At 38.3% G+C, this 233322-nt stretch overlaps 4 protein-coding genes and 3 pseudogenes across 5 annotated transcripts in view; 3 read left to right on the top strand and 4 right to left on the bottom strand.

The window, feature by feature from the left end:
• The window catches only part of PTGR1 (prostaglandin reductase 1), a 28427-nt gene extending 14936 nt beyond the window's left edge, over window positions 1-13491 (bottom strand). The window contains 5 exon segments of the mRNA XM_035016600.1: window positions 794-961; window positions 6367-6423; window positions 8290-8335; window positions 10896-11011; window positions 13075-13491. Coding sequence (XP_034872491.1) covers window positions 794-961; window positions 6367-6423; window positions 8290-8335; window positions 10896-11001 — 377 coding nt within the window. The 5' untranslated portion in view covers window positions 11002-11011; window positions 13075-13491.
• On the top strand, window positions 4031-4591 carry LOC118017822 (annotated as a pseudogene).
• A 16547-nt stretch (window positions 13492-30038) lies between the features above and the next one.
• Window positions 30039-56639, top strand: LOC118017818 (dnaJ homolog subfamily C member 25). The gene is made up of 4 exons (XM_035016064.1): window positions 30039-30462; window positions 50840-50992; window positions 52662-53132; window positions 54977-56639. The coding sequence occupies exons 1-4, from the start codon at window positions 30130-30132 to the stop codon at window positions 55097-55099; spliced, it is 1080 nt and encodes a 359-aa protein (XP_034871955.1). The 5' UTR covers window positions 30039-30129; the 3' UTR covers window positions 55100-56639.
• Window positions 56640-65052: 8413 nt separating this feature from the next.
• GNG10 (G protein subunit gamma 10) lies at window positions 65053-99768 on the top strand. 2 transcript variants are annotated; one of them, XM_035016066.1, is made up of 3 exons: window positions 65053-65201; window positions 69837-69968; window positions 99498-99768. In XM_035016066.1, exons 1-2 carry the CDS (start codon window positions 65121-65123, stop codon window positions 69960-69962), a joined length of 207 nt encoding a protein of 68 aa, XP_034871957.1. In that variant the 5' UTR covers window positions 65053-65120; the 3' UTR covers window positions 69963-69968; window positions 99498-99768. The 2 variants fall into 2 exon arrangements, with proteins under 2 accessions (XP_034871957.1, XP_034871956.1); XM_035016065.1 differs by lacking the exon at window positions 99498-99768 and adding an exon at window positions 70999-71960 and having other exon boundaries at window positions 65061-65201.
• Window positions 78152-163604, bottom strand: SHOC1 (shortage in chiasmata 1). The gene is made up of 27 exons (XM_035016063.1): window positions 163560-163604; window positions 160887-161007; window positions 156840-156930; window positions 149160-149344; window positions 140950-141112; window positions 140420-140534; window positions 138860-139010; window positions 137376-137477; window positions 135980-136088; window positions 122947-123041; window positions 121961-122230; window positions 116706-117119; window positions 114324-114443; window positions 112678-112854; window positions 109817-109921; window positions 106724-106902; window positions 105588-105660; window positions 101225-101294; window positions 99559-99737; window positions 97792-97909; window positions 97043-97154; window positions 94570-94691; window positions 90464-90557; window positions 85845-85976; window positions 83272-83421; window positions 81643-82603; window positions 78152-78252 (listed from the first exon to the last, which is right to left on the bottom strand). Exons 1-27 carry the CDS (start codon window positions 163602-163604, stop codon window positions 78152-78154), a joined length of 4554 nt encoding a protein of 1517 aa, XP_034871954.1.
• LOC118017817 lies at window positions 124163-125500 on the bottom strand (annotated as a pseudogene).
• Window positions 163605-197832: 34228 nt separating the features above from the next.
• Window positions 197833-198446, bottom strand: LOC118018207 (annotated as a pseudogene).
• Window positions 198447-233322: the final 34876 nt, after the last annotated feature.

Raw genomic sequence — 233322 nt, 5'->3', positions numbered from 1 at the left:
GAAGGAAGGAAGGAAGGAAGGAAGGAAGGAAGGAAGGAAGGAAGGAAGGATGAAAGAAATGAAAGATCATACAACTTGGAGAGAGAAAGGAAATTCATGAATTCCAGACTAAAAATGTTTTGGGGGGACTCCAACAAAAGGAATTCAATTGACCTTGCTTCTCCAGACCATAAAAGGAAACTTGAGGTCCCAAGTTCAGCTGAGACAGGATGAACTGACCCAGGAGTCTTCCTGAGGGATAAGGCCAAGGAACTCCTGAGTAGTTCAAGTCTGTGTCAAGCTGAGTGACTGTACAACCATACTTATGATTCATCTCAATTTAAATAATCTCAGATCCCTTTATACCTCAGGAAATTCAGATGTGCATAGGGAAAGGTGGGGAATGAGAGACAGTACAGAAAAGCCAAAGTAGACTGAATTCTTTTCCCCCTTTTAAACTCTGAAATGGAGGTAGAGATGAGTAAGGAGTGAAGCCAAGACACTTCCAGAGATGGAGGGAGCTGGTTCTGTCGTGTTACCATTTGCCCGCTGCTAGGGAGGGGTCATGCCCCATGCTTCTCTGCTCTGTTGCTCTCTGGACTGGAGAGTCTCTGGCCTCATTTTCCCTCTTTCCTTCAGTCCGAGGCTAACTCTAGTCCATCTTCTTCCCTTCTTAGTCCTACCATCTACTCTAACCAGCCCCTGAGCCTAGACTGTCTCAAGTTTCTTCTTGTTGACCACATTCTGAACAAACTATTTTGGAAAACCAGAATGTCAGGTATTTAAACAAATGAAATATACCCATGAAACTCACCCTGTCATGCCCACTGTTCCCAGAGCCAAAGACACCGGTACCGTGTCTGGCCACTCTGCGGGTAGCTTTTCCAGATCTTTCCCATCAGAAATAGAGTGTGTCGTCCAGCCTGAAAAAGCCACTACCACAGTTCCTGCTGGGAAGGCTGAATTTTTACTTTCCACAACTCTGAAAGATAAAGCACATTAAGACATGGGAAACCTCTTTCAAGGGAGTTGGGATGCTGCATGGGTAGTTTCCTAAAAGGGCACTGAAGTTAATATTCCATGATTAAATACCCCACCACATCTCTCCATCCCTCGCTGCTGGTTTCTCCTCCTCCTTGAGAGAAAATATGGGCCCTTAGAGAAGAACTCTCTGAACTGGTTCCACATCTGTCCCTGTCCTCACCCACTTCTCTCCAGTGCAACCTGCCTTCTACTCCACTAAGGTCACAACAACTTCTGATTGCAAAATCCAGTGGACACTCTTCATTCATTATCTGATTTTACCTTTCTACTGTATTCAACACTCTGAGCTACCCAAACTTCCTCATTGGTTTCCATAATACTGACTTCACTGGGATTTTTGTCTCTCCCTCTGAGTTGCTCCTTTTCAGTCTCATTTGCTGATTTTCTTTCTCCCACCTTCTCCCACCGTTACCATTTTATACTGTCTTCCCCCTGATCGTGAAGTTATATAACACATTTATTTTAGAAAATTTGATGTATGAAATAAAAATACTAGTTCTAATCCCACAATACAAAGATAACTGCTAATATTTTGGGGTGTGTTATGGCAATCTTAATGATATATTCAAAAAAGGCATATTATAAGAAGGCAAACTGGTGCAGCCACTATGGACAACAGTATGGAGATTCCTCAAAAAATTAAAAAAAGAACTACCATATGATCCAGTTAATTCCACTAGTGGGTATTTACCCAAAGAATATGAAAACACTAATTCAAAAAGATATATGCACCCCTGTGTTCATCCCTGAATTCAAAAAGATATGTGCATCCCATTGTTTACCTGCACTATTTACAACAGACAAACTATGGAAGCAACCCAAGTGTCCACCTATAGATGGATGGATAAAGAAGATGTGGTATATAGACAATGGAATATTACTCAGCTATCAAAAAGAATGAAATCTTGCCATATACAAGACTGGATCTAGAGGGCATAATATTAAGTGAAATAAGTCAGTCAGAGAAAGACAAATACCATATGATCTTACTCATACGTGGAATTTTTTAAAAGATTTTAACTTAGGGGCGCCTGGGTGGCTTAGTCAGTTAAGTGTCTGCCTTTGGCTCAGGTCATGATCCCAGAGTCCTGGGATCGAGCCCCGCATTGGGCTCCCTGCTTGGCGGGGAGCCTGCTTTTCCCTCTCCCTCTGTCTGCCGCTCCCCTTAAAAAAAAAAAGATTTTAATTTATTTATTAGAGAGAGAGCATGTGTGCGAGGGAGAGCAGGAGCAGGGGCAGAGGGAGAAGGAGAAGCAAGCTCCCTGCTGAGCAGGGAGCCCAATGTGGGGTCTGATCCCAGGACCCTGAGATCATGACCTGAGCCGAAGGCAGACACTTAACTGACTGAGCCACCCAGACGCCCTCATATGTGGAATTTAAGAAACAAAACAAACAAAGAAAAAAAGAGACAAACAAAAAAACGGACCCTTAAATGAAGTGAACAAACTGGTGGTTGCCAGAGGGAAGGTGGGCCCTAGGGGGATGGGTGAAATAGGTGATGGGGATTAAGAGTACACTTACTGGTTTTTGTTTTTTTGTCTTTTTTAGATTTTATTTATTTATTTGACAGAGAGAGAGAGCATAAGCGGGGGGATTGGCAGGCAGAGGGAGAGGGAGAAGCAGGATCCCCACTGAGCAGGGAGCCAGATGTGGGGCTTGATCCTAGGACCCTGGGATCATGACCTGAGCTGAAGGCAAACACTTAACCAACTGAGCCACCCAGGCACCCCAAGAGTACACTTATTGTAATGAGCACTGAATAATGTATAAAATTTTTGAATCACTATATTGTATACCTGAAACTAATAACACTGTATGTTAATTATACTGGAATTAAAAAAACAAATGCATTTTTAAAAATGTATATGTATTTACATAATTGAAATCACTTTGTTTTGTAACCTAGTTTTTCTCTCTCAACATTATACTAGTATATATGACTTATACTTTTTCCCATGTTAGTAAGAATCCTTTAAAACTGAAATGAATTTAGGGGTGCCTGGGTGGTTCAGTTTGTGAAGCATCTGACTCTTGATTTCAGCTCAGGTCATGATCTTAGTGTTGTAAGATCAAGCCCTGCACCGGGCTCTGTGCTGGGTGCAGAGCCTGCTTAATATTCTCTCAAGCAGACTCCACGCTGAGGGCAGAGCCAGATGCGGGGCTCAATCCCATGATCCTCAGATCACAACCTGAGCCAAAACCAAGAGTCAGACGCTCCACCAACTGGGCCACCCAGGTGCCCCCACATAAAAATTTTAAACTATGATTAGACATGGGAGAAAGATAAAGATAAACAAAGATCCAAATATTTGCAACACTAATATTCCTAACATATAAGAAGATCTTACAAATCACTATAAAAGATAAAAAGACCTAAAGGAACAAAGGAAAAGACATAAACATAATTCACAGAAGAAAACTGATGATTAATTTACGAAAAAAATGTCAACATCACTAATAATGAAAGAAATGGAAGTTAAATGGAAATATCAATGTGAATTCATCTCAGATTGCCAAGATGATAAGCAATGGGCATATAGGTATGAGGAAACAAGTTCTTTAATATGCTATTGGTGGGAGTGGATATTCATACAATCTTTTTGAAGAGAAATTTGACATCAAAACTTCAAATTAAAAATGTGCATCTGACCCTCTTCCCTCTCGTGCTCTCTGTCTCTCATTCTCTCTCTCAAATAAATAAATAAAATCTTAAAAAAAAAAAAAAAAGGGGCACCTGGGTGGCTCAGTTGGTTAAGCGACTGCCTTCGGCTCAGGTCATGATCCTGGAGTCCCGGGATCGAGTCCCGCATCGGGCTCCCTGCTCAGCGGGGGGGTCTGCTTCTCCCTCTGACCCTCTTCCCTCTCGTGCTCTCTGTCTCTTTCTCTCTCTCAAATAAATAAATAAAATCTTAAAAAAAAAATGTGCATCTATTGGGTTGGTGATTCCAGAAGAAACAAGAGTACAGCATGAACATAGGGAAGCAAAAGAAAGCAAGAAGTATGCTACATGAAGCGAATGCTTAGTCTTCGAGATCAGAGGCTTAAAGAGGATAGATTAAAACCTAAAAAGAAAGAAAAGGAAGATCCCAGTGCACTCAAGGAAAGAAAAGTCCCCCAACATCCTCCCTGCTTATTCTTCCAATATAACACAGAGCTGGGCCCACCTTACCACATCCTGGTTGATACCAACTTTATCAACTTTTCCATTCAAGCCAAACTTGACTTAGTACAGTCAATGATGGACTGTCTGTATGCCAAGTGTATCTCTCGTAGAACTGACTGTGTAATGGCTCAAACTGAGAAACTGCGGCAAAAGTATTGAGTGGCTCTAAGGATTGCCAAGGAGCCAAGATCTGAACCATTACCATGCACACACAAAGGAGCCTATGCAGATGACTGCTTAGTACAGAGAGTAACTCAGCACAAGTGTTACATTGTGGCCAAGTTGACCAGGACCTTAAAGGACGAATCCAGAAGATCCCTAGAGTTCCCATTATGTACATTTCTAACCATAGGTACAACATTGAGTGGATACCAGATGATAATGGAGCCCCTCGGTTCTAATTCTTTTTTTCTTTTTTTTATTTGACAGAGAGAGACAGCGAGAGAGGGAACACAAGCAGGGGGAGTGGGAGAGGGAGAAGCAGGCTTCCTGCTGAGCAGGATACAGGGCTCGATCCCAGGACCCTGGGACCACAACCTGAGCTGAAGGCAGACATCTAATGACCAAGCCACCCAGGCGCCCCTAATTCTTAAAAGATAAGAGTTCCTCTGCCTTCCTTTACCAACTTTTTCTGTTGCCAGTTCATATTAGCAATATGCTATAAGCATGAATTATTCTTCTTACCCATTTGCTCTGTTACAAGCTGAGTATGGTTAAATACACTCACTTTTTGAAGTTGTTTTGAAATTGATATTTTGTATCATTTTAAATATTGTTGCATCTTTTTATAAATCAGATGATTGCTCATTTAAAAAAAATGTGCATCTCTTGGGCACCTGGGTGGCACAGTTGGTTAAGCATCCGACTCGAGGGGCGCCTGGGTGGCTCAGTCATTAAGCGTCTGCTTTCGGCTCAGGTCTTGATCCCGGCGTCCTGGGATCGAGCCCCACATTGGGCTCCCTGCTCAGCAGGAGGCCTGCTTCTCCCTCTCCCACTCCCCCTGCTTGTGTTTCCTCTCTCGCTGTCTCTCTCTCTGTCAAATAAATAAAAATTTTAAAAATCTTAAAAAAAAAAAAAGCATCTGACTCAGTTTAGGCTCAAGTCGTGACCTCACGGTGCTGAGATCGAACCCCGTGTTGGGCTCTGTGCTCAGCGTAGAGTCTGCTTAAGAATCTATCCCTCTCCCTCTGCCCCTTCCCAACCCTGTGCTCTCTCTCTTTCTAAAATAAATAAATCTTTATAAATAAATAAATAAGTTAATAAAATATGCATTTCCTTTGACCTAGAATTTATACTTTTGGGAATTTGATGTGAAGCAATATTCATCTAAGTAGGCAAATACACAGACATGCACAAAAAGAGGCATACATGTTCCTTGCAGAACTATTTGTGATAGAAAAAACTGGAAACAGTTGCTACCAGGAGTAGATTAGTTACATGGCAGGTAACAATGGGATAAATTGGCAGCCATTAAGGGGTGCCTGGGTGGCTCAGTTGGTTGAGCATCTGACTTCAGCTCAGGTTGTGATTCTGGAGTCCTGGGATCGAGCCCTGTGTCAGGCTCCCTGATTCAGTGGGGAGTCTGCTTCTCCCTCTGTACCTCCCCCCTCCACTTGTGCTCTCTCTGTCTCTCTCAATTAAGTAAATAAAATCTTTGGGAGAAAAAAAAGGACTGATTTAAAAAAATCTGCAGCCACTAAAAGGTAGGTAGTATATTTACATTTTATCAACAAAAGGTATCCATAACATATTAAGTGAGAAAAAGCAATTTGTTGAAGGGCATATAATCCCATTATTTAAGAAAAATTATAAATATTAATTTGTGTACTAAGCAATTTTTGAAAGAATAATACATTAACAACAGTCACCTCTAAGGTTCAGATTAAGATAAGGGAACTTTCAGTTTCCAAGATACAAATTTTTGATTTATTTGAATTTTTGCCATAGTCCTAAACTGGACAATTACAATTTTTTAAGTTTAAGAGTTGCAACGATGTCAATTTCACAGGCTTCCCTCCTTTCCAATTAGTCAAGAAAGGGGCAAGATTTCCCAAGTTGCTTCTAAGATCAGTGAGTGAATCACACGGACTGAAGAAATTGTAGGGGTGATAGACAGAGGTGGACCCAGAAGGAGGTAAAGGAGAGACATATTTTTCAAGCACTGAGACACACAGAAATACCTGGCCACTTGCTGTCCCATCATCATATCACCCTCCTTCAATCTTTTGGCTGCCACTCTGAAAAAAAAAATCCATTCTTAATAAATAAGGACATCTGGGGAGGGGCCCTTGGGTGGCCCAGTTGGTTGTGCATCTGACTCTTGATTTTGACTGGGTCATCAAACCCTGCCTTTGGATTCTCTCTCTCCCTCTCCTTCTGCCCCCATCCCCACCCCTTTCTCTTGCTTGCGTGCATGCACTCTTTCTCTCTTAAAAAGAAAAAAAAGAGCATCTGGGGAAAACCATCTTGAGTTTCAGGCCACATGGAAAATCAATGGGAAAAGTGTGTGCTGATACATAAAGGCAAAATAATTGGGTGAAATGCAAGAGGAGAGATGTTAGAGGTAGTTCTGCTGTGACCCCAGAGAAGCATTCTGATAGCATTTTTCTGTGAAATGAATATGAGAATCTTACCATCATGCTCCATTGTGGATGAGTTTCTACCAGTAACTTTTAAAACATAACCCAGACACCACTGGGTACTTGTTTCTCAAATCACTAGCTGTGATATTGTGATTTAGAGTAAGAACTAATGTATTCTGTCTACATCCGGTTTCTGGCATAGAGCTCCTAAACTCCTGGGATTTCCGAAGTGATGAGAGTGATAAAGGCATCTTTTGTTATATTAATGAGGTGATTTTTGGAAAGCACCTAAGGTTGGGGGCTGGTTGCCAGAACCAGCCACATGATTAGAGGGCTCTAACTTTCATTGCCCCCTCCCCAGACCTCCAGGAAGTGGGGAGGGGCTAGAGGTTGAATCAATTGCCAATAGTCAATGATTTAATCGATCATGCCTATGTAATGAGCCTCCATAAAACCCTAAAAGGGCAGGTTCTGGGTTGGTGAACATGAGGAGAGGTGGGGAGAGTGGTGTCCTTGGGGAGGGCATGGACACTCCTTGCCCCTTCCCACATACTTTGCCCTACGCATCTCTTCCACGTGACTGTTTCCAAATCATACCCTTTTATAATAAGCCAGTAAGCTAGTGAGTAAATTGGTTTCCTGAGTTCTATGTGCTGCTCTAGCAAATTAATTGAACCCAAGGAGGGGGTCTTTGGAGCCTCGGATCTATAGCCTGTTGGTCAGAAGTAGAGGTAACAATGTGGACTTGGGATTGGCATCAGAAGTGTGGGGAGGGGCAGTCTTGTAAGACTGACACCTTCACTTGTGGGATCTACAGTTAGATAGTGTCAGAACTGAATTGTAGGACCACCAGCTGGTATTAGAGAATTGGTTGGTATTGTAGGGGGAAAAGAAAAATTTACAAATTAGAATTATTGTCACAGAATCATACCAGCCACACAAAAAGGGATGCTAGTTAACATTTGGAAACATTTTTTTACCTTAGATTTGAATCTCTATTGATCAGTTCTGAAAACAATTATTTTAAAGAATGATGACTACATTATTTATTAATAGGCAAAAATTACTGAGAAGTTAGTGCCCCATAAAGGCTTTCATTCCCTCCCTTCCCTGGATTGTTTACTGAGTACAAATATTTGATTAAATTAAAAGAATACAGGTAAATGGAAGGCAAGAAAAGCTTATTTTAGTCTTACCATCTTCCTCTACCCAAATTAGTTGTCAGTAGTGAAATGGACAAATTGGATTTGGGCTTCTTTAGTCTTTTAATTTTTGGGGAGCAATGAGAGGCAAATTGTGCATATTAAGGGAGGAAATGGTGGTCAAATAACGGAGCCAAGGTAATCCCTCATCAAACTTCTCAAACCTTTGCTGGCAAAGATGAGCAACCATGAATCTTAATGCTGATATTATACTGGGACAACTGGAGGAAGAGACAATCAGTTGGATATTTTAAAAGATGGACTATTTCAAAACAGGATCCAAAGCACAACATATGAATTTTTAGGAGGAAAATCATACCTCATATAAGGATCCACGGTAAGGAACAGAGCTTCCAGCAGGACCTCTATAAAATAAAGCATTCCATAGGCAATTAGAAACTCAAGGCTTGATGCCTTCCTTGACTTTGGCATTCTAAGTAAGCACTCAAAATTAACATTCTAAATAAGATTATCTTTCTGCTTCACGGTTGCCCTTCTGCGCTTGCTATTAAAGAGACAGACAACAAGAGGGGTCCAGCCCCGATTATCATCATCCTCACCATCACCATCATCATCATGTTATGTACTTAGAACTCACTCCATGCTTTACATGGATTATTTCACATGATATTCCCAACAACTATTGTTTCCATTTTACTTAGGCTTAGGTTAAGGAACTTGCTCAGGGCCACATTTGTAATCACTATGTTACAGTGCTCATATAAGGTTTCACTGACAGCCCCCATTAGTATTAAAGAATATATATTTTGCTGCAGTGATTCTCATGCACACATTCTCTGGAATTTTGAACCGGACTCCTGGCTGTCAATCCCAACTTAGATGGGACTGAACTTGGCCAAGCTCTGACTGCATGCCCCTTTCTCAAATCCTGCCTTCTTACCTGAAAATACCCCATATGGTCTGCTCTACAAAGCTAATCTCCAAACACGTTACAGCGGTGCTGCTGTTTCTCTCCCCTAGATTTCCTTAGGGGTTGCCTTGTCCTTCCACTTCCCCCCATGGGATGGGAGACTCCTCAACAAAGGAGGAGACTTTTTCCCTCCTGTCTGTGCACAGGATAATCTGAAATCTGCACACAGCTGCTAGGCCCTGCTTACCCCCTTGCTTACCCCATCACCAGGCTTGCCAGGACAGAGAGGAAATCCTCCCCAGCATTTGTCAAAGTCAGGAACAATGTACCATTTCAATTATGAAAGAAATCAGAGGGATCCTCCTCCCATATGACATCAAGGCTTCAAACAGAAAACCTTGAAAAAGTCTCTGTGGAAGATTGCAAAATTGTCACAAATACCTCCCATCGCTGTGTGGGGCCTCCTTGCTACTCCTCCCATCAAGAAGTCTATGTCTCCGGGGCGCCTGGGTGGCTCAGTCATTAAGCATCTGCCTTCAGCTCAGGTCATGATCCCAGAGTCCTGGGATCAAGCCCCCCATCGGGCTCCCTGCTTAGCAGGAAGGCTGCTTCTCCCTCTCCCACTCCCCCTGCTTGTGTTCCTGTTCTCGCTGTGTGTCTCTCTGTCAAATAAATAAATAAAACCTTAAAAAAAAAAAAAAAAAAGAAGTCTATGTTCTCACTCCTTGAATCCGGACTTGGCTATGTGACTTGCTTTGCATATTAGCAAACATGATATAAGTAGAGGCTTGAAAAGTACTTGCCAACACCTACTGTTCTAGATCAGTGGGACCACTGCAAAGACAGAGCTCACAGCCTGCTAGAAACTAGCCTGCTAGAAAGGCCACCCAGAGGACTGAGACATGCACCTCTGCAGAGAGCTTGCTAACCACCAGACAAATGAGTGAGGTCCAACCTAGATTAAACGAACGGTCAGCCCAGATGAAACCTACAGTTACCACCAACTTAACCCAGCCCAAATTGCTAACCCACAGAACTGTAAGCCAATAAATGATTGCTGTTAGATGTCATTGTTGTTTGATTGTTGTTTGAGGTAGTTTATTTTGCAGCAAAGGCTAACTGATAGTCTTTTCCAGCTGAAATCTTATGACTTACCTCCATTTTTTTTTCACTCTCATCACTTTTATTCAACATATTTTTTTATTCTTATGTTAATCCCCATACATTACATCATTAGTTTTAGATGTAGTGTTCCATGATTCATTGTTTGTGCATAACACCCAGTGCTCCATGCAGAATGTGCCCTCCTCAATACCCACCACCAGGCTAACCCATCCTCCCACCCCCCTCCCCTCTAGAACCCTCAGTTTGTTTTTCAGAGTCCATCGTCTCTCATGGTTCATCTACCCCTCCGATTTCCCCCGCTTCATTCTTCCCCTCCTGCTACATTCTTCTTCTTCTTCTTTTTTTTTCTTAACATATATTGCATTATTTATTTCAGAGGTACAGATCTGAGATTCAACAGTCTTGCACAATTCACAGCACTTACCAGAGCACATACCCTCCCCAGTGTCTATCAACCAGCCACCCCATCCCTCCCACCCCACCCCCCACTCCAGCAACCCTCAGTTGGTTTCCTGCGATTAAGAATTCCTCATATCAGTGAGATCATATGATACATGTCTTTCTCTGTTTGACTTATTTCGCTCAACATAATACCCTCCAGTTCCATCCACGTCGTTGCAAATGGCAAGCTCTCATTCCTTTTGATGGCTGCATAATATTCCATTGTGTATATATACCACATCTTCTTTATCCATTCATCTGTCAATGGACATCTTGGCTCTTTCCACAGTTTGGCTATTGTGGACATTGCTGCTATAAACATCGGGGTGCACGTACCTTTTTGGATCCCTACTTTTGTATCTTTGGGGTAAATACCCAGTAGTGCAATTGCTGGATCATATGGTAGCTCTATTTTCAACTTTTTGAGGAACCTCCATACTGTTTTCCAGAGTGGCTGCACCAGCTTGCATTCCCACCAACAGACTTACCTCCATTTTTTAAGGATGGGAGTTCAACTGTCTTTAACTCAAAGTTACTATGAGTAGGGCTGCCTTCAAAGTGCTTCTTCAGGGTCCAGCTCTTAGCATGAACCATCCTGAAGTTTCTGGAACACAGTAAACATGTAGTCAACTGCCATGACGTGACTGGATTATTATGACTTCCTAGCCCACGCGAGGAAGCCAGGCAGCAGGGTCCACTCACCATCTACTTCTCTTCATGATCATTTAACGCCAACACATTTATTGGGTATTTACTACCTTTCTATTCCTGTGCTAAGCACTTCATATGCACTATCTCATTTTACCCTCATAAATTTTAAGATAGGCATTATTATCATTGCCAGTGTACAGGGTACAAATGAGGAAACTGAGGCTTCCTCAGAAATCTCTAAGACAAGGAAAAATATTAAAACCGACATCGAAATTCTTCCCAGCCACCGCTGGGGTTTCACAAGGGCACTGGACAGCTCCGTGGTGTGTGAATATTCCGTTCCTCACCTCACATAAAGCGAATCCTGAGAGAGCGTCAAACACAAAGAACCGCATAGAAGTGCACGCACACCTTTCAGACGGATTTAACAACTTTCTAAGGCAAACAGTCTCAGCCTCCTGAACGCCCCGGCGTGGCGCTACTGCTCAGCTCAGTGGCGAGTTGACTTTGGCACTAAATGGGAAATCCAGGGTTTAAACTTGCCTCCACAGGAAACCAAAATAGATGATTCAGACAGCCCTGAGCTTTGGGATCAGGACATTTTCTTGGACAGATCTCCCCTGCATCACGAGGGAGCCGCTCCTTCCCCACGAGTGTACCTCCAGCGGACGGGTCTGCAGTCGCTGGCAATTTCAACGGTCCCACAGCAGTGTAAGCAGAAAAGAGTTAGGGGTCCCCCGAAAAAGAAAACGGACACATAGCTTTCCGGCCACAGGAGAAGTCATTTTAGGCCGTCAGCTATTCTTGTGACCTATGCCCTACTGACTCGACTTGCCCTCGCTCCCTTCCTGCAGAACTTCCTCTAGGAGGTGTTAAAATTACAAAGGAATGCAAGAACCTCCGCAGTTCAGGATTTTAAGGAAACAAAGGGAATGCAAAAACTAATCGCTTTGACGGGGCCGATAATAGCCCAACCAAATCAGAGGCAATAAATCAATGGTAAAACTCCCAGCGCTGTTTCAAAAGCAAAGACTGATCTCACGAACGTTCTTGGGCTGTTTGAGCACTCAAACCCCGGGGGAACTGGTCAGGGAGCTGATGATGCCGACCCTTGCTGGCTCTCAAGACTTCAATCAACTAGGACCTGGACTCTGTTGATTTCGGATGACCTTTGCCCCAGTTCCATACTGAACTTTCTTTTGCGAACCCCCTCATGAATATGCACGTACCCTTAGCTTAAAACTTCCCCAATTTTGTTTTTCGGGGTGACACTACGTTGGGAAATATCCCTGGTGTTCTCCTTTACTCTTGCAAGTAAAACCCTTCCTTTTCTTATGCTTTGGCTTGGTTGTGTCTTTTGACTGGACACCCACCGAGAGGCGACCCCAGTTGGGGGTAACAGCAGTGCCCTGGACACTTTTGCATTGCAAATGGAGCGTTCCCGACGGTCGGATCCGCAGCCCGGTTTTTCTACTTGTCTCTTTTCCCAAAAAGGCAGCCAAGTGCGAATTCCGACCTCGCTGGAAGTCCAGAAGCTCCCCCCCCCACCAAAGGACATGGCCTCGGGCAACCGAAGTTCAGGGAGAGTCCCACCCACCAAAAGATGTCCGGGTGCAGTGCCCCCAGGCACACTTGCCCCTGGCTCCCATCTCCTCTCCCTGCACACACCCATGTCTAACCGAATTCCGACCCCTGTCTTTCATCTCCTACCACACTTGTTCCAGTTTTGCAGTCCTGAAAGTTTCCTGGCCAGCCGCCGCCCCGGCTAAGGCAGCTATGCCGTGCACCCGAAGGCAGACAGGCCATGCCCTTCCTTCCAGCATATCTCCGAACTCTCCAAGAACAAGCAGGGTCCGGTAGGCATCGATCGGGACATCTGGCTTTCACTTTCCTCGTAGTGCAAGACTCAGAAGTTATTAAGCAAGAGGAGACGGGGGAGCAACGCGCAAACGTTCTACAATAGGGAATTCTAGGAACTCAACAGGAAAAAAGAGTGGGACGGAGATGTTTACTTACCCCAACCCGCAGGTTCCACTACCTAGACAGAGATTGTGGTTGGGGCTGTGCGGCAGTTCCCACCGCCTGCATTTAAGGCCGTCCAGGAGAGGGTGGAGTTCCCCCTCCTCCCAGGGGCGGAGCTGCGCGGGCGCGGGCGCGGGCGCGCGTGCGCGTAACTATACCTGCACCAGCTTCCTAACTAGGAACTGGGTGCAAAGATGGTGTTTGGGAGAACCAGCCGCTCAGGCAGGAAGGAGACAAATGCAAGGTCCCTGAGCAGAGCTCAGAGTTTTCTACTTTTTATTTATTTATTTGAGAGAGAGAAAGCGCGCGAGCGTGCACGCGCACGGGGCAAGGGGCTGAAGGAGGGAGGGACAGAATCTCAAGCAGACTCCCCACTGAGTTCTGATCCAGCCTGGGACTAATAAGCCTAATATATTACCAGTAATTTCTAAAAATATCTAAAAATATAGCAGCAATTTACATTCCTACCATCAATGTAGTTGAGTTTTTTGTTACCTAAAGACAACATCAAAACTGGTATTATTATTGTTGTATTCACTTTTTGCCAATCTGATCAGTGCAAATATGAATTTATGCCCCCCAAGGGATGAGATCTGACTTTATTAAGATTTATACGCTTGTACCTACCTGTATCATTTAGAATGGTTTGTTTTTTTTTTTCCAAGTTACATAAGACTCATATTGGCTTAAAAAATAAGACATTTACTGGTTCATGTGACTGGAAAGTCCAGAAGTAGGATGGGCTTCAGGGTTGGTCTGAATCAAGATCTGGCATATTTCATCCTTACATACAAGGCTTGCTTCCCTCATGCTGACACAATGGCAGCCGTAGCTCTATTAACCTAAAGCAAAGAAAAATATCCATGTCACAAAATTCCTAGCAAGACTCCTCTACCTCTCATTGGTTGAAATGTCTCTAAACCAATCAGTGGCCAATTAAAGACTGAAAAGCTTGGGCCTGGGTTACCTAAACCAATCATGTGTCATCAGGGGTAGGATTCCGGTCTTCTCTTTGCTAGGCTTTCAATTTACAAGGCACTGAGTGAAAGATTCAGAACTCCAAGAGACAGACTTCTCAGCTTTCAACATAAAATAGCATTAAGTAATAATCAGATGTAAGCTGTATAGTATTGTCAGTTTTGCAGGAAAGCTGGTTTGTTTGGTGGCTTGAAAAGCTTTCAACAGAAGAGTTGAAAAAAATCTGGGTGTCTCTGAGAACGTATATTGGATTGTTATGGCTGCCATAACAAAATACCATAGGTTGGGTAGCTTAAACAACAGAAATTTTAAGTTTCTCATGGTTATGGAGGCTGGAAGTCCAGATTAAAGTGTTGGCAAGTTTGGCTTCTCCTGAGCCCAAGCTTCTTGGCTTGCTGATGGCCACCTTCTTTCTGTGTCCTCACGTGGTTTTCTCTGTGCACGCACATCCCTGGTATTATGTCTCTTCTTTAAGCCCCACCTAACAGTCTCCATTGAATTAGTCATCTTTTTGAAGGCTGTCTCCAAATACAATCATGTCGATTAGAGCTCACCTATTCATGACCTCATTTAACTTCAATTACGTCTTTAAAGGTCATTTCTCTGGGCATCTGGATGGCTCAGTTGGTTAAGCCAACTGCCTTCAGCTCAGGTCATGATCCCAGGGTCCTGGGATCCAGCCCTACATCGGTCCCTGCTCAGCAGGGAGCCTGCTTCTCCTTCTCCCTCTGCCTCTTCCCTCTGCTTATGCTCTCTCTCTCAAATAAATAAAATATCTTTTTAAAAAAGAATTATATCAGACACTAACCAAGTGCATAGGAGGGTAGGAAGAGGGACTAAGAGGGGAAACCAGGATGAGAGAGTGACATTCCAAGACATACAGTATATTTGTCCAAAATAACATTACTAATAGTTGTTTACAGAGGTCCCATAAGTGTGACCTTTCCTAAATTTGTTCTTACCTACAAGAGGAACCCATCTCACCTATATTGGGAGATAAAATGGAACAGTGAAAAGTGCAGGGCTTTGGAGAATGTTAACTTGGATTCAAATCTCAACCCTCCTACTGACAACTCTGTGATCTTGTCTAATTGATTTCACCTCTTGAACTTCAGATCCCTTAGGCTCTGAGGAAGATAATAGTAATATTTGCTTCCCTGGACTGTTGTGAGGCTTAGAAATTAGGTACTAAGGACTCCTGGTTGGTGCTGCACCGGCCACATTTCACTGTGCTGTGGGAAGAGGCATAATCATTCTCTCTCCAAATGTAGTATCTTACATGTATTAAAGGATTCTTTCTTTCTTTCTTTTTTTTTTAAAGATTTTATTTATTTATTTGACAGAGAGAGAGACAGCGAGAGAGGGAACACAAGCAGAGAAGTGGGAGAGGGAGAAGCAGGCTTCCTGCCGAGCAGGGAGCCCAATGAGCGGGCCTCGATCCCAGGACCCTGGGATCATGACCTGAGCCGAAGGCAGACGCTTAACGACTGAGCCACCCAGGTGCCCCTGTCCCTCTTCATTTTAACCAGGAAAACAATAACTTTCCTAAAAGCCCGACCCATTAGATTTCTGCCTATATCTTATTGACCAGAATTGTGTCTCCATCTGCAGAGGGGTCTAGAAAGCAGAGTTCTTTAACTGGGCACCCTGCTACCGTGAACAAAATTGGGATATGTATGTAGGAAAGATGAAGGGGAAAGTGGATATTGGACAGGCAATCAGCACGGTCTGCCTCTAGATATACCAAGCATGAAATCTTTTTCAAAGTCTTTATATCTGGCTCTCTGCCATTAATTGTACCTGCTTGTTACTTTGGTTACTTTGCAGTATTTCCATTAGATAGTAGAGAAAACCACAAATTCTCTGTGCCCCAAATAGAAAAGGAAATGTTGCAATTGGATGTCATCATGTGGGCCAAATATCTCAGATTAAAAAGAGGGATATAAGGGGCACCTGGGTGGCTCAGTCGTTAAGCGTCTGCCTTCGACTCAGGTCATGATCCCAGGGTCATGGGATCGAGTCCCGCATTGGGCTCCCTGTTCAGCGGGAAGCCTGGTTCTCCTTCTCGCATTCCCCCTGCTTGTGTTCCTGATCTCACTATCTCTCTCTCTCTCTGTCAAATAAATAAATAAAATATTTAAAAAAAAAAAGAGGGACATAGGTTGTCTTGTGTCCATGGAGCTGGACTGTGGCAAAAGCTTTCTGTCACCCTGCTAAGAAAGGTGTCATGGTTTCTTCACTGTTCATATTTGATTTTGGATCTCAGGGCCAGAGGGTTGAGTTCTTCAAACTCATAATTTATGGTGTATTATCACCACTGGTCTGCCAAAAATTCTCCGTCAATAATTTATGTGCTTAAAAAAAAGCCCCATTCCCTACTCTTCTCTTCCTGCTACTATAGACAACTGTTGTGATGTGTTTAATGTATAGTTTATCTTTTTTGTAAATGTTCTTGCACAGTGTGCACTGGGGGATATCTATTTATTTATTTTGAGATTTAAAAAAATATTTTTATTTATTTGAGAGGGAGGGGAGAGAGAGAGAGAGAGCATGAGCGGGGGGAGGGGCAGAGGGAGAAGCAGGCCCCCTGCTGAGCAAGGGGCCTGATGTGGGACCCAATCCCAGGACCCTGGGATCATGACCTGAGCCGAAGGCAGATGCTTAACTGACTGAGCCACCCAGGCTCCCCTGGATTCAGAGACATTTCAAATCTGTTTTAGGTTCTCATTATCATAGAATAAAATCTGACTCAAAGCTTCTTTTGTTTGCTTTAAACCAAAAGAATTTTGGGTGAGGGCAAATTATTTTTACAATGTTGTTGCTATTCAAGTCAAAGTTACTGGTGATATAGAACTCATGAATTATACAGTAACAATTTGGCTTTTTCTTATTATAACATTAAAAATAATACAAGTAGGTGTAGTATTTTTGTGACTAGGCATTTGCGGAATGAAAGGAAGATAAATTTACTGCCACCCTGCCATTCTGGTCAAGTTAGCAGCCTCTCTGACTTGGCAATTTTCTGTGAAAGAAACTCATTTAGGGGAATGAATAAGGAATTCATTGGTTATTATTTGGTTAACCCTAACCAAAAGGTTTTTTTTTAACCACCCCTACCTTCTTAATTTGCTTCTTTTAAATTGCTTCATTTGTATCACAGGATGATACATGTTTATGTACCTGACAGAACTGTGACATAGTGTACTTGAAAACAATTTCCAACCTCAAAGGACTATACAAGTAAGGGTTATAATTATTAATATAGGGACCAAAGTGCTCTGCGAGAGGAACAAGCAATTGAAAACACTAACGTTCAAGGAGAGACAGGTGCAACTCTATTTGATTTTCTCCATTTGCCTTCCAGATCCACTCTCCACCCTGTTTTTCACAAATCATACCCCCTTCCCTCAAACTTCTGCTTGGTTTTGGTAGGTCTGGTGTTGATTCTCCCTGTCAGGTTACTTTGGATTGGCCTTGTTAAAAAGCATACCTCCTGGGGGCGCCTGGGTGGCTCAGATGGTTGAGCGTCTGCCTTCGGCTCAGGTCATGATCCCAGGGTCCTGGGATCGAGTCCCGCATCGGGCTCCCTGCTAGGCGGGGAGTCTGCTTCTCCCTCTGCCTCTGCCTCTCTCTCTCTCTCTGACTTTCATGAATAAATAAAAATAAAAACATTAAAAAAAAAAAAAAGCATACCTCCTTCAGGCAGCCTCTGGGCATACCTCTGTCCCCTGACCCCTTCAGGCTAAAGTAGGAGGGTGTCTTCACCGGCACCATTGGTTTTTCCCTTTCCCCTGCATACTGCCCTTTGGGTGGGTGTGCCCTCTGTCTCCTGATAGGAGACTGCTCAGTCTAATTAACATATATAATTATTGTTTTAAAAAAACAGATATGAAAGTACATGGACTTTGAAAGAGAAAGTAAATTTCAAAGGAATTTTAGACAAATGGTTTAAATTAATAAAAATTGGAAAAAGGACATGCACACTCCCAAAGGTATATGGAAGCAAATGACACCCTCTCCTGGTAAATATGCATATCACATCTCTCAGTCCTGTAGAGAAAGCTTCGCACTCCGAAATGTAAACAAAAAGAAAAACAGGGTCATCACCCTACATACTTTTTTTTTTTACCCTGCATACTTCTAGTCCCCAAAATGAATGAAACTTGAATTTTTCCTGTAAGTCATTTACTTACTAACATAATTCCATCCCTGACATTTTCAATACTGATATTTTATGGATTTGCGACATTTGTGGCTATCGTAATCATGGGAGAAAGTATGTTTTTCCACCAAAAACTTGGAAATATTGGCAATTTTTTTCTTTTCTTTTCTTTTAAATACATGTTGTATTTTAATTTTAATGAGCCAGTCCTTTTAAAGTCTGTACTTTCTCTAAACATCTTCATTGGAAAGAAATTGGTTTCATTTCTTTTGGTTCTAAGTCTTCCTTATACAGCAAGAACTCAAAAATCCTGTGTTTTAAGTAAAAGGAAAAAAACTGTTGGCTTTATTAGGTAGGCATAAATTTAGAAAGGAATAGAAAGTTTTGCTAAATATTTAAGGGAATTAGATGATGCTTGGGGCGCCCAGGTGGCTCAGTTGTTAAGCGGCTGCCTGCCACATTGGGCTCCCTGCTCAGTGGGGAGTCTGCTTCTCCCCTGCCTGCCATTCCCCCTGCTTGTGCCCTCTCTCTTCCTCTCTTTCTCTCTCCCTCTGTGTCAAATAAATAAAATATTTATAAAAAAAGAAAGATGATGCTTATCTTTATTTTATTTTTAAGTAATCTCTACACCCAACCTGGGCCTTGAACTCACAACCCTGAGATCAAGAGTCTCATACTCCAGCCAGCCAGGCATGATGCTTATCCTTGATTCTCAAGCTCTGGTGTCTATCAGAATCACCTGTGGGCTTATTAAAAGTAAACATCATGTTGGGGCACCTGGGTGGATCAGGAGGTTAGGTGGCTGACTCTTGATCTCAGCTCAGGTTCCGATCCGAGGGTAGTGAGTTCAGGTGCTGCCTTGGACTCCATGCTGGGGGTGGAGCCTACTTTAAAAACAAACAAACAAACAAACAAACAAACAAACAAACAAACAAACATCAAACATCATGCCCCTTTCAGGCCTTAGGAGGTCAGAGTCTCTGGTGATCTAAATCATTACAGACTCTCTACCTTCTGTATTATTACAAAATTCCATTTTCTCATTTGTGAAAGGAGGGATAACCTCATAAAATTGTTGTGAGGATTAAGTGACATAATGTATATAAAGCACTAAAGTGCTTAGAAGGGTTCCTAACTCACAGTAAGCACTATATAAATGTAACTACTATTATTTTTGTCAGGAGACAATTCTCCTTGTTTCTTCATGCTTGTGAGCAGGGGCACTGACCACTTGTGTTCTGGACTATTTTCTCCAGGGTATTTGTACGGCAAACAGCCTGGGAAGACATAAGGTCTCCCTCCAGAACAGAGGGCAAGTTTGTTTTCTGTCTAGCATAATGTCTCCCCTTGGTGCGAGTGTCTATTATAAAAGATTTGGGTTCCCTAAGCTCAGAGTTCCCCAGCTGTGATGCAAATCCACTTCATGCACAGCATTCACCTGGGCTCCCCTATGTTACCCACTGTGGGCTGGGGGGTACAGGTGGGGAGCCAATGTGGACATGAACCTTGTGCTGCCTGCTGTGCCATGAATGATAAAGTCCTGTGTTTCTGACCCAGGAGTCTGTTTTCTGCCAGCATCTGTGAAACTGTGGCAGGCTAACTTGCTAGTTTGCAAAGGAAGGTAAAAATCTCCGCCCCTTCACAGTTCTTGACAATTATAAAGTACAAAAGCATGCAGTCATGTATAAAGAAGCACAATTTGGCAACCAAAAGTGATTAAGAAGTAATTTCATTTTTCACTCCAATCTCTAAATGAATATATATTTTTTAAGATTTTATTTATTTATTTGACAGAGAGAGACACAGCGAGAGAGGGAACACAAGCAGGGGGAGTGGGAGAGGGAGAAGCAGGCTTCCCACCGAGCAGGGAGCCCGATGTGGGGCTCGATCCCAGGACCTTGGGATCATGACCTGAGCCGAAGGCAGACGCTTAACAACTGAGCCACCCAGGCGCCCCTAAATGAATATTTAAAGGATTCAATTCATAATTACCTTATTGCACAACCATGGCACCATCTAGCCTCTCCCACATACAATTATGGTCCCCATCTTATCTCCTGGTTTGAAGGATACTATTAATGAGCCATGGAATCTAAATCTATTTGGCCATTATCCAAACCACTGATCAGTGACCAAGTGATAAAGTTGCAGTGTTTTAAGAGATTGGCATTTCTGAACTCCCTCCAATATCTCAATTGACCCCTTCCTCAGCATCCTAGCATGTGATGCACAATTCCCAGCATCTTCCTCCCAAACACCCAATTTCATAGCAACAATAGAGTTTTGTCCCTGTCACTTCCTCAGCCCACTCAGTACTACTGACATCCTGATGGCTGATCCATTCCTAAACGAAATGCAGGCCACCAAGCAGGACATCTAGGAGACTCAATTTTCATAGCCTATAGATCTTTTATTGCTGTGCTCTTCTTTCCCTGCTTTTGACTTGCTGGCCTTTCATTACCATTATCATAGTGGGTATGAATTTTAGTCCAATTCAGTTCACATAAGATTCCAAGGTGCTTCATTATAATACTGCCTGGCAAATGCCTTCAGTTTCTTGCTTCTCTCTTCCTTTATCAGTCACCTTGGCATAATACTAACCCTGAATAAAATCAACGCTTGCCTTTTCCACGCCTTCTCATGAGCAGCTGAACATTAATGGAGAAAACTGTACAACCAGACTGACTGGTTTTACTTGAATGATCACAAACAACATATTGGCACACTCAACCCCACCCTGTAATCCCAGTCATTCCCCAATAAACCTGCTTTCTCACACAGTGTGATAACAGTTTTACACTTTTACTTCTGTTCTCAAACCTCAGCTCTCAAGAGATAATCTTACCTTAGGCTTCACTGAGAAAATAGAAACCATTAGATCAGAGACCTTGTCTTTTCATGGTCAAAGTTACAAACTTCTCTGCATCTGTACTCATCTTCCCTTTTCTTCCTCTGATGATGGGGGAAGCTCTCTCCTCCTACTAAAGGTTAATGAACATGGACTGTATCTCTTCTAACTTTCTTAGGCTACTTGGATTATTTCTTTTCTCCTGCATAATCAACCTCTTCTGTATCAACTAGAATGCTTTCCATAACAAATAAAAAGACACAAACCATTTGTAGACAAAAGCTCTCAAATTTATATCACCTGCCCACACTCAGGAGCCAGACAGATCTGAATGGGTATTATGCTAATTAGTAGATGCGTATGTCCTTAAACTTCCCGTGTAAAACCGTATCATAGAGAATATTTCTGAAATGACTCTTTACCTAATTTCACACATTATTTAGGCAAAAAGTAAATAGATATACGTTTACATATCGGAGATCTTTCTTTGCAAATGTTTTTCCTCCTTTTGAAAACAGAGCCAAATGCCAGTGTTTAAATTACATGGTTGGTGCAAAATCCTTGTAACTGCCATCCCGTTATGGAGCATGCCAGGGGAGTGGGCACTGGAGCTATGTTTAGCTTTCCTCTTTTGTCTATGCAACCAATCAGGTTTATTTTCCCTTCTTAGACCTTTGGTTTTAAAAAGTGCTTCATTCAAGAATTCTGAGGGAAGGCTAAGAAAAATTGAAGCCATTGTAAACTGTGGAATTTAGCCATCAGACATCTATAACAGACTGTGCAGAAATGGGTAGCAACCTCTGGTGGACAATTTGGAACTGGCATAGTCTCTGTCTACCCATTGGAAGCAATCAGAGGTATAGGGCCAGGAGGAGTTCTCTCCAGAATTTCTGCTCAACAAGATTTTATCTGTGGCTCTCTGGTGGTCAACAAATAAAAAACTGACTTCTGTGTACCTGATGACCTAGCTAGCGGGTCCAGGATATAAACCCAGTAGGAGTGGGGTATGAGAGTTGTGCGAGTTGTGTGATTTTTCTTCTTGTCTTAAATAAGAATGCTGGATGAGGGGAGAATTGCAAAATGAATTTCTCCACAGAAGTGACTGAGTGGGCTGAACAGTTAAAAGGCAAATGGATGTGAGAAACAACAAGAACTAATATAGTCAGAAACTTCCCCTCTCCCATCCTTCAAGTGGATGGCTGATAGAAGAGATGGGAAGAAACATATTACCTCTTTTTAAAAAGTAGGCATATATCAAGAAAGCAGACGAGAGGTTATATTCATAGAATTCTGACAAAATTTAAAAATGAGTTTGGCAGGGGTGCCTGGGTGGTTCACTCAGTTAAGCATCCAACTCTTGATTTTGGCCCAGGTCATGATCTCAGGGTTGTGAGATTGAGCCCCAGGTTGGGCTCTGTGCTGGGCATGGAGCCCGCTTAAGATTCTCTCTCTCCCTCTCCCTCCGCCCCCCTCCTAATAAAATGAGTTTGGCAATGAAATTGGTGGTGTTCCAACTCCATAAACCACCTTGTTCACACCACCAGACCTCTGGGTTAGTAGATATGACTTAAAGAAGATCAAAAGCAATGCTGGTTTTGAATTAGCTTTTTTTTTCCTTCCTAGTTTTATAATATTCTTTAATTTTTTAAAAAAGATCTTGTAGTACCTATTCCTTGCCTTATAAGTATGGAGAACACTAAAATAGTATAATATCCCAAGTTGTATATGGAATGGTTGTTTTTCAACCATTTATTGATTTGTGGGTATGTAGGTGTAACTTTTATTTACGTAATTCAAATCAACTTTTGAACCAAGCAAGTCAAAGTAAGTATGAAAAAAGTATGCTTGATTTGAATGGAAAGACCTTTTAAAAGTCTTATAGCCAGAAGTTATAGTGAGATTTTCTCTCATTTCAGGTAAATGGAGATTGTAGATACATTCTTTTTTTTTTTGGAAATTTATCAACATTTCCTTTTTTTCTCTTTTTATTAACATATAATGTATTATTTGTTTCAGGAGCACAGGTCTGTGATTCATCAGTCTTACACAATTCACAGCTCTCACCATAGCACATACCCTCCCTAATGTCCATCACCCAGCCACCCCATTCCTCCCATCCCCCTCCACTCCAGCAACTCTCAGTTTGTTTATTGAGATTAAGAGTCTCTTATGGTTTGTCTCCCTCTCTGGTTTAATCTTGTTTCATTTTTTCCTCTCTTCACCTATGATCCTCTGTCTTGTTTCTCAAATTCCACGTATCAGTGAGATCATATGATACTTGTCTTTCTCTGATTGACTTATTTCGCTTAGCATAATACCCTCTAGTTCCATCCATGTCGTTGTAAATGGCAAGATTTCATTTTTTATGGCTGCATAATATTCCATTCCATTCCATAATATTCCATTCCATATATATATATATTTATAGCAACAATGTCTACAATTGCCAAACTATGGAAAGAGCCCAGATGTCCATTGACAGATGAATGGATAAAGAAGATGTGGTGTGTATATATATATGTATATATGGAATGGAATATTATATATATATATGGAATGGAATATTATATACATATATATGGAATGGAATATTATATACATATATATGGAATGGAATATTATATATATGTAATGGAATATTATATATATATATACACACCAATGGAATATTTTATATATATATATATATATACACACCACATCTTCTTTATCCATTCATCTGTCAATGGACATCTGGGCTCTTTCCATAGTTTGGCTATTGTAGACATTGTTGCTATAAACATTGGGGTGCACGTGCCCCTTCAGATCATTTGTATCTTTGGGGTAAATACCCAGTAGTACAATTGCTGGGTCATAGGGTAGCTCTATTATCAACTTTTTGTGGAACCTCCATACTGTTTTCCAGAGTGGTTGCACCAGCTTGCATTGCCACCAGCAGTGTAGGAGGGTTCCCCTTTGTCCGCATCCCCGCCAACATCTGTCGTTTCCTTGTAGATACATTCTCACTGGCCTGACTTTTGGTTAGACGGATCAGTAGTCACCCAGCACAGCGGTACAAATGTCAGCTCAGAGTATGAATCATGACACCCACTGCTCTAGTTGGACAGTGTAGACCCACTAGGCTAAAATCCACGGTTGGAGTAGTTTCTTATCTTTACTGTCTCACCACTGGATACATAGAAAAAGCCAATCAACTCCAAATTATTTTACCCAGATTATTCACCTGGTAGGTGAGTCAATTTGTTCATCAGTTGGAAAATATTTATTGAATGCTAGTTACATAAAGATACTATAAGAATACAAAGAATTACAAGGCATGGCCTTAGTGGTTTTTTTACAGACTTTTTTTTTTTTTTATAACAGTTTTAGGTTCACAGCAAGACTGCGGGGAAGGTACAGAGATTTCCCATATACCCCTTGCCCCACATATGTACAGCTTCCCCTATTATCAACATGCCCCACCAGGGTGACAGGTACATTTGCTATAATTAATGAACCTACACTGACACATCACAATCACTCCAAATCCGTAGTTTATATTAGTGTTCATTCTTGGTGTTGTACGTTTTATTTGTTTGGACAAATGTATAATGACATGGATCTGTCATTATAGTGTCATATAGAGTATTTTTACTGCCTTAAAAATTCTCTGTGTTCTGCCTTTTCTTCCCTCCCTCTAACCTCTGGCAACCACTAATCTTTTTATTGTCTCCATAGTTTTGCCTTTTCCAGAATGTTACATAGTCGGAGCCATATAGCATGCAGCCTCCCTGCTTGTGCTCTCGTCGCTGTCTCTGCCTCTCTCAAATAAATAAATAAAATCTTAAAAAAAAAAGATTTTATTTATTTATTTATTTGAGAGAGAGCAACAGAGTGAGAGAGCACAAGCAGGGGGAGCAGCAGAGGCAGAGGGAGAAGCAGGCTCCCCGCTGAGCAGGGAGCCCGATGCAGGGCTCAATCCCAGGACCCTGAGATCATGACCTGAGCCGAAGGCAGACACTTAACCTACTGAGCCATCCAGGCACCACAGAGTTTTAATTTTTTAAAAGTAATCTTTATACCCAACGTGGGGCTCGAACTCACAACCCCAAGACTAAGAGTCACATGCTCTACTGACTGAGCCAGCCAGGTGCCCCAGAAATTTTTAATTTTAATGAAGTCTAGCTTATCAATTATTTCTTTCATGGATCCCTCCTCTGGTGTTTATCTTTAAAGTCACCACCATACTCCAGTTGAATAAGCTTTTTAAACTATAATTTCATTTTTAAAATATATGTGAATTAAGGCAGGGCTTGAACTCATGACCCTGAGATCAAGACCTGAGCTGACATCAAGAGTTGAGATGCTTAACCAACTGAGCCACCCAAGTGCCCCATTAAACTGTAATTTCTTTTTTTTTTTTTTAAGATTCCATTTATTTATTTGACAGAGAGAGACACAGGGAGAGAGGGAACACAAGCAGGGGGAGTGGGAGAGGGAGAAGCAGGCTTCCCACCGAGCAGGGAGCCCGATGGGCTCGATCCCAGGACCCTGGGATCATGACCTGAGCCAAAGGCAGACGCCCAACGACTGAGCCACCCAGGCGCCCCTCATTTTTTAAATATATGTGAATTAAGGCATTTCTTCATTCACTTTGTTTGTTTGTTTTTTTTTTTTGAGACAGAGAGAATGAGAGACAGAGAGCATGAGAGGGAGGAGGGTCAGAGGGAGAAGCAGACTCCCTGCCGAGCAGGGAGCCCGATGCGGGACTCGATCCCGGGACTCCAGGATCATGACCTGAGCCGAAGGCAGTCACTTAACCAACTGAGCCACCCAGGCGCCCCTCTTTGTTCACTTTGAAGAGAAAGATTTTAATTTTGGGACTTCCTGCCATGTGTGTGAATTAATTGTGCTTGTACTTGCAAAATTTCAAATGTTACTATTAATAGAGACTTATATTTTAGAATAAGTTTGTATACTTATTCCAAATGTAACAAGTTAACATCAAATGAAATAAAGCTAAGTTTATGGAAGTCTCAAGATCGTGTTGACACTATAAAATCAATTGTGTTCCATATGACCTTCCGATATTGTTTATCAAAACTTAGAAATGCTGGGGCACCTAGGTGGCTCAGTTGTTGAGCTTCTGCCTTCAGCTCAGGTCGTGATCCCAGGGTTCTAGGATCGAGCCCCACATTGGGCTCCCTGCTCATCAGGAAGCCTGCTCTCCCTCTCCCACTTCCCCTGCTTGTGTTCCTTCTCTTGCTGTGTCTGTCAAATAAAAAAAAAAAAATCTTTAAAACTTAGAAATGCTGTAGAGATCAATCTCAATTACCAGAATCCTAAATACAGTTGTCATCAAGGTTATGATTCTGAAAGCAAGGTATTGGCAGGTTGGTTCCTTCTGGGGCCTCTGAGGAGAGAATCTTTCCAGGCCTTTCTCTTAGCTTCTGGCAGTTGCTGGCAATCCTTGGCATTCCCAGGCTTGCGGTAGCACACCTCCAATTTCTGCCTCTGTCTTTGCACAGTCATTTTCCCTGTATGTACGGCTGTTTACTCCTCTTTTTTTTTTTTTTTTAATTTATTATTATTTTTTTATTTTTTAAATTATTTATTTATTTATTTGACAGAGAGACAGTGAGAGAGGGAACACTAGAAGCTGGCTTCCCGCCCAGCAGAGAGTCCGATACGGGCCTCAATCCCAGGACCCTGGGATCATGACCTGAGCCAAAGGCAGACACTTAACTGACTGAGCCACCCAGGCGCCCTGTTTTCTCTTATAAGGGCATGAGTCATTGGATTAGAACCCACTGTATCCAGTGTGACTTCATTTTAAGTAATTACATCTGCAAAGCCTCTATTTCCAAAAAAGGCCACATTCACAGGTACCAGAGGTTAGGACTTGAACATGTCTTTTTGGGGAGACAATTCAACCTAAAATAGGAGCCATCACCAATGTGGTGACAAAGAAACCAGCACTGAACAGGGAACACTGCACATTGATCTGTTTGAGGGGGAAAAGAAAAAAAGTCCCTTTTCTTTCCCAGCCTTGCAGTGTGTCTCAAGCACCCTCTACAGGCAGAGTTTAACATTCAGCCCCCGGGCAAGGGGGGAAATGCAGTCTGCAGAGTACTGTTCCCCAGGGCAAAGAATGGTGAATTTGCAGCTCAGAGGCAGTACATTAATAATGGCCACAGATTAAAGTCCCGTCTGCTTTGAAGTGAGCCTTCCCGTTGCTAGTTTTATCTTGACTACAAAGCTCTAAATCAGCTGTGGGACTATGACCTGACAAGGGAAGTGTCCCAATAGGAGAGAACTTGGGCTAGGTCCTACAGGATATAGGGGTTGAAGGGTACTGCAGCAGGGGAGGAATGGTATTTTAGGCAGAGAGATCAGTATGAGCAAAAGCAGAGCATGTGAGACCCTAGACTGACACAGAATCCTGAAAGCCTGTTAAAGTATTTGAACTCTAATCTAAGGGTAAAGTTGGGTGAGAGCAACATGATCAAATTTGTAGTGTAGAAAATTTCCTTTAACTCAAGGTAGCATGGGAACTTATTCCACCTGGGAAGCTGAGCCCTGAACAAGTATCAGTGAGCTTCTATAAGAAGAGCTTGCATGGAGGAAGTGGCTGGGAAGTCTGTATATCTGAAGAACCTCATGAGAGGCAAGGTTCAATGAGAATCATCAAATGTTTCAAATATGGATATGACACACTCTGATGTGGACGTAGCTGTGATCTCAAACACAATATGTCTCAAATGGGTGCATCTTCTTATACCATAAGCCTACTTTCCTTCTGTGATCCTTATTTTAGAGATGGCACCTGGTTGCTCAATCCAGAAACCTGGGCATTATCATGATTTATTCCTCTCCTTCACTCCTCCGAACTGATGACCCCAAACTTCTCATTTTGCTTCACAAATGTGTCTCAACTTTTCACTATGCTTTCTCCATTCTCAGTGCTACTACCTTGAAACAGGTAGCATCTCTTACTTGGACTCTTAAAACTGTCTCATAATGGTGGTCCTGACATCTCCCAACTCATTCTCTTAGTAGAGAATTGTTATGATGTGCAAATTTGAAGGTATCACTTTACTACTTAAATTTCCACACTGGCTCTCCATTGCTCTTAGGATACAGAGCAACTTCTTCAACATGAAAGAAAATGACCTCTCACAATCTGGCTTCTTCCAGTTTCATACCCTCCACTCATCCCCACTCCCAGGCACATAGACTTTTATTTCTTGAAAAGCTTCATGTTCTTTTCTTGCCTCTGCCTCTTTTCCCTTCTTGGTACTTACTTCACAACTCTCTTATCCCAAAACTCCCTCACACCCCTCAAGTCATCTTCTATTTGTCCTTTGAGTCAGTTTAGATGTCCTGGAATTGACTCTAACGATTGACCCTGACTCTAATAATTTCAGCTTGGTGACTCTCCTATGTGTTTGCATTAATTCTCTTGCTCTGTCTATATCTATATATGTAAACTATATGTCATATATATCTTTCCCTTGTTTCATTTTCTTAAAGGAATTTATTATATCTTAAAGTTTATTTGCTTATTTATTGTCTGTCATCCTGCACTAGAATATATATTCCCTGAGGGGCGCCTGGGTGGCTCAGTCATTGAGTGTCTGCCTTCGGCTCAGGTCATGATCCCAGGGTCCTGGGATCAAGCCCAGCATCGGGTTCCCTGCTCTGCGGGAGGCCTGCTTCTCCCTCTCCCACTCCCCCTGCTTGTGTTCCCTCTCTTGCTGTGTCTCTCTCTGTCAAATAAATAAATAAAAATCTTAAAAAAAAAAAAAAAAAGAATATATATTCCCTGAAATCAACATCTTGTCTATGGGGGCTCTGCATGGACCGGGAAGCCTGTATATCTGAAGAGCCTCATGGGAAGCAAGGTTCAATGAGAATCATCAAATGTTTCAAATACGGACGCTCAACTGATTGAGCGTCTGCCTTCGGCTTGGGTCACGATCCTGGGGTCCTGGGATGGAGCCCTGCATTCTGCTCCCTGCTCAGCGGGGGGTCTGCTTCTCCCTCTCCCTCTGCCTGCCCCTCCGCCTGCTTGTGCTCTCTGTCAAATAAATGGATGAATAAAATCTTAAAAAAAAAAAAAAGAATCTTGTCTACCTTACTCACCACTATGTCCTCAGAGCCTCCAACAGTGCTAGCTTATATTAGAGACTCAATAAATACGTACTGAATGAATGATAGAAGCACATTTTTTTGAGGCAAAATTCTTCATGCTGTTGTAGAGTCCCATGCAATATTTGGGACATAATTATACCAAAAAATTATTTGTTGCTGTCAGAAATTCGAATTTAAGTGAGTGAACTGTTTGTTCTGGCAACCCTGCACCCCACACACATTTAGCAAAATCTGGAGACATTTTTGACTGTCACGACTGGAGTGGTGGTACTACTGGTACCTAGTGTGTGGAGGAATGCTGCTAAACATCTTACAATGCATAGTCCAGCTCTTATTTAGCAAATAATTATAAGGTCCAAAATGTTAACAGTGTGGAGGTTGAGAAACCCCGAACCAGATGGTCATGAACTGTGAGGGTCCCTAACAGGCAGAAGACAGCGCCTAGAACCTCTAAATTCATCTTCCTTTTGGAAAGACAGCATGCGGTTAGTGAAAGGAAGGCGTCCGGGGCTGAGGACTCGGCTTTAAAATTCTGTGCACACATCTTCTTCACATGGATAACCAGACGGCAAGAGAACCAGACGGCAAAAGTAATGGTCGCGCGTGACGGCCACGGCGGGCGGTAACGCGCTCTGCACACACTGGTTACGTGTGCCTCAGACACTGGGACATCCTTTAGATCCGACTAAGAACAAATCCTCCAGCAGCTGGGGCTAGGAAGGCAGTGACACACCGGAAGCGGCCAGGCGGCTGAGGCGTCCTTCTCCCCTAGCAACGATCGTGAAGGAAGTGGTTGTTGCAGTCGCGCCCTGTGCGCCTGCGCGGAGGCGCCGCCTGCTGACGTGGAGCTAGGTCCCGGAGGCCGAGCCCCGCTCACGGCGGAGTGCGGGAGAGTGGCCGGGGTGGTGGAGCAGCGGCCGAGGCCGGGATGGCTGCGCCGCTCGCTCGGCGCTGGGGAGCCGGCGTTGCCGGCCGGTGCTGCTTGGTGCTGCTGCCGCCCCTGCTGCTGGCGCTGCTGCTAGCGCGGTCCGCGGCGGCCCTGGTGGAGGGGCTCTACTGCGGCACGCGCGACTGCTACGAGGTGCTGGGCGTGAGCCGCACGGCGGGCAAGGCGGAGATCGCGCGGGCCTACCGCCAGCTGGCCCGGCGCTACCACCCCGACCGCTACCGGCCTGAGCCTGGCGACGAGGGCTCCGGACGGACGCCGCAGAGCGCCGAAGAGGCCTTCCTGCTAGTGGCGACCGCCTACGAGACTCTTAAGGTAAGGTCTGGGGACGCGGATGGGCAGCGAGGATTCCTGGCCGGCGGAGAGGGTTCTCGGTGACCCCGGCTCCGAGCGCGGCCACCGTCACGACCCCTAGGATGTTCGTGATTTCCTACGTGGCCTTGCTAAAGAACCCGCACGCGGTTCATTGACAAAGATGGGAACCCCCTCGGGTCTTGGAGGACAGCTAGCCCTCTCCTTCTTGTGACAGTTTTTGTTATGCAAAGCTTTGGGCATCTTACAATTTAGAGAAAGCACTTTAAAAACGTGCAGCTCACACTTGGAAAGCAGGGTGATTATTATTACCAAGATCTGTGATAGAACACAGGAAAGGTCTCCAATATTGAATGACTGTGATGGCGCCAATTTGACATGACAAAAACTAGATTTCTGGGGATGGTATTAAATGTGACATTTAGGGGCGTCTGGGTGGCTCAGTGGGTTGAGCGTCGGACTCTTGATTTTGGCTTGGGTCATGCCTGATCTCAGGGTCGTGAGATCCGGCTCTTTCTCAGTGGGGAGTCTACTTGGGATTCTCTCTCTCCCTCTGCCCTCACCCTGCTCTCTCTCTAAATAAATAAATAAAATCTTAAAAAAAATAAAAATAAATTTGACATTTAGCTTGGGTTTAAGGACTTAGAAAAACACTAAGAAGAACAATGAACAAGCCAGTCAGAAGACCGGATATTTGACTCTTGGCTCCTACACCCCAGTATGACCTTGGATAGTGACTTAATATGTCACAGTAGCTGTTTCTTCATATGCAAAATTAAAGCCATGATACCTCCTCACAGGGTTCAGTCCTCAATGAGAATTGAATAAATGTGAGAAATCCCCTATACAGGACCTGCAAATACATGCTTAATGACTTGGGGTTCAAGATTCAGAAGTTCTGTCAGGAAAAATTTTGTGAATATGGATGTAGTCATTTGACAAAGGTTTTATTGAGTCCTTTGGGGATGGGGAGATTTAGCCTGTTCCTGTTCCTGTTTTCTTCTGCTACTGCAAAAAATCAAACCATGTAAGGAATCACAGAGTATAAATCATATTTGACGGAAGTGTTAACTGCTTCAAGGGCCCCATCACGCTAATGTAACAGCAGTTGTAGTTGTAAGGTGTTTCTTTATGGCCTCCCCCCCCCCCTTTGGAGGCGAAGTTTTCCATGTTGCTATGTAATGTTTTTAATGACTACTTTGAGTGGGTATGCCATAATTTAACCATGGATTATTTGTTCAGAATAGCTTTCCAGAACTGAAAATACTGAATCAAGGAGCTAAAGGCTCTTCGTTCATGCTTTCCAGAGCAGTATATATAATATGCAGTCCTATTAATGAATATGACAAGTCCACTGTATTCTCCCTAGCATTGGTGAGACTGTAATTCTTATTGGCAGTTGGCTGAAGAGTGGGTGGGGGCTGGGGAAAGTGCAGACACCAGAGGGTTAGTTGCTTATTATTTAGGATATAGAGTGATTGAGGAAAGACTTCAGAAAAATGGGAAAGAACTTCTCCATCCAGGGCAACCCAGCATCTAAAGTCCCAATCTTTGTTTTTCTGCAGTGAAGAAAGATAGTGCTCCAGACAAGCAGCCAGAAGGCTCTGGTGACACATAAGGAAGCACTGGGAGGATGGAGAACTTCCAGAAGAGAGGGCAGCAGAAACACTGGCAATTGCTGCCTTCTGTTGGGGTTGGAGATGGGTAGGTTTGGCATGAGAGTGGTGAACATGTTAGTAAGACATGAACGAAGAGAGACAGTAGAGAAATTCTTGCTGGGAGGAAGCGCAAGACTCTATTCTTGCCATTTTCTTGAAGAGACAAATTTGGAGGCTGATTTGATGAATCTGTAATGGTTGACTCTAAAAGTTTCTGCCCCTAAAATTTAGTGCTGATTTGTTAGCGAAAAAAGCTTGATAAAATAATTTGTCCACTTTTGGGCTGTTAAAAACTGGTATGTCTGGAGAAAGTAACACTTTTAATCTTGATTCCAACAAGAGGTTTGCGGTACTACCAATGTCTCCCAAGTAGGAAACAAAAATTGGAGTTACACCGATGGATGAGGGAGTAAGAGAATGTGCTGTAGTTTCCTCAGCCTCATTCAGTGTTACTGTCAGAGGAAAGGGATGTCTGGGGATGGTTTGGGCCCTTGAAAACCAGACCTAACTGAGCTCCATGAGAGCTGTTTTAAAATTATAGAAATGGACTTCTAAGTGGAACACCTCCAGAAACTTTCTTTTTCAGACTTCATTGCAGATGCTCTCTCCTGAAATAAGGAAAAGGACTTTGATTTGCTGTATGTGGAAATTATTAAAAACAAACAGGATGGTCAGATTTTATTTCTGTTATAATGGAAAACTGAGTAAGCTGCCAGAGAGTATCATATCTGGGTAATGCAGAGATCTAATGAACTGGAGTCATCCAGTTTGGACAGCCTCAGCCTTCCAAATTATCCCCTTGAGGCAATGAGGTTTTAACCACTACTTTACTCGAATTATATCTGCAGGCTAGAATGAGGGCAAGAGGTCCATGTGGCTAGTCAGATATTATAGTGGGAGAAGTTGATGAGTTCCAATGGCTCTGGAATAAAGAGGAGATACAGAAGCCTATATAGAATTCCACAAATCATCTCATGGAGGTAGCAGATGCCTACCTGGGACCACTTCATTTCTGTTTGCTATTTTTGTTATATGTTATATCTTTCTCCATAAAGAATAATAGTAAACCCTGTGAAAGGTGTACTTATTTACAGAGCCAGCAAAAAAGGAGGGAGGGACTCAGGAAGACTATGTCATCCTTCACAGCCACATGCAATTATTGCTGGCATATGGAAGAAGCAGCTGATTTTACATTTGTTTTGTAAAATACGCAGGTAGATTCCATTTCTGGAACAGTGTATCTAACAGAAATTGTTCCTTTCTTGAAATCTGAAATAATTTAGTTGTAAATTCACTGGAGTAGGAGTTTCTTCTCCTCCCGTAATTTTTTAGAAGATTTATTTATTTATTTTAGAGAGTGAGATCACACTCGCACGCACACGAGTGATGGGGGAGGGGCAAAAAGAGAGAGAGCGAGAATCTCAAGCAGACTGCACACTAAGCGCATAGCCCAACGAAGGGCTCAATTTCGCCACCCTGAGATCACAACCTGAGCCAAAGAGTATGAGGCTCAACCAACTGCACCACCCTGGCACCCCCTCCCCCCATAATTTTTTGATAACCTTTTTATTTCTCTTATTAGTTTGTTCAAGGTCTCTTAATATTTTTAATGTATGTTATATAAGAAGCTATATTATATCTTCATTATAACCTTATAGTGGTACTCATCAAAACTCCTAATAACCAAGGATCTCTGAATGTTGATAATATGTACATTACCAAAATGGGAATTTATATTCGAGAAATATAGTGGATTTATGACTCCGAGGTTGTATTGGTCAAATACATGCCTCTTTGAGAGAGAGGGTTTTTTTTTTTATGGTGGTTGTTAAAAAGTACACTAACATGATTTAAATACAGTTGGTAAGAGAAGAAGATACTATCACACTTGATCATTGTTATTTTAGCAACACAGATTCTACCTGTGCATAGAGAGATTGAGGAAAACCAGAAAAAGAAGGATGGGTAATAATGGAAGGTAAAGGCACTGGTCAGATGCTTTCATCAAGTCGTGCTTAGTTCATAGTTTCAAATAACTTAAAATTGCAGTTCTCAGCAGGACTTCAAACCATTATGATTTCACACACTGCTTTATTTTTGTTTCATAATATAAGCAAAGTCAAGACAATGAAATCGTATTTAGTGTATTTGACTACTGGGGATTCAGGGAATTCATGGACTTTGGAAGTCAAGTAAGTCAATGGACTCTACTTGCTGTGTCAACATTGGATCTTTTTACGTGGATATAGCACTTATCACACTGAACTGTAAATACTGAGTAGCCCTCCCCTCTCCACTAAACCATCTCCTTGCCTTTTTGTTTGTATATCCATGGCACCTAGCCCAGTGTCTGGCACATCAGATAATGAATGTTTGTTAAATGAAAAACTGGTATCTGGAGATAGATTCAGTGGATTTCTGACATTTTGACATTGTTATGTGAAGCCTGCTTTGGCATTTTACCCTAAATGTAGTTTTAAAAAGTGGTACAGATAAAGTAGATTGGATGACTATGAATGAAAAATTCCCACGAGAGAAAAATTGCACTTCTATTTTTAAGGAGAAATTCTGTTTTTTAAAGTGAGAACATTAATCCTTTTTGAATATAGATTGAGTTGGATGAAGTAGATGAAATAAGGATGGCCTAGAAATAAACAGATGATGGACCAGGTGGAAAGAATGCACTTAGAACATGGGAAAATAGACTTTGACAGTATTTTGCAAAAATCACAAAAGAAGAACAGAAAAGGTCTTGGCAGTGCTACTGGCATGAAGGGTATCTGATAAGGTAATAGGTAGTGAGAGCCTTTTACTATTCTAGCCTTGTCTTGGCAGGGAAGTCACACAACACTTCAGTTTCTTTTTATCAGCCTGATTGATGTAGCAGGGCTTTAGCACTTATGAAGAATTTGGCATAAGGGGGGATTCTGAATGCCCTGCCCTTTTATGTTACTGTTCATTGTTCTTTCCTAGTTTATTCTACTCAATCCTTTCTGTAACCTGTACTGAGGTGGGCGTTGGGGGAGGAAACCAATGAAGAAGGCACAGTTCTTGCCTGTAAGCTTTTACCATAACAAGAAGACAGGTACTTATTGTTCGGTTATTATTTATTTAAGTTATATAATAAAGATATGTGTAGATTATATTACAGCACTGAGAGGGTACAATTATTTCTTCTTCAGGGATTGGAGAAGAATGTACTCTTTGGTCTGGATCTATAACAGTCACCAAAGGTTGACAGTGAAGGGACATTTCTGGTAGAGGGAAAACTTGATCAACAAAAACATGGAGTCATGAATGTGCAAGACTTGTCCAGGAACGAGATGTAGTTTCGTGAGGTATTATAGTGTTTTCTCCACCAGTGATCATTTTTGTTATATTTCTCCCAATGACTCTTTGTTTTGGGGAAAAAACAATTAACTGCACTTCTTAGTACTATTGTTTTTCTTTTTCAGCATCTATCCAGATTGATCAGTCATCATAATAATTGGGTATCCATAAAAATAATAAAAAACATGTAAATTTCTATTACAGTTGTGATGCTGATAAACAGCGAAATTAAGTAAGCTTGATGGCAGATAGTTTTCCTTTCACATGTCAACTCTGATTGGTCATGACTCCCTGAAACACTTGCCAAGGTTTTGAGGACTTGTCTGGGTTTAGTCGGAAAGATAAGATGTTTGATAGTGATTTCTCCCATGGGCCTAGAAGAAAGGTGTGGTACTTTACCACAGCTGCTATTTCTGCTGTGAACCCATAAGTGCTCTTTATTTTTTACTGATACCGTAATTTCAGCTGTTATTCCCTACTTAGGGCAAAGGTTGACTGTACACCAAATATGTTCAGTTTTAGTTCTGTGATGACACATGATGTCATCAATAACCAGTCAGAGCTTCTGATTAACATAAAAACTACTGAGTTGATACAATTCTGGCCAGAAACTGAGCGCTTGAGATTTTAATTTAGCCTGTGTGGATTTATCATAGATAAAAGAACATTTTGAGATATTCACAGCACAAAGACCGTTACTGCATTTTTCACAGATATTAGAGGATCTACTGCTTCTAGGTTAGAAGCCTGTCAGGTGCATGGTGGGGAGAATGTTTCAGGAGACTGGAACACAGTTGGGATCGGGTGATGAACAACCCTTTAATCTGTGTTCAGGAATTTGAACTTTATGTATTGAATAGTGACCAGAGGTTTTAAAGTGGAGAAATAACACAATCTGATGTTTCTTTCAGAAAGAAAACTCTGGGAACAATATTGAGAATGGGTTGGGGAAGGCTGGAAGGTTCTTGTCTGAATTCATTTCCACCATTTTCTGGAATCTCAATTCCCTCTTTGGTAACTTGAAAACTTCTTAGTTGATGTATTTCACATTCCTTTTGCTTAATTTTGCTTCTTTTAAAGCTAAGGTCACATTTATCTTCTTTTTTTACTGTTTGCTATCTTCACTTCATCTCCTTTTCTTTCAAGCTGTTGTAGACTGACGTGCATCAGCACACGTAATGGAATTGTTCTTAACGCGAACAATGGTGTTCTAAGTGTCAGATTTGAATACTGCTCTTCATTTCTCCCTCCTGGCACTATCTGTGGCATTTGATATTGTTGATCATGTAGCTCTTTAAGCTGCTCTCCCTTGACTCCTTCAGTGTTATTCTCTCCTGTTTCTCCTATCTTTCTAGTCATGTCTTTTCAGTCTTTATAATCTTCTTCTGCCTACACCTTAAACATTGCTTTTCCTTAGAGTTCTGTCCCTTGGGTACTCTTTTCTTTTTGTTTTCTAAGCTCTTCCTGATGAAACTCAACCACATCTGTGACAATTCTAAAATCTGTGTGGTCTCTAAGTTCGTATTTTCAGTTGTGTCTCATTTGTAGTACAGTTACCCAAAATTAAACATTTCGGAAATCAATCTTGTTATGTTTGTTAAAGCATAACAGAGGAGTGGGGTGCCTGGGTGGCTCAGTTGTTAAGTGTCTACCTTTGGCTCAGCTCATGATCCCAGGATCCTGGGATTGAGCCCCACATCGGGCTCTCTGCTGGGTGGGAAGCCTGCTTCTCCCTCTCCCACTCCCCCTGCTTGTGTTCCCTCTCTCCCTGTGTCTCTCTCTGTCAAATAAATAAATAAAATCTTTAAAAAATAAAAAAAATAAAATTAAAAAAAAAAAAGCATAACAGAGGAGAGAAGCAGCCTCCGCGCTGAGCACAGAGCGTGACGTGGGGCTGATCTCACCACCCTGAGATCGTGACCTGAGCCAAAACCAAGAGTTGGACACTTACCTGACTGTGCCACCCAGGCACCCCTCTCATGAGAATCTTAAGAGATTATATACATGTGCTTTGGGGCACAGAGTAACATGGTCCACACAGTAACTATAATTAGAAACTTCACTATTAATCCTCAACATGATTGGTTCTTAAACTCCCTTGATCATTAAATCTTATTTATTCTACTTTTTAGTCTCTAAAATCTCTTTCTCCCTCATTCTATTCTTTTTTTTTTTTTTAAAGATTTTATTTATTTATTTGACAGAGAGAGACACAGCGAGAGAGGGAACACAAGCATGGGGAGTGGGAGAGGGAGCAGCAGACCTCCCGCGGAGCAGGGAGCCCGATGCAGGGCTCGGGAATCATGACCTGAGCCAAAGGCGCTGCTTAACTACTGAGCCACCCAGGCGCTCCTCCCTCATTCTATTCTTTACAATATTGTCAGAGTTAACTTTCAAAAATAAACACACCTACTCAGTGCTATTGTTCTCATGCTTTAAAACATTTCATTTTTGAATAGCACGGACAATAACACTCTAGCACTTTAGCATGGCATATAAGGTCCCTCTACAGTTCTTATCCAAATCAGTCTTCCTAGCCACATTTACTATACCTTTCTTCCTAAATTACCCTAGTGCTCAAGCTTCAATGAATCCATCCTATTCACTGATGCTTCTGTACCTTAACACTTGCTGTTAACCTTTGTCTGAAACAAGTTTTACTACATCGTACTTGCTTTTCAAGATCCAGTACTCATTTCTTCTCTGCTGTGGATCCCATTACCAGTGATCTCAGGCAGAGTTAGTCAGTCCTTTCTTACCTAGCACATCAAATTGCATTTTTCTTGCTTGCTAGATTCTTCTAGATGGGAGAGTTTTTGAGACCAGGATATTATCTTTTCTTTTTATCCTCCGTTGAGTCCAGCACAAGGCTTAATGCTCTGCATAATTATTTGCTAGAATTGGAAATAACTAAGGTTTCTAAAAGCTCAAGTAACCAAGTAGATGATGATACTCTACTATTAACTGAAACATGGAGGGACAGATTTGGGTTTTGAGCATGTTTACTTTGAGATATTTATGTTACATTTAGGAAATACTTAGGAGATATTTGAAAATAGGACACAGGAAAAGCAGATCTGAGTGTCACTAGTAATTAGGTGATACTGCAAATCAAGGAAGTTGTTGAGGCCACATGTAGACAGAAGAGAAGACATATTCTCATATGCACTAGTGACTAGGGGCAGGGAACAAGAGAAATAAAACTGATAGCAGTTAATTTTATTCCTCTTTAATAGGATGTAATGGCCTGGAAAAAAATTTAGGGAAACAGATGTTATTTTTTTTTAAAGGATCATTTGTATATGTGTATTTCTTTTAAAATGGGGTTTATATATATATATATGTAAATATATACACACACAATAATATATATATACACACACACATATATTATATATATATATATATATATTTTTTTTTTTTTTTTTTTTTTGAGAGAGGGAGAGTGAGGAAGAGTCCCAAGCAGACTCCACGCTGAGTGTGGAGCCCAACAGGGGGACAAGTCCCATGATCCCGAGATCATGACCTGAGCCAAAATCAAGAGCTGGCTGCTCAACTGACTGTGCCACTCAGGCGCCCCAATGGGATTAATACATATTTTTAAGAATGAACAAAATAGAATTAAGATAGTGGAGGAGTAGGGAACCCTAAGTTTGGTGCCTCAAATACAGCTAGATAGTTATCAAATCATTCTGAACACCTGCAAAATCAATTGGAAATCTGAGAAAAGAAATGCTGCAATTCTACAAATAGAAAAGCAATCACTTTTTGCAAGGTAGAAAGTGGGGAAACTTGAATCTGGGGTGATATATCAGAGGATATGATGGAGGGAAGGGAGCTTGCTTAAGAAAGCTACTGCAAAGTATTATAAGCAGTGGAACACAAAATCGGAACTTTTAGAAGTCTGCTACAGTGTGGTAGCCCCTGGCTTAAAGGTGCTCAGGTGGCAAAGCAGGGCAGAATCCCAGGTGGGACACCTTGGTATCAGGATCCCCACGGTCACAAGAAGAATGGGGGTGCCTGAGTGTGGCAGATTTCTCAGGTACAAGAGTGGGGAACCCAGCTGAAAACAGCCAGTTTAGGTGCTGACTTTCTGCTCTGGGTTGCCATAAACCCGGGAACTGCTGCACGGTTGTGCGACTGCTCTTCTGGCAGGTGTCAAGCAAAAGGCAGAAGCATGGTGAGAGGAACAGCACAGGTCTATTCAGCAGGAAACGATAAAATTTGGAGTTTTGAAACTCAGTTGCGTGCCTGGGATAAAAATGCTTGGCCACAGGCCAGGTGAACAGAGTTCAGACAGAAACCGGGGAGACAAAAGTGACTGACTGCTTTTCTGTGAGGGCTCACTGGTGTGAACTTTCAGCTCCAGGACTAGAGAGCAGGGTGCAGCCATTTTCTTCCCACCTGTCAGTGCTGTAAGCCACGGAGCAAAACAGTGCCACATGGTGGAACCCAGAGTGGCTTACACTGAGTGCAGCCCCCTGGCAAGGGAGGCACAGTTCCATTAGGGTGAGGGCACTTGAGAATCAGTGCAACAGGCCCCTCCCCCAGAAGGCGAGTAGGAACAACTGGCTCGCACCAAATTTACTGATCATAGACGGCTACAGAGCTTATGCTCTTGAGGAAAACAGTATATAGCATTTGTGGGGGTTTTTTATTCTTTAGTCTTTCAGTATTATTTTTTCAGTTATTTTCTTATTTCAATTTTTTTAATTTTTATTTTTATATATACGTTATATATATTATTCTTTTCATTGTATTTTATTTTATTTTTGTATATATATATATGTGTATACATATATATATATAAATTTTCTTTCTTATTTTGGGATCTAGTTTCCTTTAACAAGCAGACCAAAACACACTCAGGATCTAGTGTTTTGTGGTTTTTGTTTGTTTGTTTCTTGTTTTTTTGTTTTTATTTCTGATATGTTTTGTGTTCTTTCCTGTTGTTGTTGTTGTTATTGTTGTTTTTCTTTCTTTCTTCTATTCTTTTCTGGACAAAATGATGAGACTGAGAAATTCACCCCAAAACAAAGAACAGGAGATAGTACTCACTGCCAGGGATTTAATCAGTATGAATAAAAGTAAGATATCTGAACTAAAATTTAAAACAATGATTATGAAGATACTAGTGGGCTTGAAAAAAGCATAGAAGACACTAGAGAATCCCTTACTGTAGAAATAAAAGAACTAAAATCTAGTCAGGCTGAAATTAAAAATGCTATTACCAAGATGCAGTCCCAAATGGAGTCTATAAAAACAAGGATGAATGAGGCAGAAGAAAGAGTCAGTGATATAGAAGATAAAATGATGGAAAATAAGCTGAAAAGAAAGAAAACTACTGGATCATACAGGGAGACTTAGAGAACCCAGAGATTCCATAAAGTGAAATAATATCCAGATAGTAGGGGTCTCAGAAGATGAAGAGTGGGAGACAGTGGCAGAAGGTTTATTTGAACAAATTATAGCTGAGAACTTCCCTAACCTGGGGAAGGAAACAGGCATTTAAGTCCAGGAGGCACAGAGGAACCCCCCCCAAGCAATAAAAATAGGTCAGCACCTCAACATATAATAGTGAACGTTGCAAATTTCAAAGATAAAGAGAAAATTCTGAAAGTAGCTTGGGGCAAGAGGTCCTTAATCTGCAAGGGTAGAAACAAGGCTGGCAACAGACCTGTCCACAGAGACCTGGCAGGCCAGAAAGACTGGCATGATATACTCAATGTGCTAAATGGGAAAAATATGCAGCTAAGAATACTTTATCCTGTAAGGCTGACATTCAGATTAGAAGGAGAGGTAAAGAGTTTCCAGGACAAACAAAAACTAAAGGAATTGTGAATAGTAAACCAGCCTTGCAAGAAATATTAAAGGGGATCCTTTGAGTGAAGAGAGAGCCCAAAAGTAACAAAGATTAGAAAGGAACAGAGACAATCTACAGGAAAATGACTTTACAGGTAATACAACGGTACTAAATTCATATCTTTCAATAATGTAAATGGACTAAATGCTCCAATCAAAAGACATAGGGTATCAGAATGGATAAAAAAAAAAAAGGTGCTGTTTACAAGAGACTCAATTTAAACCAAAAGACCTCCAGAGTGAAAGTGAAGGGGTAGAGAACCATTTATCATGCCAGTGGACATCAAAAGAAAGCTGGAGTAGCCATCCTTATGTCAGACAAACTAGATTTTAAACCAAAGACTATAATGAGAGATGAATAAGGGCACTATATCATAATAAAAGGGTCTATCCAACAAGAAATTAACAGTTGTACATATTTATGCCCCTAACTTGGGAGCAGCCAAATATATAAACCAATTAATAACAAAATTAAAGAAACTCATTGATAATACAGTAATAATAGAGGACTTTAATACCCCACTCACAGCAACTGACAGATCAATTAAGCAGAAGATCAACAAGGAAACAAGAGTTTTGAATGACCAGATGTATTTAACAGATATATTCAGAGCATTTCATCCTAAAGCAACAGAATACACATTCTTCTTGAGTGGACATGGAACATCTTCCAGAATAGATCACATACTGGGCCACAAATCAGGTCTCAACCAGTACAAAAAGATTAAGATTGTACCATGCATATTTTCAGACCACCATGCTTTAAAACTTGAAGTCAAGCACAAGAACAAATTTGGAAGGACCACAAATACATGGAGGTTAAAGAGCATCCTACTAAAGAATGAATGGGGGGGCGGTGGCGCCTGCATGGCTCAGTTGGTTAAGTGTCTGCCTTCGGCTCAGGTCATGATCCTGAGGTCCTGGGATCGAGCCCTGCATCAGGCTCCCTGCAGGGAGCCTGCTTCTCCCTCTGCTCCCCGCTCATGCTCTATCTCTGTCTGTCCCTCAAATAAATAAATAAAATCTTAAAGAAAAAAAAAAAAAGGAGTGAATTTGTCAACCAGGAAATTAAAGAAGAATTTTTAAAAATACGTGGAAGCAAATGAAAGTGAAAACACAACAGTTCAGAACCTTTGGGATGCAGCAAAGGTGGTCCTAAGAGGGCAGTATATAGCAACACAGGCCTTTCTCAAGAAACAAGAAAAGTCTCAAATACACAACCTAACCTTACACCTAAGGGAGCTAGAAAAAGAACAGCAAATAGGGTGCCTGGGTGGCTAAGTCAGTTAAGCAACTGACTCTTGATTTCAGCTCAGGTTGTGATCCCAGAGTCCTGGGATCAAGCACAGCATCAGGGCTACCACTCAGCAGGGAGTCTGCTTCTCTCCCTCTTCCTCTGCCCCTTCTCCTACTACCTACTTTCTCTCTAAAATCTTAAACAAACAAACAAACAAACAAAAAACCAAAAAACAAGCAGCAAATAAAGCCTAAATCTAGCAGAAGAGAAATAATAAAGATTAGAGCAGAAATCAATGATATAGAAATCAAAACCTGTAGAACAGACCAATGAAACTAGGAGCTGGTTCTCTGAAAGAATAAGATTGATAAACCAGTAGCCAGACTTAATCAAAAAGAAAAAAGAAAGGAGGAGAGATCACAACCAACACCAAAGAAATACAAACAATTATAAGAACATGTATATGAGCGACTATATGCCAACAAATTCGGTGATCTGGAAGAAATTATTGCTTTCCTAGAAACATATAAACTACCAAAACTGAAACAGAAATAGAAAACCTGAACAGAACCATAACCACCAAGAAAATTGAAGCAATAATAAAAAATCTCCCAACAAACAAGAGTTCAGAGCCAGATGTCTTCCCAGGGGAATTCTACCAAACATTTTTTTTTTTTAAAGATTTTTTTTTATTTATTTGACAGAGAGAGACATAACGAGAGAGGGAACACAAGCAGGGGGAGTAGGAGAGGGAGAAGCAGGCTTCCTCGCAGAGCAGGGAGCCCGATGTGGGGCTCGATCCCAGGACCCTGGGATCACAACCTGAGCCGAAGGCAGACGCTTAACGACTGAGCCACCCAGGCGCCCCTCTACCAAACATTTAAAGAAGAAATAATAACCTATTCTTCTGAAGCTGTTTCAAAAAATAGACATGGAAGGAAAACTTCTAAACTCTTTCTGTGAGGCCAGTATTACCTTGATCCCCAAACTAGACAAAGACCCCACCAAAAAGGAGAACTACAGACCAATATCCCTGAGGAACATGGATGCAAAATTTCTCACCAAGATACTAGCCATTAGGATCCAACAGTACATTAAAAGTATGATTCATCATGACCAAGTGGGATTTATTCCTGGGCTCCAAGGGTGGTTCAACATCTGCAAATCAATCAGTGTGATACACTACATTAATAAAAGAAAGAACAAGAACCATATGATCCTCTCAATAGATGTAGAAAGAGCATTTGACAAAGTATAGCATCCTTTCTTGATTAAAACTTAACAGTGTAGGGTTACAGGGAACATACCTCAATATCATAAAAGCTATCTACAAAAAGCCCACAGCGAATATCATTCTCAATGCGGAAAAACAGAGCTTTTCCCTTAAGGGAAAAGTTCCCTGACGGAACACGGCAGGGATATCCACTATCACTTCTGTTGTCCAACATAGTACTAGAAGTCCTAGCCTCAGCAATCAGGCAACAAAAAGAAATAGAAGGCATCCAAATCAGCAAAGAAGTCAAACTCTCACTTTTCCCAGATGACATGATACTCTATGTGGAAAACCCAAAAGACTCCACCCCAAAATTGCTAGAACTCATACAGGAATTCAGCAATGTGGCAGGATATAAAATCAGTGCACAGAAATCGGGTTGCATTTCTATACACTAACAATGAGACAGAAGAAAGATCAAGGAATCGATCCCATTTACAATTGCACCAAAAACCGTAAGATACCTAGGAATAAACCTAACCAAAAGGGCAAAGGATCTGTACTCAGACAACTAGAGAACACTCATGAAAGAAATTGAGGAAGACACAAAGAAATGGAAAAATGTTCCATGCTCATGGATTGGAAGAACAAATATTGTTAAAATATCTATGCTACCTAGAGCAATCTATACATTCAATGCAATCCCTATCAAAATACCACCAACTTTTTTCACAGAGCTGGAACAAATAATCCTAAATTTGTATGGAACCAAAAAAGACTCCGAATAGACAAAGGAATGTTGAAAAAGAAAACTAAAGCTGGTGGCATCACATTCCAGACTTCAAGCTGTATTACAAAGCTATAATCATCAAGACAGTATGGTACTGACACAAAAACAGACACATAGATCAGTAGAACAGAATAGAGAACCGAGAAATGTACCCTCAACTCTATGGTCAACTAATTTTCAACAAAGCAGGAAAGAATATCCAATGGAAAAAAGTTTCTTCAACAAATGGTGCTGGGAAAATTGGACAGCCACATGCAAAAGAATGAAACTGGACCATTTTCTTACACCATACAGAAAAATAAACTCGAAATGGATGAAAGACCTAAATATGAGACAGTAATCCATCAAAATCCTAGAGGAGAACGCAGGCAGCAACCTCTTTGACCTTGGCCATGGCAACTTCTTACTAGACAAATCTCCAAAGGCAAGAGAAACAAAGCAAAAAATGAACTATTGGGACTTCATCAAGATAAAAAGCTTTTGCACAGCAAAAGAAATAGTCAACCTATGGAATGGGAGAAGACACTTGCAAATGTCTTATCAGGTAAAGGGCCAATATCCAAAATATATAAAGAACTTACCAAACTCAATACCCAAAGAATAAAAAATCCAGTCGAGAAATGAGCAGAAGACATGAACAGACATTTCTCCAAAGGACACATACAAATGACCAATAGACACATGAAAAAATACTCAACATCACTTGGCATCAGGGAAATACAAATCAAAACCACAATGAGGTACCATCTTCCACAACAACTCAGGAAACAACAGATGTTGGCAAGGATGTGGAGAAAGGGGAACCCTTTTATACTGCTGGTGGGAATGCAAACTGGTGCAGCGACTCTGGAAAACAGCATGGAGGTTCTGTGACAAGTTAAAAATAGAGCTACCCTATGACTTAGTGATTACAGTACTAGGTATCTATCCAAAGGATACAAACATAGTGATTCAAAGGGGCACATGCGCCCCAATGTTTATAGCAGCATTATCAACAATAGCCAAATTATGGAAAGAGCCCAAATGTCCATCAGCTGATGACTGGATAAAGAAGATGTGGTCTATATATCCACTGGAATATTACTCAGCCATCAAAAAGAATGAAATCTTGCCATTTGCAACGACGTGGATGGAACTAGAGGGTATTATGCTAAGCAAAATAAGTCAGTCAGAGAAAGACAGATACTGTATGATTTCACTTATATGTGGAATTTAAGAAACAAAACATGAACATAGGGGAAGGGAAGGGAAAATAAGATAAAAACAAAGGGAGGCAAATTATAAGAGACTCTTAACGATAGGAAACAAACTGAGGGTTGCTAGAGGAGAGGTGGGTGGGGGTAAGGGGTAACTGGGTGATGGGCATTAAGGAGGGCACTCGATGTAATGAGCACTGGGTGTTATATGCAACTGATGAATCACTAAATTCTACCCTGAAACTAATAATACAGTATATGCTAACTAAATTGAATTTAAAGAATTTTAAAAAAGAAAAAAAGTGAACAAAATATTATTACATTTTCATATATTATTGATTCCTGGCCTTTAACATCCTAAAATGGTTTCTCCTATCAAGCTGTGTAACTGAAAATCTTTAATGTAAACGTGGCTGCAATATCAAATTATTGCAATTATGTATATTGAGATCAAACAATTCATTATTTCTTTCAAGGGCAAGAATGTAATATATTTTTGCCTCTGGGGAGGGGGGAGAATGATCATTTTCATAAGAGAAGGAAGGATTCAGTGCTTTCTTTGTTTGTGGGTTTCCTCTTGTTCACTTTTGATCTAGATATTGGTGGTTATGTTCCAGTCCTCCTGCATGTGCCCAAGAGGATTGGGAGTGGAGTGGACACCAGCAGAAGCACCATTTTTTCCTGTAGACATTAGAAACAAGGAGCTTATTGCCCTGCTTGTCAAGGCTCAGGACAGAGAGGAGGAAGAAACAAGTATAAAGGTTTTGGTTTTGGAAAGAAGTTGGAATCTCCTGACCCTGGGACCTTAAGATCCACAAAATTGCTGAAAGAAAAAGTACTACCTTATTGAAAGGTAAGACATTAAACTGTTTTAAGGTTTAAGCCGTTTTAGCCACAGTAGCATGTCTTCATAAGCTGTGAAATCAAGCAGTCATTTCTGCTAAGCCAAAGTTGTTGTGAAATAATCACCCATCCAGCATTCCTGGTGAGAGAGAGATCTGTATTGCTCAAGGGCTGTTTATAGTGAGGGAGAGCCTTTACAAAATTGTACTCATTTTTAAATTGACATTTACTGAATGCCAGGCACTGTGGTAGGCCTTGGATATACAGAGATTAATGTGTCAGTCACCCTACCTATCTTCCAGTAGTTCTCATTCAAGGAAAAGAAAAAACTGATATTTGCAATGTGATAAGTGCTATAATAAATAGGTCACGTGTAATAAGAGTGGTCTAAATCTGAAGCAGTAATGTTTGTGTCCTAAAGGATTAATGGAAGCTCATGAGGTTGGAAGAAAGGGATGGGCATTTGAGGTAGAGAGAATTATATGTTTAAAGACATAGGTATGAACGAGTGTGCTGTATTGGAAGAACACACCAAATTGCAGAAATTACTATCTGATGTTCGCTATGGGGCAGAAGGGGGGCACGTGATGAGATGTTGCTAGGTGAGAGTGGACTAGTTATGGAGGTCTTGTTGCATGCTAAGGAAATTTTAACTTACTTATTAGCCATGGGGAAGCACTGAAGATGAAAAAAAACTGTGGGACTACCTGAGTTCCAAGATGGGTAGAAGAAAAAATAAGTATAATGGTTTTAAAATAAGTATGTACCTGTAGCTCTCAATTGGGTCCCAGTCTCTTGTCTTTCCTTTTTTGCTAATAGTCCTCGTATCCTTGTGTTCTTACTAGGTTGATTCTAAACTTTGTAGGTTACTGGAGAGTAGGATTTTGATTTAGACTATTGAGAACTAACTCTCCAATTTGTGCCAACCTTGAACACCTTCCAAAGTGTATTCATGTCTCAACCTAAAATAATTTTCTTCATTCTGGAGAGAAAGCTATAAACCCAAGAGTAAAGATTCTGGCTGATTAAATGCTGTAACAAGGAGGTGGCCAACCTTTCTTGTCTTTAAAAACAGGGTCATAAATTTATGGTGACCTCAAGGAAAAGAAAACCATCTTAAGAGAAGTCAGACTTGATCCTGAAACCTTCTGCAGGAATTAATTTGAGGACTTATTAGAGGGCCCTGGTTGCAGTAGAGAGGTCAGACACAAGGTACAGATTTTGGAGTGGCTGGTTGCTGGAGCATTAGTTGACTATCCTATTAGAGGAGCTCAAGACTCAATGAAGTAAGTCACACATTTAGGGACCAGTGAGAAGATGGTGACCCTGGTGGATGATCTGGGTGAAATGTTTGAATAGGGATATCTGCATTCTATGGAGTGTGACCTTCACTAAGATAAGGAAGGATAGTTATTGGACCCATGACATTCAAATAGTAGATTTCAATGACACTCAAAGATCTGGCTGTATACTTTAACCAGGAGGAGTACAGTCAGCCTGGGCAAAGGGCTCTGTATAGGTAATGATGCTGGAGATCTGTCAGAATCTGATCTCAGTGTGGCAGTTAGTTTCAAAACTACATGTAATCTAGTTGGAGCAAGGAGAAGAATCGTATTTGAAGAAATACATTTCAAAAGGCATCTGCCAAGATTGGGAGGCTGAAATGAAAGTCAAAGATCTCAGGCCAAAAGCAGAACATTTCTATAAAATTAGTCCAAAAAACAAAAACTGGAGGGAGAATCAAAAATTCTTAAAAGATGTCTTGAAGTACTCAAAATGAGATACATCAAGAGTTGTAGGCTGTCGTCTTCAGAGCTATCTGTGACCTATAAAGTTTCTGTATGTCCTATAAAGTTTTACCCTCTTTAGGTTAGAAGCTCCAAAGTATGATAATGGCTTATAGGAAGAATAATAGATTGACAATTGAGGTATGTGGCAGTTGACACAGAAAATCTTTTTTGACAGAAAGGAACATTCAAGGTGTGAATTTGAAAATGATTAACAGCCTGAGCTCAGCCCTCCTTATAAAACAGACAGTTCTCATACTGGCCCTCTAAATAGTGCTGTGGAATAGACTTTAAATATATTTACATTTAATTCTACTAGATACTAGTTTATCTAGTTTCAAATTCTAGCCAGAGGTAAAAAATATTTTGAATGGGGGCGCCTGGGTGGCTCAGTTGGTTAAGCATCTGCCTTCGGCTCAGGTCATGATCTCAGGGTCCTGGGATTAAGCCCTGCATCGGGCTCCCTGCTTGGCGGGGAGCCTGCTTCTTCCTCTCCCTCTGCCTGCCGCTCCCCCTGCTTATGCTCTCTCTCTCTGTCTCTCTAAAATAAATAAATAAAACCTTAAAAAAAATATTTTGAATGTACTGAACCTAAGAGAATTTTCATTCAGATTCAGAATTAAAAAAAAATGTATTAAAAATTTTTTTTAATTTAAGATTTTATTTATTTGAGAGTGAGAGAGTGGGAGAGAGAGCACAAGAGGGGGGAGGGGTGGAGGGAGAAGCAGGTCCCCACTGACCAGGGAGCCTGACGTGGGGCTCAGTCCGAGGACTCTGGGATCATGACCTGAGTCGAAGGCAGACGCTTAACTGACTGAGCCACCCAGACACCCCCAGAATTATTTTTTTAAAAGATTATTTATTCATTCATTCATTTATTTATGAGAGAAAGAGAGAAAGTGCGTGCACACAGGGAAAGGAGCAGAAGGAGAGGGACAAGCAGACTCCATGCTGAGTGCAGAGCCTGATGTGGGGCTCGATTTCAGGACCCTGAGATCATGACCTGAGCCGAAACCAAGAGTCAGATGCTTAACTGACTGCACCACCCAGGCACTCCACAAATTCAGAATTCTTAATAGAAAATATATGATTTTAATGGGTACAGAGATTTTGTCATTAGCAAACTTATTTTAAATCTAAGAAACTGCATGTTGGAGGATCAGGAGGTCCTGAATAGACCTGAGAGCCTCTGTCTTCGGTAGGAAAGCACTAGGTGTAGATTTTGAAATGCCTTAAGTATTTGCAACTTTATGAGTGTTGAATAATTCATCCTAGAAAGACATCCTCTAGTTAAAAAAGTTTTTTTTTTTAAATTTTCATAATGATTTGTATTGTACTCCCTTATAGAAAGTAAAGAATTTGTTGTGGTTTTACTCTTTAACGTTTTTTGGACATAAGACAAAATGGGGGTGCCTGGCTGGCTCAGTTGGTAGAGCATGCAACTCTTGATCTCTGGGTTGTGAGTTCAAGCCGCACATGGGGGTAGAGTTTACTTAAAAAAAAAAAAAAAAAGAAAATAGGTTTACTGTGTGATTAAAAAAAAAGCAAATCATAACCCAGTGTAATAGTTCTTCAACGTATGTAGCTCAGTAAGAGATTGGCATTTATCCCTATTTGAAATTGATTAAAATTAAAGGTTTTAAGAAATGTTTTATTTGTGAACATTCAGAGCAGCATTTCAGAATGCTCTGATTTTTTTCAACATGTTTGTATGATTAAGAAAGACGTGTATGTTAACTTATTTATGAACTGGGCTGGGACAATATGAGACAACATATTTGTAACATGTTTTTGTATAATATCATTTGATATTCAAAACACTAAAATTAGTAGAGCAGATGTTATCTCTGTTTTACAAATGAGGAAGAGTGAGGCTAAGAGAGGCTAAAAATATCACTGGAAGTCACAGAGTTAAACTTTCAACATTACTGCATCAGGGTTTCTTTGAGATGAGCATAATTCAGTTTTATAGGCACAGACTGGCTTTGTCTCCTTTTTATTGTCTAATCATTGCCTTCAACAGACAGCTTTCTACACAAGCCTGGAAAATGATTGTGAATATCTGTAATAGGGATAAACATTTGTTCCCATCAACAGTTACTGAGAGAAGGTAGCAACATGTTCTGAAGTTACAAGAACACAACACCTTATTACCACCACAACACTGGCTAAAACGGCATGGTTAATTGTTATTAAAATGTTTTTCTTTTTTCCAGGAGGACTAACAATACTTAAGAATTTGGGGAGATTACTTTTATTATGCTTATACCTAATATTAAAGTTCTAGAAACAAATTTATGTGTGCTTTTGAAGAGTGGTAGGGAATTTTTTGGTTTTGATCGTTTTACTTCTTTTGTTCAAATTAATCTTATATGGTTATAAAATTCTGTTTGACTTAACAGATTATAGACTACAGCCATTTTCTGAAATATCCTATGAAATTGGGTATCTTGTTATTTTACAGGATGAAGAAACACGAAAAGATTATGACTACATGCTGGATCACCCAGAAGAGTACTATAGCCATTACTACCACTACTACAGCAGGCGCCTAGCCCCTAAAGTGGATGTTAGAGTTGTGATTTTGGTCAGTGTGTGTGCTATTTCAGTGTTTCAGGTGTGTATTGATGGAGGAGTGTGTCTACATGTGCACGTTGCCTAGTGCTGGTCATTAAAACTGAATTAGAAGTACCTTTTTATAAAATTTAACCTGTACTTGAGACTAATTTTTTTAGAGTAGAAAAATATTCATTTATTCATCCAATTGATTAACACTGGAATCTGTGTCAGTTGCAAATCCAAGAAATTGATGATAAATGTCATTATATAATAAGAAAACCCAACAACAGATCTTTTTCTCATTGTTCCCTTTAGAGTATTTCCCTCCTAACCTGATAGTATTACTTTTATAGGACTTTTCAATGATTTCCCATTAAATTTGTGAAAAACCTGAACTTCTTAATATGACCTGACAAGTCTTGGCACCTATCCACCAAATGCCAGCCAGGAGCGCTTGCCATCACTGTAACGACCAAAAATGTCCCACGCATTTCCACTGTCTGCTAAGGGCAGTTTTGCTTTGATTGAAAACTACTGAAATAGATTAAAAGAGTAGTAATCTTTCATGTTTTAAATGTCACACAAATTTAACTTCAGCTTGAAATGAGTTTTTCCTACTATTCTTAAACTAACCACAGGTATCTTGTCTTCTTTTAGAGGGAAAGAACATGTCAGGTGACTAGAATGAATCAATTTGCTAGTCTGAAAAATGCTTCTCTAGTTTAATTCCCAGAAATGAGATTTACTTTATATGACAAAAAGAATTACTATTGAAAACTAAGGTTGTGGATTTTAAATGTATCTACTTTTGCAGAAATATTTTCCTTTCAAAGGGGAAAGCAGGGATAATTTTACCTTTCTGTTTTAGATAACGTAATACCCTGGTAACATTTTTTCCCCCTAGTCCTAATAGAGTGCTGCTATAATATTTCAAGATATTATTGGTGTAACTGCAATATTCATTCAGTAAAACAGCAAATTAAATGTGTGGAAATGTGAATAGGACTTTTTCTGACAATTAACGAAACCCTTTGTGTATATTTATGAAATAAGTTATGTGTTTTCCAGTCAGATAAGAGTTCAAACATATTAGAATCCTTTACTTCAGAATATGATGAGCAATACTGTGATAGATCGAGATGGTTTAGGGAAGAGATGGGAATGAATATAGTTGCCTGAGTCTATATCCTGTGATTTTTCTTTTTTTTAAACAGGCTCGTCACTGGCTAGTTTTGCCATGTAACTGCTCCCCTAGAATGTAGGTCACAGTCTCACAGTCTTAAAAAAAAGAGAGATTTCTTAATAGTGATCTAGGGAAAGCCAAATGGTAGATGTGAAATCACAGGTGTGGTGTGATTCTATTGATTTATCCCCTAATCTTGGGTATCTCCTGTCTGAATTAATGGCTTTTTGGCCTAGCTTAGGGCTTACCTGATTTATCCAGCCTCAGGTCCCTTGTACATGTGGGCATTATTCAGTTTTATCTTTTACTTACAGAGAAAGATGATTGAGGTCCCTATTTTTTTAATTAAGTAAGCTCTGTGCTGAATATGGGGCTTAAATTCATGACCCCAAGATCAAGAGTTGCATGCTCTACTGACTAAGCCAGCCAGGCACCCCTTGAGGTCCCTATTTTTAATCAGAATTGCTTTGGGTGGGGGGGATGGTGTTCACCAAGGTGCATTTTGGTAGTAAAATGACCCATTTTTCTTTGTTAAATATTTCAGTTTTTCAGCTGGTGGAACAGCTATGACAAGGCAATCAGCTACCTAGCCACAGTGCCCAAATACCGTATCCAAGCCATGGAGATTGCCAAGCAGCAGGGGCTACTCAAAAAAGCCAAAGAGAAGGGCAGAAACAAAAAGTCCAAAGAGGAAATTCGTGACGAGGAGGAGAATATCATAAAAAACATTATAAAAAGTAAAATAGATATAAAGGGAGGCTATCAGAAACCCCAGATATGTGATCTTCTCCTGTTTCAAATTCTCTTAGCACCTTTTCACGTGTGCTCATATGTAGTTTGGTATTGTCGATGGATCTATAATTTTAACATCAAAGGCAAAGAATATGGGGAAGAAGAAAGACTATATATCATACGAAAATCCATGAAGATGTCAAAATCTCAGTTTGATAGTCTAGAAGATCATCAGAAAGAAACTTTTCTTAAACGAGAGCTCTGGATAAAGGAGAATTATGAGGTGAGTAATTATTTGCTGGGATTTATGTCCTCTTATTTATGAAGTTAAAATTTGGTGTAGGGGAAGGGATCACAGAAATGCACTCCAGTTTCTGAAATCCAAGATTTAAATAATGAATAAAGATCTTATTTTTATTGAAAGTGTGACTGTATTTGGTAGTGGGACAGTGGGTTTTTAACCTGTAATTTGTCTTAAAAGATGAACTTCAAATACTTTAACTGACTCATGCTGAAAATCTTAAGAATGGTCTAATTTGTTATGTTAAACTGCAGTGGGATAATATGTATGTTTGCAAGGATGTCACAACAACTTTCCGTTAATTGCTCTAATTAAAATTTGTTCTTCCCCAAATTTTCTTTCAGTCATGTAAACTTAGCTACAGGGATTAAAAAACAAAACAGGGAAGGAATAAGACATGGAAATTTTGTTGAAATAACTTCATTTCAAAATACAGCACAGAATCTTCTGTATAACTAACTTATATATGAAAAGTTACTTTTATTTTTTTAAAAATGCCTCTAAACTTTGGGCAGTTTAATAAATGTTATATTCTGTAATTGTCAGCTACACCAGTTACCTTGAGGTGATCACGTGCTTAGCTAAAGTCTTAGAGGAACTATTTATCTCATCATAATGATACTATTTTAGGTTTTGGGTAAAATTAATTGGCTAATGTATTAAAGATAAGAATAAAGCACAGTGATGGGGCACCTGGCTGACTCAGTCAGTAGAGCATGTGACTCTTGATCTTGCGGTCCTGAGTTCAAGCCTCACATCAGGGTAGAGTTTATTTAAAAAACAAACAAAAGAAAAAGAACACAGCACAGTAAAATCTTCCTAAGAAATCTGAATATATTTGTGTTTTTAGTTTCATAGACATTCCTTTTTATATGTGGTATACTAAATATATTTTACTGAAAGTAGAGTTCCAGTCTGAATTATATTTAAGTAACTTACTATGAATTGCCAGAATGTTTTGGCAAGTGGATATAGTTAGCCTGCTTGTAAATAACATAAAAATGGAAGGTAACAAACTATTTTGCTCCTAAAGTACTTGAAAAGTTTTCTCTTAAGTAGGGTAAGCAGTCCAGTTCACAAAACTGTATCTTTCATGGAGTACTATCCTGGGCTGAATTACCATGTTATTATATGAGGTGATCTTAGTCATTACTTCCTAAAATTTGGAAGTAAAGTCATTTCTTTCTAAAATTTGACGCAACTGGTTATGAAAATTTGTCCATTTAGTTTCAACTGACATCCACAAAAAGTTATAGAAATGAAGATTTTCTTTGTCCTTAACCTGCATGGTTTGTTTAACCCTCTTTGGGAACCTTAATAAAATATTTTGAAAAACCAATAATTATCTTGAAATTTGGAGACAGTTGTATATATAAAGGTCATTTTATTCCTTGGTTAGGATCAACAAATACTGAAAGTCATCAGTTAAATTTTCAAAGTACCATATTAAAGAAATAGTGTGATTCTTTAAGATTGGACATTAGTTTTAGAGAGGAAATGTTTAAACCCTTTAAACTCAGCTGATGGATGATGTCAATGAGGAAAAGAATGTATTCTCAGGTTACAGAAATCAGTGACAAAAATTACAAAGTTCTTGTACAAGTTTTTTTTTTTTTTTTTAATTTAACACCGAGTGTTAAGGTGCTTAACTGCTTGGTATTTTTAGATGCATGGTCTACAGAAGACAAACCAGTACATTCATAGGAAACTTTTACCTAAAATGTAATTTGAAAAATGTATATTTGAAAAATGTAAATATGCATAAAGGTAATGACAAATGTTTCCCTTTGGATGGTAAAGTAATTTAGTGTTATTTATACTTACAGGTTTATAAACAAGAACAAGAGGAAGAACTAAAGAAAAAATTGGCAAATGACCCCAGATGGAAGAGATACAGAAGATGGATGAAGAATGAAGGACCTGGACGGTTAACGTTTGTGGATGATTGAGGATTGCTGAATGCTACTATGCCAAACCTTAATTGTGATATTTTCATAACTGAATTATTTTAGAAATGTATCAGCTGCTCCTCAGCAGTACTTAAAACTCCTCAAATATTTGATTAAACAGAATAATGTAGAAATTTAAACTTCCCCTTAAAACTTTATATACGTAAGACATTTATGATTGTTCAACTTTTATAATCTATTCGTGGATTTTGTTAAATGATCTGACCTGAAGATTTACTTGTTGCCATTTAAAATTTTTATATGTTTAGTTAAAAGATTTGACATGAAAATTTATTAGATACCATTTGAAATTTTTATGTGTTAAGTGTTTATTCTTTACAAGTGCTTCCTTATTCTTTGTTATAGTGCTACATTTTTCTGCTTCCATGGCCTCTAATATTTTCACAAAACATAAAAAATTATAACAGTATTTAATTACATTGTGTCTTTAGACATGAACTTCTTCAGCAAAATGATTTCAACTGTCATGTCATCTTCATTATAGTCATTCTGGGATTGAAATATGTTCAAAATATCTCTCTAGGAGAGTCTTCTGCCAGAATATGCTGATACTATTTTTCCCCCTGTCATAATATTCTTAATAAGATCAGAAACTCTCCAGGAGAGTGGATCAACCTTCATGTCCTTGTAGGATGATCTTGATTACAGTCATTATAGGACTATTAACTGTATTCTCAAACATTTTTTCCAGAAGAGACCTTAAAAAGGTCTTTGTACCACAGTATTGCTTTCCCAACCCCCTTCAGTTAAAAAAAAAAAAATGACAGAGCAGAAATAGCATACTGAAAAGTTGTTCATGTATTATGAAGTCCTTGAGCCATGAAAAATCCAGCGTATGTGAGTGTATTTACGTGCATTTAAACCAGAAAGAGGAGGTGCATGGCTGTGTGCTGTTCTTTCAAACAATGAAATATATGTTTTATACATGTGGAAGTGAAAGTAATTCACACATAAATTGACTAAAGCAAGTATGATACTGCGTCAAGGTATCGATACACAATCATGATAGTGAATCAGTACTCCTGTTAAAGGATTTATCTCATTGCTTCATATTAATAAAATGATTGCAATATATCACAAGTTTGTTGGTATGGCATTTTGAATCAAGGATTAACATAATTGCTTTTGTATTATATAGTTTTAAAAGATTAGTGTAGATAATAGAGATACAGAGTCTGTTTCTAACTAAAAGAAACTAGGCCTTTCAGGAGCTCAGCCCAAATATGTGATATATACAGAGGCAGGAGGGAAGAGATTTGACCTTGTGAGTCATTTAGTCTGTGAGTGAGGGCCTCAGTTACCTTAATAGATAGAAAATTGGGGGAGGACTTTAACTAGATTATCAGTAGGACCCCTTTGCTGTTCTAAAATTCTGAAATAGTTACATTTTTCTAAGGCACTTGCCCGTCTGTTAAAATTTCAAACTTACGGTATTCTAAGTATTTTTTGTTACACCTAGTAATAAGGAATAATAAAAGGACTGGGTATGTTAGCATTCATAAAGGTTGACTGATACAAACAATGTGTGTTGGAAATTATTTTGCATATCTGCTAAATTATTGTATTTTTCCCTGGCTTTACTGAAACCTCATTTCTGGAGTAACCCCCAGCAGCCTTCTCACTTGGTAAAAGTTTGGTCGTTCTTTTGGAATCAGGGTCATTGCATGGGTCAAGATAATGGATTCTCCTTATAGAAGGACTATGATTCTTCTCTTTCCTTCCCTCAACAAAATATGCTTCAAAATCCTAGAGTGAAGGAAGAGCCATTAGTTGTGTCATTCAAGTACTATGAATAATCTTTATTCATACTCTGTCCATCCCCCACCAAAAAACCAAAAGCTTCTCAATTTTAGAACCATCTGGAGGAGAGTCCTAGGTGGAGGATCCCACAACCTCACTAGTTAGATATTTTTTCTTGTGCTCCTTTTTAAAGCTATCCTATCACCATTTCCTTTTGTTTGACATGTAGGGGTTTATAGTGCATAGTTGTTTACTGCTATCTGTTATCACTCTATATAATTGAGGTCTGTGCTAAAATTACTCTTAGGATCATATTCATGTCAAATATCTTCGTAAGAGATTCCACTGCTAGCCCTTTCCTCAGTGGTCTTTCTTTCCCTCCCTCCCTTCCTTTTTAAAGCCCTTTCCTCAGTGGTCTTCTTTCTTCCTTTCCTTTCCTTTTCTTTCTTTCCTAAGATTTTATCTATTTATTTGACAGAGAGAGAGGGCACAAGCAGTGGGAGCGGCAGGCAAAGGGAGAGAGAGAAGCAGGCTCCCCGATGTGAGGCTCGATCCCAGAACCCTGGGATCATGACCTGAGCCAAAGGCAGATGCTTAACCAACTGACCCACCCAGGTGCCCTTCAGTGGTCTTCTTTATGAATTCTCCAAGTTCTACAAATCAGGGGTTGCTGTTTCATTGAACATCTATACATACAATCTTAAAAATTATGGTAGATAGGATTTTTAAGTGTTACATGAAAAAAAATAGTTGAGATTAGAGAATAAGTATTTTAGTACTACTGAATTTATGTTTAGAAAATCATAGTTCATTTTCTTTGAGATTCTTTTTTTTTTTTGACTTTGGACAGGGCAATAAACTTTTAACTCCCAAACCCTGGAGATACTTTGCTTGAATGGAAGCCATCGCTAGGAAGCTAACATTCAGCTAGTATTATGAACCATTCTACTGGCCCCAAACCGAAAGTTTTGTGAAAAGTAAAGATAAATGGCTTTTATTAGACGTTATAAATAGATGTAGCTACTTTAAGACCTTAAGTCAGACATGATCTCGAGTTGCAACTGTGCATCTGAGGGAGATAAATACTGGTACTGACACAGACTAGTGTATGGATGAAGTATTTAATCTTATTTGCGAAATGTGATACTCTTCACATTAAAGAATGGGTTAAGGCCAAATCTAGAACCTAATAAACTAAATAAAATTTGCTAAACAAATTATTTTACCTTTCTGGTTTCCTCATCTGTGAAATGAGGGGATCTTTTTAGATAATTAGGATTTAACGTTCTAATATAGCCTGCAAATTCATATAGGTTTAGGGTCTGAAGTAGATTAGATTGCTTGCAATTGAGAAATGTTATGGGTATTAAAAAGCCTACCTAATTAGTTGTAAACTTTAATCAGATTCTCAGTATTTGAAGGATTCAGAGTATCCCTGACAATTATGTATGGAATGGATCACATGGTCTTAGGTCAGTGACAAATGGGGTTTCTTAATAGACCTATCCTCCTGGGTATCATTAGGGATGGAGAAACTTCCTCCCATTCGACAGTTCTCCTTTTATAACCTCAGGAAGAGTGAGCCAGATGCAGTGGAAGGGCTCAATCAGGCTTTGCAGCCGGATAGACCAAGATTTGGTTTCTGACTCTCTAAACGACCAGTAACTTGACTTTGGGCAGGTTAACCTCTGAACCTCATTTTCCCATTTTTAATAGTAGCGTTACTAACTACTTCACAGGATTCTTGTGAGAATTAACCAAGACAGGGGTAAAGCATTGGCATATGTTAAGTGCTCAATAAATGGGTTTTCTTGCTTTTAGAGGAAACAGGGGAGAGTCATTTTCATTTGTTAAAATCCATGTTAACAGAAGTGTGTTTAGTGATGACTAAAAACCCCTTGTTTCTTTATTCTTTTAATAGGTATTTGAATCTCTTACCTTGGGCAGGGTACTGTGCTAGAGTGGGAAAGTGATGCCCCTTAGGGCTGGGATTATATATTTTACAGGCAGCTACCTGCCTCTTGTTGTCTTTGAGGTAAGGGTTGAAGCAGCTGAGATGACAACTCAAGAAAGACTGAACTTTCAGGGACAACAAACAACATCAGCTACTTGCTAGTTTACAGCCTACATTCACTGCAGGGAGACTGTCAATGAGATACGGAGGCAGGCTTGGAACAGCTGTTCAAAAGGACAAGTAGCCCTAAGTTCCACTGCCTCCCAAAGTCTCAAAAAAGCCTGTGAAAATCTCTCTGGAGAAGCTGCACCTACAAACCTGCTAGTGAGCCTTTAGCTCTTGCTTCATTATTCTAAGTTCTAAAAATAATGCAATGGGTATAAGAAGTGAAATAGTTTTTTTTATGGTACATTATACTGTGTCACATGAAATACAGTTGTTAAAGTGTTTTCCTGTTTCTTTTAAATCATTTTAGAAAACTGAAGGTATATATTATTGTCATTCTGACATAACATTGGCAGAAATACATACCTTCCCATTATATATCATATATATCATTTTTTAAAACATGTATTTATTTACTTGAGAAAGAGAGTGAGAGAACAAGTGTGGGTGGGTCAGAGAGAGGGGGAGAGAGAATCTCAAGCAGACTCCCTACTGAGTGCAGAACCCGACTTGGAGCTCAGTCTCATGACTCTGAGGTCATGGCCCGAGCCAAAATCAAGAGTTGGCTGCTTAACCAACTGAGCCACCCGGTCACCCCTCATTATTTTTATGGAGAAGAATTATTTGAAGGTCTTTTTCTGGAAAAATAACCCACGGTTAGTAAAAAGGTGACAAAAACACAGGTCAAAGGAGTGAAGAACTGTATACATTATAACAGAGAGACAAAACATTTGTCTTTACGAGGACACTGACAGGGTGCCTGGGTGGCTCAGATGGTTAAGCATCTGCCTTTGGCTTAGATCATGATCCCGGGATTCTGGGATCAAGTCCGCATCGGGCTCCCTGCAGTTTGGGGAGCCTGCTTCTCCCTCTGCCTCGGTCTCTCATGAATAAATAAAATCTTAAAAAAAAAAAAAAAAGGACACTGACATTTCTAAAGACTACTGAGATTCTTAAAAACAGTGGAAATTAATAAGTTCTTATTTTTTTACTTCAGTTTTTAAATTCTAATTGACTATATGGTAAAACTGGTTTTAGGTGTAGAGTTGATTAATTCATCACTTACATATAACACCCACTGCTCATCACAAGTGTCCTCCTTTAATCCCCATTACCTATTTAGCCCATTTTCCACCCACATTCCTCCATCAACCCTCAGTTTGTTCTTTATAGTTGAGTCTCTTATGGTTTGCCTCCCTCTTTTTTTCTTCCCTTCCCCATGTAATCTGTTTTGTTTCTTAAATTCCACATATGAGTGAAATCATATGGTATTTGTCTTTCTGACTTCTTTCGCTTAGCATAATACCCTCTAGTTCCATCCACGTCATTGCAAATGGCAAGATTTCATTCTTTTTGATGGCTGAGTAATACTCCAGTGGATATATATACCACATCTTCTTTATCCAGTCATCAGCTGATAGACATCTGGGCTCTTTCCATAATTTGGCTATTGTTGATAATGCTGCTATAAACATTGGGGCGCATGTGCCCCTTCGAATCACTATGTTTGTATCCTTTGGATAAATACCTAGTAGTGCAATTGCTGGGTTGTAGAGTAGCTCTATTTTTTTAACTTGTCACAGAACCTCCATGCTGTTTTCCAGAATGGCTGCACCAGCTTGCATTCCCACCAGCAGTGTAAGAGGGTTCCCCTTTCTCCGCATCCTTGCCAACATCTGTTGTTTCCTGAGTTAATTTTAGCCATTCTGATAGGTGTGAGGTGGTAACTCACTGTGGTTTTGATTTGTATTGTAAGTTCTTATTTTAACCAAGAAAAAAATGTGTAACAAATTTTTTAAATAATATATTGGTGATCTGCGCATTTTAGCTGGGGTAAGGAGGAAAGGATTCTCTGTCCCTGGGCCTCACCTATTTTCAGAGCTCTAGGAATAACTACATCTGTGGGAACAGACTCTACTCCTCCAGATGAGCAGTGACTTCTCTTGGAAGCTAAAATGAAAGTTCTTTTCCCTACTCCCACTTTGTGAGATACTACATAAGTCACTTTCCTTAGTGGCTCTTAGTTTCCTCATCTCTAAAATTGGGATGGATTACATTATATGAAGGTCTCTTCACTCTGAAGTTCCATGATGCAAAAATGATGGATGAGAAGACATTTTGGTAAAGTATAAAGCAAAACACAGATGGTCAGTGGCACCAAGCTTGCCTGTCTATGGATCACTGTGGGAGGCTCTGTGCTAGAACCTTGCTGTTTCTTTCCAAGTCAGACCATTCCTCTCCAAAAGAGTAGCACAATCAATCATACAGAGGTGGGCAGAAATAGTGGGTGTGTACAGCATGAAAAAGGGAGATGGGACTCACCTCTAAACATTTTCTGCTACCTGTGGTTAACACACAAGTATTACATTATGTGTCCCCTCACTCACAGCCCCCAAAGCTGCCTTTTCTAATTGGAGATAATCTCACTGCTTCAGCTGTCATTGTGCTGTGCAGATGTCTCCCATATCAACATCTTGCCACTTAACATTTCTAACCACCTAGAGGCACATAGCATTACAGCTGAAGACTTGGTTTCTCCTAAGCCAAACTCATCTTTGTTCTTTACTCCTCCCTTCAAGCCTAGGCCTGTTTCCTAACATGTCACAGGCACCAGTTCTAGCCTGCTCTCTGCTTCAGAACCTTTACCCATTTCCTTTGCATTTTATAACCGCCATGGAATATACCTCATTTAGTCTTTTTAATTTGTTCTCCATCCCACCTTTGTAGTCCTACCTAGGGCCTCATTCCAGCCACTCTCCCCACCAAAAAGACAAAACAAAACCATTATTGAAGTCATTTTATTTCAGTTTATTTCGTATCCTCATCCCAGATTAATATTCCCAAAATATGTTACCATGTGGCTATGCCACTGTTTGCTACAAACTTTTCTATTTCTTTTGAGGTTTTCTGTGACTTCCAGTCTTATCAGCTTTGTATCTTCTATTGCTCACTAGAGCCTTCTCCATTCTTCATTCATTCACTCCATATATATATGGCCTGGTCTCCCCTCACTGGAATGCTTTTCCCTGTGCTCTGTGCCATGTGCAGGATTCAGATTTTCAAAGTCTTGGTCCTGCCATTTATGAGGAGCTTTCCCTAACCCTTCCAGTCTATATCTTTGCTCTGAGTTCTTTGCCACACCTTTTTGACACATGACCATTCTACTCTGCCTTACTCACCAATCTAGTAATGTTCCCAACATGTAGTTTCATCTTTTGACTAGAATATAATTTAAGTTTTGTGGTACGGAAACTTGTCACTAGAGAGGGCTTTAACATTTGCAAATCTGCTCGTCATAAGAAAAACTTTAACACTGCAAAGACTGAACACATAGCTCACAAAATAAAAAGAAATGTTCAGTCTCAACACTTAAGATACTTAAGAGATTTGAGATGCAATATTTCATCTATTAGGTTAGTAAAGATAAAGAACCACAACATAGAATTGTGAGGGTGCAGAGAAATAAGCAGTCTTCTGGTGGGAATAGCAGTTGATTGCTACCACCTTCTGGAGGATCAAGTTGGGAAAAGTGTAAGAAACTGTTTATATTTTTAGTCCATCAATTCCACTTTTAGGAATGCATTCAAACCCTGCTCCCAAACCAAACATGCACAAAGCTGTATATTTAAGGAGGTCATCACAGTGTTAAGTAATAGGGCAGTAGGTAAGTTATGATCCAGTTGTACAATGGAATATCATGCAGTCATTAAAAGTAATAGATGTAGGGTATATCTTTTCTGACTGCTCTTGGCCCCCTTCTGGGATCAGCATCCGGTTTTCCTTTGGGGAACCACTCTTCCCTTACCCCCCTCAGTCCATGTAGTTTGGGTATCTTAGCTTGGGTTCCTCAGAGAAACAGACTCTAAGAGATTTTCATGCAGAAAGTTTACTGGGGAGAGTGTCAAAATCAACCCCTGTGGGAGAGGCTAGGGAGTGAGGATTGGGCAGAGGGAGGAGTTGAACTGTGAAGTAGTTGCCATAAAGGCCTCAGATGATCCCAGCAAGGAGCTGTAGAGGTGGGATCTTTCAGTGTTGTTCTGACTCGAGGCAAGGGGGTTAGGGTTCGGGTCTTATACATCCCACATCAATTTGGATGAGTGCTGACACTGGGAGGGATGGCTATCGGCTAAGGGCAGTTTCCAGAGAGGGACTTAGCTGAGACATCAGTTGCAGCTACTCCCAGCTGCTGGGGGAATGAGTGCCTCAGTCCTAAATGGGGAAGTTGGGTGGTGCATCCCTCATCCTCCTCCTGGCTAGGCACAGCTAATCTGGGCATTCCAACTCTACATAATGCTTGCTTTCAAATAATGATTGGTTCAGGGTGGGCACATGACTGAATAAGGTTGGTAAGATCCAGTATAGGGGTTTTTTTGGAACAATGAGAAAGAAAAGAGGCGCTCTTGCTCCTAAGTTTGCTAGGTTGGGACAATGAAAGCATGGAATGGACCGTCCTTCACAGTACCTCTTAGAGAAAGTCTATTTGTCACTGAAGAAAATGAGGCCAACACCCAAAAAAAAGCAGAGCCAAAAGGTAGAGAGCCCCAAAGCTAGTATTTGGGCAATTAAATCCACTACTTTAAAGTCCCTGGGCTTTGCAGTTATGTAAGCCAATATATTACCTTTTTGCATTACTCAATTTAAACGAGTTCTGACATATACAGCTGACCTTTGAACAATGGGGGAATAGGGGCACTGACCCCATGCAGTCAAAAATCCACATATAAATTTTGACTCCCCCAAAACTTAACTACTAATAGCCTACTGTTGACTGGAAGCCTTACCAATAACAAATAGTTGATTAACACCTATTTTGTATGCTGTATGTAATTTTTACTGTACTCTTCCAATAAAGCTAGAGAAAAGAAAATGTTAAGAAAATCATAAGGAAGGGGCACCTGGGTGGCTCAGCTGGTTGAGCTACTGATTCTTGGTTTTGGCTCTCATCATGATCTCAGGGTGCTGAGATCCAGCCCCGAGTTGGGCTCCATGCTCTGCAGGAAATCTCTTTCTTTCCTTCTCCCTCTGCCCCTCCACTCTCTCTCTCTCTCTCTCTCTCAAATAAATAAGTAAATAAATAAATCTTAAAAAAAAAAAAGAAAATTATAAGGAAGAGAAAATATTTTCAGTACTGTACTGAAAAAAAAAAGTATAAGTGGACTCGCACAGTTCAAACCTGTGTTGCTCAAGGATCTACTACTGTACAATGGTGTACAATGATAAAGGCAATATGCACAATACATTAAGTGAAAAAATTTAACACAAAACATACATTTTACATATAGTAATGATGCCGGTTTTGTAAAACAAACTAATGTACACAATTTAAAAAAAAAGAGGGGTGCCCGGGTGGCTCAGTCAGTTCAGAGTTGCCTTCGGGTCAGGTGAGCCCCCCTCCTGGTGGAGTCTGCTTGAGATTCTCTCCCTCTCCCCTCCCCCTGCTCTCTTTCTCCGATAAAATAAATAAAATCTTAAAAAAAAAAAAAAAAAGAATGCAGCACAACAGAAACAATGTCATAGTTAAATGGTGAGATGGGACGGGGGGTGGGGGAAGCTGAAGTTAGTTTTCTTCTATAGGTTCTGGAAAGATGTCAAGGCCTGGGATTTGAGCCCTGCTTACCCTACTTACCTACCGAGTCAACTGACGGGGTTCCCACGGAACAGTAACAGGTGACTCACAGACCTGTTACCGTTTCAGGGGCTCCTACCAACCGCCCTCCCTCTCCCCCCAGCCCCGTTACAGCAAGGCACCGAAGCCTTCACGAGCTTATTTCAACTCCTTTGCCACCTGGGCTCCAGCCCCACGGAGTCACAGTTCCGACTTCTCAGGAGTGCGTCTCCACCTTCCCGAGCCCCAAAGCCCCCAACCCCTCCGGAAGACCCGCGGCGCTGAGGAGATGCGCCCACCGCGCCGCTCCGCGTCCAGGCGCAGCTGCGGTACTAACCACGTTTAGAGATCAGGGGCGACTCGGGGCCCGACGCCATCGCTTACCTGCGGCTCCTGTCGCGCGGGGGACGGCCACCGGGAGAGGCGGGGCAGCGGGCGGGCGCAGCGGCTTCCCCGCCCCGGGGCGGTGCTCGCGCTCCGGGCCTCGCGGCTCCCGCAGCCCGGCTCCCCCGCCTTCGGAGCCCAGTGCCGCCGCCATGTCTTCCGGGGCCAGCGTGAACGCCCTGCAGCGCCTGGTGGAGCAGCTCAAGCTGGAGGCCGGCGTGGAGAGAATCAAGGTGAGGCGGGCGGCGGCGCCCTTTCCTCAGGGCGCGGTGACGGCGCGCTCCCGCCGTCGCCCGGGAGACGTGAGGGGAGAGGCCGGCTGCCCCTCGCCGCGGCTAGGTCGTGGTGGGCGGCCGTGAGGACGGCGGCCCGGTCCCGGCCAGCTGCCCGGCCTCGGCGGGGATGCGGCCGGTAGGCGGAGGCCGGGCCTGGTGGGCCGGGGGAGCAGGGCGAGTCCTCCGGAGCGTGGCCCGGGCCGAGTGCCCTGGGGGCGTTTCCCAGGCGGCGGTGCGGACCCGAACTCGGGGTGGGGGCGGGGTGGGGGCTGCGGAGCGGGGCGCACGCGCGCAGGCCAGGGATGCGGGCGACGCGGGGCCGGCCTGCTTGGGCTGTTTCGGGAGGATGCGGTCCGGGCCTGCGGAGGCGACGAGGACCGGCCTTAGTGAAGGATTGATGGGACGAGAGCGAGAGCTCGGCGGAAGACGGGGCTCGGGTTTCTGGCGTGGTGACCGGGTGTAGGGCGCTGCCCTTCGCCCCAGCAGAGAGGAGGAGGGAGAGCGGGTTCGCGGAATGAGGAGTTCAGTGTTGGACACGTGGACTTTGCCGAGATATCCAAGTAGGGCTGGAGGCTCAGAGAACAAGGCCGAAAGAAGTCATGAGAATGTATGGGAGTAAAAATTTATTAACGAAAAAACCAGAGTGTGGAACCCAGGACCAGCCACAAGATGGCTGAGAGGAGAGGAGAACCAAGGGAAAGCAAGGAAGGAGGGGTTTTCAAAAATGTGGGGCTTAGTCAGTTGATTGAAAAGCATCTGTTGTGTACTGTGTTGAGCAGCCAGGGTAGCATTATTTATAGAATGTATGTTCGTGTGTATGAATGAACACTGCTGTGATATTCCATGTACCTCCATAGTGCCTTTTCTCTGTAGTTGGCACTATTCTAGGTACTGAGAATATGGTGATAATAGTGGCGAAGATCATCAATAAACACATTAGCCAATAAGTAAAATAATTTCAGACCATAGTGAAGATTATAAAACAAGGTAAAGAGAGTTATGGAATGCAGAAGAGGTTTTAGTAACATATGTAGTAGTAGAAGCAGAATCTAGATTGTAAAAGGGTAGACAGGCCTTTTTAAAAAAGAAATCTGGTTTTAAAGAGGAAACAACTTTTTTTTTAATTTAGGAAATGAAAAGCTTTATTTCGAGGTTGAGGGAAAGGAACAAACTATTTTTAGATTGAGGGGGACCAAATAGAGAAGGAGAATTGGAGGTAGAGGAGACAGGCAGTCTGCCTGTGGGGACATGGCTTGGAGGGGCACCTTCTGAGATAGGAGGAAAGGAGATCAGGACGTGTGTGAAGATAGATGTTTCTAGACATATGGACTTAAGGACTTGTATGATGACAGTTTTCTTTGTGAAATAGGCCAAGTTTTCTTCTAGGGCAAAAGGGAGGGAGCTAATGGAGTCACAAGAGTGAGGGTGGAAGAGAGTGCTGATGGGAATGGGAGAGGAGCCCCTACCAGGCACATCCATAGACACCTTGTGACTCTGAAGACCCAGCTCCTTTGAGATTGGAGACTGATTGCCCTACTTGTGGATTTTTTTTTTTCTCCACTAGCACTTAGCCACCCAGGAATCTGAGTGTCCAGGGTGAATGGTAGTTGATCCAAGTAGTGGGTTAGCAGAGGCGGTATACCAGAAAGATGGAAGTGAGGGCAAAGGGCAAGGAGCTTGAGGGGTTGGCCAGAAGGAGGCTAAACATAGGCCGGATAGAGAAGGAACTGAGCCAGCCTCCTGGTGATGGGCGGGGCAAAAGGGGAAGAGGAGTTCTCCTTGAGGTCAAAGAAGGGATGTAGTGAGAAGGAAGTAGCTTTCTGGATGGGTGGGAGAGATTGTGATCAGAAAGTAGGAAGTTGAAGTGTAAAATTTCAGATGTGGAGCAGTTATACGTGTTGGCTGTAACTGTTGGCATTGAGGAGAAGGCTGTCTGAGGAAAGGAGGTCAGGGAACTGAAACTAGGGTTGTTGAATATGGTCAGGATGATGTTGGCACCTGAGAGGAAAAGGAGAGCTGTGGGCCAGATGCCTGCCTACCTTGTGGAGTAGCTGGGCAAGATATTTTCTACATTTAAAAAATAATTTTGGGTGATGAAACAGACCCAGAGAATTCAAGTGAATTGCTCAAGGTTACACAGATAATAACCTTATTTGTGAGGTGTTCTCATGGTAGTATGGTTTCAGGTGTTTGGTGGGCTTATCTCAGGCAGTAGGAGTCACAACATTCCAGGGTCTAGTTTGCCTCATTGCAGGGCTCAATAATGAATGAGTGCGCTCAGCACACCCACAGATGTCTTCTCTTTAGCAGACTTGCTAACTAGTAAATAAACCAGGACACCAGTTTTCTAGCATATAATGGAGGGCATCCCTTCCCAGTGATTGGAATGCTTGATATCCTTCCAAGGGCCCCTTCTCTGTTTTGGAGAAATCTCTGAGAAGTTGCTGGGTGAGCATGGACTCAAACCAAGGAAAGCCATATAATTTGGGTATCCTACCTCCCATGGCAAATGACAGCTTCTAAGTGTTTGGGCTTGTACTCCACCCTCTCCCCACCCCCAGAGTCTTTTTCCTGTAAAAGTGCTAGAGAAATGCTGACCACTTTTATTCTTCTCTTATTTTCTCTGCATATCCACTCGTCTTAACTTTTTGACCATGTTCTTTAGGCCAGGGTCCAGTTAGTCCCATTTCTCCAGGGATCTTGGAGGATAGTCTCCTTCTACCCATCATGTGTGAGTTCATCTGTTCCCTCTGTTGGAGAGATAGTAAGCATGAGCATAATTGGTTCTAAATTCCGGTGAATTAAAAACTGCTATATATAACCATTAATTCCAGTTATAATTAACATGAAAATGTCAGGACTTCTTTTGAGGGAAAAGGAAGCTTAACCATTAGTTTGACAATATTATTTTGTTTTTATATTTATATAATAAAAACTTACTACATTAATGAAACCAGAATTCCTAAAGCATTCTAGAAACTTAGATGGTAACCATAACATAAGGGGCTGATTTTCCAGTTATTTAGAAGCTTGGAAAATTAACACAAACTAGTAGTAATACTTGAACAGCAACTGGAACCATTTTAGTATGATAGGAGTGAGATTTTATACAAAACACCTTCTCAGTGCACATAAAATGGAACATGAGGAAAGCCTCGATGTACAAATCTGCATCAGATGGAGGCTAAGAAGAAAGGTAGAATAATATTTATCAGTGCTGCCTAATAAACTTCTCCAAAACTTAGTGATTTAAAGCAACATTCATTAATTCGCAGTTCTTAAGTCAACAGTTTGAGCTGGGCCCAACTGTGTACTTTTGCTGATCTTTGCTGGGCTCTTCCCACGCATCTGCAGTCAAATGGAGGGTTGGTTGGTAGCTGGATGATCTTCTCCACAAGATCTCCAGTAGGCTAGCCTGAACTCATTAGATGGTCTTAGAGTCCCAATTACAACAAGAGAGGTAGCAGCAAGGGCTCTTGAGACCTACAGCTTAGAACTTGCCCATTATTTCTGCCACATTTTCCTGGTCAAAGCAGGTCACAAGGCCAACCCAGATTCAAGGAGTCTTAGGTAAAGACTCTACTTCTTGGGGCATCTGGGTGGCTCAGTCGGTTGAGCGTCTGCCTTCGACTCGGGTCCTGATCATGGGGTCCTGGGATTGAGTCCTGCATCGGGCTCCCTGCTCAGCGGGGAGTCTGCTTCTCCCTTTCCCTCAGCCTGCCGCTCCCCCTGCTTGTGCTCTATCTCTTTCTGTCAAATAAATAAAATATTAAAAAAAAAAAGACTCGTGCTCGCTTCGGCAGCACATATACTAAAAAAAAAGACTCTACTTCTTGGTGAGAGGAGCTGCAAAATATTGTGACTGTTTTTGTAGTCTGCAACAACTGTATTGCTGACCATGTGTCAACACTATTCTAAGTGTTTTACATGCATTTAGCTCATTTAATTGTCTCATCAACTCACTGAGTCAGGTACTATTACAAAATACATTTCACAGATGAGAAAACAAAAACTGAGAAATTAAGTTAACTTGCCCAAGATCATACAGGTAATGTTGGAGCTAAATAGGAGTCCAGGCATTCTGGTTCCAGAGGCTGCACTCTTAACCAAAAAGCTATCCTGCCTCAAAAGCTTGGTGGAGAAAACTTGTCACTTGTTTTGGGCAGACTGGATAAGGCTCCAGCCTTGTAAACATTAAAACAGTTTGCTCACATGGCAAACCTGACTATATAGTGCACGCTTTGTAAGTGAAAATTTGTAAAGGAAGTACTAGAATGAGCTCTTTCTTTCTTTTTTTTTTTTTTTTTTTTGAGCTCTTTCTTTACCAATTCAGTCTCAAAACTAGGATTCTAACTGGATAAAGATACATCTTTATTTTTCCTTTATTGAGGAAGCAACTGAATAAAAAAATACCCTTAATCATGGAAATTATAACATTCCCTCTTTCAAGTTCAGTTATTAGAACTTTCAGCAAAAAAGAGACTTTGGAGATCACAAGATGTGGGACCTTTATCAAGTGGTAGGATCATTTTTTGGAGTATCAAATGGCTCTGGCTGTGAGCAGCACGTCAAGCTGTTGTCCCTTTGTTTCAGGTCTCGCAGGCAGCTGCAGAGCTTCAACAGTACTGCATGCAGAATGCCTGCAAGGATGCCTTGCTGGTAGGTGTTCCAGCTGGAAGCAACCCCTTCCGGGAGCCCAGATCCTGTGCTTTATTCTAAAGGCTGGTGAGTAATGAAACACCATGCTATCTTGGGGCCATGGCATTATCACAGGGCTTCCCAAGGGATCGGGCAACTGAGTTTTGAATATCTACTATAGTTGGGGAAATGAAAATAAGAAACAGCAAAATGCACCTGAAGGGTGACTCTAGTCAACATGCCTGTGGAATACATCTCATTAAGGGAGTCTCAATCCTCTTGGGCACTAACTCATGAGATGTTAATATCCTTATGTGCTTGAGCTCTTTAACTGAGTTGGCTGATAGTAATTTCATGACCTTAATCCTACCATCTCTGTCCTAACACCATCCCGGAGTTGTGATTTGCTGCTTGGTGCTTGGTGCTATCAGCAGACTTGCTGCTCTCTGGACTAAGGACTCCCCAGAGGAGACTTGTTCCTACCACCAGCTATGATTTCTTTCCTGGAGGCTTTCAGAATATATCTGTTTTAATAGAGGAGGAAATGTAGCTAGTAGGGAAAAGCGTGGGTAGAGTTAAAAGAGCTTTACAAATTGATTACTGAAATGAAAACACCTCTTTGGTGGCATATTAGAAATTTCATGGGTCCTAAAGTGTTGTGTTTCATTCATTCACATTTTCTTTTTTTTTTTTTTTCCCTTTTTTTGGAAGAGGTCAGGGCATAGGTTACTGCAGTCTTTTGGGGCCAGCATATTTCAAATTATGTGTTCTGAGGGGTTTTCATACAGTAAGTAATCATCTTAGGTCCTTTTTCACATATTTGCAAAAGGAAATTATTCATATTAACGGAAGGAAATAATCATGCTATCAGGTACTATTGTACCTTTTAATGGAAAATGTCCACATTTATGGTATTAAAATAATAGTCTTATGCTGGCATAGCATTTTCCTTTTTACAAAGCACCTTAATGGGTGTTACTCATTCAACAATGTAGCTTAGATGTTTTTTATATCGTTACTTTCTACTTTGAGAACACTAAAGTGACCTGTAATGATGACTAGTTAATTATGTGTATAAATCTTACTAACGTGAAAACCTACCTAATTCTCTTTCCAGTAAGGAAGAAGTTCACTGAGGAATGCTTTTAAGCGCAAAGTGATGAATAACTAACTGCCTCCAAGTCTCAAGAAAACACTTTTCTCCAGACAAATGACTCTTAGATATTTCAGACCTTTCCTTGGCCAAGTCCTATAGCCAAAATTCTATAGAAATTGATGAGTTTCTACTCAGATAAGGAAACTGGGTGAGGGGGAAGACTTTAGATAATAATGGTCAGACTCTTGGTAAAGTGCTTTTATATTAAACAAAAATGTTACCACCAAATACACCTCTTTCATAAGCGAATTACTGGTGTTTCTATACCTGGAATATTATGTTTGTTTTATTTACTGGATGTTTACATTTTGGGAAGGCAAACATTTTTGTTTGTTAAAAAATTGAATATTTGTAATTTGTTGTTCCTAAGATTTTTATACCATAACAAAACTGTTCTTTTCTCCTGAATTTACAGTTTCTAAATGAAGACGAGCAAGTGTAAAACTGGGGGAAGAATAGGCTTTATTAATAAAATGATGTCTTGATTTTTCTAAATGAGAAGATTGCTTTATTTTTAACACTAAACATGGGAGCTGTTTCTTAGCAAACTTGTTTGGAAAGATTCATGTTGTGTTGTGTATTAGATTGCCCCATCTTGTGTATCTTCGAAGCAGATTTGGTCTTTGTCTTAAGTTCCTCTACCTTATAGTTGTGGTTGTACTTAAAAAACAAAAAAATACACCATTATCTCATGTCTTTAAAAAAATGTTTAAATATGTTACTCAGAACATTGCAAATGATTAAAAACAAAATAATGTGAAAATATTACGACCTAAATAAATTCTTAATGTCACAAGTGTTTTACGTTGATGATGTGCCTTTGATTTAATTTGGGACACTTTTAAAAGGATACTTTGTGTTTGTAATAATCTTTGATGAGCTTGGAAATAAAATTTCTGCTTAATTCATCATTTTCTATGATAGCAACATTTTCTGTCTGATTTTGTTTTAAGGCGTCATGGATTTTTGTTTCCTTGTGAAATTGAGTGCTAGAAGTGGGAAGTGAGATTTTTGCTTGTAAGTCCTTGTAGAACTTTGTAAAAAAAAAAAAAATATATATATATATATGTATAATTTGCAGAAACATCTCAATTTCTGGTGACATTTGCACTTCGAAATAGTTATGTATAAATCCATAAATATATAAATGAAAATATCTTTTAGCATAGTGTTACCGAATAGAGAAAATAGAAGCCATCATCTTATGGAAACTCCCTTAATTTCTGGCCACTAAACTTCCAAATCTAAGTGATCTGAATCTCTCCCTTCAATCAAAATTCAGCTGTCCCTTTTCTAACCCTGCTATTTATTCTCTGGATCTGTTTCACCTTCTCTGAAATCACACTATCCATTATCCTTTCTCCTTTATCTTCAGCTACTTTATTGGATCCTTTCTGTCAACATTTAAACATGTTCCAGTCTCCATTTTAACAACAATAAGCATTTTTAAAAATCTCCATTAAAAAATTCATTTTCATTTATAAAAGATAAGTAAGTCCTAGAGATCTACTCTACAGCATAGTGCCCATGGTTAGTATATTGTATTATATACTGAAAATTTTACTAAGAGTTGATCCTAAGAGTTTACTAAGAGTTGATAATAAGAGGGTGGAAGGAAACTTTTGGATATGATGGATAAGTTTATGGTGTAGATTGTGATAATGGTTTCAGAGGTATATACTTACCTCCAAACTCCTTAAGTTGTATACATTATTATGTACAGCCTTTTGTATGTCAAAAAAAAAAAATATTTTCTTGATTCCAATTTCTCCTTTGGCAAAAAGTTGGTAAGATACAACAAGAAACTATAGGTGTCTCACTTAGGAATATAGATATTTGCCCTAAATATAAGCAAATCAAATTCACTAGTATATCAAGAGAAGATACAACCTGACAAAACTATTTTGATAAAACCTGTCAGTGTAATTCATTACATTAATGGTTTAAAGTGTAATTCATTATATGAATGGTTAAAGAATCTATGCCAACAAGTCATTTGACAAAATTCAAGGACTGTTCTGAGTAAGAACTAAATGGCTTAGGGAAATTGGAAGAGATGATAAAGACTATCAAAAGCAACAGCAAATTTCATACTACATAGTGGAATGTGGAAGTATTCAGCATGTTAGGAACAAAACAAGCATACTTTTTATCACTATTATTGTTCAGCTTGCTTTCTTTTTTTCCCTTTTTAAAAAAGATTTATTTACTTGAGAGACAGAGAGTGAGCTGGGGGAGGGGAAGAGGTAGAGAAGCAGACTGCCTGCTGAGTGCGGAGCCTGACAAGGGGCGCCATCCCAGGACCCTGAGAGCATGACCTGAGCTGAAATCAAGTCGGATGCTTAAACAACTCAGCGACCCAGGCGCCCCTATTCAGCATTGCTTTAGAGGTGTTAGCTAATGCAGTAAGATGAAAAAAACAAAAGGGGGTAAACATTTTAGAAGCAGTATCTACTTACGGATTATATAATTGTACACTTTGAAAACTGATGAGAATATAGGAAAAGAAATACTCAAATTTGTAATAGAATTTAAGGGGCTGGCTGGATATAAGTATGTGTAGAAAAATGAAAAGTATTTTCTCCACTGGCAATAGCTAGTTAAAAATGGAAATGGAGGGGCGCCTGGGTGGCTCAGTCAGTTAAGCGTCCGCCTTCAGCTCTGGTCATGATCTCAGGGTCCTGGGATCTAGCCCCACATCGGGCTCCCTGCTTGGTGGGGGGCCTGCTTCTCACTCTCCCTCTGCCTGCCACTCCCCCTGCTTGTGCTCGCCCTCTCTCTATCTCAAATAAATAAATGAATAAAAACATTCTCATTAAAAAAATGGAAATGGAAATTATATACCATTTCTGCTTTAATGACATAAAAAATTCTTAAGAATACATTTAGGTGCCCCCCCTGCAAGAATAATTTTTAAAACTGTGTGTGTGTGTATAAAACATGGGAGGGTGAAACCTGTCTTACTGGATATTAAAACTTACTTTGAATATGGGGCACCTGGGTGGCTCAGTTGGTTAAGCGTCTGACTTGGTTTCAACTCAGGCCGATCTCAGGGTCATGAGATTGGCCCCGTGGGCTCCATGCCCAGCGAAGCACCTGCCTGAGATTCTCTCCCTATCCCTCCCCCTCTGCCCCTCCCCAAGGCTCATACTCGAGCACTCTCTCTCTCAAAATCTTTAAAAAAAACCCTTATTTTGAACATGCTGAATCAAAACTATGATTTTTTATTTTAAGATTTTATTTATTTGAGAAAGCAGGGGGAGGGGCAGAGGGAGAAGCAGGCTCCCTGCTCAGTAGGGAGCCCGACGGGGGACTCACTCCCAGGACTCAGGATCATGACCTGAGTTGAAGGCAGACACTGACGGAGCCACTCAGGTGCCCCTTTGTTTTTTTTTTTTAAGATTTTATTTATTTCTTTGACAGCACAAGAGGGGGAGCAGCAGAGGGAGAGGGAGAAGCAGGCTCCCTGCTAAGAAGGGAGCCTGATGCGGGGCTTGATCCCAGGACTCTAGGATCATGACCGGAGCCGAAGGCAGACGCTTCACACCAACTGAGCCATCCAGGAGCCCCTAAAACTATGATTTTTTAAAAAATTAAAAAGAGGGGCGCCTGGGTGGCTCAGTTGGTGTGAAGCGTCTGCCTTCGGCTCCAGTCATGATCCCAGGGTCCTGGGATCGAGCCCGGCATCGGGCTCCTCCCTGCTGGGCAGGGAAGCCTTCTTCTCCCTCTCCCACCCCCCCACTTGTGTTCCCCCTCTTGCTGTCTCTCTCTCTGTCAAATAAATAAAATCTTAAAAAAAAAACTAAAAAGAAAACAAAAAATTATTGTGATATAGGAATACGCAAATAAATGATTGGATCATAACAGTTCAGAAATAGACTTGACTTTTCTAGTCAGTAGGAAAGTATGGTTTACTAATAAATGGTGCTGGCATTACTGGCCATCCATTTGGAAGGAAATAAAATCGGGCTTGTATTATGTAATAAAAAAGCCACATGGGTTAAAGAAAAGGGAATACAAAAGCATTAGAAGAAAAATTAAGGGAATAGTTGTGTAACTAAGGTACAAAAGTTAAGAGGTCTTCCTAAGCAAGGCACGAAACCCGGAAATCAAAAAAGAAAAGATGTGTATACTTTACTGTATCAAACTTAATTTAAATAAATAATTCAATTTAAATAAGTATTAAGTTAAAACTGTTGTATGATAAAATCATAAACGGAATAAAAAGGCAAAAGACAGAAAAATATGTACTTTTTCAGTCCTCATTTGGGATTGCTCTTTGCATTCTCCACCCTCTCTAATCCATGCTGCTCTATTTATTAAAATCATTGGATCCCTTGTTTGAGGGTCGGCTTATTATGTGGGGGAAAATAACCAACCTATTACTGTTAGAGGCAAGGGGTGAGATGCCCTGGTGTTGATTCCCATTTATACCCTGTATCTCAGTGGCAAGGGAAGGAGTATCTATGTCCATCCACAGTTGGAGGGAGCAGCTGATGTTCTACGGCTGGACCTAGAAACTTGGAGTAAGATCTCTCAAAAGTTCTCAAAAGTGAGCAGCACTATCACAGCAATGGATCTAAGGGCAAGTAACTCTTTAGAACATGAAAAATCTCACAGGGAAATGCTCTCAGAGGGGGAAAAAAAAAATCAAAGTTCCATTGCAAGAGCCAACCTGAGAAGTTGGGGCTGTTCCAAACAATCCCTTGTGATGGGGTGTTTGGAAGAGGATCTTGGAGGCCGGACTGACACTTTTGGTCCCCTAACAAGGGCCCAACCAGACCCTTCGGGGCTTCTATGATCAGCCCAACCTGACATGTGACAATGGCTTCCAGGGAGTGCTCTACTAAAGCAGAGCTCACTTACTTTATCCATTGTTCCCAGACTCCTAAAACAAGACTTGCTTCCCAATACCTCTGACAGAGGCTGTTCCACGCTCAGGCAGAATGTGTCCTTAAACAGCAAGCGCCATTAAGGAATGCCCACAGGAGGACTCATACTTCCACTCCATTTGGTGAGGAAGCAGGGACATGACTGTTAATAGCCTAGCCTCAAGGCTTGCTGTAGTTGATGGCCTATAAAGAAACTCCTCTCCTCTGGAAGCTGATTAAAGGCAGAATAACGGAGATCTGCAAGCTGAGAAGCCTTAGCCTTACCTTAGTTTAGAAGCTATCCTGACAAAATTTTAAGAAAGTAGAACAGGGCGCCTGGGTGGCTCATCGTTGAGCATCTGCCTTCAGCTCAGGTCATGATCCTGGGGTCCTGGGATCAAGCCCCGCATCGGGCTCCCTGCTCAGCGGGAAGCCTGCTTCTCCCTCTCCCACTCCCCCTGCTTGTGTTCCCTCTCTCGCTGTGTCTCTCTGTCAAATAAATAAAATCTTAAAAAAAAAAAGTAGAACAGAAATTCCAATTAGATGTCCAGAAATAGTTTCTCTTTAAAGTCTCCACCCCCACATACCCAAGCAAAACCAAACATCCTATAAATAAAAGTATAATAGCAAGAGGAGAGTAGGAGGAGGAAAGGAAGAGGTGGTGTGAAGCCTGTTTCAAAAAGGACATGATTAACAGTATCAAACGTTGAAGAGAGGTCAAGTAAGGTGATGTCTGCATGTCTCCTGGATCTAAGAAGGTAGAGGTCAATTTTGGTAGTAATAGGGTGATAATTTCAGAAGCCAGGAAAGAGTATGCCTGTGGTCTTCAAACATTTCTGCTGGTGTACCACCTATAATAATGTCAAAAACCCATTACCTCCATTTGAGATGACATATAAAAGTTTTGTTAATAACCGAATAGTTGTAAAGAATATAACTTTATTAGGAATTCTGACATTTTAAAATAAAATTATTACATCTTTAAAAAAATACTCAATGGAATATAAATACCAGAGTAATTAGAAACCTACAATCATCCATTAAAAAATATACAAACTATCCTCCAAAAATGTTGTACCAACAGTATAGGAAAGTGTTCTTTCTCCAATATGCTGACACTGAATATTACTAATTTTCAAAAATTTTGCAGATCTGATAGGTGATCTGTTTTCCTTTGCATTTGCCTGATGAGTAATGAAGCTACATATAATTTCAAATGTTTATTGGCTATTTTTGTTTCTTCAGTGTAATATCTATTCATATATTTTGTCCACTCTTCTATTAGGTTGTCTTCCTATCAATTTGTAGGATTCTTTGTATATTAGGAATGTAAATTTTTTTTATTATGTAGGTTGCAAATATTTTCTTAGTTTTAAATTTTTATTTATGAAGGCAACACTTTATTTTTTTTAAGTATTTATTTATTTATTTAAGTAATCTCTACACCCAGTGTGGGGCTCAAACTAATGGCCCCGGGATCAAGAGTTGCACAGTCCTCCGACTGAGCCAGTCAGGCATCCCTGAAGGCAACACTTTAAATGGGAAGTTCTCTCTCTGGTGCCTGGGTGGCTCAGTCGGCTAAGGCTCAGGTCATGATCTCAGGATCCTGGGATCAAGTCTCACATCCAGCTCTCTGATCAGCGAGGAGTTGGCTTCTCCCTCTCCCTCTCCCTTTGTGCGCTCTCTCTCTCAAATAAATAAATAAAATCTTTAGGAAAAAAAAAAGAGAAGTTCTCTAACTTGAACTTTGCCTAGATTTTAACTTTCTTGGTGATGGAGGGTTTACTCTGGTGATCTTCACTTCTTGACTTAAAGGGTCAGACTGAGATGGAGGCTCATTTTAAAAGGCTTGCTGGAGGAAAGATGGGAAGCAGTAAGCCCTTCAGAAGACAACTAAATAACATATATACATTTATATTTATACATATACACACGCACAATACTATATATACTGCTATTGCTCTAAATGTATATATTGTATCTACTGCTTTTAAAAAAAAAGGCTTGCAATGTTCAGGTGAATCTGGAAGATATTTGGATCTTATGACAATTATGCCAATTAGAATATTTTACATACAAAGATGCAAACAATAGGGCAGAATATGTATTTTGAAAATTTAATATGGAAGCACCAAGAACATCTAACAATGTATTTTCTTTAATGAATGAGCAAATCTAAATTATTTTGTTACTAGATTTTCATCAAAAACAAAGGAATGTGGCACAGAACACTATCGTTTCTCTCAAAAAAACCTCAGACGAGTTTGTCCATCAACTCTACCAGGGACTTTTTCATACACTAGACGCCGTTTTTTGAATTGTGGTAGTTGTGAGCACATGAAATCTGTTAAAAGAAGAAAAAGGAAAACCATTTTATTTCTGAGAGTAATAAAATATAGCTATTTTTTCCAGCTATTCTGGTGCATCCTATCTCTTCATCTATCTACAAAGTGTTAAAATTCACAACCTGAGATAAAATGACTATAAAAATTACATTTTTAGCATAAATGCACCTCTACCTAATGGCTCAATACTAATCAGTGTCATGTACACATATTTGTATGGTCTTGCTTTGCACAAATAATTAAATCTCCCTAGATTAAAGACTCTTTCATTTAAGTTTTCCCTCATTACCTCCTATCTGTAATGTTGTGGAATTTATCCTGAGCTCTGATATATGATAGGTGGTGATCATGTATGGACTCACCTTCTATGACTGTATTATATATGACACATTAGCCTGAAATATCCTAGATTTGGATTCTTATAGAGGTTAATTAATTAAATCAGTGAAAAAGGAGGCTAAAGTATTTAAAAATGTTTTAGTAATTATTCCTGGGAATATAATCTCATAATTATAAGAGTTGGATGCCATTATAAGCAAATTTAAAAAGCAGTATAGTAGGTAATTTTTATCATAGAGATCACAAATACACATCTATAGGACAAATGGAAAATTATCTTGAGATTATGCCAATGGCTTTGGATAAATTGTCTAGGCCTGCATTAATATGAATTCTAAAAGTGTTACATCTTAAACAATGAAGGTAATGATGTGCTTTGGGAAAGCACAGTAAAAAAGTCAAAAGTTTCCATAGTGATAATGATACTAGTATCAAAGATTCATGTGAACTGTTTGAATAAAATTATTTTATGGAGGAAGTTTGAAAGCAGAAAAAAGCAATATTTCTAAATGAACATTATCCAATCTATGATTTAAAAATATATTTATACTTAATTAATTAAAATGTAAACAGACATTTGACTATTCCATCCCTACCCCCAAGAGCTTAAATATTAAAAGTTATTAGAAATAATTTCTGAGATCTTCTCGGAAGATTATCTTATATATTGGGATGCCCTATGTTCAAGAACATATAGTAATTCACATGCTTGATTTGGTTCAAGATGGAAAAAAAATGGAATTTTTAATTCAGTTCATTTATGAAGCTGGAATAAACTTCATGGCAAAATGTGACAGAGCACAAGTAAAGAACACAATAGATTAATTGCATTATGAATATAGATATGAAAATCATAAATAAATATTAGTAACCATATTCAACAGCAAATTAAAAGAATCACTTTTTTTTTAAATTTTTTAATTTTTAATTTAACAGAGATAGACAGCGTAAGTAGGCAGAGTGGCAGACAGAGGGAGAGGGAGAAGCAGGCTCTCCACCAAGCAGGGAGCCCGATGTAGGGCTCGATCCCAGGACCCTGGGATCATGACCTGAGCCGAAGGCAGCCGCTTAACCGACTGAGCCACCCAGGCGCCCCAAAAGAATCACTCTTCAAAAGCCAATTAAGTTTATTATGGAATAATAAGAATGATTTAATATTAGTAAACATGTTAATATAATCCTTGACATCAATGGATCAATGGAGAAAACATGTTTGATTTTCCCCAATAGGCGCCAAAAAAAATGTGTATAAAATTTGGCATCTATTCCTCACAAATGTTCTTACAAAACTAGGGATAGAATACTTCCCATTAAGATCAGGAACAAAATAAATTATGACTATTAAGCAGGACCAAATCCAAGTTTTGTGAGTCCTGGGGTTTATACAGTTGATCCTTGAACAATGAGGGTGTTAGGGATGCCGACTCTCTCCTTACTCAAAAATCCATATATAACTTTTAAAACATAATCTCTGCATCCAACATGGGGCTGAAACTCATGACCTTGAGATCAAGAGTCACATGCTGAGTGAGCCAGCCAGGCACCCCAAAATTCTATATATAACTTTTGATTTCTCTAATACTTAACTACTAAGAGCCTACTGTGGATTGGAAGCCTTACTGATAACATAAACAGTCAATTAACACATATTTTGTATGTTATATGTACTATATACTGTATTCTTACAAAGAAGCTAGAAAAAAGAAATGTTATTAAGAAATCATAAGAGAAAATACATTTATAGTACCATATTGTATTTATCAAAAACTCTGTGTGTAAGTGGACCCATGCAGTTCAAACCTGTGTTGTTCAAGGGTCAACTGTACAAGTTGGGAGGTCCTCTTTTATTTTATTCTTTATTTATTATTATTTAATCCCAGTATACCTAACATACAGTGTTATATTAGTTACAGGTGTACAATATAGTGATTCAACAAATCTATATATTACTCAGTGCTCGTCATGGCAAGTGCACTCTTTAATCCCTGTCCCCTATTTCACCCATCCCCCACCCACCTCCTCTCTGGTGACCATCAGTTTGTTCTCTATAGTTAAGGGTATGTTTCTTGGTTTGTCTTTCTTTTTCTTTGTTCATTTGTTTTGTTTCTTAAATTCCACATATGGGTGAGGTCATATGGTATTTGGGGAGGTTCTCTTTTAACAAAACAAAGAATACAAGATTTTCTGGGAGCCTCTCAAGCCTCACAAAAGGGCCTATGCAAAAAAGGAGCTTTGAAGCTTAAGCTTCTCCCCTTTTTATTATTTTTTTCCCCTATCATGGTAAGGCTACGTTTGTATGGCCATTAGAACTTAATGTTTTGTTCTAGATGTTCAAGCCAAGGTAATAAGAAATGACGTAGAAAATAAAGGTACAAGAGGTATCATTACCAGAAAAGAGAAAATAAAATTGTCCTTTTAAAAACTGATATGATTAAATGTTCAGAAACATCAATTGTAAAGTAGAGCTAATAGTAATATCTATTTAATAATATTGTCAGAATTCAATAATCCACATAAAGGGCCTAAAAGGGTACCTGGCCTATAATAAGCTCTTAATAAATGTTAGCCCATTAAATATTCCTGCCCAACAAAGAAGTTAGTTCTTCTAATTCACTGATTTCTCTGTTTAATCTTTGCTAATTTTAGTCTTCAGCTTTACTTAGACTTGTTCTGAGGTTTTATTTTTAACTTCTTAAGTTGAACGCTTAGTTCATCTAAAGCTACAAGAATTTGACATATTTTGTTTGCATTTATTTTCTTAGATATCTATAATTAGAATTTTGATTTTTTTTTACTCCAAAGTTATTGAAGATTCTTTAAGTACAGTAATTAAAACAAACTTTTTTTTTTTTTTAATTTAGAGATGGTTCTATCTTTTAAAATTACATCTGCAAGGGGTGTCTGGCTGGCTCATGTTGGAAGGGCATGTGACTCTTGATCTTGGGGTCGCGAGTTTGAGCCCCACACTGGGTGTAGAGATTGCTAAAAGAATAAATAAACTTAAAAAAATTATACCTGTGAGTAGTTTTATTAACGTTAGATAGTGTTACCTGGTAATGATTTCTTGTCTCCTGAGTTAGATGAGGATTCAGAGTGCCTTTTCTGTCCTAAACATTTTCCAGCTCTTTGGTGGAAATAAAGACTGCTGAATTCTTTTTTATTTACATTAGGATCAGAAGCACAAAATAAATCCAAACTGGAGACAGATGGTAATTCTTTCCAGAAAGTCTTTTTAGTCCCAGCATTTGAACTTTCACATATGAAGCCTTCTAACTCATCTGATAGACATTTTTGCTGATTAGTGAATAAATTATCTTTCTGAGAGTACCATTTGTCACATGTAGTCTGCTGTACATCATATTCTAAGTTGAATGAGTGATTCTGTTGTTCCCATACATTTTTCTTAAAGTTCCAGGGAAGAGAAGATTGGGAGCCTTCTAGTGAAAAGCTAGGGGCAGACACTTCTTTATTTATAGGTCCTTTTGCATCATGTGTTCCCTTTTTCTGGTAATTTATAAAATTAGGGGCAACTCTCTTCTGAGTGTCAATTGGTGATATGTTTTCACAGTTCATTTGTGTTAGATCCAAATAAAAGACATCTGACTCTGAATCATTTTGGTTTCGAAAGGAGTTACCAGCCACATTCCTTGATTCTGTATTAACCAGGAAAGGATTGTGCACTGTGTTAGGGTTACAACTGGAGTCCTTCCAGTAGCTGGCCTGATTGTAAGAAGTCACAGGTGGTAAAATGCATGGCATTTCTCTTAGTTCCATAAGGGAAGAGTTATAGTTTGAAGTGCTGTTTGTATCTCTGTGCACTGTCTCTCCTATATCTGAATAGTGGTAATATTCATTATGTTCTTGAAAGACAGAGTTTGAAGAGCCAGAAGCTGAACTCTGGGAGGTAAAGGTACTAGTCTGATTCCCATTTTCCTGAGGTAATGGACTTGGAGGTGAATTTGTTATGGAAGAAGAACTAATCTTGAATAAGGAAGTGATGCTACAAAAATGCTAAAAAATTTTAAAAATTAATTAATATAATACAAATACAATATAAACATCAGTCAAGTAATATAAACAAATACAATATAAACATCAGTCAAGTAAATATAAATAACAATGCTTATCTATATGTAAAGAAAGCAAGATATAAATAAGTAGGGTATGATAGTGATCCATGTCATAAGAAACATAACATAATTAGGCTCTATTAAAAGAAAAACTTATTATAAAATCCATTTTCTAATCACTTGTAATAGAATTTTTAGTTACACAAGTTATACATGAATACCATCTGCTTGATAAAAATGTAAAATTTTTACCAATAAGGCTAAAGTTTTCTTTATTACTATAAGGAAGGGCATCAGGATTGTAAGCACATATGAATAGAGTGTGTGATCACATACTTGTGGGCACAATAACATTTCAAAATAATTTGAAGTGTGATAAGCTGACTGTACTGAATTATCTATACAAGATAGCTTTAAAATGTATAATGTGATTGACATCCAATGAGAGTTCTATGTGAAATTTAGTTCAAGTAAATTATTTCTTTGCTACAGAAAGTCCAAAACAATTTAACTTGGATACCTTCATTTTGAAAACCGTTATGGTAAAAATCAGTACTCAAATGGGAAGGAAATAAACTCATATAAGACTATGGAGTTCAAAAAACTAACCTTTAACACCTTTTCTGGAACTTCAGGTAAAAGCTCCTGAAGTTGACACAGAGTTGCTAATAATATCCAGTGCAGTGAAGGTCCTTTGTTTAACATGAGCTGAGCCACCAATGGGTTAATACATGGAAAGTCAAGTAAGTACATTTCTTCCTAGAAAAGAGTTTAAAGGAATAATCAGCCACTGGTCCTTTGAAAATGATCCATTTTATTCTGCTCAATCTAGCGGATTAAAATTTTTGTCATTGTATCTATCACTCAATTTGAGATGCCTAGAAAAAAGTATGGCTAGTAGGGAAAGGAACTTCTTTGGCAGTTAAGATTCATATGCTCTCAGAATTGAGAAAAATCTTAAAGTTCATTCATTTTAATCACTCATCCAAAAATTTTTGTTACAGTTCGCTTCCTTCGAATGACAATTGTTTTACCTAATGGCAGATTTTCTAAAGAGAAACATTTTAGGGGACTTTTATAACTCAAGATTTCTTTAGCTCTCCCTTATACTTCTATTACTATTTGATTAAGATGAACCCTGTTTATGAGAAACCATGTTTATGATACTTTCAGAAAAGCCTTGCTGTGAAGAGTATAAGAAGAACTTCTATCGAACAGAAGTGACCTTGTTGGTCTAAAAATGTGTGTTTTCAGAGAGATCTCATAAAAGTCTAGAAATACAGCAGCCATGTTTTACTATTACTGTATTTCCTTTTCTTTCTGGGTTACGCTGGCTTTTTGCACCCTCTTTGATTTTATCAAATGACAGATATGTGAGTAGATTAGACATGCCTTGGTAAGAGGGAAACTGCACAGACATACATACATCCCATAATGAATTATACCCATGTTCTGTTTAAGCATATAAAAATTCTGTGATTTAATATATATAAATATATGAATGTTTGATGAATGTATATGAATACATTAATATTTTATTTATTTGCTTTATAATTTTATTTTATTTTATTTATTTATTTATTTTTTTAAAAGATTTTATTTATTTATTTGAGAGACAGAATGAGACACAGAGAGAGAACATGAGAGGGGGTAGAATCAGAGGGAGAAGCAGACTCCCTGCTGAGCAGGGAGTCCGATGCGGGACTCGATCCCAAGACTCCAGGATCATGACCTGGGCTGAAGGCAGTCGCTTAACCAACTGAGCCACCCAGGCGCCCCAATTTTATTTTTTAAATAGGTAAAATAGTCACATGGTTCAAAATTCAAAAGGTACTAAAAGGTGTGCAGTAAAAACTCTCATCCTCACCCCATTATCCCAGTTCTCCTCTCTGGAGATAACTAATGTTATCATTTCTTGGTATCCTTCTAGAGATGTTTTATTCATTTACAAACACATATAAATATTAATTTCCTCTTGTTTTACACAAGTGGTAGTACACAAGCTCTATGCTGCAACTTCATTTTTCATGTAATATATCTGAAAGATCATTCCATGTTAGCTTCATTATTCTTTTTTTATGTTTTCATGATTTGAATATGTTAAAAATAAAGGTAACAGAGATACTAGGTTGGTATGAGAACTTGGAAAGATTTATGCTTAAACAAAAGGAATTTCTAAAAATTAACTGTGCAATCTTACAAATATGTTACAACTCTACTTTCAGTTTCAATTATGTAACTGAATTACTGACAAAATGAAATGATGGAATTTTGCTATTCTCACATTTACTACTCTTAAATGTTTAAATTTAGGAACTAGAAAAACATGTTTTGAAAATATTAGGCACTGAAGTCATTATATCACCTAATACACTTGATTTGAAAGTTCATTATAAGATCTTGCCATTTGCAACGACGTGGATGGAACTGGAGGGTATTGTGTTGAGCAAAGTAAGTCAAATAGAGAAAGACATATGACCTCGCTGATATGAGGAATTCTTAATCGCAGGAAACAAACTGAGGGTTGCTGGAGTGGGGTGTGGGGTGGGAGGGATGGGGTGACGGGGTGATAGACACTGGGGAGGGTATGTGCTCTGGTAAGCGCCGTGAATTGTGCAAGACTGTTGACTCTCAGATCTGTACCTCTGAAACAAATAATGCAATATATGTTAAGAAAAAAAAAAAAGAAGAAGAAGGTAGCAGGAGGGGAAGAATGAAGGGGGGGGAAATCGGAGGGGTAGATGAACCATGAGAGACGATGGACTCTGAAAAACAAACTGAGGGTTCTAGAGGGGAGGGGGTGGGAGGATGGGTTAGCCTGGTGGTGGGTATTGAGGAGGGCACATTCTGCATGGAGCACTGGGTGTTATGCACAAACAATGAATCATGGAACACTACATCTAAAACTAATGATGTAATGTATGGGGATTAACATAAGAATAAAAAAATTAAAAACAAAAAGAAAGTTCATTATAAGAGATCTCATTAAAATACTTCTGTGAAGTTGAAAAATACCCATGATTCTGGAAAATGATCTAAATAAATATTGTACATTATAGTTACTGCTATATATGCTCATGCAAACATTATAGGACAAAAAAATGCTACCAAAAAGAGAATTCAAACACATGTATTTATATTTGCTTTGCAAATACCTAATTTACATAATTTAGGAAATGGACCTTAGATGGTGAAACTTCAAGCCAGGATTTATCCAACCATTCATGAGGTTCTCTCTTCGAGGTCATTAAATTGTGATCAGCAATTTGCCGAATTATCAGTGCAGCCTCTTCCACTCCTGGGGCAATTATAAGCTAAAATATATTTTTTATATGTTAGAATACAGGAAATTTTAGGAAGCAAAATATATCATTCAAAAATTGTTTGTAATTAGAAGAAAAAAACCCCAGCAGATTTTAATCTTTGAATATAATTTTAGATATAATTTATTAAATTGTCTATGTGAAATCCAGCATATTTTGTGAGGATAAGCAATTTTCTTTTCTTCTTTAAATATGATATCCTTATAGTTTTCCAATTTTGGGGGCTAAATTTCTTTACTTCCATTTTGTATTTACTAATAAATTTATTTGCAATTTGGATGTCATTAATATTTAATATTTTGGTTTTTCCAAGTTAAATTTAGTAGTTCTCAAAAATAAGAATTTAAGGGGTGCCTGGTGGCTCTGTCGGTTAGGCGTCTGCCTTCAGCTCAGGTCATGATCATGGCATGACCATGACCCCATGGCATTGGTCCCTTGATCCGTGGGGAGCCTGCTTCTCCCTCTCCCTCTGCCTGCCGCTCCCCCCTGCTTGTGCTAGTTCTCTCTGTCAAATAAATAAATAAAATCTTCAAAAAAAAAAATAAGAATTTAAAAATACAGTGCAAGATTTTTCAAAATGACATTAAAAGATAAAGGATATTTACAGACGAATTTGATGCTGTATTTAAAAAGAAAAAAGTTGGGGCGCCTGGATGGCTCAGTCAAGCGTCTGCCTTCGTCTCAGGTCGTGATCCCAGTGTCCTGGGATCGAGCCCCGCATCGCGCTCCCCGCTCCACGGGGAAGCCTGCTTCTCCCTCTCCCACTCCGCCTGCTTGTGTTGTCTCTCTCTGCCAAATAAATAAATGGAATCTTTATTTATTTATTTACTTTTAAAGATTTTATTTATTTGACAGAGGCTTCCTGCTGAGCATGGAGCCCGATGCGGGGCTCGATCCCAGGACTCTGGGATCATGACCTGAGCTGAAGGCAGACGCTTAATGACTGAGCCACCCAGGTGCCCCATAATTGGAATCTTTAAAAAAAAAAAAAAAAAAAAAGTTTTGTTTTTCAGATTTTATTTATTTATTTGACAGAGAGCACAAGCAGGGGGAGCGGCAGGCAGAGGGAGAGGGAGAAGTAGGCTCCCTGCCCCACAGGGCTCTATCCCAGGATGCTGTCCTAAAAAATCATATCTTAGAAATATAAACATCCTGTCCTGTAGTGAAAATTCAAGAAACAAAGACTGCATAAACCTCATAAAATAATTATGACAATTTTTTCTTTCACAAGATAACAAATACACAACCATTAGTACATACCTGGGGAGTACATGTATTCTAAAGGAGGATTTTCTTTAAATTATATTAAATATGTACAAAAATTTTTTTTTGAGAGAGAGTGAGCAGTGGGGGGGAGGGGCAGAGTGAGAGGGAAAGAGAGACTCTTTTTTTTTTTTTTTTTAAAGATTTTATTTATTTATTTGACAGAGAAATACACAGCGAGAGAGGGAACACAAATGGGGAGTGGGAGAGGGAGAAGCAGACTCCCCGCCGAGCAGGGAGCCCGATGCGGGACTCGATCCCGGGACTCCAGGATCATGACCTGAGCCGAAGGCAGTCGCCTAACCAACTGAGCCACCCAGGCGCCCCGGAAAGAGAGACTCTTAAGCAGGCTCCATCCCCAATGGAGTGGGGAGCTTGACTGGGGGGCTTAACTCAGGCTCAATCTCAGGACCCTGAGATCATGACCTGAGCTGAAATCAAGTCGTTGCTTAACTGACTGAGTCACCCAGGCACCCCAAATACGTATAGAGTGCACAGAAATAACACTGTTTGATTCCAAATTAATTTTATTGCAGTTCTGGATTTTTTTTTTTTTTAAGATTTTATTTATTTATTAGAGAGCAAGAGAGAGAGAAACAGCATGAGAGTGGAGAGGATCAGAGGCAGACTCCCTGCTAAGCTGGGAGCCCGATGCGGGACTCGATCCCGGACTCCAGGATCATGACCTGAGCCGAAGGCAGTCGTTTAACCAACTGAGCCACCCAGGTACCCCAGTTCTGGATGTTTTAAGAAGATCTGACCGTTTTATTTATTTATTTATTTATTTATTTATTTATTTATTTATTTATTTATTTTAAAGATTATTTATTTATTTGACAGAGAGAGACACAGCGAGAGAGGGAACACAAGCAGGGGGAGTGGGAGAGGGAGAAGCATGCTTCCTGCGGAGCAGGGAGCCCGATGTGGGGCTCGATCCCAGGACCCTGGGATTATGACCTGAGCTGAAGCAGATGCTTTACGACTGAGCTACCCAGGCACCCCAAAAGATCTGACAGTTTTATTTAAATATAAAACGGCACAATTTTATGGTGATGGTAATGAATATTACCTTAATTTATTAGGGCAAGGATTCTGGAGTCATGGTTAGATTTGGGGAGATTCAGGAACCCCCTAACATTATTTTCAAAGCTTTGCATATATGTTTATCTATGCATTTTTCTACAAAAGGAGTTTATAAAAAATTTATAGAACTGTTTTTGACATTAGAATAAAATATAACACTACTAGCAGTATTTTCTTTTAGTTTAAGAAAATGTACTTAAACTTCCTAATGCTTCCTTTATGGCTAGGCTCTTCAGATGCCTGAAAAATTTTTTTAAAAATCCATACTGATGTGCTCTAACAGGCCAAAAGCCATATTACTAAATAAGTAAGTAAGTAAAGCAACAATATACTCTAAAATAATATGAGTTTAGGGAACCCCCTTTAATGTGGTAATGTCATCAAGTCAGGAGAATAGGAGGCTTGAGTACTGGTGACATCGATAACAGAGCAAATTGGTATTTGTTTCTCAGATTCTATGGAAAAACTGACCTACTTTTAAGATTATTATGTATAACTTGAAAAGCTTTTGGAATAGTTTGATCCAGGTGGGAGCAGACTTTTGTTTGGAATGGATTGTTCCTAGGCATACTTCCTGTGTCATCCCTAAATGCCTTCCTTGGAACATGTCCTCTATGGGCCATATCACTGTCTCTAGAGAGACTCTGCAGCTACTAATTAGGTTACAGTAGTAATGCCGTAAACTAAGTGTGGGGAGGATGAGAAGTTGTGTTTTAGACACGCAGAGTTTGAGGCACCTGTGGGATATTCATGTGGAGATTTCCAGTAGAATGCTAGAATTATAGGTGCAGATCTTAAGAAAAGTCAGGAAAATTTTAAGGATTATACTCAGAAATGAAAGCCAAATTTGTGGGAATTCTGAATTTATTTTTATTTTCTTAAAGATTTATTTATTTATTTATTTGCCAGAGAGAGAGGGAACACAAGCAGGGGGAGTGGGAAAGGCAGAAGCAGGCTTCCCGTGGAGCAGGGAGCCTGATGCGGAGCTCAATCCCAGGGCCCTGGGATCATGACCTGAGCCGAAGGCAGATGCTTAACAACTGAGCCACCCAGGCGCCCTGGGAATTCTGAATTTATTAAGGAAAGAGTATAAAGTGGTAACAGAAGAGGACTGAGCCCTGAATTTGGAGGAGTGTCTAAATTTCATAGTAGGACATTGAAAAAAGAACCAAGAAAGGACACTGGTTAGAGATCACTACAGCAGATAAAAAGAGTGTATGTTTCTTAAGTGAACATTTTTGATCAATGGATATTTACTTTTGTTCATATCCTGCCAAGTAGTAATTAAGAGATAAAATATGACTTTAAATTTATTAAAGGCTTTTAATTTTTCTTAAATTTATTTATTTGAGAGAGAGAGAGAGCACAAGCAGGGGGAGCAATAGAGGGAGAAGAAGAAGCAGGCTCCCCACTGAGCAGGGAGCCTGATACAGGGCTCAATCCCAGGACCCCGGGATCATAACCTGAGCCAAAGGCAGACACTTAACCAACTGAGCCACCCAGGCACCTTTCTTTTATTTTTTATTTTTATTATTTTTTAAAGATTTTATTTATTTATTTGACACACAGAGAGAGGAGCACAAGCAGGGGGAGTGGCAGAGGGAGAGGGAGAAGCAGGCTCCCCACTGAGCAAGGAGCCATACACAGGGCCTGATCCCAGGACCCAGATCATGAGCAGAGCCAAAGGCAGATTCTCAACCAACTGAGCCACCCAGGTGCCCCAAGGCACCCTTCTTTTAGAACAGAAGTTGAAGTAGAAAGGATATTTATTAATTTGAAAACTGTTCTTTAAAAGGCTTTTAAGCATTTTTTAGTTTACTAATTTAATGTTTCTTTGCACTGGGCACTTGAGTTTGAGTATAATTTTGGTTTATGAAAAATACTTATAAACAAACATTTAAGGGCGCCTGGGTGGCTCAGTTGGTTAAGCGACTGCCTTCAGCTCAGGTCATGATCCCAGGGTCCTGGGATCGAGTCCCGCATCGGGCTCCCTGCTCTGCAGGGAGCCTGCTTCTCCCTCTCCCACTCCCCCTGCTTGTGTTCCCTCTCTCGCTGTGTCTCTCTCTGTCAAATAAATAAATAAAATCTTTAAAAAAAAAACACAAAAAAACAAACATTTAAGAAAAGAATACCTTTACATCCAGTTCTTCTGATTTTAGCCCAAATGATATCAAAGCTGCATAAATCAGTGCTAGATGATGAAGTGTTTTTTCTGTAAGATGGTACCTAAAAAAAATTATATTATTATACTGTACTCATTTGATATCTGATTGTACCTATTAGAAGTTCATTTCATTTTCCACATTTCATGTTATGAGAATAATCTGGCTAAGATAAAGCTGTGTGGCAGACTCAGCACTCTTTTAAGAAGATGGTTCCACCTCCATTCTTTAACAATCCAGTTGAATCTAGGGGATGCTGAGAGTGTGTTTGAGGGGAGAAGTTTAATTCATCCCCTTACTGGCTCCAGGGATGGCTATCTAACTGATCCAACTATAATACTCTATCCCCCTGGTCAAAGTAACAAGTTCCGATATGAACACGTGACCAGAGCCAGGATAACTAGACTCCTCCCTGGTCTTTTTCTTGAACTGTTAGAAAAAACACTTTTTAAAATGATCATTATGTGATGTGATAGGGGTGTTAGCTAACCTTACAGTGGTAATCATACTGCAACATATAAATGTATCAAATCAGCATGTTGTAGACCTTAAACACAAAATCTTGTATGTCAATTACATCTCAATTAAAAGAACACTCTTTTTTTCCCCCTATGGTAATTAAGCAGATCAGATGTGAGTCTTGAGCTATGGGTATATACTTCTACTGCCTTTATCCACTTTAAGTACCCTAAGCAGCAAAAAGGAAATTTATTGGCTCATATTACTAAGAAGTCCAGGAGAGGACATTATTGGATCCAGGGACTCAAACCATGTCATTGAGACAAGGGCTCCTTAATTTCTTGGCTCTCCTTTCCCTTGCTAGTTTTTTTCTCAGGCAAGCTCTTTCTGTAAGAGTGGCTAACAAGAGTGGCTTATTGTGCCTACACTGCTTGTATAAACATGTGGTTTCTGCTTAACACCTGCTTTTCTTCTTGGGAGTCTAGAATTTTGATATGTGCTAGGCAGAGGGTGCCTACACAGCCAATCCTTACTGAAAGCCCTGGGCATTGAGTCTCTAGTGAGTTTCCCTCGTATACAACATTTTAACAAGTGTTGTCACAACTCTTCCCTGTGGAAATTAAGCACATTCTGTGTGATTCTACTAGGAGAAGATTCCTGGAAGCTTCCTTCTAGATTCCTCTGGATTTTGTTCCATGCACTTTTTCCCTTTGCTGATTTTGCTTGGTAACCATTTACTATAATAAATCATAATCATGAGTACAAGTATATGCCGAGTCCAGTGACTCCTCTTATCAAATCATCAAACCTGGGGGTAGTCTTGGGACTCCTAACACATTTTCTTAAACAGGAACTAAGGTAATTCAAGCAATTTTATTTTCTATGTTGAATTTTCCTCATTTGGCCAGTTGATTAAGAGACTTCTTAAATGTTTTATACATCTAAAAGTATAAAACTGAGATACCTAGAAGTCTGAAAATAACTACATTTTATAATAATATCTTATTGTGAATAAATAACTCTTCATATCCTGAACATAAAACTATCTCAGATTATTACATAATTGGTTTTTCTTTTTTTAATGAAAATCTGGGTAAAAATAAGTGTGAATCCCCTCTTTTTTGCTGTACTTCAATTACACCTCGGAACATAGGTGAATAGCAATCTAAAAACAACTTAAAATTTTTTTCCAAAACAGTTTTATCTATAGGATACTTCCAAGATCTTGATAAAGCTTAAATGCTTTACAAGCAAGTTCCAAGCTTAAAATGCTATACAGCCTTTACTATATCAAAAATGAAGATTTTATACCTAAATTATTATTTTTATTTTTCAATTTTGGTAGAAAGGGAAAAAAAGGTTAAATGACTTGCTAGAGGTTACTGTTAATAGAAAAAGAAATAAGAACCAAGGTGTTTGGACTCTTAAATTTTAACTTATACTTACCCCACATAATAATAATTGTATACAAAGAGCTTGGTACAGTAGGTAAACAAAAATGTAATCAAACTGGAAAGTCAGTAAAGAAAAAAATCACATATGCAATGTCAAATAAGGAAAGATCTCTATACCTTCTCTAATAACTAAATAATGTATTTTTAAAAATTTTATTTATTTGAGAGAGTGAGAGAAAGCACGAGCAGGAGGAGGGGCAGAGGGAGAGGGAGAAGCAAACTCCATGCTGGGAAGGAAGCCTGACACAGGGCTCGATCCCAGGACCTCAGGGTGGTGACCTGAAGGAAGACACTTAACCAACTGAGCCACCCAAGGCACCCCAGACTAAATAATATTTTAAGAACTTCTACTATGAGTGATTTGGTATGTGTTATGTGAAACTGTAGAGATTAAAAAAAAAAAAAGGAGACTAGTTTGAAATTTAGTAGGAAAGATTCATTCATTCAATCAAGGAATATTTACCAAGCATCTATCATATGAAACAATGTGCAGTGCCATGGGGCAAGTACTCCAAATGATAATACATGGCCAAATGTGGTAAATATCAAAGATGAGGAAAAGATAGAGAGCTAAGGAGTTCAAAGGATGGAGAGGTCACAATTAACTTTTGTGTGCATGAGATGGGGGTATTAAGGAAAGATAGAATAGAAAAAGTGATATTTGGATATAGGTTTTGAAAAATAGGCACAATTTCACCAGATCAAATAGTTGGAGGAAACAGAGAATATTGTAGAAAGAGAGAAATGTATCAGCAGAAGTAGAAGTGGCAAAGTAAGGACCATGTTTGTGAACCAATGAGCAATCCTTCTGACTGAAATGAAAAACAGTGAAAATTAAGCCTGAAAATATAGGTCAGGATTATATTCTAAAGACTTTGAATATTAGGGTGAATAGTATGTATGTATTCAATAGATAATAGGGAAGTCAGTGGGCTTTTTAACAGAGTGAAACAGTAAGAGCCTGGTTTTTGGAATATTAATCGAAGGTATGACAGATTATGGAGAGTAACATGGAGAGCCATGAGGTGGGAAAACGGTAGTTAACAGTCCACATAAGATCTGAACTAAGATGTTGGTAATATAAATGGAGAGAGGGGATAGATAAAAAAGAGACTAGTGGTTACATCCATAAGATATGTTTTCTAATTTCGGTGACTAAAAGAAAGGCAATGGTCATAAATAGTCAAAGGGCAGAAAAGAGGAGATATTGCTTTGGAGGGGATAGAGAATACAATGAATTCACCCTGGAACATGTTAAGTTTGAGAGCCTATAAAATATCAGGGTGGAAATATTTAATAGAAAATTAGAGATACATGTCAGGAATTTCAAAAAGCGACTCCAGCTGCAGATATAATTATAATCATTATAGGCAGAAAGATGCTGATTGAAGCTATGGCAGTGAGTAAGGTTTCTAATGGATTGAATAGAAGAAAGAAAAGAATTCAAATGTATCTGGAGACTGGGACAAGGAAGAAGAGGTAAAGAGAGAGAAAGAGTAGTTAGAGAGAAGATCAAAACTGTGAAGTGTCATGGGACTGAAGAGCTTCAAGTAAGGAAGCACTGACAACAGTCTTCAATACTTTAGAGCAGAGAAAGATAAAAATACTTTTGGAGGTGGAAGTGATCCTGAGAGACAGATTAGTACAGATGTAGGAGAAAAGCCAGACTGCAGAGAATTAAAAAAAGGAGGTGGAAGCTGTGGGTTCGTAAAATTTTAAGATGAAGGAAAGAAGGGACATATAATGATAATTTGAGCCAGTATCTTGGCATGGATTTTTTGTATTTTTTAAGTTAAGCACGTCAATGAAAGAATAGCAAGGTGCTATTTAGTTGGTAAATTTAATAAGCTTTTAGAGAGAAGTGATTTAAGAATGGCATCTTTTAACAGACAGGTCCAGAACTAAAAAGTAATAAAAAGTGAAACACTTAAAGCAGCGACTCTTAGTGAACTAGAGGAGGATGATTTGCACAGAATGCCCAGTGGAAATATATCATCTCCAAAATTCTGATTTGTTTTCCTGTGGGCATGCCTCCACCTCGAAGATCCCCACTCAAAGCAAACTAGATGAACAAGTAGAAAATTTGCATAGCTACTTTTATTCAAAGAAGAGAACCAAATAAGGAATATAAACGTAACTTTGGATGAAGAAATGTTTACTTACTCTGAGTTTAATGTTTTTTTTGTATATAAGATTATCCAACAATAGCTGTACTGGAGTGATAATGCCATCAGTCTCATAATGATATTGTCTGATGCCTTCTCACAATTCAATTCTTCTAGGTCCTACCAGAAAAAAAATAAAAAGATTCACTAGGTTGAATAGTTGTTATGAAATTATTATTACCATATTTTAATAATCTATTTTATTTTTTTTTAAGATTTTATTTATTTATTTGAGAGAGAGAGAATGAGAGAGAGCAAGCACATGAGGGGGGGAGGGTCAGAGGGAGAAGCAGACTCCCTGCCGAGCAGGGAGCCCGATGCGGGACTCGATCCCGGGACTCCAGGATCATGGCCTGAGCCGAAAGCAGTCGCTTAACCAACTGAGCCACCCAGGCGCCCAATAATCTATTTTATATTATATCTATATTAATATATGTAATAACTTGAGAAGAGTCATGGGTATGGGCTTCCATTTTGTGGAAAAATTAAAATCACACTGGAAGTAATAGGGGAAAAGCTACAGTAGATATCAACCAGCAAATGATAGCTTCAGCAAGGAAGGCTCATGAATCTCCCAAAGTCCTAGATATGAAGAAAGCAGCCTATAGAATGCCCCTATTTGGGCAAAGTCCTTTATAGACAGGGATTTGCCTACTCATAAGGGCAATATAAAATATGTTTAAAAACTCATGGGATAATCTGCACTGAATGCTTATTTAAGGAAGATGATAAAGAAGCCATCAATGGACTTCCAGGAATTGCTCTCTAATAGTCTAGAATCTTCTTTTTCCTTTAATGCAATTATTTTTTTTTCAAAGTTACATTCTATTTTATTATGTTCTATTTAATTTTATTTAATTTTATTTTATTTTAGAGAGAGAGCACACACAAGTGGGGTTTGGCTGGGGCAGAGGGAGAGGGAAAGAATCTTAGAGAATCTTAAGCAGGCTACATGGAGCCCAACTTGGGTCTACAGTTAATTTTTGATAGAGTGAATGACTCAGGAAGTGTCTTACTCTAACAATAAGTTATGTAACTATGAATTAAATTTAAAAGTCTCCCAAATGGTATTTCTCCCTAAATAATTGTTTTTTAAAAAAACTTTAGGGGCACCTGGGTGGCTCAGTCAGTTAAGCATCTGCCTTTGGCTCAGGTCATGATCCCAGGGTCCTGGGATAGGGCCCCACATCAGGCTCCCTGCTCAGCTGGGCATCTGCTTCTCCCTCTCCCTCTGCTGCTCTCCCTGCCTGTGCTCTCTCGTTCATGCATGCTCTCTCTCTCAAATAAATAAATAAAATCTTTTTAAAAAGCTTTAAATATGTAAGACATGGTAACTCTTAAGAAACCCTCTAACAGAGCTTTGTGTTTCCATTATATAATTCTTACACTGTTAACATTTGCTCACAATCAGACTTCTACCTTACTATATTTGCCATTAATTTATATTCCATACCATTCAAACTTAGTTTCTGCTCCCCACTTCCACCCTAGTGAATTAATTTCTTTGTAATTTGTACTCCAATCAAGCAAACTTATCAGGGAGATTCAGTCAAGAATTTGTACATCTTAAATTTCAACTACAGGGATTTTTTTTTTTTTTTAAAGATTTTATTTATTTATTTATTTTGAGAGAGAGAATGAGAGACAGAGAGCATGAGAGGGAGGAGGGTCAGAGGGAGAAGCAGACTCCCTGCCGAGCAGGGAGCCCGATGCGGGACTCGATCCCGGGACTCCAGGATCATGACCTGAGCCGAAGGCAGTCGCTTAACCAACTGAGCCACCCAGGCGCCCTACAGGGATTTTTTTTTGAGAGAATTTTTTTTCTTGTTTTTTTAACTGGCTTACTTACAGGCAATCCCCACTTACCTCAGAGGAAATCCCGTATTACTAATCATGGATTAAAATACTACCACCTTTTAAGAAACATAGTGACTAAGATTTGATTTTTAAGGTTTTCAACACTGTAATTATTCTATAAATATATTTTAAAATAGGTCAATATTAACATTAAAGATTCCATACTTGCTTTGTCTTCTTAAAGTATGTTAAAAATTATAAGGCATTAAAGAAGCTTGGTAAAAGTCATTTTCCACAGTGATGATTTTAATACTTGTTATCTATTTGCAAAGTTTTGGAAGAAAACACTAATGGGTTATAGTTAAGCTCTCTATAGTAAAGCTAATAATAAATTACATGGTTATATATATTGTACTATATTTATTTATTTATTTATTTAAAAGATTTTTATTTATTTATTTATTTGACAGAGAGAGACACAGCAAGAGAGGCAACACAAGCAGGGGGAGTGGGAGAGGGAGAAGCAGGCCTCCCGCCGAGCAGGGAGCCCGATGTGGGGCTCGATCCCAGGACCCTGGGATCATGACCTGAGCTGAAGGCAGACGCTTAACGACTGAGCCACCCAGGCGCCCCTGTACTATATTTAATTTATATTCTTTACTATATAATTTTACCTGCAAAATTATGGCAGTGTGTTCATCAACTGTCACCACCACGTAACACTCTGTACATCCAAAGAGTTTCAACGACTCACTGCAGCATCTCTCCACTAGTGTGATATTGTACCTGTAAAATACCATATTTTGGGGTGACATAATGAAATGCTAAGAAAAATTCCTTAAGAAAAGCTGTATTGTCCTCTTGCATATTAAATTATTTGAACTACTGTGCTTTTTCTTTCATACATCAATTTATTCTACTTTATAAATTTGAGGAATGAAATTATGATTTATTCAGTATATATGACAAATTAGTTGAGATGTGCATTGCCTTAGGTATTTCACTTAAAGCTTTGTAGTCCTATTTCCCATGCAATATTTAAAGCCCTTTAATTAAGAATACTCATTCTCAATATTATCAATGACCCAAAGATAGGACTATAAAATTCGCAGGAAAAAAAAGACAGATAGTGTTCATATTTGCTGGTAACAAGAGAAACGAAATTAAGATATAAATTTAGACAATAATGAAATATTTTTTCTTCACATGATTGATATATATTGCCAAAAAAGATAATATTCAGTAATTATGGTGGTGTACTATAGGGAGAGAAGTGTAACTTGACTTAAACTCTCTGGAAAACTATTTCTATGTGATATAATTGCACGCTTCAATCAGAGAGAAATATGCCACGTATATAGCACAATGTTTAGCCATTTAGGATATATATACCTTTGCTAAAGTTATGAAATCAATAACTTACTTGGATTCCAGCAACTGAAGTATTTCTGGAGTATTAAGAAGTCCTTCAGATGCAAAAAACACATATGGAACCTGAATTTCCAAAAGAAATCCACCAAAACTATCCAGCAAGGTGCTTCCTAAATAAGAGAAAGTTTATAAATATTTCTCTTTTTTCTTATCCTTCAGCTCTTTCTCTTTCTTACTAAACATGAGAATAGCAAGTGTATGTTCAAGGAGTAGTACAAAAATAAAACATAGTCATTGTAAAAAATCAGAAATCAGAATAAAGAAAGGTCTGAAGAATAAAATAAAAACCATATGTTATCCTACTACCTAAAAATAAGACAGCATTAACAGAATTTACTAAAACTAATATGATACGTTAATAGGAAAATAATAAATACATCAATAGATAAATGGACAAAGAACATTAATAGGCAATTTACAAAAGAATGGCTATACAAGATCAATTCACATCTGAAAAGATATGGATAATCTAAGACATTATCTGTAATTAACTAACTATAATATAACTATAAAATATTTTATGCCTATAATTCTGTCAAAGATTTAAAAGAATAATAATACCTACTTACAGTAAAGATATTGGGGAAAAGATTTTCTTTACTTTCTGCACAAATATGAATTGAGATAGCATTTCTGGAAGGATATTTGGCAATATATAAATGTATGTATACCTTTGACCCAGCAACTCATTTTACTTCTTAGAACAAGTATACAAAAATAAATAAGACATATAAGCTACTATAAATCTTATATTACAATAGTGGAAAATTGAAGCATTGTAAATGCTCCAAATAAGGAATTGGTTGAATCAATTAAGTTCATCTTTTTTTTTTTTTTAAGATTTTATTTATTTGTCAGAGAGAGAGACAGAGCATAAGCAGGAGGAGTGGCAGGCAGAGGGAGAAGCAGGGAGCCCAATGCAGGACTCGATCCCAGGACCCTGGGATCATGACCTGAGCCGAAGGCAGTTGCTTAACCAACTGAGCCATCCAGGCGCCCCAATTAAGTTCATCTTTGAGAGAATGGAAGGAGCCTCTACATATAAACTGGGATATTTATCTTTTATCTTTTGGGGGGCCCTTATTTAATCAATTTAACATTTAATTTCATATATCAAAGATTCCAAAGTAATCATTATGGTGACTGTATTTTTAGAATTGAATTGGAATATCTCAGAATTCAAAACTTCCCACTCAGACTTGAGGTGGACAGAAAATAACTTAAGGCAAGTATTGAAAGGGATGCACTGGGACTAAAAGTGTACAGGCTTTTTAATTTAATGGATGTGAGAATTCACAACCTGAGTCATGTGAAGTGTTGCTGAGAAATACAAAGAAACTGAATGATATACAAAGTGGTTTTAAACTCTCTTTGAAGTGTTTATGTATAATTTTTTTTGGCACATTAAGTTTTCTGAATCAGTCAACATACTACGACAGAATTTTCCCCTAAAATTCAATAAAAAATACTACTGCATAGAAGTATCAGGTGAAGATTCGATATAATTGTAATAGATTGTGCTATTATAAGTAAAATTTAGAAGGTAAAGGGATGAAGACAAATATAACCAGTAAACCTTACTTTACAAACGAGGAATGAGAGGTAAGGGGTAAAGAACTGGCCCAAGGTCACATGGAGTGCTGAGGTTAGAGTTTGAACTCAAGTCCTCTAATGCCATTGCTCATTCTCTTTCCACAGATCAGAAGCAGAAAACAATTTCCATTCTACTACAACAAAAGGATTTAGTTTATATCCTTACTCTTTAAAACTGTGTCTGGAAGAATCACTTTGAAGACCTTGTGAGGAATATTCAATTTCTCGCAGTGTTTAGTCCAACAAGAGTTTTCTACAAAATTGTATTCCACCACAAATGAGAAGTTACTCCAGGGGAAATCTGATCCAATATATTGATTATGTACAACTACACAGGAACTTGTACTGAAGACAAAATAAAGCCAAGAAAATAGAATTATATTTGTGTCATTATTTACTTGGGAGGCCAAAAGATGACTGTCTTTGGCTATTTTATTCTTCTCTAGTCTGTGCCTACTTATCTTGGAAAGGCACTCATGTATTTTCTGTTGATTTGTTCTCCAATTGTGCTAATTCCTTTTTATCTTTCTTTTTGATGGTCATCCATTTTTTAAAAATTTTTAAAGATTTTTAAAAAAGATTTTATTTATTTATTCTAGAGAGAGAGCCAGCCCAAAAGGGAAAGGGGCAGAGGGAGAAGCAGGCTCCCCACTGAGCAGGGAGCCCTACGATGAGGGATGAGGAGGATGATGACGATGACAATGATGACGATGATGACGATGATGACATGGGGCTTGATCCCAGGACCCTGGGATCATGACCTGAGCCAAAGGCAGACGTTTAACCGACTGAGCCACCCAGGTGCCCCTTTTAAGATTTTATTTTTAAGTCATCTCTACATCCAATGTGGGGCTCAAACTCACAATCCCAAGATCAAGAGTTGTGTGCTCTTCCAACTGAGCCAGCCAGGTGCCCCTATGGTCATGTATTTTTTAAAAAAACAGGATCTAAAAAACTGTGGACTACTTCACATTCTCAAATGCAAGGGACCCTAATTTTATTAACTGAGTCCTATCAATAACAGACAAGTCACTGTGAGAATTCATTTTTTTACACATGTGAGGTTTCATCTTTGAGGATCTACATAAGAGAATATTATCTGACAACTTTGAAATGATTTTTCTTTTTCTCAATGAGCTTCATAGGTGATTTAGCAACAACAAAAAACGGATACTTAAATATCATAAGTTTATCTTTCCTATCTTCAAATTCCATATAATAGCACTTATTGTAATGAAAATTCTCTACTGCTGTTTTCTATTTAGAGCAATCTAGATAGATAATAGACATATGTTAAATGCTTTTATGGGCTTCTATTTGATTTACAACTTCTCTTTTTATTATCTGGATCCCAATATTAGAAATAAAAATTTCTACATAAAATAAGGCAAAATAAAAACATTTTTAGACAAGTCAACACTAAATTTTATTATTAGCATGCTTGCACCAAAAGAATTTCTAAAGAATGTACTTCAGGAAGAAGGAAAGAAAGAAGATATAAGAAACAATGCTGAGCAAAAAAACCCCAAAACTGGTATAAACAAGGGTAAATCTAAATGGGTACTTCCTGTCCTAACAGTAACACTGATAATGATAAGTTGGGGATATTAAAGCAAGACTGAACTAAAATTCTGGACAACAATAATAGATAATACACAAGGCAATGTGAGTTCAAGTATTCTAATGTAAAACACTTTTCAGGAAGAGGAGAGATACATTGATTCATTTCAGGTTTTATTAAACCTTTTAAAAAGTTAAATTCCAGGAGAAATTGTGCTTTTCCTGTGGAACTGGTATGCTTATTCCCCATAGGTGAAGAAATACATTTTTACCCATTTAAAACACCTTCAGATTCCACAAAATCTTTCCTTCTGTTTGAATGTAAGACAGTCAATGTTAAACCTGTTGGGAAAAAAAAAAGAGTAATACAAAAAGTGTTTTTCAGGGTTTTGTTCATATATAGTTTTTAGGTGTTCATATATTTCACTATCATAAAAAATGAACTGGAAGACCTTGAACAAGGAAACTGCTTAAAATACAATTTGCTGGATTATTTTTCTGTCTGTGGGTGTCCGAAAGTTTGAAGCATGGGCAATATTTCTGTTGTGTGTATATGTTTTATATGTATAAGCATGGAAATTCTGAATTTATTATGTAAAATAATAAAATGTATCAAAATCTTAATTTTAAAGTAGCCAAATTAAACACTCATCAATTCTGTGCATTTAATTTTACTTTGCTAAAAATCATGGTTGATTTTACCTTTTTTCTCTAGTCAAAAATTTAAGTACATAACTAAATAGCAAGTGACTACATTTTGATGTTGTTTTTTCCCTTCTACTGGCTGTATAAGAAGTAGAAGACCTACTGGGTGCCATCTGCTCCTCAGAGTCACTTCTGCTTCTTAACTGTAATTTAAGTTTCTTATGTTACCGATTTTTTAACAAAATAGATTTCAAAAAAAATTCTGTAGCCACACATATAGTTTATTTTTGGTAGACATCATTGGTTTAAGAATAACTGATTCTAGTTAAAATAAATTTTACTCTCGATTGGTGTATGTTTGTCAGTTGTAAAGTTGACAAAGGCATGATGTGATAATGACAGAGTAATGCTTAATAATTTAATGTTTACTTGGCTTGATATGACAATAGTTTTGGTAGCAATAAGAAGAGGATGAGTAGTATTTCTCTTTTGTATATAAATTTATAAAGTCATATTATTATTATTATTTTAAAAGATTTTATTTTTAAGCAATCTCTACACCCAACGTGGGGTTCAAACTCACAATGCTCAGATCAAGAGTCGCATGGCCCACCGACTGAACCAGTCAGGTACCCCAAGCTCATACTATTTAAAACCTAATCTCTTTAGCTGATTTGTTTTAGCTGTAATCTCAAAGCAGATTACTTGCTAAATGCATTACTAGGATCTTGCAAGCAGAGAAGATGAAACCACATTTCTACTTTCTAACCCTAGACAGAAAAAAAAGGGCTCACTCCTAGACACAGAGGATAGCTGCTTGTTAAAAGATAGGAAACACATTTTTTTTTCAGCTTAGAGAGTCAAATATTTTTGTGTCAGTTTCAACCTTGTTGAAATAAAATAGCAGAGTAGTGATGATATAATCCCCAAAGCCAAAAGAAATAGAATGTTCAGCATGAAGCCTATATAAGAAGTAATATATACAATAATAATTTGTCCATGTGTCTTAAGCACATCAAAGGAAAAGATGCCCCATTAAGTAGGGCTAAGTATTCTTCTCTGTGGGGCAGGCATATTTCCTCAGCCTCTTCACAAAAGTATTACCTCAGTTACCCAAATCCCTTTGTTTCTTAATGCTACATTGCTCAGCACTTTCCTAATTAAAAAAAAAAAAAGTTTTCAGTTACCCTGATTCCAGACAGGTGTGGCAAGTACAGCCTCACAATTGTTAACTACTACTTTAACATTTTGGTACTAGTAAAATCTTGTGAATTTGGTGGATAAAACCTCATCTTCCCAGGCCCAGAAAACTGGATGAAATAATAAGATCCAGGCTGGCAAATCTGGACTCTAGACACATGATAATGTCTAGAAATAGCACCTTATAAAGTTTGACTGCAAAAAGTCTTCCATTCTCACATTGCTATAATTTAATAGTTAATTTTGCTAAGTGCACTGATAAGCAGACGTTTGTAATATTTGTATATAGTTCAGTTCAATCTTTTTCACTAGTCTCATTCTACTAGGTATACAGAGAGGCATTCATTAGTTCAGTTATTCAATTCATTTACATAAAGTTCCTTCTATATTCCAGGCATTTTTGTGGATGCTGGTAATACAAATTAGGGCATGGTCCTTACCCTCCAGAAAGTGACATGCTAGTGAGGAAAACAGACAATAGAATCTCAGTTGTTATAGCCTAGGATGGTAAGTAGGGCCTTAGAAGTATGCACATAATACACTAAGAGCACAAGGGAAAGCATTTATTTATTTATTTATTTATTCATTCATTCATTCATTCATTTTTTTTAAAGATTTTATTTATTTATTTATTTGAGAGAGAGAAACAGCATGGGAGGGGAGAGGGTCAGAGGGAGAAGCAGGCTCCCCGCTGAGCTGGGAGCCCAATGTGCGACTCGATCCCAGGACTCCGGGACCATGACCTGAGCCAAAGGCAGTTGCTTAACCAACTGAGCCACCCAGGTGCCCTAGGGAAAGCATTTAAATCAAGGCTTCCTGAACAAATGCGAAGCCAGAGGAAACTCTGGTGGAGGTCCGAAGTGGTCCTGTTTTAACTAATTTTTAAAGGATGTGTAGGAGTTAGCTGCTAAAGAAGGGAGAAGAGCACTATGTAGCAGAAACAGGAGGTGTAAAGGCATGGAGATGAGAAATAGCATGATAAACAGTTTGGTAGGGTTACAGCAAAGATATATTTGGAGATGGCCAAAGATGCAATTTATGGAGGGAAGAGAAATAGTAAACAAAGGGTGACATAGGTTGAGGATGGATTTTATTTTTAATACTGGAGTGCTTAAAGATTAAGGGAGAGTCACTGGAGAGGAAGGTTGGGTGAGGAAATAACTGATGGGAACACACTGATGCGGGAAGAGATGGGATCTAAAGCAGAAGTGAGAAATTGTTTTTCGAAGGGAGGAGGTTCACCTCCCTTATAAAGAAAGGAGGAAAAGATAAAAGAATAAAAGAAATGAAGGTAAGTTTGTAGATGGTAAGGTTGTAATATGAAAGGTTGTTAAGAGGTATTGAGAGCTGGGGCGCCTGGGTGGCTCAGATGGTTCTGGGATTGAGTCCCGCATTGGGCTCCCTGCTAGGCGGGGAGCCTGCTTCTCCCTCTGCCTCTGCCTCTCTCTCTCTCTCTCTGACTTTCATGAATAAATAAATAAAACATTAAAAAAAAAAAAGAGGTATTGAGAGCCCATACAAGGTCAGAGAAGTTAAGTTTGTAGTGGTACTAAACTATCTGATTTTCTCTAATAATGCTCAGGAGCTCAGGTATAGGAACAGAGAGGTTAAACGTCTTGATGGATTCAGAGCTGAGATTTAAATGGAAGGTACAGTAGAAGGACAAGACTGATTAAAGTCATGGGCACATCACCAAGCCTGGAAAGAGAAAAATGTGAAACAAAAAAGGAGTTGATTGATTACAGATCTCTAAGTTGTTGAACATCATGGACGAGGTAAGATAGCTGTGGACAGAGAGCAGTGTGTCAGAGTTTAAAGTTCAGAAGTAGCACAGCTCTGCATTATTACAAGGTTAATGGCATAGCCAAGGAGTGAATATCATTTCTCCTGTGGAGGCCAATGAAACTATAAGGTCAGGGTATTGAATGAGCCATTCACATTAAAGACACCTAGGATAATGGCAGGACTAGGAGTGAAAAGAATACCATGAACCAGGTGCACAACTGTCCATGGATGATGGGGAATGTTTGAGTGGCTACTACGTGATGGCAATATGGAGTCGTAGCGAATGGTGTAGCAATATGGCCTAGCCTCAGAGGATAGAGAAATAATAGTATTTTGGAAAGGATAATGAAAAGCAAGAAATGGCCCTTTCAATCCTATGATATATATATCATATATAAGAGGAAGAGAATTATCAGCTTCTATATGAAAGGGATACAGGGGAAGCTGTATCATCTGCGAAAAGCTGGGTTCACTTAAGACAAGGAGATAAAAAAAGGAAAATAGTTTACATATAAGCAAGGGGTTCCATGGCACAGGGTGGAAAGGGTTGGCAGAGGGGGCAATAGTTGGTAGAAGAGTTGAAGAATGACACTAGAACAAGACAGACCTTGGTTCAAATCCTGAGTCCCTCACTTACCACCTGTGAGGTGCGGCATGTTACAACACCTTTATGAACTTTAGTTTCTTTATTTGTAAAACTGATTTATAGAGTTGTTGTAAGTATACAGAATCATTTAGCAACTAGTAGTCAATCAATAAAACGTGTCAATTGATAATAATAATATACACAAAAGTACATATAATGTACATATAAGTACATTATAGGATATTTATATTGCACACTTAAAGTCCAGATTTATTTAAAAACTGGTTAGATTCCACTGAGTTATATACTTTTAAAGAATGAATTTTATTATTATATCTTAATTTAAAAACTTAGATCACTACATTTTTATATGTTCCAAACATCTGTTATCAAATGAAGCATAATTTAAAACTCCCTACCTTCCATTTTGTTAAGGATTTTAATGAGTAAATGTTTTTCACCATCTGAGTCCATTCTTACTATAATCAGCACCTGATCAAAAATAAGAATTTCATATATCTCTGAATAATTATTCTTTTTCATAGTTTTGCTACTGTGACAAAATAACAAGCTTGATTGGTTACATGAAACTATTGGCAAAAAGATTACCAAGTAAATATTTGTGCTATAAAAGATGTCAGTGCTTAAACACAAAGGAATAAATTCTGGTAAGATCAAATATCAATGAGGAAAATATTCTGAAGTGGGGCATTCTTAGCATCCGTGTACTCCCATATGGGTGACTGTATACATAAATTGTCTCTACCTGCATTGTTAGCATAAATTCAACCCAGACAAGTTTGAATTGATTGGGAAAAAAACCAATGATTTGTTGCTATACTTTCCTAGTTATCATTATAGCTTTTTTTGGTGGTGGGGGGGAGAGGACAACAAATAAATTCCAATTCTTAAATTTCTTACTATTTTACTTTATTTTAATGACAAGCAAGTTATCTAAGTAACCACAGAGTTGGAGATAAAGACACAGGAGGGACAAAGAAAAAAAGAAGAAAAAGGCCAAATTTATATCCAGATTTAGCGTAAAGCACTTGAAAAGTTTTCTGGTTTGAAAACATTTAAGAAAGTATTTCCTCTTAAGTCTTTATCAATGTAACCTTCATACGCTTGAGGTAGGGTGGACAAAAATTTCCAATATAATCCAAAGCATAAGCTAATTGCTTTTTTTTTAAAAATAGAATCATATAAGATGAGATTCTGGCTTAATATTAAAAATAAATTATTGTAGTTCTGTTATTTGGTATATGTTCATGAACTTAGATGTACCAGACAACAGTTTTGAAATTTGGAGAGCCAATCCATAGAAAACTGCATATAATAAAAATTAAAGTATTTTTAAATTCAAGATACATGAACAATGATGCAAATCATCCTTTCTCTGTGTCTGATTCTGTTTTGTTAACTTACTTAAGGAGAAAACCATCAAGGGACCAAATAGTCTAGACTATTTCATAATTTCTGAGTTAAATGCAAAAATTTCTTACATACAATTCTTGTTTAAGCTGATTACCGTTATCTGCTTTATTCCAGCACTTACCTTAATCTGTTGCTCACTTTGCATCCAATTTAGTATCTGACATTGCAGTTCTTGTATCTTGTAGTTGGTTTCAGGCTTTTTTTCCCTAATAAACTGTACAATCTCCAGCTGTCTCCAAATGTCATCCAAATAGGAGCCTAAAATGCTTCTGTAGATATCTTTTGCATTTGACAAATATCCTGTTAAAAACAAAAGCAGGGGGAAAAGGCATATCTTTTTGTTCTTTGAGAAACTCCATGAGTCATAACAGAGTTAATCGTCTTCCAATTTTGATCAAAGATATTGACTAATGAAAACCTTTAAACTGAGTGAAGCTGAAAAATATGTACCAAATGTCTTCTTTTAAGCTACATAATGACATACTCTATATATCCTCTGAATATATCCCATCTTTTCCTGCCTTCTGGCTTGGTCTACACTTACATGCAAGTCGTATGGAAATGCCACTTCACTGGAATTTTCTTGGTATTTTATCTATAAAGCTTTTGTACTTGATCTCTTATTTATGTATATGACAATCTCATTAGTCTATAAACTCTTGGGATATAATCCATGATATTTATGCATAAATCACTTATATAGCTGCTAAAACAGCAGAGCCTAAATTCAGACTCACTAAAGCAGTTTCTAAACACAGAATCCTGAGACCAATCCCTGAAAGTTCATATTCAATAAATCTAGACTCTTTCCCAGGGATTTCTGCCTAAAAGCTCTTCCTGATTCTCTAGACCTAATCTTCTGAAAGAGAAGCCTAATCCAGTAGCATCCCTGTTTCAATGGCTCCTTATCATCTACCCAGAATAAGGTCTGAACTCTTTTGTGCAGTTTAAAAGGCTATTCATGATTTGTCTCTTTGTTATGTTTTCAGGCTTAGTTCCTATACCTTTCTACCTTATACTCTTCGATTTAGCTCTATGCAGCACACCCACTGGGTCATTCTTCTGGGCTCTCAATTCTGCCTATAAGACCCTTTTACACTTTATTTATTTGGCAAACTCCTACTTGTTTTTAAACAAATATTCAGCTTTAAGTTAACAGTCTCCATCCTTTGTGCCATAGTACATATTGTTGCTATAATATCCATTACACAATACTGAATTTATTTCTGGGTTAAAGCTCAGAAGTGAAACTCTATACCTTTAATCTTGAAACTCATTAACTTGCTAGCTTGGGAGAGGTAGCAAACTAGAAACTGGGAGAAAAATAGAGAATTCTGGAAGGCAGCAGGGCAGACAGCCAGACCCCCATGGATCTTTCTTTCTCTGACACTATGCAGAGAAAAAGAAAAGAGGACAAACTAACTAACTCTTTGATTTTGAGAGGTTTAGAGGAGTGAGAAATCTCTCCACTAAAAATGTCCAAGGTGGCTAGGTTATTCCTTATGGCTTGGTACGTAGGGCTTAAGAAGTTCGTTTTCCAACGAGGATTTTACTTTCATAGTATTCCTCAAGGTAGCCAAATAGCAATGTCCAAGTTTGATTTGGTGAAAGTACTTCTTTGAGGAGTAAAAATTATTCAGCCCAAGTACATGGTTCTTAATGGTCTCACCTTATCCTAGGGTAGACTGTAAGAGTACTTAAAGGTGAATATATCTCAAGCAATCCTCCATAAATATTATTTCTCTAATTCTAGCTCTCTAATAAGTATTAAGCAGCAGCGAGTCATAATGCACTCTTTTTTTTTTTTTTTTTAAGATTTTATTTATTTATTTGACAGAGAGAGAGAGATAGCAAGGGCAGGAACACAAGCAGGGGGAGTGGGAGAGGGAGAAGCAGGCTTCCCGACAAGCAGGGAGCCCAGCCCGATGCAGGGCTCGATTCCAGGACTCCGGGATCATGACCTGAGCCGAAGGCAGACGCTTAACTGAGCCACACAGGTGCCCCCACAATGTACTCTCTTTACAGCACTGGGAGCTCAGGTAGTCTAGATTCTGACATTCTGCCTTACACTATGCTTTAACAATCAGCTTAGCTTTTGATAGAACTGATGATTTTTTATGGAAGCTGAAAAGACAGGTGACGAAATAGAAGGGCATGTAATACTACACCCTTATACCAATTCCAGGTACTGTAAACTAGGGCGAGAGCCCCCAATCCATACTTGATGGAGATGGAGGTAAAACAACCCAATCAGCATCAACACCCAAGTGGTTTAATTGGAGAGAAAAGGAAAAGCACCATGTTGGGCTTTCTAAAGGTAGCTGTAATTTAGTTATAATACTTGGCCAGATAATACTAATATAATGCTTGGCCAAATATAACTCCCAGTGCCGTAAAGGGAGTACAGTTGTAATTCACTGCTGCTCAGTACTTATCAAAACCTTGGATTAGAGAAATACTTGTCTGGGTCACAGATAAAACAAAACCTCTGGGTCACAGATCAGAGCAAAATTATTTTCACTTTATATTTTAAATAGGTTCTAGAAATTCTAAATTATGAAACAATCCTATAAGCATACCATTACTAAACAAGTCTAAATAATCCTGCAATAAGGAGCCTCAAGCAGTAATGTACTGAGACAGATATTTAAATGATTTTCATAGTTTAGAAAAAATTTCTACAATCTTTAAATTTTCCAATGTATTCAAAATAGTTTGATTTTTATTCCTCCAGTAATTCATATCCTAATTTACAGACAAAACTAAAAAAGAAATTGCAAAATATCTTACTACTAATAATTTGGTTATATTAGTTATGTATATTCACCTAGCAAAGATTCAAAGCCACATTCAATGAAGACCTAAAACGTACATGGCAAAATATCACCTTACATTAAAAAGTCGTGCATGACAATGATTATACAATCAAATCTGTTTAAGGCATTATGACTCTATAATTCAGGCCTAGATTAGAGAATCCTAAACCTATTTTTCTAAGGGATGATATTTGTTACAAATGATTTCTTTTAAAGAATACAGGCAGAATAAAAATATATATTCTATTATAATTATGTCAAAATGTATATAATGTTTAATGCGGAAGTAAAAGAGGCTACATCATTTCTTATAATTTCTTTTTCAGAAAAGTAAAAGTTATTTCAGATGAAATATTTCAATAGGAAGAAAAGGGGAAATAAAAATTTCCCCCACTAACCCAACGCTGTGTCCAAGCTACATGTTAAAAGGACATCTCTAATTGTTACCAGAAGATGTAAGAGAGCAGCATGCTTGAACGTCATTTCTTTTTCATCATTTGTACCTAAGCAAGCAGAAACATATTTAAAAACATAAGATACACATCAGAATTTTTGAATGTGTATCAGAATGCTTAACAATAATAGCTAACATTCATTGTCAGGTGCTTACTATGTGCCAGGCTGTATGTAAGCTGGTTATTTCACTGAATCTATAATGATAACCCTGTCAGACAAGTTTATTATGAGCCTCATTTTTTGGATGAGGAAATAGTCTGAACAAGGTTAAGTAACTGTCCAAGGTCAATATGTGAATAAATGGTGGAGCTGGCATTCAAACCCAGATGGCTAACCTCAGTGTTCATACTCCTGTTGCTTTCCCACTTAGGAAAAAAGATCAGTGATTCCCAGTTATAAAACAAGAAGAAAATTAAACTCATAACTTGCCAACTGGTGAAGATAAAGATGGGTGATCATAACATAAAGCAATACCTTAAAATGAAGGTAGAGACACCTGGGAATAATTGTCCAAAGATATGACTCAAACAAGAGATGTATTCACAGGGACAGGCCAATTGTCTACTTAATGTGTTCCATGTAGTTCTAGAGCTTTTTGAAGATGACAGATTGGATTTTACCATGTGCAAAAGTGAAACCAAGAAGATAGGAATCTAGGCCCATTGTCCCAAATCAACCAGAAAAGCTCTACTTTTCTCTGTTTTATATAGTGGGATCCCATGAAATATTTATTTGTACAAAATGTTCTGCTAAAAAGTTTGAAACTGCTCATCTAATCAATCAGTAAAGATCAAGGCAAATATGAAGTAGTCACTGGGAACCAAGAGGCAACAGGAGAACCATTTCTGGGTAGTATATCCAGCCCCTGTAAGACTTGTGGAAACAAGTCAATCATGACCTGGAAGGGATGAGAGCAGAGCAGAGAAACCAGATTTGGCACCATTTTTCTTCTTTCTTTAGGAGAATATTTCTTGAACATCTCTTATAGATTTATTTATTTGAGAGAGAGAGAGAGTGGGGGGAGGGGTAGAGGGAGAAGGAGAGAGAGAACCCTCAAGCAGACTTCCAGCTGAGTGCAGAGCTAGATGCAGGGCTCAATCCCAGGACCCTGAGATCATGACCTGAGCCGAAATCAAGAGTTGGTTGCTCAACTGACTGAGCCACCCAGGCACCCCTTCTTTCAGTATTTTAAAGATTTTACTCCACTGTCTTTTCACTTGTACAACTTCTGACAAGAAATTACATCATCCTTATCTTTGCTTTCCTTATGCAACATGTTTTCCGTACCCCCTCTGGCTGCTCCTACAATTTTCTCTTTACTACCAGTTTTGAGCAATTTGACTATATGCCTTGATGTAGCTTCATTATGCATCTTATGCTTGGGGTTCACTGAGTTTCTTGGATGTATGGGTTTGTAGTTCTTAACTAAGTTTGGAAACCTTTCAGTCACTATTTCTTCGAATATTTTTTTCTGTTTACCCCCTTTGCCTCTCCTTTGAGAACTCCACTTACTATTACGTCAGGCTATTTGAAGTTGTTTCACAGTGCACTGATGCTCTTTTCTTCTTTTTTTTTTTTTTAATTATTTTATCTGCCTGTGTTTTATTTTGGAATAGTTTCTATTGCTATGGCTTCAAGTTTACTAATCTTTTCTTCTGTAATATTTACTCTGCCATTAATCCAGTGCAGTTTTCATCTCATACACTGTATTCATTTCTAAAAGGCTGATTTGTGTCCTTTTTCTATCTCTAACTTATTGAACATATGGAACATAGTTATAAGAAGTTTCAGTGCCCTTCTCTAATAATGCTAACATCTTTGTCAGTTCTGAGTTTGCTTTGATGGAATATTCTCATTATGGGTTGTGTTTTCCTATCTCTTGTCATGCCTGGTAATCTTTGATTGGATGCCAGACACTGTGAATTTTACCATGTTAGGTGCCCCACAAATTATGAGTTTTTCTAATCTAGCTGATCGGAGCAGGCATTACTCCCTGCCCTGTGTGAGTGCAGAGTACTACTCCCTCTAATCCTTTCAGATGGTTTGCTTCCCCAACCTCAGGTGGTTTCCTCACATATACTCTGATCAGTACTCTGCTCAATACTCTGTGTGAATCTCTCTCTGTCTCTCATATTCTATCCTTTGAACTCTAGCTGCCTTGGTCTCCCTGGACTCTCAGTTCTGTTTCCTCAACACAGATTGTCCACTGGGCTCTGTCCCTACTATCTCTCCCTGTGCTATGGCCTGGCAACTTTTTCAAGGCAGTAAGCTAGGGCAATGGTAGGGCTCACCTTACTTGTTTCCCATCTCTTGGGAATCAGGGTGCTTCACTGCCTGATGTCTAGAGTCTTAAAAACTGGTTTCATGTATTTTGTCTTTGTCTTTTCTTTTTTTTCCTGAAAGGAGTGTAAATTCAATCCCTCTTACTCCATGTTGGCCAGGAGAAAAGTCCAGGGTTGACTTTAATTAATCTATTTTTGACATCCCCCCGACCTTGGGAGGGAACTAGGTGGTTCAGATTTAACAATAGTAGGGTTAATTTGGTTTTTGCACTAGGAATCTGTCAAGTAATATAAGTCAGTTAGGAGCATTATTGAGAAGCAATGCCAGATGTATTTGTTACCTTTTTCTCCTTACTTAGCTGACCCTCCAGTATTAGTTTATGGGTGTCATATTCTGAATTAAAGTTATGTCTTCATCCATGACTAATTTCTATACCTTCTATATTCAATTTTTACTCATTTGATACAACAACCCATAAATTTTTATCCTTTTAAATAATATGACTTTTATTTGTACTTACCTTGCTGAATAGCATCACTTATTACTTTTTCTTGTTCCTTTAAGAGGAACCTTGTTTGGTCAAAAATGACAGTGGCAAATGTCCAATTAGCAGCAGGGAGAGTACAGAGGCATACAAGTTTTTTTAAGATAGGAGTAGCTGCTGCTTCTAGGAGACAGAATGCTTGGCACTGGCTCTCTGTGAAAGTAAAAGCATTAAAGATAGTGTTTGATAAGGATGGCATGTCCTTTTTGACAAACCAATTAAACATGTCACTTCATGGAAAACTGAACTACATCCAAATTATTTTTTTTTCAAGATTTTATTTATTTGACAGAGACACAGTGAGAGAGGGAACATAAGCAGGGGGAGTGGGAGAGGGAGAAGCAGGCTTCCCGTGGAGCAGGGAGCCTGATGCGGGGCTCGATCCCAGGACCCTGGGATCATGACCTGAGCCAAAAGCAGACGCTTAACGACTGAGCCACCCAGGTGCCCCTCCAAATTATTTTCTGAGTTAAAAATCGTAAGATTATATAGAGGTTCATTTTAGGATCTTTATTCTAAATAAACTAGTAACAAAAATAACAAAAAAATAATAAGAAAACAAAACAAAACAAAAACCATCTGTAGAATTTGTGTAGTTTTATGGTTAATTGTATAATTTTATGGTTAATATGTATAATTTTATGGTTATTCTGCTTATTAGAAAATATGTATTCGGTAACTAATATGGCAAGTGTGAAGAGCCATATAAAGAGAATCACATATTTTTTTTTTCCCTCCACAATTAGCTTACAACCTTAAGCTAAATAAATTTACCACAATGACAAACTGTTTCTAGTTTTCACTAGAATAGCAATACTTTAAGATTTGCATTATCATCTAAAGGTCATAAATAAAACTGAACCGAAAAATGAAAAGATATTAAAAACTAGTGTCATATTTCCTTATTGATTTTAATAATGAGCATGATGTTCTTTTAAGTAGGCTATTCTTTAGGAGTCAAAGAATATTCTTCTTCACAGCAGAAGCAAAAATTTTAATCACTATAGGAAACAATAATAGCTTTTTTAACATCACCCTGACAGTGGGCAAGAGAACAGAGGGAGTAAGCCTCAGCAGTTCATTTTTCCTAACTGGGCAGAAGAGTCTGAGCAGCTGCAGTCTGCTGTTCTCTGATGAATGTAGGGAAGCAGCAGTTTATTTATTTTTTTATATTTTTTAAAGGTTTTATTTATTTATTTGAGAGAGAGAGAGCATGAGAGAGAGCGCATGAGAGGGGTAAGGGTCAGAGGGAGAAGCAGACTCCCTGCCAAGCAGGGAGCCCGATGTGGGGCTCAATGTGGGACTCCATCCTGGGACTCCAGGATCATGATCTGAGCCGAAGGCAGTCGCTTAACAAACTGAGCCACCCAGGCGGCCCAGGAAGCAGCAATTTAAATGAAGGAAGAAATAACAGTGAGTGGAGTGGAATAGGGCAATGGAAAGGGGCAGAGGCAGTGAATGGGGTGTTCAGGTGTAGGAATATCTTAAAAGTAGGAATGGAATGAAGAAACATCTGAAACAAATGAAGAAAATTACATGGAAAATCAGGTATGTCCTAGATACTCAGGAAAAGGCTTTCAAATTTACTTAATTTGAATGCATTTTAAAAGCATACAGCATACCTGATGCTTGAATTTCAATGACATTATCCACTCTCCTTTCCTGATTTATTTTCTCTATGGCTTTATTAGTACAAACAGGAGGACTTTCTTCCTGAAGAGTCAAAGAATGTTCTTCTTTATCTTGAAATTCTAATAAAAATTATTAATTTGCATTATTCAGGGAAACTTAATGTTGCTTTACTTAAAATGCTTTCATGTAATATGATCACAGTTGTTAAAGTTCTTCCTTGAAACATGTCAGTGTTAAGTTGAACAACTATTCAGGTCAATGGATGTAACACAGTGCTGAAGGCAATCGTGGACAGAATCTTGACATCGAATCACTGTTTCAATCTCAGTTCTGACACTAGCTTCAGTGTCCTCATATGTAAAATATAGATAAATATACCTATTTTGAATATTGTTATAGGGATTAAACACCAAATACAGTTCCTGACACCTGAAAGGCACAAATGGCTCAATTTCATTTCTCTGTGACTTTCCACATACCCCTCCTTCTGCTACTAATCCTCTCCTATGCCCCAAGCCCTCCCTGGCTTCATCCTTTCTTAATTAGGTCAATTCTTACCACTTACCCTTCAGCTCTCAGGCATTTTCTATAAGCCTACTGTACTATGTTGTAAGCTTCTCAAGGTCAGCAATGGTATCATCTTTATCTCTAATATGTATTTTAGTGCCTGGCATACAACATTCAAATGTCAGTTTTCTTCCTTCTTTCCTAAGTATTGTAGAGGATTACAAATATGTATATAACTAATTAATTTATTTATAGTTACTTATATTAACTAGATAGTAATGTTATCTATTAATAATATGATTACAGGGTAATTTTAGAAACACAATACCATCTTAAAACATTTTAATATATGAGCTTTAAATACATGGTGAAAAATAATGGAGTAAAATATCCTAAACTAGATTATGTTATTATTTTCAAGTATACTTTTAATTAACTATAAATAATTGGAATAGCTAGGGTGCCTGGGTGGCTCAGTTGGTTAAGCGACTGCCTTTGGCTCAGGTCGTGATCCTGGAGTCCCGGGATCGAGTCCCGCATCAGGCTCCCTGCTCAGCAGGGAGTCTGCTTCTCCCTCTGACCTTCCTCCTTCTCATGCTCTCTGTCTCTCATTCTCTCTCTCTCAAATAAATAAATAAAATCTTTAAAAAAAATAAATAATTGGAATAGCTAGGATTAAATAATACAATTACTAGAGTTTTTGAGGGGGCCCAATAAGTTGTAACATTCTTTCTTGCCCCTGAATTAACTATAAAATAAGGCAAGAAGTAAAATATATACCAAAGTATTACCTCTGTTACTAGTAAAAGCTAAGTTGGATAAAGGAGCTTAGTTTGAGAGTCAAATGGCCTTATTAACTAAGCAGCAGAATTTTATGTTAATAATATATGAGACCATAAAACCTAACTATGCTGTAACTCTCATACATAAATTTTTTTTTTTAAGATTTTATTTATTTATTTGACAGAGAGAGACACAGCGAGAGAGGCAACACAAGCAGGGGGAGTGGGAGAGGGAGAAGCAGGCCTTCTGCAGAGCAGGGAACCCAATGCGGGGCTCGATCCCAGGACCCCAGGATCATGACCTGAGCTGAAGGCAGATGCTTAACGACTGAGCCACACAGGCGCCCCTCACACATAAATATTTTTGTACTTAAGGTCAAGTGTGCTCTCATTTTGTAAGTTTTCTCCCTCTCTCTCTCTCTCTTTTCCCCTAAAGGTCAGAGCGGGGGAGCAGTGGGAGATTTATTCATGTAATAAAGTGAAGTTTGTGACAAAAAATATATGTATTTTTGTACTTAATTCTTCTGGGCAATGTATGTCAAACATATTCTAGAATACTTATTATTTCTTTACCAGAAGTGAAATGTATGACACGTACTACCTTTGATATGGTTATAAGCAGTGAATGTAAAACAATTACAACTCACAGAGAAACTCTTTGGTAAATTTAAAAAGAGTAATAAGCAATCAAATTGGCAAAGTGTTCTTAAGTACACATTAAAATGTAATACTGAGAACTGTCAGCTAAAAGAGAAAAAAGAATGGCAGAATGATCAATAAAAGTTAGAAATACTGACTCTGTATGGCCAAGTTGCAAAAGCAAGTTTTACAAATAGTGGTTTTTCTTACAAGTTCAAGTGTACTTTTAAATTTTTTGGAAAATCCATATCTACATCTATATCTAAATAGCCACATCTATCTCCATACTCAATAAGTATCATGAATAAATGACACTTTCTTTGACTTTGAAAAAGAATATATTCTATTTGAAAGAGCTTTAAATTTTCTTACCTTCTGTAATAAATTATACATTTAGACCTTAAAGCTATCATATCTGTGCCAAAATATTACCAAATTACCCACCATCATCTTCTTTACTGTCTGTGACTTCAGTCTTTGAGGTGCAAGTTTTATATTTATTTCGCAGCATAATGAAGTCACTCAAAAGGTCCAAATCATTCTCCCATTTTTTACCATGTTTAAAAGATGCTTTTTCAATTTTTGGAGAGGAAGATGATTCAATAGATGGTACTGTGCAGTCAAGTTCCAAGTAATCTTCATTTTCTTTATTTTGGCTTATTCTATAAACTAGTTCTAGATCATTCTTTGGTTTTTCTTCTTTTGGTCGTTTAACAGAAAAATTGTCATCAGAAAAACACAGGTCTGGTACTTCTTCTGCCGGAGATGAAATCTTTTGTGGAAGTAATAAATGATCATTTGTAGATGTCTCATTAATAAGTACAATAGGTGAGGAACAACTTTCATGTTCTAGCCATGCTAAAAATAGAAAATAAAAATATCCAAATGACTTCCATGCATAAATGAGTGTTCTACTAGGGTATTAGAATAACTTTTATTTGTAAGTTCTTATTGATATAATTTGATCCTTGGAAGTACTTTGTTTATTGCTTTGAAAATCAATTTTGGCCTGAATAATATAAATTTTTAAAAAGGGCAAAAATTCAGACCTCTTTTTCTTAATCCTGGAACTAGGTTACCAAACAAAGAAAGAATTCCAGAAAAGCCCTATTGCCAATAGGCTTGCAATTAAGTCTAAAGGTAAAAACCTTAGGTACCAAGCAATCCACAGACCAGAAGAATATACTTGCAATACATACACTTGAAAAAGGACTGTATTCAATATATCCAAAGAACTCTTATAGCTTAATATTTAAAAAGAAAGCCTATTTAAAATTTGACAAAATATTTGAACAATACTTCACGTAAGATATGTACATGCTACAACATGGATGAATCTTGAAAACATTCTAAATGAAAGAAGCCAATCACAAAAGACCATATATTGTATGACTCCATTTATATGAAACATCCAGAGTCAACAAATCTATAGGGACAGAAAATAGATTAGTGGTTCCGCAGCTGGGGAAAATGGGGAGTGACTGCTAATGGGTACAGGATTTCTTTTGGGAGATGAGAAAAATGTTCTAAAATTGATTGTGGTGATGATTACAACTCTGTGAATATACTAAAACCATTGAATGGCATACTTTAAATGGATAAATTTATGGTATGTGAATTATATTTCAATAAAGCTATAATATATATGTATATTTTAAAGGTGTATTTATTTTAGAGAGAGAGTGCATGTGCAAGTAGGGGGAGGGGCAAAGGGAGAGAATATTCAAGCAGACTCCCTGCTGAGATTGGAGCCAGCTCCTGGGGCTCGATCTCATGACCCATGAGATCATGACCTGAGTTGAAGCCAAGAGTCAGACACTTAACTGACTGAGCCACCCAAGTGCCCCTATAATATATTTTTTAAAGGAAGATATACAAATGGCCAATGACCATGTAAAATGATGTTCACCATCATTAGTCATCAGGAAAATACAAATTAAAACCAAACTGAGATACCACAACACACCCACTGGAATGCTAAAATTAAAGACTGTCAATACCAACTGTTGACAAGGATATAGAGTAACTGGAACTCTTACACATTGCTAGTGTGAATGCACAATGGTGCAACCACTTTGGAAAACAATTTAGTAGTTTCTTTTTTTGTTTTTAAAGATTTTATTTATTTATTTGACAGAGAGAGAGAGACAGCAAGAGAGGGAACACAAGCAGGGGGAGTGGGAGAGGGAGAAGCAGGCTTCCCGTGGAGCAGGGAGCCTGACATGGGGCTCGATCCCAAGACCCTGGGATCATGACCTGAGCTGAAGGCAGACGCTTAACGACTGAGCCACCCAGGCACCCCATCTTTCTTTTTTTTTTTTTAAGATTTTATTTATTTATTTGAGAGAAAGAGAGAGACAGAGATAGCGACAGAGATAATGAGAGAGAGCACAAGCTCTCGGAGCTCCTTCCCAGAGAGGGAGAAGCAGGCTCCCCATTGAGCAGGGAGCCTGATGCAGGGCTTGATCCCAGGACTCTGGGATCATGACCTGAGCTGAAGGCAGACACTTAACTGACTGAGCCACCAAGGCACCCCTTTAGTAGTTTCTTATGAAGTTAAATATATACCTACCATAAGACTCAGTAATTGTATTCATAGATATTCAATCAAGAGAAATGATAACATATGTCCACAAAAAAACTTCTAGAAGTTTTTTTCCTAATAGTAAAAATCTGGGAAATACATCCAGGAGAATTGATAAGCAAACTGGGGTACATCCATATGAAAAATTCCTCAGTAATAAGAAATGAACTAGTCGTACACATAACATCATAAATGAATCTCAAAAGTGTTATGCTGAGTGGAAGAAGTCAGACACAAAATAGTTACTATATGATTCCATAAATGAAATTCTAGAACAAGGGACACTAATACATAGTGACAGAAAGTACACATGGGTCTGACCTGGGATCAGGGGTGAAGGTTAGACGAAGAGAGGAATGTAATGACTACAGAGTATAAAGGGGGAAAGGAAACATTTTGGTGATAGAAATATTCTATATCCTTGGATAAAGAAGAGGTGGTGTATATATAAATACACACACACACACACACAACGGAATATTACACAGCTATCAAAAAATGAAATCTTGCCATTTGCAATGACACGGATGGAACTAGAGGGTATTATGCTAAGCAAAATAAGTCAATCAGAGAAAGACAATTATCATATGATCTCACTGATATGTGGAATTTAAGAAACAAAACAGGTATCATAGGGGAAGAGAGGAAAAAAATAAAACAAGACGAAACCAGAGAGGGAGACAAACCATAAGAGACTCTTAATCATAGGAAACAAACTGAGGGTTGCTGGAGAGGAGGGTGGGTGGAGGGATGGGGTAACTGGGTGATGGACATTAAGGAGGGCATGTGATGTAACGAACACGGGGTGTTATATAAGACTGATGAATCACAGACCTGTACCTCTGAAACTAATAATACATTATATATTAATTAATTGAATTTAAATAAAAACATGTAAAACAAGAAATATTCTGTATCTTAATTGTGGTGGGTTGTTTCATTGGTATGCACATTTGTCAAAATGCATAAAACTGTACAGGTAGAATGGGTGCATTTTATTATATGTAACTTATACCTTATAACGTTTGAGAAAATCTTAAATGTCTATAGGGCCAGAGAAATAAGGTATGTAAATGAATGAACTATATTGCCAGTGCTTAAGGGCACCTGGGTGGCTCAGTTGGTTAAGCAACTGCCTTCGGCTCAGGTCCTGGAATCGAGTCCCACATCGGGCCTCCCTTGCTCTGCGGGGAGCCTGCTTCTCCCTCTCCCTCTGCCTGCCACTCTCCCTGCTTGTGCTCTCTCTCTGTCAAATAAATAAATAAAATCTTAAAAAAAATATTGCCAATGCTTAAATCATAATCTTGAGGAAGATAAATTTTGAATTTTTTCTTCCAAATGCAGTCTGTAATTTTGATTTTGCTTTTATTAGAGATATTGGTTTAAGAAACATTTTACTTTCCTTCTAACTATACTAAATGTAAGACAAAAGTGCAAGAGTAATGCTAAGTGCCAACTAACACCTGGAGTCAATTTATGAGGGCTGGGAACTATGGTGAACTGGAGGTGGGGAGCTATTAACGGCCTGTCTAAAGTGGTGAGCTGCTATTGGTTCCAACCAATTGTTGCCATATAAGAGTATGGGTCTGGTTTTTGGAATTTTTAAAGACAATCTCAAAATACAGATCCTTTATCTGCAACCCTCCAAACTGTAAATGTTGGTAACTAATTAAAACACTATATGGGTCAATAATATATGGGCTGACTAGGATCAGAGGCTACCAATTCGAAACCTCTGAGATATTTTCTAGAGACATCCTGGTATGTTTAGCAAGCAAATATGAACTGTTTATTATTTCCCTTTTCTGATTATTTTCTTCTACTTCTCTCTGTTTAATCACCCGTATCCTGACAACTTGGCAATGAGCTCCTGATAGAGTTCTTGCTTTTATTTATTTTTGTTTTCTTCTCAGTTATTGCTTTTTAAACTTCATAATTAAGCTATCATCGTAACTCTGTTGGATATCAAGGTGAATTATATGTTTTAACTTCAAAATAGTTACATACCATAATAAAGACTTTACATAGTCTTATAGATATAATACATTATTCTGGATATTTGAAGACCCCATAAAATCTTCCTCTCCCTTTTCTTTGTCTAGCAATCTGACTTAATCTCTTTTAAAATTCTTCTGAGTACCCACCTGGGCCTTAGGACAGATAGACTGGTGTACAGATTCTGAAGGTCCTGGATTATTATCACAGCATGGGAATATGCACAAATGTGAAGCCCCATAATGTCATGATTGATCATGAGCACAGAAAGCTACGACTAATAGACTGGGGTTTGGCTGAGTTTTACCCTCCTGGCCAAGAATATAATGTCAGAGTTTCTTCCTGATACTTCAAAGGTCTGTCTTTGAAACATCTCTTGCTGATAACAATTCTTGCCCCACTTCCTATCGCCTTAAAGCAGTCTCCCAACACACACAATAATATCTAAAATGCATTTTTAAATATATTTACTTACTCTATAATAAACTAAAAGTGAACTTTCCCAACTTCTTTAAGATCTAAAGCTGTTGCACAAACTGATTTAAAAACAATCCGTATATACTTCAAAAATGTGTAATTCAGACTAAGTATGTTCCATTTATTATAATGGCATATATAACAACCAAAATAACTCAAAATATAGATACTCAAAAGACATTTTGCTGCCTTAAATTGTATAAGTAAAAAATGTTTACTGAGTAAACGCTTTGGAAACAAAGGAAGATTATCTATTGTTAAAGAGAGGTTATTAGATACTATTGAACACCCAGAGTTCACCTGTCAGATAGAAAAATAACAGTGCTGCTTTGAGTGTAGTCTGATATTAATAAACACTGGGCTAGCAATTAATCATTTATAAAAAGAAAGTCACTTTAATTGAAAATGGCTAGAAATTTTAAAAACTGAGACTATAGAATTTTAGGACAACAAAGGATTTTAAGATGAGCTAGTCAAACTTCCTCATTTTTTTTCAAGGAAGAAAATGGGGCTTAATGGAGCTCAAAGTCATAAATTCTGGCAGAGCCAGGGCTAATACTGAATGCTGGAATTTCGTTTCATTTTCCCAATCACCTGGTAGAAAGCCAGTATCTAACATTTTCTCATTCTGAAAAATTCACACAAGTGATATTTACTATTGCGTACTTATATTCTAACTGAAGCACTTTTGTTGGCAAAAATATCTCCATTTTAGTATCATCAGAAGATAGATCATCATGACACAAATATGTATTCAGATGTTCCAAAGTTTCTGCCTCTTTCAGATTTAGTCCTCCTTTTCCCCACCACTCTGTGCTTACAGGATTAACTACAAGACTTTCTTCTTCAATAGAAAATATCTTTTTCAAATCCATAACTGAATATTGACTGTTGGGCTCTTCACTTCTTGGCACTTAAAAAACAATAACAAACCAAAAACAAATAGAAGCAGTTCATAGGGTAAAAGAAAACACAATAAATAGAACCACACTGAAAATTCCTTATGAAACAGATTTTCACACATTGGTAAAAAAGTGAAACTTGAAGTTATATAGCTAGTATTTTGTCTTCAAGATGGTAATACTTGTAAAAGTCCAGAATATTATAGCAATAGAAGTCACATAAGGGATTTATTTCAATCTATGGAAATATCATAAAGTTAAAATTATTCTACTATTTACTAGGAAATAGAACCATTATTTTGTTTGAACATTTTAGTAATTACTAAATTAATACATTTGATAACATTTTAAAGAATTAAAGTAAGATTTACTAAATTTGAAATTCTATTTTATTATAATGAACCTAAACTAGAAGATATATTTGACCAGATTTTATGATGACTATCCTCTTAGATACTGTGGCACAGAGCTTTCTACCTCATTACTTTTAATCTAAATAATAACAAATCATAATGTATGGAGGAACTGAAGTAGCACAACTACTTTTATCTGCATTATAAGTACCAACCCAAAATTAAGATGAAAAATTCTGAAATCCTAATTTTGGAACTGTGTATTTATGACAGTAACAATAATAAAAAAATAATAAAGCTGACAATGCATTTCTACTAATTATACCTTCTCACCTTTACTTTTTGTTTAGCATTCAAAATCAATTAATCTTTACCTGTAAGCAAAAATGGTTTCAATGAGCTTCTGCAGCTTTCTAACTGCCACACCATCCAGTTTTTGTTAGCTGATTCTTCAGCAGTAAGCAAACTACTGAAAAAGAAGAGTTAAAGCCTAAGATATTAATAATATTGAGACTTTTTGTATAATAAAATTTTATTTTTTCTTCTTTTTTTAAAATTTAAATTCAATTAGCCAACATATAGTAGTATATCATTAGTTTTTTGTTTTTTTTTTTCAGGACTGTAACAAGAGAGTTTATAGTTTTCCCACAATTACAGGTCTACCATTTCAGTTTCACTGGAGATAGAGGCTCTGCTCCTACCTCTCAGATACATTTACAAGACTGAGGGACAGGTCTTCTCACTGGATGGCATGTAAAGGAAGAGGAAGAAAGGAAGAAAAGAAGGCAGAAAGCTTAAGATGAAACTCGGGGTGGCCACATCTTCCATTAGCTCTTAAAGAGTTGCTAGCATGAAACCCATATAGACAATGTTTTTCTTTTGTAAAAAGCAGTAAGTTAAGCCCAGTAACTAACTGAATTCAAAATGGCCAAGTCAAAGAAAACTGAAAAAGACTTTTCCTCCCCCTCCCACCAGCTATAGAGCACATGGGGAGATGAAAGGGGAGAGGACCAAGGTAAGGAGCCTGGGAGGGAAGGTATTATAATCTTAAACTGAACTGAAACTAAAAGTAGAAGTGAGTTGGATTTAGGGTTAGGTCAATAAGACATGATTCCTACTGAACAGAAGTTTTCAGGACCTGTCTGCACTTTGGGTAGATTTTCAGCATCTCAATGAAACTAAGACATATTTCCATGAGATTGACCAGGACAACCCCACTGAAGCACTTGGAGTAAAGTGAGAAAAGTGACAAGCAGTACACTGCTCTTTTAGCTTGGGCCCTCCCTTCCTCCTTCCTTCCCACCTCCCTTGAAGAACCTACATTTCTGTAATCTCTGGAGAAGAGCATGAGATATAAACCCCCCATAGTGTGGGATGGTTGGGGAGCAATGGTGGACATGGGAAGATATCTCCACCCAAATGAAGCAGCCGGGATTGAGGCTGGTTCATCTTTGTCCTTTAGCGATGAGAAACTGAATTTGAAAGGGGGGAAAGATGTTGTCCGTGAAGTATTCCACCTACAGGTAATTTTTCAGGGAATCCCGAGTTATGAAAAGTTCAAGTTAAAAAAAAAAAAGAAAATCAGCGTATTATAATTTTTTTTTTTTTTTAATGACTGAACTACTGCAAATCCACAAGAAACGGTTCAGACACAGTGCTTCTGAAGTATTTCACCCCTCCCCGCCAGGTGCAAGCTGCATCAAGGAAAGTGAGGACTCCCCCACCTCTGCTTAGGCATCAAGAGACAGAAGGGGCCATTACTGCTGAGCACCAGCAGCAGCTGGAATAGGCATCCCAAGGGGGCTGGCAGCAGCAATCACTGGTGAGCCTGCCGGAGGTCCAAGGGGTGAAGGCGTTGGCACTGAAGAAATCCCTGACATCATATTGGTGCTGCGGACAGGTGTACTGCCCCCCGGCATGCTAGACAAGCCCATTAGAGCCTGGTCCTTCACAACAGTATAGAAATAGGGGTGCTCCACGGCCTCTCTTACGGTAAGCCATGACTGGTGGTCGTATCGCAGCAGCTTGTCCAAGAAATCCAAGGCCTCAGGGCTGACCAAGTGCTGGTTTTCACTGTGGACAAAGTGTTCCCATCGCTTACGGGAGTGTCTGCCCAAGATATCGTTGAAACGTGGATCTAATTCAATGTTATATTTGTCAATATAGTCATATAAATCTTCTGTCCCCAGAACCTTGGCTGTCCTCACCAACTGATAATTATCATGGCCATGGAAAAATGGCTCCTTCCGGAAGATCATACTTGCCAGCATACAACCCAAGCTCCACATAGCCAAACTATAATCGTACATCTGATAGTCTACAAGTAGCTCAGGACCTTTGAAGTATCGGGAAGAAACTCTGACATTATATTCTTGACCAGGAGGGTAAAACTCAGCCAAACCCCAGTCTATTAGTCGTAGCTTTCTGTGCTCATGATCAATCATGACATTATGGGGCTTCACATTTGTGCATAATTCCCATGCTGTGATAATAATCCAGGACCTTCAGAATCTCATATATGTAAAATAGAATATCATAGTCTGTTAACGTCTGGTACAATTGCTTGAAGTCTGTGTTGTTTACGTGTTCAAAAACCAAGGCAGGGGTTCGTGACACAGGGTCTTTTACAATGTCTGCCAGTGTGATGATATTGGGACCGCCTCATAAATTCTCCAAAATTTTATTTCACGCTTGATTTTCTTCTTCTTTACTGGCTTGAGAATTTTAACAACTTTGTCATTATTTGTGATGTTGATGGCTTCAAATACTTCACTGTATTTACCCCGGCCTAATTTTCGAAGCAGCTGGTAGTCATCTTGATTACCCCCCTCCACCACGTGTGACTCGTAATTCCAATACGCTCTCTCGGGGTCTGTGCATATTAACATCTGTGTAAACTCTGGCCCTGCTTGGCACGGGTCCCGACATGTCTGACAGGTTGGTGAACGAAGGTGGACTTGATGTTTGGAGATGTGGTGGTCACTGTGTTGGGAAGCAGCTGGGGGTAAGACCTTGTTTCAGACCTGTTTTCTTTAAACTCTGGTGGAAGCGGCAGCGGCGGCTCTCCCCTCTCCTCACACAGACAATATGGCGGTGGCAGAGGAGGAGACACAGCTTGGCTGCCTGCCACAGGGACCAGAGCAAGGCTGCAGCCGCCCATCATTAGTTTTGATGTAGTGTTCAGTGATTCATTAGTTGCGTATAACACCAGTGCTCATCTCACCATGTAATAAAATTTTATTTTAAGAAAATTATTTTTCTAAGTATTTTTTTACACTCAAAAGCAAGTGAAAAATTTACTCTATAAATGTTAAACTGAAGTAGAGTTTCATAGACCAAATTTCATATACTTACTTTTCCTCCCTTTGGAAGTTTTGGCAATTTGTTAGCCTCTTTAATTGCTCCTGCTTGCCTATACCTTAACTCCTACCTCTATCTCCCTCAATGAAACCTGGAGCCAAAGGAGGCTGACTTAGGAGGGTTTTAGCACTTCTTTCCATGAAGTGTGGCAGCACCAACCCTATAAGCCACCCAAATTAAAAATATAATTTAAGTAAAATTACTGTACTTTCCATACAAGACAGTAGCTTTAACACAATTTTTTTCCAAAATTGCTGTCCCCAAGTCCATCCTAAACAAATTCTGGAGCCTCTGCTGGTTGAGGATCAGAATTATGAAAAAGTCCTGTCTGCTCTACCTTCTTAGGAAGGTAAAAGTTTAGTGCTAAAGTTTAGTTCAGGTGCTTCCATCTTGGTGGGTGTGTGAATGAGTGATGTATGTCTGTTTGCATGTTTTGGGGTGCTAGGAAGAGAAAGGAAGATGCATGACAATTAGTGTAAATCACAGCTTATCAGTAGCTATGAAGTTACTAGCCTTGGTAGGGAAGATAACATTAATCCTCAAACCCCTTAATCTATGCCCCCAAACCTCTCACTCCAAGGCAAGAATTGATTGTGTTGTTTCTCTGTTCATATGGAACAAATGTGGGCATGCTAATTATAAGTACTGCTAGTTGAGTTGACAGTCCTGGGCCGCAGAAAGCTGTTTTATGTCTAAGCTATCCAATTTACCTACATAATCTAAAATCTAGGATGAGATGACAAACTGTGAGATTCTAGATAATTCTTGAACCTTACCAAGATCTCTGACAACCAGACACCTCAGATTATAGGCAATTACTTTAAAGCAAAAGGAAAGCAAGCCAAGTCCAACAGAAGGCCATAATATAAACAAATATTCTCACTCTTAATGGAACTTTCTGAAGACATGTCTGAATTTGATATATTGTTTGGTCATATATAAAAATATGTTCAGAATTAAGTAACCAGTATGGAAATAAAGTCCGGTGTTACACAGACTTTTCTTTTTAGCGCCATAAAATCTAGCACAGGGTTTGACATGTGGTAAGCACCCAAAATACTTGTTAACTGGATATATTTCCAGCCAAAATGTTGTATTCTGAAATAAAAGTAATTGGGGCCATAAAAGCAAATTAAGAGTACAGTAACATTACACATTATTTTCCCCTTCTGTTGTTTTTTTTTATTTTAACACTTTTTTCTTTGTTTTTAGATTCACAGATGAGGTGAAAACCCATTTTTAGAATAGGAATTTTAAGGTTTTTTTATATTCATAAACCAAATGGAAGTGATTTACCTCTTGCTAATCAATATAGCAGTGATGAAATGACCTCTTTAAGTTGTTTCAAATGGCCCCAGAACCTTTGGCTAATTTTAAAAAGTCTTTTTTGTTCTAACTTAGGCAAATCATAATACATAGATAAGATATAAATTTCATAAATTCTAATTAGTTGAGTTTCAATAAGTAGATATGTAACTTGTGTGATTAACAGGAATTTTTGATAGTTAAGTAAATGCTTTTAATATCAGATTGAAATTCAAGATTGTACTAATTTCTGCTAGTTTCTCTTTCTGATTGTCAATCTGCCTTAACAGATGAATTAGGGTATGTGGAGTAAAAGAGCACTAAAAAAGACAGTACAGGTCCTGCAAATAAACATCTGCACCTCAGTAAAGGGATAAAAGTATTTAAACAAATTAGAAGTAGGTTCTGTACTTGTTCCATGAGATTTTTTAGAGTTCATATCTGATATGGGCAGTTCTGGTTCATGGTGGAGTTTTGTATATCACAGATTTATCCCCCAAATGACACAATTCTTTGCCAGAAGATAAAGGTAATTGGGGCTCTCAATACCAGGCTCCTCCATCGTGTGCTGTGACACCTTCCTGAGACCATTAATAGAAACCTGAGCAGTTAGTGATGAGTTGTTCCAGTTGCTCCCAAATACGCAATAGAAGTCTCCTTTGACAGATTAGTCAATCATAGCTAAAAAGTCAAAACTCAGTACTCAGCTCCCAAAGCATCCATTCTGGGAACAATTCATTAGAGACTTGTAGACTTTCCTGTAATTTTCCTGATAATGTATTATTTTAGGACACATTTAGTTTCAGGACTACAGTGAAGAAGAAAGAGGCTGTACTGGTTATGCTCCTAGTTTTGTAACTGGTGTAAGAGCAGGGAAATGGAGTGACAATTCCAGGATAGCAGACTAATCAAACTTAGAACACATTAAGTTACATGTATGCCACATGATAAAAGATAGCAACCAAAGCTATCTCAGACTCCACTGGAGGGCAAAGATGCTGGGCCATTAAGCTATACAATTTTGGCTCAAACTAGAATATAATGATCCAGCCCTGCAGTGTCAATTCTGAGATTACAGACCATTCTGTGCAATAACAATGGGGTATTGAGCAGATTTGTGGATCAATACTTGGTTCTACATGTCTAGTTCCCCAACACCAATACCACATCGACAGAGGTAAACAAGGTCAGTGGATGTCCTGTGTTAGAGACGGGATGTGATCCCTAGTACTCCTAGGAAAGTAATTTGATAGACAAATCTATTGATGGACCCCTATCCACACTGCCCTGTGATCCTTGGCTATTCCTGGTCAGAGAGCTATGACAATCTTTTAGAAGACCTCATAACAACCCTGAAAGGTATATACTATTAATATCCCAATATTACAGATAAGGAAACTGAGGCACAGGGCAATTAAGGTCCGAGCTGGTAAGTGATACAGCTGGGAAATCTGGCTGTAGTTCAGGGCTCTTAACTACTTATTATGGGCTAAATTCCAATCATATCGAAACCCTAACTCGCAGTGCCTCAGAATATGACTGTATTTGGATATAGGGCCTTTAAAGAGGTAATTAAGTTAAAATGGGGTGGTTAAGATGGGTGCTAATCCAATATGCACAGGACATTGGGACACAGACATGCATGGAGGATTGTAAGAAGAGAAAGGTAGATGGGGTACCTGGGTAGCTCAGTTGGTTAAGAGGCTGACTCTAGGGCACCTGGGTGGCTCAGTTGGTTAAGTGACTGCCTTCGGCTCAGGTCATGATCCCGGAGTCCCGGGATCGAGTCCCGCATTGGGCTCCCTGCTCGGCGGGGGGGTCTGCTTCCCCCTCTGCCCTCTTCCCTCTCGTGCTCTCTGTCTCTCATTCTCTCTCTCTCAAATAAATAAATAAAATCTTTAAAAAAAAAAAAAAAGAGGCTGACTCTAGCTCAGGTCATGATCTTGGGATCCTGGGATGGGGCCCTGCTTCAGTCCCCACGTTGGGCTCCACGTTTAGCAGGGAGTCTGTTTCTCTCTCTCCCTCTGCCCCTCCCCCTGCTCATGCTCTCTTTCTCTCTCTCAAATAAATAAATAAAATCAGAGATAGTCCAAGATGGCAAAGGAGTAGGAGACCTTAGTTTCATCTAGTCCCAGGAATTCAGCTAGATAGCTATCAAATCATCCTGAACACCTGCAAACTCAAGCGGAGAGCTAAGAAAAGAAAAGCTGCAAATCTACAAATAGAAAAGTGACCACTTTCTGCAAGGTAGGAGGTGCAGAGAAGTGAATCCGAGGTGATATATGGGGAAGATAAACTGCAAGGGGAGGAAGCCTCCATAAGCCGGCACTGGAAAGTGATATAGCAGTGGAGTGCAAAATCAGCACTTTTAGATGTCTGCTCTGGTGAGGGACATCCCTGCCTGAAAGGTGCTCAGGTGGTGAAGTGGGGGTGGAATCCTAGGTGGGACAGTGTGGTCTCAGGATCCCTGGGGTCACAGGAAGACTGGAGGTGCCTGAGTGCAGAAGAGCTCCCAGGCATCAGAGCAGGAAAGCCGGATGCAATCAGCGAGCCCAGAAGTGGGCTCTCAGCTCAGGGTTGCCATATACCATGAACCACCACCCGGTTGGGCTCAGCAAGCAGCGGAACCATAGCGAGACCCCTTCTTTCTCTCCTGGCTTAGAGACTCGAAATGGGGTTGCATGCCTCAGATAGAAACGCTTGGTCACAGGCTGGGTGAGCACTATGTGTGGATGGAGACCAGCAAGACAGGAGTGACTGACTGCTTTTCTCTGAGGGCACTCTGAGGGGGTTTTGGCTCTGGGGCTGGAGATTGGGAGGCCGCCATTTTCATTCTCATCCTCTAAAGTGGCACAGAAAACCTTCAGGGAACAAAAGCCACATAGAGCAATCTGGAGCAGCTTGCTTAGCCTGGCCCCCAGTGCAATTCCACCCAGGGCAAAGACACCTGAGAATCAGTGCAACAGGACCCTCCCCCAGAAGATCAGCAAGAACATCTGGCTAAGACTAAGTTTACCAATCATACAGAACTGCAAAACTCCAGCACTAAGGGATAATAGTATATAGAATTCATGGTTTTTTTCCCCATGATTCTTTAGTCTTTCAAAGTTAATTTTTTTCTCTTTCTTTTTTCAACCAATTTTTTATTTTATCAACTCTTTTAAAAATATTTTTTAATTTTCATTTTTACAGTTACATTCTATACTTTCATTGGATTTAATTTTATTTTTGTATAAGTTATTCTTTCTTTACAATTTTGGGATGCAGTTTCTTCTAACAAATAGACCATAATACACCCAGAATCTAGTGTATGGCTCTGTTCTTTTCACCTGTCTGATCATATTCTCTCTTATTTCTTCTTCTTTTTTTTGTTGAAGTCTTTTTAAATTTTCTTTACAGTTATATTCTATCCTCTCAATGTATTTGATTTTATTTTTGTATATATATAAGTTTTTCTTTCTTTACAATTTTGGGATGTAGTTTCTTTTAACAAACTGACCAAAATACACTCAGGATATAGTGTATTGCTCTGTTCTGTTCACCTGTTTATATTCCTTCTTTTTTTACTTTTCTTTTATCTTTTAATTTTCATTTTTGCAGTTAAATTCTATCCTTTCATTGTATTTAATTTAATTTAATTTTATTTTTTTTTAAAGATTTTATTTATTCATGAGAGACAGAGAGAGAGACAGAGAGAGAGAGGCAGAGGGAGAAGCAGGCTCCCAAGGAGCAGAGAGCCCAATGCGGGACTCGATCCCAGGACGCTGGGATCATGACCCGAGCTGAAGGCAGACGCTTAACCATCTGAGCCACCCAGGCGCCCCTAATTTTATTTTTGTACATATATAAGTTTTTCTTTCTTTACAGTTTTGGGATGGAGTTTCTTCTAACAACAGACCAAAATACACCCAGAATCTAGTGTATGGCTCTGTTCTCTTCACCTGTCTGATCATATTCTCTCTTTTTTCTTCTTCTTCTTTTTTGTTAAAGTCTTTTTAAATTTTCATCTTTACAGTTATATTCTATCCTTTCAATGTATTTGATTTTATTTTTGTACATATATATAAGTTTTTCTTTCTTTACAATTTTGGGATCTAATTTTCTGACAAACAGACCAAAACAAACACAGGATCCAGTGTATTGCTCTGTTCTGTTCACCTGTCTGATTATAGTCTCTCTCTCTTTTTTTAATTTTAATTTTTTTTCTTGGTTTCAGGTCTCTTCTGAATTAGAGAAATTAGAGAATTAAGAGAAAAAAATTTTAATTTTTTTCTTGGTTTCAGTTGATTTGCTTAGTGTATATTTGTCTGGGGTCATTATTGCCATTTTAGTATTTTGTTCTCTCGTTCATTTATTCTTCTCTGGACAGAATGACAAGATGGAAAAACTCACCTCAAAAAAGAGAACAAGAGAGTACTGACTGCCAGGGACCTAATCACTATGGACACAAGTGAGATGTTGGAACTAGAGTTCAGAATAACGATACTAGCTGGCTTGAAAAAAGCATAGAAGACAGTAGGGAATCCCTTTCTGGAGAAATAAAAGAACTAAAATCTAATCAAGTTGAAATCAAAAGGCTATTAATGAATGCAACCAAAAATGGAGGCTCTAACTGCTAGGATAAATGAGGCAAAAGAGAGAATTAGTGATATAGAAGACAACATGATGGAGAATAAAGAAGCAGAGAAAAAGAGAGATAAACAACTACTAGATCACAAGGGGAGAATCTGAGAGATAAGTGATACCATAAAGCAAAACAATATTAGAATAATTGGGATCCCAGAAGAAGAGGAAAGAGAGAAGGGGGGAAGGTATATTGGAGCAAATTATAGCAGAGAACTTCCCTAATCTGGGGAAGGAAATAGGCATTCAAGTCGAGGAGGCAGGAGAACGCCCCTCAAAATCAATAAAAATAAGTCAACATCCCGACATATAATAGTGAAACTCGCAAATCTCACAAAGAGAAAATCCTGAAAGCAGCTCGGGACAAGAGGTCTGTAACCTACAAGAGTACAAACATTAGACTGGCAGCAGACCTAGCCACAGAGACCTGGCAGGCCAGAAAGGCCTGGCATGATATATTCAGGGTGCTAAATGAGAAAAATATGCAGCCAAAAATACTTTATCCAGCTAGGCTGTCATTCAAAATAGAAGGAGAGATAAAGAGCTTCCAGGACAAACAGAAACTATAAAGAATTTGTGATCACTAAACCAGCCCTGCAAGAAATATTAAAAGTGATCTTTTAAGTGAAGAGAGCCCAAAAGTAACATAGACCAGAAAGGAACAAAGACAATAAACAGAAACAGTGACTTTACAGGTAATACAATGGCACTAAATTCACATCTTTCAATAGTTACTCTGAATGTAAATGAGCTAAATGCCTCAATCAAAAGACACAGGGTATCAGATTGGATAAAAAAAGCAAGACCCATCGATATGCTGTCTGCAAGAGACCCATTTTAGACCCAAAGATACTGCCAGATTGAAAGTGAGGGGGTGGAAAACCATTTATCATGTTAATGGACATCAGAAGAAAGCTGGGGTGGCAATCCTTTTATCAGACAAATTAGATTTTAAACCAAAGACTGTAATAAGAGGAGGAAGGACACTATATCATAATTAAAGGGTCTATCCAACAAGAAGATCTAACAATTGTAAATATTTATGCCCCTAACATGGGAGCAGCTAATTACATGAACCAACTAATAACAAAATTAAAGAAACACATTGATAATAATACAATAATCGTAGGGGACTTTAACACCCCTCTCACTGCAATGGACAATCATCTAAGCAGAAGATCAACAGGGAAACAAGGGCTTTGAATGACACTTTGGACCAGATGGGCTTCACAGATACATTCAGAGCATTCCATCTTAAAGCAACAGAATACACATTCTTCTCAAGTGCACATGAAACACTCTCCAGAATAGATCACATCCTGGGTCATAAATCAAGTCTCAACTGGTACCAAAAGATTGGGATCATTCCCTGCATATTTTCAGACCACAATGCTTTGAAACTTGAACTCACTTACAAGAAGAAATTTGGAAAGAACTCAAATACATGGAAGCCAAAGAGCATCCTACTAAAGAAGGAACAGGTCAACTAGGAAATTAAAGAAGAATTTAAAAAATTCATGGGAACATGAAAATGAAAACACAACTGTTCAAAACCTTTAGGATGCAGCAAAGGCAGTCCTAAGAGGGAAGTATGTAGCAATAAAAGACTTTCTCAAGAAACAAGAAAGGTCTCAAATATACAACCTAACCTTACACCCTAAAGGAGCTGGAGAAAGAACAGCAAATAAAGCCTAAACCCAGCAGGAGAAGACAATCAATAAAGATTAAAGCAGAAATCAATGAAATAGAAACCAAAAGAACAGTAGAACAGATCAATGAAACTAGGAGCTGGTTCTTTGAAAGAATTAGTAAGATTAATAAACCCTTGGCCAGACTTATGGAAAGAAAAGAGAAAGGACCCAAATAAATAAAATCATGAATGAAAGAGGAGAGATCACAACCAACACCAAAGAAATACAATTATAAGAACATATTATGAACAACTATATGCCAACAAATTAGGCAATGAATCATTGAGCACTATATCAAAAACTAATGATGTACTATATGTTGGCTAACTGAACATAATAAAAAAAAGAAATGAAAGTAAAAAAAAGAAAAAGAAATAAAATAAACTATGACATCTGAGACAACTGGAAAAAAAAGAAGATATGGTATATATATATACAATGGAATACTACTAAGCCATCAAAAAAATGAAATCTTGCCATTTGCAACACATGGATGGAACTAGAGGGCATTATGCTAAGTGAAATAAGTCAATCAGAAAAAGACAAATATCATATGATCTCACTCCTATGTGGAATTTAAGAAACAAAACAGAGGAGCATGGGGGAAGGGAGGGAAAAATAGAACAAGATGAAATCAGAGAGGGAGACAAACCATAAGAAACTCTTAATCACAGGAAACAAACAGGGTTGCTGGGGGGGAGGGGGTAAGGGAATGGGGTAACTGGGTGATGGACATTAAGGAGGGCATGTGATATAATGAGCATTGTGTAGTGTGTAAGACTGATGAATCACTGACCTCTACCTCTGAAACTAACAATACATTGTATGTTAACTAACTGAATTAAAATTTAAAAATTAAAAAAAGAAAAAAAATAAAGCTCAAATAAATAAATAAAATCTTTAAAGAACAAAAAAAGAAGAGAAATGTAGAAGATAGTTACCTAAGATGAAGCCAAAAAAAGACATTTCATAATGAATCCAACCCTGCTAATATCTTAATCTTAAGACTTCTAGCCTCCAGACTGTGAATAAATAAATTTAAATTTATTTACCATAGACTGGGTGTTTAAGCCATTCAGTCTATGGTATTTGTTAAGGCAGCCTGAGCAAACGAATATACTACTACACTGTCTTTCGTAGCAGTGAGTGCCAATGGAGGCAGTACCCTTGGCAGGTATCCAATGGCAAGATCCTAAGCAAATAGTTGTAGTGCCAGAATCTTCACAATTTTTCAAGTTGTTTATTTTTAATGGTAACATGTTCACATTCAAAATACTAAAACTATAAAAGAACTGGCTCTATCACTTGCTAGCTCCCATATTGCCAGGTCCCAGTTCCCTTCCAGACACAACCAAAGCTACCTGATTCTTGTGTGTCTTTCTAAAGATATTCCATAAATATAAAAACAAGGATGTACAAATGGCCAATAGACACATGAAAAAAATGTTCAACATCACTCAGCATCAGGGAAATACAAATCAAAACCACAATGAGATACCACCTTACACTGGTTAGAATGGCTAAAATTAATTACAACAGATGTTGGCAGGGATGCAGAGAAAGTGGAACCCTCTCACACTGTTGGTGAATGCAGGCTGGTGCAGCCACTCTGGAAAACAGTATAGAGGTTCCTCAAAAAGTTGAAAATAGAGCTACACTATGACCCAGCAATTGCACTACTGGGTATTTACCCCAAAGATACAAATGTAGTGATCCAAAGGGGGACCTGCACCCCAATGTTTATAGCAGCAATGTCCACAATAGCCAAACTATGGAAAGAGCCCAGATGTCCATTGACAGATAAATGGATAAAGAAGATGTGGTATATATATACAATGGAATACTACTCGGCCATCAAAAAAATGAAATCTTATCATTTGCAATGAGATGGATGGAACTAGAGGGTATTATGCTAAGCGAAATAAGTCAATCAGAGAAAGACAATTCTCATATGATTTTACTCCTATGTGGAATTTAAGAAACAAAACAGAGGAGCATGGGGAAAGGGAGGGAAAAATAGAACAAGATGAAATCAGAGAGGGAGACAAACCATAAGAAACAAACTGAGGGTTGCTGGAAGGGAAGGGGAAAAGGGGATGGGGTGGCTGGGTGCTGAACATTAAGGAGGGTACATGATGTAATGAGCACTGTGTATTATATAAGACTGATGAATCACTGACCTCTACCTCTGAAACTAATAATATGCTATATGTTAATTAATTGAATTTAAATTTAAAAAATAGTATTAAAAATTTTTTAAAAGTATGTACATATATATTCATATATTCTATTTGCTTACTATAGACATTGTCCTCTCTTACTTTTTTTTCACAGAGGTATCTTGTAAATTGCCTTTATATGGAGGGATTTAATTAAGGACTAGTTATTCTGAATTGCAATTTGAGTTCTAGCTATAATCTTTACTTACATTTTACAAATAGGAGAAAATGGAAATGTCTGAAGTCCTGTACATAATGAAGTCACGGAAGAATGTTGGTTTGTTAGATGTAGATGAGTTAATGGCATTTCTAACTCTACTAGAATACAAAAAGTTTAAAAAATAATTAATTACATAAACATTGAATAAAATTAAGTATAGTTTAGAACTTTTTGTAAGCAACTATGATGTTGATCATTCTGCTACAACAAAGATTTTCAATAAAAAGACATTTCAGTTACTTGAAATACAAAATAACAGTTTTAAATTTCCATCTAAGGAATTACACATATGTCACATGCTATCTCAACAGTGATAGTGGTGATTTTTAAAAAATACATTGACAACTAAACTTTATTGTTTACTGTATGATATAAATTCTAAGAGTTTTATGTGAAATAATGCTTTCAATTCTGACAACTTATGTTGTCAGTACTTAGGAGACAGTACTATTTTTATCTTCATACTAAATATTGGTGATGTTAAGTAAATAGTATTAATGGAGACTAATTCTTCATCTTAGTAAGTCTGGGTGGCCCAGCACAGAGTTACATATTTATAGAGTGGGCTTGAGAAACTGAAACTAATTTATTCATAAGTAGTGTTTCTATCACTTTCATAAATAAAGCAATAAACTTCCAAATAGATGATAAATGTGATTCGATTATAAATGTAACTAAAGGAGCACCTGGTTGGCTCAGTCGGTTAAGCGTCCGACTCTTGATTTTGGCTCAGGTCATGATCTCAGGGTTGTGAGATTAGGCTCCACACTGGGCGTTGGAGCCTGTTTAAGATTCTCTCTCTCCCTCTCCCTCTGTCTACCTCCCCCTACCACCACTAAAATAAATAAATAAATAAACAAATAAATAAAATACATGTAACTAAATAATAGTATCATCAACATAGTTAAGAAGCAACACAACTTGGCATTACAGTGGAACAAAAGATGATTCAGAGTCCAAATCTGGTATGATAATAACAGTAACAGTAATGATAGGATTGCTTTGGGTGATTAAAAAGTTAAATTTACAGAAGTGTAACAAGGGTCAGCAAGATTACTAATACTGAGATAAAATATAAAATTTTATTTACTGAACTATAATATGATTTCTGATTTTAATATTAATGCTATTTCCTCCATTCCTTTTCCTCAATCTTTTTAACTCTCTGTATATTATTCAGTTTTGATGCTAGAAGGATAATGAGTTACTAATAGTAACAAATGTAAATGGACAGATATGAGAAAAAAATGACAACTTGGATTGCAATAATCAAATTTTAAACATGAAAACTGTCTCATAGTAGACCTTCCATGTGAATGTATTGTACTTTTACATCAGATATGGGTAACCACTGATAAACTCAATGATTTATCCAAAATTTCTACCTGGTTCACTGTACTCTGGTTCACAATAGCTTTGAATGGCCAAAATCTCTGTGAAGCTGCATTTTATATCCTCAATGTCAATTCCATGCTTGGTAGTAAGATCTGAAAAGAAAAGTAAGAAAGTCTACTATCAGCATAAGTACTACTGTATCAGTTTTTTTGTAATGTTGTCCGTTCCTCTGTGGCAATGACTGTTTTATTTAGTATACCATCAGAGTGAACTGAAGGCTGAGAGTGTACCACCACAGTCCTTCAGTAAAGTCAAGTGCCCTTTATATTAGCATTCATGGATCTGTGTCCTGCTAATAAGCCAATGGGTAACCCTGCAGTTTTAAGCTCTGCTATATTTATAAGTTCTGGTATGAATTTGATCAACTTACTCAGGCTGACTTTTCATTCCCTTGCTTTGACTTGTAGGCTAATCAGTAATTCACTTGATTTAGTCTTGTCTATAAGAATTCCTTCAGGTTTGTGGTCTAGTAATGGCAAGCATCCCTCTTCTCAATGGATATCATAAATCTCCCTTCACTCTTCCCTAATATATATCTTTGATGATTTCAATTGGAATTTATAAAAGGATAAATATTTGGGCTTCAATTGTCATTAGAAAGAATTCAACAATATTTACTAAGTCTAACTGGGATAAAAGCTTCTACATTTTAGGTTATGATTCTCCCAGTCATCTGATTCCATGAATCATAACCTCACTCTGAGCTTCTCCATATCTAACTAAAGTCAGCATAGAAGTTGTTAGTGCTTTGTCATTGTTTATAAGAAAACAACTTTAAAAAATTAGTAGTCATAGGTGATTTAGTTTATTTGTATAATTATCTTGAAATGGTTAATTTTAGAGACGTTTTAAGTTTGTAGTTATATATATATACACATATATATGTTAAATTATAAAGAGAAAGACAATGAGAAAAGAGTCTCATCAGTAATAATTCTGAGATTTCAACATGTAACCTGAAGAACACTTCTTTTTTTTAATTAAAAAATTTTTTTAAATTTTATTTTATTTTATTATGTTATGTTAGCCACCATACATCATTAGTTTTTTTTTTTTTAAAGATTTTTATTTATTTATTTGAGAGAGAGAGAGAATGAGAGGGAGAGAGCATGAGGGGGGTAGGGTCAGAGGGAGAAGCAGACTCCCTGCTGAGCAGGGAGCCCGATGTGGGACTCGATCCCGGGACTCCAGGATCATGACCTGAGCTGAAGGCAGTCGCTTAACCAACTGAGCCACCCAGATGCCCCATCATTAGTTTTTGATGTAGTGATCTATGAATTCATTGTTTTCGTATAACACCCAGTGCTCCATGCAGTATGTGCCCTCCTTAATACCCATCACCGGGCTAACCCATCCCCACACCCCTAACTTCTTAAAAAACTGGAGGTTCAGAAAACAGTTTAATCAACATATTTTTATAACAAACATTATTAAGTAGTTTTTACAAGTAATAGATTTTTAAATTTATTCTCACCTATTCTGAAAAGCTTTTCACTTTCATCTGTATAATTTATTATTTCTGGCATTAAGTTTAAGGATTCCTTCAGTTTGGAGAGTGATGGAATATCAACTTCTTGTTTGAGGCTTGTAGGTATTAAGAATTCACACTCAGGCAAAATTGATGGCTGAAATAGTATAAGTAAAAGAAGCTTTTAGGGAAGTTTTCCAGATAAATATTTCTAGACTTATAAACATAGATAATTTGTTTAATTGGTGTATCAAATTTTAAACTAAACATTCAAAATTTTTAATGTTATGAAAACATTTAAAAAAAAACAGAGGTATAGTAGTAAAAAAATATATTACAAGCAATGTTCTGAGTAATGTCCTTTATGGCCACTGATTACACTAGTGATGTACAGTATCCTAGATGCAAAAATATCTTCTTTTGGGCTAATAACAAATTTTTAAACTTCTGAATTAAAAATAATCACTGCAGTAGATAAGAGATGGTTAATGGGGAGAAATAAAAAGGGTAGATGAAATGGAATGGATCTTCACTACACTCCATTAAATATGCTTCTCTTTCATTCCTACAGAACTAGACTCTATGTGCATAATTCTCAGAGCTAATAGGTGAGGGAGAGGGGGACTAGAGAAAAGGGGCCAATAAGTGAATTAATACTGTCACCGTGTGTGTGTGTTGTTTTGTTTTTTTTTACCATGTGTGTTAAAATTTTTATTTGTAAGGAAACCCTTTAAATGCCTTAAGATATCTATATCTGTGTCTGTATCTATATCTATATCTACAACTATATCTATCTCCTTTGAATGTTTTAAGAAAAGCCCCAAATGTGAAATATTTTCAGTTGTCTCAAAAAAATGTTTAAAGTAACTTTGTAAATGCATCTAATCTATGTGGGCCTAGTTTTTCAAGTTTGTTAAACTGCAAAAAGTTATTTGCACTCTCAACTGCTAAAATTCTTTACACACTAATATCATAATAACAATTTTGTGTGCTATTAGAACTGTACGCTAAAAAAGAGGGGCTGCCTTTGAGGAATTTGATCTTTAATATGCAAAGATGCTATCTTCCTTATTAACCACTGGCAGCATCTAAAATGAAGTCTCAGACCATCTTTATTCTTACTACTTCAATGAGATCCCTTCTCTTACATAATGTAAGTGCTGTTTTGTGTATAACTCACAAATAAAAATAAACATTTCTAGCTCTGATTTCCAATTTTTTAACTAGAATATGACCACTTAATGTCCTATACCAGGTAGATTTATTAACATCATTAAGAGACGTTTTTTAATTCACTATACCTGGGCTGCACAACAGACCAGTTCAATCAGAATATATCTGAGTAGGACCCAGGCTTCAGTATTTTATTAAAACTCTCCAAGTAATTCCAATGTGTAGCCAAGGTTTAGAATCACTATCTTAAGGTAAATTTGACTTCATTATTGATATATTCAACCCACTCATTACCAAGTCTTTTTTAACTTGACATTAGTAGATGGTCAATGCATATTACTAAAATTATAAATTACTAACTTTTGTAAAACTATTACTGAAAGCAAGTATTACAGTTTGATTTAAACCTACTGTATCTTCTAGCTTTTCCTGACTAAAGTTCTCTTTATCCATGTAAAAATCTTCTTCCACTAGACCTTTCAAATCTTCTTGAAAAGAGAAACATTCCCTTAACAAAAAAAAAATAAACATTAAATTAGTGTTTATTAAAAGCAAGGTACATACTAAATGTAGCCAAATTAAATAATAATTTAATACAATGATTAAAACTGGAATTGATGTAAAGCAATGATAATATATTATTATTGATAACATCTAGACTTTGGAGCATACAAAGAATATTTTCTTCTTTAAAAATATTTACATTGGGGCGCCTGGGTGGCTCAGTCGTTAATCGTATGCCTTCAGCTCAGATCATGATCCCAGGGTCCTGGGTTTGAGCCTCTCCTCAGGCTCCCTGCTCAGCAGGAAGCCTGCTTCTCCCTCTCCCACTGCCCCTGCTTGTGTTCCTTCTCCCACTTTGTCTCTGTCAAATAAATAAATAAAATATTTAAAAAAAATATTTACATCAGACAATTAAGTACCTGAAGAAATTAGCTTCTGTGAAGATCTGTCCTTTGAAATCTAAAATGGGGTCCTTTACCAAAAATAGTTTTAGCCTACTCAACAAAGTATGCAAAGTTGGTAGCTGACTTTTATAGGCCATCAAGTTATTTAAAAAAATTATTTCTTCATCAATAGACAAATCTGAAAATAAAAGAAATGTAAAGGAATAAGAAAAAAATCTAAAAGTTACACAAAGAGATCTTGATAGTTACTGCAGTCAGCCATTCAGACACACTTTAAATTCTTTAGTTCATTGTGTATATAAAGCATGCAGCATAGGATTAGCATATAGATAAAAGCTCAATAAATTTTAGTATTACTTAGTACACTCACTAGTAACCAAATATCCTGAAAGAGTTGTAATGGTTCATTTTCTTTTCAACAAAGATTAGTTTAATCAATGGAGTAAAATATCTTGCAGCCTTATGCTTCAAAACAACCAGGGGTAGCCTAAGCAAAGTTGTAAAGAAATAAAAGCATTTGACTTTTATGGAACCTAGTCTTTTCTTTGCATCATTGTACCTCTTAAAGTCTCTAATTCATCCCTAGAGACTCTGAGATGTAGGAAAAGGAGATGGTCTACAAAACCTACAAATGAGATCAATCGGGATTCTATCATTGTAATGACAAAAAAAAAATTGTTTCTATTGTAAAATAGTTATATGGCAAAGTATCTACTTGTGAAGTGTGATACATCTTATACATTAGGAAACACTACTGCCAAGAGTTAATTGCTGGAATAAATTTCTCCTGTTTATCCCCACCCTACTATGTTCAGGTTACTTTAGAATCTTAGCCAACAGGCGCCTGGGTGGCTCAGTTGGTTAAGCAACTGCCTTCAGCTCAGGTCATGATCCTGCAGTCCCCGGATCGAGTCCCGCATCGGGCTCCCTGCTCAGCAGGGAGTCTGCTTCTCCCTCTGACCCTCCCCACTCTCATGCTCTATCTCATTCTCTCTCTCAAATAAATAAATAAAATCTTTAAAAAAAAAAAAAAAAAGAATCTTAGCCAACTGTGTCAGTGCTTTAACAGTTTCTGAGCCAAGGGAGAGAACATAAAACCTGCTCCCATTTTTCAATAAGCTCCTGAGTGGAAAGAAGAAAAGGAAAATATAAGTTCAGATGAGGAACTGCTCAGAAAGCCAAACTCCCCAAAGCAAAAGCTACATTGAAGAGGGAGCAACAATTTCTTGTTCTGGGTAGTAACCTTTCAGTTAAGTAAATTTAGAATGGCATGAGAGAGGAATAGCATGAAGTGATGTCTCCCATGACCAATTACATCATTGGTATGCATATGTTTAATAAATATGTGGTGTTAAGCAGGAAGCCAGGAAACACCCCTTTGCCTGGTGTTACCTTGAAATGCCAACAGAGAACTTGCTCCGTAAGCTAGCCTCCTAAGAGATTACTTATCTGAACCTGCTAAGTTCCTGATAATTTTGTGGCCAAGAGCTTCCCATGACAAATTTGGCATAGTTCTTTTATATACCAAAGAGAGCTAGCCAATCAATTCCATATCTAAACAGGGCTTATGTGAGACAATTAAAGATGGTTCATTTGTACATCCACTCTGAAAGTATTAATGAAGTCATATTAATAGTAAAAACCCAAACAGCATTTATTTATATCCCTGTTTCCACCTTCCACTTCCAAACACAGGTCCTCTAGCCATCTTCCCTTCCTACAGGCTCATCCTAGTATTTCTGCAAGTCCAAGGAAACAAACATCTATCAGTTATGAGAACTTGTTTTCCAACCACCCATTTTTGATAGAGCCGCTTGAGGGCAGCATTGTAACTACACAAAAGTTGTTTTATGAAGGGTGCTAATTCCTTATATTCTTAAGGTTATACAACACTTTCTGGAGTTCTCTTTATTACAGCTCTTCTATTACCAACACAGATATGAGGAGATTGTTCTCTATTGTAAAGAAGTGTTAAATTGTTACAAAGAAGCAAAATTTTACCTATGAAGAGAAACAGAAAATAGAGGTCTACTGACAGGAAAGACAAGTTTATTCTTGGCAGAAGATTCCTATGTCTACCTAGAAAACCCAAGGTAACTAAGTGAAAACAAATAAAGGAGTTCACTAGGTGTCTGATAAAAAATTTATAAAATCTCTGGTTTTCAAACACACATAAACACCCCCAAAATTAATGGAAAAATTCATTCATAATGGTAACAAGTATACAAACATCAAGGAATCAACATAACAAAAATGTACAGATAGCATATGCAGGAAACTACAAAACTTTAATGAGGACCATTTTAAAAAGCTGAATAAAAGGCAAGATAAACCATCCTGGCTAGTAAGACTGACTATAGTAAAAAAAAAAAAAAAAAAAAGTAAAAAAACACAATGACATTTCAATTTCTCAAGAGATCTGTTTTGGAACTTGAAAAACTGATTTGCTGAAAGTAAATCTAGAAGAATAAAAATGTGAGACTAGGGGAAAAAATTTAATAACAAAAAAGGAGAGACTATTTATAAATGTTATAATTACAGGTATGATACAATAATAGACAAATCAATAGAACAAAACAGAAACTCCAGAAACACTCTAACGTGGGTAAGGATTTAGCATATTTTCTAAGTGGCTTTTCTAATCAGTAGAGAAAGGAAAGACTATTCCATAAATGATATTGAGATGACTGCCAAAACATTTGGAAAAAATATTTTTTATCCTTACTTTTAAACATATATCAAAGTCTTAAGGAAAAACTTAAAGAAAATGTGAATAAATATTTATCTAATTTAAAGAAGAATTTTCTAAGTATAAAAGCAATGAAAGAAACCTTAAAGGAAAACATTGATGGTACTGGTTAGTTTTAAATTAAAGATTAAATATATCTTTGACATATACAGATAAAATATAAGAATAGAAAAATAGATAAAAGAATCATTTCACAAAATAAAAATATGCAAATGGCCAGTAAGCATGAATAATTTTTAAAAAGATTTCATTTATTTATTATTTATTGAGAGACAGAGAGAGTGTGAGAGGACACACCATGTGAGAGGACACACCAGTGCGAGGGGGCGTGGAGGGCAGAGGAAGAGGGAGAGTAAGAGAAGCTCTTGCAGACTCCCTGCCCAGGGTGGAGCCCCATTCAGGGCTTGGTCCCACAACCCTGAGATCATGACCCGAGCCAAAATCAAGAGTTGGATGTTCAACCAAAGAGCCACCCAGGCACCCCAAACATGAATAATTTTTAAAATCCAAGTAAAAACATAATTTTTGCCCAACATATCGGGCAAAATGTATTAACACAATAGCAGTAGTAATATATCCAATGATGATAAGGCTGGTGTGAACAGGATATTCTCATATCATGCTAGTGGACGTATATATAGTTAAAAGAAATATCAAATAATTCCATTTCCATGAATTTAGTCTATGGAAAGAACTGGAAATGGAAGCATACAAATTTATGTCCATATTTGCAATTAAAAACATTAGTGTTCTCAAATTGGGAAATGTATGATACATACATAAGATTTAAAACTGCAGTCATTAAAAGCCATGCTTTTGAAGACAAGCATATGGTGAGATGTTCCCAAGATAATGTTAACATTTAAAAATAAGATAATGCAGGGGCACCTGGGTGGCTCAGTCATTAAGTGTCTGCCTTCAGCTCAGGTCATGATCCCAGGGTCCTGGGATCGAGCCCCGCATCGGGCTCCCTGCTCCACGGGAAGCCTGCTTCTCCCTCTCCCATTCCCCCTGCTTGTATTCCCTCTCTCACTGTGTCTCTCTCTGTCAAATAAATAAATAACATCTTTAAAAAAAATAAAAATAAAAATAAGATAATGCAGACACAATATGATCCCAATAGTAAAATGATTTATGTTTAGATTATAGGCTTGGAAGTTTTTAATAAAGGGACATCCTACATATTTAGGATGTATATATCTTAATAGATGTAGAAAACATTAATAAAATTCAGTTCTCATTCATGATCAAAAGCTCTTAGCAAACTCAGAACAGAAAGAGCTTCCTCAACCCAATAAAGGAAATTCTTCCAACACTTAACCCTTGAAACTGACGTAAACATTATAAATGATTCACCACTGAAATGATATTTACATCATTTTTAATAATGAAAGTTAAAGTATTTCCTTTACTGTCAAGAACAAGACGAGAATGGCAACATAATTGCTTCTATTAAACAATGTACTGTAGGTCCTAGTCAGCACACACACACACACAAAGACATAAATGTTGTAAAGGAAGAAACAGATGGCCAACAAAATCACTGTCTTAAAGAGATATCTGTACTCCCACTGCAGCATTATTCACAACAGCCAAGGTGTGGAAACCATGTAAGTGTCTGTCCACAGATAAATGGATAAAAACCGTGTTGTAAGGAAAAGATATGTTATACACACAGACACAAGAAAATATTGTTCAATGTTTAAAAAGAAGGAAATCCTGCCATTTGCAATATGGATGAACATGGAGGACATTTTGCTAAGTGAAATAAACCAGGCAGAGAACAACAAATATTGCATGGTATCACTTGTATGTGGAATCTAAGGGGGAAAAAAGTGGAACTCATGAAAACAGAGAATAGAATGGTGGTTGCCAGGGACTGGGGCTGGGCTGTGGGGAAATAGGGAGAGGTTGGTAAAACGGTACAAACTTGCAGTTATAAGATGAATAAGGTGTGAGGCTCTGATGTATAAAATGGTGACTATAGTTGATACTACTGCAGTGTATAACTGAAATTTGCTAAGAAAATAGAACTTAAGTGTTTTTACCAAAAAAAAAAAAAAAGGTAAATATGTGAAGTGATGGATGTGTTAATTCAATGATGTGAATCTTTTACGATGAATATGTATATTAAATCACCACATTGTACACCTTAAATATATTTAAAAAAAGGAAAAAACATGTGGGTGGTTAAAGTCAAAGGACTGCTGCTTTTTATTATAAATTTTGAGTAACTATTTGATTCTCTAAACTGCATGTACAATTTTTTTTTTTAAAGATTTTATTTATTTATTTGAGAGAGAGAGAATGAGAGACAGAGAGCATGAGAGGGAAGAGGGTCAGAGGGAGAAGCAGACCCCCCGCTGAGCAGGGAGCCCGACATGGGACTCGATCCTAGGACTCCAGGATCATGACCTGAGCCGAAGGCAGTTGCTTAACCAACTGAGCCACCCAGGCGCCCCTACAATTTTCTTTTAATTAAAAATAAAGGGATGCCTGAGTGACACAGTCAGTTAAACATCTGACTCATTTCGGCTCAGGTGGTCATCTCAGAGTGGTGGGATCGAGCCTTGTGATGGGCTCTGTGCTCAGCTTGGAGTCTGCCTAAGACTCTCTCTGCCCCTCTCCTCTCTCTCTCAAACAAATTAATAAATCTTAAAAAAAATAATAAAAGTTAAATTAAAAATAAAGCTACATTTGCATTTGCTTATATATTCCTTGGAATCTGAATGGATATTCATAAAATAATTACATTTATTGACAAATATGTGAATGTTGTAGAAATATTAGTACATATCAACAAACCAATAAATAAAAGAAAAAAAATTTTTACAGATTTGATTGATTTATTTGAGAGAGAGTGAGCAAAAGAGAGAGAGAGCATGAGCACTGGGGGAGGAGCAGAGGGAGAGGGAGAAGCAGAGTCCCTGCTGAGCAGGGAGCCTGACACTGGGCTTGATCCCAGGACTACAGGATCATGACCTGAGCTGAAGACAGACACTCAACCAACTGAGCCACCCAGATGCCCCACAATAAAAGAAAATTACCCACTGTTTTTATATCTTAAAGAAATATGTTTTGAAATTAACTTATAATTTAGTAATTAACTACATTTAAGACAGAAAATTTATAGTATCAATTGAATTTCAAAACATAATGCATTCCTTTGGATATAGACACTGAGACCAAAGTATCTATAAATCTGTCAGCAATCAATATAGCTGCAAATACAATAAATGAAATTGCAAATCTAAATGTATAAAATGATGTCTAATGACACAGGACCCCTAAGGCAATACAGGATACAGACAATTTATATGTATTTAGGAAACTCAAGCATATTCAGTGAATAGTAGTTAAGGAAGCTTCTGACTCTGGTTGATGGTAGATATTATGAGGTTTGCCAATAACGGCTCCTGGTTTTCCACATTAATAATAATAGCTATGTTTGGATATCTGTTATTTTTTATAAACTATCTCATTACATGCACAAATATATTAGTTGATCCCCACAAACATTTTTATAAGAAATTAGAAGTTAAAAGAAATTCTAGAAGAAAATTGAAAACCATAAAATTGTTAATAACTGTCCTCAAATTGCACCACTGTTTCAGAGTAGATTTGGACTATGATCAAATTTTCATTTGGACTATGATCAAATTCAGATTATTCCTAATATATCATGTTCTCAAGTTTAGTCTTTATTCTTTCTTAAATATTTTATTTATTTATTTTTAGAGAGAGAGAGTGCATGAGCGAGCGGGAGTAGGGGCAGAGGGAGAGAAAGAGGGAGAGAAGCGAATCCTCGCTGAGCGCAAAGCCAGGCCTGGGGCTCCATCTCACAACCCCAAGATCATGACCTGAGGCGAAATCAAGAGACAGATATACTCAACAAACTGAGCTCTCCAGGTGCCCTTCAAGTTTAGCCTTTATTTATTTTTTAAATTTATTTTTATTTTTTTTAAAGATTTTATTTATTTATTTGACAGAGAGAGACACAGCGAGAGAGGGAACACAAGCAGGGGGAGTGGGAGAGGGAGAAGCAGGCTTCCCGCTGAGCAGGGAGCCCGATGTGGGGCTCAATCCCCGGACCCCGTGATCATGACCCAAGCCGAAGGCAGATGCTTAACAACTGAGCCACCCAGGCGCCCCTGAAGTTTAGTCTTTAATGCAATCTCTCACTTTTTCATCTCAAGCTAAGAGGGATTTAACTCTATGTCATCACACACCTATATGCTAACACAAAAAATTTTATACACAATTTGTATATTTACATAAAAACAGCTGTAAAAGAACCAAATTCTTATATATTCTATTAGATTATCATAGCTGAAGCTATAGCGTATCTTAAACTTTTTTTTAATAAACATATAATGTATTATTTGTTTCAGGGGTACAGGTCTGTGATTCATCAGTCTTACACAATTCACAGCGCTCACCATAGCACATACCCTCCCCAGTGTCCATCACCCAGCCACCCTATCCCACCCACCCCCCTCCACTCCAGCAACCCTCAGTTTGTTTCCTGAGATTAAGAATCTCTTATGGTGGGGCGCCTGGGTGGCTCAGTCATTAAGCGTCTGCCTTCGGCTCAGGTCATGATCCCAGGGTCCTGGGATCGAGCCCCGCATCAGGCTCTCTGCTCTGCCGGGAGCCTGCTTCTCCCTCTCCCACTCCCCCTGCTTGTGTTCCCTCTCTCTCTGTGTCTCTCTCTGTCAAATAGATAAATAAAATCTTAAAAAAAAAAAAAAAAATCTCTTATGGTTTGTCTCCCTCTCCGGTTTAGTTTTGTTTCATTTTTCCCTCCCTTCCCCTATGATCCTCTGTCTTGTTTCTCAAATTCCTCATATCAGTGAGATCATATGATAATTGTCTTTCTCTGATTGACTTATTTCGCTTAGCATAATACCCTCTAGTTCCATCCACATCGTTGCAAATGGCAAGATTTCACTTTTTGATGGCTGCATAATATTCCAAAATGTACTTTAATTATTAATTATGGTAAATTTGTAAAAATGAGGTGAATTTCCTGATCTAATACTGCAACTATTCCATCTCTACTTTGAATTATGGTTTCACATCAATAAGATGAGATTGAAAATCTTGAGCATATTTTGAAAATAAAATACAGCCATCATTTAGTGATCTACTATTTTAATGTTATACAAGATTGCTATGTCATCAGATCTGGTTACAGTAATATGGTGTGAGCGGACAATGATCAAATCCCTGAGGCTTTTTTGATGCCCAGCACGCACAAACTCCAAAAACAACCAAATTCACAAAAAGGGAATTAATATGAAAAAGAAAGTATTTCCCTAATGTGGCAAAGCTTAGAATTATAATTTTGCAGGTGGATACCTTTAATAAAATAGAAAAATTAAAAATCCAATAAAACAGAAAAACACTCACAAAAATGACAATCTGTTTGTTAGTAAGAAATGTTTTATAATAATAGAAACAATAAATGTTTTACCTTCGTCCTGTGTTTGAAGTGCTGGACATTTTTCTAAACCGCTGACAAGTGTAAAGACTTCAGTGTAGTCCTTATGGGTATATAAACTGGCTTCTTCTACTTCAGTTTGGGAGTTTGGGTTTGAACTTGGAACAACTTCCTCAAACCCACAGTCAATCTGAGTCACCATTCCTGTAATTGTTTTTCTATGACATTATAAAATTACTGTTTTATGTATGTCCTATTTTAAAACATCTTTATTAACAAATAATGTTCATTGTAGAAAAATTACAAAATTCCAACAGATACAAAGTTACCCATAGCCCCAACACTCAAGAAATGAATTCAAAAATTATATATTTTCTCAATTACTTTTGGACATTTTTTAACAAAAGTGGATTCATGTACATAGTATTATGAAACCTGCCTTTTCTGATAAACAATAAAACATGAGTACAATTATACGTCAGTCAATGTACATTCACTTCATTTTGGATGAACAGGATCCCATTGTATTGGTAGGCCATAATATATTCAAACAGTTCCCTATTGTTGGCAATTTAAATTTGTTGTAATCCTTTGCTATTAGAATGCAAGGAATATCTTTGTGCACTTGCCTGTTTTCTTAAAATAGGTTTCCTAAAAACCGAAGCAATGAGGTTAAAGGTATACAGATTTTTTTTTTTAAGATTTTATTTATTTATTTGAGAGAGAGAGAATGAGAGAGAGCGAGTACATGAGGGGGGGAGGGTCAGAGGGAGAAGCAGACTCCCTGCCGAGCAGGGAGCCCGATGCGGGACTCAATCCAGGGACTCCAGGATCATGACCTGAGCCGAAGGCAGTCGCTTAACCAACTGAGCCACCCAGGCGCCCAAAGGTATACAGATTTTTACACTTTTCCATGCATTGCCAAGTTGCCGTTGTATTGGATATTCAGTGTTTGCTTTTCCACATCATTAGCCAACCTTTTATATTGTTTTTCAACCTGAGAGGCTCATCTCTATGACTGAACTAAGCTCCCTTGCTCTCTGGTTTCTGGTTGGGTTTAGCCAATAGGAAGCATTGGCAGATCAAAGGTGGGAAGAGAGACAAGTTGAGATATTATTGTTCCCAAATCCCTCTCCTGGGCCACAGTTTGGAAGTGGCTGCATTTTTCTACCAACAGTTACATCTCTTGTCAGACAGCCCCTCTCCTACAGCTAGCCGTAGTTCTTACTGGGTTGATTACTGTTCAGTCCCCTTGCTCCTACAAGCTTAGAGCGTTAACAACTTCCTGCTGTTTTGGGGCCCTTTTTTTTCTTGGGGGGCTCCCTTGACCTTGCGCATACCTTGCCTGTTGCCTGATTCATCCAGGTAATCTGCCACTGTCTGTAACATTGGGAGAGTTTAGATTTCTAAGAGATCTTTTTAATGAATTTTCTGACAAATAAATATATTATTGGCAATTTAACTACACATTCTAATATATCTTTTCCCCCCTGATATCCTAAAATATTTTAGCCTCAATAATTCCCTACACAGACTGAGAACCAAAATAATATAACCCCCTAATGTAATTGGAGAAAAATGAATATGCCATATCTTCAAGTCATAGAAAAATCTCTAAAGTTTCTCCTTTACTAAGAAAATACAAGGCACAAGAAAAAATATTTCAACTTACCCAGGTCCATATTACTCTTAAGACCATTGATTCCTATGTGAATCTTTACAGACTTCTAAATTTAGCATTTATATTGCAATTCTCTCTTTTGTTTTAAATGTTACTAATAGGGTCAGCACTTTGTAATAATCCTTGGTACTACAGTTTTGAGAAAAATCAGTCAATTCTCTTTCCCTAGATATAAATGTTCTATGAAGAAAAGTATTTCCTGGATCTCCTCCTACCTCCGTGTCCAATATTATCTCTTCTTTGTTCACTGGTGTCTCCTCCTCCACCTAACCTGTGGTACTGGTATTTCCCAGGATTCCAATCTAGATGGTGTTTGCCTTCTTTCCACATCATTCTATCTGGGTAAGTTCGTCCACTCCAATTCACTAATTCCTTAACTTAAAAGAAATATTTATTGAGTGTCTACAGTGTGCTAACACCATTTTAGGCACTGAGAATGGAGTGGTAGAGCAAAACAAAGTTCTTACCCTCGTGAAGCTTACCTATTAATGGGATGATAGACAAACAAACAAACAACATAATGTCAGGTGGCAAAAAATTGTTTTGAATAAAATAAAATATTAGGACATCAAGTAACAGCCTGAGAGTTGATAAGAGGTCTGTTTTAGAGAGTGGCCAGGTGAGGAGCTGATAATTCCACAGTTACCTGAATAATGGTAGGGAGTGACCTATACAAAGGCCTAAAGTGGGGTAACAAGTTTGGCATAATCTAAGAAAAGCAGAAAGGTCAGGGTGACTGGAACAGAGTAAGGTTAGATAGGAAGGAAGGGACCAGATCATGTTGGGCATTACAACACCTGGTAAGAACTTTGGATTTTATTCTATGTGCAATGGGATACTGTCAGTAAGTTATAACAGAGACAGTTCGTGATCTGATTTGTGTCTTAAAAAAAAAAAATTCCAGGCAAACTCTTAGAAGAAAATAGAGGAGTAAATCCTCATGACTTTGGATTAGGCAAAGCCTTCTTGGATATGATGCCAAAAGCCCAAGTGACTAAAGAAAAAAAACAGATAAATTGGACTTCATTAAAAATTTTCAAAAACTGTGCTTCAAAGGATACCACCAAGAAAGCGGAAGGATAATCCACAGAAGAAAATATTCGCAAATCATGTGTCTGATAAGGGACTTGTATCTAGACTATATAACAAACTCTTAAAATTCAGTTATAAAAAGACACATAAACCAACTGGAAAGGGGCAAAGGACTTAAATAAACATTTTCTTGAAGAAGATAAACTAAAGGCCAATAATTACACAAAAAGATGCTGAACATCATTAGCCATGAGGGAAATGCAAATCAAAACTACTAGGACATAAAATAAGCGAACCATTAGGATGGCTATAATCAAAAAGACAGATAATAACAAGTGTTGGCAAGGATGTAAATAAATTGTAACCTTCATCCACTGCTGGTGGAAATGCAAGATGGTACAACTGCTTGGAAGATAATTTGGCAATTCTTCAAACAGGTAAATAATGAGTTACCATATGATCTAGTAATTCTACTACTAGAGAAATGAAATCATATGTATGCACAAAAACTTTTCCACAAATATTTATAGCAGCATTACTCATACTAGCTAAAAACTGAAAACAACCTAAATGCCCATCAACTAATGAATGGATAAATAAAATGTGCCATGTCCACACAATGGATTACTATCTGGCCATTAAGAAAAAAGGTAAGTGCTGAAACATGCTACAACACAGATGAACCTTGAATACATTATGCTAAATGAAAGAAGCCAGCCACAAAAGATCCCATATTGTATATGTCATATTGTGTTTTAAATAAGAAATGTATATTTGGTCTTCATCCCCATTCCTGGCAAGGAAATCCCAAAGCCCTTGGAATTTCCTAAGTGTTTAGAGTGATAAAGGTATATTTGGTTATGTTAATGAGGTGACTTTTGGAAAAACCTCTCTGTTGCCCAGAGAAACAACCATGTGATCAGAGGGCTGGAATTTCAGCCCCATCCCTCTGACCTCCAGGGAGAAGGGCTAGAGGTTGAATCAATTGCCAATGGCCTATGATCAAGTCAATCACATGTATGAAATGAAGCCTTCATAAGAACCCAAAGGGTGGGATTCAGAGAGCTTCTGGGTTGGTGAACACAAGGAAACGTTGGGAAAGTGGTGTGAAGGTACAATGTATGGAAACTCTGTGCCCCTTTCCCATACCTTGCCCTATGCATATCTTCCATCTAGCTGTTCCTGAGTTATATCCTTTTATAATATTCTGGTAATCCAGTAAGTAAAATGTTTCTGTGAATTCTGTGAGTCTGTCTAGCAAATAGATCAAATCCAAGGAGGAGGTTGCTGGAACCTCCAATCTATAGCCAGTGGGTCAGAAGCACAGGTTATTACCTGGACTTGCAAGTGGAGTCTGAAATGGCAGGAGAGGGGAGATAGTCTTCTAGGACTGAGTCCTTAACAGGTGGTATCTGACACTATCTCTGGGTAGATAGTGTCAGAATTGAGTTGAATTGTAGGATACCCAGCTGGTATCAGAGCATTGCTTGTTGGTCTGGGGAAACTACATCCCCTCCCTATGCTGGAATTGGTGTATGATTTTACTTTGATTCCATTTATATGAAATGTCCAGAATAGCAAGTCTATAGAGGCAGAAAGTAGACTAGTAGTTGCCTGTCTGGAGGAGGGGGAAAAACAGGGAGTGAATGCTAATAAGTATAAGATTTCTTTTTGTGTTGATGAAAATGCACTAAAATTGATTGTGGTGATAACTGCACAACTCTGTGAATATACTAAAATCCACTGAATTGGACATTTTAAATGGGTGAATTATATGGATATGAATCATATTTCAATAAAGCTGTAATATAAACCAAACCAAACCAAAGAGTATATAGGGTTTGAAGTCAGACAGACTAGGATTTGAATATTTGAATAGCTCCAACTCTTGACTGTGGACAAGTTATTTAATCTGAGTCTCAGTTTCTCATATATAATATCGGGATAGTAATATCCACCTCACATAATAGTTATGAGGTATATGGGAAATAAATATATGTGCAATGCCCTGAATTCAACTGCATTCATCAGAATATAGCAAGCCACAGAGGAACAGGGGATATTGTTATACATTCTTCCTCTTATTCTACTTGTTCATGTGCTCTCTCCTGGAAGCTAGAAGTTTATTGCATGGTTCTCCCTGATGTTTTTGCATTTTGCCCTTGTCTCCATGATTTGATAGCCTCAACCCCTTCTTTATTCTGTCCATCAAGCTAAAATAAGTGCTATATTTACTCTAATATGTATATATTTATTAGGAGCTTAATATGTCTTTTAAACTATGCTGGGGGTTTTTTTGCTGGTGGTTTTCTAAAAATTAGAATAGTTATTATTTTTGTTAGTGCTCTGTCACAAGTTGTAGCTTTGACTACAGAAGCCAATTTTCTTGTATGTCCTGTTATTTTTAGTGTGTAATTTTGCAGAACATAAGATTTCTTAGGAACACACGGCAGAAAATACCCACATATGTTAAAACACAGCACACCAACACGTTAGTAAAAGAATTGAAGTCTTAGAATCAATATTAAGAAGTAACAAAAATAGAAACAAGGAACAAAGAAAGGGGAGAAAGAGAGGAAAAGCAAGATTTAGGGACTCTATGTAGTGCTAATGATCAGAATGCTTATTCCTAAAATCCATTAGGTAACAAAACTGCAGTAACAGAATTATTTAAAATTAAATTTTAACACGGAAAATCTCTATACTTTCTGCTCAGTTTTGCTTGAACCAAAACTTCTCTAAAAATAAAGTCTATTAAAAATTAAATCTTACTGTATGAGACAAAATTGAAGTTAATAATAGCTTAAACACATATAAAAAGTGGACTTTAGAAGTTCATGGTTAGTAAAGCAGCTTGCAATGTGTCAGAGACTAAAGCTCTTTTTGTTCCACTCTTTCACTTCCACATTTAGTTCTTGTCAGTATAGTCCAAGCTGGTTGCTGGAGCCAGTCATTACATCTCTATTCCAGCACTGGGAAGGAGAAAAGTGAAGGAGAAAAACATGCTGCTTCCTTTTAAGGACATTCCCCGGAAGTTGCATAAGCCTCTTTTGCTTAATATCCCATTAGGAAGAACTTAGTTGCATGGCTATATGTAGTTACAGAGAGGCTGAGAAATGTAAAAGTGATTCTAGGTGGTGCCACAGGTCCACCTTCTTTGCCATGGACTCTATCTTGGTACTGCAAAATGACTGGAAGGTCAGATAAGATCGCGCATCCATTCCTTCAGGGCCTCCCATTTCTCCCACACATGAATCTTGTTTGAGTCAAAGTAGCTAGATCATTGCCTTCACTGAGGACTTACTGAGTATTCTTGCTCTATGCCTTCAGACTTGCTGTTCCCTTTGCCTGAAAAATTTTCTCTCAAGTTAGTTTTTCCTTCAATGTCCAGCTCAAGCTCAATTCCTACTTCTTTGTGAAGCTGATCTCTCCTGCTTATAAATGCACAGCCTTACCAATCTAACTCATAAAGTGAAAAGATCTTAGAGATCATCTTGTTTCTTGTTACTTTAGGTAGGTTCTTGGGCCAGCAGTATCAGCATACCTAAGAGCACATTAGAAGGGCAGAATCTGGGGTGCCTGGTTGGCTCAGTCAGTTAAGCATCTAACTCTTGATCTCAGCTCAGGTCTTTATCTCAGGGTCATGAGTTCAAGCCCTGTGTTGGGCTCCATGCCGGGCATGGAGCCTACTTAAAAAAAAAAAAAAGTGCAGAATCACAGGCCCAGACACAGACCAACTGAATCAGGATCTCCATTTTTAATAAGATTGTCAGGTGATTCACATGCACATTAAAGTTTGAGAAGCACTGATCCAGTATCATTGTACTGATAGAGAGTGAGGGTCAGAGAGAGAAGATGACTTGTCAAGTAGATAGTACTTGACTTTTCAAATCACGACTTGAAATTCACATTTTTTTTTTTAATTCATGGAGCAGAGCTCTTTTAACTACACCTTCCTGCTTCCTCAGTGCTGTTTAGTCATGCAATAGGCACTTTGTATTTTGGCCTTATGCCTTGTGATAAACTTTATGATGGTCATCTGATATTATCATTTAATTCTTACATGGTTAATTTTTTTATGTCTATATATTATCTTCCTAACCTGACTTTTAAATTCCTAGATGATGGAAATGGTATATTGGGTTTCTTTGCATTTTGAGTCTGGACACATTTAAATTGGTTATTTGTTTCTTTCCAGCACAATTAAGGAAAACTTAAATTACTAAAACCTGAAAATGTGAATAATAACTAAATCCTTCCTGGGTCTTAGCACTCTTTGTACAGAGTGAAGCAACATAGTAAATTATTTACCTTTGCACTGAAATCTCTAATTTATGTCTATATTAACAATGTAGACTGGGTTAGATGTTCTTCCTTGTATTATGTACGCTCTGTGTTCCTATCTTTGTCATTACACTTCCCATATTGTATTGTAATTATTTATTTATAAATCTGTACTCCCTTGTGTTCTTTGAAAGTAGAGACTGTTTTCTTGTGTTCGTTTAAAGTAGAGACTGTGTCTTATTCATTTGTGTATCCTGTATCCAGCACACAGGATTGTATATAATAAATATTTGATGAATGACTGAACTAGTAATAAATAATGTTTTGACAAAGTTATGTTAGAAAATACCCTTAAATCTGCATTTATACTATAAGAAAAAAGACCAGTTTTAATATAAAGTGTCCTATAGACACATTCTACAAGAAGTTTACTTATTGATTAAAAGCATAATAACATATTTGCTTTATTTCTCTGTGTGTTTTATAACACAAATGCATAGAGAACAGTTAATATGTGATAAATTAGGCCAAAATAAAAAGGGTATAAATCACTTCTATTAACCTCTCTTTTGTGGCTCAGATTAGGGCTTTTTCTTCAGATAAAAGAATAAAATCTCTGAGGATACAAAGGAAAGGATCTTGTCTCTGCAGAGGTCTGGAGAACTTACTATTTCTCTTTTAGATGTAAAGGGGAAATTGAGGTTAAGGACACATACTTCTCTAGGAACTCCTCCACAAAGAGACTTGCTTTCCATTGATCCAAGACTGAAATATCATCTGTCATTCCCCACACTGAAACAGCTGAAACTAGAAAGGAGAATGGTAAACATTAGCTTCTAGAATTTTCTTTTGCACTTACTACAAGCCAAACATGAACATTTTATATTATGGTGTTATTTGTTCACAAATGTAATTTTTCCCAAAATTTTATCAAATTCCAAACATTTAAGTAATCTTTCTCATTATTACAATTCACTCCCCCAAAACCCTTCAACTAGTCAGAACAATATCACCTGAACATACCATCCTCATTTTTACAACCTCTCTTTTGCTAATACAGCACTACCATCCTAGATAGTCCTGTTCAACAGCTCATATTAGTCCTCATGAAGTTTTATTATTAACCATTTCAGCTTGTTCTGATATATTCTCCTTGAAGGGCCATAACTGTCAGTAGCACTCACTCTGGCACATGATCATACACAGCCATATTTAAAAATTGTAGGTATCTATAGCTTGTCTCTCAAATTAGACCACCGGTTCCTTAAAAGAGAGATCATGTCATATACTAATGTCAGAAGAAGCAACTGAGTGAAGTCAAAGGACCTGTATTCTACCACCAATGTTATGTCTTACTAGTTTTGTTATCTTGAACAAATCACTTAACATCTGAGTCTGTGTGTCATTGAAAAAAATACAAAAGTTTAGTGGTTACGAATATAGGTTCTGGAATCACCCTGACTAGATTTTATTTAATACTTGTAGTGCTACTTAGTAAGTGTATGAGCTCGGGTAAACCTCTTAATCCCTTTGTATCTTTATTCCTTATCTACAAATTAGGGATAATAATAATGGTCTTTTCCTAGTGTTGTTAAGATTAAATGCGATGAGACATATAAATTGCTTAGAACAGTGCCTTACATATTGTAAACAAATTTTGGCTGTTAATGGGGACGCCTGGGTGGCTCAGTCCATTAAACGTCTGCCTTTAGCTCTGGTCATGATCCCAGGGTCCTGGGATGAGTCCCACATTGGGCTCCTTGCTCAGCGGGGAGCCTGCTTCTCCCTCTGCCTGCCACTCCCCTTGCTTGTTCTCTCTCTCTCTCTCTGGCAAATAAATAAATAAAATCTTTTAAAAAAATTTTGGCTGTTAATGTTATTATTGTTTTTAAAAAGAGAAAAAGAAATAGGAAAAAATGATGAACTCATTTTTCCTTCTGTACATTTATTTATTTCCTTCTGTACTTTTAGATAAGCAGATTAATGAAAGCTATTCTTTATCTTACTTCCAACCTGATTGAGATTCACTGCCTTTTTACAATATTCATTGTAAAATGAAGACTTTCCTCCCTCATGTCCTTACTTCCTTTCTTACACACTTCAGTTTCCATAGCCAGTCACATAACCACTACCTTACAAAGACCCTTGATTCCTTTGCCTCTCTTTCCCTTGTACTAACTCAGGAAAACCCCTACTCTCCACCTTGTGTACATACACTAGAACAGCTGAAAATTATTGGAAAAAGATCATCCAGTCATGCTGAATGAACTCATTTCAGATTATGACCATAAATTTCAAATGGTCATCCAATATTGACAGATGATAATAGTACACCTTCCTAACCAAACTGGTTTTCCTGTTCTTTTTTTAAATATATTTTTTAAATTTTTATTTTTAAAAGATTTTATTTATTTGGCAGAGAGCAAGACACAGCGAGAGAGAGAACACAAGCAGGGGGGGTGGGAGAAGGAGAAGCAAAGCAGGCTTCTCCCTGAGCAGGGAGCCCGATGCGGGGCTCGATCCCCTGGGATCATGACCTGAGCTGAAGGCAGATGCTTAACAACTGAGCCACCCAGGCGCCCCTATTTATTTTAGAGGGAGGGAGAAAGTGAGCATGAGGGCAGGAAAGGGCAGAGGGAGAAGGAGAGAATCTCAAGCAGACTCTTTGTTGAGTGTAGGGCTTGATCCCAGGACCCTGAGATCATTACCTGAGCTGAAGGCAGACACTTAATGGACTGAGCTCCGTGGGTGTCCCTATCTCACTTGTTTTCTTACCTGGTTCTGCCTTTAACTGTTGGAGTGTTCTAGGGCTTTGTCCTAGGCTCTCTGCTCTATATATACTCATGCTCACAGTGACTTCATCCGCTTCCATAAGTTTATGTGCAATCCATATATGATTACTCCAGTTTGAAACTCCAGCAGTGCTCAAGATTTATATAATAAATTGCCTCCTTGATGTCTTCATTTAGATACCTAAATAGGCATTTTAACCTGGCCAAAGCAGAGTTTTGACTCTAGCCACAAACTGGCTTCCCCATGAGCCTTTCCTTATCTTGGGAAATAGCACTGCCATCCACCCAGTTGCTCAGGTCAAAAACCCTAGAAGACATTCTTTATTGTTCTATTTCTTCTTTAACCCTCTCACTGTTAGCTGGATCTCTAAAATAATCTCAATTCAACCACTCCTCACACCTCCCATTAATATAAGCCTAGTTCAAGCCACTATCATCTTTTATGTAGAGTGTAGATTCACTAAGCAATCTAGATTCTGAACTAATATGATAGCTTTCTGATTGAATTTATCATTTCTACTCTTTCCCAATCCCTACCCCTTCCATACTCCAGACAACCAGAATGATTTTTCTAAAGCACATATCAGATTATGTCACTCCCTTTTTAAAAACCGTCCAATGATTTGTTACATTAGCCATAATATAAACAAGCAAATAAACTCCATATTATGGCCTAGAATGCCTTGTATCTTTCAGAAGCTGCCTACTTCTTCGATATCCCCTTTTCATCAACCTGTCACAGTGGCTTAATTTTCTGGTCCTAAAACTCATCAAGTTTATTCCTGAGTCAGGAACTCTGCATTTGCTTGAAAGGTTTCTCCCCCATATCTTTTCATTGTTGTTGCCTTCTCATCATTCAGATCTCAACTCAAATGTCCACTTCCTTCCCTAAGCATCTTAGGAAATAGTGCTCCCCACTAAATCTTGTATCACATTACCCTATTGTGTCTTTTCTGCATATTTATTAATACCAGACATTAGCTTATATATTTAATGGTTTTATTGCTGCATACTTCTTACCAATCTGAAAACCCACTGAGGGAAGGAACTACTTCTGTCTTATTAGTAACTGTCCTTAGCACCTATAACAGTACCTGGTACATAATACATGCTAAATAAATGTTGTTAACTGACTTGACTCCTCAATGGAAGCTACCTCTTTCTTAAATCCATGACATGATAAGAGCAAAAGATAGTATTTTGTACTTATACATTTAAAAATAGTTTTATATGCGGTATATCATAACATTTTAAAGTAGCCCTCCTATAGTTGAGCAAGACCCTATTACAATACAACAAATGTTTACAATGCTAGAATATTTTAAGACTTCATCACCTATGTATCTTTTATTTGTTCTATTCATATCTAGTATAAGCTTCCCAATTCCCTACTTTGTCACCTAAATTCTGTCATAAAAATATTAATTTGTAACCTTGAGTTCTTTTTTTTTAAGGATTTTATTTATTTATTTGAGAGATAGAGCATGAGAGGGGGGAGGGTCAGAGGAAGAAGCAGACTCCCCGCTGAGCAGGGAGCCCAATGTGGGGCTCAATCCTGGTACTCCGGGATCATGACCTGAGCCGAAGGCAGATGCTTAACTGACTGAACCACCCAGGCACCCCTTGGAGTTCTGATATGAATAAATGCAATGCAGTTTTATTAGGGCGCCTGGGTGGCTCAGTTGGTTAAGCGACTGCGTTCGGCTCAGGTCATGATCCTGGAGTCCCGGGATCGAGTCCCACATCGGGCTCCCTGCTCAGCGGGGAGTCTGCTTCTCCCTCTGACCCTCCCCCCTCTCATGCTCTCTCTCTATCTCATTCTCTCTCAAATAAATAAATAAAATCTTAAAAAAAATAATAAATGCAATGCAGTTTTATTAATAAGAAAAGCATGCTTTCTTAATAATTTATGGTGCTAAACTCTGACATTACTTTTAAAACAGATTTTTGAGAAATAAAAATAAAACATACCTCTCATCCATGGCCTCCTAAACTTATTATCAATAACTCCTGCATAATTTCCATCTTGATATAAACATGAAGGGACTTGAAGCAATAAAGCATCTCTGCAAAACTTCTTTCTAACTATATTCTATGTAAGAAAGTAAGATTATAAAATCTTTTAATATATTTATCAGATGCAACTATCAATATTCAGAATATTAAAATTTTTTATTCTTTTAAATTCATATTATTTTTATTTAAAGGTAATACCTGCTCATTATAAAATATAAAATAACACAGAACACATAACTGAGAAAGTCAAGGTCCCTAGTAATATAAGTAATACTTTGGCATGTTTTCCACAGACTTCCTTTTCTAGGCTAGGCTAAAATGTGTGTGTGTGTGTGTGTGTGTCTATGTGTTTGGACAAAAAGGAGATCACATCATTTATACAGAATGCCATTTAGCAATGTGCTTTTTTTTGCTTAACAGTATAATATGGCTGTCTTAATTTTGTTTTCTATGTCTTTGCATTATTAAACTTGTGACAACCAGCAAATAAGTTTCTAACTTAAAAAAAATCAACAAATAAAACTATTTCTGGGGCGCCTGGGTGGCTCAGTCGGTTAGGCGGCTGCCTTCGGTTCAGGTCATGATCCTGGAGTCCCGGGATCGAGTCCCGCATCAGGCTCCCTGCTCAGCGGGCAGTCTGCTTCTCCCTCTGACCCTCCCCTCTCTCATGCTCTCTGTCTCATTCTCTCTCTCAAATAAATAAATAAAATCTTAAAAAAAAAACCAAAAACCTATTTCTTAAACCTCATAGTCTACGGTGTGCCTCTGAAAAATGTCCCACTATTCTTCTCAGATTATCAAAATCCTATTTATTAAAAAAAAATCCTATTTATCTTTCAAGGCCCATCTTAAGCAATATCTCCTCTATGAAGCTTTTCCTCAGTAACTCTCAACTTCCCACAAACTTCATTATTCTATGTATTTGGACAAATGACAGTTTCTTGCATTATTTCCCAAGAGTTTTATGTTTGCTGAAGGTGTTATAGATATTAAATAAGAGGTCTTAATTATTCAAGAATAAATGGTACAAAGAAAGAAAAGTTAAAGTAATTTATATAAAACAAGGACCAAAGGTTCATTGCAAAACAGAAAAAAAGCTTGATTAATACTTTGTCTAAAAAAAATGAAATAAAGTTATAAAAATAAAATTTTATAGCTAACAAAATTTTGGTTATAATTAGTTTATAACCATAACTGGTTTTTTGTCAAAATTTTCCCACAAACTGTATTATATAATGATATGCATATTAGTCATTACTTCACCTTTGATTGTAAAGAAGATATTTTAAAAAAATATTTAACCAAAATATTCCCAAGGCATCTCTGACTCCTTTTTTTTTTTTTTTTTTAAAGATTTTATTTATTTATTTGAGAGAGAGCAAATGAGAGGGGTTATGGTCAGAGGGAGAAGCAGACTCCCCGCCGAACAGGGAGCCCGATGCGGGACTCAATCCAGGGACTCCAGGATCATGACCTGAGCCAAAGGCAGTTGCTTAACCAACTGAGCCACCCAGGTGCCCTCTGACTCCTTTAATATTCAAACAATTCTCTTCCTCTTATCTGTAACTAATGAATGTTGCAAGGTCTTCATTTCACAATAGCTTTACCTGTTGAGTGGTTCCCCAACACTGTTTCCATGAACTTTACAAAATTCTACAACTTTTGCAAGAAATGCCATCAATCAGCATCATATTTGTACTGTATCATGGGGTGTGATCCACCAGCAAGAAACTAAGATACCATGGGCACAGATAAAAGTTAAGGATGTTTGAATACAGACTAATTTTGAAGTGACCAATATATTCATAAATATATTTGGTTAACAATGACTTCTGATTCCCTACCATGAATATGTTATAATAACACATTTACCTCCCACAATTATGAAGAAATACAAAACCTGAAGATGTGTAAATGTCTTTCTTATTTCCTATAAAATGAACAGTTTTAGTTACATTGGAGTAATTTTTTTTCCTGGTAATGAGGTCAAGGTTATAAAGAAAATCAAAATTTAACTTATCAATTAAGATCATAAGAACAATGATTTGTTGTATGACTAGTCCAATTAGTTTCTTAACAATGTACTGGACTTGAATCTTAGCTTTGTATAAGCTGTTTAAGTTCTCTAGACATCAGTTTCCTAACCTGTAAAATTGTAAAATCTAGCTCTTGAAGTAGTTATGATGATCAAATGGCATAATCCATCAAAAGAGCAAAGGATCAAATGATATAATCCATCAAAAGACCAAAGTATCTGGCCCATACAAGTGGTCAATACATGCTGCTACTGTTATTTCCTCATAAAGATAACTGGGACTGCTTTTTCCCCCCACTCTTTTCAAGGAAGATCACTCAAGAATGTTCATATAAAAGCAGCCAAAATATGCCAAGTTTCCATTTTTTTCTGCTGACAGCTTCAGATCCACAATACATTGTCAATAATTTCCTTCCAAAAGTGGCATTTTTAAGGTATATTGGAAGTGGGAAGAAATTTTAAATAAATCTCCAAGTAATTAGACTAAAGATTAATCTAAGGACTATGGCAAAATTATCATAATCATGTAGTGAATGCAGATAGTACTTTTCATATCATAATTCTTAGTAGTTAGTGATCCAATAATACTCTACCTCATATAAATAGTCTATTGCACAATATTTGAATGTTGAAAACATGTCTTCTTTCTTTGAAAGCAGTACAAATTTCAGTATCTGGAAATATAAAAATTAAAATTAAATGTTGGTAAAATAGCAAAGCAAGGAGTAGAAAACCATTCTTAATCACAAAACTTTGGTTCATTCATTTTTAAAAAGGCACTGAGTGATAAAAAAGTTTACTATAAAAATAACATTTATTACTATGATTTAAATCTAATATGAAAATAATGTATGTTGATATAAAATTTTTCATCTATTTTTCATACATGTTCATATATTGTTTAATCCACACAACTTCTGGTTGGTGGACTGAAATATATACTCTGTGACCATTTTGTTGCAAAAGAGGCAGGAATTCTCAAGACTGGTACAGTGGTTTTCTCAGGATAACCATATTTCTTAAGTGGTCTTGAAACAGAATAACCACACATAAAACTGTGCAGAAGCAGGGGAGAAGAATCTGGGAAATTCAAGTCTCTTAAAAAATAAAAAGCCCAAGGGCGCCTGACTGGCTCAATTAGAAGAACATGTGACTCTTGATCTTGGGGTCATGAGTTCAAGCCCCTGTTGCGGGTAGAGTTTACTAAAAAAAAATAAATAAAAATTTAAAATAAAAAGGCTGAAGTTAGAATTCCCTAATAGCTCATTTGGAATAAAGCCACTAAGACATAGTATTCCTAGGTCAATGGATCATTATTGATAAATAAACAAATTCATCTAATGAAGCAGTAGGTAAAATTTAGAATGCTGAAAAAGTCCAAGATGGTTCTCATTTATGTGAGAACCGGAGCAATTACAGCTTATAAGGGTCACTCTAGGACAGAGTCCAGTGTATCAGATAGTTCTTAGCATTTTGATCAGTTACTTAAAATGTTTTGGGGAATTCAGATGTAAGCTAGAAGTCTTCATAAGGTAGTTTGTCAGTAAGTTTTTAATGAGTGAAATAAACATTTTAATCCGAATGGTTCTGCCTTAGTTTCATTATTATTTTAAACTTATTTGAGGTTTACCTGTTTCCTTCTCTATGGTGAAGGTACTGCACCAGAAGATCTTAAGAGTTCATCTACATTAATTAGCTATGAATCTATTCCTATTTTCAGTCATTATCAAGTGAACATTCTTAACTACTCAACTACTGTATTACAAAATCTAAGAGCAAACTGGTCCCAGAATACAATTACTTTATTTGATTAATGAATCAGAAGACATTTTGGGTATCATAAGCTTTCCAATGAAAACAAACCCAATAAGCTACGTGAATTATTTTTAATATTGTTAGGTTCTGTGGTATCAACAGATATGGGGAGTACATAGTACTCTTAATTCACTCTTTCACTCTTAATTAAACAATATCAACATAGCGTTTTCTTACTGGTGATTGCTTCTCTGGAAATATTTTCCAATCATTGTACTTCCATACCTTTTCCATATGGTGTATCACTGATCCTTTGAGCCAAATATTAATTTAGAATTTCCATTTCTTGATACTGTGCTTTCAAAAAACATTATCTGATTGTGCATCATTCTAGAAGTTATTTCAAAAAATTTAAAACAACCAATCTACTTAATCCATTCAGTTTTATCAGCATTTATCTTAAATTTTCCTTTCTTGTGAAGCCTATATTTCTACTAGCTTCAGATTCATTCACTCTCAACTACCTTAAACAATAATTACTGTTGTATTGAAATTAATCATTTAAATTCATGCTGAACATACAGTACTTAAATAAGATACTATATATCATATATATTCATAGAATTCCTTTCACCTGTCAACTTTACTTCATTGCATTACAGGTATTTGATCCCATCTTATAATAGTGGATGGATAGGAAGAGAGATAAATCGGCCTTATTTCTAAAGTCAAAGGGAGAAAAGCAAAATCATGGCTAAAGAGAAGGTATTTTAAAAATAATCAGTCAATCAACCAACCAATCAGGAATTGCAGCAATTCCTGAAATATTTTTCCTTACCTATTCCTAAAGATTTCATTTCTCTTGTGCTACCTCCTGATCGGGGCCAAAATGGAAATGCGTATAAGTAATCAGGTTAGGCTCTTATGCACAAGGCCAGAGAAGTAAGGCACAAGATTTTCTCCACCCAGTTTTACTGAAGTATCACTGAGGTAAAAATTTTACATATTTAAAGTGTAGGTATATATATTGGGATATTATTTCCAAGATTATTTAAGACACATACGAGTGAATGTGAATTTTAGGGCTGGCTCCCCATCTCCTCTCGCCAGCCTAAGGCGTATGGAGATTTCTCCCCTTCCTCCCTCCTTTGCCTAAAAACCACACTTTAACCATGTAAAATCGCAGAGGAGACAAGGTTCACACATTTTCTCGTATTGTTTAATCTATACAACTTCTTCTTAGTGGGTTGAAATCCCACTGGCCTTTCCGTGCCCTTCACAACCTCTATTCCCGCCTCATTAGGTTACGTGGGCCCTGGTTCTGGGGTCTTGTCCCCACAGAGCCACATCAACCGGGCCTCACAGATCTGTTTTCCAGCAATTTTGGAGCTGCCATACTCTAGCCCCGTCCTGACCTTTTCTTCTCCTCTGCTCAAGAACACCTTCCCTCTCTCCTCTCTTCAGCCTCTCAGGGTTGCTACCGAGGTAAAATCGCCACGTACCCGTCTTCGCCTGAGAAAATTCCCGCCTACTGGGCATGTGACCTCTGGCCCCGGGCTCAGCGCTGGCATTGGCCAGCCAGGCGAGGCCCCGCCCCTCGGGCTCCCGGCACTTCCGCCTGCGGTTGCCCAGTGCCTGCGATGCCCGGGTCCTTGCGGCTGAGCGAATCCTTTACGGCACGCAGTGGAGAGTGACAGCGGAGAAGGTGGCAGGAAGCCAGAAGGACCCGGTATGAAAGGCAGGGACGAGCAGGCCAGGGAGTCTGGACTTTAGCTAATCCTGGCCAAACGGGACAGGACCAGAGGGAAGGCAAGGACAGAAGCGTTCCAAAGGTAAAACAGAGATTTTAGCCATCAGATTCAGGAAGAAGGAAAGCGAAAGGGAGGAGGGCAAAATGATTCAGGTGTCTGGCTAGGTACTGGCCATGCCTTGAAGGCGGAAGAGCATTTGAGGAGGGGCAGGAAGATATGTACAATTGGGACATGCAGATTGTACACGTTGATTGATAGTCAGCCCTTCACAAACACACTCATTTAGGAATCACTAGACCCACCAGATCAGGAAGAATTGTCGCTGTATTTCTTAACTCCTTTCTTTCCATGATGTAACTTGGTATTAAATTTCTTCCCAGAATATTGCAAGAAGTAACATGCATTTATTTATTTTACTAACACATGGGTGTCTTTCTAGTTAATTACTAACAAAATACTAATTATGAAACATCAGTGGATAAGCCACATTACTCTCCCAAGTTATTGACTTCATTCTACTTTGTACAGGTTTGTGCAGTTTGCTTCACTGATACGGATTTAATGTTTGGCGGTAATCAATATAAAGATGTTCATCTGGCATTGAGGTACATTACTCTGCATTCTTGGATGTATACCTTTCATTAAAACTAATTTTAAATTAAATAATTTTGTAAAAATTACAAAAGTAACACATAGTTATGCTCATTGTAACCAGTAAAACCATCCTAAGATGAATACAGAAAAAGTAATCTCTATTACTAACCCTATTCCCAGATAACCAAGGTTAGCAATCTGGGGTGTATCTTTTTTAAATTAAATTAAATTTTTTTATTTAAAATCAATTAATTACCATATTACATTATTAGTTTCAGAGGTAGAGTTTAGTGATTCATCAGTTGCATATAACACCCAGTGTTTACTACATCAAGTGCCCTCCTTAATGCCCATACCCAGTTACCCCATCCCCCCACCCAGGGGTATATCTTTTCATACCTCTTACATGTTCACACAAATTTATATGGACATGCACACACAAAATAGTTCAGCCAATTATATAAAAATGGGTGACTTAATTGTCATCCTTCTTTACTAAACAATACATCATGAACAACCTTCCAGATAAAAATATATAGATTTAACTCGTTTTTAACGGTTGCATAATATTTCATAGTAAAGATATGCTGTAATTTATCCAAACATTCTGCTACTGATGGATTTAACAGATTGTTTTCAGGTTTGCTTTTTTTTTTTTAATCTTGACAAATAATGCTGCAATAAGAATTTTTAGACATAGGGTTTTAAATATTATTGCTGTTATTCCTACGGTATAGATTTGTGTTGCTTTGCTGCCGTAAGTGGTAAGAGCATTTCAAATTTAATAGTGCCAATTTACCTTCCAAAAATTTATAGCAATTTATGTTAACAATACTTGAGAGGGATCATTTTTCTGAATACTCAACAGAAATGAATATTTTGCTCTTTGAAAATGTTTGCTGGTCTGACACATGAAAAATACTCTCTCATTATTGTTTTAATTTGCATTTTCCTAATTACTACTGAGATTAAACACTTTTTAGATATTCATGAGCCCTTCTGATTTCTTCTTCCATGAATTCCCATTAATTGCATAATTGTGTGTGTGTGTGTCTGTGTGCAAGATCAGGCGATTTTTCTATTTGGTAGGTTCTCTTTTGAAGATCTTGTATATAGGTACTTTAGTTACTGTCAGATTTGACTATGTGGATAACAGAAAATCTCCAAGCAATATAAAATTTATTTCTCTGTCATGTAAATGAGGTACGGAAGTAAAAGGTTCAGGTCTGATATGGCAGCTGTGCCCCACAAAGGCCTCAGGGACTTAACCATCCAGCTCATTACTCTGATGTTCCTGTGTTGTGGTCCTTGGTCTCATGGTCTCAGGTGGCACTATTTATGTTTCAGGCAGCAAGATGAAGCAAGGAATGAAAAAGAGGAGAGGCCAAGGGCACAATGTTTCTTTATGTATCTGTAATTAAAATTGTGAAATATAATGTTCATATAGAAAAACACATAAGAAAATCTATAGCTTAAAAAATTATTTTAAAGGGTGCCTGGGTGGCTCAGTCAGTTAAGCGTCTGTCTTTGGCTCAGGTCATGATCCCAGGGTCCTGGGATCGAGTTCCACATCAGGCTCCCTGTTCTGCAGGGAGCCTGCTTCTCCCTCTGCCTCTCTCTCTTTCTGTCTCTCATGAATAAATAAATAAAATCTTTTTTTTTTAAAGATTTTATTTATTCATTTGAGACAGAAAGAGAGAGAGAGCATGAGCAGGGGGAGAGGCAGAAGCAGGCTCCCTGCTGAGCCAGGAGCCCGATGCGGGGCTCCATCCCAGGACCCTGGGATCATGACCTGAGCCAAAGGCAAACACTTAACCATCTGAGCCACCCAGGTGCCCCAATAAATAACATCTTTAAAAAAATTATTTTAAAGAAACATCCATGCAACCTCCACTCAAAGTAAAGAAACAGAGCATTACAAGAATTTGAGAAGCTATGTTTCCTTTTCTAATCACAACTCTCCCTTGAGGAAGTCTCCTCCTAGACCTAGAGATTACTATAATCCTGACTTTATGGTAATCACTGCTTTGCTTTTCTTTAGTTTCACCCAAGTATGCATTTCTAAATGATATAGTTTTGCTTATTTTTAAATATTGCTGTTTGTGTTAGTTTGGTTCTTGTTTCTATTCAGTGGATGCCATTGTATGTATGTATGTTAATTAAATTTCATTGATGAATACACCATCGTATAAATATACTTCAATTTATTTATCCATTCTATTGTTGATGGACCTTTGGATTATTACAAATTACAAATAGTGCTGCTATCAATATCCTTGTACATATATCCTAGTATACGTATACATTTTTCTGGAATATAATTTTAGGAATGAATTTCTGGATTATTGAGTATGCCTATCATCACATTTATTCAATAATGGCAAACTGTTGGGACGCCTGGGTGGCTCAGTTGGTTAAGCGACTGCCTTCGGCTCAGGTCATGATCCTGGAGTCCCGGGATCGAGTCCCGCATCGGGCTCCCTGCTCGGCGGGGAGTCTGCTTCTCCCTCTGACCCTCCTCCCGCTCATGCTCTCTGTCTCTCATTCTCTCTCTCTCAAATAAATAAATAAAATCTAAAAATAATAATAATAATAATAATGGCAAACTGTTTTCCAAAGTGATTGTACTAATTTACACTCCCACCAGCAACGTTTTAGAGTTCCTATTGCTTTTTGTCCTTACCAACCCTTAGCAGCTTCATATTATTTAATTTTGAGTATCTGGTAAGTATCTAGTTTCTCTCAAGGAAGGTTCCCATAAGCTGCCACATGACACTTCTGCTTACATCTCTTTGGTTAGGCCCTAGTCACCTGGTCACTCTTGGCTGTAGTAAAGGCTAGAAGAGTCATTGTTTATTCTGGACAGTCATGTGCATAGTTACAACTTGGAGACTCTATTATTAAAATAAGAAGGAAAGAACAGATCTTGAGAAATAGTTTCTGCTACATTAAGAATAATAATTTAAAAATAGCTAACTGGGGCGCCTGGGTGGCTCAGTTGGTTAAGCGACTGCCTTCAGCTCAGGTCATGATCCTGGAGTCCCGGGATCGAGTCCCACATCGGGCTCCCTGCTCAGCAAGGAGTCTGCTTCTCCCTCTGACCCTCCTTTCTCTCATGCTCTCTGTCTCTCATTCTCTCTCTCTCAAATAAATAAAATCTTAAAAAATAAAAAAATAAAAAAAAATAATAAAAATAGCTAACTTTTATTGAGCGCTTACTATGTGCCAAGCACTATTCTAAAACACTTTACTTATAAATTAGATAATATATTACAAACCCCGAAAACTGGGACATTGAGAATTTAAGTGTCTTACCCAAGATTAAGCTAGAAAGTATGAGACAGAATTGCAAACTCACGTGGTCTGGTTCAAAGTCCATGCTTTTAGCTGGGCCATATACTCTTACTTTATTTTATTTTTTTTTAAAGATTTTATTTATTTATTTGACAGAGAGAGACATAGCGAGGTGGGAACACAAGTGAGGGAGTGGGAGAGAGAGAAGCAGACTCCCTGCTGAGCAGGGAGCCCGATGCGGGGTTCGATCCCAGGACCCTGGGATCATGACCTGAGCCAAAGGCAGATGCTTAATGCCTAAGCCACCCAGGTGCCCCTGGGCCATATACTCTTTAAAAGGAGTATTTGTTCTTGGTCTGCCATATATTTTACAGAGATTTTCCTTCTGCTTATCTTTGGAAATTTCTAAAAGTAGTTTTCTGTTTTATAGTGAATTTCACCTATATATCTAAGTCATCTGTGTTTTTTTCTCAGTAGATAATATTTCTGCATCATTTTTTAAAAATTATGTGTATGAAAAGACTCTTAGGACAATTACTTTTCCCTATAAGTTTTAATTCACATTATTTATGTTACTGTTATTTTGTATCTAGGTGGAAGTAAATTTAAACACACTTGAATATAGAGATCTTATTTATTTATTTGAGAGAGAGAGAGAGAGAATGAAAGAGCATACACAGGGAGGGGCAGAGAAAAAGGGAGAGAGAATCCCAAGCAGACTTCACACTGAGTGCAGAGCCCGATGCAGGGCTTGATCTTACAACACTGAGATCATGATCAGAGCCAAAACCAAGTCAGACGCTTAACTGACTGAGCCACCCAGGTGCCCCTAAACACACTTGAATGTAAACTAAGCTGAGGAGCCATAAAGGAAGCTGGAAAAACCCTTTACTATCCAGATCAATTCCATACATTTGTGGAAATCCCTTATAATAATGTTAAGCTTCATTGTTGTATTCTCACGGTATGCTGTTGAGGACAGAGTAATAATGTTTAATGTTTACTGAGAACATACTTTGTGCCAGGCACAATATTAGGCACTGAAGATGCAAAAATAAGGAAAACAGATTTTAGCCTTTGAGAATCAGCTCGTGAATCCTTGTCTGGGGTTATTCTTATTTTTCATCTTTTCTTCAGACAATTCTGTATATTGCTGCCAGGATGATATTTCTAAAATAATTAATTGAGAATATCACTCCCCTGCTCAAACTTCATAATTTATCACATACAGGATGAAATCTGAAATTTTTAGTGTGGAACAATTATTCCATCCCATTTACTTTGGAACCCTGAACCATTAGCCATTCTTTGAACATCTCCCAGATCCTTCAACATCCAAGTCTTTGTTCTTGCTGTTTTATTTGTATTCTGATCACATGTTGAAAATCTATTTATTCTACAGGGTTCAGTTCAACTGTTTCCTCTTCCCACTGATAATCTCAGAATTAGTTGTTACCTTTTTGGCTCTCTTAACAGTTTTTCTCAGTGTCCCACTTTGGGTAGTTTCCATGCTTTACATTATAATTGTTTTGTTTATGCCTGCCTCTCCTACCAGGTTGCTGTGTTCTTAAGATCATGGGCCATGGACCATGTCTTAATTATCTTTATATGCTTTGTATATACTAGCACAATGCCTTATCTAGAGCAAGCTCTAAAATAGATATTTAATTCACTACTTGAAATTTGGCACTAGGTCATTTTGAAATAATAAAATTTTTTTTTTTGCATTTTCTAGTAAATGTAGGTTTTCAGTGTTTTTGCAGAAGCATTAATGTATATGAAATATTACCTACACATACACACACATCAGCCAGAGGAGACATGGCATAAATATGGCAGATAATCAGTTTGAGACAGAGTTGCAGATTAGTCTGAACCAGATTATGCAGAAAATCTGGATATATGGAATGAAATAATATTGCACAAATGTGTTGCATAAGTAAATTGTCTTGTGGTTGCTAATTTATGGGTGTAGTCTCACATACTATCTTTTGATCAGTAAGGAACTATTTTTTTTTTAAAGATTTTATTTATTTATTTGAGAGAGAGAATGAGATAGAGTGAGCATGAGAGGGGGGAGGATCAGAGGGAGAAGCAGACCCCCTGCTGAGCAAGGAGCCCGATATGGGACTCGATCCTGGGACTCCAGGATCATGACCTGAGCCGAAGGCAGTTGCTTAACCAACTGAGCCACCCAGGCGCCCAGTAAGGAACTATTTTACATCAATAGATTGAGAGCAAACATTTTGGCACAACATATTTAATCTAATTAAACTAGATAATAATGCTAGAAACAAGCTGTGGTAGCATCAGCATGTAAAGAAATTTTCACAAGTATACAAGGGAAACCTAATATTTCATATTTATGTAGTTTACCTTTTTTTCAACTACAGAAGCCAGATGTTATTGTAGCCTATTTTTGCAACATTTGTCTCTATAAACACTATCACTTTTCTCTTTTTCACATGTAGAACCCCTAAACATTTTTCTGATTATGAGTCACCTCATACTTTATGTGTTTATTGTATCTTTTACATACATTGAAAAATTTACTTAAGCTAAGCTTCTGGCTAGGATAAAAACATTATCCATGCTTAGACTTGACTCTGTTCCCCTAAAGAAGCCTTAGGCTGGAATAAACAGTTATACTTGTGTCCATTTCCTTCTGAAAAATGGAACGGCTAGCTCTATACTTTAATATTTCCCTGGGTAACATTCACCCTAACACCTCTCATATTTTATGGTCCATTGAAATTAAGGCATTTGCCAAAGATAACATAGGTGGGATAGGAATATAGGTCTTTTGACTTCCACCCAGTGAGGTGAAATTGTTCACTCATCGATTTATCCATCAATTTCTTTGGGGGGGGAGGGGCAAAGGGAGAGGGAGAGAGAAAATCTTAAGCAGGCTCCACACCCAGGGCAAAGCCCAACAAAGGGCTGGATCTCATGACCCTGAGATCATGACCTATCTCCAATCAAGAGTTGGGACGCTTAATCGACTAAGCCACCCAGGTGCCCCTATCCATCAATTATTTTTGAGCACATAATTATGTGCAAGGAACTATGCTAGTTGGGGAGAGCAAATGATTCTACTCTGTCAGTGTGGCAGGGGAAATAAGACATTTACATAAAAACTAATTATTCCCTGAGGAAATTAATGTCATAAGAGTTATGGGAGCTTAAAGGAAATAATGCTTTATTGTTTTAACAAATAAGTTGTAGAGATACAGAATAATTGAGTAAATATCTCATTTAGATATTTCACCAGGTTAACTACACCTATGGGAAATCTAGCTGTTTGAACCACAAAAGCATAACAACACCACTGTGTACCTAATAGAAAATGAACCAACTTATAAAGTAAATAACTTCCTAAGGTCTAAACTGCAAATTCAAACTATAATAAGTTATAACAAATCACCAATATCCAGGGTAGCCAATATCATCCTTATACAAGATGGAAAAACTATTTTTCTCTCCAAAAGAAGTCTTTTTAAAAATTATTTATTTATTTTTACTAGAGAGAGAGAGAGAGAGAGAGAATGAGCGGGGGCAGGGACAGAGGGAGAAGCAGACTCCCTGCTGAGCAGGGAGCCTGATGCAGGACTTGATCCCAAGACCCTGGGATCATGACCTGAGCCGAAGGCAGACACTTAACCGGTGAGTCACCCAGGCACCCCTCTCCAAAAGAAGTCTTAATGTTGTTTCATAAACAGCAATTCTCACAACTTCATATTTTGAATTTAGACCCAATCTCATACCTCACAATGTAAATTAATTTAACAAATAATTTTTGAACACCTACTACATGCTTGGTATGTACAAACTTAGCAGATTAGCAACTTGGTTGTCTCTTATAGGAAAAAAGAAAAAAAAGTACCCAGAAACAATAATATCTAACACTATTGAGCACCTTCTCTTTTATTTATTTTTTTATAAGTTGTTTTTTTAATTTGTTTGTTTTTTATTATGTTCAGTTAGTCAGCATATAGTACATCATTAGTTTTTGATGTGTTCAACAATTCATTAGTTGCGTGTAACACCCAGTACTCATCACAACGCGGAGCACCTTCTCTTTTAAATATCTTTCTCTTTAGGTTTCTAGCTTCCTGATTTCTCTCACCTGTTCTGTACCTAGAAAATAAATATATATATGAGAGAGAGAGTCTGCATGTGCCAGCAATCTTCTGAATGTGAGAAAGAGTCTCAAGACAATGTCCATATCTTTAGGCTCCTTGTCATATTCCAACAGCTAGACCAGTGGTTCTCATTTGAGGTGATTTTACTTCCTAGAGGACATTTGGGCATATCTGGAGACATTTTTGGTTGTCATAACTGGGGGAAGGATTGCTACTGGCATCTAATTAGCAGAGGCCAGGATCCTGCTATGAACATCCTAAAATTAAGAGGGAAGTCTACCACTGCCCTTAAATAAGAATTAGCCAGCCCAAAATATCAATAGTACAAAGGTCGAGAAATCCTGATCTTAACTGATTAAAGACTAAACGATATCCACACTCTTCTAGTCATATATATATAACTTACCCCATTCCCTGGAGATGACTTCATCTTCTTGAATGAGAAATTGTGTTCCTTCACTTTTCTCTTTTTATATCAAAATGTCCATATAGTCTCATTTGGCATTTTCTTACTTCTTTCTGTGGATAAATATTCTTCTTTCTTTCCAAGACTAATCTCTTCCAATATTTATGCCCTACCCTATTTTCCAAATTATTTATGCTGCTGCTAAGAATGCAATCTGTATCACAGAATAAAACAGGTAAGAAATCAAGCAAAGAGTACTGTTTCCTCTGGATTCTTTATCTCATCCCCACTCACCAGCTCCAGAATTTAGTTCACAGGTTATTTCCTCTCATGTATCTTCATTCTTTCCCCTACAAAAGGTTCTCTCTGTGTCTAAAAAGTATTTAATTATATTCTATCTTAAAATATTCTTTAAAACTCTTACTTTGATCCTTCTGTTTTTTAACTTATCTGTATCCCCTAGGACTCCTATAATTTTCTCCTAACTGCTCTCCCAGCCTCTAATCTAGTATCGTTGTGCTGTAGAATTTAGATTATGTCAACTAGTCTCATCAAAGTCCTTCAGTAGTCAACCAGTGCCCATACACAATAACTATGCCACATCAAGCATTTTTTATTTACAAGATACTATGCTTGGAACTTGACTTAAGTTAGTATTTAATCTCCATCATATAGATGAGAAACTGAAGCTTAGAGAGGTTAAGTGTCTTGGTCAAAATTCTATAGCTAGGATGTGAGGAGCCGATTCAAATCCAAGTCAGTCTTATGCCAAAGTCTTGGTGTACATTTTACACAACTCTTTATTCCCTAAGGCGTCAAGTCCAGACTGCTGATTTTGGCTTCAGGTCTCTCTGTGTCTGGCTTCAAACTTTTTCCAGCTACTGCCGACCTTCATCCACCCTACACTCATGTTAAAGTACTGCTGTTCTCTGCATACTCTCTTTGCTTTCTTTTCTTCTCTTTGCTCCCATTCGTATCATACCCTCTACGTTAATCTTCTCATGCATCTCTAGAGGTCCAAATACCCACCCACTTTCAAGCCCAACCCAAGCTTCCCAGCTGATCTTTGATCTTCCCCCCCCCTTTTTTTTTCCCCTAGTGGGCTTTTTCTCGCTTACAAATTTTGATATTATAAAGTATGTATATGCTTTTTTGCCCTTTCTCTATTTTTACCTCTTTTAGAATAGGGAGCTCATTATGTGATAGTAACATATTTTTGTGTAGAATTTTATAAGCACTCTTTCAAATATGTTAACCTGACAAAGAGCAAGAGCTCAATAAATGTTTGTTTGCTTGTTTGGTTCTAATCTTCATAGCAATTCTCCAAGGTATTATTATACTTTACTAACAGATAAGAAAACTGAGGCTCAGAGAGATCAAGTGATCTGCCGAAGGGCAGAAATATTCCAATAAGACCCAAGCTCTAACTCAAGAGTTCTAATTGAGGGTTCTTTCTACTATACTACCTAGGGCTTCAGAATTTTGGCGCCCCAGTATATCCTAACTCTATACCTTGGTCATCGTAGTTATTGGATATGAGCTGAATGAATGAGTAAATGTCTGTTAAGAACATACTTTTTGAGGGGCGCCTGGGTGGCTCAGTCGTTAAGCATCTGCCTTTGGCTCACACAGTTCCAGGTTCCTGGGATCGAGCCCCGCATCGGGCTCCCTGCTCCGCGGGAAGCCTGCTTCTCCCTCTCCCACTCCCCCTGCTTGTGTTCCCTCTCTCACTGTCTCTCTCTCTGTCAAATAAATAAATAAAATCTTTAAAAAAAAAAAAAAGAACATACTTTTTGAGGTTGAAAGTCATGAGAGGTTTATTGGCCACCAAGAATAACAGCACTTTAGGATGTGACTCATCCTCACACATAGTATTTAGGTAGAAAGAAAACAAACCCTCCCATTCTGATGAAATATCTTAGGCAGCATTAGGTTCAAGTCTGTATTATTATACACCTAAGAACACCCGTGCCACACACCTTTAACAAACAAGTTTTTATGTTACTTAAAATCAGCAGGTAGAAAGAAAATTGAGAGTAATTTTTCAATTTTTGTTTTTCATTTTTCTGTAGCCAAATTTATCATTCTCTTTCCTTATCGTCTCTGCTTTTTGGGTCATTTTAGAAAGGTCGCCTCTATCCCAAAAATTATACAGATACTCAAATATATTTTCTTCTACTGTTTTTATCATGTCATTCTTTCCATTTAGAATCTCTGGGATTATGTGTCTGTGCATGTGTGAGTGTTTCTATACATGTGTGTAAGGCATGTAATAGGTTTATAATTTAATGTTTTTCTTATATAGTTGAGTGAATTATTTATTGATTTTCTCTTCTGATTTAAATTACATCTTTATCATATATGTCCATATATAGATTATTATATATGTAAACTAAGCTTTCCAGATTTTTAATTTATTCTATTGATGACTTACTCCTGAGCTGTTTTTATTTATTTATTTATACTGTTTTAATTATTATTATTATTATTTAAAGATTTTATTTATTTATTTGACAGAGAGAGACACAGTAAGAGAGGGAACACAAGCAGGGGGAGTGGGAGAGGGAGAAGCAGGCTTCTCGCGGAGCAGGGAGCCCGATGCGGGGCTCGATCCCAGGACCCTGGGATCATGACCTGAGCCGAAGGCAGACGCTTAATGACTGAGCCACCCAGGCGCCCCAACACTGTTTTAATTATTAAAGTTTTAATTTCTGGGCAGCAGTCTCGTTCACTACTCTTATTTTTTTTACTTTAAAAATTTTTTAAAGATTTTATTTATTTATTTGAGAGAGAGAGAAAGAGAGCAAGTGGGGGGAGGAGCAGAGGGAGAGGAACAAGCAGACTCCACGCTGAGCACTGGAGCCCGTCTTGGCACTCGATCTCAGGCCCACAAGATCATGACCTAAGCTGAAGTTAAGAGTTGGACGCTTCACTGACTGAGCCACTCAGGTGCCCCCACTACTCTTCTTTAAAAAAATATATTCCTAGCTACCCTCTAAGGTTTATTCTTTTTTTAAAGTTTATTTATTTTTGTATTAAGTAATCTCTACACCCAACATGGGGCTTGAACTCATGACCTCGAAACCAAGAGCTGCTTGTTCCTCTGACTGAGCCATTCAGGCACCCCTCTAAGGTTTATTCTTAAAAAAAAAAAAATAAATAAATATTTTGTCAAGATCCCTCATTTTCTTTTACTGGGATTCTGATTGAGATGAAATAAAAGTGATAGATTAATTTGGAGAATTGACTCATTCTAATAAGCAGTCTTCAGAATCAGAGAACTTAATATGGTTTTCCATTTTTTCAAGTCTTCTGTCATTTTTCCCAAAGATTTTATAATTTTACAATTTCTTTTTTTTAATATGTTTTTTAAGATTTTATTTATTTATATTAGATAGAGAGGGAGAGAGAGAAAGCAGGAGAGGGGAGAGGGTCAGAGGGAAAAGCAGACTCCCCGCTGAGCCAGGAGCCCAATGTGGGACTCGATTCTGGGGACTCCGGGATCATGACCTGAACCAAAGGCAGACGCTTAACCAACTGAGCCACCCAAGCGCCCCATTTTTTTTTCAAAGATTTTATTTATTTATTTGACAGAGCACAAGCAGGGGGAGCAGCCCAGGGAGAGGGAGAAGCAGGCTCCCTGCTGAACAGGGAGACCAACTCGGGGCTTGATCCCAGGACCCTGGGATCATGACCTAAGCCAAAGGCAGACACTTAACTAAGTGAGCCACCCAAGCGCCCAATTTTACAATTTCTGTGTATTTGTGTGTGTGTGTACACTTTAATAGAGCATTGTGCTTTAAGTTCATATACACAAGAATCAACTGCCTGGGTTCCAAACTCAGCTATGCCATTTACTAGCCATGTAACCTATTCTTTCACCTTTGTGTACTTGTTCTTTATTTCCCCCTCCTATAATATGGGGGATGATAATAATAGTGCCTCCTAGAGTTATCATGGAAATTAAATGGGTTAATATATCTAAAGTGCTTAAAAAAATACTTGGCACATAGTAAGTACCCTATGAGTACTACCTATGATTACATGATTATATGGTATATAAAAGAAACATTTCATGTCTCTTATTAAATTTGTGTTTTATGTACTGTTATTAAAAATTGATTTTTTTTCTTATTCTTTTATTGGTGGTCATTTTATTAATTTTGAGTATGGAGTGCAATCTTAATAAACACTAAACTGAAATTTCAGCCTCCAGAGGGCTCCCCTTTCCTGTGAATTACTATCATTTCCCATAACTTCTTTTTCATAAGAATTTTATGTCACTTAGAGCCAAGTGATGAAAAAGAAAATGTGTGTCTGATGCATTTGAAAGGTCAAGTAAGATAAAGCAGATCAACAGCTAGTTCACTGAAAATACTAAGAGGACAAATAATCCTCTTGCAAAACTGAAGAAAGAGAAAATGCAAAAAAAAAAATGGAATTAACAGATGCATATAAATATCCAAGAAGTTTAAAGATTACAAGAATACTTGAAGTTTAACCTATCAATAAAGCAAAAATTTTGACAACATAGGATATTATTTAAGAAATATAAATTATGAAAATTGATATAAGAAGAGGCAGAAAACTTGAACTGATCAAAAGAAGAAATGGGAAATGTTACCAGTTCTACCTCTGAAAAAGGCACTAGGTCAAGATTTTTTTTTTTATATCTTATGTATGTATGTATGTATGTATGTATGTATGTATGTATGTATTTGACAGAGGGAGTGAGAGAATGGGGAGGGGCAGAGGGAAAGGGAAAGAGAGAAGCCCAGACTCTACACTGAGCATGGAGCCTGATGCGGAGCTTGATCTCATGACCCTGAGATCATGACCTGAGCTGAAATCAAGAGTTGGACGCTTTTAACCTACTGAGCCACCCAGGCGCCTCTAGTTCAAGATGTTTTAAAACATGGATTCTATCAAAACTTTTAGAAACAATGTTATTTACAGAACTTTGAAAAAGATGGAAAACTTGTAACTCATTATACAAGGCTAACATAACTATGAAACCAAATTAGTGAGGAATAGCAGAAGAAAAGAAAAAACAATAGGACAATTAATAATGAAATAAATGCAGAAATCCTAAATAAAACATTAACAAATTGAATACAACAGCATTTTTAAAGTTGAATGTACCATGACCCAAATAGATTTTATTTCAGGAATGCAAAGATAATTCAATATATTAAGACATGAGCCTCTAATGATTTACAGCTAAATAATAAGTAAATCTTTAAATATTTCGTAGCATTTTTTCTCCTAATGTTATCCTACTTTGCTACCTTGTTTGATCATCCCTGCTTAGAACATTTTCTTCTAAAACTCCTACTTCTCTTTAAAGACTCAACTCGGGTCACTTCTGGTTCTTCTCTGACCCCTCCCTACTGAGGCTAAGAAGCTCCTGCTCTGTATACTTCCACAATACCTTGTATTTACCTCTATTACAGACTTACCATACTGTTCTGTAAATGCTAGTTAACTTGTTTGTCTCCCCAACCAAACTGAACTCCTGAGATAGAGTCAATTTATTTCTGTGTTTTGCAAGCCTGACATAAAAATTTGGCAGAATCCATTGAGAAATACACACAGATCAAAACTGGAAATAAAAAGTGTTAGCTAATTACTATAAGAGCTGTATTGGAGGGCATGATTTTGATGTCTAGACTGGACTTCTTAATACTTCACCTTAAAATCAAACTTCCTTATCCTCTTATAGGCAAAGTTGGGCAACCTCAGGCCTCCCTGAAGGCACTAGCTTCTTATCACGTAGTAAGAACTGACTAGTGTTAACCTTCTCTGTAGGGAGCCTAGAAGATGCTAATGTATTTATTAATGTACTAATCAAAAGTACTAATCAGGTCAGTTGTTGTTCTTATGGTGAAGTGATTAGTGAAGAGAAAGGCCAGGAGTATTATTCTAGCTGAAATACTGCATGGGGACATGAAGCCAGAGAAATAGAGGATACCCTTCTGTAATAGCTACCTAACTTAGAATATTTTCCTTTAGAACTTAGCTGCCTACAATTTCAGAGAAAAAATTTCAACTGCAGTGACTATATTTAGCTTGAGTACTCTCATTTAACTTAGCAGGACTTTGTTCTTTAATTTATAATTTGATTTGTATACTTCCTCATATGTCTGTTAGAATAGGTGGGGTAAAAAAAAGTAACCAAAAGACATGGAAAATTTCCTCACAAATCTATTTACATTCTATTATGTTCTCTGTACTTTTTTCTAGTTAATGCAACATTGCTTTCAAGGCACTCTTAAGCAGGTGAACTGTTCCTTGTGTAGCCTCATGAAATTGAATGAGAAGGAATTGTCATCTGCATATATCTTGGATCTATTCAATCTAAGAGCATGCTTGGCTAACACTGCCAGAGGAGGCAAGGGCCAGCAAAAGTCAGAGAGTGAAAACAGTTTTAGAATAGGAGTCCATTCACTTAGCATTTGTTTCACTAGCTTTTTTTCCTTTGCTACCAATAGAACTAGTAGATAAATTCTGGAGATCTAATGCATAGCATAGTGATTATAGTCAACAATACTGTATTATATACTTCAAAATTGCTAAGAGACTAGATCTTAATGTTCTCACCACAAAAAAGAAATGATAATTATGTGATGTGATGGAGGTTTTAGCTAAAGCTATGGTGGTAATCATGTTGTAATATATACATATCAAATCAACACATTGTACACCTTAAACTTATACACTATTACATGTTAGTTATATCCCAACAAAAAAATAAAATAAATATATATCATAATTTGTTCTCACCTCTTGATGGACACTTAGGTTATTTAGCAACTATCCCAAATAAAGCAACTGTGAATGTTTGTGTACAAGTCTTGGTGTGGATGTGTTTTCATTTCTCTTGGATAAACACCTAGGAGTGAATGGCTGGGTCTTATGGTTTGTGGACCTATAATTTCTTACTGTGATATAATTGACACATAATATATTAGTTTCAGGTGGACAGCATAATGATTCAATATTTGTATATATTGTGAAATAATCACCTCAATAAGTCTAGTTAACATCCATCACCACACAGAGTTACAAATTTTTTTTCTTGTGATGAGAACTTTTTTTTAATTTAATTTTATTATTATTATTTTTTAAAGATTTTATTTATTTATTTGACAGAGAGAGACACAGTGAGAGAGGGAACACAAGCAGGGGGAGTGGGAGAGGGAGAAGCAGACTTCCCGCAGAGCAGGAAGCCCGATGTGGGACTCGATCCCGGGACTCCAGGATCATGACCTGAGCCGAAGGCAGTCGCTTAACCAACTGAGCCACCCAGGTGCCCCGAGAACTTTTTTTTTAAAGATTTTATTTATTTGAGAGAAAGAGAGCACAAGCAAGCAGAGGGGCAGAGGGAGAAGCAGACTCCCTGCTGAGCAGAGAGCCTGATGGGGCCTCCATCCAGGACCCTGGAATCATGACCTAAGCCAAAGGCAGACACTAAACCAACTGAGCACCTAGGCACCCCACTGTGATGAGAACTTTTAAAATCTATTCTCTTAACTTTCAAAAACACAGTACAGTATTATTAATTGTGGTAAACATGCTGTATATTACATCCCATAGGACTTAACTTATTTTATAGCTGGAAATTTGTTCCTTTTGACCACCTTTACCCATTTTACCCACCCCACACCCCTGCTCTGTCAACAATCTGTTCTTTGTATCTGGGAGTTTGTTTCTGTTTCTTTTGATTTTTAGATTCTACATATAAATGAGTCATATGTTCATACTTACATATATATGATCATGTCATACATCATATGTATTTGTCTTTCTCTGTCAAACTTATTTCACTTAGCATAATGCCCTCAAGGTCCATGTATGTTATTGTAAACAATAAGATTTCCTTCTTTTTTATGGCTGAATAATATTCCTCTGTGTGTGTGTGTGTGTGTGTGTGTGTGTGAGAAATCACATTTCCTTAGACACTTTTGTAGTTTCCATGTCTTGGCTATTATAAATAATGCTGAAATGAAATGGGGGTGCAGATATCTTTTTGATTTAGTGTTTTTGTTTCCTTCAGATAAATACCCAAAAGTGGAATTGCTGGATCATATGGTAATTCTATTTTTAATCTTTTCAGGAACCTCCATACTGTTTTCCATAGTGGCTGCACCAATTTGCATTCCCACCAACAGAGCACGAGGGTTTCCTTTTCTCCACATCAACACTAGTTATTTCTTGTCTTTTTGACAGTAGCCATCCTAACAGGTGTAAGGTGATATCTCATTGTGATTTTGATGTGCATTTCCCTGATAATAAATGATGTTGAGCACTTTTTCATGTACCTGTTGGCCATCTGTATACTTTTTTGGAAAAATGTCTGTTCAGATCTTTTGCCCATTTTTTAATTGGATTGTTTGTCTTTTTGCTATGAATTGTATGAGTTCTTTATTTGTTGGCTATTAACCCATTATCAGATAGATGATTTACAAATATTTTCTCCTATTCGGTAAGGTTACCTCTTCATTTGCTGTTGCAGAAGCTTTTTAGTTTGATGTAGTCCCACTTGTTGATTTTTGCTTTTTTTTTGAAATCCAAAAATATCATTGCCAAGACCAAAGACAAGGAGTCTACCCCCTATGTTTTCTTCTAGGAGTTTTATGGTTTCAGGTCTTATGCTCAAGTCTTTAATCCATTTTGAGTTTATTTTTGTGGTAGTGAAAGAAAGTGGTCTAGTTTCATTCTTCTGCATGTGGTTGTCCAGTTTTCCCAGCAGCATTTATTGAAGAGACTATTCTCCCCCATTGTATATTTTTGGCTCCTTTGTCATAAATTAGTTGACCATATATGTGTCATAAATTAGTTGACCATATATTTATTTCTGGTTTCTCTATTCTGTTCTATTGATCTAGGTGTCTGTTTTTTATGCCAATACCATACTGCTTTGACTCGTATAGCTTTGTAATACAGTTTGAAATCAGGAAGCATGATGCCTCCAGCTTTGTTCTTCCTTAAGATTATTTTGGCTGTTTGAGAGCAACTTTCTTAATCCCTCAAATCTTATAGTTTTTTTAAAGATTTTATTTATTTATTAGAGAGAGAGAGATCGAGTGAGCAAGAAAGCAGGAGCAGGACAAGGGGCAGAGGGAGAAGCAGACTCCCCACTGAGCAGGGAGTCTGATGCAGGGCTCAATCCCAGGACCCTGGGATCATGACCTGAGCTGAGGGCAGACATTTAACTGATTTAGCCACCCAGGTGCCCCATTAATCCCTCAAATCTTATTGAGAACAGGCTCTTATTTCCCATCTTCTCTCTTTGCATCTTTCCTCCCCAATGTTTTCTTTTCTTATTTCTCTTATTAAAAAACTTTTTTTTTTCTGGGCGCCTGGGTGGCTCAGTTGGTTAAGCGGCTGCCTTCGGCTCAGGTCATGATCCTGGAGTCCCGGGATCGAGTCCCGCATCGGACTCCCTGCTTAGCGGGGAGTCTGCTTCTCCCTCCGAACCTCATCCCTCTCATTCTCTCTCTGTCATTCTCTCTCTCTCAAAAATAAATAAAATTAAAAATATATATATTTAAACAAAACAAAACAAAAAAAACACTTTTTTTTTCTACTTCTGTTCCTCATCTTCCTTCTTTTGACTTTCACCCTCATATTCATGTCATTTCTTCTTTTCTGTATTTATTTAACATAAATTATGGGTTGCTTCTAACTTAAGTGGCAAAGTGGTACCAGAGTACAGACGTTCATGAGTATAGGGAGAGTATTGAAAGATGCAATGAAGAAATTAATTGGATTGTCAGTACATATAATGATGCCTGAGATGAGAAGAAGTTGGGAAGAGTATAGCTCTCCTCAAAGTAAATATATACTAAATATCCCTGCAAAATATCACAGAAAGAATGGAGCTGTGATATTGTGATTTATATAAGAAATAAGTATTTTATCTTTATTCTGGTTCCCAGCATAGGGCTTTTTTTTTTTTTAAGACTTTATTTATTTATTTGAGAGAGAGAGAGCACAAGCAGGGAGGAGGGGCTGAGGGAGAAGCCCGCTGAGAAGGGAGCCCAATACTAGATTCGATCCCAGGACTTGATCCCAAGACTCTGAGATCATGACCTAAGCCCAAGGCAGATGTTAGCCAACTGAGCCACCCTGGCACCCTGGCATAGGACTCCTTAAACCCTTGGAATTAACTATGCAGGAAGAGATAAAGGTGTCTTTTATTATGTTAATGAGGAACTTTTGGAAAGCACCTAAGCCTAGGGCTGGTTGCCTGTGGAGCCAACCTTGTGATTTGAGGGTTGGAACTTTTAGTTTAGTCCTCCCCCACCTCTGGGGAGGGGAGAGGAGCTGGCGGTGAAGTTCAGTCACCAGTAGCTGATGATTTAATTAATCATGACTATGTAGTGAAGTCTCCATAAAAGCCCCAAAGGGCAGGGTTCAGAAAACTTCCAGGTTGGTGAACACATGGAAGTTGTGGGAGAGTGGTATGTTCTGAGAGAGGATGGAAGCTTAGTGTCCCTTTTCCCTTACCTTGCCCTATGCATCTTTTCAATTTGGCTGTTTCTGAGTTATATCCTTTTATAATAAACTGGTAATGTAGTAAGTAAAATGTTTCTCTGACTTCTGTGAGCCACCCTAGCAAATTAATGGAAACTAAGGACAGGTCTTTGGAATGTCCAATCTATACCCAGTTGGTCAGAAGCATAGGTGACTACCTGTATTTGAAATTGGTGTCTGAAGTGTGTGTGTGGTGGGGGCCGGGGTGGGGGGATGGGGTGCAGTCTTAGGACTGAGCCCTTAACCTGTGGGATCTGATGCTATCTTTGGGTAGATAGTGTCAGAATTGAGTTAAGTTGTAGGACACCCAGCTGGTATCGGAAATTGCTAGGTGTGGGAGAAAAACCCCATACATTAGAATTCAGCGTAGAATCTTAGCAGCACACTCACCCTTTGAGTAATTTCTGAGAAAATAATCCAAAACTCTGGTTAGGAAAAACTAAGAAAACAATGTTCTATAGGCTTTAGGTGGCCTATTACTGATTTCCTATAATTTTTTTTTAAAGATTTTATTTATGTATTTGACAGAGAGAGAGACAGTGAGAGAGAGGGAACACAAACAGAGGGAATGGGAGAGGGAGAAGCAGGCTTCCCGCGGGGCAGGGAGCCCGATGCGGGGCTTCATCCCAGGACCCTGGGATCATGACCTGAGCCGAAGGCAGACGCTTAACAACTGAGCCACCCAGGCACGCTTGATTTCCTATAATTATGGAGACTTCCACTAAATCCAGAATTGAGAGAATTTAAAGGACCTTGTAATATAATCACCCCATGATTTTTGATATGTGCTGAGGTTCCTGTTAGCCAACAGTAATTTGATCTGGCCATTTGGTAAAACTATCTTGGATTGAAGTAAGAATGCTGAAAGATTTAACTAATTGCTTTGTGAGGACCACCTAACAATAAGAGGCAGATACCAGGCAGGCAGGTAGGCTTTGTCTAATGAGGATTGCTGAAGCATTCTGTCTACTACTACTCATTTTTTGTTGTTGCTGAGCTATGTTGTGTGGTTGAGCTCTGATCTAGTACCACTCTATTCCAGCAGACACATCTATTTTACAGAATAGGACTATGTATTCTCAACTCTTATACCATCCTATCTCAACCAGTCAGGTGTGAAGACAGAAGGCAAGACCAAAAAAGAAAAAACAGTTCTAAATAGCCCTCTACATAATTTGACTTTGGATATCCTATGACTACCTAAGGAAACAGAACATTTTATATGATCGGGAAGTATGTGCTCTCCAATTTCTACTACAGCTATTTAACTTACATTAATTCAGCTAATTCAGGAATGTTTGCCAGAACCTTTTTAGAGTGGTGCCAACATTTATGTAATCACCTGTGTATGAGGAAGGTTAGATGTAAATACAAATTTTGACTTGCTGAAATGTAATCCTCGATAGTTAAAAAATACTACACTGACATGAAACCAGAACTTGGGAGATTAGATTATAAATAAAGTGATCATAAAATTTGTTGTCTAAATCTGACACTTTTGAGAACGAAAGAAGCAAATTAATAATCATACCATGGCAACAGGAACAAACTGAGGTTGTCCCAGGCAAAACAGGGAATATAGTCACCCTAATTATAAACTACATTTTGTGTAAACATATTCAGGATTTCACAAGTGAAGGATGGAGTTCTGGAGAATTTCTCTCTCTGTATCTACTTTCTCACTTTCTTTCCTCAACCCACTTTCCCTAAAGTTTTTTAATGTTTCCTTCAATATTCCAGCCACTTTTTCTCATTCTTATCTACAAGAATAGGAAGTGAATAAAACATTAAAACTAGTTTCACACATACTTGAACTTCAGCTGCTCTCTATCCTAGCAGCAAAACAGATGTAGTTTTGAGTTCCCACAAAAGTTTTGAGTTCCCAGTACAGCATTTATGTAAAAGGTTAGTCTGTCTTTCCTATTTTCCTTTAGAGAAGGAACTTTATGCCCCCATCTGATGTGTAAAAATCAACAGAATTAGAATGTTAATCTGAAATCTCATAAAGTTTTATGCAGAATAGCTTGTAGATTAATAAAGTACTCTTGATTCTTTTTTTATTGAGATATAGTTGACATCATATTGTATATGGTTAAAGTGTACAGCATGCTGATTTGATACATTTATGTACTACAGTATGATTAACACTGAAGCATTAGCTAATACCTCCCTCATGTCACATAATTACCATTTCTTTTTTGTGGTGAAAGTACTCTTGATTCTATCCTATGTGGCACTCACATGGCCTTTCATATCTCCCCCAAGCAAAGCAAGAACAAGTCTGCCTTATTCATAAATTTGTGTATCCATGCTGAATGCTTTAGATGTATGGACTGTGCATGTCACAAGACATAATCGTGTCTTCATAAGGTTGTAGAAAGAGGTAAACCTGTGACAGCCAGCCCAGTGCCCTCTGGGGACTTCAAAAAAATGTCATCAACTTCACAACTGACAGAAAGGTCAGAGGAAGGGCATATGATAGGAGGAAGACATACTTTCTTTCGTTTTTTTTTAAAAGATTTTATTTATTTATTTGGCAGAGAGAGACACAGCGAGAGAGGGAACACAAGCAGGGGGAGTGGGAGAGGGAGAAGCAGACTCCCCGCTGAGCAGGGAGCCCGATGTGGGGCTCGATCCCAGGACTCTGGGATCATGACCCGAGCTGAAGGCAGACGCTTAACCGACTGAGCCACCCAGATGCCCCGGAAGACGTACTTTCAAACAACTTTTGAAAACTGGCTTTTTAAGTGGGAAACACGGTGTCCTCACCTATAAATTGGACAAATGCTTGTTCTCAAATTCCTGGTATGAATGGGATCTGGAAATTGAAGGGGAGCAGAAGGTGCCACAAAATAATCAAGATGTGGATTATTTTGAGCTGAAGTCAATTAAGACCCAGAAGACTCAAGAAAAACTTTTACCTCTCAAATACCTAAAAGAATTTAGATAAGGAGGCTGGCCCAGAAAAAGAGCTATTACCAGAGATAACTTTTTTTAATGTATTCTTTTTTAAAATTGAAGTATAGTTGATATGCAATATTACATTAGTTTTAAGTGTACAACATAGTGATTCAGCAACTGTATACATTATGCTGACAAGTGTAGCTACCATCTGTCCCCATAGAATACCATTGACCATATTCCCTATGCTGTACTTTTCATCTCTGTGACTTATTTATTCCATAACTGGAAGCTTGTATCTCCCACTCCCCTTTACCCATTTTGCCTATCCCCTCGTCCCTTCCCTCTGGCAATCCTCAGTTTGTTCTTTGTATTTATGCATCTGTTTTATTTGTTTGTTAATTTGTTGTTTTTTAGATTCCACATGTAAGTGAAAAATGGTATTTGTCTTTCTTTGTCTGACTTATTTCACTTAATGTAATACCCTCTGTGGCCATCCACGTTGTTCGAAATAGCAAGATGTCAGTCACCCCCGCATCTCCTTTATCCATTCATCTGTCCATGGACACTTGGGTTACTTCCATATCTTGGCTATTGTAAATAATGCTTCAGTAAACATAGGGTGCATATATTTTTTAAATTAACATTTTCATTTTCTTTGAGTAAATACTCAGTAGTGGAATTACTGGATTATATGGTATTTCTATTTTTAATTTTTTTTTTAAATTTTAAGTAGGTTCTATGTCCAGCATGAGGCTTGAACCCCTGAACTGGAGATTGAGTCGCATGCTGTACTGACTGAGACAGCCGGGCACAAAGATCTTATTTTTAAGTAATGTCTACACCTAATGTGGAGCTTGAACCCACAACCCCAAGATCAAGAGTTGCATGCTCCACCAACTGAGCCAGCCAGGTGCCCCTAATTTTAATTTTTTGAGGAACCTCCATATTGTCTTCCATAGTGGCTACACCAGTTTACATTCCCACTGACAGTACAGGACGGTTCCTTTTTACCAGAGATAACTTTTTATCTAAAAGACCTATCTGTAGGGCAGGGCAAACATCTAATTACCAAACATATCTTATTGTCTTGTGAATTACCCTCCTTCCCTTTGAAGCCCCAGGCCCCTATCCCACTCCTTAACTCAGGATAGCATATAAGCCTCAACTGCTCTACTCACCTTTGAGTGTCATATATCTTTGGGGCTTCTGTATGTACAAAATTAAATTTGATTTTCTCCTGTTAATCTGTCTTATATCAATTTAATTATTAGACAGTCCAAAGAACCTAAAAAGGAAGAAGGGAAAAATTTTCTTCCCCTACGGAATGAAGTCATCTTCAAGTAGTGTCTCCACATTTGTCCCAGCACATGGGAATCATTGTCAGAAGAAAGAGGGAGCACTCTTGAGAAACACTGTAATGTATAATAATGACTTAAAGAATATCCAGCATTTACATGGGACTTACTATAAATCAGGGACTGTTATTAATACTTTTCATATATTACCTCAGGAAAAACCTGGGTTTGGAGTCCTACAGGTCTGAGTCTGAATGCTGGTTCTGTCAGTTTATAGTTGTGTGGTCATAGGAAGAAGGTTCTTAAACTCTAATATTAAGTTTCTTCAAATGCAAAGTACTCCTAGGGTTGTTGTGGAAATAAATGAGATCAGGTATGCACAAGCTCTAGTAGGTGCTGGCACATAATGGTCCTTTCCCTCTTTTGTTTGTTGGTTACCCTGTGAACCTTCGGATGACAAAAATTGGTGCTAAGTGAACATTGTCTGTTGGCCATTCTGATATCACATGATATGGGACATTCACATGAGTGCCCATTAACTTTAAAGAGTTTATGTGTCAAAAAAAAAAAAAAAAGAGTTTATGTGTCTCCATCTGCTTGGGAAAAGTAGTCCCTGTTTCTATGACCTGATTTCTGCAAACATGGAGAAGTTTGGAAACAAAGAGCCTGGTAGGATTCACCAAAGCCACAGGAGACATTACAAGAATGGCAAAGACTAAAATTATGAAGATGATGAACTTAATTTGCATTTTTAGTGTCCTGAGATTTAAGATTTTTATTTTCCCAGGAGGGCATTCATGGAGAGATACCTAAGTGTCTGCAGTGTATAAATGAAACATTTATTTCTTGTGAACTAGTGCTTGTTGAAGGAGAGTGACCCTCACATGGTTTTTTTTTTTTTTGTCAAAACCTTCAGATATGTGATATTTATATCCCCACCCATACAGTTACCAGTAAAGAGTATAGATGGTTTATATTGATAAATCCTTAGTACTAAAAGACTTGCTAATTAAAGCAGTCAACAACCACAAACCACTTTGGGAGTGAGGCTGGTCCTTATAATTAACCTCATTTTGCAAGTGAAGGAACATGAGCACTGAAACAATGTGACCAAGCCAAAGCCACGACAAGTTAAGGGCAGGGATAAAGACTAGACTTCAACAAACCCCCAAAATCAAATCACAGTTGTCTTGTATAATCAACTTTTGTTAACCTTCAACAATTTTATGGTTCTGTGGTTGTGCTTGTGGGATTCAGAATTGGGCTTTATTGTTGTTCCTTGGTATGTATAATAAAGAAGCAAAGGAAATTGTGCCTAAAATCAATCTCTCTTTCTCTCTCTCCCCCCCCTCCTTGCCCCCCACATCCACACATAATCTATTGAGAAAATTCCTTCCTAAACAATAACCTACTAATAAGTACTTTTAGATAATCAAAGGATAAGTACATCAAAAGTATGTCCTGCTGAGTCCCTTTAGGGGGACTTTTGGGCTAAGATGTTATATACAGAGGTACTAGGAACATTTTAGGATGTAAGGTAGTTTACTTCCATGCTGTGTGTTACCCTGTTTCTGGCCCTTGTGATTTAGCCAGCCCATAGAGAGTGTATCAAAGTCAGTCGCCAGTACCAGCTCTCAATGCCAGCAGTATTTACCTAGGATCCTGGCATTTGCCTAGTTAGGATCCTCATCCCAGGATGATGAGTATCCTATTACTCTGAGTTCTCAGATTTCAGAGCTCTCTCATGTTCTCTTATACTCTGGTTTTGAGAAACTGTCTCAGGCTCTTCTCTGGCTGACTGGTTTCATACCCCTAGTAACTAAGTAACACACTTTGTGTCCATGACCTGTGGTACAGCCAAGCAAACAGCTGTAAAATATTTTGAGGTAATGAAGATTGTTTCCTTTTGACCCTTGTGCTTTCTTGAACAAGCTATTGCATGGCAGCAATCACTTCTAAAAGTACTGATCTAGAGGGTTTGGCCTATACAGTCAAGAACAAAAAGTCAAATTCTTGGCTTTGAATTCTAAAGTAGGCTGTTGAAATTGATAGCAGAGAAAACAGGCTTGCAAGCACAGACTTATAAATTGCAATAGTTGGGCTGTTTGAGAGTGAAAGTATTTTTAAAACCAGAAACTTGTCTTTGAAAACCAAGAGCCAAAATCCAAATATAAAGTTTATACCATAATTATCAGATTTTGGAACAATATAGAATGCTGGAAGAGCAGTTTTCCTAGCCAAAAGAAAGTAAGATTTCCAGGACTTGGCAGGACAAAGAGAATTGGAGAGGACATGAAAGGAACTTGTCTTTATGGGTGTAGTTTCTATCCTTAACACTCTTCAGGTTGAGTCCCAAGAGGGATATTGAAGAAACTCATCAGCTAGCTATTCCACTGAGATTTAGGGGGCTGTCATGGCAGGAGAACCATCATCAAACTCCCCAGAATGTTGCCTGATGAGATGGCACACCTTATAGTGAAGGCTTAGTCTCTAGGAGAGCATCTGAACTGAGGAGGAGCAATTGCTAAATGTCACCAGGTAGCTGGGCCTGAGGCAGCTTCTGGTGTTCTGCACACCCCTGCGTAGTGTGAGAGAACCTTCAAAAGTTCCTATGCCACAGTATGATAGTTCCTCAAAAAAGCAAACACGATTATCATTTGATCCAGCAATTTCACTTGTAGCTATATACCCCAAAGAATTAAAAGCAGAAACTCACACATAATTTTTGTAATCATGTTCATAGCATTATTCACAATAGCCAGAAGGTAGAAACAACCCAAATATCCACTGACAAGTGACTAGATAAGTGAAATATGTTATATACACACAATGAAATATTATTCAGCCTTAAAAAGGAATAAAATTCTGATGCATGCTACAATAGGATTGAACCTATAAAACATTATGCTAAGTGAAATAAGATAGACGCAAAAGGACAAATACTATATGATTCCATTTATATGGCATATTTAGAATAGTCAAATTCAGAGACAGTAGAATAGTGATTACCAGGGGCTTGGGGGAAAGGAGAATGGAGAGTTTAATAAGTATTGGTTTTAGTTGAGGTGAAGAAAAAGTTGTAGAGATGGATAGTGGTGATAGTTGCACAAAAATGAGAATATGAGGGGTGCCTGGGTGGCTCAGTAGGTTAAGCATCTGACTCTTGATTTCGGCTCAGGTCATGATCTCAGGGTCGTGAGATTGAGCCCTATGTTGGGCTCTATGCTCAGCGCACAGGGTCTGCTTGAGAGTCTCTTTCTCCCTCTCCCTCTGCCCCTCCTCCCACTTGCATGTGCAGCCTCTAAATAAATAAATAAAATATTTTAAAAAATGAGAATATGAATAATAATGCCAATGAACTGTACACTTAAAAATGATTAAAATGGAAATTTTGTGTGATATATATTTTACCAGAATTTTTAAAAATCAAGGGGGAAAAATTTCCCATGCCCCCAGTAGGAAGACAAAAATGACTGAAAGTCAAGTCAGTGGGTCAGGACAGGGGAGTATAGAGTGACTTGTGAAGCCCTGATGACTGGTAAGCCAAGCTGACACACAGTTTGGCATGGTAATAGTGGGAATGGGCAGCTACTACACAGGAAATGGATTTTTCCTCTCAGCAGAAGCCATTGGGTGGTTTGCTAATGACTGCAAAACATATTACTCTCCCCCAAAGTCAGGGTGATAGACTACCCAGGACTCGGATCATCCAGATCTTAGATGACTACTAGAATGTGACGGAGAAAGGTGAAGGGAAAAAATACTAATTTGACCATTTATCCAAAAAAGATTGAGTTTAAAATAGAATTTACCAAGATTACTTTGGATTACAGAGTCAGGTTTTCCATCATCAGTGCCATAAGGACTCCAGAGCTAAAGTAAGTTGAGTTATAAGTAAGTCATTCCCATTTTGCATGCATGAATGTGCATGACAATGAAATGTATTCCCATTACATCGCTATATGTCTTTTCCAAACCTAAAACTAAGGTGCTTCTCAAATCTATGGCAATTTTGGAGCTGTTCTGTGAGAAACAGGGAGTTCTGCCTGGTGCAAGATTAGTTCAGCTTCCTTGGGCTCACCATCAGAGATAGCCACACAGTTTCACTGATGGCCAACCTTGAGACCAACCCCAGAACATGGGTGATCGTGAAGCTGGATCTTTGGGGTACCTACAATTAAAGCAGTTAACAAACATGACTCTCCAGGTCCCATGGTACATGTTGGCCTTTGAGAACACTCTTGGACTACTGGGACTGTTGGATAACCCTCCCACCATCATCTTCCAGTGGTTAGTGATAAGGTTAGTGATAAGCTCCTAAAGTAGGGCCTCCTAAAGTAATAGCTATTAATAACTGCTAATCTGTATTACAAACGTATTCTCTGCTGGCACTATGCTGCTAACTTTACATGATTATCCCATTTAGGCCTTACCACACATCTGTGAGGTTAAGTACCAGTATTAATCACATTTTGCAGAAAAGGAAACTGAAGATTAATAAAGGCAGATAACTTGCTCCAGGTCACCCAGCTAGTAAGTAACAGAGCAAGGAAGAACCCAGAAACCTGACTTGACAGCCCAAGTGCTAACCATGACAGTACATTACATATTGTTTGGGGACATCCTCCTATTCTAAAAATCTAGCTTGACATGGATATTCCTGGACACAGTATAGTAAAAACTGGCTTAACTGTTAGATTTGTGTTTGAGGACTCACAGGCTGATTACTGGTCCATATAGACAAACAAGGCTTAAATGTGATACCTAGTAATTTAACAATGGTTTTGGAAATAGGACTTTTTCAAAAGCATTTAGCATATCTTGGGGTTTATTGTTTTATGAGCAATTCATCAGCCCAATTTTATCCAAATCACCTCAATAAAGAGAACATGCTGCATCTTTAAGCCATGAGAACTCCCATTGTTCCAAGCCTTCCCCACCCCCATACTGTTGGAAGCTTTACTTTTATCCATGGTATAGGGTTATCATATTCATATAGGCACAGATGACTGACTTCCACAACTACCTCCTGTGGGAGTGAGCGTTAATGGTTTTAAAGGCTGCCTTAGAAGCGTGAGGGCTAATTTCAGGGAGTAAGCTTGGAGCAACTGAGATAGACCTGGAGGCTTACCTCACGTCCTACAAGGTGGTCCACCTTTTTGTTTCTGTCCTGTAGGCACTGGGCAGGCAGATAGATAATGCCTTATCTCATAAACAAGGGAAATAACAGTACAAACACTTCTCTATTCCTCATTCCCTCTGTCCTGTGGTATCTTAGCAATCCAGCCCCAGTGATGACTGGGAACTGTTTGGTACAGGAAACATGCAGATGCTCTGTACCTGAGCTTGATTATGACTGCCCAGCCATCCAGAGCTTGCCTGTGGGAATGCAGAATTCAGAGGGGAACTGTTCTGACCAGGAACAGTTATGAATGAAATGAAATTCAGGCCAGAGAAGCCCATTTCTGGGTGTTTTATTTTTGTCCTAAAATGAATCTAGCCAACCTCTCCAGATTATCCAAAGCCCTTAACATGCCCCACAGAGACATCTGATAGCCTGACATATCCCCCCTTCTAATGTTCTCACACTTATGGCACCTTAACCAGATGTAAAGACAGGCCTTCAGAGGCCTAAGTAACTGCTCACCTATTTCTGATCATGAATGTCCCTGGGCCAACTTCCAGAACATGTCCCTCCATATAAAGTCCTTCCAGAATGTTAAAGTTCTGAGGAATGATTATTTTCAAAATATAATCCAACACTGAGCAAACTATTAATCAAGGATAAGGGAAGAAAACATCTTTTCAGACATGAAAAGACTAAAATTTTACTTTCCAAGTAACTGTTTTTAGAACTTACTTGAGGATATACCCCAGCAAATTTAGAGAACAGACCAAGAAAGATGAGATATGGAATCCAGAAAAGAGTGTACCACTCTAACTCAAAAAAACACAGAGAAAAGAAGTTCCTGGATGAAGTAATTAGCAAGTCTATAGAACAGGTACTCCACATTGAAACTGCAAGATTAAGGGCTCTTAGACAAAAGTTTACAGAAATAAAGGGAACCCAATATTAAAGAAAATATTTTTGACAACTTGGAAAACTTGAGGAAACCATAAATACAGATAAATCAAGAAGAAAGAAAAGCCATGAGAAATCCTAGGAAAATAATTAAGAAATATAGAAAAAAGTCATGACTCTAATGTGAAGCAAAAGACTTTCTTTTTTTTTTTTTTTAAGATTTTATTTATTTATTAGAGAGCACATGAGAGGGGGGAGGGTCAGAGGGAGAAGCAGACCCCCCGCTGAGCAGGGAGCCCGATGCGGGACTCGATTCAGGGACTCCAGGATCATGACCTGAGTCGAAGGCAGTCGCTTAACCAACTGAGCCACCCAGGCGCCCGAAGCAAAAGACTTTCAGATCAAGATGGTACAGTGGATTTATACCATGAAATCCCACTTTGCTCCATATACATAGCAATAATAAAAATATAAAGAAAGAAAACCAAAAGGCATAAGTAGGCTCAAATACCAGATAAATGCAAAAAATCCCAAAAGGAACAGAAACTCAAGCCAGTAAAAAGGACTAAAGCTGGTCCAGCTTGAAGTTTGCCTTTTATATAGTGAAAGGGATTGAAAATACGCCTATGAGATAGAAGACTGGAACCAGACACGTAGCTCAGAACCCTGAGCAGTAGTGGTGCATCTTCGACACCATGAAAAGAGAATGAAAATTAACTACTGCTAACTGCTGCCTGGGACCATAACTTCTAATGAACTGCAGGCCTAAGGAGGCCAAAGGTCAAGATCATAGCCTTGCAACCAGGATATAAGCCAAGACACCCAATGGTACATGACTCGATCTGCCTTATACTTAATATCAGCTCTGATCCACTATTATGAGACCTAGTTCTGAATTAGGGACCCAGAGGGCTGAGTGGAGGTAAAAAAAAGATAGGCAAGGAGAGAGGTTAAGAGAGAGAGAGAGAGAGCCATAAAATAAATGACAAATTCTCACTTAAGATGAAATAAAATTTCAAGACACAAATTTATTGCTAATAAAGATGGCTACTAAGCAGAGGGTGGATAGGAGGATGTGGAGTATTGGTGGGATGCAAAAAAAAAGGTGGCTACTAAAGCCTAAGGGAGACTTACTTTTTTAGTCTATGCTTTGGTACCTTTCAAATTTGGGGAGTGAATTTTCTTTTTTATTCAAAAAGTCTATGGAAACCTACCTGCTTCAATCTATAAATCTAAAATTGATAATATTCCTTATTTTTAAGGCTCTCTCCGAAGGTTTTTTAAAGAAGAGAAGGTCTTTCAGAACCTCGGCCCAAAGATCCTGTTGACAGTTTTACACAGAAGGCACCCAATAAATATTTGCTGACGTTGGTGTTGTTATTGTTGATAATGATTATGATAGTGCCAATGATAAGATGAGCAAGAACTCATTTCATCACTACCCAAGCCAAAGCACTGGAGCTTTGTGATTTCCCCAGAATGGCATTTCTTTGCCCATTTCCTTTGGGGCCGGGCACTGCCCTTAACATGACTTCTACTTGCTGCAAGGAGTCTCTCCTGTTTATTCTCTTAGCATATCATTCTGCCCCCAAAATGGGTTTTCGGACATCATTAAATCTGGTAGCCATGACTCTCATAATTCTCTCCATTCAGTAGCTGATGCTGTGGTTGAGAGTGACCCGTGCATTTGGGGAACCTACATTTCAGGAAGCTGTACGTACTCACTAGTCAAGTGAAGAATCTCAGAAAGCATATTATTAAGCAATGCGTTCTTATCTCTCGGGGGCCAAACACATCCACTACAGCATTGTCTGGCAATTGCAGACATGCAAACCAGGGGTAGGGGGAAAGACATATGGAGATCATTGCCACACAGCGTACCATTGAGCCCAAATTAATCCTGCATCCACTCTCTGAATAGAGCGTGGCCCAAGGCTGCTCCTGAAATTCTGTATTCTTCATCATATAGATATGATCTCTGTCACAGAGGATTCTCCATCCTTGCTCCTTCCCCCACCCCTACCCCTTTTCTTTTGTCCCTTTTTCCTTCCTTCACTCACTAGGCGTGCTTTGAGCTATGCATGTCAGACACTACTCCAATAAGAAGGTGGTAAGAATCACATGCCAACTTTATTATTATTATTATTATTATTTAACAAAAATACAAGAGAACAAATCTACACCTTTATTTACTTTTCTTTAAATTTAAATCCTTGAGGGGTACAGCATCACACGGATTCTGTGGCCAATGGCTTTAGCAGGAAGATTGCTTCGGAATTTGGCACAAACCATGCCACTGTTTCCATGAGCACTTTTCCCCAGATTACTCTGGTTTTGTTTGGTTTGCCACCAGGAGTCACTGTGTTGTTCTTCGCTTTGTACGCATAAGCACATCTCTTGCCTAGATAGAATTCCGTTTCGGGGCACCTGGGTGGCTCAGTTGGTTAAGCGACTGCCTTCGGCTCAGGTCATGATCCTGGAGTCCCGGGATCGAGTCCCACATCGGGCTACCTGCTCGGCAGGGAGTCTGCTTCTCCCTCTGACCCTCCTCCCTCTCATGCTGTCTCTCATTCTCTCTGTCTCAAATAAATAAATAAAATCTTTAAAAAAAAAAAAAAAGAATTCCGTTTCATCTCGAGCATAAACACCTTCGATTTTAAGAAGAGCTGTGTGCTCCCTCTGGTTCGGAGACCCCGCTTATAGCCAGCAAAAATGGCCTTGGACCACAGCCTTCCAGACATTATTTGGCGTTATAGGAGTCCTGTTCCCAGCAGGCCTCCACAGACTCCAAGATGGTGGGAAAAAAAAGGCCAACTTTATTTTTTTTTTAAGATTTTATTTATTTACTTGAGAGAGCGAGAGAGAGAGAGAGAGAGCACAGAGGGAGAGGGAGAAGCAGACTCCCCACTGATCGGGGAGCCCTGCTCAGGGCTCCATCCCAGGACCCTGAGATCATGACCTGAGCCATAACTGACTGAGCCACCCAGGTGCCCCACATGCCAACTTTAAATTAGGAAAGTCTGAAAGACCCCAATATTAGGAGCTGAAGTGGGTTTTTTCTCAGACTCTAATTGAGGAATAAGTGGAACAAACTCCAATTAAAACTGAGCAATTCCCATCAGAGTTGCATATACTTGAGTAACGCCCTCTCCTACACCCACACCTGATTTGTTGATAAGATCCTGTGCGCAGTTGTAAGTACATGGATAGAAAGATTCCCCTGAGTTATCTGGGCTCTTTGAAGGAGGAAGAGAAAAGGCCAGTGCCCAGTATTGTTGTGTAAGTTGCTATGCAATGGAGTGCCTGGAGGAGGAGAGTCAGGGCAGAAATCTAGCCTGCGCTCAGCGCACTAACCCGTGAGGCAAGGACTGCAGGGCATGGGCACATTTTTCTCATTGCCACAAAAGTAGTGTATGTTGTAGGAAGCAGATCCATGTTCTCTGATTGTAATTCTCTGATGGGAAGGTCAAGGAGTTCTTTTTTTTTTTTTAAAGATTTTATTTGACAGAGAGACAGCGAGAGCAGGAACACAAGCAGGGGGAGTGGGAGAGGGAGAAGCAGGCTTCCCGGCGAGCCGGGAGACGGATGCGGGGCTCTATCCCAGGGCCCTGGGATCGTGACCTGAGCCTAAGGCAGATGCTTAACGACTGAGCCACCCAGGCGCCCCAAGGTCAAGGAGTTCTAAACCAGAGTGGGAACACTGGCTGTATGGAGAGACACAGGCTTTACAAAGTGAGGTACTGAGTGGTCATCACCATCCACATCAGGTTCCCTGCTTTGAAACAGCCTAGAACCAGGGTTTTTCTGAAGATCCATTTCTAACCTGGAATTCTGACTTCATAATGGGTCTTCTGGTTTCTCGCCAGTCATTCCTCACATTAGTGTTATGGATATTTATCTCCCCTGAATGTGAATATATGCGCTTTATCCTCACTGACATATCTTTGTATGGGGAATTCTAGAGAATCCCCAGGACGATGCAACTGAACTTGAACACTAAGCATTTGAGGAAGTGTGGCATAGAACTGCTGATTCCCCAGGGCCAACCTTGCCTGGAAAACACTAGGTTCCAGTTGTGGTTTTAATCATACTTCTGTGCCTGCTCTTGAATAAGTCCTTACCTCTCTCTGGGCTTCAGTCTCTTGGTCTATATGATAAGAGGATTGGGTCTTTGTTGTTCTGTCAGGCTGTGGTTATACCCTGCTTGGCTTTCAGAGGTTGGAAGCATTAAAGTGACTTGGCAGCAAGGACTGGTTTGTAGTCGCATGGAGCCCACATCTAGGACAAGAGGAAAGATATGGTTGGAAGGCACAGAGCCCTGTCTTCTCTCCCTATTCAGCTCATGCCAAGTGAATCAAGGATATAATTGTCCTTGGCATACCAAACATCACTACACTTACTTCAGTTCAACTTCTTTTATTTCTTAAGCCCTTGTGGAAGTTGCCATCCCTCCCACCTGTACATGAGTGTGCATTTTGCTACAGTAAAAACCCAGGATTTTTGAAGTCTCGGTTTCACCCCTTCATAATTATGTGACTGATTCCCAGTTTCCTAATCTGTAAAGTGGAGATAATAATGTTTATGTCATTGTTGCTGTGAGGATTAAGTGAGATTCTGTCTAAAAAGCATATAGCATAAGGCCTGGCTGATACATGACAACTTCTTTCCTCTCTTACCTATCCACTCCTCCCCGGCCCTGCTGCTGCCAACACCCCACCACCAGTGTGCACATGTCAGTAAAGACTATTAAAATTTTGCACCCTGGAGGGGTGAATTGACTGTCTAAGGACACGAGTTCAGGCATGAAACAGGTATGCCCTTGGCTATTTGTGACTTGAAATCTCGCTCCTGCCATTTTTTCACTACAGTTTTATCTGAAGAGATGTCTCATTAGAAAGATTAAAAAAAAATGTATGTTTTTCTCTCTGAAGTGATAGGTTCCTCCAGTTATGCTGGACTTGATAAATTTGTGTGTGTGTGGAAGAGGTTAGCATCCAATGGGTTCACTTAAATGGCATTGGGAAGTCCCCTTAAATTTCAACCTCATTGCTCCCTGATAAGTTGACTTATCTCCCATCACTCATCTGTGATTTGAAGCCTCGTTGTGTTATTATTGATACCCAGAACTGAAGAATTCTCCAAGAATTTCACTCCCTCCACTAGGCAATCATACACTGTTCCTATCTCTATAAAACAAGCAAGCAAGATAGTATAATGTACTGGTGAAGAGCAAGGTCTCCATATTCAGACTGTTTGATTTTGAAGACCAACTTTGCTACTTACTAGCTTTGTGACCTTGGGTATAGTTAGTTAATTTCTCGATTTCCTTATCTAAAAAAATGGAGCCAACCTGATAAAATTGTTGAAAAGATTAAATGCATCAATATCTATAAAATGTCTGATACATAATAAGTTTTCATAAATGTCTATTATTAGTAATAATGGCAAAGAGCTCTTCTCCACATGAGAACTTGTCATATCCTAGAATGAAGCTGAGAATGACCCAGTTAACTGCAGTAGAACTGGGTAGCTGAGAGAGCCAGTACCGAGAACTTGAACCATCCATTTCAGAGATATACCCAGCTGCAGGTCCTAGAAACCTTATCTTGAGACAAACCATTGTAACTGGAAGGAAAGACCATAGATAGTATGTGGATGATGTCAGTGAGAAGAGCAGTTTTCTGCTTATTTATCTCCTGACTGATCATGTAAGAGAGCTCAAGTCCCTCTCTCTGCCAGGTTGGACACCTGAGCACTGTAAGATCAGAATGGCTGTGAATTCCTGACCATCAGCCATCTTTGCATTCTTGGTTTGATGACCGTGAACTTCTAGACCATGTCCTTTACCTCATACTGCTTCTATGAACAGTCTGTGCATCTTGTGTCAGTTACCAAATGGCTCCACCAGGACTTGGGAGTACCTGATTAAGAGAATTTCTTGGGAGAAAAGGAAAATGAGATCCCTCTGGCTCTGACCTCATGCCTAAATCCTAAGAGTATGCTTGCTTTTGGTGCTGAAGGCCTGAGTTTTTAGAAAGTACACAAAGAATCTGTAGGTAAAGGTTTATCTGCCTTTTGGTTTACCCTGCTATGTGAAAAAGGGGGGGGGGTGCGGAATCAGGGTATGTTAGGATTACTAAGGCTTCTTGGTAGTCAGAGCATGCAATAACCACCCACACCTGATCATTCTCAACTTGCTGGACCAATTGAGGAAAGCTGGAATATTCACAAAGTCTTAACTCAGGTGTAACATCAGAATCTAGGAGGATGCCTGGAAGGCAGCATTCTACAATGAATCAGGCAGTCTGAATACTGAGGGATGCCCTTCAGTTTCTGCACTTGAAGACATTAATTTTTAGAAGTGCAGAGAATATAGGATAAATAAAAACTGGATTGGTGGGGAATAGTTCCCTATGGGAAGTGGTCCACATTCTGTACTTCCACTTCCAAGACCAGCTTCCCCATTTTCCCCTCACTCCTACCCAAGATTATGTTAACTCAGGTCCTCTACATCTTTGACCTCTTCCTTTTGACCTAACAGACACAGGTTCTCCCCAAAGGACACTACTTCCCCTACTGCCCTTTCCACACTCCATCAACCACATGTGCCAGAAAAAAACCGCATCATTCTTACATCTCATTGTCATTTGCAGGCTATTACTCCTATACCCTCAAGTAGAACATTTTCCTCTGTTGAATTTCAGGCCACTAGGTTATACCACAGTTCCCTTCCTTGACTCAAACTACTGTCTTCCTAGTCCTTCCCCCACATTTGCCTCTAGCCCCTGATCCATGTCCAGTCCCTTAATATCCATGGGTGACCACCGTGTCTGGGGGGAGCACCTATCCAATAACTTCTTGACCTTCTCAATGTCCTGACCTCCATGTAATTTTAGTCACCCCCCCCCCCCAGTCACAGACAAAACTTGGATCTTGTCAATTGCCCCAAACCACACCTCCATAATCGTAACTCTAGTACCCTCTGGCTTCAGTATTCCACTTCTTTCACTCCTTGCTCTTTTAAACCTGGTCTTTGATCTTAACAAGACCTCCAGTATTTGATTTTTCCATTTTCTTCCAGTCTATTTGTCTCTCCCCTATCTAACCTAAATTCTCAGCTCTTCAGATCAATTACTGATTGGCAAAATTTTCTGTTCTTTTGTCCCCTTAACTTTTTATCTAACCCATGTGGAAAAACGGCTGGACCTTCCATGACACATCACTGATCAGCTGTCCTATTCCTCATTGAAGTTTGAGTTATTTTTAATTTCTCTATTCTCTGCAAACTCTCTACCCCTTCTGTGTCTCACCTTACCTCATCACTCTTACAAGATGGCCGCATTTAATACCTTACACAGAAAATAAAAAGTGTTAAAGAGCAATTACCTTAAGTCTCTGTGCCTCATCTCCAGTATGCAAAATTATCTTCATCTCCCTCCTCTGGTCTAAAGCTAATCCTCTGATCTAAAGCTAATCTAAAGCCAAAACTACCTGTGGTCTGAATTTTATCCCTCTCTACCTCCTCATGGGCCTTACTCTCTGGTATCATTAATGTCTCCCTCTTGACTTGCATTTCAGAAGCTTCTATACCAGGTAGGTCTCTGTTCCCTAGGCTTCTGCCTTATCTGGGAAATATCCACTCTGAGCATCACTTAAGGGATGCCATTGATAGAAATAAGGAAGTTAGAAAAGGGGAAATATTTTTAGAAGCAGGAATTAGGAATTGGGACTTTGGGGGGGAGTTGTTTAAGATTTTATTTATTTGAGAGAGAGAGAAAGCATGAGCAGGGGGGCAGAAAGAGAGGGAGAAGGACAAGCAGACTCCCCTCTGAGCACAGAACCCTATGCAGGGCTTGATGCAGGGGACCCCGAAATCATGACCTGAGCTGAATCAGACGTTTAACCGACTGAGCCATCCAGGTGCCCCTGGGACTTTAGTTTTTTAAGTACAGTTTGATAGGCTATTCCAGTAGAAATGTAAAGTAGAAGGTTTGGAGATGCATACATGTATCTTTAGGAGAGAGATCAATTCTGGATATCCTACTTTCTTCCTTGCTCTGACACATCAAGGGCATAGAACTATCCATTAACTTGGGTAGGACAGGGGTGGGGCTTATCCCTAAGTATTTCTTTTCCTAGTGCTTTTCTACAAAGGGCCTCTAAGTTTTGGGCATATTAACATATTTATTTTAAAGGTACGTCCATGGTGTTGAAAACCCAGATTTTACAACTTTGAATTTCATCTCAATCTCCAGATGTGGAATCTAGAAAAATTTCTCTAGTCTTATAGCAGAAAATAACTATAATTCTGGATCCTTTTTAGGATTTCTTACATTTTTGTATAATTGAGGAAACCCTTACAGTCAATGTGCAGCCATATTTATTAAAAGAAAGGCTCCCCAAACTCTTGTTAGAAAATGACTTTACTAGGGCACCTGGCTGGTTCAGTCAGTAGAGCATGCAACTCTTGATCTCAGGGTTGTGAGTTCAAGCCCCACGTTGGGTGTGGAGTGTACTTAAAAAAAAATAAAGCAGCGTTTTCTTTCTTTCTTTCTTTCTTTCTTTCTTTCTTTCTTTCTTTCTTTCTTTCTCTCTCTCTCTCTCTCTCTCTCTCTCTCTCTCTCTCCCTCCCTCCCTCCCTCCCTCCCTCCCTCCCTCCCTCCCTCCCTTCCTTTCTTCCTGGGTGACTCATTCAGTTAAGCATCTGCCTTCAGCTCCGGTCAAGATCTCAGGGTCCTGGGATGGAGTCCCATGAGTCTGACATCAGGCTCCTTGCTCAGTGGGGAGCAAGGTGTACAATATACATGATTCAACAATTCTCTACATTACTCAGTGCTCATAATAATAATTGTACTCTTTAATCGCCATCACCTATTTCACCCACCCCCCACCAACCTCCCCTCTGGTAACCATCAGTTTGTTCTCTATAGTTAAGAGTCTGTTTCTTGGTTTGTCTCTCTCTCCTTTCCCCCTCCTTTGCTCATATGTTTTGTCTCTTAAATTCCACCTATGAGTGAATCATATGGTATTTGTCTTTCTCTGACTTATTTCACTTAGCATTATACTCTCTAGCTCCATCCATGTTGTTGCAAATGGCAAGATTTCATTCTTTTTTATGGCCAAATATTCCATAGAGAGAGAGAAAGACACACACACACACACCACATCTTCTTTATTCATTCATCAATCGATGAACACTTGGGCTCCTTCCATATCTTAGCTATTGTAAATAATGCTGCTATAAACATAGGAGTGCATGTATCCCTTTGAATTAGTGTTCTTGCATTCTTTGGGTAAATACCCAGTAGTGCGATTGCTGGATCATAGGGGAGTTCCATTTTTAACTTCTTGAGGAAACTCCATACTGTTTTCCACAGTAGCTGTGCCAGTTTGCACTTCTACCAACAGTGCACAAGGGTTTCTTTTTCTCCACATCCTCTCCAACACTTGTTGTTTCTTATGTTTTGATCTTAATCATTCTGACAGGTATGAGGTGATATCTCATTGTAGTTTTGATTTGTATTTCCCTTATGTTGAATGATATTGAGCATCTTTTCGTGTGTCTGTTGGCCATCTGTATATAATATATCCTTATCTCCTTCCTTTTCTTCCTTCCTTTCCTCTCTTCTTCCTTGTCCTCCTCTTTACACAAATGTTTACTGAGCACTTACTGAGGACCTGTGCCAGGTCCTATGTTAAGCAATGATTAGTATTTAGTATTGATTTAGTGATGAACAATAATCAGTTCCTATCTTTAGTACTACCTAGTAGGAAAAAGAGAGAACATGTTATATTCAGGAGACTAGGCAGAACGTCTATATTCCTTAACTCAACTGAGTGATCAGGAAATATTTCTAGGGAGGTTATGCTCACCCTTTAAAGGATGAGTAGCAAGTAGCCAAACAGACAAGGGGGAACAGGGATTCCCAACAGAAGAGACATGATGAACAACATCATGGAAGAGTGAGAGCACATGGTGAAATGTAAATGAGCATATTGTGCAAATGTGGATAAAGGAGTGTCTGGTCACCTATTCTGATGATATTTCAGTAAAAATAAAATTAGGCCTTAATTTTAACCCTCTTCTTTAGCAGAATCCTTAAAAAACTGACAAGAATAAAATCTGATTCTATATCATTTAATTAGAAGTGCCTTAGTATCAAATACAGGAAGAAGAAACTCAAAGGAAATTTTTCATCTCTTCAACTTTTAAGAGTTACTCTTACTATTTGCTGGGGGCAGTTGTTATTAATAGGAATAGTCAAGGGAATAATTTCTCAGTTATTCTCAGCCGATCTTCCTGGCAGTATTTCATTCAAATCAGAAGGATGTTAATTCTATTTTTCATAAGATAGAGGACTATGACCAGTTGTAGCAAGTAGAATCCCAACCTCAAAGAGTCAGCTGGATTAGCCTCAGGAAATCCTGGTTTTTATCCAATGTGGCCCATAAATTCAATTATTTTATTCATGAGAGAAGTTCTTTAAGGACTGGCTATTAGCTTCGTTTTGCATTCAAAGGCAGGAAGTGATAAACCTTAAAACAGGGTCACATGGCTTTTAGAGCTGATGTCACTGAGGTCTCTCTTCCTCTCTCCCTCTTGATCTCTATCCTTCCTTTTGACCCCCATCCTTCCTCTTTGCCCATTTTCTTTTTCTTTTGTCTAAATTTCTTCTTAACTTATTTCTTATGCCTACCTGTATCTCTTTGGGCATTTAATTTTTTCTGCTAGTGATTTGGGTTTCTAACACTTTACCTAAAAAAAGATTTCAAGTTACTCTTCAGACTGCTCACTTGTCAAGGAATATCCAATAAGTTCCTCTTATGATTCCTCACATATTTCCACACTTGACAGAACCACACCTAGAGGAATGGGATTATTACTGTTTCTGTGTCACTTAGGAGCAAGTCTTTTGTTAGAGGATCCTGTCTGTCCTAGGCCCTGCCCTGTTTAGCACTTTTAACAGGGATGTGTATGAAGGCATAGATGACAGAATCAGTTTCCAAAATGATCTCAATTGGCTGGAATGCTGGTATGAAATCAACAAGCTGAAATTTAAATTAGGCAGATGTAAAGTCCAATGTGTTAAATTTAAAGAGAGCCGGCAGAAACTCAAGTCCTGACTGGGTTTAGTTCATGTGGACTAGATTGAAGGGTTTTAATTGAATATTAGCTTAATATAAGCCCAAAGCATGAAGCAGCTGTTGAAAAGGCTAACATATTATTAGACTGAATTAAAAGTAGGGTCCAGATCAAAGGAAGGAATGGTCATACTGTACTGTGTATTGTCCTATCTGAAACATGATTTTCTATGGTGAGGCAAAACAGGTAAGGTAGGTGGAGGGGGAAGGACAGTGAGAGGTCAGAAAACTAGAAGAGGGTCTGTACACTATGTCAGATGAAAGTGGTGAAAAAAACTTGGAAAAGAGCAAGTAGGAGGAGACTCACTATCCCAAGGTCAGTGTGAGCCAGACAACAACTCAAGAGGAATGTAGCAATAGCTAAAGTTGATCCCCATATCTGTCCTCCCTGTGCTCCCTGTGTCTGCCCAGTTCCTTTTATCCCTGTGAGTTTGAAAATGAGTTCAGACTTCTTCTATCCCTGGCCCTAGCTCTAGAACACAGATCTTATCTCTCTATCATGACTAAGGTATGGGAGGGGTTGAATTCATGGGTATATGATCTGTGCTGTTGCACAAGGCTCTGCACTTAGATGGACTCTGTGCTTGGTTTAATGTTTCCTTGAAATTCGTAACAAGTTTCGAATAAGGGGCCTGGCATTTTCATTTCCCACTGAGACCCACAAATTATGTAGCCCATCCTGGGTATAGAAAATATCCTTTTCTTCTTAGACCAATTAGAGTTTTCTACAAGGAAGATTTACTGTGAAAATAAGTTAGCAAACAATGTCAGCTATACTGACAGCTAGAAAAGAACAAAATTTCAGATTACAGGTTAATCCCAAAGTGAACTAGAACTCAGCCAAAAAAAATGTGATAGGACAGTTAAGGGGGTCTATAGCTTCTGGCTCCCTTCCACCTCATTTTTAGCTGCCCCGAATGTTAAATTAAGCCATGTACATGATCTGAAATGGATTTTGGTTTGGCAATAAAACCAAGCTGTGGGATCTATAATACAGGCTCCATGCCAGGAATGGGCCCTAGGTCACTGGCTTTAGTTTCGTTACCACTTGTCACTCCCCCGTTTCTTACCTCTTCCTTCTGCCTCTTTCTACGCATTGGAGATTGGAGCTCTGGCTTCTCCAGTCTGACTCCATTTACTTCCTGTTTCCTAGCGAATTAAAAAGGCCAGTTACACAAATTGGAGAATCTTGTCTTCCTCACCAATTATTGGCATCATGCAAAGTTGCAAGATTTAGCAAGTAAAAGTACAGGATGCCCAGTTAAATTAGAATTTCAGATGAACAACAGATAATTTTTTAGTATGTGCTCCAAGTATTGCCTGACATATACTTACACTAAAAAAATTATTTGTTGTCTAGCTGAAATTAAAATTCATTTGAACATCCTCTGTTTTATCTTGGAACCCTAGCATCGTTGACACCTGTGGATCTTGGGCTGCCCCGAACATCTGTGATATGCCTACCATCTAAGTTCCTTGGAATCCGTTGGCATGCCTTCAGTTTTTTTGTCTCCTGGTATTGCCTAATGCCAAATCCTGGCTCCTGCAGTTTCTGCCTCCTAATTCCCATGTCAACAAGAGAGCAGAAATGCAGAAATAACTAACAGATGCATCCTGAGTTTATTAAACAATCACTTATCTTTCCCAATTCATGTTACCAATTCTTCCCATTTATTCCAGTTCTCCTTCATTTCCGTCTCCCAAGTACGATTACTAAATTTTGCAACAGAAATTGCGACTGGTTTTCTCTCCATTATTTCCCCAGTAGCTACTGTATTGTATGGCACCCAGTGGAGTTCAATAGATATTTGTCAAATCAGCCAAGTAAAGAATAAATTCCCCATAGACTGTTAGAACAGATGGAATAAAGTGTTCTATTTTATTCTGGGAGAAGGACTAGGGCCAATAGTATTAATGCTTGGGAAAATAATTTTGGCTTCAACACCCCCCAGAAATTCCTACCATTAGAGGTTGGAGTGGTAGTGTTGAGAAGGCAAGAGCACCCAACCCTGGCAGTGTTCAGGAGGAGGCTGATTCCCACCTGGTAAGAAGCTGTTGCCACAGACAAAATTCCTGGACTGCAGTGAGAATTGTTAGATTACTTCTAGTCCTAAGATTTAAGGATGCTGATGTACTCTCTCCACACACACATTTTTTTTTTCCCTTTTGCAGCTTAAAGGTTGCCAATGCTATTGAATGCTGCCCTTCTGAGACCTAGGATGTATAATGGTTGCATGCATGTATTAATGATGTGGCAACTACCTTTGGTTTCAGATCTTGTAGGACATAAAGACAAGAAAGTGATTGCTATAAATGGAATGTAAAAAGCTCTTAATTTTTCAGTTTATCTTTGATTTATAAGTTTCTGTGTCCATACGTGGCCAGCCTTTCCTTGGCCTTTTTCAAAAGGAACACAATGTAACAGTTGAAAACAAGTGACTACATGTCCATGGGGGAAATTTTATGAGTGTCACTCAAAAGTACAGTCACTCATGGAAACCCAAACTAGTCCTTCAACATGAAATAGAGTATTTGTATGTATAGTAAACATAACCAATACCTCCAACAACCCTGGAATCCTTACATGTCCCTCCACTCTTTTAATGTTGTAATGTGAAGGAAAGAATGAGATATCTGTGGTAGAGTTGTGTTTGAGCAATGCATGATGTTGGCAGGGGGCAGGAGGGGATCAGGAAGATAAAGAGGTACAGGAGAGTGGAGGCAAGATGAATGATGGGGCATCTGGGTGGCTCAGTCAGTTAAGCATCAGACTGTTGGTTTGGGCTCAGGTCATGATCTCAGGGCCGTGAGACTGAGTCCCCCCACCCCTGCCCTGCCTCCCGCCAAACCCTGAATCAGGCTGTGCACTGAGCATGGAGTCTGCTTGAGATTCTCTCTCCCTTTTCCTCTGCCCCCACCCCCACCATGTGTGCTCTTTCTCTCCCTCTCTTTCTAAAATAAATAAATAAATAAAATCTAAAAAAAAAAGATGAGTGGTATCCCTGGGGCTGGGATAGAGAGTGTGTGACAGCTCCAGATGTGTGTGTCAGATGTGAAAGCTGAGTAGAGCCAGTGTGTATGTAATTATACACTCAGTAATATTTAATGTAATATTTCTTTAAATAAAAATTGATGCTTTGGGTGATGAACATGTTTTAAAATTAGATAATTGTAGGGCACCTGGGTGGCTCAGTCAGTTGAGTGACTGACTCTTGGTTTCTGCTCTGGTCATGATCTCAAGGTCCTGGGATCGAGCCCTGCATTGGGCTCTGTGCTCAGCGCAGAGTCTGCTGGAGATTCTCTCCCTCTCCCTCTACTCCTCCCCTGCTCACGCACTCTCTGTCTCACTCTCTCTCTCTAAAATAAAAATAAATAAAATCTTTAAAAAATAAAAACTAAGTAACAGTGATGGTGGTACAACTCTATGAATATACTGAGAAACCACTGAATTGTACACTTTAAAAGGATGAATGTTATGGTATGTGAATTATATTTCAATAAAGCTGTTATAAAAAAATTAATACAAAACCCCCCCAAAAAAAACCCGGGAGTGCCTGGGTGGCTCAGTCATTAAGTGTCTGCCTTCAGCTTAGGTCATGGTCCCAGGGTCCTGGGATCGAGCCCCACATAGGATTCCCTGCTTGGCGGGAAGCCTGCTTCTCCCTCTCCCACTTTCCCTGCTTGTGTTCCCTCTCTTGCTGTCTCTCTCTTTCTCTCTGTTGAATAAATAAATAAAATCTTAAAAAAAAGAAAAAGAGTTGCATGCCCCAAAGCATCAGCCTTAATTCTTAAAAAAACAACAACAACAAACCACACAACTTCATGATAAACAAAATACCAAAATTTTAATGAAAGTAAGGATCAGGCTGGAACCCACCCAAACCCAAGGGCACTAGTTTCCAGATCTCAGGACCACCAGTACTTCCTGAAAAAGGTAGGAAAAGGAAGGAAAGAAAGGGGCCCACATACAGCAAGGAAGAACAAATACTTCCTGTCCCCTTTTTGTAGTTTCAATTTTTCTTTCCTAAGCCAAGAACACTAACTTCCCCCGAGTTCCTCTTTGACCAGTACTCTCTGCGTTTGTTCCTTCCTTTCCTCTCTCTGCTCCCCTGGAGCGCAGGGGAGATGGGGAGAGAAGCAGGCCAGGAGCTAAGTTTAGATGGAGTGAGGAAAGCAAGTCCATCCTGTTTATTTCAGGGCCACCTCTAACTCTGGCAAATGTTTATAATAAAGTGAGGAAAGTACTCAATTAACAAACTAAGGAAAGTACTCAATTAACAGTTTCTAAGGGAGGAAATGTAAGGAGGGAACAATGCCTCAAAATTGTTTGGGATAGGAGATGGGGTCATAAGAGCATGTGTGTCAGCCTGATGGCCAACCTAAGGAGACCAGCCTTGCTACCTAAGCCAAAGAGAGGAATTTGTTTATCTGGAGAGGATGGGGTACCAGCAGGACAGGACAGAACAGTTGATTGTGACAGTGGAGGAAAAAGAGGGACCCTGGGGAATATATGAGACTGGGTTCCGCATAGGCAGATTGATCAGGAGAAGGGTCCCCTAATTAGGGAATGGGAGGAGCACCAACAAGACTTTTTAAAACAAGAATATCTAAAGTGGCTTTTAAAAGTTGTTTAATGTATTCTCTGTGTTGTAATCTCTCCCCCCTACAAGCCCCTGCTCTTAAATAAATTCTGTGTGTATGAGTGGGGTTTGTGTGGGAACCAATGAAGAAACTGAATTCTGTGTACAGAGTGACCTGCTCAGAATGGAAAATGGGACAGAAGAGGCCAAAGCCCAGTATGCAGGAAAGACTATGAGATGTAAGCCCCCTAGACTGTGCAGAAGTTTTGCAAAGGGCTCTGAACTCTTGCTGGCTATGGCATTAGGACAGTTGAGTCAGTTCTATCTATCTCTCAAAGACCAGGGAGGCCACATATGAGATCTGTTACAAGTAAATCTGTTAAACAGGGTTAAATCATTTGGAAGGCACTTGTGGGCCCAATAGAGGAGTGGGGAGAATCTTGCCAATACATTCTGCTTATATCTAAAAGGGCCTTTGGAAGAAAGAAGACTTGACACCAATATTGCCTCAATAGACTCAGTTTAAATATCTGGGGCCCAATTCTCTAAGGTTCTTACTCACATTATTACTGGACACATTTCAAGGGGTTATTCACACCTAAGATATTAGAATCTATATTAAGCCCAAGATCCCAGCTAGATAACCAAATTTCTTATTTTCCTAACAGATGTTCCAACTTAAGAGCAGATGTTTACAATATTACCTTGTATATATGATTCTCTTTTTTCCACATTAAAGAAGGTTTCCCACTGAAAATGATAGTTTAATATGAACCATGACAGACCCTGTAGTTTCACAGCCCTCCAGAGCCATGACTATATATATATATATATACACACTATATATAACTGTCTATTGGCTTTTCTATACTCATTTTTTGTCAATAAGTCACTCCCCCCCAGCCCCAGAACTTTCTGACTATATCCCTATTCTGCTTTACAGTGGGCAAGCCTCAAAAAGACTCACTCCAACCCAAATCAGAAACTCCAGAGTTAGGTCTCCAGGCATCAGTATTTTTTGAAAGCTTTCCAGATTTTTCCAATGTTTTGCCTTAGTTGAAAATTGCAGGAACTGAATCTTTAGAGGCATGTGTATTTTGAAAAATTCATCCCCTCCTATCAGTTGAGACTTATTTAATTCTATGGATTGAATAACTAATTATTTAAGACTTACTGTGTTTTTTTCCCCTACTATCACTTGTCAAAACACAACCTAAGAAATGAGAATTTAGAAACCAATATATTAATCCCAAAGTAGCCTGATAATTGAGTTCCTAATAATAATTTGAATTACTCCATTGATACTCAGTTGATTAATTCATTAATTTGTTCATTAACTCATGTATTCTTAAGCACCTATTATGTGCCCATACTCTTCTAAGCACTGGTGATACGAAAGTGAACAAGATACGGTCCTTGCCCTCAGGAAAAATTGACAAGTTGATAGGCAATTGCAATGTAGTGTGATGCATATTAAAAAAAGAGTAAACACGGGGAACCCTGGGTGCTCATTGAAGGGCATTTTACTGAATCTTGAAAGTTGGAAAGTTTAGAAAGTGTTGTCTAAGCTGAGACTCAGTGGATGAGAAGGACTCAATCTGAATGTAGACACAAGAGATGAATAGTGCAAAGGCCAGGAGAAAAACAGAATGAACCCAACCAAACAAAGAACTCTAAAAGATACACAAGTAGTTGAACAGGACTACAGCTTAAAATTCAAGGAGAATATGAGGCTGAACATATAAGCAAAAGTCAGATTATGAAGGACTCCATCCATCACATTATGGAGTTTATACTTTTATATAGATGGGGTGTCAGAAAGAATTTTTGAAAGTCAGAATGACTAAAATTGAAAATATTGACAACACCAAGAATTGATAAGGATATGGAGTAACTGGAATTCTCATATGCAATACCTACTAATGCTCTACAACCCAGCAGTTCCACCCTAGGTTATGTACCAAAAGAAATGAATGCATGTGCTAACACAAAAATGTTGAAACAGTTTTGTTCATATTATCTAAAACCTACAAATGACCCAAATAGCTATCAACAGTAAAAAGGGTAAATAAATTGAGGGTATATTCATAGAATTAAATACTACATAGCAATAAAGAAGAATGAACTACTTATATATGCTACATACTGGATGAATATCACAGACATCGAGTGCAAGGGTCATACACAAAAAAGAACCTATTTTATGATTCCATTTATATGAATTTTTAAAGCAGACAAAACTAATCTGTGGTGGCAGCAGTCAGAATGGTAGTTACCTTGGAGGTGGAGTATGACTGAGGTGGGGACATGAGTGAGCCTTCTGGCATGGCAGAATGTTTTACATCTCGATCTGGTATACATAACTGAATATATATCAAGTCATATATTTAAGATTTGGGCACTTGACTAGGTTACACTTTGGGCACTTTACTAAGTCAACATCTTTATTAAGTTATACCTCAATAAAAATTTAAAAGGGGAGTGATATAACAAGATTTGCATTTTGAAGTGGCCACTCTAGTTGTAGAATGGACTGGAAGCAGGAAGAAAAATTAGCAGTAATATCAGTAAGAGAGTGGTGGCCTGAAATAGGAGATGGATTACTTTTATACATAAAAGATAAGGAAGAAGGAGCTTGGTATTTCTTGTATGTGGTGGATGAGAGAGAAGGAAGTGTTACGAATGGTTCAGAAGGTTCTGGCTTAGGCAACAGGATGGATGGTGATGACATTCGCTGAGAGAAAGAGCACAGAGGTGGAGCAAACTTGAGGTCTTATATAGTAAATGAGAAAAGGTCTGGGAAGGAGAACAGGGTGTGGCCAAGGCACGCCATCTACTCTCTCTAGCTGGTCTGATGAGAGGGTCATAATCTCAATTTGAGTCACCTGCATTTGGTTAGCACTGGAAGGACAGGCTCCAGCCAGTCAGAGTGGTTGAGGGAGATATTAGGAGCCTCTGTCACCTTGTGAATAGGAATCTGTGGTTTGAAAACAAGGCCTGTGAAAAATAAAGATGGATTTAGAGCAATGGACCTCAAGTTTCCAAAATGTTAGAAAATGAAAAAGGCAGGTTATGCCGAAAGAAATAAATATGTAGACCATCTTCAGACATGTGATGAGGAACACAGATCTTGGGCCTTTGAGAATGAGTTTATGTGGTTGGTTATGTGGAATGAGGGGTGAGGGGAGGCACAAGGGCTCTGGGGCCCAACAGACATAGGCTTAAATCCCACCTCCACTACTTACTTACATTATGACTGAGGGCAATCCAATTAAACATCTATATGCCTCAATTTCTTTATTTGAAAATGTAGCAAATAATACCCACTATCCCACGTGTGAGATTTAAATAATTTCATGTATGTGGAAGAAGTTAATTCATTATGGGTATTAAATATATATGGATTTCCCTTTCTTCTTATTATGGACAAAGTACCTCCTGTTAAATTCATATAAAAATTCCAAAGGGTAAAATGGCCCACTCAGACCACTTTACCAGATACCACTGTGCCTTTTGTTAATTGGTTTTCAAAATCCTATCCTGCAACCATTTCTAATTGTGTAAAGTAATCATCTTCTCCCTGTAAAGCATGGCATAAAAAAGTAACCCTTAAGCACTACAGCCCTTATTCTTACCCATTCCAGCTCTGATCTCCCGTCTTTCCCCTTCTATAATGCTGTTAAAGTTGTTGTACAGGACTCAGAGCTTGAAAAATTGGTTTTATTACTATAGTTTAAAATATAAACTTGACAAATGTATTTAATTAGTATTAGTTGAGGGGTACCTGGGTGGTTCAGTCATTAAGTGTCTCCTTTCGGCTCAGGTCATGATCCCAGGGTACTGGGATTGAGCCCTGCTTAGGGCTCCCTGCTCGGCGGGAAGCCTGCTTCTCCCTCTCCTGCTCCCCCTGCTTGTGTTCCCTCTCTCGCTGTGTCTCTCTCTGTCAAATAAATAAATAAAATCTTTAAAAAAAAATTAGGATTAGTTGGGCAGTATTTCACTAAATGCCCTAAAACAATGATGACTCAAAAATACAGAAATGTATTTCTCCTGTAGAAGAAGTCTGGAGGTAGGCATTCCTGGGTTAGTGCAGCAGCAATCTGATAACATATGGACTTCGAGCTACTGTATTTCTGTCTGCCATATTAACACATAGCTGCCATCCTTAAGGCACCTCGTGGTTCAGGATGGCAGCTGCAGCTGCAGGCATCTTGTCTTAGTTGCAGCCAGAAGGAGAAGAAAAGGCATAAGGGCAATAAAGGGCCACTTGCAAATGGGGCAGTTTTCTTTATGTGGCCTTCATGAAAATTTCACAAAACATTTGTTTACATTTCATTGACCAAAACTAGCTACAAGGGAAGCTGGAAAACATAATTCCAGGTGGTAAGATGCCCAGACAAAAATCCAGATTCTGTTACTGAGGAGGGAGGGAAGAATTCACATTGAGGTAGGTAATTTGTACTCTCAGGGATTTCATTCATCAAAAAAATATTTATTGTATGACTCTATTTATTAGGCACCAGGCCCTATTCCAAACACTAGGATTTCATCAGGGAAAAAAGAAAAAGTTCTGTCTTCATAGAATTTACATTCCAGTGGAATAATAATTGATAACATTTATTAAGTGATTAGTATACATAAACATTTTATTTGTATTAATTTATTGGATATTTGCAATAATCCTTTGGGGTAGGTGCCATCATTATCCATATTTCAGAGATAAACTAAGACACAGAGTTAATAATTTGGCAAGTTAATAACTTGTCCAAATTGATATAACTGGTAGATCCAGGGTTTGAATTTGGTCTAACTCCAAAATGAATGCTTTTAACCTCTATACTGTATTGTTTCTCCTTAATGTTTTCATATGTTTAATTTGCATTCTCTTTTGGGCATAAATAAATTACATATGTTTTGTGGACACAAAATAGTTGGGCCCAATCCTCCCTCTTTCTTTTATTAGTTGTGAGGAATTGGAAGGGGAATGGCTGGCTATACATTCTACCAGGAGTGGGTGGGAGAGAGTCGCCATATATAGGACCCAGAAAATTATTAGGCTGCTGACCAACTTACAGATGCAATAGGGAGTAGGAAGTGTCCTCTTTTTTTAAAGCTGTGACTAGTTGGCATCACTAGTTGTTCAATCCAGAAACCTGGACATCATTACTGACTCCTCCCACAATTTCACTTCTACATATAATCAGTTAGTCTTTTTTTTTTTTTTTAAGATTTTATTTATTTATTTGACAGAGAGAGACACAGCGAGAGAGGGAACACAAGCAGGGGGAGTGGGAGAGGGAGAAGCAGGCTTCCCGCGGAGCAGGGAGCCCGATGCGGGGCTCGATCCCAGGACCCTGGGATCATGACCTGAGCCGAAGGCAGACGCTTAACGACTGAGCCACCCAGGCGCCCCAATCAGTTAGTCTTTTTGTTTGAGCCTTCTAAATATTTCTAGAATTTGTCCGCTTATCTTCATCTCTATTGTCACATCTCCAAATTCATGGCATTATCATGTGTCTGTGTAATTCAGTGTCTGCATATATGGTGTCCCTGCCTCCAGTCAAGCCTTCTTGGGTCTACTCTCTACACTGTAGCCTGAGGATTTAATAACCATAGCTGATCACATTACCCCTTCTTAAAATCCTTTAATGATTCCACTTGATCCTCAGAATAATGTCCAGACTCTTAACCTGACTTACAAAGTCTTTAAATCCCAAAGCAGGGTGGAAGGTTGGCTTCCCACAGGAAGCTGACTCAGAGATAAGCATGCAGGAGGTTTATTAGGGAGTCCTCTTGGGTGCTGCACTGCATCTATGAAGGAGAAGGGGAGAAGTAAGATTGAACAGAGTAGGAAGTTAAACTATGATGTGGTCACATTGGAGGCCTCAGCCACCAAGATGTCTCTATCTGAACCTGGGATGACCCATCAGAATTGTCCCAAGTTGGAGTGAGAGGGCTGGGTCTTTATATGCTCGTAGTGATCATCCACTGGCTATGGGAAGAGGACATGACCTTGGATGAGGACATCCACACATTCTACAGCCTCTTATGCTAACACCAAGCCCTTTTTAGAATGTGGACTCAAACTCAGCACTTCCATGTGCCACACCCTTACGTATTCAGGACCTCTCACCTAATTTTCTCAGCTTACTAATTAATCATGTTCTTCCCTTTCATCCCTATCTTTATTTGGCTTCTATGACACTGAAGTCTTCTAATTTTCCTCCCATTTCACAAGTTATTCTGTCTCAATTTTCTGTGTTGGATTAATTCAGTTTGCTAACTTTTAAACATCTGAGTCTGAGTGTCTTAGAGTTCAGTTCTTAGGCCTCTTCTTTATCAATACTGATGACTTTATCAATCTGTTTTATCAATGCTGATGGCTTTTTAGTCTTTGGATACGTGGATAGAATGATATTTCAGTATAATTGACTTCCTTTGTAATACTATATATTTAATATTTTACATCTAAAAAAATGTTTTTTTGAGGAGGGGTCCATAAAAATCTTTAGATTACCAAAGGGTTCTGTGTCATACAAAAGGCTAAGAACACCTACATAATAATTTCATTTATGCTCTTAAAGTTTATTTACATGTAGATGACCCTTGGGTTTATATTTTCTTTTCTTTTTTTTTTTTTTTTAAAGATTTTATTTATTTATTTGACAGAGAGAGAGACAGCGAGAGCAGGGGGAGTGGGAGAGGGAGAAGTCAGATTCCCGCGGATCAGAGAGCCCGATGTGGGGCTCGATCCCAGGACGCTGGGATCATGACCTGAGCTGAAGGCAGGTGCCCAACGACTGAGCCACCCAGGCGCCCCGGATTTATATTTTCAATACTTGGATTTTCTCCCAGTTATTTACTGCTGTGTAACAAATTGCCAAAAATTGTAATGGCATAAAACAACAACTCTTCAACTGTTCTATTTCACCATTTTGTAGGTGAAGAATTTGGCATTGACAGAGATCACTCATTAGCATTCATTTGGCAGATGTCCAGGCCTGGAGAATCTAAGACAGCTTCACTTTGGTAGTGACATCCAGAAAGCTAAACCTATCTGGGATCATTGAATGAAATACCTACTGTGGCCTCTCCAGCATGGTGGTCTGAGAGGGTAAGATTTTTTACGTGGAGGATCAGGGCACCCTAGAGTACGTTCCAACAGGCCTCGGTAGAAATTGCAAGGCTTCTCATGGCCTAACCTAGGGTGTTCCAAAATATCACTTTTACCACTGTTTGTAGGTCAGGCAAGTCTCAATTGCAGCCCAGATTCGAGAAGAGAGGAATTAGACTCTGTCTCTTAAAGGGAAGGGAAGCAGAGAATCCACAGCCATCTTTAATCTATCGCAGATGCCTAATAGGTATCTCACTTGTAACACATCCAAACAAGACTCTTAATTTTCTCTCCAAATCTGTTCCCTCTGGTGATCACCATCCCAGTAAGCTGGACCACTGTTCACCCAGTTACTCAGGCTCTGTATGTTAGAACCATTCATGACTGTCCTCTTTCTCTCATACTCTCTATCCTGTTTATTAGCAAATCCTGTTGGCACCACATTCAAAATACATCTTAAGTCTAATTGCTTACTCACTTCACCTCCACTGTTCCTGTTCTCATGGAATCTATATTTTAATGGAGAAGGCATGCAATAAAAAAATATATGTACCCTAATAGAATCCACATCGTCCTTTTCCTGGACTGTTTTAATAGTCTCCCAACTGGATTATTAGCTTCCACTCTTATTCTCATGGACTCTTCACTATACAACAGTCAGAGAGATCATATTAAAGTCACATCAAAATCATGTCATCCATGTGTTCATAATGTTCCAGTGGCTTCAGATCTCAAAGTACAATCCCAAATCCTTACTATGACCGTCAGAGCTTTATATTGTCTAGACCCTGGCCTTTACTCTGACCCAATTTCCTACCTTTCTTCCCTTCACTCATTATACTCCACTCCCACTGGCTTATGTGCTCTTCCTCCAAGAAGTCAAATGTACTCTTCTGCAGGGCCTTTGCACTTGCACTTTGCACTAAATAAAACTCTCCCTCTTTACATATTTACATGGCTTACTCCCTCTTTTTGTTCAGGTCTTTACTCAAATGTCATCTCTTCAGAGAAGCCGTCTACTACTGCAGAGATATTTACTCTTTACCCCTTCTACCACACTATACTATATATATTTTTTTATTGCCTGCATTCTCGATTAGAATACAGGCTCCATAAGAACAGGAACTTAGTTTTGCTCACTGCTATTTCCCCATCACTCAAAACAGTGTCTATTACATAATAGGTACTCAACAAATATTTGTTAAATGAGTGAATAGATAAATGTGCTTCATCTGCCTGTTGGATGATCCAACACTTGGAGCCAGAAGAGGATGTTCAATAAAATCTTGGGAGTAATTTGGCTCAATGTGGAGCAGCACCTTCCCTAATATTAATAATGAGTAGATTCCATTGCAAATCGAAGAAAGGTATAAAATTTGTGGATCTGCCTCTCATTCATTCTCTTCTAGGGATCTAACAATAGTCCATCTTGGAAGAATTATGAATTGCCAAAATTAACACAACTACTTTCCTTTTATTTCTTCTTTAGAATATTAGATTAATTCCTATCTCTTTCCAGCATATACGTTTAGTAGTCCTCTGACAGGATTCCAGTTCTACTGATAAGTGTATGTATCCTAGCCAAGGTTAGTTGGTAATATAAACCATGGAATAAATCATCAGGGCCCATGCACAAGATGAGCTGGTCAAGGTGATAGGAGGACATAAACATAAGAGATTGGAAAAGTTACTGTAACATAGGAGGTTATAAATGCTAGTAAAAATTTCCCTTTCCTAAGCAGTCTTAAGTTAAGACATAACCTAACTCCCATTTTACTATGTATGCTAAGCAGTTAAATATCACAACATAAGAATATTAAATTCTATCTTTCTGAAACACTAAAAGTAATGTGAACACTAGCAGAAACTGTCAAAATTAATTTTTTCAGAACTCTGTAAATTAACCAAAAACCTACAATCATCTGAGGAGAACTTATTTGAGAAAAATGTCTGAATCTGGGTAAGAACAGTTGGTTTTGTGACATTTTCATTTGCCTTATTTGCATACTTTGAGGTGAATGGAAACAAAACTACAATATCCCAAAATTTATGGGGTATAGCTAAGGCACTGCAGAGAGAAATTTACAGGTGTAAACATCTATATTAAAAAAGAAGAAAGATCTCAAATCAAGAATCTAAACTTCCACCCTAAGAAACTAGAAAAAAAGAAAGAGCAAGCTAAACTCAATGTAAGCAGAAGTAGGAAACTAATAAAAATGAATATGGAAATAAATGAAATAGAGAATAAAAAAGACAATAGAGAAAACCTGTGAAATGAGAAGTTGGTACTTGGAAAAGATCAACAGAACTGACAACATTTAGCTAGACTGACCAAGAGCAAACGAGAGGACTCAATTTCTAAAGTCAGCTGTGAAAGAGGGGACTTTACTACTGAGCTTACAGAAATAAACAAGGATTACAAGTGAGTAATATGAACAACTGTTTGTCAACAAAGCAGATAACCTAGATAAAATAGAAAAATTCCTAGAAAGACACAAACTACTGAAACTGATTCAAGAAGAAATAGAATATCTGAATAGACCTATAGCAAGTAAAGACATCAAAATGATAATTAAAAAAAAAAAACAACCCAAAGAAAAACCCAAGCCCAGATGGCTTCACTAGTGAACTCTACCAAACATTTGAGGAAGAACTACCACAAATCCTTCAAAAACTTTCCAAAAATTAGATAGAGGAGGGAATGCTAGCCAGCTGTTCTATGAGGCCAGTATTATCAATACCAAAACGAAAGGTATCGTAAGAACATAAAACTACCATTATGAATATAGGCATAAAAATCTTCAACAAAATACTAGCAAACTGAATCCAGCAATATCTAAAGAGGTTTATACACCATGACCAAGTGGAATTTATTCCAGGAACACAAGGTTGGTTTAACATCTGAAAATCAATCAATGTAATACACCATACTGATAAAATAAAGGACAGAAACTATATAATCCTTTCAGTAGATGCAGAAAATGTATGTGACAAAATTCAGCACCCTTTTATGATAAAAATATTCAACAATCTGGGAATATAAAGGAACTTCCTCACCCTGATAAAACTCACAGCTAAGATTATAATAAGTGGTGAAGGACTGAAAGGTCCCCCACCCCATCATCAGGAACAAGACAAGGATTTCTGATTTTGCCATTTCTATTCATATTATACTAGAGGTTCTAGCTGGGGCACTTAGGCAAAGAAAGGAAATAAAAGGCACTCAGATTGAAAAGAATGAAGTAAAACTATTTCTTTTTTTTTTTTGAAGTAAAACTATTTCTATTGGAAGATCATGATCTTCTATATAGAAAATCTTAATGAACCCACAAAGAAGCCATTAGAACTAATAAACAAGTTTAGTAAGGCTTCAGGACACAAGATCAATATATAAAAATCAGTTGTATTTCTATACATTAGCAATAAACAATCCACAAATGAAAACAATTCCATTTACAATAGCATCAAAGAGAATAAAATACTTTGGAAATAAATTTCCCAAGAAATAAAGTACTTGGGAATAAATTTAAGAAAGGAAAGGTAAGACCTGTGCACTAAAAAGTAGAAAACACTGTTGAATGAAATTAAAGAAGACCTAACTAAATGGAAAGTCATCCCATATTCATGTATCAGAAGACTTAATTTTAAGATGGCAATACTACCCAAATTGATCTATAGATCCAATGCAACCCCTATCAATATCTCAGCTGGGTTTTTTTTGTAGAAATTGACAGGCTGATCCTAAAATTCATATTGAAACTCAAAAGCCAAAGCAATCTTGAAAAAGAACAAAATTGGAGAACTCACACATCCCAATTTCAAACTTACTGCCAATCTACAGTGATGAAGACCATATGGTACTAGCAATAGAATTGAGAGTCTGAAAATAAATCCATACATTGATGGCCAACTGATTTTCAATAAACATGCCAAGACCATTCAGGGGAAAAGTCATCTTTTAAATAAATGGTGCCAAGAACAACTGGATGCCCATGTACAAAAGAATGAGGTTGGACCCCTATGTCACATCATATAAAAAATTAATTTAAAAAATTAAATCAGGGGCTCCTGGGTGGCTTAGATGGTCAAGCGTCTGCCTTTGGCTCAGGTCATGATCCCAGGGTCCTGGGATCGAGCCCTGCATTGGGCTCCCTGCTTGGCAGGGAGCCTGCTTCTCCCTCTCCCTCTACTGTTACCCCTGCTTGTGCTCTCCTGCTCTCTCTGTCAAATAAATAAATAAAATCTTAAAAAAAATTAAATCAAATTGGATCAAAGACCTAAAATCAAGAGCTAAAACTATAAAAGAAGAAAACAGGAAAGTGAATCTTGTGACCTTGAATTACGAAATGGTGTCTTTGATATGATACTAAAGCACAAGTGACAAAAGAAAAATAGATGAATTGGACCATTAAAATGAAAAACTTTGTGTTTCAAAGGGCACCATCAGGAAAGGAAAAAAGACAATCCACAAAATGGCATAAATGTTTACAAATCATATATCTGATAAGGGACTTGTATCTAGAATATATAAAGAACTCGTACAACCAAATAATAAAAAGATAAAGAACCAATTAAGAATCAACAAGGGATTTTAATAGACATTTCTTCAAAGAATATATATAAATAGCCAATAAACACATGAAAATATGTTCACCATCTGTCTTAGTCCATTCAGGCTGCTAAAACAAAATATACAGACTGGGTGACTTATAAACAATAGAAAATTATTTCTCATAGTTGTGGAGGCTGGGAAGTCCAAGATCAAGATGCCAACATGGTTGTGTCCTGTTGGGAACCCTCTTCATGGTTCATAGCCAGCATCTTTTGACTGTGCCCTCACATAATGGAAGAGGCTGAGGACCATTGTAGGATCTCTTTTAAAAGAACAGTAATCTTCCTATTCATGAAGGCTTCATTTTCATGCCCTACTCCCCTCCCAAAGGCTCCACTTCTTAATAATGTCATCTTTGGAGGTTAGGATTTCAACATATGCATTTTAGGGGGGTCACAAACATTCAAGTTGAAAGATTTTTGTGTAGACATATATTTTTATTTCTCTTGGATACAAACATAGGAGTGCTGAGTTTTGTGGTAACTTGAACTTTTTGAGGATCTGTCAGACTTTTTCCTAATGTGGCTCTACCATTTTACAATCTCACCAGCAATATATGTGAGTTTCCATTTTCCCACATCCTCACCAAAACTTGTTATAGCTATATTAGTAAGTGTGAAATGGTATTTCATTATAGTTCTGATTTGCATTTCCTTAATGGCTAATGTTGTTTCTATGGTCTAAATGTGATTTCAATTCAATGATTTTTAGTATATTCACAGAGTTGTGCAACCATTACTACCTAAGTTCAGGACATTTTCATCACTGCAAAAAGAAACCGCAGACCCATTAGAAGCCATTTCCCATTTCCCTCTCCCTCCAGCCCATGGTAACCACTAATTTAATTTCTGTCTCTATAGATTTTTCCTATTCTGGCTATTTCATTAAAATAAAATTATGCAGTTTGTGACTGTCTTCTTTCATAGCATAATGTTTTCAAGGTTTATCCACACTGTAGTGTTTTTCAGTACTTTGTTCCTTTTTATAGCTGCGTAATATTCCATCATATGGATATACTACATGTTATTTATCCTTTTATCAGTTGAGTTGGATTTAGGTTGTTTTCATTTTTTTTGGCTATTATGAATAATGCTGTAATCTTTGACAGAGTGAATTTTATGTGACTACATCTCAATAAAAGTGTAATAAAAAATAATAAAAGCTGAAAGAGGTTAAATGGGATCTTTCATATTTAAGACTTTCTAGAAATTTTCCATTGTTTGAGAAAAACTCTGTAGTGGGTATTGTGGTTATCTCTCCAGTTCTATTTCCGCCCATTCATTACACAGCTGCTATGCAGTTTGGGTGTGATTATCCTTACTACCAGCTTCAGTGGGTCCTGATTTGACCATTCTAGTCTTCTTGCCATAGCTTAAGCCAGTTAATGAGTGGCATCAAGGGGTTTTGTTAGGTGGGTTTGAATAACTAACACATTTTCTTTCTTCTTGCATGTGAAGGGAAAACTATGAGGGACAGGTAACTGTTAGCTGCCATCTTACAACCATGAGAGACGTCAGCTGGAAGATAGAACTGACATGTTGAGAAGGAGAAAGCCAAGACTATCACAGAAAAATGGAGGAAGAGCCCTAATGGAGCCTTGGCTGACTCCTGTGTCTTTTAAACTGTATGTGGCCACATGACTAATTTGCCAAAGACAGTCTCAGTTTACACCAATTCTCCTAGCCTGATTGGTAATAGTGCCCCCTTGCTTTCACAAAAGCGTCCTGATTTAGACAGACAATCATTTATACGGTCACATTCTCTATAACTGGATTTTCAATTACATATCAATTAAATTCTTAGTTAACCAAGGCCAACTGTTTCTCAGATTGTGTCCATTCAAACTGTTTTCTGGCTGACTCCCAGCATGCTCCCTCAGATTATTCAGTTGTTTAAAATACCTGGAGTCACAAAGGAACCACACAAAACATCTTGCTTTCCTCTCACTTTACCTGGTAATCTCTTACTCTTTCTTCAGGACCCAGGACCCAGGACTTCTCCATGAAGTCTTTCTAGACTTTACTAAATTAAAATAATCATTCCCAATCCCAAACAATTTTCCTCACACCTCTTTATCAACACTTATAACGTTGCATACAATGATATGTTTTGATGTTTATCTTCCATAGTCAACTGCAAACTTCTGGAAAAAAAATGATTACATCAATTTTAACTTTGTATCCAAAGCATGAGAACAATGTTCTCCTGGAACATAGTTTCTTTTGAAATTTGTTGAGGAATAAAGGAAAAGAAATACCTGATTAGGAAAGCCATTTGTTTACCTTGTTATCTGAACAGTCTTGTTCATATAATTTTGCTCAGTATTTTCCATTGTACAGTGACTGGCCCTTAATGATGTCTCCCAAACCCAAATGATTACAAAATAATTACAATGGGCTATTGAATTTAGGGATGAGCTTAGTATGGAAAAGGCCCCAGTAGTTGTTTCTATTTCCTGGAATTGCACAATGGGCTGTTTCATGCTTCTTCACACTTGAGATAACACTTCAAATTTATGCCCACAAAAAAATAAAGGTTTAAAAATAATCTGATAGGATTTTTTTTTTAAATTTTATTTGAGAGAGAATGAGAGAGAGAGAGAAATCACATGAGAGGGGGGAGGGTCAGAGGGAGAAGCAGACTCCCTGCCGAGCAGGGAGCCCCATGTGGGACTCGATCCAGGGACTCTGGGATCATGACCTGAGCCGAAGGCAGTCGCTTAACCAACTGAGCCACCCAGGCGCCCCAATTTGATAGGATTTTTGAACCATAAAATTGTTAGGCTAGATGGAGGGCTTATCTTCACAAATTCATTCTTAGTTTGGAACTATGCAAATGTTATAATCTTTTTTTTTTAAGATCTATTTATTTATTTATTTGATACGGAGTGAGAGAAGTGCACAAGCAGGGGGAGAGGCAGAGGGAGAGGGAGAAGCAGGCTCCCCGATGAGCAGGGAGCCCCATGTGGGGCTCCATCCCAGGACCCTGGGATTATGACCTGAGCCGAAGGCAGATGCTTAACTGACTGAGCCATCCAGGTGCCCTGTTGTAATCTTTTTTTTTTTTAAAACCAAGTCTGAGCTAAAAAAACAAAATAAAACAAACCAAAAAAAAAAACCACAATAAAACATGTATATATATTGTCATGTAAACTAGACTCTAGAAGCTTTGCCTCTGTCAATCCTGATAGCCTGATGCATTTTATTCTGAATATTTTAAAGTTATTTATTACAGCAAATATTATGAACACTTATTCAATATCACTGTTTCTTACATGTCAGAAGGCCCCCTGTATATCTAAATACCTTTTTTTATTTTATTTTTTTATTTTTTTATTTTTAAAGATTTTATTTATTTATTTGACAGAGAGAGACCTAGCGAGAGAGGGAACACAAGCAGGGGGAGTGGGAGAGGGAGAAGCAGGCTTCCCCGCGGTGCAGGGAGCCCGATGAGGGACTCGATCCCAGGACCCTGGGATTATGACCTGAGCCGAAGGCTGACGCTTAACCATCTGAGCCACCCAGGCACCCTATCTAAATACCTTTTTAATCTTATTCTTTGCTTGGTATAATATTATATTTCAAGGCCTGAAATAAAAGGAATTTATTCATGGAATAAAAGTATCTTTGTGGGCACCTGGGTCGCTCAGTCTGTTAAGCATCTGCCTTCAGCTCAGGTCATGATCCCGGGGTCCTGGGATAGAGTCCCACATCAGGCTCCCTGTTCGGCAGGGAGCCTGCTTCTCCCTCTGCCTCTGCCTCTCTCTCTGTCTCTCATGAATAAATAAATAAAATCTTTAAAAAAAGTATCTTTGTTTGCTTTTTACTATTTAATTATATTTTTCCTATTCCATACAATTGTCATCTAATTGCACTTGTTTCTGATTGACTAAACCAGTTATGTTGGCAAGAAAATGAGATCTATAGGATATTCTTATTTGTGTAAAATGCAAGACTTGTAGAATGTTATATGCTTCTATTACAGATAGACTGATTTGCTAAAAAAAAATCCTTGTAAGTATAATTTTATTTTCTATAGGTAAAAACAGAGGGAGAAGTGGAGAAAACAAGTGATCTAGATGAAATTAGAATGAATGAACTCTATTAAGGAATGGTAATAAAACTTTTCATAGAATTTACATGTGCTTGAAACTGTTCTGAATATTTAAAATATGTACTTTAATCCCCACAACATGTAGCTAGTAAATGGTAGAACTGGGATTCAAACTCAGACACAGTGGATGTGCTTAACTGATAGTCTATACTGAATCCTAAAACAAAGCATTCTTAAGATAAAAGGTATTTTGTAGAGATCCTAAGCTCAGGTGATACAGGTTATCTCAACAGCCTTTGCTACTTAGTAAAAGTCAAATTCACACTTGAATTATATTGTTAATATATAATAATAATAAATGAATAAATATAATAAATGAAATAACTACCAGAAGAAGCAGATTTGATTGGCATTTCCCTGAATTATTTTATGGGAAGAAAGCACTTACGAAAAAAAAACTGTTCTTTTTAATTCTTCTACTTGTTGTTTACTCTCCTTAGATGAATTGTTCTGAAATGACAGCATATTTTATGAAATTCCTCTTAACTGAAGCAAAAAATGTGGTAAAAGAGCAAGATGTTTAAATTGCCCGTGTATCAGCATAAAATATATGATCTATTCTTAATATATTTTCCTACATCTCTGATGGTGAAATTGACCTATACAGAACATTGGTTTCCAAACTAAATAATGCTAAACAAAAATCTACTTTGCAGTCTGAACTGAGGATTGATCATCCACTATATATTGTTTAAAATAACTTAATATTTTACTTGCTTATACAAAGAGTATTGGCTTTGAAGGTCCAAACTCCAGCTCCCTCACTTATCAGGTGTGTCACTTGGGTAGCTAACTTAATCTTTTGGCTTCTAATTGTATATTTCATGACTTTTGTGAAAATCAAGTTAATATTTCAAAAACTCACTGGTATATAATTTATGTTCTTGTGTTCAGTGAATATTAGAGTATCATCCTCAGTTCAGTAAAAGTGTCTATTTCAATAAACTACCAAGTTTTTTTACACACACACACACAGCTTAGGTAAGTTTTTAACATTATAAACTTTAATAAATGAATTGAGTCTATCTAAAAAGAAAGCGATTTTAGGGGCACCTGGCTGGCTCAGCCAGTGGGGCATGCAATTCTTGATCTCATTGTCATGAGTTCAAGCCCCACATTGGGGGTAGAGATTACTTTAAAAACAAACAAAAAATCTTGGGGCACCTGGGTGGCTCAGTCGGTTAAGCGTCTGCCTTCGGCTCAGGTCATGATCCCAGGGTCCTGGGATCTCAGGCTCCCTGCTCAGTGGGGAGCCTGCTTCTCCCTCTCTCTCTGCCTGCTGCTCTGCCTACTTGTGTTCTCTCTCTCAGTCAAATACATAAATAAAATCTTTTTTAAAAAATCTAAAGAAAATAAATCAATAAATTTTTTAAAAATTAAAAAAAAATTAAAAGCAATTTTTAAAACATTTTGAAAAAGAAAAGTTGACATTTATATGAGACATATTTGCAAATATTTTAAATTTAGCTTCCTTTTTTTAAAAAAAAGATTTTATTTATTTTTCAATAGAGAGAGAGACAGCGAGAGAAGGAACACAAGCAGGGGGAGTGGGAAAGGGAGAAGCAGGCTTCCCGCTGAGCAGGGAGCCAGATGTGGGGCTCGAGCCCAGGACCCTGGGATCGTGACCTGAGCTGAAGGCAGACGCTTAACGACTGAGCCACCCAGGCACCCCTTAAATTTAGCTTCCTTTAAGAATAAACATTAGTGCTTCAACCTAGCACACTAGCACACTATGGATTAAAATAAATTAAATGTGAAATTTGAAAAGAAAAATGAGTATGAGGTAAATCTTTTTAATTAGTCATTTGGGTCTGAGTTAGCAAAACACCTGTGAATGAAATGAACTCTAGTGAACTCCAGGCACTCCCCTGGACCACACCCATACATACAAACACACTCTACCTGTGGATTGTCAGGATCAGGCCCTGAACTGAGTTTGCCTGGAACCTTTGTGCATTTGAAGGCTATTTACAGTAATATTACACAGTATCTTAGGATTTGTTCCTACTTGTTTCATGGGTAACAAAACCAACATTAAGTTAAGCACCTGAGCTAATAAGTAGATAAGGCATTTTTCTAACTAATTGCAAACATGCTTACAGAAAAAAGAAAGAACAAGAATTAAATTGTTTCTTTTGGCATTAGCACCACAAATTTCAAATCAATTGATTCTAACTTTGTTTTTAAAACTTCAGATTTACTCAATTTCTGGAGGATCCATCACCTTGTTTTGCTTAATCTTATTTTTAAAAAGTTTTTTTATAGGGCTGAAAATTTATAGTATACCTGTCTTTTAAAAATAACACATTAACCATAGGGAACTGAACTGTGATTTTAAAAATGTTTATATGAAAGTTTCTTTATAATAATGACAAAGATGGAAAATATGTCCAATGCTGACATAAAAATCATGCTGTTGACTGTCAAGTAGAGCATGGGCGTTGGAGCAGGTCTTCAGGTTGTGATTAGGCAAACTAATGTGTAGTTACTCTCACTCTGTGATCTAATTGTATAATAGGAAGGAGGGGTTATGGTAGTTAATGTGTACATGTTTATTTTTTTCCACAAAGAAAAAATATTTTTAAAGTATTTGCAAACAAAGGAGAAAGATGAGCAGTTTTTCCAGTGACTTCTCTCAAAGTAGATTATTCATTTGTTCAACAAATATTTGAGTGCCTAGAAGGTGCAAAGCCCTAGTATCTGATGACAAACTAGTTTATCTCACTAATCCAGACAACATTTTCAATATATATATTTTTGAGTGAAGTACTTATTTTTAAAAGATAGACTTTATTTTCTGGATTTTTAGGCTTACCACAAAATTGAGCAGAAATTACAGACAGTTCTCCATAATTTCTGCCCCAACACATGCACAGTCTCCCCCACTATCAACATCTCCACCAGAATGGTGCATTTGTTATAGCTGATGAACCTCCACTGACACATTGTTATCACCCAAAGTCCACAGTTTATATTAGAATTCACTCTTGGTGTTGTAAATTCTATGGGTTTTGACAAATGTATAATACGTGTATCCACCATTATAGTATTGTACAGGATAGTTTCACTGCTCTAAAAATCCTCTGTGATCTGCCTATTCATCCCTTGCCTCCTCCCTGGACAACCACTGATCTTTTTACTGTCTCCATAGTTTTGCCTTTCCCAGAATGTCATATAGTGGGAAAGAGTCTTTCACTTAGTCATATACATTCAAGCTTCCTCCAAGTCTTTCATGGCTTGATAGCTCATTTCTTCTTGGTGCTGAATAATATTCCATTGTTTGGGCATACCACAGTTTATTTATCCGTTCATCTACTGAAGGACATGGTTGCTTCCACGTTTTGTCAATTATGATTTAAGCTCTTATAAACATCTGTATGCAGGTTTTTGTGTGGACATGTTTTCAACTCATTTGGGTAAATACCAAGGATGTGATTGCTGGATCGTATGGTAAGAGTATGTTTAGTTTTGTAAGTAACTGCCAAACTATCTTCCAAAGTGACTGTACCACTCATAATTTGAAGAAAAGTTATGAAAAATTTCTACTTGGTTTTTATTAACTCCTTTGCAACATAGAAAAATGGCCATTTTTCACCATAAAAACAATAATGCCCATTATAGGAAATCAACAACATAAAAAGGCAGGTAAAAAATATTAACACATTTCATTTTTCTTTTTCTTTTTTTTTTTAAAGATTTTATTTATTTATTCATGAGAGACAGAGAGAGAGGCAGAGGGAGAAGCAGGCTCCCAAGGAGCAGGGAACCCGATGTGGGACTCAATCCCAGGACCCTGGGATCATGACCTGAGCCAAAGGCAGACGCTTAACCATCTGAGCCACCCAGGCGCCCAACACATTTCTTTCTTTTTTTTTTTTTAATAAGTTTCTTTTTTTTTTTTTTAATATTTTGTTTATTTGAGAGAGAGAATGAGAGAGAGAGAGAGCATGAGAGGGGGGAGGGTCAGAGGGAGAAGCAGACTCCCTGCTGAGCAGGGAGCCGGATGAGGGACTCGATCCTGGGACTCTGGAATCATGACCTGAGCCGAAGGCAGTCGCTTAACCAACTGAGCCACCCAGGCGCCCCGCCCAACACATTTCATTTTTCAAAGACAAATATTTATAATCATCTGGCGTAATTTGTCTTTTTTTCTCTGCATAGCCTTTCAGTGCCACATTTTAAACTTACCTAGAATCTTACCAAAGATGATGTTTTTCTTAGACACAACCCAAATCAGGAATCCTGATTGTTGAAAATGTAACTTTAAAAAATGTAACACTAACTTTTAAATACAGGCAGTTGGGGCATAATGTAACTAAGAGTATCAACATGCCAAAGATAAATTGTTTTGTTTCTCTGGAGTAACTTATGTACCTGTGTTCTCCCAGCCTTCTGCCCTATCTTTTCTGGGACATTGGGCTAGAACCAATACAATTTCATTTCAGTTTCAGTTTTGAGTCAGCTAAATATTTTGGTTTGGGTTTGGTTCAAGCCAAAAATGTGTTCTAACTACTTGGTTTGAACCAGATATTTTGAATTCTTTTCTTGTTAAGGTTTTATAAACTAAAATATCTAGGGCCATTAAATGACAGTGAAATTTGGATTTTGTTTGTCTCTGAAAATATTGCTCCTCAAACTGTATGAATTCTAATATACGCTAATGCTACTGGATTGTCCCTGGAAAGCATCTGAAGCCCTGACCTTGGTGAAAACTGGTTTTCTGAAAGAGAGGAGGGCCCTTTAGACAACCAAAAAAAAAAAGTTAACTGCCAAAAAGTAAGATCAGTGGACAGGGTCTTTGCTAGATTCCTATGTTCCTGTGCTACGTGGAAGAAATATACACTTTTACAGTATCTATAGAATGTTAGGATTATATATTCTAATGTTAGGATTACATATTCATGCATATTCATTTTAGAATATGTAATTCTAATATTCTATAGATACTATAGAATGGTTTGGACAAGACCAAGTTTAACTAGGCCTATGTACAACATAGCTGATCTTTAATCTACTGATTATACTCAATTATACCAATTCTGTTCTTAAGAATATGTGCTTCTTTCACTTTTCTTGGCCTCATTTTCCATGTTATTGTTCATACTATATAAAATCTTTTGTTGTAAGGTTCCAAAAAAACATTTTGGAGAAAAGCAGAATATAACAAAATGCTTTAATTGACCAACTAATATAGTTCATTGAATATAAGAGGGCATTCATTGTAAGATGCACTGTTACTTACATATGATCAAGAAAAAATCATCTACCAGTTAGTGTTAAGATGTTACTGTGAGATACATTTACATTTCAGAAATGTTAAAATGTGTTAGTGTTGTTTTTTTAAAGAGGGGGAGGGGCAGAGGGAGAGAGAATCTTAAGGAGGCGGGGCTCAATCTCACAACCTGAGATCATGATCTGAGCTGAAACCCGAGTGGGACTTAACCCACTGAGCCACTCAGGTGCCCCATGTTAAAGAGTTTTTTAAAGTGAGTCCTGGGGGTACCTGGGTGGCTCAGTGGGTTAAGCATTAGATTCTTGGTTTTGGCTCAGGTCATGATTTTAGAGTTGTGAGATCAAGGCCCCAAGTAGGGGGTAGGACTCTGCACTTATCACGGAGTCTGCTTGAGATTCTCTCTCTCCCCCTCTGTCCCTCCCACCACTCTCACTCTCTCTCAAATAAATAAATTAAAAAATCTTTTTCTTTTTAAAATGAATCCTAGAATTAATGAACTACAATGGTGATGTTTTTAAAATTTCCATTTATAGTTATTTTGCTGGTAGTATTCTATCCCGCTATAACTTTAATTCATTAATCAGTAACTGAACAATGGAAGTTTCATTTGTAAACATTGTTCTTTCTTACTGATTTTACCCCAGTAAAACAGAGTATAGTGAATGCAGAATTGGTTCTCAGTACAGAGAACTTTACCCCAGTAAAACAGAGTATAGTGAATGCAGAATTGGTTCTCTGATTATAGTTTACCATTTAACTGTAGATTAAGGTAGTTCATTTAATCAATATCAAACATAATAAATAGCAAGGATAAAATAACCAACTTCTTTTCAAAATTGAATTCAATTCTGAAATCTCTC

This window comes from Mirounga leonina, unplaced genomic scaffold, assembly GCF_011800145.1.
Source record: "Mirounga leonina isolate KUSES-001 unplaced genomic scaffold, KU_Mleo_1.0 Mir_170, whole genome shotgun sequence".
NCBI classification, from domain to species: Eukaryota; Metazoa; Chordata; class Mammalia; order Carnivora; family Phocidae; genus Mirounga; species Mirounga leonina.
Note: the sequence above shows the minus strand (reverse complement) of the source record. Positions and strands in the feature narration are given on the sequence as shown.

Coding starts and splice junctions, on each gene's coding strand:
- GNG10 (XM_035016066.1), top strand. CDS start 65,121: ATGTCTTCCGGGGCCAGCGTGAACGCCCTGCAGCGCCTGGTGGAGCAG. Junction 65,202..69,836: donor CCGGCGTGGAGAGAATCAAG/GTGAGGCGGGCG, acceptor CCTTTGTTTCAG/GTCTCGCAGGCAGCTGCAGA.
- SHOC1 (XM_035016063.1), bottom strand. CDS start 163,604: ATGTTTTCAACATTCAAATATTGTGCAATAGACTATTTATATGAG. Junction 139,011..140,419: donor CAGTAGGTTTAAATCAAACT/GTAATACTTGCT, acceptor ATACTATTTCAG/CCATCAATTTTGCCTGAGTG. Junction 105,661..106,723: donor AAAGTGAGCAACAGATTAAG/GTAAGTGCTGGA, acceptor ATTTTTGATCAG/GTGCTGATTATAGTAAGAAT.
- LOC118017818 (XM_035016064.1), top strand. CDS start 30,130: ATGGCTGCGCCGCTCGCTCGGCGCTGGGGAGCCGGCGTTGCCGGCCGG. Junction 50,993..52,661: donor GTGCTATTTCAGTGTTTCAG/GTGTGTATTGAT, acceptor TAAATATTTCAG/TTTTTCAGCTGGTGGAACAG. Junction 53,133..54,976: donor GGATAAAGGAGAATTATGAG/GTGAGTAATTAT, acceptor TTATACTTACAG/GTTTATAAACAAGAACAAGA.